The sequence below is a fragment of the Pan troglodytes genome, chromosome 12, assembly GCF_028858775.2.
Source record: "Pan troglodytes isolate AG18354 chromosome 12, NHGRI_mPanTro3-v2.0_pri, whole genome shotgun sequence".
Lineage (NCBI taxonomy): Eukaryota > Metazoa > Chordata > Mammalia > Primates > Hominidae > Pan > Pan troglodytes.
Window position 1 is genome coordinate 118947796 of NC_072410.2, and position 252905 is coordinate 119200700.

The 252905-nt window shown below is 44.9% G+C and overlaps 2 protein-coding genes and 2 long non-coding RNA genes across 9 annotated transcripts; 1 reads left to right on the top strand and 3 right to left on the bottom strand.

Moving 5' to 3' along the window:
- Positions 1 to 49083: 49083 nt before the first annotated feature.
- DCDC2C (doublecortin domain containing 2C) lies at positions 49084 to 188458 on the bottom strand. Of its 5 annotated transcripts, none has more exons than XM_525678.8 (11): positions 187975 to 188458; positions 182983 to 183034; positions 164267 to 164343; positions 149268 to 149396; positions 136352 to 136489; positions 134618 to 134660; positions 121370 to 121496; positions 119841 to 119941; positions 111087 to 111155; positions 104881 to 104922; positions 49084 to 49339 (listed from the first exon to the last, which is right to left on the bottom strand). In XM_525678.8, the coding sequence occupies exons 1-11, from the start codon at positions 188259 to 188261 to the stop codon at positions 49325 to 49327; spliced, it is 1080 nt and encodes a 359-aa protein (XP_525678.5). In that variant the 5' UTR covers positions 188262 to 188458; the 3' UTR covers positions 49084 to 49324. The 5 variants fall into 5 exon arrangements, with proteins under 5 accessions (XP_525678.5, XP_016801886.1, XP_054533657.1 ...); XM_016946384.3 differs by lacking the exon at positions 49084 to 49339 and adding an exon at positions 101513 to 101680 and having other exon boundaries at positions 187975 to 188438; XM_016946387.3 differs by lacking the exon at positions 49084 to 49339 and adding an exon at positions 103956 to 104213 and having other exon boundaries at positions 187975 to 188438.
- LOC129143088 (uncharacterized) lies at positions 63169 to 68604 on the bottom strand. The gene is made up of 2 exons (XR_008546153.2): positions 68541 to 68604; positions 63169 to 64277 (listed from the first exon to the last, which is right to left on the bottom strand). It is a non-coding gene; the product is annotated as an uncharacterized LOC129143088 (long non-coding RNA).
- A 44-nt stretch (positions 188459 to 188502) lies between the features above and the next one.
- LOC107972098 (uncharacterized) lies at positions 188503 to 189437 on the top strand. The gene is made up of 3 exons (XR_001714900.2): positions 188503 to 188560; positions 188877 to 188984; positions 189353 to 189437. It is a non-coding gene; the product is annotated as an uncharacterized LOC107972098 (long non-coding RNA).
- ALLC (allantoicase) lies at positions 189321 to 243532 on the bottom strand. Of its 2 annotated transcripts, XM_063789348.1 has the most exons (13): positions 243426 to 243511; positions 230421 to 230515; positions 217896 to 218013; positions 217737 to 217787; positions 213314 to 213401; positions 211874 to 211999; positions 210157 to 210236; positions 208791 to 208923; positions 196116 to 196271; positions 195640 to 195713; positions 194532 to 194640; positions 190356 to 190480; positions 189321 to 189629 (listed from the first exon to the last, which is right to left on the bottom strand). In XM_063789348.1, exons 5-13 carry the CDS (start codon positions 213348 to 213350, stop codon positions 189429 to 189431), a joined length of 1041 nt encoding a protein of 346 aa, XP_063645418.1. In that variant the 5' UTR covers positions 213351 to 213401; positions 217737 to 217787; positions 217896 to 218013; positions 230421 to 230515; positions 243426 to 243511; the 3' UTR covers positions 189321 to 189428. The 2 variants fall into 2 exon arrangements, with proteins under 2 accessions (XP_063645418.1, XP_525676.4); XM_525676.7 differs by lacking the exon at positions 217896 to 218013 and having other exon boundaries at positions 243426 to 243532.
- Between the last annotated feature and the right edge of the window lie 9373 nt (positions 243533 to 252905).

Sequence of the window (252905 nt, forward strand, 5' to 3'; positions counted from 1 at the left end):
AAAAAAAAAAAAAAAGCCCAGGACCACATGGATTCACTGCTGAATTCTACCAGAGGTAAGAGCTGGTACCATTTCTACCTAAACTATTCTGAACAGTTAAAAACGAGGGACTCCTCCCTAACTCATTCTATGAGGCCAACATCATTCTGACACCAAAATCTGACAGAGATACAATAAAAAAAGAAGGCTTCAGGGCAATATCTTTGATGAACATTGATGCAAAAATCCTCAATAAAATACTGCTAAACTGAATCTAGCAGCACATCAAAAAGCTTCTTAGACTTCTGGGGAAAATGGCAGATCGGAAACAGGACTAACTTGCAGCTCCCACTCGAATGGACAGCAGCATGTGGAGACCCACACTGTAAACTTTTGCTCCAAGAACTACCACAGGAACATACCAGGAAAGCCAAGAGAATCCACAGACCCTTTGAAGGAGGTGGATTGCTGCTACAGTCTCTGTGGGACAGCCGAGGAACTGTGAGTCTTCTTGCTTTCTCAGCTGGGAGGCTGGTAGCCTGGGACAAGTTCTCTGCCCTGCTCACCAGCTGCCTGGAAATAAATTAGGTGATATTGGCGGGGCACAATGGGAATGAGACTGGCCTTTCAGGCTGCAGGCTGCATGGGAGCAGGGTGAGTCCAATGGCTGCCAACTTTCCCCCACTTCCCTGACAACCTGTGTGATGCCTCAGAGGCAGCCATAATCACCCTGGGAACATAACTCCAATGGCCTGAGAACCACACCCCCATCTTCCCACAGCAGCTGCAGCAAGCCCCACCCCAAAAAAATCTGAGCTCAGACATGCCTAACCCTGCCCCTACCTGATGGTCTTTCTCAACCTGCCCTGGGTAGCTAAAGACAAAAAACATAATATCTTGGGAGCTCTATGGCCCTGCTCACCACCTGAAAAAAGTGAATACTTACCCAAAGGCAAACCTAGGGCAAACTTGTTTCCTCCCTGTACAACCCCAGCTGATACACTCTTAAAAATGCCACCTCCTGGTTGGAGGACAACCAACACAAATCCCGTGCACTTAACAAAACTACAACCAAAGATCTTCACGGAGTCCACTTTACCTCTCTGCTACCTTCACCAGAGCAGGTGCTGGTATCCACAGCTGAGAGACCTGAAGACAGATCACATCACAGGACTCTTTGCAGACACTCCCCAGTGCCAGCCCAGAGCCCAATAGCTCTGCTGGGTGGCTAGATCCAGAAGAGAAATAACAAGGTTTGGCTCTCAGTAAGCCCCATCACGAGGGAAAAGGGGAGAACACCACATCAAAGGAGTGCCCTGTGGGACAAAGTAATCTGAACAGCAGTCCTTGAGTCCCAAATCCCTCTGACAGAGTCTACCCAAATGAAAAGGAACCGGAAAAACAATTCCGGTAGTATGACAAAACAAGGTTCTTTAATATCCCCAAAAATTTACACTAGCTCACCAGCAATGGATCCAAACCAACACAAAATCTCTGAATTACCAGAAAAAGAATTCAGAAGGTCAACTATTAAGCTAATCAAGCAAGCACCAGAGAAAGGTGAAGTCCAACTTGAAGATACCGAAAAGGTTATACAGGACATGAATGGAAAAATCTCCAGCAAAATAGCATAAATAAAAAACAATCACAACTTCTGGAAATTAAGGACACATGTAGAGAACCGCAAAATGCACTGGAAAGTCTCAGCAATAGAATCGAACAAGCAGAAGAAAGAGCTTCAGAGTTTGAATATAAGGCTTTCAAGGTAACACAATCTGACAAAGACAAGTAAAAAAAATCAAAAATAATGAACAAAGCCTCGAAGAAGTTTGGGATTAAACAACCAAACCTAAGAATAACTGGTGTGCCTGAGGAAGAAGAGAAATCTAAAAGTTTGAAAAACATATTTAAGGGAATAATTGAGGAAAACTTACCTGGCATTGCTAGAGATCTAGACATCCAAATAAAAGAAGCTCAAAGAACACTTGGGAAATTCATCACAAAAAGATCATTGCGTAGGCACAAAGTCATCAGGTTATCTAAAGTCAGGATGAAGGAAAGAATCTTAAGAGCCATAACTCAAAAGCATCAGATAAGCTATAAAGGAAAACCTATCCAATTAAAAGCAGATTTCTCAGCCGAAATCCTACAAGCTAGAAGGGATTGGAGTTCTATCTTTAGCCTCCTTAAACAAAACAAGTATCAGCCAAGAATTTTGTATCCAGTGAAACTGAGCTTCATAAATGAAGGAAAGATATAGTCTTTTTCAGACAAACGAATGCTGAGAGAATTTGCCACTACCAAGGCAGCACTACAAGAACTGCTAAAAGGAGCTCCAAATCTTGAAACAAACCCTGGAAATACACCAAAAAAAACTCCTTAAAATATAAATCTCACAGGACCTATAAAACAACACAATGAGAAAATCAAAGTATTCAGGCAACAAATAATACAATGAATAGGATAGTACCTTATATCTCAATACTAACATTGAACATAAGTGGCCTAAATGCTCCCACTTAAAAGATACAGAATGGCAAAATGGATAAGAGTTCACCAACCTGTACTTGCTGTCTTCAAGAGACTCACCTGACACATAAGGATTCACATAAATGTAAGGCAAAGAAGTGGAAAAAGATATTCCATGCAAATGGACACCAAAAGTGAGTAGAAGTAGCTATTCTTAGACAAAACAAACTTTAAAGCCACAGCAGCTAAAAAAGACAAAGATGGACATTATATAAGGATAAAGGGATTAGTCCAACAGGAAAACATAATAAATGAAAACGACTATAGGCAGCAGAGATAGGTACAGGAAGTACCACACTACCCTACTGAGACAGCCTGGATCCAGAGTTCAGCAGACCTTGAGACAACAAAAATAAACTTGGTAATAATAATATTTAAAAAAATCAAGTTGGAAATTTAAAAATTTTTTGAACTGAATGATGATAGTAACACAACCTATCAAAACCTCTGGGATACAGCAAAAGTGGTGCTAAGAGGAGTGTTTACAGCATTGACCGCATCAAAAAGTCTGAAAAACCACAAATGGAAAATCTAAGGCCACACCTCAAGGAGTTAGAGAAACAAACCAAACTCAAACTCAGCAGAAGAAAAGAAATAATCAAGATGAGAACAGAACTAAATGAAATTGAAACAAAAAATACAAATGATAAATAAAATGAAAAGCTGGTTCTTTGAAAAGATAAATAAAATGGATAGACCAGTAGTAGGATTAACCAAAAAAAGAAGAGCGAGATCCAAATAAGCTCAACTAGAAGGGAAATGGGAGATATTACAACCGATACCACAGAAATGCAAAAGACCGTTCAAGGCTACTGGTATAAAAATAGGCAGATAGACTAATGGAACAGAATAGAGAACCCGTAAATAAAGCCAAATACTTACAGCCAACTGATCTTTGACAAAGCAAACAAAAACATAAAGTGGGGAAAGGACACCTTATTCAACAAATGGTGCTGGGATAATTGGCAAGCCACATATAGAAGAATGAAGCTGGATGCTTATCTCTCACCTTATAAAAAAAAATCAACTCAAGATGGATCAAATACTTAAATGTAAGACCTGAAACCATAAAAAAATCTAGAAAATAACATTGGAAAAACCCTTCTAAACATTGGATTAGGCAAAGACTTCATGACCAAGAACGCAAAAGGAAATGCAACAAAAACAAAGACAAATAGATGTAACTTAATTAAACTAAAAATCTTCTGCATAACAAAAAAATAATCAGCAGAATAAACAGGCAACCTAGAGTGTGGGAGAAAATCTTTGCAATCTGTATACCTGACAAAGGACTGATATCCAGAATCTACAAAAAACTCAAACAAATCAGCAAGAAAAAAAAAAAAATCCCATCAAGAAGTGGGCTAAGGACATGAATAGACGATTCTCAAAAGAAGACATACAAATGGTCAACAAACATATGAAAAAATGCTCAAGATCACTAATTATCAGGGAAATGCAAATCAAAATCACAATACGATACCACCTTACTCCTGCAAGAATGGCCATAATCAAAAACATCAATACATAATAGATGTTGGCATGGATGTGGTGAAAAGGGGACACTTCTACACTGCTAGTGGGAATGTAAATTAGTGCAACCACTGTGAAAAACAGTGTGGAGATTCCTTAAAGAACTAAAAGTAGAACTACCATTTGATCCAGCAATCCCACTACTGGGCATCTACCCACAGGAAAAGAAGTCATTATATGAAAAAGATACTTGTACATGCATGTTTATAGCAGCACAACTTCCAATTGCAAAAATACGGAACCAGGCCAAATGCCCATCAATCAACGAGTGGATAAAGAAAATGTGGTATATATACATATATATACACACAATACACACACACACACCATGGAATACTACTCGGCCATAAAAAAGAATAACATAATGGCATTTGCAGCAGCCTGGATAGAATTGGAGACCATTATTCTAAGTGAAGTAACTCAGGAATGGAAAACCAAACATCATATGCTCTCACTTATAAGTGGGAGCTAAGCTATGAGGACAGAAAAGCCTAAGAATAATACAGTGGGCTGGGGACTCTGGGAGTGGCATGAGAGGAGTGTGAGGGATAAAAGACCATACATTGGGTACAGTGTACACTGCTTGGGTGATGGGTGCACCAAAATCTCAGAAATCGCCACTAAAAAACTTATTCACGTAACCAAACACCACTTGTTTCCCAAAAGCCTATTGAAATAAAACATAGATTAAAGACTTAAATCTAAGATCTAAGACTATGAAACTGCTACAAGAAAACATTGGAAGAACTCTCCATCCAGGACATTGGCCTGGGCAAAAATTTCCTGAGTAATACCCAACAAGCATAGGCAATGAAGGCAAAAATGGACAAATGGGGTCACATCAAGTAAAAAGCTTCTGCACAGCAAAGGATACAGTCAACAAAGGGAAGAGACAACCCACAGAATGGTAGAAAATATTTGCAAACAACTCATCTGATGAGGTATTAATAACTAGAATATAGAAGAAGCTCAAACAACTCTATAAAAAGTCTAGTAATCCAATTAAAAAATGAGCAAAAGATCTGAATAGACATTTTTAAAAGAAGATATACAAATGGCAAACAGGCATATGAAAAGGTGCTGAGCATCATTGATCATCAGAGAAATGCAAGTCAAAACTACAATGAGATATCACCTCACCCCAGTTGAAATAGCTTCTATGCAAAAGATGAGCAATAACAAATGCTGGCAAGGATGTGGAGAAAAGGGAACCCTCATACACTGTTGGTGGGAATGTAAATTAGCACAGCTACAAGGAAGAATAGTTTGGAGGTTCCTCAAAAAACTAAAAATAGAGGTACCATATGATCCAGCAATCTCCCTACTGAGTATACACTCAAAAGAAAAGAAATCAGCATATCAAAGAGATATCTTTACTCCCATGTTTGTTGCAGCATGGTTCACAATAGCCAAGATTTGGAAGCAACCTAAGTGTCCATCAACAGATGAATGGGTAAAGAAAATGTGGTACATATTCACGATGGAGAACTATTCAGCCATAAAAAAAGAATGAGATTCTGTCATTTTCAACAACACAGATGGAACTGGAGGTCATTATGTTAAATGAAATAAACCAGGCACAGAAAGACAAAAATCACATATTCTCACTTATTTGTGGGATCTAAAAATCGAAACAATTGAACTCATGGACATAGAGAATAGAAGAATAATTGTCAGAAGCTAGGAAGGGTATTAGAGGGTGGAGGAGAAGTGGGGATTGTTAATGGGTACCAAATAAAAGCTAGAAGGAATAAGACCTACTATTTGATAGCACAACCGGGTGAATACAGTCAATAATAACTGTACATTTTAAAATAACTTAAAAAGTATAATTGTACTGTTAATTACACAAAGGATAAATGCTTGAGGGGATGGATACCCCATTCTCCATGATGTGATTATTATGCATTGCATGCCTGTATTAAAACATTTCATGTACCCCATAAATATATACACACACATATACCATGGAATACTACTCAGCCATAAAAAGGAATGAAATCATAGCATTCACAGCAATCTGGATAGAATTGAAGACCATTGAGGAACCTGGATGGAATTGAAGACCGTTATTCTAAATGAAGTAACTCAGGAATGAAAAACCAAACATCATATGTTCTCACTCATAAGAGGGACCTAAGCTATGAGAATGCAAAAGCATAAGAATGATACAGTGGACTTTGGGGACTCGGGGAAGCATAGAAGGGGAATGAGTGATAAAAGACTACACATGGGGTACAGTGCACACTGCTCAGATGATGGGTGCACCAAAATCTCAGAAATCACTGTGAAAGAACTTAATGTAACCAAATTCCACCTGTTCCCCAAAAATGTATTGAAAAAAAAAAAAGCTTATCCAGATCAATCAAGTTGGCTTCATCCCTGGGATGCAAGGTTGGTTCAACATATAAAAATCAATAAATGTGATTCATCACATAAAGAGAACTAACACAAAAACCACATGATTCTCTCAATAGATGCAGAAAAGGCCTTTGGTAAAATTCAACACCCCTTCATGTTAAAAACCCTCAATGAACTAGATATTGAAGGAACACATCTCAAAATAATAAGAGCCATATATGACAAACCCATAGCCAATATCATATTGAATGGGCAAAAGCTGGAAGCATTCACCTTGAAAACAGTGACAAGCCAAGTGTGCCCTCTCTCACCACTCCTATTCAACATGGTATTAGAAGTTCTGGCCAGGGCAATCAGGCAACAGAAAGACATAAAGCATATTCAAATAGGAAAAGAGGAAGTCAAACTATCTTTATTTGCAGATAAAATGACCCTGTATCTATTATAGAAAACCCCATCATCTCAACCCAAAAGCTTCTTAAGCTGATAAGCAACTTTGGCAAAGTCTCAGGATACAAAGTCAACATTCAAAAATCACTAGCACTCCTACACACCAACAACAGGCAAGCCAAAAGCCAAATCATGAATGAACTCCCATTCACAATTGCCAAAAAAGAATAAAATACCTAGGAATACATCTAACAAGGGATGTGAAAAACCTCTTCAAGGAGAGCTAGTCACTGCTCAAGGAAATAAGAGAGGACACAAACAAATGGAAAAACATTCCATGCTCACAGACAGAAAGAATCAATACTGTGAAAATGGCCATACTGCCCAAAGTGATTTATAGATTCAATGCTATTGCCATTAAACTACCATTGACATTCTTCTCAGAATTAGAAAAAACTATTTTAAAACTCATATGAAACCAAAAATGTGCCTGAATAGTGAAGACAATCCTAAGCAAAAAGAACAAAGCTGGAGGCATCACGCTACCTGACTTCAAGCTATGCTACAGGACTACAGTAACCAGAATGGCACGGTTACGGTACAAGAACAGACATATAGACCAATGGAACAGAATAGAGAACTCAGAAATAAGACCTACAAAGACACACCTACAAACATCTGATCTTCAACAAACCTGACAAAAACAAGCAATGGGGAAAGGATCTCCTATTCAGTAAATGGTGCTGGGAAAACTGGCTAGCCATATGCAGAAAACAGAAGCTGGACCCCTTCCTTACACCTTATACAAAAATTAACTCAAGATGGATTCAAGACTTAAATGTAAAACCCAAAACCATAAGAACCCTAGAAGAAAATCTAGGCAATAACATTCAGGACATAGGCACGGGCAAAGATTTCATGATGAAAACGCCAAAAGCAGTTGCAACAAAAGCCAAAATTGACAAATGGGATCTAATTAAACCAAAGAGCTTCTGTACAGAAAAAGAAACTATCATCAGAGTGAAGAGACAACCTACAGAATGGGAGAACATTTTTGCAATCTATGCATCTAACAAAAGTCTAACATCCAGAGTCGACAAGAAACTAAAACAAATTTACAAGAAAAAAAAAACCATCAAAGTAGGCAAAGTACATGAACAGACACTTCTCAAAAGAAGATATACATGTAGTCAACAAGCATGTGAAAAAAAGCTCAACACTGATCATTAGAGAAACGCAAATCAAAACCACAATGAGATACCATCTCACACCATCAGAATGGCTACTATTAAAAAGTCAAAAAACAACAGATGCTGGTGAGGTTGCAAGAAAAAAGGAATACTTTTACACTGTTGGTGAGAGTGTAAATTAGTTCAGCCATTGTGGAAGACTGTGGTGATTCCTCAAAGACCTGGAGACAGAAGTACATTTGACCCAGCAATCCCATTACTGGATACATGCCCAAAGGAATATAGATCATTGTATTATAAAGATATATGCACACATATATTTCTTGCAGCACTATTCACAATAGCAAAGACATGGAATCAACTTAAATGCCCATCAATGGTAGACTGGAAAAAGAAAATGTGGTACATATACACCATGGAATACTATGCAGCCATTAAAAGGAAAGAGATCATGTCCTTTGCAGGGACATGGATAGAGTTGGAAGCTGTTACCCTTGGCTAACTAACACATGACCAGAAAACCAAACACCACACGTTCTCACTTATAAGTGGGAGCTGAATGATGAGAACACATGGACACATAGGGGACACATGAGAACAACAACACACACTGGGGTCTGTTGGAGGGGGGCTGAGACGGGAGGGAGAGCATCAGGAAGAATAGCTAATGGGTGCTGGGCTTAATACCTAGGAGATGGGATGATCTGTGCCACAAACCACCATGGCACATGTTTACCTGTGGAAAAAACCTGCACATCCTGCACATGTACCCCTGAACTTAAAAGTTGAAGAAAAAAATTAGAAAATCACAGATTGTCATCTCAAACTCTTCATTTTTCTGAATATGATATATATTTGTACCTTATAAAAGAAATCATACTAAGATATTTTTTAATTGCTATTGTATGCTGTACATACCAGGGAAATAGTTGATAAAGCTTCAAAACAAGATAAAATCCAAAGTGTTTTAATTTTGTATTATTACCTGGTTATTATGCCTATTATGTTTCTATATCTTTACTTTTCATATTTTTTCCCAAATAACCAAAATAACCTTAGAACATTTTTTAGGTAATAGCCCTCCTTCCATGTGATCTGTACTCATTTTGGGCCATTGAATGAGAAAATATTCTTTCCTTTCAGGATATTATCTCCAGGTGGGTAAAAAAAAATTAACACTAAAAATACTTCAAAAATAATAAGATCCCATGGGCAAAGTCCTGCCATGAGATATATGACGGTAACCTTTACTAAAACAAACAGGAATGGCATGTCTGTTCTCTAAACATAAAATTTAGCCCAGTGAATTTTACTCCAAGTGGACCACCCAATTGCTATAGAGCTGACTTGACACCAAGTGGCACCAATTAATCTATGACAATCTGGTTGGCTTAAAGGGAATTTCCCTTGATGTCTTGCCTTCCTGTATTTAATCCATAACCATTTGTCATTTAGTCTAGAAACAAAAGATATTTGAAGGGTTTTAAAAATAGAATCAGCTACCGGTTGTTTATGCATACGGTTTTAAACGGATGGTCAACCTGTTCTGTCTTAACAATTTTGCCAGAAAATGAGGCTCCGGAAAGCGACCATGCGTATGCACGTCAGAGCCTTAACAAGCACTGAGGATGCCAGGCCCCGACGCTGGGTCATGCAGGGACGAGGAAGGCCCTGCATGCACGGGACCCACAGCCTGCCTATAGCTCTGATCCTGTCTCTAACGAGCCGGGGTAGAAATAAATAATAATAAATAAAGAGTTCAGGAGCAGGAGACAGGCACATTCCTAGTGAGGCAGGCTCTGTCTGGTGAAAACCCGGTTGAAATACAAACAACACTGTCCAGAAACACACAACTGGCACAAAGGAGATAGGGTCTGAGGCAGCCTCAAAGGGCAAGTAGGTTTTGACCAGTCAAAGGAGCAGGGGGAAAGAGCTTCCTAATAGAAGAGCACGAGCAAATGTAGGGGATGTGAAAACACACGGCACGTTCAGGGAACAGCCAGAAGGCAGCTATTAATCCCGGATCTTTGAGAAGGGAGTCGCATAGCACACGCGCACACTGAGAGCGGACCCCCATCACTCCGGTCCTCATCCCATTAATTATAAGAAGCTCAGCGTCCAGCTTCCTTATTCTCATTAGGTAAAAATGACAGAACTTTCTTAGTTAGGAAGAACGTTTCTCACTCCAGCTAGAATGGTTATTAGTCCAATACTGCTATACTTTCTCCATGGTTTAACATACACTTTCAACATCATTAGCTTGTAGTATGTCTCAGCCTCTACATTAATTTACAGTTGTCAGCTCAACACAATGACTCTAAAATAATATGAGGAATGACGGCTATAGTCTAGGATCTGTAAGCAGGAAAACGGAAATGACTTTTTATTTACTAGAAGGGCTGTGATCCAGTTCAGCCAAGAACTCATCTTTGACAAATTTTATGATAAAAATTAAGTAAGAAAAGTCAAATTGAAATATGGACATGACAAGTATTTGTGAGTTAAAGACCAGATATAAGGCACGTGGGTAAAACACATGATTATCTAATTATAGGAGTCCAATAGATAAAGAGATTTCTTACAGTTCCCGAAATGATCTGAATAGATATTGTTATGAAGAAGTGAAAGGAGGAAGGGTGAAAAGGGTTTTCTAGGAGGCCTCGTTCAGAAAAACACTGCCCAGCTTAACATCAGTGTGTGTACAGAGCTGCAAAAGGGGTTTAACTCTGAAGACTTTAAACAATATGCACTAATAATTTCCACACTGTTTATGGTAGAATATACATATACATGCATATATCTCTGTGTATATGTATGTATATACATAAATCCTCCAAAAACAACAAAGAATTAAAGTGCCCAGAGCTGTTTAGAAAACACAGAATGGTGCCTCCCACCCAGAAACATCTTTAGCTTATCAATTAGCAGAATTAGCAGGAGGCAAAAAAAAAAAAAAAAAAAAAAGCAACAGATGTTTGCTTTAAGAGAATATCTACATTCTGCAGGTGAGTCCTACCACAAACAATCCTGCCGTAAAATACCTTTGCCTAAGGACATCTGGTAAAACTCATCCAGCTAGAAAGGTGGGTAAAAGTGTGTGTTCTAAACACTGGGCAGGGTTTTCATTTTGAAATAATACATAAAGAATGATTATTCTTTACCTCCACCCGCAAAACAAACAAACATTTTTCCCTGATTTTCTGCATCTTTTATTGAACTAAATGACCCCCCCCCACCCCCGCCAACAAATGGTAGGATAGTTGCCTCAACAGAGGAATTTCTCCTGGCTCTCCCCATGACTACAAAGTGAGTCCAATTCTCAGAGGACAAAAGCTCTGGTAAGCACCAGGTCTAATGAGGATAATGGAGATGCCATAAGCACCTTCCGAAAGTCAGGGACCTGTGCTTTGTGTGTGCGTGTATAACCTCATGGGATCCTAAGGAAGCACTGGCGTGGGCCACTTAGTTGCACCAACTTTAAGATGAGAAAACTGAGAATTAAAGAAAAATAACAGAGTTATTTTTATAGCCCAGAAGGCCACCCTCCTCTGTAGCCCAAAAATGTCCTCTCAACGTCTTGAAAAGTGACCATGATATACCAGCCTAAGACAGAATTTTTTTTTTTTTAGAGACAGGGTCTTGCCCTGTCACCCAAGCTGGAGTACAGTGGCAAGATCAGAGCTCACTGCAGCCTCCAAAGTACCTGTCATATGGTTTGACTGTGTCCCCACCCAAATCTCATCTTGAATTCCCACATGTTGAGGGAGAGACCTGGTGGGAGGTAACTGAATCATGGGGGCAAGTTTTTCCCATGCTATTCTCATGATAGAGAATAAGTCTCATTAGATCTGATGGTCTTAAAAAGAAGCAATCTGCTGCACAAACTCTCATTTTTCACCTACTGCCATCCATGTAAGATGTGACTTGCTCCTCCTTGCTTTCTGCCATGATTGTGAGGCTTCCCCAACCACATGGAACTGTAAGTCCAGTTAAATTTCTTTCTTTTGTAAATGGCTCAGTCTCAGGTATGTCTTTATCAGCAGCATGAAAATGGACTAATATAACCTGGAATAATAGGTGTTTGCCACCATACCAAGCTAATTTAAAAAAAAAAAAAATTTTTAGAGACAGGGTCTTGATATGTTGCCCAGGCTAGTCCCAAACTCCTGGTCTCAGGCAATCCTCCTGCCTTGGCCTCCCAAAGTGCTGGGATTACAGGTGTGAGCCACTATACCTGGCCAAGAAAGGATTTTTCTTAAATGCCTTATACTCACAGCAACGTGCAGCTGTGTGTACTTATTGCCTGGCCTCAAGCTGCACATACACCATAGGGAGGATGCACCGGTCAATGGGTCAGGCAGATCTGTGCCCCCACAAGGAGGACCTGTGCCCCCACAAGCTCCTCCATGTGCCTCCCACAACATCTTAGGGAGACAAACTGTGAGAGCAGGAAAGAATCAACCGATAAGCTAATAACAACAGCCAACATGCAGCAGACCCTTGAGATGGGCCAGGCAAGGCACTGAGTCTTCAATCACTGAGCCACGCAGGACTCTTCTCACTCTAGGTGATGGTTGGTAACAGGTGTCAGCCTGACACTGAGGGAGGCCCACACAGCTGGTGAAGCTCTGCTCCTGGGTGTGTCTGTGAGGGTGTTTCCAGCAAGGGCTGAGCATGTGCCTGCAGACTGCAGGAGGAAGACCTGCCTTCAATGTGGGCAGCACCGTCTTGTGGGCTGGGGGCCAAGCTCAGAGAAAGCGGGAGGAAAGGGGGAGTGCTCAGCCAGCTCCCTTCCCAAGCAGGATGTCTTTTTCTCCTCCTGCCCTTGGACGTCAGACTCCAGGTTGCTTGGCTTTTGGACTCTGGGATTTGCACCAGCAGCTTCTTGGGGGCTCTCAGGGTTTGACATCAGACTAGGGGCTGCACTGCCAGGCATCCCTGGTTCAGAGGCTTTTGGACTTGGACTGAGCCATACCAACCAGCCTCCCCAGGAGCTGCACTAGGGAGCCAGGGACACAGCATTCAGATGGTCTGTCGTGAGTGTATTAGTCAGGGTTCTCTAGAGGGACAGAACTAATAGGATAGATAGATATATAATGGGGAGTTTATTAAGGAGTATTAAACTCACAAGATCACAAGGTCCCACGATAGGCCATCTGCAAGCTGAGGAGCTAGGAAGCCAGTCTGAATTCCAAAGCTGAAGAACTTGAAGTCCAGTGATCGAGGGCAGGAAGCATCCAGCACAGGAAAAAGATGTAGGCTAGGAGGCTAAGCCAGTCTAGTCTTTTCACATTCTCCTGCCTGCATTTATCCTAGCCATGCTGGCAGCTGATTACATTGTGCCCATCCAGATTAAGGGTGGGTCTGCCTTTCTCAGCCCACTGACTCAAATGGAAATCTCCTTTGGCAACACCCTCACAGACACACCCAAGATCAATACTTTGCATCCCTCAATCCAATCGACACTCAATATTAGCCATCATAATTGAGTCTTCACCTCTCTGATCATGTGAACCAATCCCCTCTAATAATCCTCTCTCATGTATATACACATATCTCCTATTGATTCTGTCCCTCTAGAGAACCCTGGCTAATATGTCCCAGTTCCTGCCCAGCTAGGAGTCCAAGCTCAGCAGGCTGGCCCACCCTTTGGCTCCTCACCCTGGGCTAGGCAGCATGTCCCACTGAGGCCTCAGGATGAAACACCTGCTGAGGGATGCAGGACTTGTTTCCTTTCTCTGCCTTCCAGACATGCCACCTTCCTATTCATGAGGATGATGGAACAGACAGCCCTGCACACATATTGTGGCTGTAAAACATCAGATTTCCTGCAGGACCATGCCGATGATTAGCCTCAGCAAACTCTTGTCTTTTTTATTACCTTTACGAGTGGAGCCTCCAGACAGACTCTTTACTCAAGGAGATTACATCAAAACAATAATACCATTAGCTCTGGGTGCTGGGATTCGAGGGATTATTTTACATTTAAAATGTTATGCTTTTCCAAATAATTTACACAATCAGCATGCATAATTTTTGGTTTTAAAGAAAAAGAAGACTCCATTTTCTTGAAAAAAATAATGCCTTTAGCACTTTATTTTTCTTCTGTAGGTTTACTGATTAGACTATGTGACTTGTGAGTTCATCAGTAACATTTATACTTGAGTAATCTTCAATAAATCCTAAATATAAAGATTCTTTATGAGATTTATTGCCAGTGGAAAAGTCTATTACTACATGGATATGAACAAAATTTCCCATATATTCACAGGACAAGGTCAAGATGGGCAGAGGTAGCCAAATCAAGTTCAGCCAAGCACATCTGCAATATTTATTGAGAGAATATTGAATGCAAAGCAATGCTAAATCCTGTAAGATCTTTGTCCTTTAAACAGTAGAGAACCATTGAAAGTCAGCTGCTTTCAGTGTGGAAATCCCAATCCTTGGCTTGGCGTATTGCAACCTTCATAATATGGTCTCCATCATGTTTTTCAGCCTCAATTCCTAATGTGCCCAGCCCTGGACTACACCTCACCCACCTCACACTAGGTCCCACTGGCCAGATACACCATGCAGTGTCTCACTTTCTAGTCTTTGCTGTGATTGCTCCTTCTGCACAAAGGAAGCTTTGTGTCTCCTCTTAAGGCCAAATCCTCTCTCTGCATTCTGAACCCTGCCTAGAGCCACCCTGCATGAAATCTGACGAGCCCTTGCCCTATTCCAACTTCCTTGGACTGTCAAGAGCATCTGTCTTTACTGATCCCAGCTCTGCATCTTCTAGTACTCCACACCCTCCCGGTGTTTTCCCTTCCTCTCTGGAAGCTCCTTCTCAGCTCCCCTTTTATGCTCCTGTTCCTCAACCCAAGCCTTAGACGGTGATGCTCATCGAATACTAGTGTCTCTTCTGACCCCACTTTCACTTTCTGAGTGACCTCAACAAATCCCAAGACTATACCTCCAGCTGACCTTGTTATGGGTCAAATTGTCTTAGTTTATTCCTGCTGCTATAACAAAACACCTTAGACTGGGTAATTTAGAAACAAGAAAGATTTATTGCTCACATTTCTGGAGGCTGGAAAGTCCAAGATCAAGATGCCAGCAGGTTGTGTCTGGTGAGGGGTGGGAGTCTCTGGCTTCAGAGATGGTCCTCGCATGGAGGTGCCAACAGAGTGTGTCTGGTGAGGGGTGGCTCTCTCTGGCTTCAGAGATGGTCCTCACATGGTGGAAGGCACAAACAGATCCCTTCCACGTCTTTTCTAAGGGCACTACTCCCAATAAGGGCTCTGTCCTCATAACCTCATCCCCTCCTAAAGGCCCACTTCTTACTGCTATTGCATTTGCATTTGGACATCAATATATAAATTTGGTGGGACAGATATTCACGTTCTCCCAAATCACATTCTCCCAAAATTCAGATGCTGAAGTGCTAACCCTCAGCACCTCAGAATGTGACCTTATGTTGAAATAGGGTCATGGCAAATGTAATTAGCCAAGATGAGGTCATATTGGAGTAGAGTGGACCCCTAATCCACTATGTCTGTTGTCCTTATAAAAAGGGAAATTTGGGGCCAGGCGCGGTGGCTCACGCCTGTAATCTCAGCACTTTGGGAGGCTGAGGTGGGAGGATCATGAGGTCAGGAGTTTGAGACCAGCCTGACCAACATGGTGAAACCCTGTCTCTACTAAAAATACAAAAATTAGCCAGGCGTGGTGGCGTGCATCTGTAATCCCAGCTGCTCTGGAGGCTGAGGCAGGAGAATCGCTTGAACCCGGGAGGCAGAGCTTGCAGTGAGCCTAGATCATGCCACTGCACTGCAGCCTGGGCAACAGAGTGAGACTCCGTCTCAAATAAAACAAACAAAGAAAAAGGGAAAATTTGGAGACAGACACACAGGGAGACCACCGCATGAACATGAAGGCAGCAACCCATAAGCCAAGGAATGCCACAGGTTTTCAGCAAACCTCCAGAAGCGAAGAGAGAGAAATAGAATGAGCCTCCCTCACACCCTCAGAAGGAACCAGCCCTGCCAACACCTGGATCTCAGACTTCCAGCCTCCAAAACCGTGAGGACATACATATCCACTGCCTAAGCCCCCCAGTTTGTGGTTTTGGAGATAGGAGATATGTGTATATACATGACAGGAGATTTATTAGAGGGGACTGGCTCACAGTTTTTTATAGAAGCCCTAGCAAACTAATATAGTAACTCTATGTTCAGCTGTCCCCTAGTCACCTCCACAGGCTCTCCCACACTAGGCATATCCAAAAATAAACTCCTTGCTCTCAGCCCCAGCCGGCTCCTGCTCCCATGCTGCCAGGGTTGGTGGGTGACTGTGTTGTTCTAGATGTTGTCCAAGCCAGGAACTCTGGTGGAACCCTTCGTTGATTCTCTCTCTACCTCAGCTCCCACATCCACCAATGCCACGTTCTCCTGCTTATACCAAGTAAATGCACCTTGAGTCCACCCATTGTTCTCAGTTGCCACAGCCTTTATCCTCATCCAGAGCTTTATCCCACCTGGGCTACTCCACAGCCTCCAAAAACCTATAAACAGCCCCCAGACTTGCCCCACCCCTCCAATCTGTATTCTATCTTGCAGTCAAAATGACCTCATGGAACACAGACCTGACTCTCATAGCCCTGCCTGGCATACTTCAATGGCTTTCTGTCACTTTTAGGATAAAGCTCAAACCCTGTACCTGCCTACAGAGTCCTGGATGACTTACCCCGGCTTCCCTCTGCAGACTCATCTCTCATCACCCTCGGAAGCCACACTAAACTGGCGTTGTTCCCCAACATCCCACATACTCCTTCTTATTCCCTTTGCAAATCTTTCTGCGCCCCCTGGAAAACTCCTCCTCTTTAGACACCCTGGTGGAGAAACTTCAGCCCAGAAATGCCCTTCTGAGACTTCCTCGTTGCCTGCAATATGCTAAGCTCGTCCCATGATTTGATTAAACTGCAGTCGTGCCTTCCAGTGATGGAACTAGACTGTGAGCTCTCTGAGAGCAGTGTCCAGGTCTGTCTTTTTCTTTGTCGAGTCCCTGGAATAAGGCCTTGAGCATATTAGCTATGCAGTACCTTCCTAGCTGAACTCAGTCATGAATGTACTTTTCCTCCCAAAGGTTGCGTTACATTCTGAAGACAGCATACACAGGATGCTATTCCTACCCTCGAGGCTGCTCCAGTCTAGTGGGAGAAACACATATAAAGGGAAAATAATATAAAATAACATACCTAGGGAGGTGTATTTGGCCTGATCTCAGATTATTACAGATGATTTTCTGGCTATTTGGAATAGGACCAAGAGTGGCAGCCTCGGTGTGCCTGTGATTTGTTAATGGAAGAGATGGAGCTCTGGAGCTGAGCGTGGTTCCTGAGCTGAGGTGGAAAAGGAGTGGGGTAGCCACCAGCCATATGTGGCTATTTAAATTTGTTAAAAATAAACGAAATCAAACACTTAGCTTGTCTGTCAACTCTCAACTTCTAGAACGAGGTGAAAGCAGGGAAGAAGTATGGATCTAGATCATTCAGAAGGTGTTGACACAAGAACCGGAGAGAGAGCCTCAACTCCATCCACGAAGTGGGTCTGAACAGTCAGTAAAGGGCTGGGGAGAAGCGGCCTCTCCAGGGCAGGGGCAGGACTCCCAGTGACTGCAGTCCCTGCCAAGGAAGCTTTGATGTGGTTTTAAGCCTTCCTTCCCTAACCTGGAAAGTGGAGACATAACACCCCACAAAATAGTTACAAGAATAAAATCTTGGCCGGGCACCATGGCTCACGCCTGCCATCTCAACACTTTGGGAGGCCAAGGAGGCAGGATGGCTTGAGGCCAGGAGTTTGAGACCAGCCCTGGTAATATAATGAGACCCCATCTCTACAAAAAATCTTTTTTAAAAAATTAGCTGGGTGTGGTGGCACGTGCCTGTTGTCCCAGATACTTGAGAGGCTGAGGTGGGAGGACTGTTTGAGCCCAGGAGTTTGAGGCTGCAGTGAGCTATGATCGTGCCACTGCACTGCAGCCTGGGTGATGAAACAAAACCGTGTCTCAAAAAAAAAAAAAAAAGAATAAAATGTTATAATGTGCGTAAAAGTGCATCGTCACATACAAACAGCTATGCAGACTTCACTTACACTCTTCTTACCTGTTACTTTTACACTTAGGCTGTTAGATCTAAAAGCATGTATTTGTTTGTATGTATTCCAGCCTATTAGAATAAATTATCCACAACAGTCCCCAGAGTGTGATGTTCCCCTTCCTGCGTCCATGTGTTCTCATTGTTCAATTCCCAGCTATGAGTGAGAATATGCGGTGTTTGGTTGGGGTGGGGGGAGGGGGGAGGGATAGCTTTAGGAGATATACCTAATGCTAAATGACAAGTTAATGGGTGCAGCACCCCACCATGGCACATGTATACATATGTAACTAACCTGCACATTGTGCACATGTACCCTAAAACTTAAAGTATAATAATAATAAAATAAAATAAAAAGAATAAATTCTCCTTAAAGACGAGGACTCTGACTCAGGTCCATTCACTAAAACCCAGCACAAGCCTGGCACCTGGAGGGCATTTAATGAATGTGGTTGAATGAGTGAATGAATGTTGCTTTTGTTACACAACGGGAAACAGTGCCTTTTCAAAATAAACTACTCATGTGTCTGATTAAATTTTTTAACCAGACTAAAGGAAATGGTGAAATGTAGTTCATTAGATTGCATTCTCTGCTTAAGTCATTTAAGTTCCATGTTTGCGTTCCAAAGATTTCCATTTTTAGGGCTCAGGGATGTGTCCCTTAAGATGTGTGATGGCACCTAATTCTTCAAAGGTACCCACCCACTTATGTCACCAGAACTTTGGGATCAGGAGAATTAAGTTCCAACTGTGTCCTGAGCTTTTCCAGCCATTGGAAAAGCAAATAAAATGTATCTGTAAGTGAGTTGAGGAATGTTTTATATGCCGAATGCTGAGATAAAACTGACAGGAATACAGCTCGTCGTGTTGAAACAACTGAGAAAAACATGTTGAAAAGAAGTAAAACAATATAAAATATAGCTAGAACTCGCAAATGATAAGTAATTTATTTTCCTCTCACACCATATTGGATCACAGAGGAGAGTGATGTCATTATTTTATTATTTATAACAACTGGGACTTAGCCATATGATACTTGGCTGAAGTATCTGGATTTCAGACCATTTTTTTCTTCTTTTATCATTAATCATTCCTCCAGCCAAACACTGAAGCTATGGAAATGCAGAGAGCCCAAACTCACAGCTGTTGTGAGTGTTGAAGACTGGCTGCCAAATACCATGCTTGCATGTGCGCCATTTGGGACAAAGATGGTGCAGACAGAGAACCCCATGCAGTGCTAGCAGCAGAAGGGACGTGAGAGGTCATCCAGTCCCACTACTCATCTCCCTGGTGGCCAGAGGGCAGATGAGGTGGGTGAGGACCCATTTTGCAGTGAGGACGTGAGCCTCCATCCTGACTCTACCACCTCCTAAATGCACGACTTTGGGCGAGTAATACAAATGCTCCTGGTCTATTTTCCCACTTGCCAAACCATCCTCCTCACCCTCACTCTCCTCCTCATGATGATACCCCTTTCCAACAGGTGTACTGCAAAGACAGAGATGGTTTGTATGAAACATTCTGCAAACTGCACATCACTCCATAGAGACCAGCTCAGCCAATGGGCTCCAATCATTGGGGATTTGGTCACTGACGTTCAAAGATGGCACAAATCACTCGTCTCAAAAGGCATGCCTCCCAGTGCTGCCCCAACATGGCGCTGCCCAATATAGCAGCCACTGGCCACATGAAGCTACTGAGCACCAAACTGAGAGGTGCTGTAAATGTGAGATGCACACTAGATTTGAAGGCTTACTACAAAAGGAACAACGTCAAATATCTCATTCATATTTTTATATTGATTACACATGGAAATGACAATATTTTGATAAATCGGGTTGAAGAAAATATATCATTAAAGCTGATTGTACCTATTTTATTCCATTTCTTTTAATGTGGCTATCAGGTTTGAAATTGTGTCTGTGCCTACACTCGCGTCCTTCTGGATACCCAACCTCTCTGTCACGCTGCATTTTCTCTCTTTCAGTGTGTGGTGCCCACCGTAAGACAGCAGGCCCGCTGGGATAAGGTGTGTGGTTGTACCAGGCAGTCAAACCCTTGGCCTCAGTCTTCCTGTTATTGGAATCTTGCCCAGTAGTAAGAACTCGTCCAGCCATATCCTTTCTTGCCTTTTGTCCTTGAAACTTTTGCTGGCAATTTTTGGGCTTTCTGTGGAGGGTATCATTTAAAACAAGCATCCCAGAGATATTTAGAATCTTAGAACCAATGACAGAACTGGGTGTTATGAGTTGAATTGTCTCCCCCAAAAAGATGTGTTTAAGTTCTCACTTCTGTTACCTGTGCATGAGACTTTATTTGGAACAAAGGGTGTTTGCAGGTGTAATTAGTTAAGATGAGGTCAGATTGATTATGGGAGACCCTAAATTCCACAAACTGGTGTTCTTAGGAGAGGAAATACCACACAGAGACGGAGACAGCAAGAGTGGAGCTTGGAGAAACTGGAGAGGCTGGCCGAGGAAGGCCGTGAATGGACAGCTAGCACCAGCAGCTGGAAGAGGCAAGGACGCCTTCTGCCCAGAGTCCCAGAGGGAGCACAGCCCTGCCGACACCTCAGTTTGGGAGTTCTGGCCTTCAGATCTGTGAAAGAATAAATTTCTACTGTTTGAAGGCACTCAGCCTGGGGTGCTTCATTCAGCAGCCCTGAGACACGAATACATCAGGACCGGAGGCAGAACACCATGTATAGTCCAGCATGCTCTCCCAGACGATGGAAAGAATTCATTTTGCAGATTCACACCCAAATAACATGTTTCTGAAAAAATACATATTGTATCAGCAAGTGCAAACTGCCAAAAACAAAACATAAAGAGGACGTTCTGTAGAGTTCCACTTAGGAATATGTAATTGAGGGACAGAAAGCTGACCAGGGGCTCCCTGGGGCCAAGGGTAGAACAAGGAATGAATGATAAGTGAACAGGAGGAACATCTGGGGCTGAGGAAAATGTCCTGCATTTTGACACTTGTGGCAGATTCATGAGTATATACATTTTTCAAAGTTCTTCAAATTAGACTTTCAAATAAATATAGTTTATTGTCAAGTAAGTTGATAAAAACCTAAACATGGTATTACAATAAACTTTGATATTATGCTATAAATTTTAAATAAATGGTAAACTAACAGAGTACTCAGTATCATGATTTGACATTAACAAAGGCACTGATAAGGTGTATAACTTCCACATGTTTAGCATGTAGAGCGGGTGTCTATGCCGAGTCGTGAACACCATTAAACCTTGAGTTGCTGTGCTCATGGCATAGTTTTAAATTATTTTCAATTTAAGGAAAGATTTTAATGCTGAAGACAATATGAAAGAAATTGAAAAATTGTTAACAAATGCACTTTTAAAATTGCATTCAAGTAATAAATTTTTATAACATTTTAAATATATTTATAAATACTTTTTTCACTGTTTAAATATTTCACACCACGTATTGTATAATTCTCACAGATCACTTAACATTTCATTTACACTTTCTGAACCTTTTTTCACAATTGGTTTTTTAATCCGTTTGAAGTAACAAGTGGAAATAAGCAACGCAAATAAATCATCAAGTGTATTCACCTTTAAATCTCGTGCCTGGATGAATATTTAAGTCACGTTATGAAAAATGACTAAACACCAGTACTTCATCTTTAAAAACTGCTAAAAATCAGAGGTTAATCATAAATGTTCTCAGCTTATCAACAGACTAAGTAAATGATGCAAAAAAATATTTTAAGTAAAATCAGATTTTCATGAAATTTTGGCTATCCAAGGCAGTTTTTCACAGTAAGACACACACATCCAATTTCCCCTAGCTTTGCAACAAAGACAGTGTCCACCACTGGTATAAGATCTCAAGAAGATTCCTGCACCCTTTCAGCTAAACAGTGACCCCATCTACAGGACTTACCAGTTGGCATCATCAGCCTTTGTTGTTGCCAATGCTCCCAGAAGAGCTATGGCACCTTTCAGGAATAAAAAGAAGAAGAAAAAAAAAAAGCTGTAGAAGGTCAGATAAGCTTTGATAAAATCTCCCTGCACATTATCGTAATCCAGGAATTCCAGTAAGCACGGTTAGAAATACCTTAAAGATTTTTTTTTGAAAAAACAGAAAACATCTGGACGTAAAAAGGATACATTTGACAAACATAATGATCTACAATGAAATTATTTACATGCTTCTGTTTTTTCTTCCATACTACACAATTTCACCTTGCAACTGCTTAATCAATTAGAAACTGGGAGAAGGTGGGACTTAGATATTACTTGGTAACTGATAGAATGACTGTTTGCTCCATAAATTGCCAAAATTAGACATGCATTTCAATGTTTATGGAATTTCACCTACTCTATTGTTACACAAGCCCGATACTAAATTCAAATGTGCATGTCAGCATTATATTACTATGGTCAGATTTTTAAGAGATTTCACATAAGGTAGAATTCTTTTAAGTAAAATTATTTGTTAGCAATATCATACTGGATATTTAAAATGCATTAATTTTTCAATGGCCAATAAACCAATACCATTGAAACTTTCAAACCACCCCAGGCCCTAGAACACAGGGCACAGCTGGCCAGGACCTCCTAGGTTTGCTCACCTAAGTACACAAAACCAACCTAACCAGCTTTGGCTCTAATAAACAGAGCCTGTCATTAACACATAGGTTACCCTCCTTTACTTTGTGACTCACAGTTTTACTCAAATGAGCAAGACTCTGCCCAGAATTGTGTCTCTGCTGACGTTCATTTCACAGGACTTCTGAGTATGGCTATAGCTGCCCACCTATCATCTTAAAAAATTCTCACTGCTAGCTACAGTTCCTTCAGCATCTAAACAAAAGGAAATTCTTGGGCCAAACAAAGCTGATCTGATGGTTTTATCTTTACCCTGCGAAAGCTGTGCGGCCCAACTTCAGCAGCACAGTTACCCTTGGTCACACTAATAGCCTGGCTGTAAGGAATTCTCCAGGGTGATACCACCCACAGGGGCTATCCTGATTCTCAGTGTGTCATTTTAGGATGCCTCTAATATCTTTTGAAATAAAAAACAAACAAGATTACAACCAAAATGGTGACATAAAAGCTCATTGTTTCCGTGTTTGGCAGGGAGGAAGCTAAGCTGAGTCTTGATCACAGTTAACAACTGCAAAACGGGGGCTCTTCCTTTCCTTGTTAGCTCACCGTACCAGGAAAATACAGGGGAATCGTGACCTTGTCAGAAACTGGTTGGAATGAAATATAATTGGGAAGAAATAGGTGTCCTTACCCTATCTAGGGAAACTAACCTACCTATCTGAAAAGTCAGACAATGGAGGCTATTCTTGTGAGTAGACTAGGAAAACAGGCCAGGGCCCTGATTAAAGTGCATTTAGAAGGAAGCTCGGTCTGTTGAGTGACTGTCATAAGCAGACCAATCAGCCTGCTCTGCTTGTCTTGTGGAAGAGCACTGCACACACATAACAGGGAGTGAACCCAGTTTTCATGTTTTAAATTACAAAGAGTGCAGTTTCCAAGACTTCACGTTGCCTCCATGGTGCCGGTTAATTAGGAACACCTGGATCAGTCCACCTATAAATCACCCCATTTTTGAGGATTATGAAAACCAGAGACTAATTCCAAATTTCCTGCTGATCACGAGCTCTGGCAGTAAGATTCTTGTATCTCTTCTTTACCCTGAATTAATACATACTCAGGAAATACAAACAGACTACAAAACAGAATATAGCTAGCTTTTGCCACAGAATTGAGATGTCATCAGCAGAGACTCATTCAACAAATATTTATTGAGTGCTAATTATGTGCTAGACATAGTTCCGGATGCTGAAGATACAACAGGGAACAAAACAGACCAACATCCCTGCCCTCCGGGAGCTGACAGAAGGATGCTGTGTCTGGATCCAGCTATTAGGCCTGGGGTCCAGATCATATTAGAGATAGATTCCAAATTCAAGACTATGCATTGAGCACTTTCTGAATGCTTGGCACTAAGACAAAGACCCATTCCTAAAAAGCTTATTAAAGTCAATCAACTAGCCGCTATTTACTGAGCAGCAACTATAAACTCTGCTAGGCACTTTGCAGTTTATCATTTAATAACAGTGTTACATAGGTTTTATTATCCCCACTCAAACCTAGAGAGGTTAGTCAGCTTGCCAAAATGGCCAGGAGTGGTTGGACTAGAAGAAAAGAGCAAGTGCAGATCTTATGTCAGAGTCTGTACTCTGTTCCCTCACTACCACCGCCTTCTACCACAGGGGTCCCCAAGCCCAGGCCAGAGACCGGGACCAGTCCCTCACCTGTTAGGAACCAGGCTGCACAGCAGAAGGTGAACGGGGGCGAATGAGTGAAGCTTCATCTGTATTTACAGCCACTCCCCATCCTTCGCATTACCCCCGAGTTCTGCCTCCTGTCGGATCGGCCCAGGCATTACAGTCTCATAGCACAAACCCTATTGTGAACTGCACACGCGAGGGATCCAAGTTGCGTGCTCTTTACGAGAATCTAATGCCTGATGATCTGTCACTGTCTCCCACCACCTTCAGATGGGACCTTCTAGTTGCAAGAAAATAAGCTCAGGGCTCCCACTGATTCTGCATTATGGTGAGTTGTATAATTAATTCATTATATATTGCAATGTAATAATAATAGAAATAAAGTACACAATAAATGGAATGTGCCTGAATCTTCCCAAAACCATTCCCATCCCTGACCATCCATGGAAAAATTTTCTTCCACGAAACCAGTCCCTGGTGCCAAAAAGGTTGGGGAGGGACAACTGTTCTGTGTAAAGAGTGGGGGCACTTTACCTACGGTAGCCCAAAGAAATACAGTCGACCCCTGAACAACTTGGAGGTTAGAGGAACTGACCTCCTGAGCACTCAAAAATCCAAGTAAATGATGGACTCCCCAAAAACTTAACTACTAATAGCCCACTGTTGACCAGAAGCCTTACAGAAAACATAAACAGTTGATTAACACCCATTTTTAGATATGTATTATATGCTGTATTCTTACAATAAAGTAAGCTAGAGAAAAGAAAATGTTATTAAGAAAATGATAAGGAAAAGAAAGCACATTTAGAGTTCTGTCCTGTCATTATCAATCCTGTAAGTTTATGTCTCCTGCTTAGAAGATGAATTGTCTTTATGAAATGCTGGGCAACTGCAGCTACAGACCTCAAGCAATTCAGCTTTTTCTAATAATGTCACCACATTTCGGCTTCTTGGGACCTATTCCAGCATCACTAGAGGCACTTCCTGTGGGTCCCATAGTGTTACACAACGTGTTCGATATTGCATGAAGCATGAAGAAAAATATGCGAGACCTGCAAGGATCACTTCTTACTGCAGTGAGAAACTTACTGGAGAGACAGACTTCTCACACAGAGATGGTGCCTGTCACATGGTGTTTTCAGCAAATACTCCTGTCACTGCAACGGCAACAGGAGGTGGCTACAAAATTACCATGGTATGCACTACAGTTAGCTTTATGCAGTTTTGATTTAATTTCACATCTTTATGTTTGTTGCATTTTTCTCAACTATGAAAGGCACGCTGTATGGTCTGTGTTTCTACCCGCAAGTTTTGAGATATTTTAACATTTTATTAATAGATTTGTACTTATTTATGGTAGTAAATGATAAAATAGAGTAGTATCTACATATATTTTATGCATTCATGACATCTCTAACTTTTACTTAATTTTTTCAATATTTCTAGGCTATGAAGTTTGTCTACAAGCTTTTCCAAATTGTCACAAATCTCCAAAAAATGTTCCATTACATTTATAGGAAAAAAATGCACATACATGTGGATCCACACGGTTCAAACCTGTGTTGTTCAAGGGTCAACCGGATATCTAAATTAGAAGTTTAAATCGAGGTCAGGAGAGCAAAAATGTAAAACTGAAAAAGTGTTTTCAGTTGTCAGAGCTGAGAGAAGAAGGGGTACGTGCTTGAGGAGTTGAGGGGGGTTATGTGTGAAGAGCTGAAGAATGAGGCATAGGAGCTCAGACTCACAGGCAGGTGAGTCGCAGTGGCTGGGGGGGTCAGGGAAGCACTCAGGCTGACGTCATTCACAAAGCAAGGACTCAAGAGCCCAGATGTCATGTGGGACAACAGGCATGCCGAGGTCAGGTGGCAAAGTTCATAAAAGGAAAGGTGATTTAAAAAACAGCTATGGGATAGACATTCTCTTTCCTACAGGGCATTTCAGAAGATAAGTCCATTAACACTTGAAAAGTGTTCAACAGCGTAGAAGGGATACACAGTCCCGGCAGCACAGCTTATAATTATGCCAAAAGGCAAAGAAGGGGCTAGTTTATCTCTTGAAAGCCAAGGTACATGCAAGTAGCCCTTGTATTATTACACCCACATGCAGACAACGGCATCATCATTCTCCGGGACAGCCCCACCAAACACCCTCCAGACCCACCATCCCCACAGGGTACTGAATTCATGTTCTCATTCTTATAACTACTTTCAAACCTGGAACAGCATCTACTCATTCAAATCCAACTCTCAATAATATGGTTACAATTTTGGGTGATATTCTGGCATTTTTTAACTCACAAGTTTGAGATAATGGGCCATTCCTCAATATTCAGTTACTCAGCTAAGTAGCCACAATATTAAACATAGAAGAACTTCAATAGTTGAGATTGTGAAGCCAAATTACTGATTTTATAAAATTCAGATTTTTAAAGTTGATGTTTGAGTCTTGCTATTTTTTTTTTTTTTTCACTCTTGTTGCCCAGGCTGGAGTGCAATGGTGCAATCTCAGCTCACTGCAACCTCTGCCTCCCAGGTTCAAGCGATTCTCCTGCCTCAGCCTCCCAAGTAGCTGGGATTACAGGCATGTGCCACCACGCCTGGCTAATTTTGTATTTTTTAGTAGAGACAGGGTTTCTCCATATTAGTCAGGCTGTTCTTAAACTCCCAACCTCAGGGGATCTGCCTGCCTTGGCCTCCCAAAGTGCTGGGATTACAGGCATGAGCCACCACACCTGACCTAGTCTTGCTATCTTAATATGTAAAATGTTTTGAAAGTACTTACACTTTTAAATAAGTATATCTCACTTTAGTCACTAGGTGTTTTACATATTAAAAATGTGTAAATTGAGCCACCTTCAAATGTTAATGGCCTTCTTTTCTGAAATACCCTATAGAAAAAAGAATGTTTATTCCATAGCGCTTTTTCATCACCTTCCTTTTATGAACTTTGCTCACAGCAAATACAGCCGATGTGATCTCAAAGGACAAATACATCTGAGCAGGTTTGCATTCCTGCTGCTCTCTCCCCAGCACCAACACAGAACAGGCTCCAAGAAATGGCTGATCAGGTCAGGCCATGCAGCAGAGCCCCCACCCCACAGGCCTGGCTCTGCCACCCTAGGACGAGGCCTGCGGAAAAGGCTACCTGGAGGGCAGAGGTAGGTGGGAAGGGGCCAAGCGTCAAATCTGAAAGAAATGTCTGCCCCAGAGTCCAAAGCACTTGGTGCCAAGCTGTCCTCTCCTAAGTAGGATCCACCTTTCAGAATTCAGGGGTCCTGGTAAACCTGAACACAGGGTGGGGGTTTGTGCACAGGAGGGGCCAAAGTGAAGCTACATTCCCTGACTGGGACAGGCGTGGTGAGCCCTGGTATCCGGGCACTCCCAGTCCATCAACACACACTGAAGGGGAAAGCAGGCTGTCGCGCGTTTGGAGCCATGACTTTCATTTTCTACATGTAGCCACTGTTAGGTTGATCCTAAAGCTACCACTTTACATATTTTAAACTCAGCCAAAGGGACTTTCTGTACTGGGTGAACTGTCACCTAGCTGGATGTGTAAGCAGACTGTGACCTACTCTTGTGCCCATCACCAAGTTTTGGCAAATCCTAGGCAGCTGACTGTTCAAACCGTGTTCCAATAAGGCAAACCCTGAGCTGTAACCAATCCAGCTGTTTCTGACCTCACTTCCTTTTTTACCTCACCGTCCTTTTTCTGTCCATAAATCTTCCATCATGAGGCAGGCCGGAGACCCTCTGAACCTATCCTGGTTTCGAGGGCTGCCAGATTCACAAATCATTCATGGCTGGGTTTTCCTTTTAACACCATGCTAGAATTCAAAAGGATTTTTTCAAATCACACTGTAGGAATCCGTCTTATTTCCTCAACACTCACAGAGTTTCTGCAATTCTGTTTTTGGCCCTAAACGGCCGTCTGGCACAGCTGCATGGCAGAGAACAGGGATGGGCCAGGCCAGAACTTTCCAGCTGGGACCTCAGCGGGATCCAGGTCAAACCCCTGTCCCAGGATGAACGCTGCGTGCCCAACACTCCTGGTCCCTTGCCCAGCCATCCTTTGAGAGAACAGGTGTGAGACAGGAATGTTGGGTGGTCATAGGAGACACAGGAAAATATCAAGCAGCGATCTCTCACAGCAGCAAGAAATGAGAGCTGTTAAATCAGCTACCAGGACAAGGGTGAGCCTGGGCTGACGGGACCCTAACAAACAGGAAGGGGCTAAGCGGCTGAAATGGGCTGAGTCCAACACGGCATTCGGTTTGACCCATGCCCTACCCCAACCTAATTATATGCTCATTAACATCCTAAATCACACACCCTCCAGCACCAAGAGAGATCGGAGCATGGCCATATTTAGTATGGAAATGAGTGGCACCTGAATTCTAAGAAATCTCCACCTTTTTCCTAGAAGACCTCATGATTATTCCACTCCCTCATTAAAAGATCCCATAAAACTAGAAACCCAATCTCTCTAGTGCACGACTCACTCTCCCTAGCCAGCCTGCACTTCACTCTCAAGTGTGTGCTTCACTTTGCAATAAAAGCTTCTTGCCTTTGGCCTCATTCTGACTCGCCCCTGAATTCTTTCTCATGACAGTGTCAAGAACGTAGACACTGGCTGGGGCTAGGGTCTCACTGACATGTGGAGACCCTCCTGAGCCCTCTGGAAACAGAGCCAGAGCCCCCATGATGCCAGAATAGGACTGAGCACTGCCTCTTGCACTGAGGACGCATTGTTAATCCCTGTGCAATGTCTTCTAAGGAAAAAGCAAGGCTCCCTAGACCCCACCTTGGTCTCTAATCTCCCAATGGGTTCTTCCTGCCCGCTGCATAGACAAAAGCAATTCACTGGGACTGCACCATTGCAGTAGAGAAAGAATTGAATTGACAGGAGGCTGGCCCACGTGGGAGAACTGAGTTAACACTCAAATCAGTCTCCCTGAAGGCTCAGAGCTTGGAATTTTTAGGGACAATTTGGTGGGCAGGGGGCTAAGGAATGGGTGCTGCCAAATGATTGGGGATGAAATCATCAGGGTGTGAAAAACGGTCCACACCCCCATGCACTCATTCCACCTCTGGATGGGGCTACAGGATCAGCTGAGTCATAAATCACAAGTTTAGGGGGAATCAGCCTGAAAGCTCCAAACACCAATCTTAGGTTCTATGATAGTAATGTCATCTATAAGAGCAACTGGGAAAGTCACAATTCTTGTGACCTCTGGCCACATGACCCCTGAGCAGTAAGGGATTATGGAAACTATGCCTACATCTTAGCAGAGTTCAGGCCCCTCTCACAATCCTTACCTTATGGCCTTTTATTGGTTTTACAAAGGTGATTTAGATTTGAGAAGGGCTATTATTATCCATGCTTTAAGGTTAAACTAGAAACTAAATTCCTCCCAAAGTTAGTTTGGCCTACACCCAGGAATGACCAAGGACAGCTTAGAGGTCAGAAGCAAGATGGAGTCAACCATGTCAGATTTCTCTTGCTGTCATAATTTTGCAAAGGTGGTTTCATATCTAGCATATATACCGAGGGTTGTTTAGTACAACAAGGCCTTTAGCTAAGGTAGATTTACTAATCTGTTGAAGAATCCTAGGGAAAAGACAGCCTCTTTTTCAGATGAGTAAACTGAGGCTAGGACTAGCTGGTTGATGAAGTTCATGCAGCCAGGCATAGAGCCGGACCTGAAACCATGTCCTCTGACTCCAGGTCACTCATTCCCACCCTGCTGCACTACAGCTAGATCAAGAGTGGAGTGTCCACAGCCTTCCCCTCGCTGAGGCCCCAAACTCATCTTCTCCCCACAGGTACAGCCATGAACAATGACACTCAAGGACTTCAGAAAGACCAACCCAAGGCCTCTGTCCTACTTGAACTGGGGGACAAGGGGCTGTCCAAAGGCCAGAACTGATGTTGTTGGATGATCTGTTAGTTTCAGGTGCCCATGGCACTCTGACCTCATGCAAATCATAAACACAAGCAAAACCTCTGCATATTCAATTTTGTCTCTTGCGGGACTAATGTAACCTCTGTTAGCACAAAACTCAGTTCATTTCATAAGACACGAGCAGCTCAGTACAGCGCCTCACTGAACGTTAGAAATGCAGGAAACAACTGAAGGGTAAAAGAGGCGAGAGGAAGAGGCAAACAGACAAAAATGACATGCTTCATACCACTATTGGCGTTTTGTCAGAATGTGAATTGTTTCAAAATCTTTTCCATTCACGCAAGTGGACATGTACACAGAGCAGCTCAGCCTGGGCTTACATTAAATTAGACTTCTATCTTGGTCTTTCTGATCTAACATTTCTAAACATCCAGAATGATTAACTATTTTTATTTTGTGGTGAGGTTCTAGAATATAAGCAACGAAGACAAAAGGCTGGTTTACCCTCGCAAAGGAAACCTTTCTGGCATTTTGCTCACTGCAATGCAATGTAGCATTCATTGAAATATTACATGCAGCTTGCCGGAGCAGCCCTGAATCAGAGCTAGCACTGCATCAATGAGCCAGGGAGAGTCATAATTCCAAATTCCATTTAGGGAATCACTGGGAGCTGTTCTGTTATTTTCTCTGGAAACCAAATATTCTTGCCCTGTCTCTCTAGAGCTGCCTGCAATTACCTCACTAAGGCGAAAAAGGCTGAACTGGAACAGGAGGACTGACCCTCTCTTGTTATTCAGTCCTGGTGAAGATCTATACAGCAAGCCCTTTCTGAGAAATTTCTCAAGAGATGTTAGCCAGCCAACCAGAGGGCAGTGCCTCCTCCTCCCTTCAATTTATTGTATATTGACAATCCATGCCAGCCGTGGCCAAACGGCACAGATTAAAACTCAGAATAGCAATTTGTGGTGCTAAGCCAGATGGAGATGAAAAGATCATTTAAAATTAGAGTTAACTCACATTCTTGCGAGAGGTGGGGGTCAGGGCCGGCCCCGCAGAGAACAAGCACCAGGAAAATAGCCGTATCCCAGCGCACAGAGAGCCTGAGTCCCAGGGGTCAGCAGAGCATTGGAGGCTGCTCTGCTGTGTAGGCCCAGGGAAGCAGGACCCACACCGCTACTCTTTATCCTCCAAACAAAGGCAGCGCACCTGAGTGCCCTGAAGGTGCGAGCTCTGCACCTGCCGCGTCAGAGACTGGAGCCAGGACCCGAGCTGCACGGGGTTCAGGCCGCTCACCTGCCACACACTCCCTTGGAGAGCCTGAAGCTGAGCTCCTGCTGAGGCTTGTTCAGGTTATTAATTAGCACTGCATTAGCAACGGCTGTGCATGGGGGCTGAGGGCAATTCTGTAATATACTGTAATATAAGCAATTCGTATGACACTTCAATCTGTCCATGTAGTTCTAAATTCACCATGAGGGAATTATAACACGGATTCTAGGTGTAGCATTCATCAAGTATGATAATGATCTTTTATAAGCAAAACTAGATACACATTAAACACTAGCATTAGGAAATGCATTCATTTTTATAAAGCTATTTAATTAAATTTTGTAAAAATGAAATTTTAAATTTTACTTTATTGGAATAATTTTGATTTTTGAATACTCATTAAATTTTGCCTTTTAATTTTAATAATTTTAATTATTTTAAAAGAAAAATAGTACTATTGAAAAATATGAAAAATAACCTTAATTTTTTAACCTTAATTTATCTAAATTTATATTTTATTGGTGAAATGTTCAAATGTCCTATTATGAATGTAACTACATTTTCCTTTCTAATCCTTTAGATTAGGGATGGGTTGGCAAGCTTTCCCTGCAAAGGGCTTCACATCTGAAGAATGCATGAAAGTTGGTATTTTGCTAGAAATAGAAATTATAAAAATGCAGCTTAAAGAAAAAATGGAAATAGTAACAGAAAATATGCAGACAGCAGCCTGTTTAGATTATTTAAAACTGAAAATAGTAAATATGAACAGACTTTTGTCAAGCATGACCCACACAAAATTTGAGAACAGGGCATTACAAGTTTATTTTGTGAAAATTTAGCTATTGATCAAAACAGTAAATATGAGCAAGAAAATTATTCTAATCAAATCCACAATTTGAATGATTTCACATTTCCAACTTCAGTCATAAAACATATACTTTTACATATATTTTTATTTGGTTTTTATGAACAAATATGATTATGGACAAATGTTAAGAATTTTTGTTGTAGTCATTAATGGGTTGGTTTATAACTTTTAAATATTAAAAAATATATCGCGTGTGAGTCTCCATCTGCACCCCTATCCCAGGCCCTGCAATGCTGATGGCAGGCCTGTCATAAATTGCAGCAGAGGCTGTTTTCTGGATGAACATGGATAAAATCTGCACACTGTCATCAGATTTTTCTTCCTTAAAGACGGTTTTTGATCATAGAAATCCCAAACTCAGAAGGTTTCTATATATCCCCATTGTCTCTAGTTCAAATTCCTCAGACTGATAAGCAACAATGTCCAGTTTCTCCAGAACCTACTTTTCCTTCCTTACTTCTTGACATTCTCTACCCAAATTTTCTACTCCAGTAGATTGGCCTTCCCCAGGGCCTCCTGCCCAGGCATTGCACAGCCACGCTCATCTGCAATGGCTATTCCCGCCCACTCCACCCATTTCAACTCTCAGCCCAAGGCTGCCTCCTTGATGACACCTTCCCAACTGCCCATGCATATGGGAGACTTCTCTCAATCCTGTGGCACGTGTTCTCTGTACCCCTCAGAGGTAGGTTGCTCTGTAGTTATGCTACCCATGAATAATGTCTTACTTGCCCAAGCAGATTATTTTCTTAGATTATAACCTGACATTTTTTTTGAGGCACTGATACATGCCAAGTACTGTAAGGAATTTACATTCACTATGAAAGCAAATTCACTGAACGGAATTGACAACTGTCATGGTTAAGTTTAGGTGTCAACTTGACTGGATTAAGGGATACCCAGATAGCTGGTGAAGCCGTGGTCCCCAACAGTTTTGGCACAAGGCACCAGTGTGTGGAAGATAATTTTTCCATGGACCAACTGGGGAGTTAGTTTCGGGATTAAACTGTTCCAACTCAGATGGTCAGGCATTCGTTAAATTCTCATACGGAGCATGCAACCCAGACCCCTCACATGCGCAGTTCACAACAGGATTCGTGCTCCTATGAGAATCGAATGCTGCTGCCGATGTGACAGGCAGCAGAGCTCAGAGGGGAATGCCCACTTGCCTGCTGCTCACCTGCTACTGTGTCTAACTGGCCATGGACCAGTTCCCAGTTCCTACCTGGCCAGGGACCAGTACCACTCTGTGGCCGGAGGGATGAGGACCCCTGCAGCAAAGCATTATTTCTGGATGTGTCTGTGAAGGTGTGTCCAGTGGATATTAGTGCATGAGTCTGAATGGACTAGGTGAGGAAGATCCCCTTCACCCAGTATGGGAGGGCACCATGCAGTCAACTGAGGCCCACATAGAAAAAAAGGCAGAGGAAAGAGAATGTGCTCACTTCTCTCACTTTTGGAGCTGAGACACTCTTCTTCTCCTGCCCTTGGACATCAGAACTCCACGCTCTTCAGCATTTGAACTCAGGAACTGACACCAGTGGCCTCCTCAGGTCTTCAACCTTGGACTGAGATTACACCATAGATTCTCCTGGTTCCAAGGCCTTCAGACTTGGACTGAGCGACACTACCAGCTTCCCTGGTTCTCCAGCTGGCAGAAGGCCTATCGTGGGACTTCTCAGCCTCTGTAATCCTGTGAGCCAATCCCCCTAATAAAGCTCATATATAGATATCTATATCTATACATATCTATAGATATACACACCTCTATATATATACACATCTATATATATATAGAGAGAGAGAGAGATACATGCCAAGTACTGTATCTATATATATTCCTATATAAACCTATATAGGTTGCATATATATAAACCTATATATATGCAACCTATATATACGTATGTTTATGTATATACACTTATATTCATATATACATGTGTATATGTGTGTTTGTATATATATTTATATATATGTTTTATTTCTCTGAAAAACCCTAATACGACAACTGGTATCCACCACAATGCTACAAGAACCAAATTTTTTCCACTCTCTTATGTGTGTGTGTGTATATATATATAGAGAGAGAGAGAGAGAGATGCATATATATAAACCTATATATATGCAACCTATATATATACGTATGTTTATATATACATTTATATTCATATGTATGTGTGTGTATATGTGTATATATATTTATATATGTGTTTTATTTCTCTGAAAAACCCTAATACGACAACTGGTATCCACCACAATGCTACAAGAACCAAATTTTTTCCACTCTTTTATGTGTGTGTGTGTATATATATATAGAGAGAGAGAGAGAGAGAGACATGCATATATATAAACCTATATATATGCAACCTATATATATATATACGTATGTTTGTATATACATTTATATTCATATGTATGTGTGTGTATATGTGTATATATATTTATATATGTGTTTTATTTCTCTGAAAAACCCTAATACGACAACTGATATCCACCACAATGCTACAAGAACCAAATTTTTTTCCACTGTCTTATGTTCCACAAATTCCTGCTCATCAAATCTGTGTCTTATACAAACCAACGTATTCATAGCACCTCATCGGATGCTGAGAGCAGAGTGTTCACTCAATAAAAATGCAGTATTGTAGATGTCAAAGAAAAGGAAATCATAGCTAAGCTTCTAGGTAATCATGTAAAAATTACAGCTTATATGTGCATATTTCATTCATTAAAAACAAACTCCTAGACAACCTTACCCACTTATATATGATGCATACAAAATACTTATTTTTTTCTGCATCCAAAATATAGCAAGTCTTAGAAAATTATTTCTCGAATTAACAATTCTCCTATAAACTCATCAGGATCCTAGAAAACATAGTAAAAGATTAATTATGATATGTAGATATTATGTCATTTTTTTAAATTTCAATATACACAGATGAGACCAGAAACAGTTTAGACATCTGATTACTATTTCTCATTGACTGCTAAGCTAATTGTGGTAAAATATGAACGAGAACTCTAAAGTCTTGACTGTCTACAATCTGTAGGACTCTTCATTATTTTGTATAAGATCTCTCTTTACCATAGAAATATGAGTACTCACAGTAAAAAGATAGTTTGAGATCAACTGTTTCAAGATACACAGCCTTTAATCCGAAATGTTGAGTTTGCCCCATATTCAAGATATTTAAAAACTGTATCTTGAAATACATGGACCTTTGGGGAAATAAATACAAGAAGCCGTATTTTTCATCTATGCAGTGATGAGCTGGAGCCTGCTCTATGGGACCTCAGAGCCAATTGCACACAGCTCTTCCCAACAGTGTGGTCAGTGATGTCACCTTGGTAGCTGGGTGTCCACGTGGGTGAGATGTTTAAACCACGGAGGCAGACAAATGTTTTAGCAGGGCTCCCACCCCACCCCCAAAAGCTGGTTGTTAAACACTTACTTTTTGTTTTTTGCCAGAATATTTTTGGTGGGTAGAAACATATGGAAAGGAGTGAAGCAATGATATAACTATTTTGAAATAACTTCAGAACTCATTTAAAAAATATATAAAAGGAATTATCACAGGGAAGTTTGTAAAAGGACAATGAGTAGCCTCAGTGACTTTTGGTTAACAAACTAGGTTGTTGATAGGATAAATACAAAGTCAGTTTTCCATGCTTTCATTGACTCATGTCTTCCACCAACCCCAACCTCTGTATTGAAACTTTAATATTATCATTAAAAGTATAAACTATTTTTTGAGGTTTAAAGATATGAAAAAGTGAAAACATACCAAAAATAAGCATTTTGTGAGAAATTCTATGTTTTCATTGGTTTAATTTTAAAAAATGTTTAAGGGAGATGTCATGACATCCAGGAGCTGTGCCTTACAGGGAGCTCCTCTGCAGATCTGGGGCAGAGCTGGAGTTCCCTGGCCTTTCTACCACAGTGATATGGTTTGGCTGTGTCCCCACCCAAATCTCATCTTGAACTGTAGCTCCCATAATTCCCACGTGTCGTGGGAGGGAACCGGTGGGAGGTAACTGAATCATGGGGGCAGGTCTTTCCTGTACTGTTCTTGTGGTAGTGAGTAAGTCTCATGAGATATGATGGTTGTATAAATGCGAATTCCCCTGCACAAGCCCTCTCTTGCCTGCCGCCATGTAAGACATGCCTCTTTCCTCCTTTGTCTTCTGCCATGATTGTGAGGCCTCCCCAGCCATGTGGAACTGTCAGTGCATTAAACCTCTTTTTCTTTATAAATTAACCAGTCTCGGGTATGTCTTTATTGGCAGCGTGAGAACAGACTAATATACACAGCCATCAGGAATTTGCCTACTATGCAGAACATCAGAAATAGGTCAAAATATGTCACCATGAGAAATAAGAAAAAAAATTGTCAATTTTCTAAAATTTTGAGTATTTCCTATATGTCCTTTTTTTCTCAATTTTCAGAGCAGGGATCAGCTTAATCAGTATGTAAACTTGTTTTCCCACCTAAAAATATGAGGCAGAAACTTTTAAGTTAATGTGTGTCAATAGTGACAGGTGAAGCCAGCTGGTTTCTGGGTCAGGTGGGGACTTGGAGAACTTTTCTGTCTAGCTAGAGGATTGTAAATGCACCAATCAGTGCTCTGTGTCTAGCTAAAGGATTGTAAATGCACCAATCAGCACTCTGTAAAATCACACCAATCAGCACTCTGTAAAATGGACCAATCAGCACTCTGTAAAATGGACCAACTGGCACTCTGTAAAATGGACCACAGCAGGATGTGGGTGGGGCAAAATAAGGGAATAAAAGCTGGCCATGGGGGAGCCAGCAGCACAACTGTCTTGGGTCCCTGTCCAGGGGGTGGAAGGTTAGTTCTTTCCCTCTTCACAATAAATCTTGCTGCTGCTCACTCTTTGGGTCCACATACCAGCAGCGTCTGCAGCTTCATTCCTGAAGTCAGTGAGACTACAAACCCACTGGGAGACAACTCCGTCAGCACCACCTTTAAGAGTTGTAAAGCTCAGTGCGAAGGTCCACGGCTTCACTCCTGAAGTCAGCGAGACCACGAACCCACCGGAAGGAAGAAACTCCAGACACATCTGAACATCTGAAGGAACAAACTCCAGACACACCATCTTTAAGAACTGTTACACTCACCACGAGGGTACTCGGCTTCATTCTTGAAGTCAGCAAGACCAAGAACCCACTGGAAGGAATAAATTCCAGACATGATATTACTGGAAAATGATGCCAGAGTCAAACCATATCTAAAATTGCTTTTAAAAGTTATCTGGGCAGACAATTCTCAACCCCCAAGTTCCTATTCCAGCCTCATATTTTTTGTTAAGTATTTTATGCAAGCATTTAAAATGGGAAACGCTTATTATGGGGCAAACAAGGGATGAGATAAATCCATGATGTGCACTTACAGCTGGGCTTCCTCTGCACTTTCTTCTCAATTGTTTAGCAGAGTCACCAGGTGTTAATTTTTCTAGATACACCTTTTGAATGATAAGCACAGAGACCACTTAAAGTCAACCATCATCTTAGTGATAAATTTACCATCTCCAAATACAACTGGTATTTGACATCTCCAAATACAACTTGTGCCCAACCATTTCTGAATCTATTCAGCCATTACTGGTATGTCATGAAAAGACACGACACACCTATGGACGGCCCCAGAAAGGCAGCAGGAAATGGCCAGGAAACCAAATAAAGCCAGCTGCCTATTTCACACATACAGAAGACATACAACTTCCTCCTCTACTACGATTCATCCAAGATGCACCAGGCACGCCCCACAGCAGCTGCAACAGTGGACACAAAATCTATGTTTTACACAAATGAGAACTTCCCCTGCTTGCACCACCCAGTCTCTGCATTTACCCTGGTCTTCAGCACTCTTGATTTGCAGATCCATATAACAAATTTTGTTATCTTGTCTCTATTCCATATTGACTTGAAAGTAGCTAATTACAGCCAGGCAGAGGGACTATCTAGACAAGCATCATGCAGGTGATGAGAAGAACTAGCTGGCAGGGCAGAGCCAGAAAAAGACCAGCTGAAAAACAGCAGACCAAAGCCCTGAAACACGCCATAAAACATTAATTTGTCTTTTTAGTATTCATCCTGAGTCAAGGCAATTATGTTTAATGAGGATGCATGATGCCTTTTCATAAAGACTCACATGCCAAGGGTTTACATTGTGTACAGGTGTGCATACAGGTGTGTGTGCAGGTGTGTGCACTCTGGTGTGAACAGAGCTCAGTGAAGAGATAAATCTCTACCCAGGGCTCTGTGTCCCACGTGTCTGCTGCAGAGTGATTGCCCTGAATTCGACTGCATTCGTGCCCACTCATGCTGCGCCTCTGCAGAGTGGCTGGACAGGTTCCAGCGAGGGTGGATTAACTGGGGAGAGGCATCCTCCCCTCTGATGCCTTCATCTCAGTTTCTCAGGGAAGAAAAAAAAACTGACTCAAATCACCCCAGGAAGAAAAATAATTACATATTCTATAATTGTTTATCTTTACTTGGCAAAATCTCTCCACCTACTTCTCAAGTATTTCTTACTCTACTTATCTATTATCCTCCAAATCCCCTTATCAAAAGGGCAAAAAGATAAGAGAATGTTCTATCTTTTGGGCAGAGATATCTTGCCAAGAAATCAAGCTCTTTAAAACTACGTATCAAAAGGCAAAACCTAAGACATCCGTTTCAGGGAAAGATGGAGTCACAGGGACTGGATTTAATCTCTTTGCTTAAATAACTAGAAAACCAGACAAAAATATAAGATTTTCAGACAGTTGGCTTTGCAGGACCACACTCCCTAAGCGAAGGAAACAAAAAGAGAACCGAGGATTGCCCATCGGCCACCTGGAGGAGGTTCCAGGCCAAAGGGCAGGGAGGGAACACCCAAACAGACCCCAGACATCTTGGTGAGCAGCAAAGGCAGAAGACAGAGGGTCAGGGAGGTGATGGGAGCAGAAATTTTCAGGGCAGAATAGCAGGGAGGAGGCAGTTGTCTCAGGAGCAGGCTCTGCAGAGCTGTTTGTGGATCTGCACATCCACAAGAGATAACCACGCCCAGGAAAGGCCAGCCACCATGAAGAAGTGGGCAGGTGGGTTCTCAAAGCACACATGGGGCTTGGAATTGCTCGTGTTCCTGCCAAAGTGGGAAGTCTGCATAACACACACACGGGGCATCGTTACTGCCCCCATAGTCTGGAAGGCCCAGCCAAGTGCCTGCCTGTGGTGCTGGCCTCGTTGGCCGGATGCTGTGCTTAGAAGCCTCTGCTCCAGACCCAGCCCACGGAGCAAAGGTGAGATAGTAGCCCAAAGACAGTAGCCTGTGTAGGCTGTCCAGGGAGCCATGAGGTGTCCCAGCCCTAAAGCTCCACCCTGCAGGGGCGCTTGATACCCCATGGAAACTGGCCACATTATGACATCTTCTCCCTTTGCATCTCAACCATCAAACGATGGTTTTTCTAAGTTAACTTTGCTCCTTCTGAGCTTTCCTGCACAAATTCAGAATGTGAAGCCACAGCTGCTGGTGCCCCAGCTCCAGAAGAAGAATATGGAAAGAGTTGAGCTGTGCCAGTTTTGGATCAGTGTCGCTACACACTTCAAACAGAAAATCAACTTAATTCCAATAGCGGTTTATTTTTCATTCAACTCACGGAATAAAATGAATGTTTTTAGAACTTGGTTCAGTTGAAGATGTAAGCACCTGATATGACTGTGAATGATATAGTAAGTTCAGTTAAGACATACGGTAAATTCAGTGAAGACCAAACTGTATGTTTTTGTAGGGATCTTAGGAAGCCACATTTAAGTGGAGCCCTGTGCTGTGGTTTAATAATATTTTTACCAAATTAAAAAACCTACGGAAAAGAAACATACTTGGAGTTGGTTGTGATATGCATGTATTTTTCTAACAGCCAGAATAGAAACTGTCATTGTCAAAACTGATATTTTTTATGTAGCAAAGAGCACATGAACTACAAAATGTTTTGGTAATTTTTAAACAAAAAACAACTTCAGCATGACAATAGGCTCTTTTCTCTCTTGGCTTCCTGTTGTCTGTCCCATTGTAAAAATGTTTGCACTTTGAAGAAACACTGTAAATCAAAATAAGGGTTTTACAACGGATTAAATTTTTTTAAAGTTTTCCAAATTTTGGTTGCATTTTGTTCAAAATCAGTTAGGTTTTGATCAAATTATTAAACAATTAAACAAAACCTCCAACTGTTGGAGTTTTGGTAATTTGTAATTATAGGAAAGAAAGTTTGAAAATAGGAGTTCATTGAAATTTGTTCTTTCAAAAGCAAGTGAGGCATTCAACATATCCATAGAATGAGGAGAGCACAAGTGGATTTTGAACTTCTATAAACTTGCCTGGAAATATTTCAACTTGTAGAATTTTCTGATAGAGCACCTATTTTTAATCGGATAAGTTCACGTTTTGTGCCACAATCGGATAAAACTAAGAGGCTCTATGATTTTGCAGCATATAAATTTAATAGAAAATTAAAAGAATATCAATAGAAACAACTTCTTTAATTTTGTCTTGTAAAAACATTTGTCAATAAATGACATCTTAAATGGATACGCAAAGACAGTATCTACAAAAATATTTGCCTAAAATATTTACAATTTCAATATTTTTAAAATAGTATTGAGAGTTTCATACATTTAGCAAAATTTGCTCTGAGCTTACCAGGCCCCTCGGCACTTCCAGAGACAGTACTTCCTCAAATTAAAAATCTAATAGTAGAGCATAGAGAGGAGAGTCCATGGGAGACGTGAAACATTTTCAAATTTACTCATCACAAAATCCTACTTTGAAGACGATTTCAGGAAATTTCATAAAAAATTAAAAATAATTAGACTATATTAAAGCATATGTCTTTGGGAAGAATACCAGAGATGCAGTGTTAAATAAAGATAATTTTAAGAATATAATAAACACGAGTATGTATACAGAATAGCTATTTTGCTTTTTTAAAATTTAGATAACCCATATTTAAAACGTCTATTTGTTTTGCCTTAATGAACATAGATATTTTGTACTTACTTTATATAAAAACTTGTTTTGGCCAGTCACACTGGCCCCCTCCTGTAATCCCAGCACTTTGGGAGGCCGAGGCAGGTGGATCACCTGAGGTCAGGAGTTCGAGACCAGCCTGGCCAGCATGGTGAAACCCCGTCCCTACTAAAAATACAAAAATTAGCCAGGCATGGTGGTGCACACCTGTAATCCCAGCTACTGGGGAGGCTGAGGCAGGAGAATCGCTTGAATTCGGGAGGTGGAGGTTACAGAGAGCTGAGATCATGCCACTGCATTTCAGCCTTTGCAACAGAATGAGACTTAGTCAATAAATAAATAAATAAAAACTTGTAGTTTTAAAAAAAACTATCTTCAGAGGCACCAATGTTATAAAATTGATTTGGTGGTCAAGAAATCTCTTTCCCTGTCCCCCTTCCCTCTCTCCTTTTCTCTCTCTCACTTTTCACACACATACATAAATTATTTTCAGTATCCCCTTCTCACTATCAAAAGTATCCTGGCTCCAGTGATAAGTTATATAGTCATCCTAATCACTGGCTCGGTGGAGAGTGCTTCAACTTTCCCTTCCCTCTTTCCCATAAGCAGGGGGAGAAAATACCTACCCAATGTCAGGGGAAGGAGGCTGTCATGTATATCAGTCACAGAGGTTGTGGGTCTGTGGGAGCGAGTACCTGATGTGGCATCCCCAGTGAAATTGCTGTCTGGGCAGCCGACCTGCCAATCTACTTCTTGTACTTCTATGAACCAAGAGAGAACAGAATTAAAAATATGTGGCAGGTACATCACCAAGGAAACCTGCATTCCCACCATTTGTCATGTAATTTCATGGGGAAGCACTTCTGAAACAGCAGAGTAATGATCACCCAAAGCCCACTCCTGCATAAAAGTAAGGAGAATACCAGATAAAAGGGCCCAAATCACCTTTTTTGGAACTCTAGAAGTTAATCAAAAGGTTACAGCTATCCAAGGAGAATTTACTTGAGAAAAATAACTGAATGTCAGTAATAACAGCAAGTTCTGTGACATTTTAACTTGCCTGTTCCAATCTCTCTCTCTCCAGCTCAAGGGTAGCCTTGAAAACTGGTAGCCTTATAAATACAGTAGCTGTGAAAACTGAAGCTCGGCACCCCCTGGGGAAAGAAGAGTGGGTTTGGAGCTCCCCAAGCACTCACACTCAGAAAACTGTCACTATTTGACCTGTCTGGCAGTGTTATGAAAGCTCCACTCTCAGGGCTTGTTTTTATTTGACCTCAGAGTTCTCTCTGTATGAATGGCCCTATCCCTGGGACATTTGTCAAAAACAATTAGTGGCAATTGTTTAAACATCACAGCTACCTGACAAGATAATACCAGTTGGAGCTAATAAGAGTCTGACCAAAAAAACTTTTTAGTACTAAGGAAAAACAAGGAAGTAAGGTGTTTACAGGGGGCTTTGCAAAATTCTGACATATCTTTGAGAATCGAGATGGCCATGTACATGTGCATAGCTGTATGCATGCCCAGGAAAGACCTGAGAAGGCCCTAAACCCTCACCTCTAGCTGACCTTGAGGCTCTGCACAAGCAGGAAGTGAAGGCTAAGGCAGAGTTGTAAACTCACTGCTGGAATATTGAAGGTGTGCCCCAACACACATATGGAACCCCCTCAGAATAGACTAGAGACATTGAATCAAAACATTTCAGGAAATCTCTGTTCAATCATTAGCTTAATACTAAGCTCAACAAACTCTAAGTAGAATAAACAACTCAAAGGGATCTGTACCCAGACACATCATCATCAAACTATCAAAACACAAAGTGAGAATCTCAAAAACAACAAGAAGGAAGTAACTCCTCACAAACAAGGGAATCTCACTAAGATTCACACCCATTACTAAACACTATAGTAAAACCAGAAGCGCAAAGAGAATCACCACTGGGACAGCAATCACAAAAACAGTCACCATGAGCATGAAAATAAGAAATATGTGAAAAAAAAAAGAACTCCCAAACAGCAATCCTTGGACAACATATGCTCCTCCCAGAACTTTGGAAGAAGGCTTTTGATTTTTCCCAGCCTTCCTCTGCCACTTTTATGGTAGCAAAAATAGTTTCTTTTCCCATACTTTTTTCTGTAAAAGGGAAATATGTTTCTGTTGTTTCTTTTCTTTCTGGTTTCTGCTGCTCAGCTTGGAAGGCTCAGCAAACATTTCAAATACCCCTCTTTACTTACTTACTTTCTCACTTTCTCTTGTGTGCTCCAAGTAGGTTCTGACACTGTCAGATCAGGGTGCCTTCTTTGGTTCCCTTTTTTTTCTGACACAGATATTTGTTTTTTGACATTCTTCTATAGTTTTTGCCTTATGAGATCTCCCACAGTAAGACATGTAAAATTGATGAGTTTTGATCCTGCCAAGGCATCTATTATTCAAACACACTTTGTGCCTTCTCAACTCTGATGTTGTGTAATTCCACCAGGAAATATTGGCTCACCAAGCCTCCCTTTACCCCAGGTGAGACTTAATCTATCATTATCCTGCCTGCCTCTCTTTCAGTAGCTCTCTTGCTGTCTGTACTTTTCCTTAGAACCCTAAGTCTATAAACTATCCATGCATATTTTCCAAGGGCAAATGCTAAATCTGATGCCCTGCCTAAAATATTGTATCATCTTCAGTTCATGGAATAATACTTGAAGTATTCTATTCTTAGTGTCTCGGTCCTCTCAAATCTAACTTGATATAATCCTAAGTCTTTAAAAGATGATGTCCAACAGTACTTACTACTGACTCCATGCCAGTGGCTTCAAGGAGTGTCCTCCCAGAGGCTCTTCACTCAAGAACCCCTTTAAAGAAATAATCCATATTATCCCCTTAAACTTTCTTTCTCTTCATGTTGTACTTCATTAGGCCCCATCATTTTTCCTGATATAATAGCAACTTACAATCTTTCTCCTAGTCTTATATTTTAAAAGCAATTTTATAACTATCAACCCTAGCCTTCATTATTAAAATATTTCCTGAAATCTGAAAATATCACATACTCTCTTTCATGCCTCCCTAAGCTGTCCTCTAAGATTGCCAACTTTGTCTCAAAGAATGCTCTCTCAGTTTCCAACTTGATGAATTTATCATCCTTATTTTCCCTTCCATTTTTTCTTTTCAAATTGTCAGAGGCATTCAAACAAGAGCAACTCCATCTTGAATAGGGGTTGAGTAAAATGAGGCTGAGACCTACTGGGCTGCATTCCCAGATGGTTAGGCATTCTAAGTTACAGGATGAGATCAGAGGTTGGCACAAGATATAGGTCACAAAGACCTTGTTGATAAAACAGGTTTCAGTAAAGAAGCTGGCCAAAACCCACCAAAACCAAGATGGCAATGAGAGTGACCTCTGATCGTCCTCATTGCTACACTCCCACCAGCACCATGATAGTTTACAAATGCCATGGCAACATCAAGAAGTTAGCCTATATGGTCTAAAAGGGGGAGGCATGAATAATCCACCCCTTGTTAATAGCATATAATCAAGAAATAACAATAAAAATGGGCAATCAGCAGCCCCAAGGGCTATGAGTAGCCATTCTTTTATTCCTTTACTTTCTTAGTAAACTTACTTTCACTTTGCACTGTGGACTGGTCCTGAATTCTTTCTTGTGCAAGATCCAAAAACTCTCTGTTGGGGTCTGGATCAGGATCACTTTCCAGTAACAAAATCTCAAGCTATAACTTTTAAATTGGCACTCATCATTGTCCATTTTTCTTATAAGTTTACTTAACCTTTTATTGCATGCCATTTGCTCTTAAAATTTGTTACATCCTCTCTCACTCTCAGTTGCTGACATGACTGTATGCTTCATTTGAAAATGTGAAAGCAACCAGAGAGACTACCACCATCTAACCTATGATTGTGCCTGCATCAGTATCAAGATCTCATTCTGTCCTGTTCAAACAGCAGTAGTACCAAGTGTCCATACAGCCCTCCCTCCACATTTTCTTATATCCTGTCCCTGTGGCTTTCTTAAGAATAGAAAATCTCACTCTGTGGCATATCATTCTAATAATTGCCTACAACATGTTCTAGTATCAATCATTGAGAGAAGACAGAAAGAAGATGAAAGAGGAAGCAAAGGGAAATTGAAAACCCTATCCTGAGATCCCATATCTTGGTCCAGCTGCTGCCCCATCTCCCTGCTACATTCATAGGATAATTTCTCCCAAAGTTTTATTTGTTCTTCTGCCACATTTTCTCTCTTCTCTCCTTCTGGGGCTCCAATTTTATCTATATTAAGTCTTTTCACGATGTCCACACATACCTTATATTCACTTGGGTGTTTTCTGTTTTTCTTTTCTCTTTCTGTGGTCAGTTTGGATATTTTCTATTGATTGTTCACCAGTTTACTAATCTTGTTTTCTTCTGTGTTTGGCATGTTGTCACCTCCATTTATAATTATCTTCAGATATCATATGTGTCTGTCCTAAAATTTCTTCTTGATCCTTTTTTGCAGATCCTCCTTCTTCAGTGAAAGTCTTCTATCTTCCTGAACATATTATTGTCATTTTAAAATCTTTTTGCTAACATCTGTACACCTGTGTGATTGCTGCCTCACCTGTGTTTCTCTTGTCTGTTTAGTCTCTTGATTTTTAGTTATGTATTCCTGTGTCTCATCATACCTAATAATCTTTTATTGAATGCAAGGCATTGTATTTAAGACAATGATATCTTCCTCCAGGGAGGAGTCTCCCTTTTCTGATAAACTAGAGTGAGACTGATTATTTAATCCCATTGAGAACTAAGCCAAGAGGGAACTGGACTGCACTGTTCCTAAGACCCACCTACCTTTTCTCTCTCCTTCTAGAATATGAATTCTGTGAACACAGAGCTATTATACGTCTTGTTCATCATTTTCTTCTTTTGAGGGACAAACAGAATACTCCAAGGGGCACTGCAGAGGCACACATCAATCAGATCATTGATTCAAATTATAGTTTCAAAAAGTGAACAACCAGTAAAAATAAACCATTCATTGTTCTGAATACAAAATTACAAGAAAAAAGTTTATTTGTGACTTTCACCAACCTTCTCTAATTTAGCCATCAAGTTAATTCTTAAAATACAATTACATTTTTCATACATGGCCTGCTGGTGGGCACTAAAATATTGAAATAATTTATGAAATAATTAGTTAAAAGTTTAATTTTTACCAACATAGCTTTACATCTTATTCCATTTCTATTCACTCAATTAACAGATAATTGAAAATTATATGTTGATAATTGAATTGAAATAATATCTGATTGAAATAATTATCTGATAATAATTGAATTGAAAGCACCTAGCAAACATATCAGGCAACTGAAAGGAGGAAGGTAACAGATTCCAGACATAATCGTGTTGGAAAACCAGGCACTCTGCAGCCTCACTTTCTGTGGGAAATCTTTCCAGTGGTCATCTTGTAAGAGGCTAATGTGGTAGTAAGACTTCCCATATTTTAAACTGCCTTTCCATGAAAAATAAAAGGTTGATGAAAAAGAAAATGACTCATAAAATGTGCTAACTATTGCAAATGCAGGCTCAAGTATAAACCCAAAGGTGCAAGTTGGTTTCTTACCCACCAACTCCTCGGTGCAGAGTGGAATCTGTATGATTTTGATGAAATCAGTAAAGTGACACAGCAGTGCTTTCAGATACAGGCACTATGTAGAGACGTTCATTAAATTGAAGAAAACAGCAAATGAGCTGCACTGGGGAGAAATATTGTGTCCATGGTTCTTAGTGTTTTTGCAACTCAAAAGAAAGTTAATTCTCTGCAAGTTTTTGTTAGTGAGCACGTGGTAGGCTGACCAGAGCAGGAATACATGCAACAGCATTCAAACCTGCTCCACAGGCTGGCTTTTAGAAGACAAAAGGACTTTCCCATTTTAACAATCTCTTTCCCACAAACATGCGCCAATTTTAACTATCCTATTAAAAGAGAAACAAAAGGGGATTGATACATTTTAAAGTTACAGAAACATTCCTAAAAGCCTTCCAGCATTTTCAAGTGCTTGAGATCTTAAGCCACTTCGGTGTGCTTAAAGAAGAAATTCCAACTTGTGTCGGGGCTGCAGCATTACTGATGGAGGTTTTGGGAATTAACACAGCAATCCTGAACAATCCCAACAAATAAAATTACTTTACGGGAGAAAAAAGCTCCCATTCAACTTTTTATAAAAGACTAGTTGGATTTAGAATATATGAACACAGGTTGTAAGCTATTGAAAGTCTTTAAAGATTTTGGAAATGGGTCCACACAATACATAAAATCTGGCTATTTTCAAAAGTCCATATAAGTTTCAGTACAAGCTAGAGTTAACACTTGGAGTTAAATAAAAATAAATTGTAAGGCAGACCAACTTTTAAAACACTTTGAAGCATCAGCAAAAATATAAGTTGAAACTATTGATCCTGCCGCCAATAGTTAAAACTATTGTAACAATAAATATAACAGTAAATATATTTAAGCTTTTAATATGACAATGTTCAGTGCCTTGGAGATGAAGACATTTAAGTTTCTATTGTGAACGTTTAAACTTGTTGATAGCACATAAATTTTTACCAAAACATAAAGGTAAACAATCTACACCATCTTTCAATATGACTAGAACACAAACAAAATAGAGAGCTAAAAGCTATATGTGTGTCTCAGCAAAACAATCTTCAAATTCCTAAGACAAACAGCAAATTGAAAGCACACATAATTTGCTGAAATGAAAATCTTTGCTAAAGACTGTTAAATCTCCCCAGACTGGTAGATTATATATGTGTGTGTGTCCCTGGGAGGGATATATATATATATTAGGCCATGTGTACATACACACACACACACACGCACACACACACACATAATCTAATGAAGCCACATGGGTACTATTTTTTGCCTTCATAAAAATAAGTAAATAAGTTAATAAAATCCTTTTCCCAGCTGTATTAGTCTGTTCTCACACTGCTATAATGAACTACCTGAGACTGGGTAATTTATGAAGAAAAGAGGTTTAATTGGCTCACAGTTCTGCAAGCTGTATAGGAGTCATGGCTTGGGAGGCCTCAGGAAACTTACAATCATAGCAGAAGGGCGAAGGGGAAGCAAGAATCTTTTTCACATGGCAGAGCAGGAGAGAGAGAGTGAAGGGGGAAGTGCTACACACTTTTAAACAACTGGATCTCGGGAGCACTCATTCACTATCACGAGAACAGCAAGGGGGAAGACCACCCCCATGATTCAATCGCCTCCCACCGGCCCCCACCTCCAACACATGGGGATTACAATTCGACATGAGATTTGAGTGAGGACATACAGCCAAACCATGTCACCAGCGAACCCTGGATTTTTTTCCTTTTCACTTTGAACTAGTTATTCAGAAGGTAAAACATTTTTATACTTTGAACTTTACATAGCAAAGGTTATCAGTACCTGCTTTTGTGACAACCTCCAAGTTACATATAAATGAGATACCTTCCCATACACATTCCAGGAAAAAAATATCATGAGGGGAAAATATACACACGTTTTTTCAAATTCTTCTCATTTTCTGAATGATCTTTTGGGGGCTTAATGATAAAGAACCACGTTTCATTCTTTAAAATGTTTACTAAAAAGAAATATCACCGAGAAAGGGAATAAGAAGAACATGGAGCTCAATTATGAAACCTCGTCTTTGGCTTTCGAGAAGACACCACTGTGTGGGGCTTTAGTTTCACCCCACATGTGATTTTCTTGCTGTTAAAATGTCCATATGTGACATGGAAGCCCCATGGTTGAAGAAAAGTGGACTTCAGGTAATAATAAAGGTGGTTTTGTTAATCTACAGGTTTCTACTCCCGGGCCATCTGGAAGACATAGAAAAGCAGGTTAACAGAAAACATCTTCAAGCTGTGATCTGGCCACAGTTTGTTTCTGGTTCTCTCAGGAGCTTGCATTTCTGTTGGATTCTGGATTCTGGGCGTTGTTCCTGGGAGGGGTGGGGTGGGACCTGGGACCTGCAGCACACACAGGTCCTCTCGGCACACCCAACGGCAATATGCCGCCGTGCAGAACCGCTGCAGGAAACCTGGAACACTGATTTCAAAGTTAGCTTTTGTGCAGTGCTGGTGGCCACTCCATTTCAGTTCATCTAAAACAATGCTTCACATTCCTCTGCCCCTTCCTTCAACTTCTCCCCCTTCTCACTCCACAGCCCCCATCCTGACCAACCAGCCTTGAATGTGCTGAGTCTATAGCAATGTTTGAATCTGGACCGTTTGGTTCAAACGTGGTGCTGAATAAGTCTCTTGAAGAGCTATTTAAGCCATCCTCCTAGTACCAAGACCACTCTAAAACTAAGCCCCAAAATGTGAACATCATCTAGAGGCAACATTTTAAATTTTTTAAATTATGTATCCATTAAGTAAAATGAATCTCCTTTACCTCTAGTAAAATGTTCAGAGTGTTTAATTCCATTTGATTCATACAACAATTCTATACTAAGGAAGATAGAGTACTATAATAGACCTGAAATCAAATTTTATAAAAGGAGAAGCCTGGGCAACATAGTAAGACTCCCTCTCTCTCCAAAAAAAATAAAAGTAGCCAGACGTGGTGGCTCATGCCTGTAGTCTCAGCTACACGGGAGGCTGAGGTGGGAGGATGCTTGAGACTGTCATTGTGGCACTGCACTCCAGCCTGAGCGACAGAGTGAGACCCTGTCACAAGAAAAAGGAGGAGGAGGATGAAAAGGAGGAGGAGAAGGGAGCGGGGGAGGGAGAGTGGGGAGGAGAGAAGAAGAGGGAAGAACAGGAGGACGGGGGTGGGGAAGAAAGAAGAAGGAAGAAGATGACGAAGAAGAAGTAGGAGGATGAGGAGGGAGAAGAGGATGAGGAGGGAGGGAGAAAGGAAGGAAGGAGGGAAAGAAAAACATGAGTTCCAGTCCCGTCCCAGGCATGGCTGTGTGGGGGCTCTGGCATCTCAAGTGGCTGCTTTCGGTGTGGCTGTCCCAGGCATGGCTGCTCAGAGGACTCTTGTTCCTCAGGTGTTTGTTCTTCTTGTCTTAGTGACGATTTTTCTTGTGATTGTCCCATCGGTGGTTCTCTGTGGGCTTCTATTTCTACTGGGGTTTCTAGTAGTACAGGTGTATTTTCTTCCTCTAGAATGTCATATGATTCTTTTTCTTGTTTTCAGTAAATAAGATAAAACAAAATCACCAATAAATCTAGTAGCCACCTAAATGAACTGAAATAAATCATAAAAAGACAAAGATTGCTGCTATATCATTGACTTAGTAGTGACAGTGATAATACTAACAAAAATACTTTTCACATAGGGTATTACATGTGCAATGTGCTTTTGCATGCATTATCTCAAACAAGCATAAAATATGATGAGATACCATCAGAGAAGCTAGAATCAAAGGTGTGTTACCAAATGCTAATTACACAGACACATTCCATTAGTCATTTAAAAATTGAAAAGTCACAGGGAAGATTCTTGCTCTTTCTGAGTCAGTGAAACAGAAAAGGCATTTTTAGTAAAATGAAAAAGAAAGAAATCAGAGTGTAGGAGAATCCAGAGGCCATGCCCTTCACAGTAGACCCCAACACATGAGAACCAACTTTTGGAGCTCAGGAAGAATACCCCATAGCAATCAACCTTTCACCGGCCAAACTACATCTCCCGATGCTAACATTACCTTTCCTATGGGGATGAATGCCATTTGGCAGAGGAAATTAAAAAGATGCTCCTGAAAACTGAAAACAAAACCATTTGAAATAACACTTGAAAAGAGGTCTTCAGCGAGAAGCCTTGCAGAGCCTGAGAGGGGCCAGGTCGCTCAGCTGACGTGGAGAACTCGGCACATTCACACACTGCCTTCCCCAAAACCTGCTCATCCCCTTGTTTTCAGAAGTAACGCGTAGACCCAAACCAGAAACCTCAACTCCAATTTCATTCTCGCCACCCATATCCACTTTGTGGCCCAGTGCGGTCCATTTTGTCCACTCCCAGGAATCTGTCACTTCCTGTCTGGGTCCCTGGGTCCCACCCCTGCCTGGGTCCAGGACTCCACACCTGAAAGAGAGAATACGATGCACACACATAATACTCTCATCCCTTTCCCTTCTCCCCCTGCTATCACAGCCACTTCTTAGAAACATAAATTTGATCACATCATCTCCCTGCTTTAGCATTACCTACAGGATAAAGACCAAAATCCTTACGTTGACAGATGAGGGCATGGCGACAATGGCCAGGTGACCACCAAAGATGTGGAGCTGCCCGAGACTGTGTTACCAGACAGAGAACAGCTAAACGGGGCCAGGCAGCTAGTTCAGACCAAAGGAATGTGAAATGTGATGTGTCCCTTCTGGGCTGAGATGGCTGGGTATCTAATGTGGCTTCCTGTGTCTTTCCTTCTCCTCCTGTTGCAAACTCAGAGACCATGTGTTGAGGACAGCAGCATGACAAAATCAAGGATCCCTGAGTCACCGTGTGGAGGAGAGCCACCCAGGAAAGCCTCCAATCCACAGTAGGCTGCTGTGATCAAGAAATAAGGATTTATTGTGTAAAGCCACTGAGATTTGGAATTGATTTTTTTTTTTTACTGCAAATTAGCCTTGCCTCTTCTCACTGATGGACCTTAAAAGCTGAACCTTGTCTGTATCTCCATCTTCCTCACATACTATTCCTTCCTCAGGCACATTCACTTTTTGCTCCAACTGCCCCAAACTAGTTGCACTCCCCCAATGCACCCTCACTCTTCCATGCACTTGACTAAGCTGACCCCTCTGCCCACCACCCCCTTCCTCACCCTGTCAAGTTGGCAAATTCCTACAAGCCCTTCCCAATTCATTTTCGCAGTCCTCTCCTTTATAACACGTTCTATAAATCACCGCAGCCTCCCTCCCAGGCCGAGACAGTCAATCGTTCTCTCTGTGGTATATTTCCAGGGCATCCAGTACACACCTCTATTTTAACACTTATCTCTCTTATGAGACTTTCTTGTCCATAGATCTGTGCCCAAACCCCAATACACATGAGCTTCTCGAGAAAAACAAAACTGAGTCTCATTCCAATGGATTCCCTCCACATTCCGGACAGCACTTGGCCCAAGGTCAGCAGTTCCATATTGTCTATTTTTAAAAAATGATTAATAGCACATGAGTCCTGCTGCCTCCGTCCACTTGCAGATTCATCTTGAACAAGGCACCTTCCCTTCTGGGTTTCAAACTCTCTTTGAAAATAGGGGTAAAAATATGGATCTTTAGGAACTGTAGGATTAAGATGACATGACAATGAAAGCACATTTTGAATGGAAAAAATGGACACATACATGATATGATACTCATCATCACATAAAAGCTTAAACAGAAAAAAAAAGCGGGGGTTATAGAAGAAAATATAAAGACTGTCACACAGTGATGTATGACTATGTGCCAAGCAAAAGGCAGGGGTTGAGTGCTCTGAGGGCGAAGTGACCCTCTGCTAATCCCACAGGAAGACCTGCCCGGCTGCTCACGCCGCGTGCTAACTTAGCACCCTCCTGCACCTGGGCATGATTCTCTGCATCAAGTCTGTCTCCCCGACTAGAGGGCAGGGATTGCGTTTACTCATCTTTGTTTCTGAAGTGCCCAGCTCAGCCTGGCACATGAAAGAAACTCAGAAAACGTTTGATAAATAAAAGAATAAAAAATAAATAATGAATGAACCAGCAGTCTGCTAGTCCCACACATAAGCACTCCCAAAATCACATAAAATTAGAATGTGCAGAATTAAAAATAGATTTAAGATATTAAAATGTATGTATATGAATATTTATATATTATGTAATATAAAATGATATAAAATATTAATATAAAATAATATTTGTGCTGTGTAAAATGCATTTTCAAAAACTTCTGTGTTCACCTTGCCTTTTAAATGCAATCATCTACGAGACGTTCCTTGCAGTGCGTCTGTGTGCTCTGTTGGTTTTCTTTCAGAACTCAACCTGCAACCCACCAGGCACCTGAGTGTGGCTGAAAATGTCTCCCCTAAGGATACTCATGTGTGTCTAAAGCCTCCCGTCTGAAACTCGTACTTCTTATCACAAGTTTCACGAGCTTTTCTTTACAAAATATTATAAGAATAAATGCAGTGAAAGATTAAAATAATTGAACAATGGAAAATCTGCCAAAACCGCATCGTTGACTGACAGATTGTGCCACCGTACGGTACGCCAAAAATCTTCATTTGTCAGCTGACCTGGAACCTGCCATATGCAAGACGGTTTAGAGGGCTCCATGCATAGTCATGAGAGCATGGTTTACTCAAAGTCCACATGAGCACGTGGGGAAGGCTGCCTGTCAGTGGGAAGCTTGGTGACACCCCCTACTAGGTAGTGAATCACGGGGCCTCGCGGCGGACACTCACTGCGAAACTCGCAGAGCGGCCACCCGCACCGTGCCCTACATCACACAGAGGTGTCCGTGAGTGAGCACTGGTCATAGGTTCTCTTACCAGGAAACAGAACCACTTTTTTACTCTTGCTGAGGTCCTTGAGAGATACCAGAAACAAAGAAACAAACAAAAATCCAGACATTAGTAAGCTGACCAAAATGTGTAAAACCATGGTATTTTAATGTAAGATGTATGGATAAAAGAATTACTGGAAAGTAACCATTTTGACTAGTTTAGAGAGCATTTAGGGCCGATTTCAGTAAAAAATACAACTATGCTTTTATTACACAGAAAGCCATGCCAACATTATGCAAATTGTACCTTCTGAAATGACAGGGCACTGGCAGAATCTTGATCTTATTTTTCTTCCCCCAACCCCCGCCGAAAAGCATATTTTACTTGAACTACGTTTTCTTTCCCTTCTTCCTCATAGGAGTTCACAGCGGGCAGCGAGCTGCATGCAGTGGCATTTCCTCTGCTCTATATGAGATTTAGGAGGTGACAGGGTCTTTCCAGGTGACCAGTAAAATGCAGGTGCTGGGTGTTCTCTGCAAACAACCAGCAAATGCAAACCAGCTCGGCTTACACAGCAGCTGCTTTGTAAAATCTCGATAGTAAATAGCAGTAAAAGTAGAATACTCAGTCTAAAATGAAAAATACCAAAACTAAAAATGTACACTTACATCAACACTCGCAAGATAAAACACACAAATCCGCACGAATATAATATAAATAAATGCAATAAAACTTTTCCACAGATCTGCCCCATTGAACATCTTCTCCGACAATTCTGCCTTGATTTCAGGTACTGCGAAGTCCACGGGCTTCTCTGCCAATTCAGCAACTTAGCAGGAAAAGATTTGTTCTAGTCTAGATATATGCCCATAAGTGTATCTGTGTGTCAAAGTTTCTATCGGCATAATTAACATAGAAATCTTTTGCTAATAAGCACTTCAGTTAACTGAACTCAGTAGCCAAATAATGAGACTGAGGCTGTTCTGCAGCCCTGACATTTTGGCGAGTGAGATGAAAAAGACGTGTGGGAGCAGATGCGGGAGCTGACAGCCGGGGAAGGAGGAATTCGAGAAGCCGTCAGAAGAGCTGGTTGGAGAGATTAAACTGCCAACAGCAGCAGCTGGGGAAATCTGAAAATTGGAGCAGAGGGAAAAACGAACAGGAATGAAGAGTTTCAAGAGCAGGCTGGTTTTGATTACAATCGTGTGAGGTCAGAGGCCACCAAGAACCAGACTTACGATAACAGCTGGATGAGGTCAGAAAAACCACTGCCTTTCTCCACAAAGAATTTCCTCAATTGTACATTTTAAGGTATTATGTGATTGAATATTATGTAAGTACCGTATTCAATACTCGGTTTAAAACCTAGTTTTTATTTTCATTTATTTTTGTAGCTGCCAGAAGCCCCAGCAGCTGCTAGTTATGAATTAAGATGTCAGGCTCAAATTTGTGAAAATAAATCCAATGTTTTGGTTGAAGGTATAATTAGTTTGTGAAAAGTTAGAAACCCGGAGATAGATAGCATTTAATTTCTGTATTTGGTAACTATTACCTAGGCAACTGATTTCTCTGTGGGCTAGAACGTTTTTAAATAAATCAGCAAAGACCTTACCAAGTCCTTACAGGGAACTGCAAGTTACATCAAAAAGTAGTTTGAATTCACAAAATCTCTGATGGTGGCTTGAAGGCTTTCCTGTCCCCCTGTGGCCCTAGATTAACAGGTTAACCTAATAATCTCTCTTGCAACCACTATAGTTTTTTTATTCTTAAAATATAAAAATAATTTTATTTTCTGTATTCAAACATGCTCATCATAGAAAATCTGAAAAACAGAGCAAAACCAAAAAACAAAAATAAATATAAATCATAAACCCACCATTTGATATAAGTTGCAACCTAAATAAGTCTAGCAATAGGGAATAAGAACTTAGTTCTAATTTTGTAGCCTTGGGACAAACTTCTAGAAGTGGATAGCTGGTTCAAAAGGCATACATGTTTTTCAGACTTCTAAGACATACGTCAGAGTGTGACTCTCCTGAGGACACAGCCCCACAGTACCCTCTCAAATGATGTCTTGCTCTTCCACACGCTTGAACCACCAGCCACGGAAGTGGGTAGGGGCCCTTCTTGCACCCACCACTGTCTCCAGATCTTTACCCCATCCTCCTCCCTAAAACGCTTCAGCCTCTTTGAAGTTCCTGTCATCAGATTGTACCATCCATCCCCCTTTCTTCTGAGTAGTTTTCTACTGAGCTCCAGGCCACACCTCCTACTCTTAGCCCATGTCAGCCTTTGGCGTTTGGTGTCTCTCTCTCTCTCTCTCTCTCTCTGTGTCATGATCCTTGGGGACCACAACAGTTACTCAATACAAACCTTCTAATTGTGGTTTCTCAGTGCCTTGGCCTCATCATATCTGATGATCCTGCTCCTTACCACAGACCACACCCTAGACCCTGTGATTACCAGGAATTCTGACCCACCTCATTCCACCCTCCCGTCTTTACAGCCCTCTCCCTCTAATGGCCCGCTCCAATTCTCCTACCTCATCAGCACCTCTATGCCACCAGCCCTGCCACCATTTCACCCTCCCACCCCTGACTTGTCCACATCCTCTTTTACCAACTCTGGAGCCACTGCCTGCCCCGGACACGCCTTCCACTCGCGATCACCACCTTCAAGGGCTCCTTAGTGCCACGACATAACCCCAGGTTATTTCTCCAGTTCTTTCAGTAGCTCACTCTTCCAAGTAACTATTTCTTGTTTCCTTTTTCTTTAAAGCTCCACCTCCCCACTCCACACTCATAGTTCATGGCCCTGCCTCTGTGTATGAAAATAAAAGCACTCAGAAAAGACGTCCACAGGCCCTACCCCACACTTCCTCACCTCCCGGGATCTGTGTCCGCATCCTCTGCCCTCTCCTGTGCTACTCCGGAGGGGCTGTCCTGTTCCTGCATAGGACCAACCCTCCCACCACGCACGGACTCCACACGGCTGGCCGGCTGAGGCAGGTCCACCCAGCAGTTATCGCCTCTCTTGATACTGTATCCTCAGTTTCTTCCCCTTTAGATGAGAACAGACGTGCTGTAATAGCCACGACTCCTCAAAAAGAACCCAGCCTTCACCATGGGCCCCCTCCTAAAAGAACCCAGCCTTCGCCATGTGCCCCCCACCCCCAGAAAGAACCTAGCCTTGACCATGTGCACCTATAGCCACTGCCCCAGTGTGTGCTCCCCTACGGCCAAGTTCCCTCCGAGTGTCCCCTGTGCCTGGCGTCTCCATTCCCACTACTTCCATTCTTTGGATCAGCTCCTATCAGGCTCATGCTCATCTTTCTACAGGAAACATCTGTTGTTAGGCTATGAATGACTTCCATTTGGCCAAATACAAGCCGGTTCTCAGCTCTCACTTTGCCTGATCAGCAAAATTCAACTCGATTGACTGAGTTCTCTGATTGCTCTAACGCCACTCCTTAGCAGATTTAGCAAAACTCCGAATACCGTTTTCACCTGAAGAGGCCCTTAAGAGATTGGCCAGTGTACTTGTGTTCCTACTGTGCTCCATGGTGCCCTCATGTTCCTCAGAGGCGTCTCAGGGGTCCAGCAGGAGGGCCCCAAAGAGACGGAAAGGAAGGCTGAAAGATTCCAACCAAACAATTCCTTTTTCCTCTGCTCTGTAGACGGCAGGTCCTTAATTATATTCCACTTGGGGAAAAAGGAGTTCTGGTGCTTCTTTTAACATTTTATTTTGAAATAATTTTAGATTTATAAGATAGTACAGTATTACAAGATAGTTGCAAAGATAGTACAGAGAAGACTAGTGTACTCTTTTTTTTTTTTTTTGAGACGGAGTCTCACTCTGTCGCCCGGGCTGGAGTGCAGTGGCTCGATCTCGGCTCACTGCAAGCTCCGCCTCCCAGGTTCATGCCATTCTCCTGCCTCAGCCTCCTGAGTAGCTGGGACTACAAGCGCCCGCCATCAAGCCCAGCTAATTTTGTGTATTTTTAGTCAAGACAGGGTTTCACCCTGTTAGCCAGGATGGTCTCGATCTCCTGACCTTGTGGTCCACCCACCTCGGCCTCCGAAAGTGCTGGGATTACAGGCGTGAGCCACTGCGCCCCGCCGACCAGTGTACTCTTTAAGCAGCTTCCCCTGATGCTAACACCTTACAAAATCATGGTACTTTATCAAAACCAAAATTAGCATTTGTGTGATACTATTTAACTGTTAATACTATTTAACAGACTTTATTTGGATTTCCCCCGAAATAACGTGTGTTTGCTGCCCCAGGATCCAGTCCAGGACAGCATGCTGCATTTGGTTACTATGTCTCCTAGTTACCTCCAAACTGTGACAGCTTCTCAGTCTTCCCTTATTTTTCATGGCCTTGATATTTTCAAGGAGTACTGGTTGGGTATTTTGTAAAATGTCCTTCAATTTGGGTATAGCTGATATCGTGTCATAAACAGACTGGAATTATGACTGGAGGGGGACAGTTCCACAGAGATAAAGTGCCTGCATCATACCAAGAGTTATATTACATCTACATTAATTCATCACTGGTGAAATTATCCTTGACCACAGGTGGGTGGCGCTGGTTAGATTTCCCTACCATAATGTTTTCTGATGGTTTCTTTCAAATACTAAAAATCAATGATTTTGGCTGGCCACAGTGGCTTATTCCTGTAACCCCAGCACTTTGGGAGGTCAAGGTAAAAGGATCATGTGACGCCAGGAGTTCGAGATCAGCCTGGGCAACATAGCAAGACCCTGTCTCTACAAAAATAACAAAAATTAGCCAGCCATGGTGGTGTGCACCTGTAGTCCCAGCTGCTTAGGAGGCTAAGGTAGGAGGATCACTTGAGCCCAGGAGTTTGATGCTGCAATGAGCAATGATGGTGCCACTGCACTCCAGCCTGGGTGACAGAGTCAGATGCTGTCTCGAAAAAAAAAAGGATCTTGTCCTTACCTTTTATTTTAATATAAAAAATGAGACTCAAGGCCTCACATCAATGACCTGCACAGTTTCACTGTGTATTAATCTTAGTGGGACTAAAACCTCGATGGTTTCAGACATCTAGTTCACTGTTACTTCTTTTCACCAAGTAGAAACTCAAATATTCAAAAATGGTTAAACCTAGAGACAGATACGGAACAGAAATGCCGCAGGGAACTAGAGATTTCCACGGGAAGTGAGAGTCATGCTCCCATCTGAACACTTCCTCCAGGATGTCGCCTGATGTCATTTATTTCACACAAATGCCCTGATTTTCCCTCTCTCTGACTTTCGAATTTATTGCTTGCTGTTTATATTTGTATTCTTCTTTTAAAGGATTTCCATGTTCTTTTATCTCTATTTTTATTGCAAACCACCTCAAATCTCCTTAGCAATAAATAAAAGTTGCTTTAATAATTCAAAAAAGAGAAAGAGACTCAAGAACACCACGAGTGGGCTTGGCTGTCCTCTTCACACATTCTTAAAAGTAAGGGAACGCCCCGCATTTCTTAGAAAGATTTTAAAAATTCAACCCAAATCATGCCTGTGTGAGCCTTAGAGTGGCTGGTGTCACAGATGGATTACATGGCAAGTGGAGAAGCACTTCCATTGCCTCTGGGAAGGCAAACTCGTGTATTTATGGGAATAATGGAAGCTTTGGAGCAAGACAAATCTGAATTTAAAACCTACTTTCTAGTTATGTGGCCATGGGAAAGTAATTTACCTCTCTGAGTCTCTCTTAGTTCAAATTTAGAAAACTAATACCTACCATTTCAACAGCAATCCTCACATGAGGATAAAAAGAAAGAATATGAATACGATGCTCAGCACTGTTCCCAGCACATAATATGTGATGCTCCCTCCCTTCCTCAGCCATCCTCACTCCATCCCACTTGATGGACATTTGATGTTCCCCAGGGCCAGACTCTTTTCATTCTGCCCAAGTTATTCACCAATTTATAGATTGCTCCCTCCCCCATCTCTGCCAACTAGTCACTTGCTTAATAGCCCTTTGACATGTTGACAGAGCACTGGAATGGGAATCTTAAATACTAGGTTAAGTTACAGATCTTCATGGAAAACTGAGTGAGCTCACAATGATGCCAACCTCAGTTCCCTCATGTGCAATGCACGTGACCTCCCAGGTGATCTCTGCATTTCCTCCCACAGACCCTGAGCAGGCAAAGACAATAAAGACATGTGGAGCAGAAAGATGTCTGGAGGAAGTCCCAGCTAAGCGTTTACAGTCTGAAAGGTACACACTGTATGATTCCAACTCTATGACATTCTGGAACCGGCAAAACCATGGAGGTAGTAAAGAGAGCCATTGTAAAGTGATTACAACAGGTTTGTAGGGTACAAGGGAGTGGATGGGGGGACACGGGATTTTTAGGAGAGTGAAGCTACTCTGCACGACACTATAATGGGGAATGCATGTCATTATACATTTGTCCAAACTTGTAGAATGTGGAACACCAGGAGAGAGCCCTAATGTGAACTGCGGACTCAGGTGATGATGATGTGAGGGGTCAGTGTTGGTTCATCAGTTGTAACAAATGTACCACTCTGGTAGGAGATGCTGACAGCAGAGGAGGCTTGGGCCAGGGATGGAGGTGGGGGGGCAGGAGGGGGAGTAAACAGGAAATCTCTGTACTTTTTGCTCAATTTTGCTATAAAACTAAAACTGCTCCGAAACATAAAGACTATTTTAAAAACAAATAGAAAATAAAGAGAGATCAGACTCTTTCAAACATTCTGTACTCAAAATCAGTGTTGTCACATAGGAGCAAACCCTGAAAAGATAGAGAAGACTGCTACTTATCTCTACTCCTTAAAGCTAATGGACTACAGCCAAGCAATGATGCCTTATGATAGGAAAGGGCTTCTGAACATCTAACCTCAGTTCTCTTCTGCAACTTACTATGTTTCTTTTTATTAAAACCTTCAATATACATTTCATTTATTTTCATTAGTCCTAATGATAAAGAAGTATTTAAGTAAGCTAGACCTCCTACATGGCTGGATAAGCTTTATGTTCATCTTTTGGCTGCAGTAACATTTCTAAATTGAGCTGATAATCAATACATAGTCTCAGTTTGGGTACACTTCCAAAGGACCTTATGGTAGACATGCTCATAAAATGAGGCTTAAAAGGTGAGCCAATATTTTGAAAGACAAGCTCTGAGCCCTGAAAGGCTGACACAATGGCAATGGAAATGGTATATGGCACACAGCACACAAAACGTGTAGGACAAAATGTGTCAGACGCAAATGAAAGACCTACTTGTGTCCAAAACCTCAATTTATGTGACTACAAGATACAGAAGCTTAGCACATATAAGACTCAGTGGGTAAGGTAGGCAGAATAACGGCCCCCAAAGATGATGACATCCTAAGCCCAGAACCTGTGACTATGTTAGGGTGCATGGCAAAGGGGAATCAGGTTGCAGTGAAATTAAGGCTGCTAATAAAGAGGGCGAGTATACTGGATCATCCAGAGTGCCCAACATAACCACAAGGATCCTTAAAAGTGGACAAGGAAGACAGAAGAGAAGAGCCAGAGGGCAACGTGATGGCAAAAGAATGCTCAGAGGGATGCAGGGTTACTGCCTTTGAAGACAGAGGAAGGGCCCACAAGCCAAAGGATGTGGATGGCCTACAGAGGCTGGAAAAGGCAAAGAAACAGATTCTCCCCAGAGCCTCCAGAAAGGAATGCAGCCAAGCCAGCAACTTGGCTTTAGCCCAATGAGACCCGTGTTGAATTTCTGACCTACAGAACTGTAAATCATAACCTTGTGCTGTTTTAAGCCACTAAATTCATGGTAATTTGCCACAGTAGCCATTGGAAATTAATAAAAGCACTCCTGCCATCTCCAACGTCCCCTGGGGAAGTGCAGTATAGGGAGGTATACACTAGACATTGGGGGAGAGAAACTGCATGGCTCACTCTCACCTTGAGCCCTGCGCTCAGTGCTGGGGCCACACCATCAGAGGCATTTAAATAAATGTGAAGAAAATGACTACAAATCAGGCCATATGCCTAATATTGGAGGGACTCGGGTGTTTGACTTGGTTTGGAGAAGAGAAGACTCAAGCGGAACATAAAAGCTCTCTTCAAATACAAGATGGATCTGCCCTAATGGAAACGAAGCTTTGATAGGAAGAGTGGCAGAGCAGCCAGCTTCACTGTGTATGGCCTCGAGCGGCTTTAGTTCTATGTTATCAACAATCTCAGAGCACCCAACACTCTCCTACAAACACAAAGGTTGCTTCAAGGAAGAATGAAGCAGCGGGACCACCTATCTGAAGAGAAAGTGCAAAGGAGACGGGTAGATTGGCTACAGGATCTTGATGGTTCTTTCTTAGTCTGAATTTCAATCAGGTGATAAGCTATTTATTATTCCTTTATTCACACTGACAAAAACATATTGGAGTCTACTTTTGAATGGAATGAAAACTTGTGCTATAGGTGATTTTTCCTATGAAATTTGCTGGGAAATTCAACACAAATGTATGGTGAAAACAGACAAGAATACTTTCTGAAGCCATTTAGTGTTGGCAGATGTTTCGATTTCGATATTGTTTGACATACAGTAACCATCCAACGTCAAAGAGAGGCACAATCGAAATCAGATGTGCAGAGGGGACTGGAAATTACATTAGGACCCAGATGAAGATACACAAGTAGAAAGAGCCCCTCGCCATGCCAGGAGACACTGATTCCTGCACATGACGCAACAGAACCGACATAGGGAACTCAAGGAAAGTCCAAAACAGGAAAGTGAAGAAGGCAGGGCTACCTTCCATTCGCGCATGGTTTTCATTTTCAGCCTTTAGATCCCTTTTCTCATTCAACATCACAACACTGCCATGTGCAGTTCCTTTTGTAGATGAGGGAAATAACATTCAGAGAGGCGGAATGCTCTGCCTTAGACATCACAGATGTCAAGCAGGAAGGGCTGGTGTTTGATCCGAGGACTCTGACTTCTACACGTTCCACCACACACATGGCTGAATTCAATTAGGCAAGTTTGTTTGGGTGCTGAGTTCCTCTGATTAACATTTTGCTTCTCCTCTTTCCATTTTCAAGCATTTTTAAATGATTTTTTAAACACTGTCATATGCAGCATAATGATGTTTCCATCAACAAAAGGCCACATGTCCAATGGTGGTTCCTTAAAATTATAATACCATATTTGATGGTATCTTTTCTATGATTAGATATGTTCAGATGCACAAATACCACTGCGTTACAGTTGCCGATGTTATTCAGTACGGTCATTTACTGTACAGGTTTGCAGTCTAGGCAATAGGCTACACCACATAGCCGAGGTGTGCAGTAGGCTGTGCCATCGAGGTTTGTGCATGTCACTCTCTGACGTTTGCACAAGGGCAGAATCATCTAAAAGAGCATTTCTCAGAACACACCCCATCATTGAGCGATGCACAGCTGTAAGTCCATGTTAAAATCCTCTTGGCAATTTTAACGCATCCAATGACAACTTCTTTAGGATCATTTGGAAGAGGGCTGTCTACAAATAGGAGAAAACCACCCCACGTTTTTACGGCTGCCAGGAAGGCAAAGGAAATGTTCCTTCTCGGTGCAGTCATATGTCCAAAGCACACGATCTTTGATCACTACTGAGGAAAGTCACCAAGTAAATCCTACTTGGAATTGCTCAGAAACAATTTTACAAAACTCAAAAGATCATTTTATCAGGCTGAAATTATCCACCCCAAGAGACTGAAGAAAGGCTGTGTTTAAATCAAATGCCATACAGGAAGTGAGTGAGTTCGGCCAACAAAGAAAGAAATAGAAATTTGAGATTCTCAGAAAAGAGTTACATTTAGTAGTAAGCAAAGTATCTGAGGCAAAGAAAAATGTAGTGAACATTCTTTTAGAATTGTTTGGATCTTGTTCTGTCTGAAGGCGAAGAGTCTGGATTCAGAGTTCAAACAACCACCCCCCGTGAGTCAAGGTCAATCCCACCACAGAGCCCAAATGGACCACTAAGCCTCTGGTCCCATGGCTCCCCTTTAACCTGCCCAGCCACATGGAGTGGGGTCGCAACTACAGGGTGCAGCTTCCTGCTCCTGCCCATCAGGCTCAAGAAGACAAGAGGAAGGGCTGAACCGGTGTGGAGTTCACAAATTTCCCAAGAGCTGGAACCAAGAAGGAGCATCTAATTCCTTGGCCTCATCTTACCAATGAGGACATGGGGCCCCTGCAATGGGCCTGAGTGGATACAGCCCCTCGACAGCAGGTCCAGGGCTACTGGCAGGTCTTGTGGATGCAGGCCCAGTGCTTGCTCTCCTCTGCACCACACTGCAGTCCTAGGCATCATTTTACACCTAAGCAAAAGATCACAGAACATCACTAATGGATGAACAAAAAAAAAAACCTCCAATAAAAGCACTCATTATTTCCAGGAACACAAGAAATACCAAGTGGCTAAGTTGTCACCTACCAAATATTTGGGAAACTGCAGAGATGCATTTAGGTAAGCTGATTGATATGTAAGCACAAACATCAGGGCCTGAACCACCAAGCAAACATTAACCATTGGGTTTTCTGTCAGCTCTCCTTATCCTTGGGTAAAATAAGATGCATATTCAGTGAAATCATTTTCTGCACGGCCAACATCCTTATCTACAGCCCAGGGCTGCCCTCACAGCCTATATGGCACTAACATTCAGATGCCCTGACGGCTTCTTCACAGAGGGCGGCCACTTCCATTCCACAACAGAAGCTAAGACTTAGAGCGGCAAGCTTCAGAAGCTGACACTGACTTAATTTCACATTATGTGTCAATAACTGATAACAGTCATCAAAAGCAGAGGTTTTATCCACCAGCCACCTAATAGGAAGAGGAAAAGCAGGGACGAAAGGATTCTGTGAGGGGTGAGAGAGAACCGAAGGCCCCGAAACCCAGAGATTTTCTACTCTGCTTGGGGTGGTCTTAACGAAAATCATAAAAACAGCAGGGAAAATGAGCAGAAGCCTGGTTCAGGGGAGTAAATCTCTGTAGCTTTACCCAAAGATATTAAGAAAGAATTAAAAAATAAACCATTGTGATTAATTTTGCTTGGAGCAGGCTGTTATCACAAGTCAAAAGAGGCTGTCAAAATAGACAGGAAAAGATTATAGGAACCGCGCAGCACGACCAGGATGTGCTTTTGAAGTGGGAACATGTGATCAAAAAGGCAGGTCGGGCAGGCAACTGTGTGCTCCACTCTCCACGAGGGCCCGCCCTGCCTGCTAAACTCTGTCACCAACTGCCAGTAGCTTTTTGAATGACAATCAATAACAGTTCATCACAGAGCCAAGCTAATTTATGATCACAAAAAAGTTAAAAATTCATTTTTAACCATTCCTTAGTTGCCAGATTGACTAAAATCAATGCAAAAAAAAAGAAAAAGACATCTAATGAAGCCTTACGGAATGAGAATCCAGCCTGAAAATGCTATGCATCCGGATTCTCAGGCTCACAGCACACAAAGAAACTGAGAAGAAGCGGTGAAGCGGTTGCGTTGCACACACACTGCAAAAGAAGGAGGTTTCTAAAGCCAGCATCACAGGCCCTGTGCAGCGTGACCGTGTGTTCCTGTGCCGGGGCCACTGGAAGTGTGAACACTTCGAAGCAAAGGAAAGCAGACTGAGAAATGATAGTGAAAATAATTGGTATTTTTTGGTTTCTTTTGTCCTCTCTTTTTGAATACCCCTCCGCTTCCTAATTCTCAAAAACAAACGAAAATAACTTCAATAAAATAGCCAAAAATGATTTCCAGTGAGTAAAAGAAAAACTTACTACTGCCTTGAATTAAACTTCAAGGACTTAACATTGCCTTCTTCTCCCAGAAAAATGAAACTTGCAAACTCACAAAATATCAGAAGGCACTGCAATGTTTCGGAAACAAGGTGTTGCAAGTGGCAAGAATTCCAGGACTTTGAAGCACCTGATTCTACAGAATTTGGTAGGATTGATGGCCACTAACAGCCATAAGCATTCAGCAGGAAAGGTAACATGTTTTAAGTGAAGTGTGAAATGGGCTCATTCCCTCCTCCCAAATAAATCTGCCTGCTGGGCCACAATTTCCGGTGGCCTCAGACTGGCTGATTAACTTCAACGGCCTTGTGTAATGCAGCATAGTGAGAAACGGCTCAGAGACTTTGAAGGCTGTAATTGGACTATGATGCTGTTGGGTAGAGCCCAAAGGGTTGCTGGGCACTTGGAAACAAACTAGTGAGCTTATAAAATAACTCACTGTCACCTCCCCAGGCTGCCCAGAGCTGACATGATGAGGCAAGCCCACAGAGAGAGGGCAGCCCCGGGTGAGCGGCACCCGCCCTGCACCCAGCACACCACTTTCCTGGCCATGGAGTGTAGGTAGGAAGAGGAGGCAATCTGCTTCAATTTCTGCTGTTTCTATTGTCACCTTTGTCACCAAGCACAAGACAGGTAATCACTCTATTGAGAATAACCATCTGGCAAGGTTGTTACCGTGAAAATAAAAATCAAAAGGAAATGTCTACAAAGGCAGTTTATAATCCACACATATTTTTAAATTATTATGGCAGATGGTTCCATGTATGTTTTATAAACTGAAGGCTCAATAACAGTCTGCAGACTTTCATGTGATTTTTGAAAGTACTCAGAACTTTGACTTGAAAGGGCAGAGGAAGGGCTGAAAGGGGAAAAGAGGTACAGTTTGCCCACTGATATTTTTTTCTGGGGCAAATTGTCACCTGAAGAGCATCCTTCAGTTAAAAATCAAGTAACAAAAAGAGAAGAGACCCACATTCTAAAACTGGATGGACACTTCCATCAGACTTATTGGTTATGCCCAATGGGTTCTTTTCTGGTCACTAGGTGGCGATCTGGGGCCCAAATGCACTTCTGCTCCAATGTGGTGAAAATAGCATCTTTATATTTTAATATCTAGGGGAACCACTTCTTGAAAGCAGAAAAAGCTTCTCTGATAATCTAGTTGGCATTTATCACACTGAATGATGTCTTTTCTCTTAAGTTACCAGCAAGAGGAGAAAATCAGAAGGTAAACATTCCCCAGGATTCAATGGAAAGTATATTTCCCCAACATTCAAAACAAATTGTTGAAAGATGTCGATTGAAGGAACATCAACAATTATAATGAAATTTTGAAGCTGAAACCCCAATTAGCATAATGTATGATGGGTCCCAAGTGAGCCAGGGTTACTCCACCTTTTTCTCCCAGTCCACAGAAGAGAACAGCATGAAGATCACCACCCAGAGAGCTCTCACTCCAGCTTGGGACCTGAGAACCACCTGACCCTCTTGTGTTCCTGTCTCCCCGGTCCCAGGCTGCTGCTTCCAACACACCAAGTGGACCGCCACCCCCATCCCTGCCCCTGCTGCCTCCCCTTCCACGTGGCTTTGCCTTTTGGTGTCCAACGAGGCCCAGATGTCCTCTACTCCATATGTAGCCTTCAGGCAGCTCTGAGCAGATCTCTTCCCCTTCCAGCCTCCCCTCAGGGTTAATTTAATCTGATTTTAACCAAGTCTGAATTCTAAGAGATGTCAACCACTGTGATGGGTGATGGGCTGGGGTGTGGCTTGTCTGCCTCCCCGTGAGCTAGCAGAGCTCCTTTCAACCTCTCCTTTGGTCAAGACTCCTTCTATATTTGTCTTCAAGAGGTACAACATTCAGGTCCTCACACACAGGTCCACTTAATAAACAATTGGAGGGAGGAAGGGAAGGAGAGAGGGAGGGAGGCAGGGAAGGGAGGGAGGCAGGGGAGGGAGGGAAGGAGGGAGGAAGGCCACAGAGATGCAATGCACATGGCATTAGGTAATCCTTACTATCAGGTAATCTCATAGGACATATTATCTCATAGGATCTTAATTACCATACTTTTTAATGGGGGCTGCAGGTGCTTTATTTGGGGGACTAAATCACATGCAAGGAGATAAAGATCTTAAACACCACGCAAAGCTGTGGAAGGAGCTGTTGGGCTTTCCATTCCTACCCACAGAGAGGGGACCTTCGAACCTCAGAAGATGCAGCCTGTCAGCGAGTGCCAGCTAGCACGCTTCAAGATCAGCAATGTGGGAAATGACCTGTGACCTTGTGGGGCAGGGTACCCCCTTCTCTATGCCTCAGTTTCCTCATTTATAAAATATCTGACATACATAATTTTTTTAAAAAAGCTAATACCTACAAAAGATTTTTACAATTTGCAAAGCACTTTCCCAAGCATTATATCAATTAATACTGTGATATATCATTTTTCTTCTCTTTATGGCTAATATGTTACACCAGAAAGTCATATACATGAAAACTCTTTATAAACTGATTTTAAAACTATAATTGGAAAAAGAATTATGGTAACAAATAAAGAGCCATGAAAAACTTTAAAAATTTGTAAACTGGTGATATTATTATGGGGTTTTTAATGGGGAGCAAGGAGGAGGTGGTGGACGGAAAGGAAGATCTTTTCCCTACTGAGTGTTCTCTGCATATTTTAAACTATATTTAGCCTACATTATGCCAGCTGTTTACAAGAGGATCTTACAAGTATTTTCATCTATGGCTGGGTTATTACAGAATATATAAATTTCTATTTCTTTGACATACCTTTTTTCTTTGTGGTGTGTCTTAAGGGCAACTTTTTCTTAAAAGACACTCGTGAATTGTTTTCCTGAAACAGAAACCATCAGTGTTAGCAGCTGAAACTCTTTTCTCTGAACAATAAACAAGAGTCCTCAGCACACGAAGGCTCAGCTACTGCTGGATCCTGAGGCACGAGATTTATAGCAAAGGTTAGTCCACTGAAGATGTGAATGCACTCAAAGATGATTTGCCAAGACATGAGAGCCAGGCTAACCCTAGCAGGCCACCCACCTCTCCTGGCTACAGCAGTGATCAGCTTCATTCTGCCCTGGAAGTCCAGACCAAGATATATGAAGCCCCCAGGATCCCCACTGTCTAGATAAGCTCTGCTAGTCAACCTTCAGCCTCCAGCCCAGGTTGTTGAACTCAAATCAGGGCAGTGCCATGACCACACTGGAGACCAGGAGCTACAGACCCGTTTCATACTAATCCCCATGGGTCACTGCAAGCTCTCCACTGCCATCCTGTCTCCCTAAACATTTTCCATATCAAAAATGACCCAGCTTTAACTTGGAAAGAAAACTACTGTAATGACAAGCTCCTGCCTTACCAATAAGAAAAAGCCAGATAATCTACAAAATTATAACTCTCTTGAACCCATCAGAGAGTTCAGGTCACAAGGCAACCAATTAGCCTGAAATCTAAAGAAAGATAAATTCCTCCTAGAAGGCACAGGATTCGAGCCTGGCTTCCCTAGGGCAGGGCCTAAGAGAAAGACAAGACTGTGCCAAAGAAAGGCCTAAGAAGATTTCTGCTAAGAGTTTTGGTGCATATAGGTGACTGCAGAAGCTGCAGGTACAGGAGAGCTTGTACTGACTCCCAGGGTATTTTCTGCAGACTTCACCGATTGCTCACAAAAGAGATGAGGGGCTAGGGCAGCAGGTAAGGGAAAGTGTCCCCCATGATGCAGGGCTGGAAAGGAGCCCACTGCTGCAGGAAACCTCAGGGCCCTCCCTAAACCCTCCCACTAGGGGACAAGGCTTTAGCTTCTGAGAGGAAGACAGCAAAACCGGTCACTGCCAGGGAACTGATGAAGACCCACTGTGGCTAGAGAAGGGAACAGAATAAAACCCTCCACTTCTGGGAAAGGGGCAAGAAATCGTTCTGGGTCCAGATTTTGATAGGTTCTCTACTGCCAGAGAAGAGGCAGGACCACTGAGAAATCCCCACTTCCAAGACCCAGGTACAGAAATCCTGCCTAAACATGAGGCTGAAACAGAAAAAAAGAGAAACCTCAGCAGGCAACAGGCATCCAGTGACAAGTATCAGAAATCTACAGCTAGGGAAGGGGCAAGAGCACGGAGCAAGACTGCTCTGGGGTAGGGGGGAAGAGAAACCTAGAGCTGAAGGTGGGACAGGAGCAGTGAGAAAACCTGTTGAAGGAAACCAGCCCCAACCCTAAGCAGAAAGTAATGAAGTTGAAGCCAGTGGTGCACTGAAGGTAGCCATAACAACAAACCTCAACTAAACTCCTCTCTAGGATGATTCAAGCCCCCGCAAAAAGGCCTAGCAGAAAAGGAGGTATGCACATTGCATGGCATATAGACTGTTTACCTCAGTCTCTACAGCCTGTGTATCAAATCCAGCCCACCATCTGTTTTCATACGTAAGGGTTTACTGGGACACAGTCAAGCCTTTTCATTCAAGATTTGTCTATGTCTGCAATAAAACAGAGTTGAGTAGTTGCAATAGAGTTGGTATAGCCTGTGAAGTCTAAAATACTCCCTCTCTGGCACTTTGCAGAGAAGTTTGCCAATCCCTGCTATATATGATATCAAGCTTTTAACCAAAAGTTTTCAAACACATGAAAAAGAGAAAAAATAACTCACCACCAAATCATACAACAATCAATGGGACCAGATACAGATATGATCCACATCCTGGAACTATCAAATAGGGAATTCTAAATAACTCTAATAAATACATTTGCAACTTCAGACTGGGAGTGAGCAAGCTACAGTCCATGGACTGAATCCAGGCTTCTGTCTGATTCTGTAAATATTTCACTGGAACATGCCATGCCCATGTGTTTACTTATTGTCTATGACTGTTTCCTCACCACAGCAGCACAGCTGATGAGTTGCAACAAAGACCACATGGCACACAGCCTAAAATACTTACCATCTCCCTTCCTGGAAAGGTTTGCCAAATCCTGCTCTAGTAGAAAAGGTGAACACCATGCAGTAACTGCAGACACATAATATAAAGAAAAACAAAGATGAAAATTACAGTTGAATTTGATGAAAATTCAAAAAAATTCAAAAAGATGAAAATTCTCACTTGAAACAATGGAAATCAGAAGTCAATGGGAATGACATTGATAAAGATATGGAAGAAAAAAAACTATCAACACAGAATTCTATATCCATGAAAATATCCTTTATAAATGAAGAAGCCTAACATCAGAGTCCCAAAATACATGGAGCAAAAACTGAGTTGAGAAAAGAAATAGATAATTCAACATTAACAGTTGGAGAATTCAATACTTTACTTTCAACAACTGGGTAGAAGATAAACAAAGAAATTAAAAACATGAACAACATAAACCAACAAGACATAAGACACTCTACTCTACCCAACAACAGCAGAATGTGTATTCTTCTCAAGTGCATACAGAACATTACTCAGGATAAACCAAATATTAGGCCATAAAACAAGTCTCAATAAAGGTAAAAGGCTTGAAATTACATGTTCTCTGAACACAACGGAATGATGTTAGAAATCAATAATAGAAGGAAATTGGAAAACTTACAAATATGTGAAAATCTAAAAACATGCTCTTAAATGAAAAAAAAATAGATCCGAGAGGAAACCACAGAAAAATTAGAAAATACTTTGAGATGAATGAAAACTAAAACACAATAAAATTTACAGGATACAACTAGAGCAGTGCTTAGAGGGAAATTGTATTAGTCTGTTTTCATGCTGCTGATAAAGACATACCCAAGACTGGGAGATTTACAAAAGAAAGAAGTTTAATAGACTTACAGTTCCATGTGCCTGGGTAAGCCTCACAATCATGGTGGAAGGCAAGGAGGAACAAGTCACACCTTACATGGATGGCAGCAGGCAAGAGAGTGTGTGCAGGGAAACTCCCACTTATAAAACCATCAGATCTCATGAGACTTACTCACTATCACAAGATCAGCATGGGAAAGACCCGCCCCTTATGATTCAATTACCTCCCACCAGGTCCCTCCTACAACACATGAGAATACAAGATGAGATTTGGGTGGGGACACAGCCAAACGATATTAGAAATGTATAGCTTTAAATGCCATATTAAAAAGGAAGAAAGAGCTCAAATCAGTTACTGAAACTTCCACCTTAAGAAGCTATACAAAAATGAAAGAGCAAACAAAACTCAAGGCAAGCAGAAGGAAAAAATAATAAAGATTAGAGTGGAAAAAGTAAAATAGAAAATTTTAAAACTAGAGAAAATTCAGTGAAACCAAAAGCTAGATTTTTGGAAAAAAAAATCAGCAAAATTGACAAACTTTTAGCTAGACTGATCAAGAAAAAAAGAGAACACTAAAATTGATAAAATCAGAAATGTACAGGGAATAACACTATTGACTTCACAGAAATAAGGTGATTATAAGAGACTACTATAAATAATTGTTTGCCAATGAGTTAAATAACCTACACAAAATTTATAAATTCTTAGAAAGACACAAACTACTGAAAGTAACTCAAGAAGAAACATAAAGTATAAATAAAACTATAACAAGTAAAGAGACTGAATTAGTAATCAAAAAACTTCCCATGAAAACAGAAAAAGCTAAGCACAAATGGCTTCACTTGTGAATTCTACCTAACATTTAAAGAATTAACACATAATGGAATACTATTCAGCCATTAAAAGAATAAAGTACTGATACATGCTACAACATGGAATAACCTTGAAAACATTATGCTGAGTAAGAGAAGACAAACATAAAGGGACACATTATTTGATTCAATTTGTATGGAACACTAATAATAGGCAAATCCACAGATACTGAAAGTTGATTAGTAGACTAGGGGTAGGGAATAAGGAGTGACTGTTAATGGGTACACAGTTTCCCTTTAGGGTGATAAAAATATTCTGAAATTAGAGAGTGGTAATGACCATCCAACTCTGTGAACATAATATAAAGCATTTAATTATACTTCTAAAGGGTCATTTTGATGGCATGTGAATTACAGAGTTATATAAAATTATAAAAATAAAGGAGATTTGATTTCTAAATACCTTTCTTCAATTAAAGGAACCAGGCCTCCTTGGATAAACAGCTGATTCATGAACAAGTGGGGTTTACCCCAGGAATGCAAGTCTGGCTCAACATTTGAAAAATCAATCAATGTAATAATCTGGTATCTCAAGCAACACACTGGAAAAGAAAACCACATGTTATCTTAATAGACGCAGAAAAGCCATTTTACAAAATTCAACATCCATTCATGGTAAAACTCTCAGCAAACCAGGATACAGAGCAACTTTCTCAAGCTAATAAATGGCATCTACAAAAAATGTATATTAATCTATGCATACAAAGTCTGAATGTTTTCCCCTTATGATCAGGAGGAAGTCAAACATTTCTGACATCACCACTCCTACTCAGCATCTCACAGGAGATCATAGCCAGTTCAGTAAAGCATCCACATAGGAAAAAAAAACATAATATGGTCTTGATTTACAGACAACTGTCAGGTCTCTGAGCCCAAGCTAAGCCATCATATCCCCTGTGACCTGCATGTATACATCCAGATGGCCTGAAGTAACTGAAGAATCACAGAAGAAGTGAAAATGGCCTGTTCCTGCCTTAACTGATGACATTACCTTGTGAAATTCCTTCTCTTGGCTCAGAAGCTCCCCCACTGAGCACCTTGTGACCCCTGCCCCTGCCAGAGAACAACTCCCTTTGATTGTAATTTTCCACTACCTACCCAAATCCTATAAAACGGCCCCATCTCTATCTCCCTTCACTGACTCTTCGGACTCAGCCCGCCTGCACCCAGGTGAAATAAACAGCCTTGTTGCTCACACAAAGCCTGTTTGGTGGTCTCTTCACATGGATACGTGTGACAACAACACAGTTGTCTAAGTAGAAAATCCCAAAGAATTTGCAAAAAGTCAGCAGAAGGGGCGGGGTCAAGATGGCCAACTAGAAGCCGCAGCATTCGGAGGCTCCCATTGAAGAAAACCATAATAAGCATGTGAATCCTTCATCAGCAGCCAAGATATCCAGGTTCTCTCATCAGAACTGACTAAGAGCTGGAGGGAAGAGGAAGAAGGAGAGAAGGAAGAACAATGCAGTGCAGCGGCTCACCTGAGAGCCACACAGGGCAGGGGAGCCCCCTCCCCACCAGCAAAGGGAGGCAGTGAGTGAGCGTGCTACCCAGCTGGGGAAACTGTGCTTTTTCCATGGAACTGTGCAACCCTCAGATCAGAAGATCCCACTTGTGAACCCATGCCACTGGGACCTAGCGTACCAATCCTAGAATGTGCAGATGCATGTACTCTTAACAGCCTCTCAGCTGGAATCTGCTTAAGCCTACTGAACTCCCAGGAGGAGGGGCAACCAGCACCAGCTGCAGCTGCCTGCTGTCTAAGCCATTTGAGCTCCTTCGGGTAGGGGCAGCAGCCAGCACTGGGACTCGCCACTGCCTAACACGCTATGCTCCCTGGGTGGGAGAAGGGTATCCATCTCTATAGCCCCAGGCTGTGCTTTTCCCCTGATGGAGCCAGGGAAGCTGGATGCTTGGTCCCAAGACATGTCCCCCACAGCCCAACACACTGGCTGTGCCAGTCTGTGGCCGGAGTGCCTCTTTAGGCCTGACCTGACCCATCCTTCCTCATTGGGCAGGGCTTCCCTGTAGGAACTCCAGTAACTCCAGTCAGAGGCTCAGGGACAAAAGCCAGATCCCCCAATGGGAGGGGTGGCCACAGTCTCTGCAGACCAGCAGACTTAGCATTTCCTTCTGGTAGTTCTGAGAAAGAATCAACATAAAAATGCTGAAAACCCAAAAGGCCAGAGTGCCTCTTTCCTCCAAATGATCACAACGTCTCTCCATCAAGGGCACAGAACTGGGGGACAGGAGGACGATCAGATGGACGAATTGACAGAAGTAGGCTTTAGAAGATGGGTAATAAAAAACTACACTGAGCATGTTCTAACCCAATGCAAAGAAGCTAAGAACTTTGATAACAGGTTAGAGGAATTGCTAACTAAAATAACCAGTTTAGAGAGGAACATAAACAACAGGATGGAGCTGAAAAACACAGCACAAGAACTTTGGGAAGCATACACAAGTATCAATAGCCAAACTGACCAAGTGGAAGAAAGGATATCAGGGTTTGAAGACCACCTTGCTAAAATAAGGAATGCAGACAAGACTAGAGAAAAAAGAATGAAAAGGGATGAACAAAGCCTCCAAGAAATATGGGACATCATCAAAATACTGAACCTACAATTGACTGGAGTACCAAAAGGAGGTGGGGAAAATGGAAAAGCTGGAAAACACACTTCAGGATGTTATCCAGGAGAATATCCTGAAGGAATCACTAAATATGGAAAGGAAAAAACATTACCAGCCACTATAAAAACACACAGAAGTACACAGACCAGTGGCACTGTGAAGCAACCACATAAACAACTCTGCAAAATAACCAGCTAGCATCATGATGAGAGGATCAAATTCACACATAACAATAATAACCTTAAATATAAATGGCCTAATGCCCTAATTAAAAGACACAGACTGGCAAATTGGATAAAGAGTCAAGACTCATCAGCATGTGGTATTAAGGAGACCTATCTCATGTGCAAAGACACACATAGGCTCAAAATAAAGGGATGGAGGAAAATTTACCAAGCAAATGGGAAGCAAAAAAAAAAAGCAGGGGTTGCAATCCTAGTCTCTGATAAAACAGACTTTAACCAGCAAAGGTCACAAAAGAGAGGCATTACATAATGGTAAAAAAATTCAACAAGAAGAGCTAACTATTCTGAATATATATGCACCCAATAGAGGAGCACCAAGATTCATGAACCAAGTTCTTAGAGGCCTACAAAGAGACTTAGACTCCCACAAAATAATAATGGGAGACTTTAACACCCCATTGTCAGTATTAAACAGATCAACGAGACAGAAAATTAACAAGGATATTCAGGACTTGAACTCAACTCTGGATCAAGTGGACCTATCAGATGTCTACAGAACACTCTACCCCAAATCAACAGAATATACATTCTTTGGCCAGGCCTGGTGGCTGACGCCTGTAATCCCAGCGCTTTGGGAGGCTGAGGCAGGCAGATCACGAGGTCAGATCAAGACCATCTTGGCCAACATGGTGAAACTCCATCTCTATTAAAATACAAAAAATTAGCCAGGCATGGTGGCACATGCCTGTAATCCCAGCTACCTGGGAGGCTGAGGAAAGGGAATCGCTTGAACCCGAGAGGTGGAGGTTGCAGTGAGCTGAGATCATGCCACTGCACTCCAGCCTGGGCGACAGAGCAAGATTCCATCTCAAAAACAGAAAAAAAAAAAAATATATATATATATATATGTTCTTCTCAGTGCCACATAGCACTTATTCTAAAATCGACCACATAATTGGAAGTAAAACACTCAGCAAATGCAAAAGAACTGAAATCATAACAGTCTCTCAGACTACAGTGCAATCAAATGAGAACTCAGAATTAAGAAACTCACTCAAAAGCACACAAATACATGGAAATTGAACAACCTGCTCCTGAATGACTCCTGGGCAAATAATGAAATTGAGACAGAAATCAAGAAGTTCTTTGAAACCAATGAGAACAAAGAGGAAATGTACCAGAATCTCTGGGACACAGCTACAGCAGTGTTAAGAGGGAAATTTATAGCACTAAATGCTCACATCAGAAAGCCTGAAATAACTCATCGATACCCTAACATCACAGTTAAAAGAGCTAGAGAGGCAAGAACAAACTAATCCAAAAGGTGGCAGAAGACAAGAAATAACTAAGACCAGAGAAGAATTGAAGGAGATATAGACACAAAAAACTCTCCAAAAAATCAATGAATCCAGAAGCCGGTTTTTTGAAAAACTTAACAAAAGGATAGAATATTATCTACACTAATAAAGAAGACAAGAGAAGAGAATCAAATAGACACAATAAAAAATGATAAAGGGGATATCACCACTGACCCCACCGAAATACAAACTAGCATCAGAGAATACTATAAACACCTCTATGCAAACAAACTAGAAAACATGGAAGAAATTGATAAATTCCTAGACACATACATGCTCTGAAGACTAACCAAGGAAGAAGTTGAATCCCTGAATAGACCAATAACAAGTTCTGAAATTGAGGCAGTAATTAATAGCCTACCAACCAAAAAAAAAAAAAGCCCAGGACCATATGGATTTACAGCTGAATTCAACCAGAAATACAAAGAGGAGCTGGTACCATTCTTTCTGAAACTATTCCAAACAATTGAAAATGAGGGAGTCCATCACTCATTTTATGAAGCCAGCATCATTCCGATACCAAAACCAGGAAGAGACACAACAAAAAAAGAAAACTTCAGGCCAATACCCGTGATTAACATCAATGCGAAAATCCTCAATAAAATACTGCCAAGCCAAATCCAGCAGCACGTTAAAAAGCTTATCCACCACAATGAAGTCAGCTTCATCCCTGGGATGCAAGGCTGGTTCAACATACACAAATGGATAAACATAATCCATCGCATAAACAGAACCAAATATAAAAACCATGTGATTATCTCAATAGATGCATAAAAGGCCTTTGATAAAATTCAACATCTCTCCATGTTAAAAACTCTCAATAAACAAGGTTTTGATGGAGCACATCTCAAAATAATAAGAGCTATTTATGACAAACCCACAGCCAATATCATATTGAATGGGCAAAAGCTGGAAGCATTTCCTTTGAAAACCGGTACAAGCCAAGGGTGCCCTCTCTCACCACTTCTATTCAACATAGTATTGGAAGTTCTGGCCAGGGCAATCAGGCAAGAGAAAGAAAGAAAGTGTGTTCAAATAGGAAAAGAGGAAGTCAAATTGTGTCTGTTTGCAGATGACATGACTGTATATTTAGAAAACCCCATCATCTCAGCCCAAAAACTCCATAAACTGATAAGCAACTTCAGCAAAGTCTCAGGATACAAAATAAATGTGCAAAAATCACAAGGATTCTTTACACCAACAATACACAAGCAGACAGCCAAACCATAAATGAACTCCCATTCACAATCGCTACAAAGAGAATAAAATGCCTAGGAATACAATTTACAAGGGACGTGAAGGACCTCTTCAAGGAGAACTACAAACCACTGCTCAAGGAAATAAGAGAGGATGCAAGCAAATGGAAAAACATTCCATTCTCATGGACAGGAAGAATCAATATCGTGAAAATGGCCATACTGCCCAAAGTAATTTATAGATTCAATGCCCTTCTCATCAAACTAACATTGACATTCTTCACAGAATTAGAAAAAACTATTTTAAGTTTCATATGAAATTGAAGAAAACTCTGCATAGCCAAGATAATCCTAGGCAAAAAGAACAAAGCTGGAGGCATCACACTACCTGACTTCAAACTATACTACAAGGCTACAGTAACCAAAACAGTGTGGTACTGGTACCAAAACAGACATATAGACCAATGGAGCAGAACAGAGACCTCAGAAATAACATCACATGTCTACAACCATCTGATCTTCAACAAACCCAACAAAAACAAGCAATGGGGAAAGGATCTCCTGTTCAGCAAATGGTGGTAGGAAAACTGGCTAGCCATATGCAGAAAACTGAAACTGGACCCCTTCCTTATACCTTATACAAAAATTAACTCAAGATGGATTAAAGACTTAAATGTAAAACCCAAACCATAAAAACCCTAGAAGAAAACCTAGGTAATACCATTCAGGACACAGGCATGGGCAAAGACTTCATGACTAAAACACCAAAAGCAATTGAAACAAAAGCCAAAATTGACAAATGAGGTCTAATTAGAAGAGTTTCTGCACAGCAAAAGAAATACTCATCAGAGTGCACAGGCAACCTACAGAATGGGAGAAAATTTTTGCAATCTTCCCATCTGACAAAGGTCTAATATCCAGAATTTACAAGGACTTAAACAAATTTACAAGAAAAAAACAACCCCATCAAAAAGTGGTAAAAGATATGAACAGACACTTCTTGAAAGACATTTATGTGGCTAATAAATATATGAAAAAAGTTCAACATCGCTGATCATCAGAGAAATGCAAATCAAAACCACAATGAGATACTCTCTCACACCAGTCCGAATGGCAATTATTAAAAGGTCAGGAAACAAGGGATGCTGGCGAGGCTGTGGAGAAATCAGAATGCTTTTACACTGTTGGTGGGAATGTAAATTAGCTCAACCATTGTGGAAGACGGTATGGCGATTCCTCAAGGATCTAGAACCAAAAATATAATTTGACCCAGCAATCCCATTATTGGGTATACACCCAAAGGAATATAAGTCATTCTACTATAAAGAAACATGCACACGTATGTTTATTGCAGCACTATTTACAATAGCAAAGACTTGGAACAAACCCAAATGCCCATCAATGATAAGCTGGATAAAGAAAATGTGGTACATATCCACCAAGGAATACTATGCAGCCATAAAAAGGAATGAGATCATGTCCTTTGCAGGGACACAGATGAAGCTGGAAGCCATCATCCTCAGCAAACTAACACAGGAACAGAAAACAAAACACCACATGTTCTCACTCATAAGTGGGAGTTGAACAATGAGAACACACGGACAACAGAGAGGGGAACAACACACATCAGGGCCTGTTGGGGGTTGGGGGTAAGGGGAGGGAGCTTAGAGAACAAGTCAATAGGTGCAGCAGACCACCATGGCACATGTATACCTGTGTAACAAACCTGCATGTTCTGCACATGTATCCCATTTTTTTCTAGAAGAAATTTATTTTAAAAAGTGACCAGAACTCATCAATGAGCTTATCTCATCAAGATTTCAGGATTCAGGTCAATATAAAAAAGTCAATAGTTTTTCTATATGTTTGCAATAAACAATAGGAAATGTAAATTTTAAGTGCCATGTACAATAGCTACAAAACCAAAATATTTATGCATAAATCTGATTTAAAAAAGGTCAGGATACTAAACGCTACAAAACACTCATTTCAAAAATAGACATGAATAAATAGAGAGATAGACCATGTTCATGGTATTTTATACCCAATATCATTAGAATGTAGATTCTCCCTGAATTGATCTATAGATCAATGGAATCCCAATCAATACTAGCAGGATTGCTACAGAAATTGACAAGTCACATCTAACGCTGACTTATTTGTAAAGGCAAAAGATCTGAAATAGCTCAAAACAATGTTGAAAAGGAAGAATAAAATTGGAGGTTCACATAACCTGATTTCAAAACTGCAGTAATCAAGAAAGCTTCATATTGGTGAAAGGAAAAACACATAGATCAATGGGATAAACATAGAGTCCAGAAACAAACCAACACAAATACGGTTAGCTGGTTATAAAAAATGCAAGTAACTTTAAAGCAGAAAGTGTAGTTCTTTTCAACAGAAGGTACAAGAACAATCAGAAATTCATATGCAAAATTAAAAAAAAAATCCTCGTTCCTACACTGCACTACCTATAAAAATTAACTCAAAATGGGTCCTGGACATAAATGTAAAACATAAAACCAAACTTCCAAAATAAAACAGTAGAAAATCTTTGAGACTTTGGGTTAGGCATAGAAATTTTAGAAAGGACACAAAAGGCACAATCCATGAGAGAAAAGATTGATAAATTGGACTTCAAAATTAAAAGCTTCTGCTCTTCAAATACAATGTTAAGAGAATGAGAAGACAAGCCACATACTGGCAAAAAACATTTGCAAAACATCTGACAAATAATTTTCCTTTGGGAGGCCAAGGCAGGCAGATCACCAGGTCAGGAGATCGAGACCATCCTGGCCAACATGGTGAAACCCCGTCTCTACCAAAAATACAAAAATTAGCTGGGTGTAGTGGTGTGCCCTTGTAATCCCAGCTACTCAGAAGGCTGAGGCAGGAGAATTGCTTCAACCTGGGAGGCAGAGGTTGCAGTGAGCCAAGATCACGCCACTGCACTCCAGCCTGGTAACAGAGAGAGACCCAATCTCAAAAAAAAAAGAATTTTCAAACAGAACTCTCAAAACGCGACAAAATGGAAACAATCCATTAAACAAACAGGTCCCCAAAGATGATATGTGAATGGCAAATAAGCATATGAAAAGATGTGCAATGTCATTAGTTATTAAGGAAATGCAAAGTAAAATCACAAATGAAATACAACTCCAAGACAAATTACTAAATAAAAATGTTTTTAATTGATAAAGCTGCTGGTGAAGCTGCAGATCACCTGAAACTTCCATTCACTTCCATCCACTGTACAGTTGCAAAACTATATATACAGCTGCTTAGCAAAAGTTTGCCAGCTTCTTAGACAGTGAAAAATGCATTCACTGCATGACTCAGCGATCCCACTCTTAGGTATTACACAACCTTTACATCAATGGATAGCAGCTGTTTTTAAAATATTCAAAAGTTGGACCCAAATGTCCTTCAACGGGGAATGAATAAACTAGTTCTGGTACAACTGTAAAATGGAGCACTACTAGGCAATTGACAGGAATGAGCTGTTGTGCACACAGATGGGTGAACCTCCCACGAACCACAGTGAGTGACAGAGGCGCGTATGCTCCATAATTCCAGCCTATGACATTCTGAAAAGGGTAAAACCAGGGGACAGAAAACAGACCAATGGCTGCCAGGGCATGGGGGTGGCATGGGAATAGAGAGGTGACCACAGAGGGGCCCAAGAGAATTTGGGGGATGGTGGCTGTTCCATACCTTGACTATGCTGGTAGTTATATGACTGTGTGTTCCCAAAACTCCTGGAACTGGACACCGAGAAGGATGCATTCTACTGTGTATAAATTATAGCTCAATTTTTAAAAAGAAGATAAAATGACCCAAGAAGGAAAGGGTGGCATGAAGTGGTGGTCTGGGTGATTCTCCTGCATATGAGAATCATAAAACTGAATAAAATTATTACAAGTATTGAAAGCACCCATGAAGGCCCTTGAAAACTCCCAACAGAAGAGAACAACACAGCAACACAGGAAGAGTCGACTGTTTACAGACTTTACAGAGCTATGCACCTCCAGCCCCCTGCCTGGGCACACTTCGCCCACCCCTGCTGCAGCTGCCAAAAACCACAGCCTTTCTGCTCAAGGCGGCAGATGACTGTGTAAGCAGCTGAGCATCTAGAAAGGTAAGGGGGAAAATTTGGAAGTGAGAAAGCGCAGAAAGGCTGAGATGCCCAATTTGATAGGGAAGATCCCGGCTCTCCTTAACCACAATTACATATTTGTATACATTTGCCAAAACCCCTCAAGTTCAAGCAGATGTAAATTATATCCTCATGCTGTTAAAAAAAAAAAAAATAGCTTTCTGAAGAAAAAAGGTCCCAAGATAATACACTCTGGAGCTGGACAACCAAGGTGCTGGCTGGGGCAAGCAGAGCCTATGCAAGACCACCCCAACTCCAGTCATCTTCAGAACGCAGTCCAGGAATTCACCAAGGACTCTGTAGCAACACCTCACCCAACTGAAAACCACAATGCCTGGAAGCATCACCTACCCAGAAAGCAGTCACAAGCAACAAAGAAACTCAAAGATGGGCCAGGCGCAGTGGCTCAGGTCTATAATCCCAGCACTTTGCCGGGCCAAGGTGGGCAGATCACAAGGTCAGGAGTTGGAGACTAGCCTGACCAATATGGTGAAACCCCGTCTCTACCAAAAATACAAAAAAAAAAAAAATTAGCCAGGCATGGTGGTGCGTGCCTGTAATCCCAGCTACTCAGGATGCTGAGGCAGGAGAATCGCTTGAACCCAGGAGGCGGAGGTTGCAGTGAGCTGAGATCACGCCATTGCACTCCAGCCTGGGTGACGGTGAGAGACTCCATCTCAAAAAAAAAAAAAAGACACTCAAAGATACATCACAAGCCCACGTGTTGAAGCTCATGCACTTTGTCAATGAGGATTTCAAGAGATGGGTCTCTACTCACACATTGCAGGCTCTCATACAACGCGGGCACTCACAGAACACAGGCGAGCTTCGCTCTGTTTCCCTCTCTGCTGCAGAACAGAAGTCACGTGTCAGAAACGGGTGAGGGAAGCTGATAGAAGCACACCAGTAGCAACCGTGGGGATTCCAGGGAGAGGAGAGACCAAAACACTGCAGAAAGCACAGCACGCTGGAGCCGTTTAGAACAAGACAAAACCCCAGATGCCAGCCGTCCTTGAAAGCATCAAACAATGCAGCAAAGGGAGTCATGAAGTGCAAAATCATGACCGATTCATCAGGAAACAGGACTTTACAAATGAACCGAAGGCCAGGCATGGTGGCTCACACTTGTAAACCCAGCACTTTGGGAGGCCAAGGCAGGAGGATCACTTGAGCCCAGGAGTTCAAGACCAGCCTGGGCAATGCAGCAAGACCTAATCCCTACAAAACAAAACAACAAAAAATTCTCCAGGCATGGTGTCACATGCTGGTAGTACCAGCTACTGGGGAGTCTGAGGGTGCAGTACAACCCGCACTCTAGCCTGGTTGACAGAGCAAGACCCTGTCTCAAAAAATAAAAATGAAGTAATTGTAGATTAATCACAGGGACATCAGATATGTGAAAATTTCACTTTTGCAAAACATCGTTGCTTAAAAATGAGACAAGTGAAGCATTGCTGCATTTGCATTTTATCACACTGTTCTCACTAAAACCATTCAATTTGGCATGCAGCATCATCCGAAGCATGTGGTAAACAATTCGTAAGTCCTAATCACCACCTCTAAAATTAAACACTAAAAACGTATTTGCGAAAACCTAATTACTTCTTTTAAAATGTCATAAAATACGCTGTGAAACATTTCACAGAAGCACTAGACTGGAAATACAGGCACGAGGTGACACATTATTTGTTGCTGTTTTTTCAAGGGTCACTGCAGCTGATGCAAGGCAGCACGAATAAAGCCCCTCTGTAGACTTTGCTCCATTTACCACTGAAGAAATAGATTCTCCAGAAACATCCACCTCAGTCACACACACGACTCAGTATGGTGATGAGAGAATGAAGTTGCTGGGTGTTTCCTCCTATCCGCTGTCAATCCTATCCATTGTCAATCACACTCTGAGCCTTTCTCCACCACCAGGGGTCGGACTCATCAACCTGGCAGGTTTCCCCGAGTGCCAGCCGGGAGCTGCTGCCGGATTCGAATAGCACCTCTCTCCATGGTTCGCCCTAAATTACTTGGACCTTTCATGCAGTTTCTGAATTAACTGTCTGCAACTTCCACTTTCTCTTGACCACACTGCCTTCTAGAGACTGGACAGAGGGAGTAAAAAGTGTCAGTTGTCATTGGCCCTGCACATGATTCTTGTAGCTGAGGGAAGGCAACATTTCAATTAGGTGAGGATATTTGGCAATTTTCTTGATTTTCAGTTATCCAGGTTATCAATAAAGGGAAAACAGAAGGTAATGCTACATACGTCAGTGTTCACATTCATCTCCTACTTTAGTTTATATTTCTAAGGTATAAGTAAAAATCTAGTCTTGACAAAATAGACCTAGAAAGGAAATGGCACCAATAATTCAATAGAAGGTGCACTTTTCCTCAATCCGCATTACCATGGTTTAGGAGGCCAGAATGGGGGTAAGAGCTGGTCACAGTAAAGTGTTCACTGTAAAGACTTCCTTTGTTACGAGTGCAGCACAGGTAGAAGTACTCTGAAATTATGTGAAGACCATGTCTGTTATAACAACTAATCACTCTTCCTTATGCATCATGCATGCATTCAACAGAGAAATCATTTCCTTTTCTATAGGATAAAGGAAATGAGATCTTTTTAAATCAAAATGCTTACTTTTGATTATCAAAATCATTTATCAGAAGATAAGACTTCAGTAAATATTGATGATAATGTAATAATTAGAAAAATCAAGTGTAAGCATGACAATAAAATGTTTCTAAAAACATTTGAGGAGGAGGACTACTAGGTCCTTCCTTTATGAATTGACTGTCATCTTTAAAGTGGAGCTCTTCAGAATCAGAAACTAGGAAATTAAAAGCAGGAAATGAAATAATGGGCAAGGCATGAGGCAGAATAGTTCTTCAATACATTAGGCACAAAGGAAGAACAAAGGAAAATAGAGCTCTTTTCTAAAAATAGAGGAAAATTTCCATTGCAGAGGCTGAAAACTAAAGAGATCCAGATCCTGGTTTTAAATTTCCTGCAAATGTCAAATATCAGCCAATCACCAATTACCTTTTGAGCACCTACTCTATGACCAGGGCTCTGCAGGTCAGCGTCACTGGCTACCAGGGAAATATAAGGTGTGGTCTCTGCATTCAGAGAACTTGCAGCCATACTGAGGGAATAATGAATGAATTTTAAACACATACCTCCAATTATGTTAATACAGACTAAGTTTTTCAGGATTTCAGAAGCTACCAAAGTTTGGAGTGGTCGGGATAGTTTCACAGAACACATCAGACTTAGGTGGGGACAATACAGGTTTCAAACAGAGCAGTGACATAATTAAAGGGGAAAACACGGAAGAGTCACCTGCATGCAAGGGTACATGAAGTCAGAAGAGTGCGAAGCCAGGGGCTGACCTGCACCAGCCAGTGCTGAGGCCATGAGAAGGGAGAGGGAGGACTTGGTGCACTGGAAGGAACCTGCAGAATGGCTGGCTGGAAACAGGTGTGCAGTGAAGGGAGGCAGTGAATACCAGGCTCAGGCCTCGAGGGCCTGAGCAGCTGAGAGAACAAAGGCGTGATTGATGGAGAAGAGGACGAAGGTGTCTGCTGGCTTAGGACACTGGACTTGAGATGAAGCAGCATCTTGAAATGGAAATGCAGAGGCACATAAAGACCTAAGGTCAGACTGCATGCTGCAGAAGCAAAAATCAAAGTTAGCAGAGGTTTCACTGAAAAGGGACTGAAATAGCATTTGGAAACAGAAGTGGGACAAACAAGACAACTGAGATTATTTTCAGAGTCTTCAGGGTAAACCCACCCACAAAGTGAAGCAGTGAGGAGGAGAACCCACGAAGACAGGACGCAAGGTCTGTGCTTGGGACTGGAGCCAAGATGGAGAAGCCAGCACTGAGATGTGAACAAGGGCGTGTCACACTGAGGAATGGAGGAGTTTGAGTCCAACAGATGGACAAGCAGTATACAAAAACAAACAAACAAAAAAACCCAGAGGTTACAAGGATAGAGTAGATAATGAAATCATCACTGAATTCAACCATTAAAGGTGAAAGATTACGAGAAAGAAAGGCAACACGAGAATATCAGGGGTAGAGCCACATCTCAAGGGCCGATGAGAAAATAGGGAGAAAGTAAAATTATTATATATCAATTATTGGCATGGAAAAGCAACTGAAAGACATCTTCACATGGAACTAGTCACAAAGCAAATGACAATAACTATTTTAGGTCAATACATGAATATAGGTGGGGAAACAAGATGGTAGGTACATATGCTGGAAAGGCCAGGAACAGCTTTTCAAAGTGGATGATGCCTCTGCTGACTGGTGAGTAGAACCAAAGTCCTGAGAGAGTAGGGAAGACTCATGACACTAACAAGGCAGGATAGACAGAGGCCCAGGGACCCTTGAGAGTTGAGGAATGAAGACTTTTGAGAGGAAAATGGAGATGGGTCATTTAGGAAAGAAGGATCTAACAGTTCGTCTTCTCCCAAAATTTATGTGTTGAAATCCTAACCCCTCAAGTGATATTAGGAGGCTGGGCCTTTGGAAGGTGATCAGCCCCTTCTAGAAGAGACCCCAGAGAGCTGATTTGCCCCTTCCACCACATGAGGACATAGGAAGAAGCCATCATCTATTAACCAGGAAACAAGCCCTCCTCAGACCGAGCCTGCCAGCACCCTGACCTTACACTTCCCAGCCTCCCAAACTGGAGGGAATATATTTCTGTTGTTTTTAAGCCTCCAACTCTATGGTATTCTGCTATAGCAGCCTATACTCAGTGTCCCCAAGTGTTTTGCTATAGACAAAACAAAGGGGAACTTGTTTACCTCCGGGGCTGAAAGAAGCCATCTAACTTAAAGGTTAACCACACCTGGAATGCTGAGCAAGAGGCCATCTCAACATCTTTCCAAGGCTGAAACAGTCAAACCTACACTGTTTGCAGTATCTGACTTTCACCCCAGAGTTCAGAAAAATTGCCAGAAGGCGTTGAAGGACAGCTTTTATTTACTTACAGCAACACCGGGATTGGCTAAAGATAGAAGAAAGGGATGACATGGCAGCAGTTTATTTGGAGAATTGCCTTGAACAGCATCAAGGGCTTGGGGACTAAGCATAACTTTCCATGAACGACAAACCACACTCACTTCATCTCCACACAGGAAAAACAAATGACATCTTTCCTAGGGGAGTTCTTCTGAGTTGATCTCACATAGCATTTCCATCAAGAACTTAGGAACATGACATTGACGGGACACTGAGGAAGGAAAAGCTCAGCTGAAGCCCAAGAGTTCCTGCCTCCCCTTCCAGGAAGGGTCAACAAGGACAGCTGAACCTCAAAGTGGGCTACCCCCAGTAGTGTCCCGTCAGCCCAGGGCTGGGAGCCCAGGAGTCCTGAGGGAGGCAGAGGGTATCTGGAGAACTGTGATCAGAAAAGGAGACGCACTGAGCAGAGCTGGGTCAGCACGCATGCTGCAGGGAAAGGCAGGCAGTTCAGCCTCGGAGGAGTCTGTGAGCTCCCAGTACAGAAGCCAAGGAGCAGTTAACAGGGAGCCCACAAGCTCCGGCTCTGTGCTGGGCTCCGGGCCAGGGGCCACCCAGGCCAAGACTCTGATGCTAAGTGGACACAGCTTTCCACAGGGATTTGATCCCTTTTGTCCTAAACATATAAATACAACTGTCATTTTTCTACTGATGTGTTACAGTTTTAGAGACTTTTTCTTCTTAATTTCTGATTCATAAACATTAAGAAATGTGTTCTACTTCTAATATTTTCTCTTGTAATTTCTCAAACAATGACAACAGCTAATGATGACTGAGTTCTTCCTTTGTGCCCAGCACTCACCATGGATTCATCTTATGCACCCCTCCCAGCAGCCCTTCAGGGTGCTGTCACCCTTGCAGAAGAATGAGAAAGCCACGGCCTGGGACAGGTTACGTACATAGGTCACAGAGCCAGGAAGCGGCACAGACCTGCTCTCGCCCTGCTCTGCAATACCTCTGTCCACAACCTGGTACTCAAGGATATTAGCAAGAGCTTGAGGAACTCCTCCTTCAGTGAGTCCTGCTGGGATGCGATACTGTTGTTGAAAGTGACTGTTTTCGTTCTGTGAATGTAAATGCTATCACCACCATCCTCATCTCATGCACAACTTCCCAAAAGGTGGTTGTGGATTCCTGGGGGTCTATAGAACCTCCCAGGGATCAGTGAAGTTGAAACTATGCTCATTGTAGTACTAAGAGTCATTTGCCTCTCCTTCCAGGGGTCAGTGAGGTCAAAACTATGCTCATCATAGTACTAAGAGTCATTGGCCTCCTTCCCTGTGTGGCATTTGCATTGACACTACAAAAACAATGGCAGGTAAAGCTATGGGTGCCTGAGGACTAATCAAAGCCACTGCTCCCAGCCGTACTCACTGCCACCAAATCACTCACTTCAACACACTTGCAGTGTTTGAGAAAATGCCAATGTCACTTAAAATGTCCTTCATGAAGGAATGAAAACTATGAATGTTATTAAACACTGACCTTGAGCACATGACCTTTGTAATATCCTGTGTAAGGAAATGAGAAGAACTCATGAAGCACTTCTGGTGTGCATTGAAGCCACACGATTATCTCAAGAAAAAGCACTTATGTGATTGTGCACATTGCAAGCTGAACTAGACACTTGTTTCATGGAACTACTTTACTTGAAAGAGTAAGTAACCTACAAACTATAGTTGCTAATTCTTGGGGGGCTGGCAGGCATTCTCCCAAAATGAGGCTATTATGTCTATAAAAACAACTGATAGTGTTTGGGTTGAACAATAAAATTTGAGCATTCAAAAAACTTCAAATTTGCAGAGCGAGGAGTCAAGATGGCCGAATAGGAACAGCTCTGGTCTACAGCTCCCAGAGTGAGTGACGCAGAAGACGGGTGATTTCTGCATTTCCATCTGAGGTACCGGGTTCATCTCACTAGGGAGTGCCAGACAGTGGGCGCAGGTCAGTGGGTGCGCGCACCGTGTGAGAGCTGAAGCAGGGCGGAGCATTGCCTCACTCGGGAAGTGCCAGGGGTCAGGGAGTTCCCTTTCCTAGTCAGAGAAAGTGGTGACAGACGGCACCTGGAAAATCGAGTCACTTCCACCCGAATACTGCGCTTTTCCGAGGGCCTTAAAAAACGGCGGCACCAGGAGATTATATCCGGCACCTGGCTTGGAGGGTCCTACGCCCACGGAGTCTCGCTGATTGCTAGCACAGCAGTCTGAGATCAAACTGCAAGGCGGCAGCAAGGCTGGGGGAGGGGCACCCGCCATTGCCCAGGATTGCTTAGGTAAACAAAGCAGCTGGGAAGCTCTAACTGTGTGGAGCCCACCACAGCTCAAGGAGGCCTGCCTGCCTCTGCAGGCTCCACCTCTGGGGGCAGGGCACAGACAAACAAAAAGACAGCAGTAACCTCTGCAGACTTAAATGTCCCTGTCTGACAGCTTTGAAGAGAGCAGTGGTTCTCCCAGCACACAGCTGGAGATCTGAGGACGGGCAGACTGCCTCCTCAAGTGGGTCCCTGACCCCTGACCCCCGAGCAGCCTAACTGGGAGGCACCCCCCAGCAGGGGCAGACTGACACCTCACATGGCCAGGTACTCCAACAGACCTGCAGCTGAGGGTCCTGTCTGTTAGAAGGAAAACTAACAAACAGAAAGGACATCCACACCAAAAACCCATCTGTACATCACCATCATCAAAGACAAAAGTAAATAAAACCACAAAGATGGGGAAAAAACAGAGCAGAAAAACTGGAAACTCTAAAAAGCAGAGCACCTCTCCTCCTCCAAAGGAACGCAGTTCCTCACCAGCAACAGAACAAAGCTGGACGGAGAACGACTTTGACGAGCTGAGAGAAGGCTTCAGACGATCAAATTACTCTGAGCTACGGGAGGATATTCAAACCAAAGGCAAAGAAGTTGAAAACTTTGAAAAAAATTTAGAAGAATGTATAACTAGAATAACCAATACAGAGAAGTGCTTAAAGGAGCTGATGGAGCTGAAAAACAAGGCTCGAGAACTATGTGAAGAATGCAGAAGCCTCAGGAGCCGATGCGATCAACTGGAAGAAAGGGTATAAGCAATGGAAGATGAAATGAATGAAATGAAGCGAGAAGGGAAGTTTAGAGAAAAAAGAATAAAAAGAAACGAGCAAAGCCTCCAAGAAATATGCGACTATGTGAAAAGACCAAATCTACATCTGATTGGTGTGCCTGAAAGTGACGGGGAGAATGGAACCAAGTTGGAAAACACTCTGCAGGATATTATCCAGGAGAACTTCCCCAATCTAGCAAGGCAGGCCAACGTTCAGATTCAGGAAATACAGAGAACGCCACAAAGATACTCCTCAAGAAGAGCAACTCCAAGACACATAATTGTCAGATTCACCAAAGTTGAAATGAAGGAAAAATGTTAAGCACAGCCAGAGAGAAAGGTCGGGTTACCCTCAAAAGGAAGCCCATCAGACTAACAGCAGATCTCTTGGCAGAAACTCTACAAGCCAGAAGAGAGTGGGGGCCAATATTCAACATTCTTAAAGAAAAGAATTTTCAACCCAGAATTTCGTATCCAGCCAAACTAAGCTTCATAAGTGAAGGAGAAATAAAATACTTTACAGACAAGCAAATGCTGAGAGATTTTGTCACCACCAGGCCTGCCCTAAAAGAGCTCCTGAAGGAAGCGCTAAACATGGAAAGGAACAACCGGTACCAGCCGCTGCAAAATCATGCCAAAATGTAAAGACCATCGAGACTAGGAAGAAACTGCATCAACTAACGAGCAAAATCACCAGCTAACATCATCATGACAGGATCAAATTCACACATAACAATATTAACTTTAAATGTAAATGGACTAAATGCTCCAATTAAAAGACACAGACTGGAAAATTGGATAAAGAGTCAAGACCCATCAGTGTGCTGTATTCAGGAAACCCATCTCACGTGCAGAGACACACATAGGCTCAAAACAAAAGGATGGAGGAAGATCTACCAAGCAAATGGAAAATGAAAAAAGGCAGGGGTTGCAATCCTAGTCTCTGATAAAACAGACTTTAAACCAACAAAGATCAAAAGAGACAAAGAAGGCCATTACTTAATGGTAAAGGGATCAATTCAACAAGAAGAGCTAACTATCCTAAATATATATGCACCTAATACAGGAGCACCAAGATTCATAAAGCAAGTCCTGAGTGACCTACAAAGAGACTTAGACTCCCATACATTAATAATGGGAGACTTTAACACCCCACTGTCAACATTAGACAGATCAATGAGACAGAAAGTCAACAAGGATACCCAGGAATTGAAATCAGCTCTGGACTGAGCGGACCTAATAGACATCTACAGAACTCTCCACCCCAAATCAACAGAATATACATTGTTTTCAGCACCGCACCACACCTATTTCAAAATTGACCACATACTTGGAAGTAAAGCTCTCCTCAGCAAATGTAAAAGAACAGAAATTATAACAAATTATCTCTCAGACCACAGTGCAATCAAACTAAAACTCAGGATTAAGAATCTCACTCAAAACCACTCAACTACATGGAAACTGAACAACCTGCTCCTGAATGACTACTGGGTACATAACGAAATGAAGGCAGAAATAAAGATGTTCTTTGAAACCAACGAGAACAAAGACACAACATACCAGAATCTCTGGGACGCATTCAAAGCAGTGTGTAGAGGGAAATTTATAGCACTAAATGCCCACAAGAGAAAGCAGGAAAGATCCAAAATTGACACCCTAACATCACAATTAAAAGAACTAGAAAAGAAAGAGCAAACACATTCAAAAGCTAGCAGAAGGCAAGAAATAACTAAAATCAGAGCAGAACTGAAGGAAATAGAGACACAAAAAACCCTTCAAAAAATTAACGAATCCAGGAGCTGGTTTTTTGAAAGGATCAACAAAATTGATAGACCACTAGCAAGACTAATAAAGAAAAAGAGAGAGAAGAATCAAATAGACGCAATAAAAAATGATAAAGGGGATATCACCACCAATCCTACAGAAATACAAACTACCATCAGAGAATACTACAAACAACTCTACGCAAATAAACTAGAAAATCTAGAAGAAATGGATAAATTCCTCGACACATACACTCTCCCAAGACTAAACCAGGAAGAAGTTGAATCTCTGAATAGACCAATAACAGAAGCTGAAATTGTGGCAATAATCAATAGCTTACCAACCAAAAAGAGTCCAGGACCAGACGGATTCACAGCCGAATTCTACCAGAGGTACAAGGAGGAACTGGTACCATTCCTTCTGAAACTATTTCAATCAATAGAAAAAGAGGGAATCCTCCGTAACTCATTTTATGAAGCCAGCATCATCCTGATACCAAAGCCGGGCAGAGACACAACCAAAAAAGAGAATTTTAGACCAATATCCTTGATGAACATTGATGCAAAAATCTTCAATAAAGTACTGGCAAAACGAATCCAGCAGCACATCAAAAAGCTTATCCACCATGATCAAGTGGGCTTCATCCCTGGGATGCAAGGCTGGTTCAATATATGCAAATCAATAAATGTAATCCAGCATATAAACAGAACCAAAGACAAAAACCACATGATTATCTCAATAGATGCAGAAAAGGCCTTTGACAAAATTCAACAACTCTTCATGCTAAAAACTCTCAAGAAATTAGGTATTGATGGGACGTATCTCAAAATAATAAGAGCTATCTATGACAAACCCACAGCCAGTATCATACTGAATGGGCAAAAACTGGAAGCATTCCCTTTGAAAACTGGCACAAGACAGGGATGCCCTCTCTCACCACTCCTATTCAACATAGTGTTGGAAGTTCTGGCCAGGGCAATCAGGCAGGAGAAGGAAATAAAGGGTATTCAATTAGGAAAAGAGGAAGTCAAATTGTCCCTGTTTGCAGATGACATGATTTTATATCTAGAAAACCCCATTGTCTCAGCCCAAAATCTCCTTAAGCTGATAAGCAACTTCAGCAAAGTCTCAGGATACAAAATCAATGTACAAAAATCACAAGCACTCTTATACACCAACAACAGACAGAGAGCCAAATCATGAGTGAACTCCCATTCACAATTGCTTCAAAGAGAATAAAACACCTAGGAATCCAACTTACAAGGGATGTGAAGGACCTCTTCAAGGAGAACTATAAACCACTGCTCAAAGAAATAAAAGAGGATACAAACAAATGGAAGAACATCCCATGCTCATGGGTAGGAAGAATCAATACCGTGAAAATGGCCATACTGCCCAAGGTAATTTACAGATTCAATGCCATCCCCATCAAGCTACCAATGACTTTCTTCACAGAATTGGAAAAAACTACTTTAAAGTTCATATGGAACCAAAAAAGAGCCCGCATCGCCAAGTCAATCCTAAGCCAAAAGAACAAAGCTGGAGGCATCACACTACCTGACTTCAAACTATACTACAAGGCTACGGTAACCAAAACAGCATGGTACTGGTACCAAAACAGAGATATAGATCAATGGAACAGTATAGAGCCCTCAGAAATAACGCCGCATATCTACAACTATCTGATCTTTGACAAACCTGAGAAAAACAAGCAATGGGGAAAGGATTCCCTATTTAATAAATGGTGCTGGGAAAACTGGCTAGCCATATGTAGAAAGCTGAAACTGGATCCCTTCCTTACACCTTATACGAAAATCAATTCAAGATGGATTAAAGACTTAAACGTTAGACCTAAAACCATAAAAACCCTAGAAGAAAACCTAGGCATTACCATTCAGGACATAGGCATGGGCAAGGACTTCATGTCTAAAACACCAAAAGCAATGGCAACAAAAGACAAAATTGACAAATGGGATCTAATTAAACTAAAGAGCTTCTGCACAGCAAAAGAAACTATCATCAGAGTGAACAGGCAACCTACAGAATGGGAGAAAATTTTCGCAACCTCCTCATCTGACAAAGGGCTAATATCCAGAATCTACAATGAACTCAAAACAAATTTACAAGAAAAAAACAAACAACCCCATCAAAAAGTGGGCAAAGGACATGAACAGACACTTCTCAAAAGAAGACATTTATGCAGCCAAAAAACACATGAAAAAATGCTCACCATCACTGGCCATCAGAGAAATGCAAATCAAAACCATAATGAGATACCATCTCACACCAGTTAGAATGGCAATCATTAAAAAGTCAGGAAACAACAGGTGCTGGACAGGATGTGGAGAAATAGGAACACTTTTACACTGTTGGTGGGACTGTAAACTAGTTCAACCATTGTGGAAGTCAGTGTGGCGATTCCTCAGGGATCTAGAACTAGAAATACCATTTGACCCAGCCATCCCATTACTGGGTATATACCCAAAGGACTATAAATCATGCTGCTATAAAGACACATGCACATGTATGTTTATTGCGGCATTATTCACAATAGCAAAGACTTGGAACCAACCCAAATGTCCAAAGTGACAGACTGGATTAAGAAAGTGTGGCACATATACACCATGCAATACTATGCAGCCATAAAAAAGGATGAGTTCATGTCCTTTGTAGGGACATGGATGAAATTGGAAATCATCATTCTCAGTAAACTATCGCAAGAACAAAAAACCAAACACCGCATATTCTCACTCATAGGTGGGAATTGAGCAATGAGAACACATGGACACAGGAAGGGGAACATCATACTCTGGGGACTGTTGTGGGGTGGGGGGAGCAGGGAGGGATAGCATTGGGAGATATACCTAATGCTAGATGACGAGTTAATGGGTGCAGCGCACCAGCATGGCACATGTATACATATGTAACTAACCTGCACATTGTGCACATGTACCCTAAAACTTAAAGTATAATAATAATAAATAAATTTAAAAATAATAATAAAAAACTTCAAATTTGCAAAACATGCACATGTGTTTGACAGTGTCACAATACTAAAAGTCTTTTCTAAAGATGTTGATGAAAATATTAATGCATGTGATTTTTTAAGTATTGTATAATTAAATGTGTCATACATTTGCATAACTCATTGAACATTTGCATAACTCAATGAACCAATATTTTCCAAATGACCAATGCATCATGTTGTAAAATGCTGCATGGGTAAAAATGCATTCAAAGTGCAGAATATAACAATAGATTTTAATGTAGCAGGGAATAAAAAGTTCATTGATATGGGTTCTGATTCCACATTGTAACTAACCTTTAAGAAACTATCACTTGTCAAGTTTTGGTGTAGTACCAAAGAATATCCACAATTATCAACAAAGTCTATTCAAATATTCCTCTCTTTTTCAAGTACATATTTATGTGAGATTTTTATACATCACAAGCAAAAATAGAAAGACTGCATTAAAAACATGCTTCAAGCCCCCTTGCCCATGACCTGGCCTCTGCCCCCACACCCACCACCTTTCTGCACGGCCTCTTGTCTCTGAGGAGCACAGCAGCCTAGACGCAGTGACCTGGTCTACACCTTGCTGCATCTGTGTCTGAACCTGGCATAGAGTGTGGCGTGCCTGATAGACACTGGATGCCTGCTATTTGGAATTCATTTAAAACATTTCTATTGTAACAGAGAAATGACTGAACATTTTTAAATTACAGTATTGATATTAGCAAAGAGACACTTCCATTTCCCCTCCATTCATACAAAAGCACTGGAGAGGAATAATTTCCAGTGGTGTTTCTGGCTCAGAATTATAAGATCCCACAGACTCAGTCCATTCTGCTGATGGACGGCAGGACAGGGAGCCAGGCCATCTGGCACAGGCGCATTTGTCAGCTGCAGGTGCACAGAGTATGTGACACACATTTGGACAGCAGTGACAAAGTCATGTGGCAAGAATGCTGCACAGGCTTCAGATGCAGAAGGCGGCACTGAAGGATGTTTAGGAGCATTTTCGTCCATCCCAAGTATACAGACGGCTTGTCAAGTTCATATGCAATCTGTGCCTACAATATTTACCAATTTGTGAAATGTATTCTTAAGTGTAAATCAAGGTGTAAATTTGCGTTTGGGTATACTACAACTTTTTTTAAGGCCTGTCTTTTTCTTTTCATTCTATTTACAAACAGCAAATGCGAGTTTGTATTTATGGACCTCTTTTTTGCAACGCCGTGGATACCCCTCCTTCAAAGATCAATAAAGACAAATCCTGAAGATGAACAAACGAGAAACAAATGCCTTGCCTTGAACGGAAATTATACGACCTTATGGATGGAATCTCCATGTACTCTGAACGGTGAATCTCAGTTCTGAGTTAAAACTCCCAGCTGCTTCTCACATTGGCTTTGTCTTGGGGAAAAGCTGCCAGGTTCCCTGAAGATATGAAGAAAAAAGGCCCCTGAACAATCTCATTTGTCAATTCAAAGTGCCTGTGGACTTTCAAGTCCCTTTCCTCTTCACGTTTGATTTTCTTTCCTTAAATTACTCATCGGAGAAGACACATTTTTCTCCAAAATATGGCTGTCAATTTAGGGTAACCAAGTAATAAATTCCCCTAAAAGTACCCTCACAGAGTGTGGTGTAGGCAGCCGATAAGGATTTCTCATTAAGCCTTCCCAGAAATGAAAATTTGAAATGTTACTTTTTGTGTCCAAAATTTATATTTACAACCAGGTCTATGTTACCACAACCTAAACTCCAGCTTGTCTGGTACCTTGCAGAAACATCGTAAATTGACTATATATATAATTATAATTTGAAATAATTCATATATTTTAAAAGTTACAGAGAGCATCTCTGTAACTCATGGGGAAAACCAAGTAAATACAAATAAAATACTTTCCTTTTGTGACTACAATGGCTTGTGCATTATGTGGTCATATTTTAATAAACACCTGCCAACCTGAGGCCAACAGAAGTAGGACAAGGGGCCACTCGTGGAGAACAGAAATGGAATCTGAAGCCCCAGACACCAGGGGCTGGATGCACAGCTCAGAGAAGACCATCCGGCTGAACTAGCAGGCACTGTTTCTGTTTTCTCCAGGGCCCATTCCTGCTGCTTAGGCGTTACAAGGCAGGCATCAAGTTCTATGAACTACTTTAATGTCCTCTAACCCCACGGGAGATACCTACACTGACTCTTTTAATTAAGAGTTTGCTCACAGCAAAATCCCATCACTGTTCTTTGTCTATGTCATAGCAGATGTCCCAAAGTAAGAATTTTGTCTATCTGCTTAAAACCAATTTTCTGTAACAGATAATATTGTGGATAACTGGTGAATTTAAAAAAATGAACTAATAAATGAATGGCCAAAGGCTACTGAGGAATTGGGTGCTCCCTGAACACCCAGCTTCATCTCATCTCCTTTCCTTTTCACTGTCAAGGTCAAAAATAAGTTTGAATATACCAGAGGGACACAGAATGCCCTGTGGCGGTGTGTCATGAGAGTACTGCCTGGATCCTGCACTCTGCCCACAGGGTGGCTTAGAGGAGAAGACATTCTGCCAGCGGGAGGGGAGGAAGAGTGCTGGCCCAGCCTTGGCATGGCACCCAGGCCACTGCAAACAACACAGTGCTGGAGAGGTGTGAGGGTCATCAGGCCCCCGGGGGAGCTGGGAAGCAAATCCGAGTCCACTGGGGAGAGGGAAAGAGGATGAGAATTTGAGTCCTCAGCCTAGCAACCAGGAGGAAAGTAGGGAAGCTTCCAAGATGGAAGGCAAGGCGGTGAAAACTGACCTGCATCCGCTGATCTTTGTTCACTTGCTACTTCTCCAGGCTAGACTGGAACCATTTCATTTCCTTCTTCAGGACGCTAGTTGTGATTTCTAAAATTGTCGTGAATACAACAAAACTGCTTCCATGGAGCCCACCACACGAAAAGGCGATTGGTCCATCCATGACTGTCTCTTATAAAACGCCAATGCAATACCTTGTGTTTGATTAATGAAGAGTGGAGCCCACCACACGAAAAGGCGATTGGTTCATCCGTGACTGCCTCTTATAAAATGCCAATGCAATACCCTGTGTTTTATTCATGAAGAGCACTGCCCAGAGAATCTTTTCTGTTTTTAAGTGAAAATCTTTCTCCTATTATTTGAGTCCAAATGAATCTCCTATGTATAGAGGGATACAAGCTTTCTACTTCTAGAACCACAAAATTTTCTTTTTTTTTGAGACAGAGTCTCACTCTGTGGCCCAGGCTGGAGTGCAGTGGTGCGATCTCGGCTCCTGCAAGCTCTGCCCCACGGGTTCACGCCATTCTCCTGCCTCAGCCTCCCGAGTAGCTGGGACTACAGGTGCCCACCACCACACCTGGCTCATTTTTTTATATTTTTAGTAGAGACGGGGTTTCGCCGTGTTAGCCAGGATGGTCTCGATCTCCTGACCTCGTGATCTGTCCTCCTTGGCCTCCCAAAGTGCTAGGATTACAGGCATGAGCCACCGCGCCCGGCCTAGAACCACATAATTTTCTAAAAGTTTCATTGCTTAATATTTCACCACGACACCACTTAGCATTACTAATGACCTTACACTTCACTTTTGAGACTCCAATGTTGATCGCTATTGACCTTGTCTCTTAGAGAAGCAATAAAAGACTTAGCTGTGGTGATGGAGTAGTATCAACATAATAAAGAGAAAAAACAGTAAAGATACTGGGCAGGCGATTAATTTTAAAAATCAATTAATGAATCAATGCCATTGTCATTTTGTTGCAAAAATCCTGAGTCAGAGATAATGCTGGATCCTGGTTTTATTGGCATTTCTGGCAATGTTAATTAAATGAAAACCCTCCACTGATTGACTGAGAAAGCACACAAGGAGAGGAAATGATTGTTATGGATCTGTGGATGCATTTCACTTCAGTAAGATGCTGAAATGGTGTTTTCATCAGTAGCTGCAGGCGATGGAAAATGGCTGACGTTCTGAGCTTAGCATGTCTTAAGCATGTCAAATCACTTAAATATTATTTATGTCAATTGATATAAACCACCACTTTGATCATTTAAAGAGGCTGCACTGTTTTATCACTTGTCTAATAGCTAGTAGCACATCAACTACTCACTTTTTTCACCTGCTCTCATCTGGGGCATTCTGGGTAAACACTGGCAGAAGGCGCACAGTTTCTCAGCTTCTGTAGAGCACCTGAAGCACGAGAGCCTCCTTGGGAAGACCTATCTCCTTCAAGACCCTTCGTCAGTCTGGTGGATTTCAATCCTCAATGAATTTGTAAGCACACTATGATTTGAGGTACAGTCATAAAGACAAGAAGACTAAAAAGCAAAATAGACATGACTCTTTTTTTGTTGTAAGAAAATAAGCATGCAACAGCACACAACATTAATCAATCATAGATAATTCCTGTTCTATAACCACTGTTATGAAGTTACCCACTATGTTCTATTTTCTTATGTTCTTGTCATTATGATTCCACCCAAAGTCAAACATTTCCTAGTTTTCAAAAACATGAAACACCAAAGCCTAAAAGCCACAAGAGGATCAAATCTCTCTTTCTTTAACCCTAGAATGCCCAGGCTTAGTTAGTTAAGAAATTCTGAGCAATCAGTACCCCCGGACAGGAAAGAAGGAGACATATAAGCAGATGTGCTCCACACATAAAGGGAGCATTTAGTAGGAAAAAATTAACCATCCAATGGAGAGTTGTTGAAAAGTTGAATGCAAACACAAAATAACTTGGGGGATAATTGGAAAAAGGCAAAGTATTTGAAAATGACATGATTATAATAGCATGCTTCCTGAAGGATGAGAGCATTAACAGATGACCAGAATGAGTAATTGTTTCTTGAGACAGGTGACTCACAGAACAATTAGAGGCATGGCATTAGAAAAAGAGTGAAAGATCAAGTCATAAATATAAATAAATACAGTATAAAGTTGAGCAATGATGACAATTGGTACTATTTACTGTAAGGCATTTCTTCAAGAGAAGCACAGGAGCCAGTCCTCAGTTCAAAGGAAGTCTGGAAATAGGGCAGGAAAAAGGCCTCTGGATTCCACGTGGAGTTTTGTGTGGTGCTTGGCAGTTTTTCACTCTTGTTTCTCCAATGGGCTAAAATATAAATGTTTCAAAGGCAGACAAAACCCACTATTTTTCTATCACATTGAAAACATTTGGCCAGGCAGAGTGGCTCACGTCTGTAATCCCAGCACTTTGGGAGGCTGAGGTGGGTGGATCACTTGAGGTCAGGAGTTCAAGATCAGCCTGGACAACATGGTGAAACCCTTCTCTACTAAAAATACAAAAAAAAAAAAAATTAGCTGGGTATGGTGGCACGCGTGCCATGCCTGTAATCCCAGCTACTCAGTTAGCTGAAGCATGAGATCTTTTGAACGTGGGAGGCGGAGCTTGCAGGTGACAGAGGGAGACCCTGTCTCAGAAAAAGAGAGAGAGAGAGAGGGAGTGTTGGGGGGAGAGAGGGAGGGTTTGGGGGAGGGAGGGAAGGCAGGAAGGGAGGAAGGGAGGAAGGGAGGAAGGAAGGGAGGAAGGGAGGGAGGAAGGGAGGAAGGGAGGAAGGGAGGAAGGGAGGAAGGGAGGGAGGAAGGAAGGGAGGAAGGGAGGAAGGAAGGGAGGAAGGGAGGGAGGAAGGAAGGGAGGAAGGGAGGAAGGGAGGAAGGAAGGGAGGAAGGGAGGGAGGAAGGGAGGAAGGGAGGGAAGGAAGGGAGGGAGGGAGGGAGGAAGGGAGGAAGGGAGGGAGGAAGGGAGGAAGGGAGGGAAGGAAGGGAGGAAGGGAGGGAGGAAGGGAGGAAGGGAGGGAAGGAAGGGAGGAAGGGAGGGAGGAAGGGAGGAAGGGAGGAAGGGAGGAAGGAAGGGAGGAAGGGAGGGAAGGAAGGGAGGAAGGGAGGGAGGAAGGGAGGAAGGGAGGAAGGGAGGAAGGGAGGAAGGAAGGGAGGAAGGGAGGAAGGGAGGGAAGGAAGGGAGGAAGGGAGGGAGGAAGGGAGGAAGGGAGGGAAGGAAGGGAGGAAGGGAGGGAGGAAGGGAGGAAGGGAGGGAAGGAAGGGAGGAAGGGAGGAAGGAAGGGAGGAAGGAAGGGAGGAAGGGAGGGAGGGAGGGAGGGAGGAAGGGAGGAAGGGAGGAAGGGAGGGAGGAAGGGAGGAAGGGAGGGAGGAAGGGAGGAAGGGAGGGAAGGAAGGGAGGAAGGGAGGGAGGAAGGGAGGAAGGGAGGAAGGGAGGAAGGAAGGGAGGAAGGGAGGAAGGGAGGAAGGAAGGGAGGAAGGGAGGAAGGGAGGGAAGGAAGGGAGGAAGGGAGGAAGGGAGGGAGGAAGGGAGGAAGGGAGGGAGGAAGGGAGGAAGGGAGGGAAGGAAGGGAGGAAGGGAGGGAGGAAGGGAGGAAGGGAGGAAGGGAGGGAGGAAGGGAGGAAGGGAGGGAGGGAGGAAGGGAGGAAGGGAGGGAAGGAAGGGAGGGAAGGAAGGAAGAAAGGGAAACGGAAGAAAGGAAGAAAAACGTTTAACAAAGGATGTTAACAGGCTGTGAATGTTGCCTCCAACATGCATTTGAAAGGACTTTGCTTTGATACGATCATGCATAACATTGTCCTGAAACTTACAAAGTGCACCCAGATAGACCATGTCACAAATCGATGACTACAAATACTAAAAATCTTATGTTAGGTACTTTTTTTTTTTAACTAATAGCACATTTATTGTTGATCAAAATTATACTTGATTTCTGAAGCCTTTGGGGGAAAAAATGTCACAATATCTTCTTATACACGTTGCACCTGGAACTTGTCACTATGGCATCCTGTCGTGCTGCTTGGCTGTCGGAAGTGACCGATATGTTCATATTATAATCTATGGTGCAAAAACACAAAATGAAAACAGCAAACTACACACCCGGTGTATTCTGAATGCTCTTTGTGGGTGTTATATTTCAGAAAGTTACTATCTGTCCAATACAGGATGGAAGTAGGATAGTTCAACATTTAGATTCATGATTTAAGATTGTAGTTTACGTTTTAAAATCTGTTAGTGGATAATTATTCAATCTGTTTACTTTTCTTCTCTTAAATCTATTTGTCACTATCGTTAAAAAAAATAGCCAGTGAGAAATCAAATTGAATATTTGTTCAGAAGAAAAAATAAAACTTGCTTTTTAAATTCTGATTTGAGATCAAATATTCAGAGCAGATGACATCCAGGAAGCAACACTTGCAACATAGATCTGGAAAAATTCCTTGTAAGTACATGATGCCTGTTGTTTTGTTGTTGCTGTTTTTAAAGTGAATGGCAGCTCTGCTCAAAAACGTTTAAATCTATTTCAAATAAATAAAACCAATATTCTGAAGTATACTGAGAAAAAAACCTAAGATGTTGAAAATATCCTCAATACTGATTCATAGTATTTCTTAAGATAGAATTTTCTATTATTTGACAAGTTTCAACCTTCTTAATACTCTACACAAAAAGTAAATTTAAAATGGAAAACAGTCCTGAAGAACATGCACAAAAGTGAGAACAGACTCTGAGCAGAGGAATTCAGGGTTTTCACTTTCTCATTTTTTTCTTATCTGCATTTTCTAATAAGTCTACAACCAACATAAATTGTTTATAGTTTAACAAAGTATTCTTAATTTTAAAACTAGTGTGAGGTATCAAAGGAGAAAATTTCATTTAAAAATACAGTTAATGTTGACTGTAAGTAAGGCATTGTGCATGCCCGATGCTGAGAAAAGGGCAAATGTGAGTAAAATCTCATTCCTTCTTTCAAAGACTTTAGACCTCCATTGGAGTCATGATTATATTAGAGAATAACAGTAACAACAGTAGACAGCGTTTATCCCCGACCACTGAGTAAGGAAAAGTCACTTTTAAATACTTCTAATCTTTACACTCATTTCACAAGTTGGAAATTATCTCATTTTCACAGATAAGGAAACCGAGGGTCAGAGAAATGAAACTATTTGCGCACAGTTTGCATGCGGCCCAATTTGCATTCTTTTCATTCCATTATGTTTGGTAAAATATTCCCTTTAAAAGAGTAACCTGTGTGCCAAACAAGTGATAAATGCTCCAAAGAATTACTTGACATTCAAACCAGATATTATTTTCCTTCAGGGACATCACTATGAATACACATTAGTTTTCCCAGTCACGTGCACTTAGGTTGGCTGCAGAGAGTTCCAGAGGATGGAATGCCACATAACAAATGGATTACACTGATTTCAACAAGGGAGTTAAGAGTGGGGAAAACCAAGTGTCTAATTTCAAGCTGAGGAACAAAAACTTTCATTATCTAACTCAAGAACAAATAATATAAACACCATTTTAAACATAGATATGTTATACTTTTCAGGAACTTTCCAATCCATTGCCTCATTGATTCTTGAAAAGTAAGTAAACCTATAAACATGTAAAATGCTTGTTGATTGATTCAATCGAGTTACTTAACAAAGGACACCTAGCAAGTTAGTGGAAAAGCTAAAACAGGAATTTAGCGCTCCTCCAGCCACAAGGCTGCCTGCACATCCACACGAGAGGCTCCGTGCACAGGCGGGACACACCCGCACCAGAGGCTCTGTGCACAGGCGGGACACACCCACACGAGAGGCTCCGTGCACAGGCAGGACACACCCACACGAGAGGCCCTGTGCACAGGCAGGACACACCCGCACCAGAGGCTCCGTGCACAGGCCGGACACACGCACACCAGAGGCTCCGTGCACAGGCAGGACACATCTGCAGGAGAGGTTCACTGCACGTGGAGGGCGGGGGTGGGAAACATCCACATAAGAGGTTCCCTGCACAGGCGGGACACACCCACACGAGAGGCTCCATGCACAGGCGGGACACCCACACCAGAGGCTCCATGCACAGGCGGGACACACCCACACGAGAGGCTCCGTGCACAGGCGGGACACACCCACACGAGAGGCCCTGTGCACAGGCGGGACACATCTGCATGGGAGGCTCAGTGCTCGGTGGGACACATCCACACCAGAGGCTCTGTGCATATGCAATACGCAGCTCACACGTGTTCCCCTCCCCCATAATATGGTCAGGAATATTTGTGCAAGTCAGCTATTTTTAACAATAAGAATAAAAGTAGTAACGCTAAGCAGACTTTACACATATTCTCTCCTGGAGGTTGATTTTGTTATAAACAATTGGACAGACAAACTTTGAATAGAGGAGGAAACTGAGGCAATCAGGTTTTAAGGAGTGTTCCCGAAGCCACACATCCGGCAGGTACTGGAGCAGCCAAGGCCAGGCAGAGCTGATTCAAGTCCTCAAGGTGTGCAGACACTGGCTTCAGTTAGGTTAACCTCCCCAAGTGTCATCACTCAGGGCTCACGTCCTTTGCGGAGTGCTGAGGTGTCTAGGAAAACTAAAGACTAAATAAATGAAACTTGACACATTCAGACAAAAATCACTGTCATCACTTAGTCATCTACCAACTCAGGATGAGAACTCAGTCCTGCTGAGGACAGAGCTATTGCTGACAGCAGGGAGAGCAGCGCTTCTAGGGGGAAGCACCTTCCGCTGCCAGGTGGGGTTCCCGGCCCAGCTACACATCCGCTTTCCCAAGGGCTGTGAGCCCCCCACTCCCTTGCTCTCGCCAGGCAAGCACATCCATCCTTAGCTTCATGGCTGGCGTCTGAAGGTGCAGCTTTTATGACTGCCTGGAAAACCTAAGTGAGTGACTACAGGTGTAGCTGCCAGATAATTCAAACGTGTTTTCCAGGTTTTCCAGGCAATCATAAAAGCTGCACCTTCAGACGCCAGCCACACGCTGCCCTAGGGAGCTTTTTACTCCTGGTTCTTATTTGCCTTTCCTGAGGATCCATCCACCCATGTGAAAGGCCGTGATTATGCTTCTTTTCCTCCAGGTTTGTTTTCTAACTCTGGAAAACAGAGCTACGGTGTATGACAGAGGCATAAAAGTTACATTCCTAAAAAGCACCTGAGAAGATTTGGGGATCCGTGGATTCTCTTGTTAGGTCTGTCTTCAGAATAGAAAACGCAAAACTACAGCATTTGTTGTTGATACAAACCTTTCTTTCAACGTCTTCACAAAGCCTTGCATCTTCTTTATCCTAGTATGAAAAAATAAATATAGGAATCAACTATCGCAAGAAGGATGTTGTAAAATAAATCCTTAATCTCCCCCACCTCTACTCAGCTTCTCAGGGAGGTCAAATTCTTTCTCATAAACATCATTCAGGAGCTTGGTGTAAAGCCTCAAGCCTCATCCTCACTACCGACTCACTGCTCTGTTCCTCCTACTTCCTTCCATTTAGTTTCCCATTCTAAATTCTTTGTTTTTATGTACATCTTTTTGATCATTCTTATGCAAAAGGCGCATGTCATACCTGTATTCTCTGTTGCACTTTGATTTTTTTTCACTTAATATAACATCTTGGAGCTCCCATCCTTCTGTTATATGAGTCTATCTAATTATTTTCACAGCTGTATTGTATTCCATTCTATTGGTAAAACATAAGTTAATCAACCAACCCTGTGGATGAACATTGCATTTGTTTCTATTAATAGTCATTAATATATTGTAATATATTAATATTTGTTATATTAATATAACATGCATAGGATGCTCTTGGAGGAAGAGAAAATCATCACCCCAAAATCAGAGTCAATCTCCCTCTCTCTCTTCCTGTCCCTCTCTCTCTTTATTGAATCTTAATATAACAAATATTAATAGTTGTTAATTAATATATTTGTAAAATATTCCTGGCTATCATAATAATGGTTTAAAAAGGTGCAGAAGATATTCCTAGCTATGATAATGGTTTAAAAAAAGTGCAGATTTAATTTTAATAGAAAGAGCAAAAACTCTTTTCCAAAGGGCTGCATTGATTTATACATGACCCTAATAAGAAGTATTGCTACTTTTCTGCATCCATATTAACATAAAAATATAGCATTCAATTATCTGCAAGAGGAATGTTGTAAAACAAATCCCTAATCTGGATTTATTAAGCACTGGACATTGTCAATCTGATTTAACAACAAAAAAACCTCATTTTTATTATTTGCATTTCTTTAATTAGGAATGATATGGACATATTTCCTTATGTCTTTTGGAAATTTGTATTCTTCTTTGTGAATTTCCTGTTTGTCTTATTTGCCTTTCTTTTTATTGGGCTTTGTGTTAATGATTTATGAGACTTGTGTAAATCAAGAAAATTTGATTTGTATTGCAAATATTTTCTTCCTTATTTTGTTTAGCTTTTAACTTTATGAAATTTTCCAAAGAGAAAAGTTTGATTTTCATGTAGATAAACACTAAGGCTTTGGAGATAATTACTTCTTCTGATATAGCCTTTTGAGACTCACTGAATATCCACCTTCATCTTTAGTCCCCTCTACTGGGGCCACGCTCAGCTCCTGCTTGGCCACACTCTGGCCTCAGGCCAGAGGCCTTGCGATGCCCCACGCTACCTCCACTGCCACACACTGGTCACCTAATATCTTCCAGAGTCTCTATCAAGCTCAAGATCAGTTACTCCTGTGTGCAAGGTGATATGAAAGGCACTAACGATGACACCAAAATGAATTAAGTTGAGACTCTTCCTTCAGGAAATGTAAGTCACTCAGAAGAGACAGTAGACGTACACAAACAGCTCTAATTAAAGCCAAACTGTGCTTTGGACGGCGTAGGAAGGACAAACAAAATACTAGTGGAGGTTAGTGGAGGAAGAGATGCTCCCTGGGGAAGAAGGATCCAGAGAGCCGTAAGGACGAGGCTGGCTCTGCAGTGAGCCCTGGAAGTGGGTGAGAGCTGGAAAGGCAGAGGTGCAGCAGGCATCAGGCACAGCTCCGGAGAGGCCAGAACATGCACAGGATGCTCTTGGAGGAAGAGAAAATCATAACCCCAAATCAGAGTCCATCTCCCACTCCCTCTTCCTGTCCCTCTCTCTCTTTATTGAATACACAAAATTACCCATGAAATTTTTTTACAGCTTTTTCAAAAGTATGAAACACCTAAATACTATTTGAAAGGTCGATAATTGAGAATCAGAGAAAAACCTGAGTCACACAATACCCGACCACTCCTATGCATAACCCTTCTCTAAAGCATCCCTCCAGAGCTGGCTACAGACCGCACGGAGATACTTCCAAGGATAGGAAGCTCGTGTCATCCTTGGAGAGAGCCCTGAGCACGTGGCCTGTGGATACATTTTTTGGCATTGCCATTCATACTTTCCATCTTGCTTTGGAAAGGGATTGAACCTTTTCAAAACCATTACGCATTGCTTTACAAACTTTGCAGGTAGCGTAAATTAAAAAGTGCTGCTTGCACATAAGATGTTTTAAAACCAATGAGTCCAAACAAATCAAGCACTAAGAACTGGAGAAGGCCAGGTGCGGTGGCTCACGCCTGTAATCCCAGCACTTTGGGAGGCTAAGGTGGGTGGATCGTGAGGTCAGGAGATTGAGACCAACCTGGCTATCACGGTGAAACCCCGTCTCTACTAAAAACACAAAAAATTGGCCAGGTGTGGTGGCAGGTGCCTGTAGTCCCAGCTACTCGGGAGGCTGAGGCAGGAGAATGGCGTGAACCCAGGAGGCGGAGCTTGCAGTGAGCCGAGATAGCACCACTGCACTCCAGCCTGGGCGACAGAGCAAGACTCCGTCTCGGAAAAAAAAAAAAGAACTGAAGAAAATTCCAGTGTTCCAATGTTAATAACATTCCATCTTTAAGGATGAAAAATGTTATTACAGTGCCCAATATTGTCAGAATTGTAGTGATTGTATAATTAACATGTTTAAAATATTCTGAGGATGAGGAAGTGTCATCCAAAAACACAGTTCTATTTTTGCTTTTGATTTTGATTGCTCCCACTTCTATGCTATTGACATACATAATTATAAAATGAATGCACCCTGAGCTGTGGCGTGAGGAAGATCCCATCATAATACTTGCATCTGAACAGCTCCTTCAGGCCGGGATTGTTTTAAGTGCTTCAAATGACAACACAGTTGGGGCTAGGCAAAGCAAGGAACGGGGAGTTAGCGCAGGACAGGGAGCTGGCACAGAGTTTCGGTGTGAGGGGATGAAAAGGTGCTGGAACCAGACCATGGCCGTGACTGTGCAACACGGAGAACGTGATTAATGCCGCTGAACTGCACGTTGAAAATGGTTAAATGGCAAATTGTATTTATATGTTACCACAAAAATCATTTGTATTCTACCACAAAAATAACGTTTGTGATCAAGCATCAGAAATCTTTTCTATATATAGTAGTAATTGTTGTTGTTTTTCTTTCCAGACAGAGTCTCTCTCTGTCACCCAGGCTGGAGTGGCACAATTGTAACTCACTGCAGCCTCAACCTCCTGGGCCCAAGCAATCCTCTCACCTCAGCCTCCCAGGGAGCTGGGACTACAGGTGCACACCACTGCACCTGGCTACCTTTTTTTATTTCACTAATTTTTTGTAGAAACAGGGTCTCACTATGTTTCTCAGGCTGTTCTCAAACTCCTGGCTTCAAGCAATCCTCCTGCATTAGCCGCCCAAATTGCCAGGATTACAGGCATGAGCCACTGTGCCTGAACAATACATATTTATAAATAAAGTTTATAATATGTCTTCTTACAACTTTGCAAGGTAATTAGCATTTTACTCCAGGATTACATATTTAAGTAACTTCATCATAGGCAACTGAAAGCAAATCTGCAGATATTTATTAAACACCTACTGTATATAAGACACTGAATGATACATAAGTTGACAGGACACAATCCCGGTCTTTGAGGAGGTCAAGCCGGCAATCATATGCCTAAAATTTTTAATATCATCAATATCAAATAAATGTCATATGATTAATTTGTCAAATGAATGTATAAATGAAATGCCAAGTGAACTATAGTTCATTGAGAGCAGGGTTAGCTCACCGTGGCCTATTGGCCAGGAAGGGCTAATTGAGTCCTGCTTCTTTTTAATTGTTATTACAGCTAGTATAATGCATATAAAACGCTTGCTCTTTTTGAGCCCTCAAAAACGTGGGCCAAATTTTAGGGCCAATTACCTTCAACCCCATGGGTTGCTTCACATCAACAAAGTTTTGTTTCAGTCATGTTAGAAGCAAAGACTGAGCTGTTAGAACTGAAACACTTGAGCCACCCGGCACCCCCTGAAGCAGTAGGTGACGCCAGCGAAGCAACGGTATCTACGAGGGACACAGTGTGAAGGCTGATACAGGAAATACCTCTTCCGGGAAGTTATATATAAATAACCAGCATGGTTCACTGGAAGAAGAAAACACAGCCTTTGGAATCGCTCAAAACGAGCTTCAAATCCAAGCCCCATCACCTCCTGCGTGACGCCGACAAGCTACCTAAACTCCCCATCTCATTGTTTTTAATCTTGTTTATTCTGCCTTCCTTAAAGATCGACTGTGCAGTGGAGACAGGGCTGGGTATGTGGGAATGGCTGCGCAGTGCCTGGTGCACGGTGAAGCTCGGGATGCCTTCGTTTGCTCCCCAGCCCTCCCTGTCCTGTCTCCCGTCATTAATGTTCAGGCAAGAGAACCAAGGTATGGCTGTCCCTATCACCTTTTAGATCCTTGGCCCGGATACCTGGGGACTAGGTGCTTGGGTTTGCCATTGAATTCCAGTGATAGTGCTTACATTAAGAAAGACATTTTGATTCACTCTAAGAAATTAAATCTGCTACTGGCTGTTATCAAGTCACTAATACGCATGGATCCCCCCAGCAGCCTGAGTAGATTTCCGTAACAAATCAGTTAAGCACAGATGACAAATTCAACTACCAGTGTGCACAAGGGATTCAGGAGACAGCACAAACTCACTGCAGTCAGAAGGCCTGGATTATATCGCTATTGAAATATGCCATTCACATAATAGCACCCTCTCCTTGAGGGTAAGCAAGGTAAGCCAGTGGCTTGTTTGCCCCTCTTAGCCTAATGCTCTAAGACAAATGTCTGCACTCTCACTCCTGCTCTCAGAACACACTCTTACCCTCGACGGAGGGTGCCAAAGAAATAAAAAACTGTCTTTGCTCTTCGTCTGACAGTCTTCCCTACTCATCCAGATAAAGACAGGATACCTTTCCACAATTATCCAGGAATATAAAGAAGAATGAGCTGTTTTACAAGTGTATTCTGTTTGACTGCCTGTTTTAGATCAGAAGCTGCTTTGGTGTTTTCTAAAAAACCTGAACTAACTTCCTGAGGACCCATATCCCTTCCAACAAACACCTGTTCCAAGTTGTGTCAAGCGCCGGGGGTGACCTGCGTGGCTCCAGCACCCTGGCACAAGCTCCCTAGGGGTCACTCCTCCCCTTTCTTCAAGGTGGCAGCCAGGAAGCTGCAGGGCAAGTTTAAGAGCAAAAAAAGTGACTCCTGGCAAGGCTGCGAGTGTCCCCGCCTGTTTACAGCTCTGGAGGATAAATCAGACTGCAACTCCCAGACTTAATGAATCCGGGAGCTCATTACACAGCCTCCTGTGTGATGATCAATTTACACAGCTTCCTGACTGCCGCCAAACTTTTAAAAACAAGAGACTACCTTGAAACAAAAATAAAGATCCACAGACAGAATTCTGAAAACAAAGTCATCAAAGTCCACTTCTTAGCTAAAAATGATACATTTAAAGTAAATTCTGTTTTCCAGATACACACATTTTATGTGGACGATAAGTTGCATAATCTCATAGAGGACCACAGACACACGCTCCCTGCATGGAGGAAGTTTCCAGGACATCCAGATAGGAAGAAGACCGAGCAAGAACCCACACTGCCAAGCGTCCTGCGCTGGCTTCCACTGCCATCTGCACACAGGCACCACGCGCCCTCACCCTCGTGCTCCCCGGCGGGACCAGCTACTGACACCACACCACAAACTACGCCAGTCAGCACCCCAGGTGTCCACTCCACACAGCCACCTGCACACCTGCTGCCTTCCTTCACCTCCCTGGACGTTCCCAGCTAAAAGTACATCTTGAAACTTGCTGGGGGAAAAGTTTTTAGGTTTGTGACTGGAAGTAGGGCAGAAAGTAATTAGGACGAGTGTAGATGTGATTAAAATGACTCATGTAATTGACTGGCACAGGAAACCCGATCGTGTCCATGGCTGCCTGCGAAATGCACTCGCTTCCGATTCCGTGCTGGCTTGTGTTTTGGAACCGACTTGTGATCTCAGATCCTTTCACCACCAAACGTGGCTCCGTTCAAAGTGCCTTAGATCCAAGCCATTAAACACAAAATAAAATGAACTCACCTTGTTGCCCTCAAAATCAGGGGTGTTCTCATGTATCTCTTCATCTTCTTTAACTATCTCAGCTTGTCTCTGGGGAGAAAATACACCGCATTTTATCAACTACTTATGTGGACCTCCTTTAAAAAAATCAGAGAGCACGTGAAATAGTGCGACCTTCTAGACCACTTCTATGGGTAGAGCTGGGGAAGTCACTGCAGTTTCTCCAGATACAGAATGGCATCCACTCTGCATTTTTGTGTTTGGCTCCACCAAGAAAATGTCAACCTGCTTGGTAAAATTGCTGGAGAAACCTCTTTCTCCTAAGGAGTGGCGTGGGCGCTCCAGAGACCTCTGGTCAGCAGGTGCTTTTGTAATTCTTGGGACACCGTGAGGACCCCACCCAGGGCCTTCTGCTCCCTGGTCAGCAGACGCCCTCCACAGCCTGCCTGGCCTCACTCCTCACATAGCAGTGGGTTCTCACTCTCCATGGTTATTTCCTAGTTTTCATGGCACACTGGCAGAAGACAAGGATCTGTCCTAATCTGTGTCCTGGAGCCTCTCCCTGCTCTTGGGGAGAAGCATGTGGTTCTGTGACCAAAGAAAAGACTCTCCAGGACCAACTTCCTTTATATTTCTGTAGCAGTCAGGACAGGCTGATGAGGCTGCAATAACAAGCCAACCAAGTATGCGTGCTGCACATGCGTGGCAGCTGGCCGGGAGGAGTCCCGTCCACACAGCCACTCAGGAAACCCACTGATGGAGGCCCCGGCACCTCCTGTTTCCTGACTGCAAAGGAAGAGAAGATGCAGTGTGGGTGCTGCACATGCGTCCAGCTGGCCAGGGGGTGTCCCGTCCACACAGCCACTCAGGTAACCCACTGATGGAGGCCCCGGCGCCTCCTGTTTCCTGACTGCAAAGGAAGAGAAGATGCGGTGTGGGAAATCACACACTGGCTCTTCATGCACCTTCCTGGAACCACTCACCTGTCATCAGGGAAGGCAGGTGGCATGGCCACCCTGAGTCACAGTGGGTAGAGAAGTGAATTCTCACTGTGTGACCAGAGAAAAAGAACTGCCATTAGTAATGAGCCATAAAGACCCAACAGCTCCTGCCAGCTGACCTTGAATGTGCAAGAACAGTGTTCCGTGGCGAGGCAGACGTGTAGGTATGTCTTCAGTATGGCAGACCCCATCATCCCAGACCTCAGACCTTCTGAAAACTCAGACCAAGGCTGTATGAGCATTATCTTCCTATAGCTTATGTAGAAAAGCAGTCGCAATGAATAAAACTCTATGGGGAGTGCTCAAACCACGTAAAAAAATAAGCTTTGTAAAAACACATTGTTTTAAAGAATAATCAACATAATGTCAATCAAAAACATGTTATTTTAAAGAATAGTCGATGTGATATCAATCACTGATTCATTCATTTATTCAGTAAGTATATAGAGGACACCCACCATGCTGAATACCACAATGCCAGAAGACACAAGTGACTGTGAGTACAAACAAACAAGGCCATCAAGAAGTCGAGAGTCTTATAGGGAAGATAGATATTAATTAAATAGTCACACAAACGAAACAACTGTGACAGGTGCTACAAGGAGAGGTACATGGAACAGAAAGAGAATGTAATAGTATTTAACATATATGGGAAAGCAACAAAGACATCCTCTGGTAATTGATTACTAATGTAAAATCTGAAGGATGAAACAATGTTAATACATAAAAACAGATGGGAAAACAGGCCTGGCGCATGGAGCAGCGTGTGCACAGCCCTGTTGCAGGAAGAAGCACTGAGCTTCAGAGTTGCTGGGGGTTAGTGCATGAAAAGCAGGAGTGACAGCAGCAATCTAACCAAAAGAGGATGCTAAGTGGGACCAGAGAGATGGTAACACAGGCAGAGAGGGGGGCAGAGATTCCAGACACATTTAGGAGGTAAAACTACAGAGTCCAAGATGATCTGGATACAGAAGGGTTGAAGAGGTCACTCTCAGGAATACCTCTTCAGTTTCTCTTTTGTCTTAATGGATCTGGGTGTCATTCATGCACAGAAGAAGGTTTGAGGACAGGGGAAGGAGACCGCGAGTTGCGTTCTCACTCTGCTGAGCTTCAGAGTCTTAGGACTCTGAATTAACACCTCCAGGAGGTGTTAATTCAGCAGATGTGCATATGTTCCTGGAGGACACACACACTGACACTGGGGTGATACAGAATTTTATATCACACACAGAGGACATCCAGAGTGAGAGGAGAAGATGCCCTACCCCTCATCCTTGCTGAACGCCAGCATCTGATGGCCAGTGAGATGATCAGAAGCCTAAGAGAAGGACAACGAGCGGCCAGAGGCAAAAGGGAAGTCAGGAGTCTCGTTTGACGAGATTCTCTTGCCAAAGGAAGAGAGCATTGCAAGGAAAAGCGAGTGGCCGGGAGCGCCATGGGTGGTGAAGGTCCCGTGTGACAAGAACTGGGGAATGTGTTGGGTTTGGTGGCACAGAGCGGAAGAGCTGTTTTTTGCCACTATGGGCAGAAGCCTGAAGAGATAAAGAAGAGGGGAGAAGATGGAGAAAGTGAGGAGACACCACTCCCTGCAGACCAGCTCGCATGAGGGGAGACAGACACGCTCAAAGAGGACTGAGACCAAGAAAGAGTTGTTTTTACTCATAACAACAGTGATTTCAGTGTGCTCATATGCCAGCCAGAAGGACTCGGGCATGGGAGAAGCTAAAGACACCAAGGAAAGAGAGAAAATTATTAAGCAGTTGATGACACACAGTCCTGAGAGGTTCTGAGTGGGAGAGGATCCAGCATCTGGGAGGAGGGGATATATGGGTAGAAGAGGACGGACCTCTCCTTCTATGATGAAGAAGGGGCAGATGGCACAGATTAAACATCCTGTACCCTGACAGCTGCCTAGCCCACAGCCACAGCTGCCTAGCTCACAGCCACAGCTGCCTAGCCCACAGCCACAGCTGCCTAGCTCAGAGCCACAGCTGCCTAGCTCACAGCCACAGCTGCCTAGCCCACAGCCGCAGCTGCCTAGCTCAGAGCCACAGCTGCCTAGCTCAGAGCCACTCCCTACGTTGTTCCTCACCAAAAAAAAAAAAAAAAAACATCCAGCCAGGCGCACTGGCTCATGCCTGTAATCCCAGCACTTTGGGAGGCTGAGGCAGGTGAATCACCTGAGGTCCAGAGTTCAAAACCAGCCTGACTAACATGGTGAAACACCGTCTCTACTAAATACAAACAATTAGTCAGGCATGGTGGTGCATGCCTGTAATTCCAGCTACTTGGGAGGCTGAGGCAGGAGAATCGCTTGAACTGGGAGGCGGAGGTTGCAGTGAGCTAAGATTGTGCCACTGTACTCCACCCTGGGCAACAAGAGCAAAACTCCATCTCAAAAAAAAAAAAATCAAAAATTCAAACTTTTTTCAAATACTATTCATACATTTCAGGGGAGCCTGAATCCCTTTCCAGACACGAGAAGTAAAGGCTGATTCCGCTAAACCACCTGAGGTCAATCGCCTCTCCCTGGCTAGGGACAAGAGAGGCATAGACACGCGGCAGCTTTCACAGGGGTCCCTGGGAAAGCCTCTCCTCACCGTTTAAATGGTGCAGTCTCTCTACTCTCCCCAGCATCCCATGTCTCAGTGTGCCAGCCACAGCAGAGACTGCCACCTTGAGATCATGAGGAGACAAGCCCAAGGCCAAAGGTGAAGGCTTGGAGGGAGGCAGTGGAAGAATGGGGTGCCCAGCCACTCCCCGAGGCTCGAGGGGGCCAACCCCAGAGCCTCTCCCACACGGAAGGCTCAAGTCCTTCTGTTAGGTGGCCTGATAAACGTTCCTGATTGTTTAAACCACTTCTCTTGAAGTTTCCCGTTCCTTACAGCCAAAACATCCTTACAGATATAGTAGCTAATTATACTTTTAATTTATTCATTAAAGCCAACACCCCAAGGATCTGGGTGGCCTCCGTCTGAGTTACTCTACACAGATAAAAGTGCCAAAGCCTAAAGCTTCATTAGGTTTTTTCCAATTAAACAATTCACAGATTACCCAAGTTTAGATTGACCTTCTCCTAATTAGTCCCAATTATTTTGGTTTCTCTTTGGTTGGTGACTTATTCTTATCTCTTTCTCTGGAGGGAAATGCATTACACCCCTTGGAGGCGCAGTGCAGGGGGCACTGCCCTAGTTGCTATTTGAGAATCCAAGGAAAGATACTCTCCTTTTGCACTGACTCTTTGAGACTCTCTAAAAATAACCGGATTTTAGAAGAGTAGAAATGGACCCAATCCTTTGTGATTTCAGTCAAACCATGCTTCTCACGCATCAGCTGAAGACCTGGGGTTTGCACAGGCTACTTACCACCTGGGGAAGGATGAAGCAGCCTGCTCTACTAAAATGGAATTGGCCATGTTCAGAGTAAATTCTAGACTATTTCCCCAAGAAAGGAATCACAGGTGAGTGTCCTGGACCTGGCAGGGTTTCCAATTGTACACATTTGCCCACCTTCTTAAAGTAGTTACAAAACTAAATATAATTGTATCACTGGAAGAAGACCTTGCTTTTGTAAAAATGTAGTACTTAAATCAGAATTTCAACATTAATGTTTTAACATCTGGGTGCCTTTTTTTGCACAGATTGTAAGAAAATTGTTCCTTAACATTGGGGCAAAATGATTCGAGACTTTAGTGTAAAAATTCACTGCTCTCTGAGAATGAAAGCTTATCGGGCAGCAGGCACACAGGCCACGCACCCCCGCGCATCTACAGATTCCCTCTGCTGATGGAGATGGTGGGGGAGGGGTGGATGCCAAGGGGATACATTATCTGCTATTATAACCAAAGATTTAAAAAACTTTGAAAATAAATTATAATTTCTTAAAAATAAAAACTCAAGAAAGGAGGGAATGCAGCCTAGGAGGGAAAAAAAACAGGGGGTCGTTAAAGACTGGCGATAATTCACGCCACAACCACCAGTGAATCGCCTTCTCTCTGACAGCCGGCCACGCCCCACAGCTTCCACCCCGAAACCCTGTCCCTCTTGCTCCCATTGCAGTTCCCACAAGCTAAGCCTTCCGTCCTATTCACAACCACTTAGTTCAGGACAAATGAGTTTCAGTGACTCTGAAGCTTCCCACTTTGATGACCCAGGTAACTGAGATCACTGGATTAACTCAGGTTACCGCTTCCCTAATGCAGAACCCCAATCTTGATTCTCTCATGAGCCACAGATGAGCACCCACAGAACTCTGTGAGGGTCTCCGTGTCAAGTTTGTGCTACAAGAATGAGCTTTCAAAACAGCCAGGAGCCTTGAGACGCCAGTGTGAACTTCCCAACACCGGCCCATAAGCCAGGGGCTCTGCAGAAAGCCCTGTGTCCGTTGATAGAGACCCAGGTGACAGAAGCTGGAGGGCAGAAAAGTGACTTGTATGATTAAAAGTATGTGTTGTTTTGTGAGTAAATTAATAAGAAAACAATTAAAGGCTGAACAAGAAAAGTGAGAACATTCTAGAAATCCAAGTACAGGTCAAAATGCACAATGAACACTCATCTGGCACTGTCAGGAAGACCAACACCCAGCGCCCCCAACGACCTGACTTCCCAGCTGAGCCTCCGACCCTCCCTGCCCACATTCAGTGAGGCCATGTTCCATTTTGTCCTCCCCTGCACAGCTATGAGATGTCCCAGAACTGACTAACAAGTACTGAGAGAAGCTCCTAGACACTGGAATAAAGGAAAGGTGACAGGAAAGGGGGCTGCGGAGTCAAAGTCTTATTTATCATCACAAATCGTAAAGATCATATGAGGCCCCTCCACAGGGGCCAAGGACGGGCCACATCCTTCATTTCTCCAAACGTGACAATGGGAATTTAGTAACAGATATTGAAGGTGTCACAGGAAAATCGAAGCGTCCTTCCACATTGGACATCCTCCAGGGATGCTCGGATGCTGTGCTGTGAGTGTCACTGACCACGAAGCAATGGCCTGGGATTTGGAGGACTCTGCATTCATGAGGTTCCCTTCTTCAACCGAGAAGGCTTGACTCCAAATTCATACATTGACTAGTCGGGATGTTATATTTTGTAATATTTTACCTTTATGGTGCCACTACACTGGAGGAAGCGTAATACTGCAGACACAATGAGAAACAGCATGTGAGATGCTCAGGCTAACCCACAAAGTTAAAATCAATTACTCAAAAACAGGAGACAGTATTCCAGATTACTAAAGAAGTCAGCACCATGAAGGCATAATATTAGGGCCAAACCGTCCTTCACTAATGGCCTGGAAAGTTCTCACGACACGGATATATGCACCTTCCCTGTGTCCATGGGGATGCCAGTCACCCTGACGCAGAGCCAAGAGCCTGCGCAGCAGGCAGCACAGGTGCAGAGTGGGGCCGGGCAGCCAGCCACCCTCGCGCAAGTTCTCCAGGCTTGGCCCACTCGGATGCAGCCACCCACCCGGTCCATGACTGTCCCAGGAACAGAGGGTCTGCACAAACCACATCCTATGTTCCTGCTCCATAGGAAAGAAGGAGGTCCTTGGACAACTGCACACAGGCAAGGCCTCAACTGTGTGTCATGAAGAGTCCTAGCAAGAAAAGGTTCGTGGGGAAATAAACAGAATTAACCAAAAGCTTATACATAATTTTAACTCTAGGACTTCTCTGAAACAATACACTCATGTGCACCGTGATTCCCCCAAGGAGAGATATGAGAGTGGCGCCTCCCACGTGTGCATTTTCAAAGATGCAGAACGCGATTTGGGCAACACCACTCTGTCTACACGGCCTGAGCTTCATGCCTTGCCTCTGTTGATCAAGTGCATGGGATTTTCTTGTATCCACTTCTGGAAGATTTCATAAGCTTTTGTGAAACACCTGCTGCATGTCAGGACCCAGCCAGTGGGAGACAAGGTGAGGCAACGTCCTCCCCGGGTGTGCTGTGCAGGAAGGGTCCTCCCGGCACTCAGCTGTCCCCAGCATCCCAGCTGACAGCCGCTCTTTCTGCTCTCACCATGCACGGAGGATGCAGAGGGAGGACGGATGACCTAGCTCACCCTCAGGGGGTCTTCCTATCCACAGACAATGGCTGAGAGTCTGTTTCTGTGTCACTCAAAGCCACAGGACTTGTGTTAATATTGTCGCTTGACAGTGAGAAAGTTACATTCACTGAGACTTCGCCCTACCTGGTGTGGAAAACTGCTGCACAGAAAACGCTTTCTGGAAGCCCCTCCTCCTCCATGGCTGGTGGGTGGAGCATCCCAGGGACCTACTGGCCCTCTTCCCTCCTCTCACCTCACATTAGTGCGGGATAACCGAATTCACTCCACTGCCTCAAAGACGATGGAAATCAGAATCACCGCCAACCAAAACTTATGAATATGCTTATTATATGCAAAGTTATGACAACAGTGTTTGTCATATGAGGATTCTGCCTGTGTTGAAAAGTTGTGTTGGACACTCAGTCTACAACCCAGAAAGCCACAGTAACATCCTAGTGACAACGGTATATTTGGCATACAAGTAACAGCCTAAAATGTCCTAGTTTCCTTATCACTAGAAAATTCTTAAGTGGGCAATACAAAATATTTTAACTGTTAGTTTGGATTTGCGAAGAAAATGAAATCTTTTAGTCACTTTTGACATGTCAAGGAAAAGAGAAAATAATATTACTAGAAATTTAGAAAATATGACAGGACTCATAGGAAAGGTGCTCAAAATGCCAAAAAAAAGGAAGTGGAAAGCTAGAATATTGAGATGCAGTCTGTGATATTTTTCAAATGTGTCACAGAAAATAAGAAATACAGCAGAAGTTAAAAAACAAAGTGCCAAAGTTAAGAGTGATCCATTCAGAGAAAGGAGTGGAAAAGTTTGCTGGATACCAGGATTTGGTGGTTTATAGTTACAGGAGCAGGGGTGGAACCTCATCTATTTTAGAGGAATAAAAATGGAACTCTAATGCTAATATTGACCTTTTAGAGAATATACATTCTTTGCTCAAAAACTAAGAATTGGAAATGTACTTGTTTTGCCTTCAGGTGGGTAGTGAAGACAAAGCATGCATTTTAGGAGATCACTGAGCACAATCTGCCATTTGCCCAAGTGCTGGAGACTCACTCAGGTGCGCAGCTGGGCTGGAACCCTGGCCTGACCCCGCCCCTTCTCAGAACCCTGCTCCCCACTCCTCCCTGAGGCCAGGAGGAGGGAACAGTGTCCCAGCATCCACCATGCACCAGTGCTGGCCACACACTCAGGCCACACACAGACCTGCACAGAGGCAGCATCCCCATCTATGGATAAGGAAACAGAGGCTCAAGGTTTCATTATCATGCCATCTGATCACACTGTTTACTCCATTATTCAGTCATCATTCCACAAAAAAACTACTAAGGCCTCCTCCATGCCGGGAATTCTGTGAGGTACAGGGCCCAACAGTGAGCGAGGCAGCCAGCCCCTTTCCTTATGGAGCCAGTAGCTTAGTGAGGGGACAGACACAATCATCAAATAATGATGAAGCCAAATTTGCAGTCACACACAGTGAAGTGTTAAAAGGCATCTCTCCAGCAGAAGCTGTGGGGGGGGGGTGGGAAGACAGGAAAATGCTTGACACAGGATCTGAGATGAGCAGTCTCTAACTAGGAGGAACACAGAACATTCTAGAGTCCAGAGAGAATTTGCAGGGAGAGGGTGAAGGATGACGCTGAGGCGGGCAGGAGCTGATGGAATGGAGTGAAGACGGCATGGACATCGGACCCCGGACACCCACCTGGTCCACAGGCACCTCCAGCTGCACGTTGTGCTCCTCTTTGACGTCCAACGCCCCTTGGGTTTCCTTGCTAGGAGTCGGTGCTTTATACACGTCACCTTCTGGGAGAAAATCACACAGACAAACTTTTGAAACCCATGGAGAAGCTGGAGTCCACTGCATATTTCCTGACGCAAACCCAAGTTACGAAGCTGGGCATCCTGGAGCTTCGGGCAGGCCACCTGGTCTGCAGTCCCAAACCCCGTCCACCTCACCCCGTTTCCCTCTCGCCCTTCCTGTTTGCATCTGCCAAGGTGCTCAGCGTGGTGGCCTCGATTTTAGCCCCATCTGCTTTTGTCTCTGTCTTCATGAAGGTCCTGGACCCTGAAAGTCATGCAATTGCTGTGCCCACCACGGTAGTCAGTCCACGAGATGAAGCACAGGGAAGGCCTGTGACCACCAAGCCTCTGTCCAGTTAATTCCGTTAGAAATAAAAACATGCAAAGTAACCCCACTGGACAGCAAAGTAATAGAATAAATTTTAAGAAAATGCAGCTTCAGCCAGGTGCAGTGGCTCACGCCTGTAATCCCAACACTTTGGGAGGCCAAGGCAGTTGGATCATTTGAGGTCAAGAGTTCAAGACCAGCCTGGGCACCATGGAGAAACCCTGTCTCTACTAAAAATACAAAAATTAGCCAGATGTGGTGGGAGGTGCCTGTAGTCCCAGCTACGTGGGAGGCTAAGGCACAAAAATCACTTGAACTTGGGAGGCAGAGGTTGCAGTGAGCTGAGATCACACCACTGCACTCCAGCCTGGGTGACAGAGTGAGGCATCATCTCAAAATAAAAGAAAAGAAGAAGCCAAGAGGGGAGGAAGGGTGTTTAGGAAAAATGACTTCCAAAAATGTTCAGCTGCTGCAGAGAAGTGCAGGAAAGCCTCTCCCACCACCTTGCTTTCTCCTCCATAACCAGCCACACCACTCACAGTCTCTCACTAAGTATCCATACATGAGACGGGACATGAATGTGCCTCACTCAGAGCTGGGCACCCAGTAAGAGCTCAGTGAGAGTTAGTAATAGTAGCAGAGTGGTAAAAATAGATGTCAGAGCACTTTCTAAATTATCTCATTTTAAAACCAGCTCTGAAGATCCATCTTTTAAATGTCTCTTATACTCAAAAAATACACCTAAACAATCTCGGTGGCTTTTATGTTCATGTTTCTCCCAAAAGATAGATTTATTTGTTGTTTTCTATGTCATCAGTCTTTAGAAAAGAAGATACTCAGTCCTGGTGTAAGCTGATTTTAAATATGTATTTATCTTGGAGGCCCCCTAATTAGAGAATCCCATTGCTTTCAGCAGTGAAATTTTTTTTTCTGCTCTGCCAACTACTGAACTATCTACAAGCTGAACCTTTTATTAATAAAGCAGATAGTTACAAGTCAAACAATATTTCTGGAGTATAAAATTTCTCTGAAAAAAAAAAATCCCATGTTCTTAGCCTGGTAAAATTTCGAACTGCCTACAGCAGAATGAAACTGCACGTCACCTGTACCCCTTTGGACTAAAGGTTCTGCCAATGTTTTCTTCTTTTCTTCTTTGGCATAATAAACAGAATCCTGTGTTTTAGGGGGTATGCCATCATATTTACAAGGTTCTTTTCCTTTGGAGTCCACCTACAGGACAAATGAAGAAGAGAAAGTGCATTAGGAACAGTGGGATACAAGGAGTCCGATCAGGTTCTCTGGGGGTGGTCAGGAAGACACAAGCTCCTCAGAGAAACCGTAGGAGGAAACTCAGGCACCTCCAAGAAGCCTCACTTCAAATGCAGCCTCTTCTGCTCTATTACTTGCATTCCCCTCTGAAAAGCAGCAAAAATAATTCTCTCCCTCCCTCCCAGTGCCTTGGCAGGCAGAGAAGGTTAGTCCACTTCCTAACTGTAGGTGGCCTTCCTAAAACCTGACAAAATAAGGGCTCGCTTTAGAGGAACAAGCAAGTCAAAGGAGGCGCCTCTGGTTTTTTGGAGACACTCTTTAAAGCTGAATAAAAACTGCTGTTCAGCAAGCATCACAAAGCCGTTCCTGCTGGAACCTCTGAGCAGGATGAGAATATCTGTGATGAAAATCAGCCATGTGGCGGTTTACTTTGGGGTTGCAATAAGGGAGAACTCACATGTTTTTTAATCTGTAAACAATAACAAAGCACAACTAGAACACAAAGTAAGATGACATGCAGATACCTGCTCCTCAAATTAGGACGTGGTCACATCCTGATGAACATGTCCGAAGGTGAAAGTATCTAAAGTCGAAAATGCATTTAACACACCTAGCCTACTGAACATCATGGCGCAGCCGTACCTTAAACATGCTCGCAACACTTACGTTGGCCTGGAGGCGGGAAAAGTCTTCTGGCACCGCCGTCCACTGCAGAGGGCACGTGGCTGACAGGGAGCTGTGGCCGTCACTGCCCAGCATTCCGAGAGTATCCCACGGCTTTCTACTGAATGTGTGAAGCTTTGGCACCATCATACAGTCAAAAATCCTAAGTCGAACTAAGTCAGGACTGCCTGTAATTCCCTTAGCACCATTACAGTTCTATCCCATAAACTATCTTTATAATACAAAATGTCTTTTTTAGGTTTTCTTTTTTTGATCTTTTCTCAAGTATTTGGAAGTGAATGCAGGCTGAAGTATATAAATAGGTATTTCTCCCGAGCTCTCTATGTCACTTAAGAAATGTCAAACTAAAAACACCTGCCTTGTGCCATTAATATATTGCATATGATGCAAACTGCCAGGTTTTCAATCTTTGTGGAAATTAAGGTATGAAAATAGCCCTCCAACCTTATACATGCGACCACACAAAATGTTTCTACCTATTTTAAGGAGTTTTCCTACGAGCTGAAATCATGTTCTTAAGGAGAAGAAATGAGATCTTAGCAGAACTGGTCATGGAAACAGAAAATGGTATATGGTGCTTGTATTTTGGGTGGGGGTTGGGATTCTGAAAGTCTAGTTGATTCTTTTCAGCATCACTGAACTCTGGTTGTTGAGACACATTTTCCATAACTTTGGCCTCTAAGATAAAGACACCGTGTGTGTGTGTGTGTGTGTGTGTGTGCGTGTGTGTGTGTATGTGTATGTGTGTGTGTGTGTGGTGTCCTATTATCTCTGGAATAGTACTCAAAGGACAATGACAAGCATGCACGACCCACCCTCGTAACGAGGGCACAGAAGCAGTTGTGACACAGAATACACAGCAAATGAGAACCACCCACGGTGTGACCCAGCCCCCACCACCCCGGGCACTGCAATGAGATACAAACGCAGAGCCTCCACCCTGACGTGGAAAGTCGCCCAAAACAAAAGTAACTTTGGATGCAGCAGGATGGCTGGGCAAACAGGAGGCACCATGTCATTACACCAATTTATTTCTCATCTCATACCTTACCCAAGCACACGCAGGAAATGTGAGTTTTTGCAAATACCTTATTTCTGTGAAATCGGGAGCAGCACAGATGCACCCTCCTGTCAAGTCTTGGCTCAAATCGTCCCTCTGCCCTGTCATTCCCAAGAGGGGTGCCCTGTCCCTTCCCTTGCCCTTCACACTTTACCCACAGCAGCATATGTAATCCATAGACAATTTATTGATGATGTTTGTTGTGTTTTTCTTTCGTCAGCAGAAGGTTAGAAGCCACCCAAGGGCAAGGATGTTGGTTTGTTTCTCCATTAATGAATTCCCAGAGCCTAGAACCATGCCTGGCACATAGCAGATGCTCAGTAAATATTTGTTAACTGAACAGGTGAATAATGCCAGCACACCTTATCACTTCCCACCGTTCAAACCCTTAAGGAGGTAGCCACAGCCTTGGGAAGACATCCAAACTCCTTAACCTAGCACAGTGGTATTCATGCTCCAAGACCCACCTGCCTTCCTAGTCCAAGCCATCCTTCCCTGCACCATACCTGTGCTGCTACAGCTCCCTTCCACGTGGAATTCCCTTCCTCAGCTTCTTCTTATGACGGCTCATCCTCCAAACCCCAGCTCAAGCCTCAACTCAACGGTCTCTTTGATGTGTTCCTATGACACCCTGACATAACTAACCACCGTGCTAAACAAAGAGTCAGCTCTCAATATGTGCGTGTGTTCAATTCAGCAAGCATAATAGTTGCTCAGTAAATCTCTGCTGATTTAATGAACTGAGCAGGAGGATGGAAAGACAGTAGGGAAAGAAGAGTTGAAAATCTGACATTTCTTCAGACAAGAAAATGCAGGGCATTGATAGACACAGATTCTGCAGGCCAATATCTATATTAAGTACATATTTTATCTGAACTATTGGGGAGGTTTCTTACATCATGCACCTTTGCCTCTTAGTACTTTAGTACTTAATACTGAAGGCGTGGGATCTATTTAATACTTCAGAGTGTGTTTCCTCACAACAGAAACATCATCTCTTACATAATCAGAGACAATTGCCAAATTCAGGATATTCATCTGATATAGTATTTTCATCTATTCTACCATCCATATTCCAATTTTGTAATTGTCACAAAAATGTGCTTTATAGCATTTTCCACTCAAGAAAAGATCTGTTCAGGATTCACATCACATTTAGATGTCAGACCTCCTGAGTCTCCTCTCACCCGGAACAGCTCCTCAGACTGTCTTTCATGACCTTGGCATCTTTGAAGAATGTAGGCCTGTCTTGCATTGCTTTATAGAAAGATCTAGAGTTGGCTATGTATTAGTCCATTTTCATACTGCTATGAAGAAATACCTGAGACTGGGTAATTTATGAAGAAAAAGAGGTACAATGGACTCACAGTTCCACATGGCTGGGGAGGCCTCACAATCATGGCACACCTTCCCCACAAAGCAGTGCCCCTGTCCTTTCCAGCTAATGCCATCTGCAGGACATACAAATATGCTCTTTCCTCCCAAACTTCCCTGCCCTAAACTGTGGTCCAAGTCTGAGTCTGTCCTAGTCAACCTTCAGAATAGAGCTTGTTGATGAACTTCATTTAAGTGGAAGATCTTGACTTCTTAAACAGCGCAAATTACAACATGAGTTGGAAAACTGACTAAAAGAAAGCAACAAAATGTTAATTCCATGGAAAAGGGAAAACGTAATCTAACCCCCAAACACTAACCCCCAAACCTTACAAATTGAATCATACCCAATCCTAGTATTGCACTTACTTTTCTTAATTTTGCTTAGTTTAAACTGTCTTTTAAATGTGGAGTCTCAAAGCAGTTCACAAAACTTGGGTCAGAGGAGAGCAGAGACTACATCTTTCTAGTTGCATATAATAGAGGTAAGCGATGAGAAATGATGAAGTCGATGCCTCCTCTGGTTACATTACAATTCTAATTTAGTCTGCTCATGTTAACTACCATGCTAATAGACTAAACATCTGCAAAGGTTGCAATAAAGCAGGATTCAAATTTTATTCCAGTTTTCTATATCTGAGCAGTAGCATCCTCAACAGTCACTGAGCAGCTCTGGTGGGTGAATTCATTCATTCCCTCAGTAATCGCCTACTGAGTGTCTACAAGGTATCCAGCTGGAAAATACATGACTAAAGAGCACAGTTCTACCCCGGCGAGCGCAGCAGAGAGAAACGCACGGGTAGCACCAAGCGCAAGTGCCTCACTTGGTTTTGTGTCCAGCCCAAAAGAGCAGAGTCCATTCTAAATGGTGGGCTGTGAAGGATGCTGGAATAAGCCCAAAAATGGCTTTACAGAGAAAATGGTGCTTACAGTCAGACAATGGGAACAGTCAACAGTAGGACATATATTCCAGGGAGAGAAGAGAGCAGGTAAGAGTAAAGGCTGTGAGACTAGAGACCCCGTGCAGCATGGTGGGACTAGGGCCACCTTGGCGGGTGCTCTTGCATTGGTGACACAGAGCTGAACAAGGATACGAAAGCCTGGGTATGAGCCAGGGTCGAGGGCAAGGAACCTTCAGTTACCGCGATAATTAAATTTCCATTTTAGAAAAATCCATGACCATTCTAGGAGCCTGGCTGGCAGTGGGATCTCCTGAGCTGGGTGACATCCCGAGCCGCGCTTACCAGCGCTGGGTCACGGGCCCGCCACGTCAGCTGTGTGGTCTCAGGTCTCTCTGAGGTGCGATAGAATGGAGATGGTGCCTGCCTCCTGGGGCTGTGCTGGGGACCACAACACTTCAGACAGGGAGGGATCTCAGAGCCAGGCTGGCAGTCGGCCAGTGCTCATCCAAATGCCAGAACGAACCTCTGTGAGTGAGTGGAACAGGTAAGACTTGACTCCGGACACACTGGCAGCGGTTGGGCATCAATGGTGGTCCAGGGGAGGGGTGTGGAGGGGCTGTCTCAGGAGAATCGGTGGGCAGTGTACAGACATAACCCAAGCACTCAAGGTCCATGTCCCCTCAGGATAAAGTCCAAACTCTTGCCACCCTCCCCCAACACTCAGCCCTTCACCCAGGCCCAGCCTGCCTCCCCATCCTCTTCCCAGGCAGCCTCACACACGCTTGCTGTTCCCCAGCTTGTCAGTTCCCCTAAAGCCCTACTCTCTCCAAAACAGCTGCCTCCTCTCAGCCACCTGGAGAACTCTCCTACACATCCTCCAAGACTCAACTCAAAGGTCGTCTTGTTCCCACACTGATATAGTTTGGATGTTTGTCCCCCGCCTAAATCTGATGTTAAATTGTGATCTCCATCCTTGGAGGTGGGGCCTGGTGGGAGGGGTTTGGGTCATGGGGGTGGACCTCTGATAGCTTGATGTGTCCTCACAGCAGTGAGTGAGTTCCCACGAGATCAGGTTAAGTGTGTGGTACCTCCCCTGCTCCCCCCGACTCTCTCTCTTGCTCCTGTGTTTGCCATGTGAGACGCCTACTTCCCTTCACCTTCTGCCATGATTGGAAGCTCCCTGAGGCCTCCCCAGAAGCTAAGCAGATGCTATTCCCATGCTTCCTGCAGAACCGTGAGCCAATTAAATCTCTTTTCTTTATAAATTCCCCAGTCTCCTATATTTCTTTATAGCAGTGTAAGAATGAATGAATACACACAGCTTCCTTCCCCCAATACCCCCTCTGCACACTACACCACGTTAGGAATAGTTCCACGGCCACATGCCTTGTGGTTTTCCACTTACACAGCCATTTCTCCTTCCAGCCTGCAAGTTTCCAAGGACAGGAGCAGGACAAAATGCATGGCACTCCAGGTGGCTTTTGTCAGAACAACATGGATCTACAGCAGCACTTGGTTAAAAAAAAAAAAAAAAAAAAAAAGGATCAAGCAAGAAAACATGGATCATGGATCAAGCAGGAATCCATGGCTTTCACAAGGAAGCATGCATGAACCTCACGTCTTACACCCACATTTCTCTCCGTCTCAAGTCTCAAGCCCTCCAAAATCAATGTGAGCTATATTTACAAAGGGGACAGGTACCGCTTCTCAATTTCATTCATCTTTCTCCCTATTGAAAATGTTTTCAGAAAATGAACCTGAGGTATGTTGGTTTTATTTCTCTGCAGTGCTTTAAAGACTATTATTTTTCTCCAGAGCCTATTTCAATTAATCCAGCTATATTTTAATGCTATTATAAGAGATTGTCTAGCTCAGGCAGCCTCCCAGGGTAACTTGGGATGAGCCAGTTTGTCTAATTGAAGGACAGTAACAACCTATTTCAGAGTCAGTCCATCCTCAGGTAAGGAATGACAAATGCTGACAGCAAAAAGTTCCCATGCGAATGTCCCATTTCCATCCCAAGTGGGTCAAGGTCTTCTACCAATGAACCAGGCCTGCTTTGAACATTTATTAAAGTGGAAGATTTGCTAACATTGAACCTGGCTGTTGCATCCTCAGGCTGCTAAAAGATGACAATTGCAGCCTTGATTGTTATGATATATTGCTCCAGCCTTGACATGATGAGCCAGCAAATGTCAATTCCAAAGCACTCATTTCACAGTGAAATTTACTGTTCAGAACAGGTTATTAAAGTGTGGGTCTCAGTCTGGTATGCACATGCCTCTACAACTGTTTTCACGCACACACACACGCACCTCCTTAATTTATAGGCATTATCTCCTTTTCATTAACGTTCACTACGAACACTTGTGCTCTATGCCCAGAAGAATTTCATATTAATGTTCTGATTGCAGATGTGATATAAATACAATGCTTATTAACTATTTACTGATTTTTCACAGAAGCCTGCACCATAAAACATTCATTTTAATATGTGAATGCAATTTTAAACATGTATTAAATTAGCATTTCTTCTTTGGAAGGCAATAGCTGTTAAAATCACAGTAAATGCAGTTCCTGTAAAACTGAATGCTATATAATGAGAGTAGCTTCATTCAATTACTTTCATTGGACTAAAAGTTCCAGTTAATTGTGCCAGACAGGATACTGGCAGACTCATAATGGCATATTTTCCAATGCTCAAATATTTGAATCAAGCAATAAGTGAAGTGAACCAGTAGAATAATGCAGGCTATTTTCAAAGTATATTTCAGATGTGCTAATAACTAAACTGCATTCATGATTTTTTTTTCCATTTCCTTGGGAAATGGGCTTTTTTTTTTTAATTTTAAGTTCTGGGATACATGTGCAGAACGTGCAGGTTTGTTACATGGGTATACATGTGCCATGGTGGTTTGCTGCACCTATCAACCCATCATCTAGGTTTTAAGCCCCGCATGCATTAGGTATTTGTCCTAATGCTCTCCCTTCCCTTTCCCCTCACCCTCTAACAGGCCCCAGTGTGTGATGTGCCCCTCCCTGTGTCGATATGTTCTCATTGTTCAACTCCCATGTATGAGTGAGAACATGTGGTGTTTGGTTTTCTGTTCCTGTGTTACTTTGCTGAGAATGGTGGTTTCCAGCTTCATTCACTTCCCTGCAAAGAACATAAACTCATTCTTTTTTATGGCTGCATAGTATTCCATGGTGTATATGTGCCACATTTTCTTTATCCAGTCTATCATTGAAGGGCATTTGGGTTGGTTCCAAGTCTTTGCTATTGTAAATAGTGCTGCAATAAACATATGGGTGCATGTGTCTTTATAGCAGAATGATTTATAATCCTTTGGGTATATACCCAGTAATGGGATTGCTGGGTCAAATGGTGGGGAAATGGGCATTTTTAACAGTGCAAATGCAAGTTCTTTTGCTGAATTAAGAAAAATATATTTTCTTCTATTCAAAATGGAAGCTGAGAACTAAGAGGCGAAGAGCTGTGCTCTCACATCTTTCAAACATTCTGGACAGTGCAGCTCCAACAGCTTAAATTAGAACTTCATGGCCTTGGAAGGAAGTCTGATGACAGAGATCCAGGAAGAGTAAAATAAGAGGGAAGAGAGGCGGGAGTCAGCATTCCCTGAGACCCACAGAAGGGAGGTCCAGTCAAGCCACTCGAATGTTAAGTACAGCTGGGATTCCAAGTGCAGAGGTCAGAGGCCAGATGCCTGCTCTTAAAACACTACAGCTTTGCCTTGATGGCAGCACTTAGTTTACCAAGGAAAAACGTCGTCACACATAGATGAGATGTCACCTACTTCACAGACATCTGTTAGATGCAAAGGAGCCCCATCCTTCTATTCCACAGAGAATCCACAATGATAATCCCAGACAAACATGGAAGCAGATGTATCCTCTGCTGGACATGCAAGGAATTTGACTTGACATCGAAAATACTTTTATGCATGGATATTATCTCTCATGCCTCCCTTCACTCTCATGTAATAAATGTGCTCGTCTAGAGCAAAGCAACTTCTCACACAAATGTGCAACCCAAAGTCCTGCTTCCTCCTCCTGCAGACCTGATCCTGGCTCCTGAATGCACCACCCTCCCGCCATCCCTGGAATCCTGAGGTCGGTCTTGACTTCTCCCACGTCCTCCACAGTCATCTCGAGGTGCTACATTACTCTCTGTTATTCTCCACCTCACTTCTTTGAATCAAGATTCCATGAATCATACTGCAAACACGTAGCTATTTTATATACCACTAAGAAAGAAAGGAAGTGCCATTTAAAGTATGTCAGCATGCTTTAATTTCCTAGAAGTTCTATTTTCTACTTACTGAAGAAGCCGTTCTAGAACCATTTAGACACCCATTTTTATGACATAGCATGCTTGTACATAAAGAAAAATGAGAAAATAACAGAAACAAATCACCTGAATACCCTCCAAGATTTTACATCCAGAGTCTGACTCTTCTGAGCCACTTTTTGACTCTGAGTCAAAGGCATCAGTGCTTCTGCATGCAGCGTGGGAAGGATGCCCCGCCCTCATCTCTGAATTGCCCCTGAGCCATTGGTACCTGAACTGCACATTTTGGTGCTGGTGCTTCTGCCCTGCAGAGTCGAAGGCAATCCTTTTGCACCACTCTCAGGAACAAAATGCATGCGAGTGTGGTTGGTTGCTTGCTGGCCACACAGCCCTCCCCTCTCAGGCTGCACACAGGTTTGCAAAGTGAATCGGCTCTTCTGTGCTCCTCTGTTGAGGGAGAGCCTATTTCTCCACCTCCTGAAATCTAGGCTAGTTTGTGACATCCTGCTGGAAGATGAGAGGCCACATGGAAGTGAACCAAAATGCTCAACAACCAGCACTAGTGGCCAGATGTGTTAGTGAGGCCAGCTTGGACATCCCAATCCAGCGAACCTGCCGCTGAACACAGCCTCATAAGCAACCAAGGTGAAACCAGCCCAAGACCTGTGGAGCCAACCCACCGGACTTAGAGAAATCATAAACCCTTGTTGTCTGAAGCACCTGGGTTTGGGGGTGGCTTGTTATACCATGCAGATCACTGACACTGGCAGCTGCAACTTTGTGTGTCGACCTCCCTGTCTCAGGTCCTACACAAGAGCTGGCTGTCACTCTGCAAGAATAGATGGAATTGAAGAAGAATATACTCAATTGATAGCAAATTTGCATCGTGATGTTCTACTTTTAGGCCTTTCCGTGTATACAATAACTTTTTGTTTCAATTCTCATAGAAAAATCATTTTGAGGATATTTTACACAGCAGTTAAGCTCAACATGTACAGAATCAACCCCACACACAATTCAATTGAAGACACAGTCAAATGAGCAGCTACAGCCAAGTTTATCCATGAGCAACCAGCACCTACAACATGGCTTCCCACAGGAGTCCTGAGACGCTGTCAACGTCAGATGCACCTGTTCCAGGGATGTCGGGATGTGGGAACATGCCCTCCATAGAATCAATGATATACAGCATCTCTCAAGTCCCACTGTTCTGCTCCACCTGTCACCTCACTGGGAATGTCACAGTTTTTCAGGACCAGCCCTTCTCTGTCTATTTTGCTCCCTTTTCAGTCCATACAATTTATTCCATCAGTAGTAATGAGTATCAAGTAAATATAGTCCATTGTACTCCCTTGCTTAAATCTGGATCCCTGCAAATAAAAACATCTTCCTGGGGAGCCGAGCTCCCCTGACCCCTACGTGCCCACTCTCACAGTGCTTTCCCCCATAGGTATCAGGTGTTTCTTCCTGACTCCACTGGGCAGTGTTGATGGGGAGACATAGGCAGATGTGGAAGTTAAACAGCTTATAGGAGAGGCATCAATGATCTGTTGGAACTGTGGAGATGGGGAGGTTGGTGCTGGTGGCATCTGGGGTGATTTAATTACTGGGATTTAATTTACTGAGCAGGAGGGCTGGGTGAGGTCTGCTAGGGTTACTCCCATGCTTATCAACACTCTGCCTTCTCCAGGCGTGGAAACTTACACTCCACTCATCTTTGTGTCTCTCGTGCTAGCGGAGTGTGCTTAGCATGCTGCCAACACCTCACCACGGCCTCATGGACTACCAGACGAATCAATGAGTGCCCCGTTCAGGCCTGATATCCTGTGGGTCACAAGTTCTAGGTCATGTTTGTGATATGTTCATTGAAGGGTCAAGAAAGACTTTCTGTTTTGTATTCTAGGTACTTTTTTTTAAGCTTGCAAATTTAAAAGAAAATCCAGCATCCGATTTTAAAGAAAGCCGATACTTTGGTTGGCCGATGTTATTAGAATGTACACACCACCAAGGGTCCCAACAGCCCCCCATATTCCGCAAGGCAGTATCTTCATGAAGAGCACGCCTGTATTTTTTTTTTTAATTTTGTACCTTCTTTTCCAAAAAGATGTTGTGGCAATTCACATAGAAAATAGATAAAAGGTTTAACAAGTTAGAAATGGAAAACCTGGGGCAAGCAAGTAAAGAAACAAACACATTTATCATAAATGGCTAAGTTGCTGCAAATCATCATAAATTCCAGCCTCAGAGAAGCCCTGTGTGTGGAATTCTTTTCATTCTTAGAAACTCACCCTCTCTTCAAAATGAGGCCAAAAAAATTAATACTGAGTTTTAAGATAATACATCTTTACAGATGCAGACCTTTATATAAGGAACGATGGAGTAAGGCATATCATTTTTGTAATCTCAGTGACCATCATTCATCCATTCAACAAACACCTAATACGAAAATGTGTTTCTTAGAGAAAGAAAATCTAAAATAAATAAGGCGATCACTCAACTCAAGAAGCTACAAAAAATAATAAGAGTCAATTCAGAAGAAAAGCCTTGGCAACAAAAGCCAGAGAAGGACAACATGAGAAAGAAGTCAGACAGGCTAAGCTCACTCATGAGCAGACATGCAGAAATCTCCAATAAAACCTGGCAAAACATATTCAGAAAAACATTTTTTAAAACATCAGGCTTAATCAGTGAATGAAGTTGGATAAGGACCGTGGCCGTGAACTCGGCATGAAGACTCGGGTCAGCAGTGTCGTTATTTCCAACAACACCACGCTGCATTAGTGCAAGTGCAGAGGAAGTGCAGGCTGGGCTCACCCAGGGCTGAACACTTGCCAGGTGCACACAATGGCTCGCAGGTGAGAAAGTCAAAGCTATTTGCAGGGAGTGATTAAAATGGCAATCATGAAATCTGAGCTGCAACAGCAGAAAAGCAAAGCCCAGGGCTACCGGTTAGTTACTGGGAAAGAAAAGACCAGGACAATGCCGACCCTCAAAGCCAGTATGTCACAGTAGGAAGGGGACTTGAGCCAGTGAGCCAGGCAGACAGGCACTGGAAAGAGTACGTGTTCAATAGCTTTGTCAAATAAATATTAATGTCAATAGAACCACTAAAAGGCAGTATTTGTAGGATGATCAGGGATATAGGAGGATCACGTAAACAGTTACAAGGACTGGTAAGCCCCTCTAGGACCCAGCTTCTGCAAATCTTCCTGGTCCTGGATCCTGATACCTCCTTGTCATTATTCCTCATGCTTTATGCTGCAACTTCAAACTGTGTGATCAGCGCACACACACACACACACATATGCATCCATACACATAGGTACACAGGCATCCACACACACATGCATCCATACACACACGTGCATCTACACACACAAATGTTTCCATATGAATACCCATGTATGCATCCACAAAAACATATGCCTCTATACACATGTGTATCCATCCATACACACATATGCATGTGAATACATACATACACATGTATTCATATGCACACATGCACACATATGCATCCATATACACATGCATCCATACATACACATATGTACTCATGCACACATGCACACATATGTATCCATATACACACCTCCAAACATACATATGTATTTATACACCAACACATATGCATCCATACACACATCCATACAACATATGCAGGCAACATATCCATACAACATATATGCATCCATACACACATCCACACACATATGCATCCATATGTACACACACATATGTAGGCATAGGCACACACATATGCATCCATACACACATGCATACACACATATACATCCATATGTACACACACATAGTCATATGCACACACATACATCCCTACACATTTATACATATGCACATGCATGTGCATTCATACACATGTGTACTCCTGTGTACACATGCACACATATGTCTCCATACACACACATGCATTCATACATACACATGCATGCCTCCATACACGCATGTATTTAAATACATACATATGTGCATTCATACATACACATGCACCCATACACACATGCATATACACATATGCATCTATACATGCATGTGTGCGTATATAAACATGTATTCATATGCACACACATGCAGCCACACATACACATGCATCCATGTACACACATGTGTACCCATCATATGCACATCATATACACATCATGTACACATCATATGCACCCACGCACACATATGCATCCATACACACACATGCATCCATACATACACATGCATCCATACATACACACACATGCCTCCACACACATGTATTTATACACACACATGCACCAGTACATACACACACATATGTATTCACACACACGCACATGTGCATGCAGTGAGCTGCTTCTCCCACTGCTGCCTTACTGTCACATCTGCCTGGAATGTCCTCCTCCCACCCCCCGCCAGAGCCCACTGCCACTCATGCCAAGCTTGAGTCAGTTACTCTCCTCCCTGTCCCGTAAAAGTCCAAATATATTTTTGTCTTCACACCTACTGGGTTGCATTATAAATACCTATGTGTGCCTCTTAGCTCTGGACTCTGTGTTCCAAACATAAACTTCCTCTCCTATTCACACCATTCTCAGAAGTGCACCTGATTTTTCCTTATAAGCCTGGCACTGATGCTGGCCCAGGCCCTGGCACTGATGCTCTGTTTACAGCTCGGGCCGTCACCCTGCGCTGTGCCCTTGTTAATGCCAGAAGACGCCAGAATCAGAAACAAGTTACTTACTTGTTTTAAAAAGTTACTTACTTTTTTCTTTCTCTGTGAGTTTTTTTCAACATTCGCATACCTTCTGCAAGACAAAAGATGTTCAATTTGAAATGTAAAGCCCGGCCCTAAGTTATCTCTATAAAATGCAGACTGCAGCCTTGTCTTTAGGAGGGAAGTGACCACGAGGAGGAGCAAGCTGTCCACAGAGGACACGGCTCGTGGCAACAATGATTTCCCAGCTTTGGGAGCAGAAAACGCCCCAGGAATCTGTTCAATTTCCTTCCTGCAGATCAGATAGCCCATCCTCCTTCTACCACAGTAAAGAGCCCCTGTCCACCTGCTGCCTTTGCAAGTGCAGGCATCCCATTTCTAATTCCTCTTTAGTGAGGCTTTCTCCAATAGCTGCCTCTCAAATTTGGAAATGCTTCTATCCCAGGATTCTCTGCAAATTCAGAGCACCTCCTTGGTCTATTCTGTGTAAGCTGCATGAACTTCAGTCTCTGAGTGATTGCATGTGGCCTCCTGTTGACCCTAAGCTCAACAACTTCGGCAAGGGGAAAAGATATTTAAGCCAGTCAGACCCGGTCAGGGCTTCCCAATGAACAGATAATGGCAAAAAGCAAAACACACTGAGAGGTGGGAAACACGTAGGGGGCAGATAGAAAGAACGACTCAACTCCACAGCCCCACAGTGTTCCTCCTCACTGTGCTATTAGGACTATTAGCACAAATTAAGTCAATAAAATCAAGAAATATCCATGTGTGCCAGGCATACAGGTGGGACTCTAACCTAACCATCTGCCCGGATATCAAACTGCTGTGGGGTCGTCCTTGGCAGACAGGACAAAGGGAGCCTTTCTCTTTCTTGAGGTGCAAACCCTAGCAGCACGTGAACCAGAATAGGAGGAGGCCATCCCAGACGCTGTGCCCTCAGTGGAGGTTCAAGCACTCGTGCTGATGTGCTGCCTTACTGTCACATCTGGTACCACAAAACCTAAAGGATAGAGGAAGGCTGGCCACCTGCATGGTGTTCAAACCATCCGTCCTGCTCCACCATAAGATGAAAAATGGCAGCTCTTTTTCTTTGCTCGAGATAATGATCATTGAAAACTTGACAAAGAACTAGCTCCAGGAAAGTTCCTAGTAAGCCCTCAAGTCATGTCCTACACGAAATGCATTTCAAACACACCCGTCAGGGCTAAACAATTGAGGATGAAGAATCCCACAGATGGGCTTCGGAACCACCCATCTCAGCACCCTTCACCTCCCTCCTGGTCACTGCTTCATGTCCATAAACACACACACAGTGTGGCACCCGCATAGCCATGCCCAGATTACTACAAAAATCATGGCTTTTTTCACCAGGAGAGACTGACACCAAGCACAAATTCTGTATTTTAGATATGGGGAAGCATGCCAAATTAAGAAAACAAAGCATCATGCTGGGTGCATCACAGGCAGGCATAACTGTGCCTAGAATCAGCTCTGAAGCTGTTGCACATTTCAACTCCTGATCTCTAAGACTCCTGGTATCCCAGAGAAAAGCAGTGGACTCTGTGTAGATCTTGCTGTCCTTGTGAATACATCATACAAAAGCAATTCCCCCACGCCTCATTTTTAAAATCTAAAATTGTATCATACATTAAATAAGAATATTACATTTCACTACTGAAAAATAACCAATAGCTGAACTGGACCTATTTGGGAGAGATACTGGGGAAAAGGCTAATTTTTTTCCAAAACTCAGGAAAGAAAGGTACAAAGCATGCTCACTGTTGGACCTCACTGGGCACCCTTGGAGACTTCCAGTAAGGAAAATGTTTGAAGGTCTCCAGTCCCACAGCAACATAAAAGTGATTGTCTTGCAAATCCTTTGAGTCACCCAAAAGATGCCCATTCATTGTAAATAATCTGTAAAAACAGAAAGAAGAAATGAGATAGAGACTTGAGGACCAGTAGCATAGGGCTTGGGGTATTTGTGCATACACTATGACATGACTAGTGCATGGACCGCTGGAGAAACAGTGCTCATCGTAAGCATGTGTTATCCAAACGGGCCAATTAAACCCGATGGGAGCTGCTCTTCCAGGATTACACTTGCTTTCCACTTTTAGATTTTTTAATTAAAGTGTATTTTTAATTATATACAATTGCTCATAGGCTCTTGAGAACCATGTTACACTCTTGGTTAGTGTTCAATTAATTTTAACTAATAACAGCTAAAATTAATACAAATTGGCCCACATTGTTATAACAATACTTGGAAAACAAACCAGGATTTATTAGCAAATAATATGCATTTTTATAAGCACCAAAAGACTAATATTAGTCTACTTTTTACTCAGTAATCCTTTTCAGCAGGTACTCCTTCACTAGTTTATTTAAGAAATGATGCAATTAACTCAATGCTGAGCCTCTATATGCATAAGACAATGAGGTAGGCAATGCATTAGATAAAAATAAGCAAAAGAAAGTCTCTGCCTCCCCAAAGTCAGGAAGCACACAAAAGCCTACAAAGCTAAATATGACAAGAGAAGTGCAAAGAGCTGGGGTCCCAAGAGGAGAAAGGCTGAACCCAGCTGCAGGCTTCACAGAGCTGGAGGAACTTGCAACAGGGTCGGCAGGGTAGGTGGGATTTCATCATGTACGGTGCTGTAAAAAGGCCAGAACCCAGGGCGAGGAGGGGAACTGACAGTCACTGAGGGTGAGGTGCAGGCACAGCTGTGACTGTGCAGGACAGGGGCAGTTTCCAAAGGGCCTTGAATTCCGGGGAGGAGCATTTATCATTAATTTCATTGGAATGAAGATTTCCAAGGAAGAGAGGATAAGGGCTATGTTTTAGCACTAGTGAGCGGGCAGCTGTGGCCAGGATGTGACTGAGGAAGAATTGCCCCTGTGGGAGGAGGCTCAGAGCTTCTGCAAGAGCCTGAGAGGAAGGAATGAATTAGGGCAGGAAGTGCAGGAGCAGAAGAAGAGAAGAAATGCAGCGGGCATGGAAAGGAGGAATCTATAGAACCTATCCCTCCGCAGAGCTGGGCGTCAGAGCTGCCCAGAGGGTCAGCTTCAGAGTTCTGGGCCCCACTGCAGAGCTCCCAGCTCAGGAGGCCTGGATAAGGCCTGTGTGTGGCATTTCTAACAAGCTCCTGGCTGACAAGCTGCTGCTTCTCCTGGGTCCCATCCCGAGAGCTGCTGCCTGAGACCGACCCTGGAGGCATCAAGACAGGAACCTGGGAGAGGCATGGCGGAGCTGCACCTGGGGAGCTGGTGGGCCCACCTGGAGCAGAGGCTTCCATGGGAAACCCAATGCTTGGAATTCTGTTCTCCTCCCGCTGGGGCCTGGGGACAGTCAGTCCCCTTTGGTGGACTTGGACAGCCAGTGCCAGAATCCCCAGGAGTAAATCAGGAACATGCAGAAGCCTCACTAGGGAAGTGGGGGACTGACGATGGTCCTAAGGAGAGGGCACCCCCAAAGCAACTGCTCCCAGGGGCCAAACAGCAAGGCTTTGAAGGGTGGGAACAGACAGACCAAGAATTCACACACAAATATGAAAAATGCCATCAAAGAGATGGCAGATATTGCCGGTATGAAACAAGAATATGAAACCATAAAACAGAAGCAAGTAGAAATACTGATGTGAAACTCAAGTCGTGGAAAGAAAGATCACAATAGGGGTGAGTCGTAGAATGGACATGGAGCAGGTGCAAGCTGCTGTTTGGAGGTAAAACTGAGGAACGCCCTTAGAGGAAAGCAGGGAGGAAGAAAGAAGCAGGATCTGCAGAAGACGAGCTGAGAGATGAGGGTGAGCAGATGTGCCGACACCGGTGAAAAGAATTTCAAAAGGAAGTTACAGCAAGAGTGGAAGGAGGAAATATGTACAGAAATCATGAAAATTAATTTCCTGGAATTGAGGAAAGAGGACAAGCCACAGGTAAAAGAGTCCATGGATGCCAAAGAACAGAAACTGCAGGAAAACTCGCCGGCAGACATCTGAGTGCGACACCCAAGGTCACAGACAGCATCCTAAAGGCACTGGGGAGAAAGACCTGGTCATACCACCCGGCAGGACAGGACCAACTGGGGCCTTTCAGCAGCAACACAGACAGGAAAGACGCTGATATTTTCAAAATCTAGAAGGAAAGAACATTAAAGCCAGCCAGACCCTCACATAAACAGAAAGGACGAGATTAAAGTGTCCTCAGGCTTACAAGGCCTCAGGAGATTCGCCACACAGACACCCACGCCAAGAACATTTTTAGAGGACGTGGTTAAATAAAAGGAACAGCGAATCCAGGAGTTGCTATGAGAATGACGTGAAGTAAAGGTGACCAAATACAAGGACCAATTTGTGTTGTCTTTTTTAAAAAAGCTAAGATCAAAGAAAACATATTCATCATAACCCAAAATTCAATTCTCGATCATAGCCATGCGATAGGGGCTGTTGAGGGGAGACCAAGGGACAGAAAATTGTGCTTATGTTCTTGGCTGGGGAGGGGGAAGACATGGAAATCAATCAGCTCAGAATCTCCAAGGCTTGCTGACTGGCAGATGAGGGAGAAGGTGTGTGCAGTGTCCAGCGTGGATCCGGGGATTCTGGGTGCCGAGCAGAATGATGGAGCCGGGAACAGGCAGAGGAAGGCAAGGAGTGGGGCTGATGGCTTGAGTGGAGGTGGGTAGAGGGGAAAATGAGCTGTCAGCAGCTGGGTAACCGTAAAAAATGAACCTGAAAAAACTCAACTGGAATGTCTCTGCATAAACCAAAGGCATTTCGGGTTTTCCTTCCAGCAGCAGGGGTCTTGCAGGAATGAAACTGGCTGTTTTTGTGTTCATTTGTTTGCTTCTAGGAAGTTGTGTACTTTTCATTCAGGGATGGAACTATAGATACCAAAGAACAGGACTCTGGATAGCTCAGCGCAGGACTTGGGAGATGCCCACTGAGTGGAGACAGACCCATGGCCACCAAACTGTGGTTTAAACCCTATGGGGCCAACAGGACACCTGGCCGCCCACATGCTGGAGGAACAAACGGTTCAGGCACATTCCCCTCAGACTCTTCCCTAAACTCATCTCGGCCTCATTTTCTTCTAAGAGAGGTACAAAGTCTACTCACAGGGTGAAGGGAAGTAGAAATTCCTCGGTGGGATAAGACAGGAAGGAAGTTCCAGACAGAACGTGATGCATGCATCCACGTGAAGATGTGAGCCTGTATGTGATGTTCAGATTACACTCACACAGACATAGAAATGTGAGCCGGGACATCACATACGGAGAACGGCGGCTTTTACTGAAGTGTGAGTCTCATGGAAATGAATAGCCAGAATATGGATATCAAATGAGATCATGCACATAAATCAAAGTGTTTTGCATCACAACACGCTAAACACTAGGTATTTCTACTATTACCTATATCAGAAAATGTGAGCACTAAATGAAACGGCCATTTGCAAAATTGTTTTATAAATTGGAAAACATTACCAAAATGTCAATTATTAAATGATTTTTAATGAACCTTAAAGATTGGGGATATAGTAGAAAATGTAAATATCTCTAAATTAAACTAAATCCTTTACCAATAAGCAGCCAATTTGGCTGTTTTCCCAAAATAAAGGTACAGTCTATCTTACAAGAATTTTAAAATATTTATGTTTAATGAGCTTCCTTTTCAAGACCATGTGGTGATTAAAAGATAGATGTGATTTTCAGCTAAGGCTTCAAAATCTCTGGATGCAGGGTCTCACGGGGTACCCTGAACCCTGGACTCCAAGCTCACGGATCTCAGCTGTTAGTTCAGCCAGTTTCCCCCCATTAAGGGACTAAAAAGCAGAGATTTATCAGACAGGGTCCCAAACTTTAAGGAGCTTAAAATATACTAGAGGAGAGATGACAAGTCCACAAATAACCATAGTCCAAGGTTGATGGGCTATTTATCAGGAAGCTGAGCCCAGAAGTCAGTCTTCAGGTGCCTCCTCCAACACCAACTCCATCCCACCCAGCACCTCAACCATCAACACCATCCACAACACTCAGATTGTGTGTCTGTTTCTCCAGCCTGACCTCTTCCCTGACTTCACACTCACATATCCAGCCTGGCGCATCCCACTCTGATGTCCAACATGCCTCACCAACTGGACGCGTCCAAAAATTAATTCTTAACTCCCCCAAAACCTGTTCCTCCTCCCACTTCCCCCTTCTCAGGAATGGTACCAACAGTCACCCAGCTGCTCTGATCAGAAGGCTGGGAGTCTTCCTCTCTTTCTCCCTCCTCTCCCCTCCTGCATCACCTCCCCCACCACACACTCCCCACCCCCACCCCACCCCCATCTCTCGCTCACTCATTCCTACATGAGGTTGATCAGCAAGCCCCACTGCATACAGTAATGCAGCCAAAACCTGCCTGCCTTCGCCCCAGCCACTGTGGTCTCCCCCAGATCACCTGTAGGAGCCTCCAAACAAGTCTCCTATCCCACCCCGGAGTCAGGTGGTGACACTCCATGCTCAGAATCCGCCAATGGATTCCCACCACACTCACTACCCAAACCTCTCAGTGAGGGCTACAAGCAGCCTTCACTCCCAGGCTCAGCAGCTCCTGCCCTCCCTCACCAGGCACTTCCCTGCCACCGGTGGCTTCCCACCACAAAGCCTGTGTGCCTGAGGGTCCCTCTGATGGGGACAATCTCCACCCAGATCATGATGTGTTTTACTTCTCTGTGCCATTCAGATGTGTTCTCAAATGTCGCCTTCTCAGAGAAGCCCGCCCTGACCAGCCCAGTGACTCACCGCAAGCCCTGCCCTGCTTCATTCCTCTGTGCCACCCCTGGCATGGCATTTATCAGGGGTCTGCTCCTGAGCATGCCTCTGTTGTCTCTCCACTAGACAGCGTCTGCCCTGTGAGGACCATACTCACCCCATCCCCTCAGGGCTTAGATGGAAACCCCTCAAGCTCTCAATAAATATTTGTTGGATTGATCAACGAATAAAGAAAGGTTCAGTATGTTATGAAGCCAAAGATATCACTTCTACTGCGAGATGGGCGAGGTCAGGCCACACCCAACGTGTCCAGTGTGTGCCCTGCACCTTGCACCTATGCTGCGATTGGGCTACTCCCTGGGCCAGGCAAGACGCACAGGACACGCTGTGCTGAGCCAGAAGTGACATCCACTGGGGCAAGTAGCTGCCACTAACGGTGGTGGCCAGGCTGCTCCATGACAATGGCCCACTTTGCCTCCCTCAGACCTTTCACTGCCTTTGGGGTGGGGGCTTCTCTCTTTCCTAATCAGGGTAGTCAAGATGGGCAAACTCAAGTTCATGGGTCACCATGGTCTCTCCAGAATGAGTGTCACCTAAATCACGGATGCTGATGTTCCAAACACCCGCTAGTGGATAAGGCACAGTTGTGCCCACGATGCAGGGCAGCATGACTGACACTGAGCCCTGCACAGAAACCGAGGTGGGAAGCTCCTGCCTCAGAGGGGCCGGGGCCAGTTCACAGGTGTGGGCCACGGGAACACACATGTGTGTGCTGTGTGCTGTGTGCCTGTGTGTCCCGCCCTGGCATTCATCATTAGCTCTTAAAACATCATCAAACTCTGCATGTAGCCACTAGGGCCATCTGTAACCGCTGCAGCCCTGGGTATCCACACCTATCTCCCAGCATTTTCCAGAAAGTTTCACTACAGCCAGGCCCTGCTTCCCTCAGGGCCCTCTCACACCTCCTCGCTCCCAGGGCCGGGCCATTGTCCACACAGTCCCCCCACCCCAGAACACCTCCCTTACTTCCACGACCCATTTCTTTAGAACCCAGGACAGATCCGCCACCTCTATGAAGCCTTCTTCTTCAACTCCTCTCAACGCCTTCTGCTCTGAGAACTCCCCCAGAGCTCAAGGTCCTCCTGTCTCACTGGCCCGGCCCCAGCACTGCCTCTGATTGCAGTGTAACTGTTTCCCTTAGAGGATCTGTCTCCCAGCAAGGCTGTGCGATCCTGAGTGTCAAGCAGCATGTTCTTCCAGATGTTTTGATTGTTTATCACCTCCCGGCTCCTAGAATAGTGTACGGTGCAGAGTATATACTCAACGGACAGTGGGAAATTGAAAACGGAGAGTGGAGATCATTCCACTTTAGCCTCAGAGAAATTCACAAGCATAGCTCATCCCCTTTTCCTTCCAGCAGGCGGCATGGAAAAAATGTTCAGAATTGTCGACCTCAGGCAACTTGCCCTCTTTCATCCTCCATGTCCCCCGCTCCATACTAAACATCATTCCTTTCTTAGAGTGGGTCGTGCTCGTCCCCATCCACTCCCACTTTCCCTGGCCAGGGCCTGGCCTAGGTGAGGCACAAGAGGCCCACAGGGTGCTGATGTGAGATGGTGCCCTCCTGCCCCGGCTCCTCCAGGTCCTTCAGTTCTTACAGCACTCATCTCTTCTGGAAGGTCTCTTAGTCTGGGCTCCCCCGGCGGTGTGCTCCCTCTCAAGAACATGCTGCCCTCACCGCAGCTGCTCACATGACGTGTTTCCTCTCTGCTGGGCTGCAGTGGGGCTGAGGACCAAGACTGCTCTGCTCATGGCTGCCTCCCTGGCACTCAGCCAACAGCCTCTACGAGCACCTTTTCCCAACCGAGATCAGCAATTGTCTCGCACAGAGACCTACAGAATTTCACTTAAGTATTTCTCTGAGCTATTTGGATACATTATGCCAAAAGTTCAAACTATCCAATAAATCAAGTAATTTTAATACCACGAAGAATAATTAGCCTGGGCAACATGGCAAGACCTCATCTCTACCAAAAAAAAAATAAAAATTAGTCATGAGTGGTGGCTCACACCTGTAGTCCCAACTACTGAGGAGGCTGAGGTGGGAGGATCCTCTGAGCCCAGGAGGTCAAGGCTCAGTGAGCTGTGATTGTGCCACTGCACTGAGCCTAGGCAACAGAGTCTCCTAAAAAAAGAACTGGCTTAGTTTCTAACCCACACAAGGAAAAGGTGTGATGGAAATCTCAGCTGAATCATATTAGCATTATCTAAAGAATGATAAATACAGAGAAATATAAATAACGTCTCAAATGCATGAGAAACAGTAGCTGTAGTTCCCATTCAAAAGTAACACACACATTGATTTTTTTAATTCTGTTCATGTGCATATTGCTTCACTCCTTCAAGCTCAGTATTTGTACTTTCTAAGCATTTCTTTTATTTCTAAGCTCTGCACTTTTTCTAAACCCAACCATAAAAAACTAATTTAAGTCCAGGAAAAAAATAAATTAGTTTATTGATCTAATGTCTTTTTTACCCTTCAAATATTCTGTTCCCTTCCTTACTTCTACCATACAAGAATTTTCTCTCCGACTTTCACTACTATCATTCTACATGTGATACTTAAGATTTATTCCAAGGCTGGGTGCAGTGGCTCATGCCCATAATCTCAGAACTTTGGGAGGCCAAGGTGGGCAGATCACCTGAGGTCAGGAGTTCAAGAGCAGCCTGGCCAACGTGGCAAAAACTCATCTCTACTAAAAGCACAAAAATTAGCCAGGCATGGTGGCGGGCGTCTGTAATCCTAGGTACTCCAGAGGCTGAGGCATGAAAATCACTTGAACCTGGGAGGTGGAGGTTGCAGTGAGCCGAGATTGCGCCATTGCACTCCAGCCCAGGCAACAGAGCAAGTCTAAAAATAAATAAGTAAATAAATAATAGATTTCTTCCACTATCATTTCTAGCTTCTCCCAGAAGTAGACACAGGTCTATCTACTGCACACAGCTTTATTTCTTTGAGAATAATACACTAATATTTATAGCTGCATTCTGGGAGCATGGAGGTATTCTCGGTACAGACTTGTGCACAAGCATCTAACTTCCACCTGCTCGTCGCCACTGCCATGAGGTTACTCATGGCTCCACTGCTCTAAACGGCTCGACAGTTTACATCCTACTCAAAAGTGGACATCAGTTTTCATCGTTGGTATCACAACTGTTGACTGTAAATCACTCTTGGATGTTTTTAATCTACCCCCAAGGGAGAGTTAACCGACAAAAGCATAAGGCAGGATTAACTGTTTCTGCTCTTCCACCACAGCGTCTACCATCAGGGGACCATCACTGCCCATGGCGGCCTCCTCCTAACTCTCCTTGCTGCACGGTGTTTTCCCACTTCTCAGCCTGAAAGATCTTCATCTCCCCTGCGCCTTCTCAGCCCCTCCCAGGGCAGTCCTTCACACCTCATTAGTGCCCAGAAGCGTCCCCAGGTGGATGTCTCGACCTTGCCTCTGCAGCCTCTTGGCCTCCCAGTCTCCCGCTTTCCCACTTCACCTTCCTCTAATCTGCACCAACAGCCGGACGCTGGGCCTGATGCCACCCAACTGACTGTGGCTTCATGTCCACACCAGCAATGGCTCCGCCTGCTGTGCCATGAGCCTCCACCCCTGCCTGTCCCTCTCTGCCCTCACCTCATGGACCAACTGCCCATCTGCCTTCTCCTCTCTCATCCCCAGCTGCTGAGTGCCCGAGAACACATGCAACTGCAGGCTGCTTCCACTACAAATCTTCAGCGTGCAGTCCAGCAGGGCTCTCAACCCTGCTCGGCAATCCTCCCATTCCATGTCCCTCCCACTGTCCCCATTCTCCTTCTGTCCATTCGCAAGACACAGCCTTCTCCGTTTATGTCCATTAGGCATAATTTGCCACCTTCCCTCTCTCCTACCTTAAAGCTTTCTGTACCTGCACCCATCCTCACTTCCACCCCTGCCTTGCAGGAAGGGTGGCTCCCCCACCTTGCATGGCTTACGTATCTACCCATCCTCCAGGTCACACCCTCTTCCACCTCCTCAGGGTCTGGCTCCTATGCCCCACTCCTTCCTCCACCTTCATCCTCAGGAGAGAGGTGTGCTCAGGCCCCTCGTGTTCAGTGGTGACCATGTCTTTGCCCTGAGCCCCTCGAGCCGTAATCCCGCATCACCCCTGTCTCCCCATTTCACAGCCATGTGCCCCCTACACTCCCATCTCTGCTTTCTCACCCTCCACTCCAGCCCGCCCACAGGACCAGGCTTCCATCTCAAAGTGCCGGTGGCCACCTGCTAAGTGCAGTCAGACAGCACGGGTTCTAGATCTCGTCTCCCTGGCCTCGGCCGTGGTGTTCACTAGAAGCTGATCTGGCCCAGGCTTCCAGGCTGTGCCTTCCCGGGCTGCTGCCTCCACTCCAGAGTCTGCAGCTCTTCTGCACACCCCTCTGTGGCTTCCCTTTTTCTCCCACTCCAAACTCTACCCCCAAGAACTCCATCCCCAGCTGGCTTGTGGATCCAGGACTGGGAACAGGCAGAGGGCCATGAGTCCATGGCCACAGAACACGAGGCAAAAAGAATTCAAAAAACTGCATCCGGGACAAAGGCAGGATCAAGTGCCACGTGATCAGATGAGGCACCAACGGGCAGGGCCACATAGAGGTGGAAACCCGGTCCAGCATCAGGACCGCGAGGGCACGAACTTGAGGCTGGAGAGATGCCGAGGAAAACAGAGCTGCCCTTATAGGATACCCAAAACCTTGCCTGTGGGTAGAATAGAGGCATAAAAAGAACTGATTAGGAGAGGATTCTTGTCTTTGTTTTAAATGGCCTGACGTTTCTGCCTCCTTGTGAAAAATCTGACCACAACGGCCCCACATTCTCACAAGGTGACAAGCAGTTGATGGAAGACCCCGCAGGCACCCAAGCTGCCCACCTTCTCCAGGCCAGCTCCCGGGGGGTCTCATCCACACAGACAGCTCCACTGGCTACTGAGTTCACACATCCCCAGTCTTAAACTCTAGCTTCCAGCTCCGTCTGCAGCCCAGGCCTGGGGGTCCCACAGGCACATCTTAGTTGATTCTTCAACTTCTTATCAACACCCAAACCTGTTCCTCTACAGGACTCCCCACCTCAGAAAAGAACTCTCATTGGTGCGGTTGCTCCGGTATGATATGGGAGGAATAGTAACTCTTCCAATCCATGAACATGAATATCTTTCCATTTATTTGTATCTTTTTCAAGTTCTTTCATCAATGTTTTATAGTTTTGAGTGTACAGAGCTCTCACTTGCTTGGTTAAATTTATTCCTAAGTATTTTACTCTTTTTGGTGCTTTGGTAAATGGAATTGTTCTCTAATTTCTTTTCCAGATAGCTTGTTGGGATTATGTGGAAACACGAGTGATTTCTGTATGTTGGTTTTGTAATCTGCAACTTTACTGAATTCTTTTATTCTAACAGTTTTTTGGTACAGTCTCGGGTTTTCTATATATAAAATCATATCATCTGCAACCAGATTATTTGACTTCTTCCTTTCCAATGTGGATGCCTTTTGTTTCTTTTTCTTGTCTGATTCCTCTTGCTAGGACTTCCAGCCTTATGCTGAATGTAAGTGGTACAAGTGGGGCACCTTTGTCTTGTTTCTAATCTTAGAGGAAAAGCTTTCATCATTTTACCATTGAGTATGATATTAGCTGTGGGCTTCTCGTATTTAGCTTTTATTATGTTGAGATACATTCTTTGTATACTAATTGGCTAAGAGCTTTGATCATGACAGGATGTTGAATTTTGTCCAGTGTCTTTTCTGTATCTATGTAGATGATCATGTAATTTCTGTCTTTTATTCTGTTAATAAAAGTGAGGTGTAAAGTTAGGTTGTTTGAGATCTTTTTTTTTTTTTTTTTTGAGACAGAGTTTTGCTCTTGTTGCCCAGACTGGATTGCAGTGGCACGATCTCAGCTCACTGCAACCTCCACCTCCCAGATTCAAGTGATTCTCCTGCCTCAGCCTCCCAAGTAGCTGGGATTACAGGTTCCCGCCACCACGCCTGGCTAATTTTTTACATTTTTAGTAGAGATGGGGTTTCACCATGTTGGCCAGGCTGGTCTTGAACTCCTGACTTCAGGTGATCCGCCGGCCTCGGTCTCCCAAAGTGCTGGGATTACAGGCATGAGCCACCGCACCCGGCCAATATAGGCATTTTTCTTTATAAAATTCACTCTTAGAACTGGTTTTGCTGAATCCCATAAATTCTAGTATTTATTTCCATTTTTGTTGCTCTCAAGATATTTTTTTATTTCCCTTTTGATTTCTTCCTTAACCCAATGGTTGTTCAGGAATGCACTGTTAAATTTCCAAATATTTGTGAATTTTCCAATTTTCCTATTACTGATTTCTAGTTTTGTATCATTATGGTCAGAAAAAACACTTGATATGATTTTAGTCTTACATTTGCTAAGACTTGATTTGTGGCCTAATATGATTTATCCTGGGGAATGCTGTGTACACCTGAGAAAAATGTGTATTCTGCTGCTGGTGGACAGAATGTTCTGCAGTCTGTTAAGTCCATTGGGTTTATATTGTTATTCAAGCCCACGGTTTCCTTATTGACTTTCTGTCTGGATGATGTATTCATTGTTGAAAGTGGGGTACTGAAGTCACCTCCTATTATTGTATTGCTGTCTACTTCTCCCTTCAGTTCTGGTAATACTTACATATTATATATTTAGGTGCTCCAGTGACAGTTGCATATATATATTGATAATTGTTGTATATTCTTGATGGGCTGACCCTTTTAACCTAATGTGGTGACCTTCTTTATCTCTTGCTGCAGTTTTTCACGTGAAGTCAATTTGGTCTGATGTAAGTCCAGCTGCCCCTGTTCTCTTTTGGTTTCCACTTGCATGGGATATTTTTCCCATCCCTTCCATTTCAGCCTGTGCATGTGGTTAAAGCTGAAGGCCAACCCAGATTATCTTCACAGCCACCAGGCCCGGAGCCCCTCCCTCACCTGCCACCTTCAGTCCATCGTCATGACTAGCACCACTGTGAGCTTTCATTCATGCAAATGGGACCCACTGGCTGCAAGACAGCAAGCCCCTTGCCTGGTCTGTAAAGTATTTGTGGAACCTAAGTTCTGGCCTTGGGGCTGGCCACTTCCCTCACAATAGGGCTGAATTTCCTATGATGACAGTGTCGTGCTCCCTCAACACACTCTGCTTGTTTGTGCCTCATCCACTGTCACAATCATAATCACAAACCCATTTCACGCCTACTATGCATCAAGTGTTTTGCTAAGCACTTTACACATATGAGGACCCTTGGAAGTAGGTATTATTATCATTTCCAGTTTTCCAGATGACAAAACATGCATTGAGGAGTTAGGAATGTGCCCAAGGTAACCGAGACACGGATGGCGGAGAGGAGATTTGCTCCACGTCAGACCCCCAGGCATATGCTAGAGGCCATTACACACACTACCTCCCTCCCACATGCTCTTCTGTCCCATGGCATTCATTTCCCCCATCTCTGCCAAGACTCAATCCAAACACCAGCTCCCACAGGCCTGGCTCCTCCAGTCCAACTGAGAGGCCTCATTATACCAACTGCAGCATTCTAGCAACTTGAACGGTTGGCCCACTCAATAGGGGTTTCAGGGAGCAAGACTCTTTTTTGCAATGCTGTATTCTCCACCCCTAGCACATGGTAGATGCTCAATGGTTTGTTGAATGAATAAATGAATGAGGCCGGTTAAAAGTAAGTATAATACCAAGACTGAGAAAATACTATCTGCTTGAAGAATTAAAATTAAGAGTTTATGGTGAATCATTTTAGACCTTGCTGGTCCAGGCAGAAAACTCTCATAGAAAAGAATAAACACAAGCTGCCGCCCCCTGGCTGTCCTAAAGGCGAGAGTCTCCTTACTTCCGAACGCCTCCTAGAGGGAAGACTTTTTCTCCGATCGTGGCCAGCACGATGTCCCAATCGGACAGACTAAATTTGGGTATAATGATTTTTGCAGGTGGAATAAATAATCTTCCATTTGTAAAAACACTGTAAGAATAAAAAGAAAATCCATTAATACCTTAAGTTTGAGGGGGAAACATTGAAAATTCAATATATATACAATTACAGAACTGTAAAAACAATGAGATGCACTAAGCAGCCTCTAATACTGCATACTAGGTCTTATCGGGGACCTTATCAAGCTATACGGAATGTCACAGAGCCTGGTGACAGACGCGCGCATGTGTGTATACCTATGTGTGTGTGGGGGGGGAGGGGTTTTGTTGTAGACGAAAACCACAACAGTGGGCTACAGAAAGAGCACTAGGAGTGAAGGTGCCTTAGGGTTAATAGTGGTTGCGAAACAGGAAAAGTTCTCTTGTCTCCCTCACAGAGCATGAGATGGGGGTGTGGCTTGCTTTTTCAGTGCCTCACTGCTCAAACCTCTAGGGGAGGCATACAGACGGGCAGGCTCTGGGGCTCCAACCCCACAGTTGTGACATTCTGGGCAGCTTGATAAAAATCTGGGTATTTTATAAAATCTAAAATGCCCAGATTAATAGAACATAACTCACTTTTTATAAAACATGTCTCCCACTACTCTAATGGGTAAAATGAAAGAAAATTGTGTCCATTTGGAAAACAGGCAGATAATTTTGCCTTAAATAATGTAGCTGTTTTCCCTTTCTCTGGAGCCGAGATCATCTCCCAAAGAAAATAACATGCATTCCTTTGAAAAGTTAATAGAAACCACTTATTTCACTCCTGAGTTTTAAGGCAACTTCAATATAATCTTAGGGGTGTTAGTTTAGTTTCTACGTGTTGAGGGAGAGGAAGTGCTTAGAAGATTTTCAAAACCCAACACAAAGTTAGTAGTGTTCATGAGACTATGCCATAATCAAAGACACATGCAATAGTTTCAAACTCTTGTAATTCACATTAAAATAATGTAAAATACAAGGTGTATCGAGTCTAAAAATAATAAATGATATCATTGATATCCTTTAACAATATATAAGCTCAACTTTGCAATTCTGGTTAATTTTTTTACATTATAATTTACTATTACTGCCAGTTTTTGTCTTCTTCCTTAAATGCAAATAACTTAGAATTTGAGAAATATCTCTCTTTAGAGTAAATATAAATCTTCATTTAATATGTTTGTCACCATAAAGAGAGTCCATTTTCTCTGTTAAGGTTTTGTGGCAAAAGAGGCTTCCAACCAACCCAGAGTCCAACTTCTTCCATATTTAAGATGCTGCCCACAAGAAGTCATAAAAAGAAATGTTCCATGCAAGTTATATCAGAGTTTATCCATGTGCTATTACAATTACAATAAAGATTTGCTACAATGTTTTCAACTATTGGTTTTCCTAATTGGTTTAGGCTGCAAGTTTTTCTAAATATAGATTACTAATAGGAATAAAAGTAATAAATGTTTAAACAAGGTCTTGTTATATTTTGTCTCAATTTTAAAGAAATTTAATTTATAATCTTATCCCGAGTATTGAGAAACAGGCACACCAACCCACTGCTGATGTAGCTGAAAATCAGCACAGTCTTCTTGAAGGACACTTTGGCAAAATAGATCAATGTAATATAAAGGATCAATAACCACTAACCCAGTCATCCCACACCATGAAATCCACCCGACAGAAAAGTGGACAAAGATTTAGAGGTGAAGATATTTCTCATAGAATTATGTATGAAGTCAAAAATACAAAATGTCTAAGTATGGATGACTGGTTAAATAAATTATGCCACAGCCACACCATAAATTATACAGCTGTTAAAAATTGTGTATGCAGAATTTATATCTACAGGCGAAAAACGGTCAGATATAATTAATGTTGTAGACAAAAACCACAACAGTGGGCTACAGAAAGAACACTAGGAGTGAAGGTGCCTTAGGGTTAATAGTGGTTCTGAACAGGAAAAGTTCCCTTGTCCCCCTCGCAGAGCGTGCAATGGGGGCGTGGCTCGCTTCTTCAGTGCCCCACTGCTCAAAACTCTAGGGGGCATACAGACGGGCAGGCTGTGGGGCTCCGACCCCATGGCAGTATCTAGGGGTAAATGTTTCCAGCTCCTGAAGCCCCAGTGGGCCTGTGTTACAGGCTGCTCTTTGAGTTTAGCCGTCTGTATAGGTGGCTTGTGTTAATCAGCTCAATTAGACCCCTGGCTTGTTGCAAGAACAAAGGGCTTTGTATCCCGGGTTCTGGCCTTGGTGTACCAGAACAACTGGATCACATGTGGGCTTGGAGAATGAGTGCAAGGTTTTATTGAGTGGAAGTAGCTCTCAGCAGATGGGGGAGCCAGAAGGGAGACGGTTTTCCCCTGGAGTCAGGCCTCTCGGAACCCCAGCGCTCCTCCAACTGCCCCAGCCAAACTCTGTGTCGTTCTGCCGGTCGGCGGCCTGCCGGTGTGCCGGTGCCTGTTGGTGCGTTCCTCTTAACGTCCACCCACTTGTGTGCTCCTCCGCCGATGTGCTCCTCCCGACGTCCAGCCATTTCTGTCTCTGCCTTGCCAGGGTCTCAAGCTTTTATAGGCACAGGATGGGGGCGTGGCAGGCCAGGGTGGTCTTGGGAAATGCAACATTTGGGCAGGGAAACAAAAATGCCTGTCCTCACGCAGGTCCGTTGGGTGGCGCCCTAGCCAGGGACCATGCCCTCCTCTCCCCAGCAGTTCCCTTCCCCCTTCTGTATCATTTAAAGGGACCACACTCTTCCCAGCACTTCTATATCTGAGGGATGGGATAACTGGAGATTTTTATTTTATTTTATTCTTTATGCTTTTCTAGATTTCCACATTTTTATAAGCCTGTAAATAGAAAAATCTGTAAATTTTTTTGAATTTTTAAGATAAAAGAGAAGAAACAATAATCTCTGATTTATAAACTAGGAAATGGCAAGTTCAGAGGGAGAAATGGACTTCACACATCTCTGAAATTTGCTGGTTGAGCGGAAGAACGAACTTAGACCAATATCACCATGCCAGGTTTGGGGTCCGTGTTGTTCAGGGTCCGATGATCCATCTTCCAGGTAGCTGAATGAACAACTCCATCTAAAATACCCAAAAACAGTTTCCCTGGAAGTCTGTGATAGGTTGTGGATGGGCACACATCAAATCCCATCACTGGTAAATAAACACTGGTACATGTGAATTTTTGAATGCCTGGTACTCATTTTTGAAAGCACAATTTATATATGCTGATAAAAAACCATATACAAGATAAATTGGGTGGTTACAAGAAAAATGAAGGTACACAACAGTGCATGCAGTACACATATACCTATAAACGCCTGACCACACATGGCCCATCCTAGGAAGAGACCAGAAACTGCGACGCTGGCTCCCTCTGGGGGAATCACTAGAGAACTAGTGATATAAGCTGGGAGGCTTTTTGTTGTTGTTGTTGTTGTTGTTGTTGTTGTTGTTGTTGTTGTTTCAGATAGACCAGCAGAAAAAATTTATTGCCCTTGGAGTGGGATGCTGAATATATCTCATCATATAGTTCATCTCAATTTAATTTCACTATCTCTCCTCTTTCTTCACACTTTGAATTCTCCTCAACTCTCTGCCAACAAAAACTTGCAATCTGATAGAGAAGTTGCACATACAATTATATGTAATATAAATCAAACCCTTTGACAAGGGAGTAAAAACAAACATTAATTCCTTTTTTACTTTATTTCAATCTCATTCCTCAAAATGAATATTCAAAAATCAGGCATTTATCCAATCTGCCGTTAATGTGAAACACATTGATGTGAACTGTCAATGGTACACTGAATTATTTATTTCTTACCAAATTTACCAAATTTCATCAGTTCAAATGTAGATTTTACTTCTTATTGACTTATTTTTCTAACAAATTAGCAGTATTGACAGGCTGAAATTAATTTTTTTAATTTTTAATTTGGGAGACTTACTTTAAATGTATATCTCTTAAAAATATATATTTACCATTGGCATGAGTCACTCTGTTAAATGAGATGGTTTATTTAAATAAAAACTCTGAAGAGAGTTCAAAAGGCATAAAACTACTTTGTCAATGCACCTCTTCCTGTGTTTCTACTTAATTTTTAGTAGTAAATAGGGGGAAAATAAAACATTTTAAACATTTTAAATAGAAAATATTTCAGATTGTTTAAAATGGGAAGTAGCATATAGGTCCAGGAATGGGTTTTGGTCAGGTGGGTTGGCGATGACAGCTGCCATTTCCTCAGCACTAGCCATGAACACTTTAGAGAGTCGTCTCTAACCTTTCCAGCAAATCAGTAAAGCGAGTCCTGCTCCCCCGTGACACAGAGGAAGAATCTGGACCTCTGAGAGGGTAAGGGGTTTCCCCAGGCCACATGGAGGCCACATGGAGAACCAACCACCCAGACCTTCCCCTGCATCCACCTCCCTCTACCCACTTTTGTCTTCTCTGTTGAAAAGCAAGGTAGAAGGCATCAGAAATGTGCTATTTCTCTCCAAAATACATTGACGATGGTAGGTGGGAAGAAAGCCAGGGTCGTTTTTGTTTCCATTGCCACGCTATCTTCAAATAGCCATGACCCACTGCAGTTGGGTAGTAAACGGGCCATGAGCATATCGTGACATCCTGGGCTGGCCGCCTGTGCCCTCCCCTCATCCTGGGGTGAAGGTCGCCTAATGCTTGCTCCCAAGAACCAGGTCAAGTTCCAAGCTGAGTTGAACTGAAAAGTTCTCCACATTTGAACTCAGAAGCCATGGTCTTCGGGGCTGATTCTAGAACTAAATAGCTCTATCTCTGGACCTCTCATTCCCCCACTGAACTGTGAGCTCTCTGAGGACAAGCCTGCATCTGAATCTCTCGGTCTCCCCAGGGCCTGGCACCTGGGGGTACTCAGTCAATTCTGGATGGGCAGTGGCAGGGGGGTACATGGATTGGATGGAGCCATTAGGGATCAAAGGAACAGATGAAGGGTCTTACTCTCTTTTGGCCTCAATCTTCCATTTCCAAAAGTGGAATATGACTGCCTGCCTTATCTGCTGCATAGGCTTATAATGAAGGCAAAAGGAGGTTACAGGCATTTTGATTTGAAAAGGGTAATAAAGAGGCATTATTCTTTAAAACTAAGGTGTCATAACAGTTATTATTGTGTTTTTCTAAACTAAGATTTTGAGACAACCTGAAAGAAAACTGGAGTGATTTAAGTAACCGTTCACTCTAATCCTAAACTTTCTCATTGAGAACTGCAGAATTCTTGGCATGTAACAACCCCGTCCATTTGGAAAATACACAATGTACAATGCACTGAAATTGAAATCATCAGGAAAAAACCTGAAACATTTGACCCACAGCAAGCTCAGAAACCATGGGCTCTTGTGGATCTGGACATTTGCTGGCTCATGGGGAGAAACAGCTCAGCCCTCCAGAGGAGGGAAGAATCCTACCCCTCTGCTCATCACAAAATCACTGCCTGCCCTGCAGAAAGCAAACGTCCAATGCTCTTAACTGCCGCTAAACTCAACAGGAGAAGTCACCCTGCAACCTGAAGGGGACTCCACCACGCTTCTCACTGGTCTGGGGCAACGCATCCTACCCCTAGGACCTCCTCATCTCCTGCTCCGTTCCTCCGAGTCACCCACCTTCACCAGGGGTGGGTTTTGATCCTGTGCCTCACGACTTGCCTCTTTCTCAACCTCAGAACATTTCTGTGGGACCCCTTAAAGCAGCACAACTTCCTTCTCAGTCCTACCACCCTGTAAATCTGCTAGGAAGGGATCTTCTCCTGGACTGGGGTATTAGAATCCACTGTGTCCCCAGGGACTCCTTCCCTCTCATCTATGTTCCCCGACATGGTGTCCGACTTGCTTAAGTTCTTCTGCTTCCCTCCACCTGGCACTCATTTAACCAAAGACTTCAATCAGCTGTTAGGCAGGATTCCTCCACCTTTGTGGGTAAGAAACTCCATGGATATTAGATGTATTTGGGATGCAGAATCCTATAAGATAGAAATAGATCCTTGCATGCCCCTCCACAAGATTTGCAAAAAATCATTTAAATCCAGAGGGACTTGAAAGGTACTGCCCTATATTTCCAATCCATGCAACACTCGCATTCCAGCCACTAAAAAGCCAAATGGAAAAAAAATATATCAGCTGGTCCAAGATCTGAGATCTATTAAAAAAAAGTGGTCAAACCCAGGCTTTCCTTGGTGCCTAATGCTAACACTATCCTGGCGGTGATCACTTTTAACACACAGTATTTCACAGTCATCATCAATGTGTGCACTGCCTTTTTTAGAATTCCCTACCATGAAAATTCCCCAGGCTTGTCACCTTCACCTGGGAAAATGAACCATATTCCTGGACCGTTATGCCTCAAGGATTTACTGAGGCCCCTACCTACTTCTCACACACCCTAAGTGCAAATCTGATGCGGGTAAAATTCCCAGGAAACTCAACTGTAATCCAACTTGTGGATGACCTCCTCCTATGTTCTGAAAGTTACTCAGGTGGGAACTGAACAATGAGAACCCATGGACACAGGAAGGGGAACATCACACACCAGGAACTGTTGTGGGGTGGGGGGCAGGGGAGGGACAGCTTTAGGAGATACACCTAATGCTAAATGACGAGTTAATGGGTGCAGCACACCAACATGGCACATGTATACATATGTAACAAACCTGCACATTGTGCACGGGTACCCTAAAACTTAAAGTATAATAATAATAAAAAAAAAATTAAAAAATTAAAAAATAAAAATAAAAAAAAGAGAGTTACAACAGCTCCCTTCTGCACGCTGAATGCCTCCTTAGGGCGTTAGCAAAAAGGACCATGGAGTGGCTAGACACAAAGTTCAGTTATCCTGTGTGTCTGGTATCTGGGCTATGATATCTTGGTCACAGAAAAAAACAATCTCTACAGACCAAGTTTCTAGTCTTCAACATTTTCCTTTCCTGGAAGCAAACGAACAATTGGGAGCGAGAAAGTGGGGGTCTTGTGGGATGCGGCAGGATGTGGATGCCTAATTTCTCTCCAATTGCCTCCTCTCTTTAGGCCACGATAAGGGAGTCATCCCTGGACCCGGGAGTAAGGAACCCCCTATCTAAAGACACTTTCGAGAACCTGAAGGGCTCTGTACTTTCACCCCCACCTTGAACTTCCCAATTACTCCCTGCCTTTGTCCTTCCTTGTGCATGAAGGAGAGGATCATGTCTTGGAGTCTTCTCCCCAAAACATAAAAACGTGGATTGCGAGAGCTTCACCGAGCTCAGGAGTTGAGGCATGTCTCCTGCCTGTGAGCCAGGGCTGCAACCACCAGTCTTGTCCAGGCTGCCTGTCTCACTTGCAACTGGGTCGCCTATTAGACACACACATTCCTCATCCCGTTCAGACCCTACAGACCCCACTGCTTAATAAGAACACAGCATTTCTCTGTGGCTAAACTTCCCTCTTATGAAATCTACTGCTTTCCCCCTCACATAACCATACTACACCATCAAAGCCTTAACCCCTCCACTTGCTTCCTTTACCCGTGGTTAGTTAGTGGATGTTAGTGACACCCGTGTCACCAACATCGATGATTGTCTCATCCTAGATTAGATTCATCAGAAACCCCTCTGCCCTAAGTAGATCTCGCTCTTTATGTCGATGGCTCCTATCTCTGGAGGGAGGGTGGGCCCTTCCAGGCTGGATATGCCATCACTAATCAGCACAAACCTCTTGGCTATCTAGCCCTGCCATGTGTTACATCAGCCCAGGTGGCTGAATGAATCATTTACTCGGGCTTGCATGAAGACAGAAGAAATGAAGGTGAAACATCCACGCTGACGGCCGCCATGCCTTTGGGGCAGTACGTGATGTTGGTGTGCCACGGAAACGGGGGATTTACGACAGCAGCCGGTACCCCAGTCAAATAGCAGAACTTCTGGAGGCACTGTTATTACCCCAGCAAACTGCTCTTATTAAAACTGAGGGATACGGCATAAAGAAATCAGATGACACTTGGGAAAATAAGTGGGTTAATAAATATGCCAAACTAGAAGCCTCTTCCCCCACCGCTTGAGGAACCCACGTGGTTTCCAGGCCTTGGGGCCACAGCCCTGGCTCGCACTTCAAGGTCCGGGAACCCTGGTGGGATGATTCAACCTCTGCTACGGTCTGAATTCTGTGTCCCTTCACCCCCCAGTTCATGTTGAAACCAAATCCCCAGTGTAAAAGCATTAAGAGGTGAGGCCTTTAAAAGGTGATTCGATCATGAGGGGGCTTAGGTTCACGAGTGGGATTAGTGTCCTTATAAAAGAGGCCTCAGGGAGCTTGTCTGCCCCGTCCATCATGTGAGGACACAGCAAGAAGGCACATCTGTGCAGCAGGGAGCACCCCTCGCCAGACACCAAACCTGCTAGCACCTCAATCTCGGACTTCCCAGCCTCCAGAACTGTGGGCAAAAAATTTCTGTTGTTTATAAATTACCCAGTCTCACGTATTTTGTTATAACAACCCAAACAGACACCTCCCTTGAAGGAAACAACTTCTTCAAGATGCCTCCCAAGGAAATAACGCAAGAGAGCCACATGGCCCACCCAAGTCTGTCACCAGAGTCACTGTATGTGGTTTACACCTGACTCATCCCAGAAAGGTACAAATGCAGGACATACTGGACAAACAATGGCTTGAACACTTTAGCTTTTATCTGGACCAAGCAGCTGCCCCTCACTTCATCTGCCAGAAACATACCCCTGGGAAAATTCTAAACACGGACTGAGGAAGGAGAACAGCTTACCCTGGACCCTTCCTTCACTGACAAATACACTTTATCCAATTACCAGAGGCCCAGCAGCCAATATGTCCCCAGTATGTCCCCACACTGATCTGCATGTTTTCTACATAGTTAGAGGTTTTTCCACTGCCAAAATGCCTCCACGACATCAGTTGCCAACATTTTCCTGGAAGTAATCTATCCCACTTGGGGTATCCCCTCTATAATTTCTAATGAAAGATCACATTTCACTAGCAAAATTACACAAGCAATTATAAATACAACATATTAGTCGAAGACTCCATTGCCATTACACCCTCAGTCATCAGGCACCTCAGGAAGAGCCCACATGTCCAAAGTCCAATCTGGCTAAGCTGTCTGAAGAACTGGGTTGTCTATGGCCATGGGTGTTATCCGTCCTTCTTATGACTCCCATATCCTCACCCCATCCTCCTCAGAAATGGTCCCCCTTTGAAACCACTACAGGAAGACCACGAGAATGCCCTACACCTCCTGGCTAACAAGAGATTCCAATTTAACACAGTGTGACATCTCAGACACTGTCAGGAGTTAATTAAATACACACAGTCCTACAATCAACAAACTAAGGCCACCTTTCCCCTCAAACTCCTTGATCAGCCTTTACACAGTTTGAAAGTATGAGATCTGGTATTTTGGAAATACCACCGTCAGGAAACTAACCTTGAACCCCACACAAGAAAGGCCTTGTGCTGTTTTGTTCATTGCTGTCAAATTACAAGGTGTTCAACCTTTGTCCATGTCTCATGGCTAAATATATATATATTATATCATATATACATAGATATGATTCCGACTGGAAAGCACTCCAACCAGAGATCTCAAACCACAGTTCTATTGACAGCCTCAGGCAGCAGATGACAGCCAGAGGCAGACGACTGTCCCAACAACTGTGGAACAAAGCGGGTGATGCCATGACACGGTTGGCTTCTCTCCAAGATCATGGAACAAGAGCCCATAGATTCTCCTGCCTTTTCATACTCCCTAACAGACTAAATCTTCTCCCACAATTCCTGTATCTTCCTCCCAATTGCATCAACTACTCCTCAGTCCCCCGAACCACATCCAGCCTTCCACTGGGCCCTCCCTGGTTCCCTCCATCTCGATCTGCCTGCGCTTCCCTAGTGCGGTCATCACTCTCTCCTTCTCTTGGCTCACCAAGCAGCAGATGAGACCAACAGGTGAATTCCTGGGTTTGCACTCACCGCCCCCTACCGTACTCAGTCCTGAAACTGGGACCCCCTTCATAATGGCCTCATCATACTCATACATATGGTCCTGACAGGAAACATCCCATACACACAACCAGAGCAGTCCCCTTCTGAAGTGGCACCAAACTGTAACTTCAAGGCCCCCAAGACTGGGACTACGACATGGCCTTGTGAGCTCAAGAACACGACAGTTCACAGGAAATCAGTCTAATAGACATAGCTGTCTGTGGGACACAGGGAATCCTCCATGTCCCTGTAGCAAGACACATTCTGTTCTCATGAAACCAGAGCTCAGCGTAAGGGCCAAACTCCCTTTAGACATCATCTTCCTTCAACACCCCATGATGTCAGCATCACAGGAAATTATTTGGCAAAGAGATCAGACAAAGGGAATTGCTGGTTAAACAGGACTAAAAGGCCCAATCAGTGAGAAGATGATGGTTAATGTTACATTTCTCCCTTTGGGATCTACTCCCGGTTAGCCCTTCAAGCCTCTGTCACAACCAGTACAGGCAATGACCAACCCAATTATGCTCAGAAGGGTCATTATTGTGTGTGTGGCCATAAGACATAGAAAATGCTTCCAGCCAGTGGATGGGCTCCTGTCACGTGGCCAGTGCTGACCTTCAAATGGCTAAATGTGACAAACTTCGCAAAGGAGACTCAGAAACGTGAGTGCTGCCCCAGCTGCTGGTCCTGAGACTTGTGGACCAAGCACTCGTGGATGGGAAGCCGTCTTAAGTGGGCTCTGGAAGGACCTGCTGCCTGGAGCCAACCTGGTAGGGTGGTCTGTCCCTCCCACTGCACCCTCGCCTATGGTGATGGATACACTATAAGGTTACAAAGGGGATCAGCAAAGCTAGCCCCCCAAGAACTGGAAGATTCTGTCTCCCACTTAGGACAAGCTGCTGCATCATTAACTCCAGAAGTGTCAGAACTTCGTAAATGACTCCACAAAATGGACTAGCCTCAGACTGCTGACTGGAAACCAGGGAGGTGTTCGTGCATGAGTCAGTCCTCAGTGCCACCTGTTTGTAGACGACACTCGAGAGGAAATTTGTCAAGAGACAGTCACAGCAAAGGCTCACACCCAAGACATAGCTTGTTGGAGGCCAAAAGAGTGAGGGCCATGATCAACTCAGTATACCACTGGAGGCTATATGAGTAAGCAGCAAACTTTCTCATAAATGCAGAATGTTGGCAAACTGACAAACTGCATACGCCACCCAGAAGGACTGCTGAGGGCAGTCATGACCCAGGCGCAAGTGTTGCTTGTGATTAGGCATAATTGAAGCCTGCCAGTAATAATATGAACCTGTGATCAATTAAGCAGCTGACCAGTCGTTATCTCCTTCTCCCTGCTCATTCTACCCAATAAATAGGAAAGGCTGTGGAAGCTCAGTGGGGGGCTGCCTTTGCTCACTAGAAGCAGGGGGCTCTCTTATTCTTCCCCTGGTCCTTTCCTTAAAACAGTTCCTTTTGTTTTTTGTTATTATTTCTACATTCATCCCTTTGTTCTGTCGTAATCATGGTCTCAAGCAGTAACAGTAGTAACTGCAGCAGTGACAGTCTCAAGTAGTAGCAGTGGCAATCGGACACAATAGCTAACACAGCTTACACCGTCCAGAAAAGCACTGACTTGCATCTCCCTTTAAATAATTTCCTCCACTTACTGGATGGTTTAGGGAGCTCCTTAAGGGACTCCGTTTCTTTATTTTTTTTTTAAGAGATGGGGTCTCATTATGTTGCCCAGGATTATCTCAAACTCCTGGGCTCCAGTGATCCTTCTGCCTCAGTCTCCCAAAGTGCCATGATTACAGGCTTGAGCCACTGTGCCTGGCCTCTGGCTTCTTTGTATCCATCCCGATGGTCACGCTTTCATCTCCTGATGCATACCACCCTCGTGGGAGGGTTGTGCTCCTCAGCTGTCTCTCAGCTCCTCCTGAATGCACAGCAGCTGGAAGCAACGGCTGGACCCTTCTCCTCAAGTCCCCCTTATGACAGGTGGTGGTTGTTCTACAAGGAATAGATCTGCTTGTCTTCATGAACAAGAAGAGGGACTGAGTTTCGCAGAACTCTGGCCTATGACAACTCTGTCCCAACTCCTGCGCTGAGATACAACCAAACTCTAACATGTGTCCAGCAGCATCAAGCCACAGCCATAGGATGACCCTAGCCCTGCCACTAAACACCCACCTGAGAAAACCCAGGGCTGCCAGGAACATTTACTGTTCATCCCAGCCAACACCTGAGATAGGCCCCTGACCTCTCTTTCTTAGAGCATTGACAAATATGCATCTCTTGCAATGCAGACACGTTTCCCACACCTAAGATCCTTCCCTTGAACTGCAAGCATCAGGCAGGACAGGGCCTGTCTCCCAGTCTCTGGCAGAGGACAGAATCCTAACTTCCAGAACTGCCAGCTTGCAGACCAGCTACCTGGCCACCTTCACTGACCAACTCTTTGTACTTTTCCACTTCTCTGATTCTCCTGAGGCCCCACTTGCTCCCATCTCTCATTCCCCCTTTAAAATGCCCAAATCACTTCCACACAAATCAGAGTGGAACTCAGCTCTTTCCCCAACTATCAGTAGTTACTAAATAAAATCTGTTTTTGCCGCTTTCACTAATGTCCAGCTGTGTCCATCTTTGACATCAGTGTTGCAATGAGGGCCAGGACCAATGGCCCCTTCTTCTCCAGTTCTGCCTGGCACGAACGTGCCTCCTCCCCACAGAGGAGCCCTGGGGTGGGCTCTTCTCTTCCCCCTCTCCCTCTGGTCTCAGGCTCCCTGTAAAGGGCAGGGAGTCCCCAAGTAAAACCACTCCAGGGCCCAGACAACTTTTGCCAGCTCACTTCTAAATAAACGACAAAAGATCTTTTAAACGCTTTTTCTCCCAAGGCTCATTCACTGACTCACGGTGTTTTCCATGCCAGTATAAGTGGAATGAGTGAGTGAATCCCTTCCTAAGTGACAAGGGACATCAGAGAGAACACTGGGCAAGAGAAGTGACCTCAGGCCACACGGCTCAGTCAGTGCCAGAACCAGGGCTTCAATCTGAGCCTCAACCTCCAAATCAGTGACTTCCAACCCATGCACTCACCACCAGCTCAATCCCCATCAGGGGAGCCCCGGGCTCTCTCTCCAGCATCTGGCTGCTGCAGAACACAGCTCAACAAGCCATTCACTCCCTCGCCAAATCTCCTCTTCACCAGAAAGGGTCACACCCCGCCTTTCTCTCCTGAGCATCTAAGCCTCTGAAAGCCATCATTAACTATTGTTTATGTGTTTTTATAGTGACAAGGACTCCGAGGAACACGATCAGGTTTTTTTGTGGTAGGAAGGACTCTGCACTCACATGGATATTTGGGTCCACCTAGTGGAAATTCCAACACACCAAGACAAAGGATGGGCAAATGCTGCAAGACTGTGTTGGTTTCTCATTGAAAAAAATAATCATGTCTGTCCAATGAGTGAGGATCATTGATGGCCTGGGTCACGTACATAAAATGTGGCTTTAAGGATGGCGTTTTTGTCAAGAAGGACCCACAAACCAACGACGTTCCCTGAGGTTGCTGTATGTTCTGCGGGAAAGACATCACTAACAAAATTCAGAAATACTGTGTCTTATTATTTCAAAACAGCTCTTAGGTACATGAAAAGTGGTGTGGAAAGATCTCTGTATTTAGGTGGCCCCCTTGCGGAAGCTTAAAGTATTTTAAAGAAATGGTCACTGAGATTTTCAGGAAAAGCGCAAGGGGCCAAGTTTGGCGAATTCACGGCCACATTTCCTTCATCTTTCTCGTTCCCAGCCTGAGGATCTGTCGGGTGAATCAGGCAGTTTCCAGCCTCATGAGCCTCCAAGCCCTTGCCTCTCGGGACTGAGAGAGGACATGGTAGAGGTGACTGGCTCACACAAGGCTGGGACCCCCACATGAAGAGCTCAGCATTCTCTGGAAACTCGCTAAAATTCCTTCCATTTAGACTAGAACATGGTAAAATGGAAAGATATCCATGTCAGGGCTTTTAATCACTGAAATGCTAAAACATCCCAATAAAAGGACAGGGGGAAGAGCTGCCATTCAGAGAACTGCTACGCTGTGACAAGCCCTGGGGGGCTGGCTGCAAACATTCCTGAAGCTAACCCTCACCACAGTGTGCTGCAGATATTCTCAGCCCTGTTTTCCACAATGGGAGACATCCTCAGCCTCAGAGCGAAGCAGCAGGCACAGGTCCCAAGCTGATAAGATGAAAAGCTGGGATGTAAACCAACGTTTCGTTCAAGTCAAGTGTGTGTCTTTTCCCAACCCCAAAAACATAATGCAGGTGGATGCACACAGTGCTCACAACTATCCCCAGTGCCTCCCACTGAGCACCTCGGTGCCTGGCACTGCCAGCGGCATCCCAGGGCAGCGGCCAATGAGGCTCTAACGCACTCCGTTCCTGTAGCAACACCTGACTTGGATGTGCTGTAGCCCACGAGGGCCTTTTGGTAGCAAGAGGTCAAGGGGCGGGGGAAACAGCTTTTAAATTTCCCTTCAACATGCTGCAGCTGCAACTGCTACATTAAAAAAAATCAAAACAAAGCTTCAGAGCCTAAAACTAAGCTGTGTGTATGATGCTCTTATCTTCATATCCCCAGGTGAACTGTTCTGCAAACAACGGCATAGTGATTGGATTGCTTTTCTTTTCCAAAATCAGGGTTCAAGAGGAGAAAGAAAAGGTAGCACATGAACAGCTGAATCAGAGAGAAGGTGGTCTAGGAAAAAGAAATCACCTGTCAGGGAGTGAGAGCACAAGAGAGCGGGGGGGGGGGGGGGAGGGGAGGGGAGGAGGGACAGAAAGGGGGCTGAGGGGCATTTGTCAGGATAGAAAGTATTGTTTTTAGGGAGTTATGGCACAGTTTGATTTTTTCACCCATAATATTGTACTCACTTTATATGTCGAGATATACGATGATATGTTTGCCACTTGGAAGGCACATTTATATCACAATGCACCACCGGTTTGATCTGAAAAAGGAAAAAACACACCTGGGAATTCAGTTCAAATTAGCCAACACTCATCAAACTCAACAGTGTGCACGGCACTGCCCTAAAACATAAGAAAGGGGGGGAATCCCTTTGTCAATAGAACACCCAGGGGCGGGTCCAGGAGGGATACAGAGAAAGGCAGACCAGGTGCTGGGGGAGGAGAAGATGCCAGCAAGTGCAGCGTGAGGTGGTCTGGGGCTGAGGACTCTGCACTGCACATGGAGGGAAGTGCAGGGTGCGGGGGCTGGGCTGACGGGCAAAGGTGGCACCAAAGGCTGTGCGTCCATGCTAGGGAGGCTCTCCATGGTCCCCAAGAAGCATGCGTCAATGGCCTACTATGCCGAGGAGCTTTGCTGGCCAAGTTATGGGGCCCCAAGAATGGACATGTCACTTCTGATTTCATTACAACACTCCAACCAGAATGTCCTGGCCAGGAGGCGGGAGCCCCTCCGCCTTCTCTCCTGTTTGCTGTGAATGCAGCCTGAGAGGCCGGGCCAACCACTATGGCCTGGTGACAGCTTCAGTCTCAGGTCCACTGCAGATAAGACACAAAGGGGGAAAAGAACTACTGAGACCTGTCCCAGGTAAGCAAATCCTGTCATCCTCATGGCCCTACTGTTTAAGAATGTGCAGAAAAACAAATGGGGGGAGCTCTGATTGGGAAGGGATGTTAACCCCCAACCCTGTGCTGAGTGACAGGGTCCTGGTCCCACCCACAAGGCTGAGGCTCACCGAGGACATCCCAGCACCTCAGGCCTGGCCTTCCTCTGAAGAGCTGCTCCCCTGTCCGCGTTCCATCTCTATATCCCCAGCCCACCAGGATAAGAAGCTTGGGGTCCCTTCACACCTCCCACCCCTGGTTTCCCCTGGATTGGGACCCTGTCTGCCACTGCACACACCTCCACTACAGTCCCACGACCTGGTTCACACACCCCCACCCCCCCACATCTCTCACTTGGACGATGGTGACATCCACTCAAGGGATCCTCGCCAGGGTCCCGCTCTGTCACCTCCCACGGACACCATCGTCTTCCCGACAACACCACTGGGTGCAGTCTCCCTCCCAGATCCACCCAGCAGCCTTGTCACTCTCTGCTTGTCTCCCTCCAGGATCCACCTGGCAGCCTCATCTCTCTCTGCTCATCTCCCTCTGGGATCCACCGAGCAGCCTTATCACTCTCTGCTCATCTCCCTCCGGGATCCACCTGGCCACCCTCATCACTCTCTGGCAGTCTCTCTCCGGGATCCACCTGGCCAGCCTCATCACTCTTTGCTCATCTCCCTCTGGGATCCACCTGGCAGCCTCCTCACTCTCTGCTCATCTCCCTCCGGGATCCACCTGGCCACCCTCGTCACTCTGGCGGTCTCCCTCCAGGATCCACCGGGCAGCCTCCTCCCTCTCTGCTTGTCTTCCTCTGGGATCCACCTGGCAGCCTCATCACTCTCTGCACCCTACACCCTCCATGTTATGCTCCTTCACCACCCTGGCCCCCAGCCAGTCCATGTGCTTCCCGGGGCCTCTGCTGCACAACAAGGGTCTCTGCTAGAGCCCCCACAGCCTCTCCACCTCCAGGGCACATGTCCACTGCCCTTCCAAGGCCCAGCGCTGGGAAGCCACCTGTAAGCTGACATCAGAATCGATCATCCCCCCCGCCGTCACTAAGCCAAATTCATTCGGTGTCCTTCCTACTGCCTACTTCACACCCACCCAGGAAACTGCCAGCATAGACACCATGGTGCGGGCCCTACCTGCACCCCATCCCCCAGAAGGTCGGGGGCCTGAACCTGTCAATAGGGCCTCCTTCCACACCTAACGCTGCTAATCCACACCCTCCCCTCCAAGCTGCAGCCCCCTCTCCCTTCCCAACCCAGACCCAACTTAGCACAGAAGAGGTTCCAGCAGCTCAGCATCTGAGTCCACTGCCAACAAGGAGTTCAGGTCGGATAAACGTGTCCCTCCCTCACTTCCTAGCTCTGCCCTGGGACTCAGCTCTTGAACCTCACCTCTGCCAGGGGTCTGCTGCCTACCCACTTGCCCACACCAATGTCAGGCCAACAACTGGGGGGCTCTGCTCCCCAAGTCAGACACAGTGGTAATAACTCTTCATGCCTGGCCCAGCAGGAAGGGTCCTCCTGGGCCCTGCTTCTTGACGCCCAGACCCCAGCCAGGTTTCACAACACACACAAAACCACGAGACAAACCACTTAACCTATTAATGTTACAGGAGCTCGACTACATCACCCCAAATTGAGTAAATGTCATCTATGAAAGTGCCGTGGCCAAGAACAGCACCCAAGCCATGCACCCCAGATGCACAGTGAGAATGAGCTGCACACCTCATTAACAGAACTGTGTTTTAAAAGAGGAGAGGGGACAGGAGTTACTCTGGGTCTTCTGTCCCCGAAGGAGACCAGGGAGGTGTGTCTCATGGGGGCTTTGGAAGAAGGGTGAGAGGAACCAAGACAGCCACAGTCACTGCAGAGAGGCCACTCTGGCACCTCCCTGGGATCCTACAATGCCTTTCGTCAGAATAGAGAGCTGCCCGAGAGGCAGCGAGAACACAGTGAATCTCAGAAGCAGCCTGGCAGATGGGAAGACCCCAGGCTTTGGAATTGGTCAAATCTGAATTCAAATCCCAGCTCTACGTCTTACCGTCCATGTGGTTTGGAGAAGCAGCTACACTTCTCTGAGCAGCAGCTGATTAATTTTTAGAATGGGGATCATCGTGTGTTACAGAGTTCTTATGAGAATAATATTGAGATAACAATGAGAACATTTTATAAAAGGCACAATGCAATACCTATAACACAGTAATAAATATTCAATTCAATAAATGAGAGTGCCACACACACACACACACACAAACACACAGAAACACACAGAGAGACAGAGAAGGGGGAAGGGGAGCTGTTCAGGCACCTCTATCTTGTTATGGCTCAAATAGAATTGCTGATTTTATCCACAGCCAGTGGATCAACCCAGGCTTCCCCATCTCAGAAAATGGTGCCACCCCGGCCCCATTTCTTCAACTACAAAATCTGGGAGGTGTTCTTGAGTCTTCTCATCCTTTATGCCAACTGCGCATCCGTCAGCTCCACTTCAAAGCCACACCACGGACCCTTCACTCCTCGCTGCCTCCACCATCTCTCCCCTGCCCCGAGACAATCCTTCCCTCAGGGCAAGCAAAGTAGCCTTTGTAAACACAAGTCAGAAGGCAGTGTGATGTCCCTCAGTGAGGCCCGCCCTTACTCTACCTACCCCTCACACTGAGCCTCGGGCCATGCAAGCTGGCACTGGCTGCCTCTCTGCCATGTCTCTGCACCCCTCCCAGCCTCCCTGCTCTCTGGCCATGCTTGCATTCTTGCAGTTCCTGAAACATCAGCCCATTCCTACACAGGACCTGAGCCTGGAACATATTCACGGATCTTTGTCTGGTTTGCCCCTCTTACTTTAAGAAGTCACTTCGACGTCAGCTCCTCACAGAAGCCCTCCCTGCCCAGTCACACACCTGCAGTTACTTTCATCCAAGCACTTCATCCTGCCTCTGCTTTCTTGTTTGTGTATTTGCTTCCATCGTCCTTTGTAGAATGGAAGCTTCTGAGAGCAGGGACCCTGGTTGTCGTGTTCAACCAAGTACCTTCAGTGCCTGAACGATGAGTGACCCCTAACAGGAATTCAATAACTATTTCATGAAGACAAACGAATAATGGATGAGTGAATGCTACCATGACTAGGGAAAAACAGCTCTGATGCTCTGAAAAGGATTCCAGGAAAAGAGAGGCCATGGAAGAAGGTGGAAATGCACACCTGCATCCATTCTACCCTATTATCATACTATATATAAAATTATATACACCTGCATACTCATGGTAACGAAACTAATGCCATGGGTACCAACAATGAACATGAATTTACAGGCCTAGTTTGAAAACAAAACAACAGAAATTATCCTCTGCAAAATTCTATTAAAATACAGCCACCCTAAGTACCAGCTTTCTGCTTCATTGCATAAAATTATGGAAACAATGAGCTAATTGCTCTTTTGAGGTGTTAATGATTCATTAACCCTGCTATCACCTGCCTAATTAAATAACTCCAGCAATCAAGTAATGTGATTCTGGATTTTTTTTCTCTGTACTTCATAAAATAATCTCCTGAACAATGTCAAGCATATGTATCTGATGGTGATGACAGCCTCATTCACATTTGTCAGAGCCAAAGACTCACACCAGTCATCGGTCCTGAGAGGCTGAAGGACGCCATGAGCTTTAGACCTCTTCAACCAAGGCAATTCAACCAAATCTAAATCAAAGACGGAAGACTCGAGATGACCACAGGTGTATCTCCCCCAAGGAGCAACTACAGGTTATTGAATACACACCATGGATCAAGCATTGCAGTAGACTCTTTACCTGCACTCATACCTAACCCTCAACATAACCAGGCAAAATATCTAGGTAACAAAGAATCAGAGAGGTTATATCATCTTCCCAACAACATAAACCTATTAAGTGTCCTGGCCATGATAAGCCATCAAAAAACATTTTATTTTACTTTTTAGCAAAATGAGTCCTGAAATCCATACCCATGTAGCTTAGTACTCAGGAGCCTGTGCTTTGGATCATCCAGGATCCCAGTACTGGCTCTGCCACTTACTAGCTGTGTGGCCTTGATCAAGTTGTATAACCTCCCTGAGCCTCAGCTGCCTCCTGCATGCAATGCTAATAGCAGTAGTGCACACCTCATAAAGTTGTTGCCTCCAAAGTGAGTAACACGAAATGAGATAACGCATTGTCAAGTGCTTAGCAAATGACTGTAATGAGGATTCAGTTGATAACAGTGTATTAGTTTGTTTTCACGCTGCTGATAAAGACATACCAGAGACTGGGCAATTTACAAAAGAAAGAGGTTTAATTGGACTTATAGTTCCCCATGGCTGGGGAGGCCTCACAATCATGGAGGAATGCAAAAGAGGAGCAAGTCACATCTTATGTAGATGGCAACAGGCAAAGAGAGCTTGTGCAGGGCAACTCCCATTTTTTTAAAACCATCAGATCTCATGAACTCATTCACTATCACGAGAACAGCACAGGAAAGACCTGCCCCCATAATTCAATCCCTCCCACTGGGTTCCTCTCACGACACATAGGAATTTTAAGAGTTACAATTCAATTGTGGGAGTTCTTCCCACGGCACATGGGAACTGTGGAAGTTACAAGATAAGATTTGGGTGGGGACATAGCAAAATCATATCAAACAGCAATTATTGTGGCTTTGTTGTTTTGTCTTGGGCTCCAAAGTTCCTGTTCTCTCCTTCTCTCCAATGCTGCTCCAACTACCCTCCATGAACATACCCTCCATGGCCCCTTCCACGCAAAATATCCAACTAAAAGCCTGCGAGAATCTAGCATCAGGAAAGGACTTCACTACAGGAGGATCTCATATGAAGCAAATTGTTTTGATCAACTCTCATATATTCAGCACCATGCAGGATGAATTCACAGAGAAGGCTCTGCTGAATAACCCTGCAGCAGGTGCTGCAGGGTTCCCCAAAGAGACGCACGCCTCCCTACACAATAGGAAGAATAAAAACTAGAACAGATGCAGTGAAATAGAAAACGGGGAAAAAGATAGAGAAAAACAATGAGCCAAAAGCTGGCTCTTTGAGAAGTTCAATAAAATTAATAAACCTGTAGAGGGACATATAGGAAAAATAGAAGACACAAATAATATCAGGAATGAGAGAGGCAACATCACTTCAGAGTCTACAGATATTAATAGAATAAGAGAATGTTATAAACAACTTCATGCCAACAGATTCAACAACTTAAACGAAATGAACGAATCAAAAGACAAAAACTAGCAAAGTTTACTCAAGAAGAAATAACCTGAAGAGCCCTATATTTACTAAAGAGTTGAATTTGTAGTTCAAACTCTTCACACAAAGACAACGCTAGGCCCAGATAGCTCCACTGGTAAATTCTATCAAACATTTAAGGAAGAAACAATACCAATTCTAGACAAGATCTTCCAAATACCTTTCCACCAAGACAACAATTCAACAAGTATAAAAAGGATACTCTATGATCAAGTGGGGTTTGCCCCAGGAATGCAAGGTTGGCTCCATATTTGAAAATCAATTCATGTAATTCATAATATTAACAAACTAAAAATGGGAAATCATCTGATCATCTCAGCAGACATAGAGAATGTCCTGCCCAGTCCAATTTAAATCCTAATCCTACATCCCATTGAGAGTTTCTCCCCTTATCTCAAGCCTGACCCAGCTGCACGTGGGAAGGGTACATGGTTATTTCATTGTTTCACAGTATTTTACTCTGCCTTCGACCTCCTCCTCATCTTGGCATCAGAACAAGAGAGTGTCTAATACAACTGGAGCTCCTGTCATCTGACCTCCTATGTCCTCTTCCTTGGCAGGTGTCCGAATGTGGCTTTTTGGGGAGGCAGGGAGGGTGCAGGCTTTAGTGAGTTCCTCTGAAAACCTCACAGAGACTCCATGCTGGACTGTTCCTGATGCAGAATGTTTCTGATACTTTCCGCAGCTGACTCTTGCTTCAAACCACAACCTTTTGCTACATCCCCACAGACCCTTACCATGGCTGGCAATGATTCTTAAACAACTCAAGTCTGGCCACCTTCTAAGGCATCCATTTGCCTCCCAAGGAAAGGCACACACCTTTGCCACACCAGCTCCCCAGAGGGGACAAGTGCAGTTTCCACAGCTGCTGCCTCCCCATGCTGTCTTCACAGGCAACACAGAGCCCACCATCCTTCAGGTGCTTTGAGGATGATGGAAGCAGGTGCCACCTGCACACTCACCTGCAAACCCAAACCCCTGGCACATGGGCTGGGTCGTCCCAAGCACACCCTCACCCTCTCAAGAGGTGCTTTACCCTGCAGCATCCGACCTGGTCCCTCCTGCAGCATCCCAGAGCTCTGAGCTATCCTCTGGAGCCTCGCCTCTGATTTGAAGGAGCATGAGGCACCCACAGGGAGGAGAGCGAAAATGCCACAGCATCCACTACTGTCTATAGTTTCTTCATTCAATAAACTTACTAACTTACAGTCCTTATATAAGGTTTAAGGGTGATGTGGGGGGCTGGTTTGGCACCTGAAGCCTCTCTCATGTTTTTACACCTGACACTTTAGAACACAGGGAGTGTCCACCAACATTCCAAGACATCAGGCAAAGCCCCGTCAAACCCCTGTGGGATGGGCTCCAGAGGTAGGGGGATGCCTGACATGGCTGCCCCATCCCCATTATCATGGCCTCCAACCCACGTCAACTCTAATCTTCACGGTGACCCTTCAGCATACTAGAAAAGGCAGGAAAGAGAAAGAAAGCAGCTCCAGCTCAGAATGAGGAAGCAGAATTACACCCAATGTGGACAGCCAGAGGCTTGGGAGGCAGCAGGAAAGAGCCCCTGGAAAATGAAAACAGCTGGCTGGGCGCAGTGGCTCACACCTGTAATCCCAGCACTTTGGGAGGCCAAGGCAGGCAGATCATGAGGTCAGAAGATTGAGACCATCCTAGCTAAAATGGTGAAACACCATGTCTATTAAAAATACAAAAAAATTAGCTGGCATGGTGGCAGGCACCTGTAGTCCCAGCTACTCAGGAGGCTGAGGCAGGAGAACAGCATGAACCCTGGAGGCAGAGCTTGCAGTGAGCCAAGATCGCACCACTGGACTCCAGCCTGGGCGACAGAGCAAGGCTCCGTCCCAAAAAAAAAAAATGGAAACAGCTGCACCAAGCCTGCAGGATTTTGTAAGGCACTGAGATAGTGAGAGGTGAAGCCAGCTGGACTTCCTGGGTCGAGTGGGGACTTGGAGAACTTTTCTGTCTTACAAGAGGATTGTAAAATGCACCAATCAGCGCTCTGTAGCTAGCAAGAGGATTGTAAAACACACCAATCAGTGCTCTGTAGCTAGCAAGAGGCTTGTAAAATGCACCAGTCAGCACTCTGTAGCTAGCAAGAGGATTATAAAACTCTTTGGGTCCGTGCCACCTTTAAGTAACACTCACTGCAAAGGTCCGTGGCTTTATTTTTGAAGTCAGCGAGACCACAAACCCACTGGCAGGACCAACTCCGGACACAATAGGAAAAGCCTCCACCCAGCACAGAGCTTGTTTCAGAGTGTATGCTCAGTGAGGGTCTGCTCATTTCCAGTGTTAACTGCATGGCGATGAAAACAGACCCCCATCTTTCCTATGCTGCCCCCTAGTCCACAAGGCCCTGGACTTTCTCAGAGAGCAACAGCCAGGCATGTCCCAGAGCTGAACACAGGTGAAGTTCACTCCTTGGGACCAACCTGGGGTCTGGCCACGTGAATCTCATTGATAGAAACAGCCACACACTTGATTTATGTATCATGCACCCACAGAGGCACTCCCTGCTAAAAAATATAAGGAGAACTGATGCTCTCCATGCCTCCAAAATTGCTGACTCTAAGAGCCAGAGAAGCCATCCCATAGAATCAGACAGCCAGACGGTTTGTGGAGCCTGTGGTTGGCCTGGTCAGCCCCACTCAGAAGCAAGACCTCATCTAGGCCAACCCACAGAAGAACCAAGGAGAGGAGAATACCTGCCCCTAAGATCCTGCCAGCCACCAGCCTTCCCGTAAGTACTCAATCACTGCTTCATTCATTTATTCAAGACCTATTCATAGAGGACCCACCTCTGATGGTAGGAACTGTGCTGAGTTAGAATGCAGTGGTGGAAAAGACCAACACCACTCCTGGCCTCAGAGGGCTGGGAGCACAGAGGGACACAGACAAGTCAACAAGCAATTACAGTGCCAGGTGCCAGGGGCTCTGCTGCGGCCAGCATGGGTGCCATGGAAGCATGGGAGAGGAACACCTGACCCTCACTAGCGAGAAAGGAGGCCTCCTGGAGGAAGAGGCCGTTAGGTTGAGACCTGAATTATAAGCAGAAAACAGTCAGTTGAGTTAAACAAGCAGGAGGAACAGCATGCACAAAACCCTGGCTCGAGGATAGGTGCATGAAGAGGCCTTTGGGAAACTGAAAATCCATCAAGGACTGGATCCTAGACACAGAGGGAGGAGCGGTGAGAGGCGAGACTGGAGAAGAACACAGGGGCCAGATCAAGAAGGGCCTTAAACGTCATGGTAACTAGTGCAGACTTCACCTCCCTGGAGCCAAGAGGAGTGACTTAATGTATGTGAACAAGGGAAGTGACGTGATCACATGGGAAAGGGACAAGGTTGGAAGCAAGGAGACCAGCGGAAGGCATGGGACTCCTTCCAGGTGACCAAACTTGGCAGGCTCAACAAGGCTAGGAGCAGCCAAGATGACAGCAGGTGAGCTGACTCGAGAGATGATCAGGAGGTGGGATGGGTGGGCAGGGAGGGACTGGGGGCGTTGCTGGGAGAGTGAAGGGTTGAGAAAAATGCCCAGGTTTCTGGGTTTAGGAGCTGGGTGGGCAGTTCCATCTTCTGGAATAGGAAACACAAAATAACAATTGGGTTTGGAGTCAGAGGCCAATGAGTTCAAACTTGGACATGCTGAGTTTGAGATGTCTTTGGGACACCCAAGTGACAGAGGCCTAGAGGTGTGGGTCCTGACTTTGAGAGAGACCTGGGGGTCTTTGGCACATGGATGATTATGGAAGTAATGGAGAGAATGGAGTGGGGGTGGCCTGAACTAGAAGAGAAAATGAATTGGAGAGCACCCTACAAAACAGCAGTGTTCAAAAGACAGGCAATGACAACAGTCCCACAAATAAAAGAAAAAACAGTCATAGAAAATGAGAAGAGAAGAGCTTCAGAAGAGAAGGAAAGAAATGATTTTATTTCCTGAGAAAGAGGACCACCTCACCCCTATCAGCAGGGCTATGACCAACAAGGCCCAAATGTTCACCACCTGATGGATGGGTAAACAAAATATGGTGGATCCATACAATAGAATGGAATTCAGCCTTAGAAAGGAACGAATCCCTGATACACACTACAACATGGATGAACCTTGAAAATATGCTAAGAGAAACCACATGCAAAAGGTCACACGTTGTCTGAGTCTATTTACATAAAATGTCCAGAATAGGCAGGTCCTATAGAGACAGCAATTATTATTCTTCATAATATCTTCCTCACCCACCCAAGGCCATTTCTCAAGTAATTCTCCCTATTTTGTCCTACATCATCAATTTTCCCTCTGCAATGGCTACTCCCATCATCACGTACATGATGTCACTTCTTAGAAAAACTCTCTTCGCTCTGTTTCCCCCTCCAGTTACCTCTACATTTCTCTCCTTCCTTTAGAGCAAAACGCATTTAAAGAGCAGTTTGTATCTCCCATCTCTCTTCTATTCTTTTCTGCCCACGACCTCCATATTACTAAATCCAATGGTCCCATCTCAGTCTTCATCTTCCTTTTCTGCTCAGCATGTCAGTCTTCATCTCCCTTGTCTGGTCAGCATGTCAGTCTTCATCTCCCTTGTCTGGTCAGCATCTCAGTCTTCATCTTCCTTGTCTGGTCAGCAGCGTTTGACACAGATGGCCCACCCTGTCTCTCATCACCCAGCATCCTGCACTCACCTGGACTTTCTCCAGCCCTCTCTGCTCCTTCTCACCTCCCTACCCTCTAAGCATTCCAGGACCCTGTCATCGGAACTCCCTTTGTTCTGCCCACACTGACTCCCAGCGTGAATTCATAGTCACCAACGCCACCACAATGATCTAAATCCCCACTGTCCCTTGCCTGGATCACTGCAGCAGCCTCCTAACTCATGGCTATCAACATGGCACCCAAACACTCTTGCTCAAGGTCCATGTCACTCCCTGAACAACAGGCCAGTGTCCTTTGCACCATCGGTTCTCCCTCTCAGGATGCTTTTGCCCAAGATATCTAAATAGGCAGCTCCCTCACTTCTTTGAGTCTGGACTCAAAAGTCACCTCCTCAGTGAAGACCACCTGGTCATCCTAAAATCAAACAGCCCCCAGCATGACATTTCATATCCCCCACATACTCTATATTGTATGGATTTTGTTTATTATCTGTCTCACCACCTGAAATGCAGGCTCCTTGAGGGCAGAGATGTTTTTCCTTTTTGTACAACTGCTTCAAATAGTACCTGGTACATAACCAGTGCTCAAGAAGTATTTAGTGAAAAAACCTTTGGGCTTAGTACACATACACATATTATTTGGTTTTGTGTTGCTGCTCTGGCATAATCAGCCACAGGAAAGCAAACACTTCCAAATACACAAGCATTCAGATTAAATTGGATGGATGGATGGATGGATGGATGGATGGATGGATGGATGGATGGATGGATGGAAAGTTTAGGATGTTGTGATGAGCAGAATACATGCATAATTACATTTAACCCCTATTTCTTAGATACAGCCATACCCATTAACTGAGCATCAGAGAAGTTAATTTGTCCGAATTACAGAGCCCATGATATTTCCACAAAGCTATGGCACCAGCATGGCAATGTGTTGGGAAAATTAAGGATAACACACAGTGTTTGGGAGGTATGGGAAACACCCAGTCTCACAATGGGCACAGATTTAACTTGGTATAATCTCTCAGGAGAGCAGTTTAGTAGGACATATAAAAAGGTTCTCTAAATGTCAAGCAAAAGAAGGCTGGTTTTAAAAACATATGTTATACATCTCTTAATGCAACATTCTAAATCCACTAAAAAGTATTACAGGAATATATTGCTTGACATGTAGAGATTTCATGATACATCATTAAATAGAAAGGAGTTTTGAAAAAAAATGTAGATTATGCTCCCATTTTGCTTAAATAAATACATTTATAAAGCTAGGAGTATATACATGTATGTAGGTATATGTGTACATGTCAAAAGCATATGGAAAAACAGTAGTTAATCTCTGAATGATAGGATTATGAATATGTTTTTCTTTTAAATTACATATATTTTCTCATTTTTCTACAATGAGCATGAATTATAGGGTACTTTTTTAAAAATGGAAGCAGAAGCTTCCAAATGTGTTCCTGACAGGTCAACAGCAAACGGCAAACAGTGGTCTCGCCATTGGCAAGATCACTAAGAAGTATAGTGGAAGTGAGTATTGGTTCAGCCAGCCCAAAGTACTGCAGCCTAAGCTTGAGTCACCTGGACAAAGTTAAATTTTATTCTCCAGGCTTTTCAGTAAGGCAGGAAATCATGTAAAACACTTTGTTAAAATGTATATTAAGAAATTAATTTTAAAACATCCTTTGAGTTAGATTCATTGGTAGGCTTCAGTGATCTAAAAAATTCAACTCAGCAAATCACATCCTTCTCTTCCATGACAAAAATGTGGTCTAAATGAATGGTACACTTGTTGTTTAGTCCAGGATAGGCCCACTGAAAGAGCAGAATTGAAACAGATCCTTCATGGGGGGAAAAAAAACATTGAATTGGGATTCATCTGTTCCTAGCAAATCTGCCTAAATCTCTACAACTTGAGATTACAAACCAGAAATCTCAATGTTGTACTATAATAGAAGTCCTTCCATTGAATTAAGACCAAGGACACTTTTCTCATTAAACCAACATGGCACAGTCATTGAAAGCCAAGACCCCAAGAGCATTTGTTCCTAATCTAATTGTCCTTGTCCCTCCATTTAATGAAATGCAACTTCAAATTCATTATATTGAAGTATTTTAAAAATCATTTCTATTACAATATTAAATGTATATTATGGTATTCTAATTAATTTTAAGTAAATTTCTACATAAATCAAAATCTCTTGGGAAGCTTCTTCAATTTTCCCATGAATATATTTTGATCAAAACAGAAATTCTGTGAAAGAATAATTTACAGAAGCTAGGTCTTTCTGCTCTGTATTACTGTATCATAAACTGAGGCTAAATGACTTAGTAAAATATTTAGACATTGAATTTTTGGACTTGGCAAAAGCTTATGCCACATTTAATTTGTAAAACAGTTTACACTGGTATTCAAATTGTAGGCAATCATGGATCTCAAATTTGGATAGGATCAGCTACAATTTAAAGGCATTATGAATAATAATAGCACCAACTACTTATTGAGCTCTTGCTGTATGTCAAAAGCACAGGAAAAGTGATTTACAAAGCTCATCTCACTTAATCTTGCTCACATTCTGACAGATACCATTTGAGATCAATCCCTACAGATCTAATCCTGGGATGACATAACATGAATCATTTAGCCATTTCTGTACTGGTGGACATTCAGCTTGTCCCCAGCATTTCGTAATTTAAAAACAAAATGCTACTGTAAACATCCTTAAACCCCAGTGTGTGATCAGACCAAGGCCTATCAAGCTGGAACCAGTGCAGGAAGGGCTGCACATGGCCTTAACTTCCAACAAGGTCTCCAGGAGCTTTTAGGGCCGAGACATGCAGCTCCCCTGACCCTGGGCACCCGGGATGCAGCTGTTCTCAACTCACTCTAGAAAGAGGTGGAGCAGCAGAGGGGGGAAGGCCCTCATTCTGGTGCTCTTCCTATGGAAGCTCCCCCAGCCCCGCGCGTGGATCATGGAGAACCCTGTGCCCCATCCTGCTGGCTCCCCGCGCGTGGATCATGGAGAACCCTGTGCCCCATCCTGCTGGCTCCCCGCGCGTGGATCATGGAGAACCCTGTGCCCCATCCTGCTGGCTCCCCGCGCGTGGATCATGGAGAACCCTGTGCCCCATCCTGCTGGCTCCCCGCGCGTGGATCATGGAGAACCCTGTGCCCCATCCTGCTGGCTCCCCGCGCGTGGATCATGGAGAACCCTGTGCCCCATCCTGCTGGCTCCCCGCGCGTGGATCATGGAGAACCCTGTGCCCCATCCTGCTGGCTCCCCGCGCGTGGATCATGGAGAACCCTGTGCCCCATCCTGCTGGCTCCCCGCGTTTTCCCTGGGAGAGCTGCTTTGCACCTTCACTCAAGACACTGGGGGGTGCCTTCCGCTGCCACTGCACACCAGGGTTCTCTTTCTGTGATGTAAGGGCTTGAACATCTATCAGAAAAAATTCCTACGATGAGTTCTTTGAACTAAATGGAAGAAATTCATTTAATAATAGCAAGTTGTACAAAAGCAGTCATGGGTCTTTTCCTGGGAAAAGAGTGGGAGAAATCCTGGAGTCATTCCTAGAATGCTTGATTTTAGTCCAAGCTCTACTGCAAACGAGCCACCCAACGGCAGATGGTGCTTAACCTTTCTTGAACTCTTTATTCATCTTTTAAATGGCAGGTATTAAGGCCTGCTCTGCCTCACTCACATGGTTGCTATTTTTCCATTTTTGCAGATGAGACTATAGGTGTGAAAACATGCTGAGAACATAAGCCACACAACATTCCGTGTTAAAAGAGAGGAAACTTCTGGACATTGAACACGATGATGAAGCATTCAAGGACACGACTCTCCAATGCACAGTGTGGCGTGCAGGCATCTCAGCCCTGGCTATGTGAATACGGTCACATAGAAAATTGGCAGCATGGGGGCCTCACAAAGAAACCCATGAAGTCCTGGCACTTGGCATCTCACCAAAGCATTTCTATTTCTGGAACATAATAAGCAAGGAAAACAAGCAAAGACAAGTCTCTTTTGTTGAGACAGGATTTCACTCTGTTGCTCAGGCTGGAGTGCAGTTGTGCAATCATAGCTCACTGCATCCTCAAACACCTGGGCTCAAGTGATCCTCCCGCCTCAGCTTCCCACGTGCCACCATGCCTGGATAATTTTTATTTTTATTTTTTGTAGAGATAGGGTCTTGCTGGTCTAGAATTCCGGGGCTCAAGTAATTCTCCCACCTTCGCCTCCCAAAGTGCTGGGATTACAGGTGTGAGCCATGGCACCTGGCCAACAAGTCTTTTAGTTCGTTAGGTATTATACTGTCTCTGGGATCATAGGTGCATCCCCATAAGCCACAAGGCAGGCAAACTATGGTTTAGTAAGTAGTAGTAATGCCACTGGGAGTGACGGGCAGCCTTCGGTCCTGTGACTGGTTAGCTCTGTGTTCTCGTGTGGGGCAGCAGGACACAGCTCTGAATCTCAGCTACTCTTACAGTCCCCTCCAGGCACAGCAGAGTTCTTGGAGTAAATTGTGTGTCGGCCAAAGCTCTTGGTGGTGGTTCCAACTCATTCAGGGTTGGCTCCACCATTGACATGTGTCCAGGCAAATGCTTGTCCCACCAAGACAAGCATTTACACAACAAACAATAATAATGGCAAACCCTTTTTAGGGGTGACTACTTCCACAAAAGGAAATGGGTGCAGGATCATGAGCATCAGGCACTTCCAGGCCACGCACGCTGACATGATACTGCTCCATCCCCACGACCCCAGAGGGTGGTGTTGGGCATCTTACACGCTGTCAGAAGCAATGTAAGTTTTCAGAAATATTATGGAATCCAATCCAGAAGTAAATAGTAAAGAGGTTAAAATAATGCGTGTTAATTCTACTTCTCTATAAGCAATCATTAATGTGAACAAACGTGTCTCCACAAAGGGTCCATTACATTATATCACTGTTTAAAATAGCAAAAAGGCAAACGTCTGCTCAAAGAGGATGAGCTACATAATTATGATAAACTCACATGGTGGAATAGTTTTCAGGCATTAAAAATCACATCCTCCTAGAGCAGGCACTAGGTTGCTGGGCACTCACTCTATGAGGCTATAGTTGCCCACAAGAGTTTAAAAATTTTTATTTTTGCTGAGGATAATGGCTTCCAACTCCATCCATGTCCCTGCAAAGAATATGGTCTTATTCTTTTTTTATGGCTGCATAGTATTCCATGGTGTAAATGTACCACTTTTTTTTTAATCCAGTCTGTCATTGATGGGCATTTAGGTTGGTTCCACGTCTTTTCTATTGTGAATAGTGCTGCAGTGAACATACATGTGCATGTATCTTTATGACAGGATGATTTATATTCCCTTGGGTATATACCCAGTAATGGCATTGCTGGGCCAAATGCTATTTCTGCCTCTAGTGTCTTTGAGCAGTCACCATGCTGTCTTCCACAATGGTTGAACTAATTTACCCTCCCACCAACAGTGTAAAAGTGTTCTCTTTCTCCACAACCTTGCCAGCATCTGTTGTTTTTTGACTTTTTAATAATAGCAGAATGGCTATTTTGAAAAAGTCAAAAAACAGAAGTTGCTGGTGAGACTGTGGAGAAAAGGGAATGCTTATACACTGTTGGTGGGAATGTAATTAGTTCAGCTACTATGCAGGGCCGTTGGAGGTTTCTCAAAGAACTTAGAACTACCATTCGAAAAAGAAAATAATCATTCTACCAAAAAGACACATGCACTCATACATTCATTGCAGCACTATTCGGTATAGCAAAGTCATTGAATCAACCTTGTGCCCATTAGTGGTGGACTGGATAAAGAAAATGTGGTACATATACACCGTGGAATACTATGCAGCCATAAAAAAGAACATGGACGCAGCTGCAGCCATTATCCTAAGTGAATTAACGCAGGAACAGAAAACCAAACACTCCATGTTCTCACCTGTAAGTGGGAACTAAACAGTAGGTACTCATGGGTGTAAAGATGATGACAGTAGTCACTGGATACTACTATTAATAGATGGCGGACAGAGGGAATGGGGCAAGGGTTGAAAAACTAACTATTGGATACTATGCTCACTGCCTGGGTGACCGAATAAATTATACCCCAAACCTCAGCATCACACAATGTACTCATGCAGGGACATGGATGGAGTTGGAAGCCATTATCCTCAGCAAACTAATGCAGGAACAGAAAACCAAACACCACATGTCCTCACTTGTAAGTGGGAGCTGAATGATAAGAACACATGGGCACAGGGAGGGGAACAACACACACTGGCGCCTGTCAGAGAGGAGGAATGAGGGGAGGGAGAGCATCAGGAAGAGTAGCTAAAGGATGCTGGGATTAATACCTAGGAGATGGGATGATCTGTGCCACAAACCACCATGGCACATGTTTACCTATGGAACAAACCTGCACATCCTGCACATGTACTCCTGAACTTAAAAGTTGAAGAAAAAAATATAAAATAATTTTTAAATAGCCATTCTGACTGGTGTGAGATGGTATCTCACCGTAGTTTTGATTTTCTGCACAGTATTTTTGACACCTCTCTCAATGAGAACTACTTTTATAATCACATTTTTGAAATGAACAAAGTGGAAATTCAAAAATAAAAAATTTTTAAACTCTTTTGGGTAACTATAGCCTCATAGAGTGAGTGCCCAGCAACCTAATGCCTGCCCTAGGAGGACAAGGCCAGCGCGGGTGTAGAAATCCTGGTGTGCCTGCTCAGCGTTTCACGTCTGTAGACCAAGGCTTCCTCTACTAGAAAACAAGAAGTTTTGACAAGATAGTCTGAAATTTCCTCCCTGTCCTAAAATATTGCCTTTTAAATCATATCTTATTTAAATCACTGAAATATGCAAAGGATGAACCGAGACTCAAACTCTAACAAATATTCTCAAGGGTGATTTCCAAAATTGTTGCTTAATCCCCCTCCCAGCCCCACAGGGAGAGGGGAAACAGGTATAGAGGTGTCAGGATGATCACAAATCATTTCCACACTCTTTATTAAGGTAGCCCTGAAATTCAGTGACTGCCAGAATTGCTTTCTAGTTGGAAACTTGCCCTCTCGTCCTTGGCAAGTTACAATTTAAGGTGAGTAAAGTAATAAATTTGACTTATTTTAACTGCCCTCAAGGGCAGACTCCAAGAAGGCAGCGGAACGTTCTGGAAGCTGGTGCCTGTGAACAATGCTGGGGCTGCTGGCATGTCCTGCATGGAGCTCTGGGTGATGCTCCAAAGACACAGAGAAGAGCCGCTTCTGTAAGATGTGGAGGGGAAGCCCTTAACTAGTGCTGGCACATTATACAGATTTTACCATTTAGTCCTTACAACGAGCTTCTGAGGTATCTATTATCATCTCCCTTTTACAGGTGAGGAAATTTAAGAACAGCAACATTACAACTTAGAGAAGTAGATACCCTCAAAATAACTCACCTGTGTAATAATCCACACAATAAGTCCGTTTTTAAGTCAAAATTATGTTAAATTCTAAATATCAACAGGCTACCTGGCTTAAAACTGTGGTTTTTATTGCTTATAAAAAAGGCATGTCTCTTTAAACAAATTAAATGGTTATTTTTACTAAGAATCAAATGATAAGAACGGTGTGATGGAATGTTCTGTCCTGTAGACCTAATAAATGTCTATCACGTACAAAAATGTTGAGCACTTGGGACAAATCTTTAAATTTAGCATTATAATTAGCTTCAGCATTGCATAACTCTAAATAACTTTTCCTGAGACCTGTCTTTCCAAACCCCCCCAAAACAAAAGGAAAATGAACACTTGAATTAATTGCACGGTGTGCCTCAGAGATGACTATCTCCCTCTGCACATCTTAGCCTCTCTTCACTGCCTTCCGCCACTTGGTTACTTCAGTGCTTTGACAAGTATGACAAGCTTGCACAGTGTGTTCTGGCTTCAAGAGCAACACATCTCTGCAGGCATTTACTGCTTCTGTGAAACTTCAATTATTCCGTGCCGACATTTAAATTTTTACCAAGTTGGCCAATTTATTCCATTATTAGTTGTTAGAAGCGAACACTTACTTCCTTCAACTTCCTTATCTTTGCAGGTTTTCGGGGAACTATATGAATATAACTGCAAAAGAAGAAAGAAGAAAACATCATTAGAAGGAAGATATTTACATAGAAAGTTCCAGACTCTTTAGAAACGAGTCCTTTTCCGGCTTAATAGATACAACCCCACAGCAATTTGGAACTAGGATCTAAAATTTTCTCGGTGTTAGAATCCACATCAGAATACAATAGCAATGCTGCTGTAGGACAGTTTTCACACTGGGTACCACTGGCACTGCCCCTTGAAAGTGTCTCTTAAGTGACATTGCTTTCCCTCACGTAATTTTATTAAAGAGAAACCTGAGAAATCATCTAATTCAACAGCATTCTTTAACCAGGTCGCTGAAGGCCCAGAACTGCAAGCTCATCAATGTTCCCATGACAGGCTAAGGTCGGAACAGAAACCCAGACTCTCCTCCAGCTCCTCCGCACCCCCACCGCTCCCTCCTGCTCACAGAAATTCAGCACTGTTCTCCTTTTGCCAAAACTGCAAACTGGAAAAGAGTCACCAGCATAAAATGTGTCTGAGCCCTACTAACACAATTTTTTTTTACTGTTGGGGACTTTCGGGACTTCCATATTCCTCAAAAATAAAATGTTTTCATGGGTAATAAATAATACCTTCAAATTTATATCTGATACTAAGGTTTCTTCCTGATTAAAAAAATATGTATTTGAGATTGTTATCGTTTTTGATAGTTTTAGCAATATTCAGAGAAGGGTCAACTTAGACTGGTAAACAGAAGGGGAAGAAATAACTAAGTGTTCAACAAAGAGTCACGGATGCAGATCCCCACAGAAACTGGTCAAGTAAATGATGACACTCGCCAAGGGTGGTCTCAGGGACTGGTGGGGGCTGTGGCTGGTGGGACCATCCTTTCCCTTCTGAGGCGGACAGGGCCTCACAGGTCCAGATAGTGGAGATGCACGCAGCTACAACCAAGTCCTCTGAACAATCAAATCCTCTATTTTTTCCAAGGGAGACCAAAAGTTCATATTATTACATGAATTCTCCCAATTATAAAATGTTGCAGCCAACTCAAATCTTTGAAAATTGTATGAACTGAACAAAACATGGCTGCTGGCTGAGTTCAGCCTGAGCCTCTCCACTTGCTTAGAGGCCCTTGTATGCACTCTTCACTAGCTTAGTCTAGTCTTCCTGTTTTCCAAATAAATATTTTAAATTTGTTCTAAATTCCCAAATTCCATATTTGTTTATGAACATTAATCTCCCAAATGAGACATCTGATTTTCATTACATGGAACCAAAAAATAAAATTTAACACAGAAAAAAAGCATAAAAAGATCCTACAAAAACACAAAATACTATTTATTATTTCAATGTTGCACTCCCAAGAACTTACAAAAACAGAAAGAAAGGACAAATAGTTCCTCAGACAGCCCATGACCTGAGGTCTTTAACTCAGGCACATAGAGAAGCCTGCTGGGTGGGCTTGGCTTGCCCTGAGGTGGGCGGGAAGTGGCTCTGTGAAGCAGTGATGGGACCATGAGGTGCAAGCTCCCTCCTGGCTACTTCCAGAGAACAAAGCAAGGGAAGAAACCACCCATGAGAATCCGTGCCAGGCACCTTACCCTACTGCATTCATTCCATTCTCCCAACCGTACCGCAGAGTGGATGTGAAGCCAGCCTGCTTTATGGATGAGGAAACCAAGTCTTGGAGAGGTTATTTCCCTTGCTGAACGTTACTCAGGTAGACAAAGCCAGGATTAAATTCCACCAGTCTCTGGCTCTGAGGCCAACATTCCTGTCATCTATCACAACTTCCTCTCCACCCACTTTTCCTCTTTCTCCTGTCATCTGCGGCTAGTTCCCAGGTACAAATGGGTGGCCAGGGAGATGAGAGGAAAAGGCTGGGTTGAGGAAGAACGAGGAGAGTTTGATTCAAATAGCATGTTCACACTCATGTCTCAGCAACAAGCTCTAAAGTAAACAGGGTAATATTCCTAAGCATTCAAATTCTTTGGGGTCCTTCCCCTAAACACATACACACACACACACGCACACACACATGCGTGCACACATACACAACACCCTGATTTAGATTTTGTTGTAAATGTGGCTTTCTCCACAAAAGAAATATTAATTCTAGGCTTTATATGACACGTAATTGTTTTGAAAAGTAATTATTATCTTATAATATTTTGTTTTATAAAGAAAAAATTATGTCCTTTGGGTCTCAAATTATTTTCTTCCAGGAAATGCAGGAAATGTCTGAGTAATGACTGGATATTGGATAGATTTGTTGGTGTTTGTCTTTTTAATGCACCATCTTGAAACCACTATTATGAGGGGAGCTCCCGGATCACTAATATATCAACAGGCTTCACTTCAAAGCTCATTTGCTGGTGACACAATTAGAATATTATTTTCCAGTGAAAATTAATTGAACTGCTCAATGGCTTAGCAATTACAGAATATAAATTTCCAAGAGCTAGTTTACTTTACTAATACCAGTGAAAATCCAGCCACATTTTTCAGAGCTTTGTTCACCAAAGTCTGAATTCCAATTTCAGACTCATTGACCTAAAAAAAACTGAAGAAAAGGAACCCCACGTGCTCTCTATGTTGAACTTCACATGCAGACATGGCTCATCTATTTTACAGCAGTGAAGATGCATGGATAATAGATAATGCAAAATAACCCAGGCTGTCTGCCACACGGACCCCAACTCTCCTCCCTCTGCAGTGGGTGACATTTCTTTCCTCCCAAAAAGTAAAATAAACAGTAAGAGCACTGGGAAGAAAAACATCTCAATTTTTTCTCAATATTTTTGCTACATGTCCAAAACATTTTAAATAAACCATGAGACTCGAGACTCTCTCTACAAAACTGGAGGTACAACAGGGTCTGTTAGAAAATATCCAGCCCCACAGCAAGGGGAAAGAGTAACATCTCCCAGGCATACTCCAGGCTTCGTGGCAGGTGCTTGATAGGTTTCCTTCCTCACTTGCTAACATGTAAAACACAGGCCAATTTTACAAGGAAATGTCTTGGGATAAAATTAAATACTTTTCATTATATATGTATCGAAAAGGACTTTAAAGGCAGTTTTTGTAGACACATATTCTTTAATTGTAAATCAGCACTGAACACTGGATCCTGGGTAGGATGTCAGTTCTAGATATTCACACCATCTGACTAGCTTGGAAAAAATAATCACAAATCACATGGCTATAAAGGAATATAATTTTGTCCATGAATTCTCATACATAACAGGATTATCATAGTAATAAATTTCAATCTGAAATATGCTAATCCAGATTCTACCTCTTAGCAACTGTGATGCCTGTGACTTAGGATTTTTCTTCAGAAACAACTGAATGGTAAATTCACATCTTTGCAAATGCCACTAAGAATTTGGAACCATACACCAGCCCTCATACTAAATCCTACTACTTTTTCAAAAAACAACAAACAAAACTCAAGCTGCTGATTTAATTCAGAGCATTTTTGAACGGAGAGCATTTGAAAGAAGAAAATGGAAATTCTCTCTGGGGAATCTCACTTTTATCTCAGCCCTGAAGAATGTCCCCACACAAAGCTATACAAAAGGAGTAGTTCACAGTCAAAAAATAAGTAAACCTACAAGGAAACAGAGGATCAGGAGAGAAAAGCAGCTGAGATCACAGAAAGCAGACACAGGCTGCAATAATGGGATTACAGACACAAACCGTGGGAGGGCAATAGTTTAATTAAAGGCAAGCTTGAAAATGCACGCAGGACCAAGTGACGGACACAGAGTGAGAGGGGTCACCCTGAGCGATTTCAAATGAGAACTGCCCAACCCGCCCCATTCCCAGGCCCTGCCCCCCACGCCCCTCCCCCCTCCCCTACACTCCTCCCCACGCCCCCCACGCCCCTCTCCACACCCCTCCCCCACGCCCCCCACTCCCCCCACGCCCCCTCCACACCCCTCCCCCACGCCCCTCTCCACACCCCTCCCCCACGCCCCTCTCCACACCCCTCCCCCAAGCCCTCCTCCACACCCCTCCCCCACGCCCTCCTCCACACCCCTCCCCCACGCCCTCCTCCACACCCCTCCCCCAAGCCCCTCTCCACACCCCTCCCCCACGCCCCCCACTCCCCCCCACGCCCCTCTCCACACCCCTCCCCCACGCTCCCCACTCCCCCCACGCCCCTCTCCACACCCCTCCCCCACGCCTCCCACTCCCCCCACGCCCCTCTCCACACCCCTCCCCCACGCCCTCCTCCATGCCCTCCTCCACACCCCTCCCCCACGCCCTCATCCACACCCCTCCCCCACGCCCCCTCCACACCCCTCCCCCACGCCCCTCTCCACACCCCTCCCCCACGCCCCTCTCCACACCCCTCCCCCACACCCTCCTCCACACCCCTCCCCCACGCCCCTCTCCACACCCCTCCCCCACGCTCCCCACTCCCCCCACGCCCCTCTCCACACCCCTCCCCCACGCCCCCCACTCCCCCCACGCCCCTCTCCACACCCCTCCCCCACGCCCTCCTCCATGCCCTCCTCCACACCCCTCCCCCACGCCCTCCTCCACACCCCTCCCCCACGCCCCCTCCACACCCCTCCCCCACGCCCCTCTCCACACCCCTCCCCCACGCCCCTCTCCACACCCCTCCCCCACACCCTCCTCCACACCCCCGTTTCTGCCCCATGCCCCTCCCCCACGCCCTCCTGGCCGTCTCTGGGGCGGTCCTGAATCACTGCCGGCCAGGGCCCGCCCTGCCCCATAGGAAGGGACCCTGGGGGCGGGGCTGCCTCGGCTTCGCCCCCAGGAAACCACGTGGCCTGGGGCGGCCCGACGCCGGCGGCGCTGGATCCACCCCGAAAGATGGGCGCCCGAGCCGGGAGGGAAGCCTGGGGAGGACACCTGGGGAGCACGGCCCTGACCACGCTCAGACCCAAGAGGGCGGGGAGGGGCGCAGGGCGCGTGGGGGGCGCGGGCGCACTTACTCGAGCTCCTTGAAGCGCTCGCGGCCCGCCGCCACGTACTTGCCGCCCGCCTGCAGCGCGTCCAGCCCCAGCACCCGGTGCCCACGCGTGGGCGTGAAGAGGCGGCGCACGCCGAACGGGACGTCCACCTGCTCCGTGAGCTGCTCCAGCAGCGCCTCGAAGGTGGCCGCGCGGCTCCGCGACAGCACGAACTTCTTGCCCACGTAGAACGGGTCCCCGTTGCGGTACACCACGATGGTCTTGGCGGGCGTGGTGTCCACCAGCGTGGAGGGCCCGCGAGTTCCCATAGCCGCGCCCCGCTCCTCGCTCGCCGGGGCCGAGAGGCTGCGGCAGCGCGGGCAGCGACGCCTGCAGAGCCGCGCCCAGGCCCAGGCACCGCCGACGGGAGGTCCGCTCCAGCCGCTGGCGCAGGACGGGGACGGGACGGGGACTGGACGGGGCTGCCAGGCGGGCGGAGGCTGCGTGTTGACGCGACCCTGGGCGATTGTGACCGCCTGGCCGCCAGGGCGAGGGGCGCGGGGCGGGGGCAGGAGACGGGGCAACGGGGAACCCGGGCAGGTGAGGCGGCGGCACAGGGCGGGGACAGGTGAGGGGGCAATGGGGAGCCCAAGCAGGTGATGCGCGGCACAGGGCGGAGACAGGTGAGGGGGCAACGGGGAGCCCGGGCAGGTGAGGGGCGTGGCGGCAGAGCTCAGGAAAAGAGGAGGAGGAGGAGGCTAGCATGATTGTGCTGAGCGCCCCGGGACGCCCACCGTGCCTCCTCCCCCTACACTCGCCGCCTTCCTCCGTAGAAGCGGTAGAGAGGAGGGTTAGGGAGGGACCAGGACCATCTTGACAATCAACATTGGATGGGTGCTGGGATCTGCTTCACATTTTTTGAGCCTCTGTTTCTTTGATCTTAGGTTGAATTTGACCGGTTCAGCCCCAGTGTCTTCCAGGACTCCTGGCCCAGAGTGGGGAATTTGAGCTTTTCCACCAGAGGAGGAGCTGTGCAGAGCCACTGGGAGGCGGTGAGGAACCGCGCTATAGCCGCTGGTGTGCGGTGTCAGGCGTGTGCCATTCAGAACGCATCCTCATTGGGGTTAAGAATGATTCAAAGGGAGAGGGGGTCTTTGGAAGAATCGTTCCTACTCTGGGTAAAGATAGGCCAGTCCCCTTGAGTGATTCTAGACAGTAGGCTACATGTTACGACTGGAAGTCCACACCGAAGGTACAGATATTGATATTATGAGTATTAATATCTTATAATGTTCAAAAACAGTAGTTCCTTAGAGACCACCAGTCACAGCCATAGCCAGTATGTAAGCTACTAAATGCCTCATAGCAACATTAAATACAGAGATCAATTTGTGAGACGACCACTTTATTAAATCACCAGGTGTTCAAAACATTTGAAAAGAAGACTATGACTGGGAAATTACTGCTGTGTGTCCGACACCGGGGCTTTGTGTGTGTTAAGGGTTTGCTTTGAAGCCCACCGAGAACTTCATCATGGGCTTCTCCCGGGGCCTCAGGAGGCAGATGGAGCTGGGGAAGCCCCAGAGCCGAAGGCGGCTCACTCCCCCGTCGGGGACGATGGTGAGCCTGGCGTGAGTGATGACATCTTGGAGCTCTAGGGTCAGGCTATCGAACAGATGACTTTGGTTGGGAGACAACTGAAAAGCAAGCAGATGCAGAGGTCCTAGCCTGTTAACAGGACATGCGTGGCCGAGTGAGCCCACGGCCCGGGCAAACCTTTGGCTTAGACTTAACCGAAGGGGCTTTAAAATAAGTTATTAATTGATGACAATTGGGCTTTCCATGAAAATCTGCTAGTAGGGATAGGATGCCCAAATAATACATGAATAAGCAGGCCCCAATAAACAATTGATGGGCAACCTAAATGCCCATCAGTTCTTTCTAATAGTTGATTATACATAAGCAAATTGATAAGAAAATGAAGGAAGAGACCATCTTGGTCTCTCCCGGAGATTATTTCCTATCTTTACATGGGAGCAGCTCTCACCTGTAGCCTGACCCTCTTTCTAAATCAAAGAAGACACTTGTGGAATATCTCAGAGCGTCCATCCTGCAGGTGGACACTCCATTAGAGCTTTAAATGTGCTAGTCGCCCCTTCTAGAAAGTTAAACATGATGCAGAGACATGTTTCCACGTATGTATTCTGAACACTTAACAATTTTGTTCTAACAAAATTTGGAAATACAAAAGTGGAGAGAAATAGAGCCTTTCTTCTTAAAGTTTGCAGATAGGGGTTTTAAACCTCATTCATTTTACCATTAAACTGAGCAGAAACTTTGGAGCGTATCCTAATCCTTCAAAAGAGAATCTTAGGGAAATAGCACAGTCTGAGTGCTGGATCCTAATAACATGCCACACGAACCTTGGTCACTGGAAGCAGTGGTTTCCACTTGTGGGCCGGGAGAATCCACTTTTGCTTGATCACGGCTTCTTCTTCCTGAGTTGTCAGGATGCACCCATCCACTTTACAGCTGTCAGGAGCATTGCCTGTTGGAGCAAAACACAGCGTGATTTTCTGCCCGCATTTACACTCAGTTTGGCGTATAGGATATCATGCTTTTTTAATAAGATCAAAAACCCAGCAAAAAACAAGTCCCTGCTCTTCCTGAGCAAAAGCAAAGGTATGAAGTATGTGAGGGAAGGAACAAACCGGTTTGTGAGGCTCAGATTGTCTCATGAAATAGACATTTCTTTTTCAGAGGACTCAGAAGCAGTCCGCCATATGTGAAGGGGCTGGCGCATTTCAATTTGCATGTATAGCGTTCTCACTTTGAAATCTGAATGTATTTGATAAGCTTCCTCAATTGCAGATTTAATTACTTGCAGACTGCTATGTGGCTCATCTGAAATTATTATGAAGCTGGAAAATATTTTCCTATGACATATTTTTTAACATGACAATCAAAAGGAAATACTGAGTTTTATGTTAGCTAGCGCTGGGCACCAGCCACACACGTGTATTTGGGGATTTCTGAGTCATCTTCAGGTGAGAGTATATGGCCCTGAGATTCTTCTCTCTTTGGAATATCGTAGGAATCGTGGGCTCAGTGGGGTTAGAGGACCTTGAGGGAAAGGTCCCACTCTCTTTGAGAAGAGAGAACTTCTACTGGAGCTCTTTAGGATCAACAGAGGAGGAGCTGCTAATCAAGAACCCTGGAAAAGAGGAGACTGTGGCTCACATGCCCCCTTTGTGGCCCATCTCTTAAAACGGTAGTCTCCAGGGTGGGCGAACATGCCCCTGAGGTGCATACGGACACAAAGGATGCAAGTAGAGAACATTAGAGCTGCTATTTCTATTTGTCTGATATACATACATATGTATGTATATATTAAGCTTTGTCTATTTGATATAACCTACTATATTATTGCTATAAGTGGATACTGCCATGCTCCCTCATTTCCATTACAGTCATCATATTGTATGTACCAGAGGTATCCTGAGTGATTGACAGTGGTAGATTCATGACCTGTTGCAGTTTTGGGTGTCTGCTTAAGTGGATTTACTGTTTGTTATCTAGTTTTAACTAAAGCATCCCTCACAAAAGTAAGTAAGTTATTTTAAACCATTCATGCAGAGAACTGTGGATTAAAGATACCATAAAAAATGCAAGTATGTATGAACAAGAAAATCCAGAACTGCCATTTCACCTGACCCTCAGTCAGCCACATTGAAAAGTAAAAACCATGGCCACATAACCAGATCTAAAATGCAGTCTTAAAAAAACAAGCAATGGGGAAATGACTCCCAATTCAATAAATGGTGCTGGGATAATGGGCTAGCCATATGCAGAAGATTGAAACAGGACCCCTTCCTTACACCATATACAAAAATCAACTCAAGATCGATTAAAGGCTTAAATGTAAAACCCAAAACTATAAACATCCTGGAAGATAACTTAGGAAATACCATTCTGGACATAGGAACTGGCAAAGATTTCATGATGAAAATGCCAAAAACAATTGCAACAAAAGCAAAAAAAATGACAATGGGATCTAATTAAACTAAAGAGCTTCTGCACAGCAAAATAAACTATCAGCAGAGTAAACAGACAACCTATGGAATGGGAGAAACTATTTGCAACCTATGGTTCTTTCAAAGGTCTAATATCCAGAATCTATAAGGAATTTAAACAAATTTACAAGCAAAAAACAACCCCATTAAAAAGTTGGCCAAGGACATAAACAAATGCTTTTCAAAAGAAGACATACATGCAGCCAACAAGCATATGAAAAAATGGCCAACATCACTAATCATTAGAGAAATGCACATCAAAACCACTGGGAGATACAATCTCCCAGTCAGAATGGCTGTTATGAAAAAATCAAAAAATAACAGTTGTTGACAAGGTTGTGGAGAAAAGGGAACATGTATACCCTGCTGGTGGGCGTGTAAATTAGTTCGGCCATTGTGGAAAGTGTTGTGGCGATTCCTCAAAGAACTAAAAACAGAATTACCATTGGACTCGGCAATCCCATTATTTGGCATATGCCCAAAGGAATATAAATCATTCTACCATAAAGACATGCACATGTATGTTCATTGCAGCACTGTTCACAATAGCAAAGACCTGGAATCAACCTAAATGTCCATCAATTGTAGACTGGCTAAAGAAAATATGATACATATACAACATGGAATACTATGCAGCCACAAAAAGGAATGAGATAATGTCCTTTGCAGCAACATGGATGCAGCTGGAGAGCATTATTCTTGGCAAACTAACGCAGGAACAGAAAACCAAATACTATATGTTTACATAAGTGGCAGCTAAATAATGGGAACACATGGACACTGGGGCATAACTGAAGGTGGAGGGTGGGAGGAGAGAGATCAGGCAAAAATACTTATTGGGTACCATACTTGATACCTACGTGATAAAATAATCTGTACACCAAAACCCCATGACACAAGTTTACCTATATAACAAACCTGCACATTTACCCTTGAACCTAAAATAATAGTTAAAAGAAAAAACAGATAAAATGCCGTCTTTCCAAAATAAGTTAAAATTACCAAGACTTCTTGAAATAATTATAGGCACTACTGTTAATGATGAGCCTGGCCTTGAATTTGATATAATGGTTAGTAATTGAGTAAAGTCACAATAATTCCCAAGACATTTAAAAACCACTCACCCAGTGCAGCACACCAACATGGCACATGTATATATATGTAACAAACCCGCACGTTGTACACATGTACCCTAAAACTTAAAGTATAATTAAATAAATAAATAAATAAAAATAAAAACCACTCACCCAAAACATGAATACAAAATGCCACTATTTATTCAAAGATGGCTAACGTGGAATACTCAATCCAGTATTTATAAAATGTCACATAACAATTGTAAAAGTGTAGCAACTTCTTTTGAATTGTCTTAATAATACACATATGTATTTCATAAGAAAGTAAATACAGAATATCAAGGTTGTTTGTCCAAATATTTTTTAAACAAATAGAGGTGTACGGTTTTAAAAATGTGTGAACCACTGCCTTAAAAGTGAAGCCTGGGGAAGAAATGGTCACTCCCCTTCCCCGGTCAATCTGCTTAGGACCCTTCTCTGTAAAAAGGTGCCTCCCATCCCGGTGCTTTTCACAGGCTCTTTTTCCAAGGGGGATGCAGAGCCTCTATGGTAAAGAGCCAGACAGTGTCATGGAATCTTGTGTGACTTTGGGGATCATCCAGCCCAAATGTGAATTTTATAGAGGAGTTACTAAAGTTCAAAGGGTTGGCTGGGCATGGTGTCTCATGCCTGTAATCCCACCACTTTGGGAGGCCAAGACGGGCGTATCACCTGAGGTCAGGAGTTCAAGACCAGCCTGGTCAACATGGTGAAACCCCGTCTCTACTAACAATACAAAAATTAGCCACGCATGATGGCGGGCACCTGCAATCCCAGCTACTCAGGAGGCCGAGGCAGGAAGAATCGCTTGAACCCAGGAGGCAGAGGTTGCAGTGAGCCAAGATCATGCCACTGCACTCCAACCTGGGCGACAAAGCAAGACTCCATCTCAAAAATAAATAAATAAGGGTCGGGCGCAGTGGCTCAGGCCTGTAATCCCAGCACTTTGGGAGGCTGCAGCGGGTGAATCACCTGAGGTCAGGAGTTCGAGACCAGCCTGGCCAACATGGCAAAAACCCATCTCTACTAAAAATACAAAATTAGCTGGGTATTGTCTAGGATGCCTGTAATCCCAGCTACTCGGGAGGCTGAGGCAGGAGAATCACTTGGACCCTGGAGGTGGAGGTTGCAGTGAGCTGAGATTGCTCCACTGCACTCCAGCCTGGGCGACACAGCAAGACTCCATCTCAAAAAAATAAATAATAGATAGATAGATAGATAGATAGATGATAGATAGATAGACAGACAGACAGACAGACAGCGTTCTAAGGGTTAAAGTAGCATGCTCAAAATTACACAGCTTAAACGGAGAATCCACACCGAAAGCCCAGTGTCCTCAGTCCCACTTCCATAGAACTCAGTCTTTAGAATAAACCAATTATAGGGTACTTCTTTATGGCTTTGCATTTACCTTCAAAATATTTTGTGTCAATTTCAATTCGAGTTATTACTCCAGGATGTGCCAATCGGAAAACTGCCCATTCACAACCCGGAACCAAGAGAATGCCATTCTCATCATTCTGGAATTCAGAAGAGAAGAAAATGGTAAACGAACTTGGAGTCATTCAAGAAACCAGTCCCGAAAACCAACAGGTGAAAAAGGTTGACGTGTTTCTTTTATTTCTTACTATAGAAGAGTGTTTCCTGTGGCCTGATGTGTAAATCACTTTCATGTAAATTGCCTCTTTGCTATCATTTCTTAAATGTCTCTTGCCAATTTGTGAGTTCATTGGGTCCCAGATAAGTTTTTCTAAATTTCTATGTCAATTACAGATCCCTGCAAAATGTTATACGTGCAGCAATCTTCGTCTAATCCAGTCCATAGTTCCTCTAATTAGTTTGTTTTGACCTTTTAAGGTACATATTTTGTTGGTCAAACCTATACTGATACATGATGTGCGTTCAAACCTTAGTTTTGAGAACGGAGAGTCTGTTCATTGATATCTCAAAGCATCAGGTGACGTGAAATCTAACTTAGGAAGGGGAGGGCACTTTTCTGACCAAGTTTTTGGTGGGATTTGCAAATTGAAAGGCATTGTATTTTTTGTTTCACTTCATCTTGGTTTCTCTATCTCAAATTAGTTACTGGCCAAATTAAACAGCTGCATGGACTCTAGAGCGCCCTGTCCATCACAAGTTCACATAAGTGGTGTAATCCTGAGATACACGGATATCAAACATTACTAAACTAGTGGTTCTTCCCCAGATCTCCCAACACATTTATTCATAACTTTTGTATTATTAAATCGCAGCTCCTTTTGTTTCTTTATTGAAGAAACAGAGGAATGTTCCAAAAATGCATTGGCGTAGCTGGCAATGACCAGTATGTTTGGGCTTCTGAGTCTCTGCCCTGATATTATGAAAACAGTGGGAAATTTGGAAAATATAAATCATAGTAATTAGCATTTAGAACAATGCATATGAGGTTTCTAAAATGTGCAAAAGTTTATTTAAAAGAAAAAGTTCCAAAAAATACTTTTAAGAAAAACTTTAAACCATAGTTATTTTTAACTTCTTACTTCTAATATTGGTGGCCGGTCCAGCCTTCTTGCAGTTTCCCAACCATCCGCCATGGACTTTGCCCCGCCAACTCCTACAGAAAATAACATTGTTGAATGGTAAACTGCATGATTTTAACTATGAGGATGAATACATTGCAGTAATTAAATTACAGATCTTATGCATCTGAGCATTGCTACATAAGTTATTTTCATTAAAGTTAATGTTTCAGTAAATTCACAAACAATCATAGGGTTAGTTAAATTTTACTTTTCCTTTTAAAGCAGCTACTTAGGCCAAAATTAGGTAGAAAAATTGGTAATGTTGACTTATTTCATGTCATAAAGGCATCAAATCCTACACATGGAAGATTAATCTCATCCACTCCTGTGCTTTGAGATGTGCCTTTCCTTTTAAATCACTCTGACCATATTAGGGTATTTAATGCCGGTACCCAGACTTCCTAAATAAGCCAGCTCCAAGAATATCATCTTACCTATTATATTGTTTGGGTGCCCAAACTTAGCATTACTAAATCCTACACAGACACCCCCAAAAGCGATGGCCACTAGGTCTGCAGGTTCTTTGGGGTCAGTTGCAGTCCAGTCTTTTTGTCCAGTACCGAATACTCTAAGTCGTGCAATTCCACCATCTGAAAAGGAAAGGTGCCTTAGTTATTGTTTGTGAAAATGGCTGCTTGTGTATCATACACTACAGGACACTCCTGTCTTCTCCAGTGTCATCTCTTGGTAGGCTTTGGCCACACCCACCTGCTGTTTCTCAAATACAACAAGCCCACTGCCCCAGGGCCTTTGCACTTGATATTACCCTGTACCAGAACAACTTTCCCAGCTCTCCAAAAGATTACTTATGTTCCTCACCTCAAAGGCATGGCCTCAGAAAAGTCTTCCCTCTCGTGCTCTGAAGTTGTCTCCTCCCTCCTCCATTCAGCCACTGCCTGACTCCCCAGGTTACATTTTATCATATCTCTTTGTTATTTACTCCAGAGCTCTAATCACAGCCTGAAATTATCTTTTTAAGTTCCTGCTAAAATCAGTCTCCAATACCCAGAATGCGAAATCCTTGTAGGCCAGACCAGTTACCTGTGTTGTTCACTTCTGTACCACTCTTGTATCGTCTCTACCTAGAAGAGGTCTGGGCACATAGTAGGCATTGAAGTTTTTTTCATTAAATGAACAACTCCAAGGTCAAACAGCATTTGGGAAATTCACCATACAAATATCGTTTTGTGCTAGAAATAAGCATCGCTGACTCCCACACAGACTCAGACAAGAGAACCTTATGTTTTTATTTTTACAACACCACCCTGCTTAGCAATGCGATTCAGAATACAAAAGATAATATTCACAAAATCAAATTGCTGCTGAGAACCACAGCAGCCTGAAATTAGGTCTGCAGAGCAGCAAATAACTACCAAAATCAACTCACAGCATCTGATTCTAGTAGAACGAATGTTTTGTTTCTTCGAATATTAATTGCTAAAAGGTGGAAACCAAGCATTTTTAATATAGAAAATTAATTTAATCAAAATATTGTACTAAAACATGCCCTATATGTTTTTATTTTACAAATTTAGTGAAAATGAGTGATCTGAAAATTTTTTGGTAAAACAATGGAAGTCTTGCTATTTACAACAAATAAAACCAAAAACTTCATTGGCATAAAACCCTAGAAAATATCCTAGAGGGAGTCATTCAGCAGGAGCTGGGCTATGAGAGTAATATTACTGCCATTCTAGTTCATTAAATATTATAATTGGCTTTAATGGCATAGAAGATATTCATCTGTTGAAAGTGAAGTCAATTTCACATTTCAAAAAATAAGATTATTCTTTAGAGTTAATATCCAAACTTGCTTTTAGTCACAGCTGCCAAGGAATCCCAGAAATGACTCTTCATCCTCTGAGTACATCTCATTTAAACCAACCCATTCCCACCCAGTGTGTCCCTGTGACATCAGTCTGGTTTTCCCCAGCTTCCTTTCCCTTTACACCTGGATCCCAGGTGGAATCCTCATGGAGCAATTAAAGATGCCACTAACAGTTGGGACATGAAATCTGCATGCAGGCATTGCCCATCTCTCCTCTTCAGGCCATCAATGCTGACCAATTAGGAAAGAGCTTTTATGTGCTTAGGGACCCTTCATATTCAACCCAGAAAAGCAGGGCTTCCACTCAGAAACTATTTTAGACCCTCCCTCAACTCGTGAATCCTGTGCAAATTGGGTTGGACATATAAAGTTGCTATTTTGGTGGATCAGAAATAGTCAAATAGAAATGTTTATGGCTCTACCAAAATACTTTTGTTGTATGTATCACTATTTTGCAGTTTTTTGGTTTTTTTCTTTTGTTTTCTTTTTGAGACAGAGTCTCACTCTGGTTGCCCAGGCTGGAATGCAGTGGCACGATCTCCACTCACTGCAACCTCCGCCTCCCGGGTTCAGGCTATTCTGCTGCCTCAGCCTCCCAACTAGCCGGGATTACAGGCACCCGCCACCACACCTGGCTAATTTTTGTACTTTTAGTAGAGACAAGGTTTCCCCATGTTGGCCAGGCTGGTCTTGAACTCCTGACCTCAGGTGATCTGCCCACCTCGGCCTCTTTCCAAAGTTATTTTTCTTATCTGTCTCCCACTGGGTTATTCACTTCATAAGGACAAGGACTCTGTCAATTAAATCTAACAACAAATAGTTATGGAGCTTCTCCTGTGTTCCCCATGCTGTGCTAAGTGTCAGGTGTACAAAAATGACAATCTGGACTCACAGCCCTTTCTTCATGAAGCATACACTCTGTTGGTTCTGCCCTACGCATTGTCAGGAAAATGATTTTATGGCCAATGCTCAGTCTGTAGCTCAAAGTAGTTATTCCATAGTGTATGTTAAATTAACAAGTGGGGAAAAGGTCTGAATCTCTTGTAAGCTTTGCTCATTCATTTTCTTGCACTGTTTTTAGAATGGATTATTTCAGTGAGTAATTAATATTAGTAAACGTGTTTAGATCTTTCCATTTTCATGTCTCACTTTAAAGCATCATAACCAGAGAAACATTGCATCTAAAGTAAGGTTCCAGAGAACCATTTCTGGCATGACAGCAGGAGAGCTTTGCTGTCCTGTTCCTCAGTGGAGCTGGTAAAATTTAGGGGGGTTGAGGGATGGGAAAACACTTCAGGTCTCTGGAAATGGTCCTAAGGGCATACGGAAAATTCAGCAACATCTATTCAAGAATATCTGCTAAAATTCAGTAAGAACAGTGAGAGTCTGCGGTATTTGAACCAAGACCTCACCTTCACACCCTCTCCCAGATCAGCAAAGTGGAGACTGCAAACAAGTGCAGCCCATGGTTGCAGGGCTGTCTTCCCAGGAGAGGCAGGACATCAGGGCTTCTCATCCTGCCCCTATATGCCTGTTACTGAGGCTAAGCCCTGGGTGAGTGTGGTTGAGAGGCGGGGGCTCCTTTATTTGACCCAGCCCTGACTCATGGGACAGGGTCCTACCTTGAGATATTGGGGCCACAGTGACCCATTCTCATGATCCATAAGGTGGAGGCTTCACACTGAGGGTGAGACATCCCCAGCCCCGCAAACCCTGTAACTCAGCCAGAGGAAACACCAAATCAGAGTTGCTGTTCAGCAACACCATGTTGTAGGAGGTTTGTTCCACAGGTCCCCTAGAGACAAACACCTAGCTAACCTTCCCACGCCACTAGAATATGCTCCCTGGGACCTCCCCTATTCTGATGGGCAGTAATTTGATTGCTTACTACAAATGAAGCAATCCTGGACTTAAGGTGCCATCTAGTGCTGAAAAGTAGGCAGCTACCTAGCAGGAAATAAAATCAACAGGAAATTTATAATGATTCTCTAAGCTAAGCGTGTCCAACACATGGGCAGTGGGTCTTATGAAGCCCATGGTGGCTTTGAATGTGGCCCAACACAAATCCATAAACTTTCTTAAAACAGTATGAGATTGTTTTGCAAAATTTTTTTGGCTCATCAGCTATCGTTAGTGTTAGGGCATTTTATGTGTGGCCCAAGACAATTCTTCCTCTTCCAATGTGGCCCAGGGAAGCTAAAATATTGGACACTCCCTACATCTAAGCAAATATATTCAACAAAAACTGAAACAACCCAGAAAGAAAAGACTGCAATAAATAACTAATGCTTCAATGCACAGGCATAGATGTATACCCATAAGAAACAACAGCAAAAAACTATGACATCCCCAAATGGACAAAGCAAGGAACCAGTGACTGATCATAATAAGACAGTGATATATGAACTCTGTGATCAATAATTCAAAATAGCAGTTTTAAGGAAACTCAGTGACCTCAAAGATAACACACAAAAGCAGCTTAGAAGTTTATCAGAGAAATTTAACAAAGAGATTTCAATAATTTTTTAAAATCAAACAGAAAACTTTGAATGGAAAAATGTATTTGCTGAACCAAAAAATTCATTAGAGGCTCTTAAGAATAGAATGAAGCAAGCAGAGGAAAGAATCAGTGAGCTCAAATGGGCTATTTAAAAATACACAGAGGAGAAAAAAATGAAAAGGAATAAAGATTGCTTACAAGATATAAAAAAATTACCTCAAAAGATCAAATCTAAGAATTATTGGTGTTGAGGGAGTTGAGCAAGAGCAAGGGGTAGAAAGCTTATTCAAAGAAATAATAGAAAACTTTTCAAAACTTGATAAAGACATAAATATCCTGGTACAGAAAGCTCAAAGAAATGGATTGTATCCAAATAAGACTACTCCAAGGCATATAAAAAATCCTAAAGGTCAAGGACAGGCTGGGTATGATGGCTCATGCCTATAATTCCAGCACTTTGGGAGGTCAAGGTGGGTGGATTGCTTGAGCCCAGGATTTTGAGACCAGCCTGGGCAACATGGTAAAACCCCATTTCTACAAAAAAAAAAAAACCAAATACAAAAATTAGCCAGGCATGGTGGTGTGCACCAGTGGTCCCAGCTACTTGGGATGCTGATGTGGGAGGATCATCTGAGCCAAAGGAGGTTGAAGCTGCAGTGACCTGTGATTGCACCACTGGACTCCAGCCTGGGTGACAAAGTGAGACCCTATCTCAAGAAAAAAAAAAAAAAAAAAGTCAAGGATAAAAATATCCTAAAAGCAGCAAGAGAAAAGAAGCAAATAACATAAAGAAGCTTCAATTCATCTGACAACAGACTTCTCAATGATAACCATACAGGCCAAAAAGAAGTGGGATGACATTTTAAAGTGCTGAAAGAAAAAAATACTGCCATCCAAGAATATTGTATCTAGAAAAGCTATCTTTCAAATATGAAAGAGAGAGAAAAATCTTTCCTGGATAAACAAGAGCTGAGAGAATTCACCACCACCAGTCTTAAATGAAATGCTAAAGTTCTTCCATTTGAAAAAAAAAAAAAACACTAATGTGCAAAAAGAAAACATTTGAATTTATAAAACCCACTAGTAAAATTAAGTGCATTAATGAACTCAGAATACTCCAACACTGTAATTATAGTGTGTAATTCACTCATAACTCTAGTATGAAGTCCAAAAGACAAATCTATCAAAAATAATAATCTTTTTGTTGATATCTTTAACAGGTGTTAAAAGATAGGCAATATAAAAACATGCAAATTGAGACAACATGAAGTCAAAATGTGGGAGGAGGGATAAAGTTAAAAATGTAGAGTTTTTTTTTTTGTTTTTCTTTGTTTATTTCTATTTTTTTCTTTGTGATCTAAGATGAGTTGACATCTCTTTAAAATAATTTGTTATATCTATAAGACGTTTTTATAAGCCTCATGGTAACCACAGTGCAAAAACCTATAATAGATTTGCTAAAAATAAAAGTCAATTAAAACATACTATCAGAGAAAATTAGTTAACCACTAAGGCGGAAAGAAAGAAAAGGAAAGGAAAGGGAGGGGAGGGGAGGGGGGAGGGGAGGGGAGGGGGGAAGAGGAGGGGGAGGGGGGAGGGAAGGGAAGGGGAGGGGATCAGAAAACAAGCAACAAAATGACAGTAAGCTCTTACTTACTGATGACAATACTGAATGTAAATGGACTCAATGTTCCAAATAAAAGGTATACTGTTGCTTAATGGACTAAGAAACAAGGCCCAACTATATGCTGCCTACAAGAAACCCACTTGACCTATAAAGACACAAATAGGCTGACAGTGAAAGGATGGAAAAAGATATCTCATGCAACCAGAGGCCAAAAAAGAGCAGGAGTAGCTACACTTATATCAGATAAAATAGACTACAAATCAAAGACTGTTAAAAAAAAAAAGACAAGACACTGTATAATGATAAATGGGTCAATTATGAATATCTATGTGTCCAACACCAGAGCTTTCAAGTCTTATATAAAGCAAACATTAATAGATCTAAAGGGATAAATAGACTGCAATACAATAATAGTAGGGGACTTCAACACCTCACTTTCAGTAATGGACAAATCGTCCAGACAGAAAATCAACAAAGAAATAGTGAAGTTGAACTACACACTAGATCTAATGGCCCTAACTGACATTACAGAACATTTTACCCAACTGCTGCAGAATATGCATTCTTTTCATCAGCACATGGAACATTCTCTAGAATAGGCCATGTCTTGGGCCATAAAGCAAGTCTAAACAAATTCAAAAAAGTAGAAATCATATCAAGTATCTTTTCTGACCATAATGGAATAAAACTAGAAATCAATAATAAGAGACACATTGGAAAATACACAAACACATGTAAATTAAACAACATGCTCCTGAACAACAAATGGGTCAGTAATTAAGAAGGAAATTTTAAAAATGCTTGAAACAAATGAAAATGGAAATACAACATACAAAAATATATGGGATACAACAAAGGCAGTACTAAGAGGGAAGTTTATAGCAATAAATACCTATACCAAAGAAGTAGAAAGACTTCAAATTAATATAACAATGCATCTCAATAAACTAGAAAAGCAAGTATAAACCAATCCCAAAATTACTAGTAGAAGAAAAAAATAAAGATCAGAGGATAAATAAATGGCGACTAAAATAATACAGAGGATCAACAAAACAAAAAACTTGTTTTTTTAAAAAGAAACAAAAGTGATGGACCTTTAGCTAGACTAATTACAAAGAGAAAAGACCCCAAAAAATCAGAAATAGAGAAGGATACATAAAAAATGAGACTGGCTCTCTTCTCTTTTCCATTTGACAGACACCTGCATATTTTTATGCAGTGCCAGCTGTGTTCCTGAGGCAACAAGGTGAAAATGAAGGCCAGAGTAAACAAATTTGGCCACATTAAGCACCTGGTCACCAAGGCTGCTTTTAGCTCTGGCAAAGTGGATATTGTCATCATCAATGATGCCTTCATTGACCTCAACTACCTGGCCTACATGTTCCAGTAGGCTTCCACCCATGACAAGTTCCACAGTATCATCAAGGCTCAGAATGAGAAGACTGACATCAATGGAAATCCCATCATTATCTTCCAGGAGCAAGATCCCCCCCAAAATCGAGTGAAATGACAGCGGTGCTGATTATGTTGTTGAGCCCACTAGAATCTCCATTACCATGGAGAAGGCTGGGGCTCACTTAGAGGGGTAAGCCAAAAGAGCCATCATCTCTGCCCCCTCTGCTGATGCCCCTTATGTTTATGTGGGGTGTGAATCATGAGAAGTATGAAAACAACCTCAAGATCCTTAGTAGTGCCTCATACACCACCTACTGCTTAGCCCTTCTGGCCAAGGTCATCCATGACAACTTTGGCACTATGGAGGGACCCATGACTACAGCCTATGCAATCACTACCACTCCGAAGATCATGGGTGCCCCTTCTTGGAAACGTTGGCAGGATGGCCACAGGGCTCTACAGAACATCATCTCTGCATCTACTTGCACTGCCAAAGCTGTTGGAAAGGTCATCCCCAAGCTGAATGGAAGCTCACTAGCATGGTGTTCCATATCCCCACCTCTGTGTCATTTTGGACCTGACTTGCCATCTGGAGAAACCTGACAAATATGACACCATCAAAAAGGTGGTGAAGCAGGCATTGGAGGGCCCCCTCAAGGGCATCCTGGGCTATAGTGAGTGCCAGGTTGTCTCCTCTGACTTTAACAGACATTCACTCTTCCAGATTTGATGCTGGGGCTGGCATTTCCCTCAATGACTACTTTGTCAAGCTTATTCCCTGGTATGACAATGAATTTGGCAACAGGGTAGTGGAGGCCTCATGGTCCACATGGCCTCCAAAGAGTAAGAGCCTCTGGACCACCAGCCCCAGCAAGAGCACAAGAGGATTAGAGAGGTTCTCAGCTGCTAGGGAGTCCCTGCCACACTCACTCTCCCACCATACTGAGAATCTCCCCCTGACACAGTTTCCATGCCAGGCCCCCTGGAAAGAGAGGGGCCTAGGGAGCCACATCCTGTCACATACCATCAATAAAGTCCACTGTACTCAGACAAAAGGAAATGTGACCACAGAATTACAAAGATCAATTAGAGACTATTATGAACAACTACATACCAACAAATTGGAAAACCTAGAAGAAATGGATACATTTCTGGACACATACAATCTACCAAGATTGAACCATGAAGAAATAGAAAACCTTAATAAACCAATAATGAATTATGAGATAAAAGCTGAAATTTAAAAAGTCTCCCATTAAAGAAAATTCCAGGACCTAATGGCTTCCCTGCTGAATTCTACCAAACATAAAAGGAATAACTAATACCAATTTTACTCAAACTCTTCAAGAAAATTGAAGCAGGAGTACTTCCAAACTCATTCTACAAGGCCAGTATTACCCTGATACCAAAACCAGACAAAGACAACAACAAAAAAAGAAAACTACAGGTTAATATCACTGATGGACATAGATGCAAAAATCCTCAACAAAATACCAGCAAACTGAATTTAACAACACAATAAACAGATCACTCACCATGATCAAGTGGAATTCATTCCAGGAAGGCAAGCATGTCTCAACATACATGAATCAATAAACATGATACATCACTAACTGAACCAAGAACAAAAACCATATGATCATTTCGATAAATGCTGGAAAGCATTTGATAAAATTTAACATCACTTCATGATAAAAAAAAAACCCTCAATAAATTGGGTATAGAAAAAAAACTACCTCAAAATAACAAAAGACACATATGACAAACCCACAGGTAACATCATACTTAATGGACAAAAAGTGAAAGCCTTTTCTCTAAGATCTGGAACAAGACAAGGATGCCCACTTTCACCGCTTTTATTAACATAATATTGGAAGTCCTGGATGGAGCAATTATGCAAGAGAAATAAATGGCATCCAAATTGAAAAGAAAGAAGTGAAGTTCTCCTTCTTCATAGACAATATGATCTTATACTTAGAAAAACCTAGACTCCACCCAAAAACTATTAGAACTGATAAACTAATTCAGTAGATTTTCAGGATACAAATTCAACATACAAAAGTCAGTAGCATTTATACACACCAACAGTGAATAATCTACAAAATAAAACAAGAAGGCAATCGCATATACAATAGCTACAAAAACTATAAAATACTGAGGAATCCATTTATCCTACGAAGTGAAAGAGCTATACAAGGAAAACTATAAAACACTGATGAAATATATTGAAGAGGACACAGAAAAAATGGAAAGATGTTCCGTGCTCCTAGATTGAAAGAATTAATATTGTTAAAATGACAGTACTATCCAAAGCAATTTACAGATTCAATTCAATCCCTATTAAAATACCAATGATATTCTTCTCAGAAATATTTTTAAAAAGTAAAATTTAAATGAAAGACCCTGAATAACCAAAGCAAAAAAACAAAGCTGAAGGCATCACACTACCTGACTTCAAAATGTACTATGAAGCTATATAACCAAATCAGAATGGTTATGGCATAAAAACAGACAACACAATAGAGAACCCAGATATAAATCAACACATTTACAGCCAACTCATTCTCAATAAAGGCACCAAGAACACGCAATGGGGAACAGTCTCTTCAGTAAATGGTGCTGGGGAAACTAGATAACTGCATGCCGAAGAATGAAACTAGACTCCTATCTCTCACCTTATGCAAAATGAAATCAAAATGGATGAAAAACTTAAATCTAAGACCTAAAACTATGAACATTCTAGAAGAAAACCTTGGGGAAATGCTCTAGGACATTGGTCTTGGCAAATATTTGTGTGTAAGACCTCAAAAGCACAGGCAACAACAGGAAAAACAGACAAATGGGATTACATTAAGCTAAAAGGCTGCTGTCAAAGGAAATAACAAACTGAAGTGACAACCCATAGAGTTGGAAAAAAATATATTTGCAAACTATCCATCTAAGAAGGGATTAATAACAAGAATATATAAGGACAACTCAATAGCTAACAACTCAGTAGCAAAAAAAATAATTTATAAATGGGCAAAAGTTCTGAATAGATATTTCTCAAAAGAAGGCATACAAATGGGCAACAGGTATATTTTTTAAATGCTCAACATCTCTAATCATCAGAAAAATGCAACTCAAAACCACAATGAAATGTCATACCACCTCAGTTGAAATGGCTTTTGACATGGTCTGGTTCTGTATCCCCACTCAAACCTCATCTCTAATTGTAATCCCCACATGTCCAGGGAGGGACCTGCTTAGAGGTGATTGGATGATGGGGTGGTTTTCCCCATGCTGTTCTTCTGATAGGGAGTTCTCGTGAGATCTGATGTTTAAAAGTGGCTCTTCCCCCTTTCTCTGTCTCTCTCTGTCTGTCTGTCTCTGTCTCTCTCTCTCTCTCTGTCTCTCTCTCTCGATCCTGCTGCCATGTAAGACATGCCTTGCTTCGCCTTCTCTTTCTGCCATGATTGTAAGTTTCCTGAGGCCTCCCCAGTCATGTAGAACTGTCAGTTAATTAAACCTCTTTTGTTTGTAAGTTACCCAGTCTCAGGTAGTATCTTTATAGCAATGTGAGAGCAGAGTAATACCACTTTTATTTAAAAAGACAGGGGGAATAGTGGATGCTAGCGAGGATGTGGAGAAAGTGAAGCCCATGTACACTATTGGTGAGAATGTAAATTAGTACACTCACTATGGAAAACTATGAAAACTCCTCAAAAAAACTAAAAATAGAACAACAATAGATTCATCCAGCAATCTCACTACTGTGTATATATCCAAAAGAAAGTAAATCAATATATTGAAGAGATATCTGCACTTCCAAGTTTACTGTGACACTGTTTACAATGTCACAGCCAAAATATGAAATCAAAGTAAGTGCCCATTAATGGAGGAATAGATTTTAAAAGTGGTATATATACACAATGGATTGGGGATGGATACCCCATTCTCCATGATGTGATTATTATTCATTGCATGCCTGTGTTAAAACATTTCATGTACCCCATAAATATATATATATACCTACTATGTGCCCATAATTGAAAATATTTTTAAAAAGAAAATATGGTAGATATACATATACCATGGAATACTATGCAGCCATAAAAAGGAATGAAATAATGGCATTCACAGCAACCTGGATGGAGTTGGAGACCATTATTCTAAATGAAGTAGTTCAGGAATGGAAAACCAAACATCATATGTTCTCAGTTATAAGTGGGAGCTAAGCTATTAGGATGCAAAGACATAAGAATGATACAATGGGGGAAGGGTGGGGGGTGAGGGATAAAAGGCTACACATTGGATACAGTGTACACTGCTCTGGTGATGGGTGCACCAAAATCTCAGAAATCACCACTAAAGAACTTATCCATGTAACCAAACACCACCTGTTCCCCCAAAAACCTGTTGAAATTTGTTTAAGACAAGTGAATAGAGATCTGAAGAGAAATTTTTCCAAATAAAACATACAAATGGCCAATAAACATATAAAAAGATGTTCCTCCTCATTAGTCATCAGGGAAATGCACATCAAAACCACAGTGAGACACCACCTCACATCCACTAGGATGACTACAAACATAAAGTAAGACAGAGAGTGCTGGGAAAGACAGGGAGAAATCAGCACTCCTTTACGTGGCTGGTAAGAATGTAAAATAGTGCAGCACTTTTGGAAAAGCCTAGTAATTCTTCAAACAGTTAAACACAGAGTTATCATATGACCCAGAAAGTCCAATCTTAGGCATACACTCAACAAAAGAAAGCATATATCCACACAAAATCTTGTACGCAAATGTTTACAGCAGCATTGTTCAAAATAGCCAGCAGATGGAAACAAGTGTCTGTCAACTAATGAATGAGTAAACAAAATGTGGTAGTGGTTGAGTATCCCTTATCTGAAATGCTTGAGACCAGAAGTGTTTGGATTTCAGTTTTTTTAAATATTTGCATTATACTTACTGGTAGAGTGTCCCAAATCCAAAATCTGAAATATTCCAGTGAGCATTTCCTTTGAGCATCATGTCAGCACTCAAAAAGTTTTGGATTTGGGAACATTTCAAATTTTGGGGCTTTCAGATTTGAGATGCTCAACCTATATTAGCCTTACACAAAAAGAAAGAAAGTGTTAATACATGTTACAACATGGATGAATCTTGAAAACATTATACTAAGTGGAAGAAGTCAGACACAAAAGACCAATATTATATAATTCCTACTTATATGAAATGTCCAAAATAGTCAAAACTATCAAGACAAAAAGCAAATTAGTGGTTGCTTTGGGATAGGGAAGATGAGGGATGATAGCTAAAGGATATGGGGTTTCTTTTTGAGGTGATAAAAATGTTCTAAAGGTATGGTGATGGTTGCACGTGTCTATGCATATGCTATACATCATTGATTGTACACCTCAAATGGGTGAACTGCATGTTAATTATATCACAATAAAGCTATTAAAAAATAAAATGAGTCATTTGTACATACCACTTCAGCTGCTAATATAACATACTTGTGAAATCTAGTTAGGATCTATCTAACCTAGTACAACTTAGTTCCACCACATCCTAATTTACTTGATAATTTTTCAATAACCACCTATTGATGTGTGGATTAAAACAAGAATTTTCTAGAGCATAAAAAGGAGAAATTACAATCCTGAAATGCTAGAGAGATCAATTACCAAGAAGGAAAGAGCAAGTCATTTTATATTTTATAAACATGTCAACATAAAATAAGCCATGGAACTGGTTATAAGTCCATGTCACGATTACCTGGGAAAATGTTGAGTCTGATATGAGTCCATCTCTGCTGGGAATTGACAAGAAAATAGTTGTGGCCGGAAGCAGGGTTTCCTGGCTTAAGCGCGGTCATGGGAACCAAGTAACTCCAGTCGTCGGATTTTAGCTAGCAATAAATATAGAAATGTCAGCAATTGCTCTTGAAAACAATAAATTCTGTCATCCTATTGCCTCTGTGGCACTTAAGGGGTGGAGATACTTTGGAATAAAAATTAATGATGGATGCCGGGCCTAGTGGTTCACTCCTGTAATCCCAGCACCTTGGGAGGCCGAGGCGGGCGGATCACAAGGTCAGGAGATGGAGACCACCCTGGCTAACACGGTGAAACCCCGTCTGTACTAGAAATACAAAAAATTAGCCAGGCGTGGTGGCGGGCACCTGTAGTCCCAGCTACTCGGGAGGCTGAGGCAGGAGAATGGCGTGAACCCGGGAGGCGGAGCTTGCAGTGAGCCAAGATCGCGCCACTGCACTCCAGCCTGGGCGACAGAGCGAGACTCCATCCCAAAAAATAAACAAACAAATAAATAAATAAATAATGATGGATACCTAATGAAACACTTTAATAAAAATAGTACATATCAAGCCCCATGTTTAATAAAAAACAGAATAAAGGCCTGTTTTGTTTTCACTGATCAAAACAGCCAGTGGGTGATGGTGGCAGAGGCTTGCAAATGAAGGACAAGATCTCAGACCCCTCCAAATGTCTTCACCTTGAGGTGTGGTGAGGTGAACATTCAAATAAAAACCAAGGCTACTGCCATGCTCCATGACCTCTGGGGAAATCTGCTGGCCTGAGCCTTGCAACCATTTTCTCTAGGTTAGCACTTCTCAAACTAACGGCCCTGTTTACTGTTGCTGTTATTTACTTTCCTGTCTGTTATGAATCAACATTTCTGTAAAAAACAATACAAACTATTACTAAATAAACATTAAAAAAACAAGAATGTACCAAAACACAAGCCCTATTTATTTTTTTCCCCCGTTTCTTTTATTAAATTCTCCACACACAAAAGTTACTTCAAGTTACATCAAGTTGGTATAAAAAGTGTTTAAACGCTTACTATCAGTTTCTGTATGTGTGCTTATCGGGGCCAGCAGCCATTTGCAGATGGGTGCTGGTGGAACCCTTTGAGAAGACTTTGGGCCATGATGCTCACTCTTCCCAGGCTGAATGAACCACTGAGACGTTTGCAAGGCCACAGTGGGTAAGCAAATGATGTGGGGAGCATCAGGGCTGGGCGTCCCAAAGAATCGCCTTGCACAGCCAGCTGTGCAGAGCAGTTTCCCTACTCTCCTAATAACTGGTGACAAGACCCAATTCATTTGGGGGAGATGTACCTCAGCAATGGCTTCAAACTCCTCAGGAGTGGCTGCAGCTCCTGTCCTGATTCCTCTTTCTGGGATTTCTGGTAGTTTATCTGTAGTTGGAATGACCATTCAGGATTAAGATTAGGGTTCAAAATCAAAGGGAATCTACTCTCTTGGTGGTTTGTATGGTAATTCTCGCTTTGCAAATAACACTAAAGATATTTTGAAGTATCAAATGATCAAAGTAATAGACACACTTGTTGAAGTTCCTCAATATTTAATATATTAACAGTCATTTCAAAAAATAGTACAAGATGTTTGATACTACATTTGCTTGTCAAACAGTAAATGTCATCTCCAAGTTAGCTCAAACTTCAACAAGTTTATCACATCGCTAGAGTTTTCAAAGTTGGACTATTACAAGGTCAATTCCAGAAAAACCACCTCTCCCAGTGGCATCCTTAGAATTGATACTGGGGCAATTCAGAAATAGAAGCACTCATGGGCAGTTGAGGGGCTTGCCGAAACAATCTTACTCGTTTGTCACTGGTCATTTCCGCTTTTAGAGTAGCATCTCTTGTAGCATCATTTCCTGTTCAGGTGCCCCAGCCATCTTCAGGGAGCAGGGCCCGTTCATGTCCACAGAGCCTCATGCAGTGCTGTGCACATAGCATGTTCAGTGTAAACTTGCCAACCCACATTGACTTATCTTCCCTAAGTACATGTATAAACACACACATAATTGTACATTTTTTTAATTTAATGCTAAAGTCAACATCAGATGGTATCAAAGGAATAAAAATACAGGTCTGTGGAGACAAAGTGACTCCATCTTGGATGCGAATCTGCCATGTCAATGTCTGATTAGCCTCAATCCTGTGAACACGTCCTGATTCCAACTTGATTTACTGTCCTTAGTCCAGAACATGTCAACCTTGATGTTATCGCACAAATTAGAGGCTGTGACGCACACAGCCCTCTTCCCTGTTCTGGAGGCTGCCTTCAGTTGTCCCGCTGGAGCACACAGACCCTTTCCCTACAGCATGTGAGCCCTGAGTCCGGGCAGTAACAGTGCAGAGATTTACCCATCTTGCTGCTGCCCAAGGCCACGCTTCTGTCCGTAAGTTCCCCCCATAAAATACCCGTTACCAACAAACTGGATTTGTCAGCCTCTTTCTTTGGTTTCTTGGCTTCTTCGGCACCTGAGGTCTGCTCTTTGTATATGGCCCTTTCACAGAATATGTCTCATTTATAAAGCCTGCAGGATTCATAGGTCCAGCATTCCAAGATGCAGATAGGAACCCTTGCCTAAAATGCCATAGCAGCTGCCCCATCACACACACTGGGACAGCCCAAAGCAGGGCTGGTGCTGCTCACCCCACAGCTGTCCCAGACCTGGGTCCACATCACCCGGGTCATCTGAGGCACAACCCACTCCCTCCCGCCCACCCAGCAACCTGCTCACCCACATTCCAGGGATGACGGCCTGCCTCTGCATGAAGCTGAAGGACCGTGGGAATGATAAAATCTATATCTGGCTGTTAACACTCTTAAGCCACAAATCAAAAACCACAGAGCGCTCTACTAGGAGTCCTGGTCCTACAGCCCCGTTACAGTAAAGTAGCCTTAGTCAAGCCCCTGAAGCTGTCTGGGTGGTAGGGAAAGTGAGCAGTTGTGGGGGTGTGGCTGGCCAGAGGAGCCATGTGACCCATAATTCTCATTTTGGGGACAGTGGTTCCTAACGCACCTTCTTCCAAGTTTGCTGCTTGAATGGACACTCGAGGAGCATAATCTCCCGTGAAGTAAGAAACGTCCACGTCGAAGCCCCGGATGACTCCTTGGATCCCCAGCCTGAGGACACACCAGTCATGACCTGCGCAACACAGAGGACGAGAGCAGTCTCGTTAGGGCCAACACAGCAGATGCTGCATGCGAGGCAGTGCACCCCACACGCACCTGACCCACAGCAGGGGCCACTTCCGTCCATCACAGAAAAAACTGTTCAGGGCAGTTCTTAGCTAACATGACTGTAGGATCTCTCATAACCTGGCCACATGTGACCACCATTTCCCAACGAAAATCCTCAGTTCTAGCCAGAAGAGAAAATGCACAGGCTGGGATCCAGGAAGTCCTGATTCTGGTTCCAAATGGATCATTTCCTATGACTGTCCTTGGCAAATTATTTACCTCTTACAGTAGAGAATCTCATTTTCTCAACTGTAAATTAGGGATGCCATTAGCTTCCATAAAGCTTAGACTGAGTGTGCGATGTAGAAAGCACCTCACCAAGCTCAGCAGGTAGTAAGCAGAGCTGGTTCTCCTGCAGACACTGTGTTCATTGTCCTCTCAAGCTCAGGAACTGACACAGCACCCTCCAGCCTCCAGCCCCACCACTGGTCAGACACCTGCCTGCATCTACCAAAGCCTTCAGAGTCTTGAAGTCAAGTCTGCCACTATTGAGTTCTTGGTTATTTACTGCCAGATATTAACTCACCTTAAAATGTCCAGATTTGTTAGAAACTAATACTGCTTCAAGTACTGTAGAAAGTTAGAAAACTAGAAATATCGAATATTTCTGTAATACTTGAGATACTGGCAAGTAAAAATCCAATTATCAACCTAATGCCTGGATTTGTTTGCTTTTCTTTAACTTCAAAAGGTATATTTTGATTGAGACTGAGTAATAGCAATGAATAAAAATTGCATAAAATCGTAAAAGACAGCGGGTACAGTGTTGAGGACAGACCCTGGCCCAGTCCCCAGCTTATCTTGCTAGCAGTGTGCCCTGGGCTGAGTCCAGGAATCTGTTTCCATGGCGGTTAAACGGGGATAAAGAGACCTACTCCAGAGGACTGTAGTAAGGACCCAGAAGATGCACGCTGCCTAATGCCTGCCACATTGCTCAGTGAGAATCCACTCTTTTTTCCAACCGCAGACCTCACCAGGGTTTTCATTTTCCCAACAACATGCTTCTCACCCTTTGTGCCTGGTGGGACGTCAGTGACCCGGGCTCACGCCGCCCCTTCCTGACTTAGAGCCTGATGTTCAGATAAGGACATCCAAGATTACAGAGCATTCCAGGGCCCCATGTTAAAGCTGACCCAAAACGGACACTGGCTTTGCCACAGCCTGCGTTTTTAACTTTGCAGTGTCAGCTGCACTGCGATGAGCGAACCGTTGTTATTACCTGGAATCCTTTTCCTCCTGGTCTCCCAGCCATCCATCCATTTCCCAAACTCCGTATATTCATGCTCTTTGAAGCACGGGCTGTCACTCTAGGGCAAAGACCACAACAAGGTGATCATTAACATTCATGTGATCTCCTGGCCTCCAGCAAGTCCACTTCTGTCCCACAGTGCCAGAGGAACGGTGCAAACCAGGGTCTAGGGGAGCCTCTGCCACCACCTTCATGCCCAGCTAGCCCCTTCCAGATTGAGAGATGCCTCCGCTTTTATCATCTTCAGAGAAAGAAATGTGACTTCTTTGTGGGCCTCAGCACACAGAATTGACCACGGATAGCAGCAGGTACAACCACATCACCAGGCACTCTGTGGGCCGCACAAATGCAATTCCCAACAGCAACGTACATGGGTATTAAAGTGACAGAGGCTGGTCAGATTTCCAAGCAGGCCAGGTAGATTATTCAATAAGGAATTCACCCAAAGTCATAGGAAGAGTAGGCTGGACGCTCAGGGTCCAGGTGAACCCACACAGCACACTCTGCAACCCCCTGAGGAAATGCGTGGTCTCTGATGCCCCACACAGCCTCCTTAGACAGCTGAGCGCACTTCTTCATCTTCCAGAACGAGGAGGATACAGCATCCTTGCAGGAGTGTCATGAAGCTGGAATAGCCGACATGAAAGACCCTCGAATAGCGTGGATGCTCAGAAATCGTTGTGCTGGCCCAGCATGGGGATACTTTCCCTGTTTCCATCAAGTCGTGCAAGGAGGATCTTACGTTACTGCTTAGGGAATCTCCCCAGGCAGGAGCAGAGGAAGGGACTAGGGGTAGCAGGGCCCAGGGCGGGGGGGATGCTCTGATGGAAGCTGATGCATGAGACGCCAACCAGGGATCCCGCCAGACTCCCTGGTGTGCCAACCTGCCCAGCCTCCCAGGCAGGGAACCCGTGGCCAACGGTACCCACCTTCCTGTGCCTCAGTGCTCCTCCTCTGTCAAAGGCAAACAGCCATCGCGCTACTGACCACCTCCGGCTGTTGTCAACCTTAAATGTGCCTGGCACATAGTAAGTGCCCAGTGTTTAGCGTTATACATGAAAGTTGATGGTATTTTGAATGTTATTACAATCAAATCACATCTTAAAGACAGCACACACTCCAGCCTTTCCATTACTCATCAGGAATTGCAAAACTCTGCTCTGAACCCAGAAGGAGAGAAGGAGGTACACCTCCCACTAAAACCCCAGACCTCCAAGGCCCCAAACTTTTTGGTGTTTAGTTTTGGGGCTAGGTTGATTGTTTCAGGTGTGTTGCTGCTACTGCTGCTGTTGTGATTGGACTGATACTGAACGGCGTCAGGGAAGTTGGGGACACACGCTACTGAACCAGTGGCAGGAAAACAGCCCTGTTGTAAAACTGGCTCATGCCATGTGATGACAGATGTGTTCCTTAAAAAAAGAGAAAAACTAGTCAGGTGCGGTGGCTCACACCTGTAATCCCAGCACTTTGGGAGGCCAAGGAGGGCAGATCACCTGAGGTCAGGAGTTCGAGACCAGCCTGGCCAACATGGTGAAACCCCCTCTCTACTAAAAATACAAAAATTAGCTGGGCGTGGTGGCGGGTGCCTGTAGTCCCAGCTACTTGGGAGGCTGAGGCAGGAGAATCACTTGAACCCAGGAGATGGAGGTTGTGGTGAGCCGAGATCATGCCACTGCACTCCAGCCTGGGCAACAGAGTGAGACTGTGTCTCAAAAAAAAAAAAAAAGAGAGAGAGAGAGAGTAAAACCAAGGACTGGTCCCAGGGATAAACCGACACATGTGCACACACTTGTACAAGGATGTTTTCAATACGTGCAAAATGTCATCAACCTAAATGTGCATCAACAAGGAAAGGGGGCCATAAAATGGACCACGATGACATGGACAGTTATTATTCAGCAGCTAAGAGGGTGGCCTGGGTCTACACACATCAGCACCAATGGAATTCACAAACATGCAGTGAGAAAAGCAGGTTTAGGGCCGGGCACGGTGGCTCACGCCTGTAATCCCAGCCATTTGGGAGGCCAAGGCAGGAGGACTGCTTGAGCCCAGGAGCTAGAGACCTCATCTCTACAAAAAATTTAAAAATTAGCTGGGCACAGTGGAGTATGCCTGTAGTCCCAGTGAGGCAGGAGGATCGCTTGTGCCCAGGAAGTCGAGGCTGCAGTGAGCCATGACCGCGCCACTGCACCCCAGCCTGACAGCCTGATCACAGCGAGATCCTGCCCCACCCCCACCAAAAAAAGTGTGCAGAATGTTAAGTGCTTTGTGAAAATATGTATATAAATTTAGAATACAAAATATCTTATATATTTACAAATATATGTGTATTTAAGTGTATAAAATACATTAGAAGAATTCTCTGCAACAGACTGAATGTTTGTCCCCCACCAAAATTTGTATGTTGAAACCTAATCCCCAGAGTGATGGTATTCGGAGATGAGGACTTTGGGAGGTGATTAGGTCACAAGGGTGGAGCCCCCATGATGGGATGAGTGCCCATGCGGGAGGAGGCGGGAGATGGCCTGTTTCCCCTCTCTTCTCTGTCACCTGAGGGTATCACCGGCAGGCGGCCATCCCAAGAGGGCCCTCACCAGATGCTGGAGCTGCCACTGTCTCAGGCTCAGTCTCAGACTTCCAGCCCCCAGAACTTCGAGAAATCACTGTGTTTAAGCCACCACCCATCTGCAGTATTTTGTTTCAGCAGCCCCAACAGACTAAAGTATTTTCCCATCCTACAACAGTGTGAATGGTGGAAAGGGAGGGCGGGGACTGGCACTCAAGTTGGAGGTGAAAGGTGAACTTTACATTTATCTGTAATGTTATTTTTTTCAAAAAGGAGAAATATATGTGTCTCATGTGATGTTATAGCGTGACTATATATACACATATGTATGTGTGTGTTTATATGTGTGTGTGTGTATATACATATATATGCTCAAGTATAAAATCTAAGAAATAGTGCCCTACCCTCTCTCCCACCCCATTTCCAAGCCCACCTCTCTCTTCACAGATAATCACATCTCACTGTTTGATGTGTGTGCCTTCAAACTCTGTTTTACACTCATAAAATATACATGGATCTCTCTTGTTGCCAGTGAATGGAAAGCTTGCTTTTTTTTTTTTTTTTTGACAGGGTCTTACTCTGTCACCCAGGCTGGAGTGCAGTGGCATGATGATGGCTCACTGCAACCTTGACGTCTTGGGCTCAAGCAATCCTCCCAGCTCAGCCTTCTGAGTAGCGGGGACTGCAGGTACACATAGCCATGCCTGGATAATTTTTTTTATTTTCAGAAATGGGGTCTTGCTCTGTTGCCCAGGCTGGTCCCAAACTCCTAGGCTCAAGTGATCCTCCTGCCTTGGCTTCCCAAAGTGCTGGGATTACAGGTGTGAGCCACAGTGCCAGGCCTACCTCATTCTAGTAGCCACATAATAGTCCATATCTGGAAGAGCTATAATTTCTTTAGTTCCCTATCAATCAATGAACACTTAGGTTGGTTATCTCCTCTCCAAACAATACCAGAATGAATGTTTTCTACCTATTTTTTTGCCCACTTGTGCAAACAATGTAAATCTGTGGAACAACTAGGTGAAGGTAGACATGCATTTCAGTGTTTCAAAGACCGGACCTGTGGTAAAATGGTAAGAGCTTTGGCATTTAGTAACTGTGTGACCTAGAAAAAGTTAATTCATGTTGCCCTTTCTCATTTTATTTTCACTTTCTCCTGGGGAATAGGTAAGTTAACACTGTAAGGTGCCTTCTCAGGGCCATACTTCAGCTTGCTCTGGACCCAGCCAGGTCCTGCCTAGACAGAGACCAACCATTTCACCAGGGTAACCAGATGGCCGCTGCCCACAGTGGAGGCCAGTCATGCATGCTGTACGTGGGCATTAGCTCAATGTGCACCTGTGTTTGTCTCTCCACGCACAAGAGTTCGCATCTCCACGCTGGGTATGACGGAGGAGCAGGACGCCAGCAGGGCCGCCATTTCTTCCCTATGTTCGTCAGCATTTTCTCTATTTTTTTAATAAGCTGTCCTGCACTTTTATAATTAGGCAGGTAAAACATTTCCCAGAAAATTCAAGACATAGATCCATTTTCTTCCCAACACAAATGATGAAATTCACCTTACCCAGAAGAGCAGTATTTGAGGACCTCAGAATTTTCCCCATGAAACAATGCAGTCCCAAATTACTTGCTCAGATCCCTGTCTCTGCTATGTTTTGGCATGAGTTCATGCTGATTTGCATGTCTTTCTAACATTCTAATATGCTAATTTGCCAGTGCACATCACATGACTCCATCCCAAATATACAGGGAGATTTTAATAACAGGGCGGCATAGATTTCTCTATATCAACCCTTTACATTGCAGAATGCCAATTTACAATACCTTTATGAGGTTTTCTGCAGGAGCAAAAAAGTCATCTGTTGCAAATAAAATCTAGACAAAGAAAGAAAGAAAGATAAAGTAACCATAAATCTGATACCATTTTATTTCATTCCCTAGTGAAACATTATGAGATGAAGTAAAAAGAAAACGTGAAATCACCTAGGGGAAGCGACAGAATCCGCAGCTAAGCCACGATGCCTTGAAATGCTTCCATTTCATTGCCTGCCTCCTCCTTGTTCTTCTCTTCCCACCCTTTTTTCCGATTCTCCTTTACCATCTGGAGGTAAGAGCACTAACATCTTACACTCAAGAAGCAAATAAACCAACTTTCTGTTTTTCATGAACCAGAGGTTTCGTGGTACTTTTACAAACCGAGCAATGACCAAAAAAGCTCTGGGTTACGTATGCGGTTGGCGCCTCTGTGTTCACCCACAAGGGCCGCCATAGGTCACCCTGCAGGTGGGCTGTCCTGGTCATTCATCCACCAAAGCAGGATCATTTTGAGAGTGAGGTCAATGATACTAATTGTACATCCAGAAAACAAGGTAAATCAGATTTTCCTGAGCAAAACAGGCTGTGGTCACCCCACCTAACCCAGGACTCCATGGTCACTGCAGCCTGGAGGGCACCCTGCCCCAGGCTCTGACTCCAGCCCAGGAGTTTGAAACGCAGGAAGCACGAGCTATTTCAGAGCTGCCGGCTGTTTGAGTGGCAGAGCAGAGGGAAGACCTAATGTGCTGGGGTTGACCTGTGCCAGGGTTCAAATGGCAGGTAGGTGGACATATCAGGATTCCCCTTGCTCCGGATCTCTCTGTGGCTCCTCAGCAGAAGGCTTCGCAGGGCACATGGGGCCTCTCCTACCTCTCCAGACTCGTGCTCCCAACTCTCCTCACAAACGCGCAGCGTGTTCTTGAAACACTGAGCCACCTGGAGCATGTGGGCTCCCTTGCTCTCCTCGCAGACACCTCTGCCGGAACCACCCTGCACCTCATCCCTGCCCGCCAGCTGCTCTCCAGCAAGCTGCCTCCAGCAGCACTCAGCTGGCCCGTCCCCACCTCTCCCACCCCAATTCCCCCAGGGTACCACCCATGGCTGGAGTCCATGTGCTCCCCCAGCATCCTGGCATTGTGCCAGTCACAGGGCTGGTCTGGACTTACATCTCTCTCCCTGCTAGAGTGTAGCTTCCTGGGGGCAGGCACAGGGTCTTCCCTTTCTGTACCAGACACACTGCTTCTGAGCACAGCCTACACCCAAGAGCCTCTGTTCATTATGTTTAATGAGTTCTCCAGGTGACCCTCATTAAACACTAGAGCCAGAGGACCTCGGATCTAACTAGAGCCAGAGGACCTCCGATCTAACCAGAGCCAGAGGACCTCCCATCTAACCAGAGCCAGAGGACCACCCATCTAACCAGAGCCAGAGGACCTCCCATCTAACCAGAGCCAGAGGACCTCCCATCTGACCAGAGCCAGAGGACCTCCCATCTGACCAGAGCCAGAGGACTTCCCATCTAACCAGAGCCAGAGGACCTCCCATCTGACCAGAGCCAGAGGACCTCCCATCTGACCAGAGCCAGAGGACTTCCCATCTGACCAGAGCCAGAGGACCTCCCATCTGACCAGAGCCAGAGGACCTCCCATCTAACCAGAGCCAGAGGACCTCCCATCTAACCAGAGCCAGAGGACCTCCCATCTAACCAGAGCCAGAGGACCTCCCATCTAACCAGAGCCAGAGGACCTCCCATCTAACCAGAGCCAGAGGACCTCCCATCTAACCAGAGCCAGAGGACCTCCCATCTAACCAGAGCCAGAGGACCTCCTATCTAACCAGAGCCAGAGGACCTCCCATCTAACCAGAGCCAGAGGACCTCCCATCTAACCAGAGCCAGAGGACCTCCCATCTAACCAGAACCAAAGGACCTCCTATCTAACCAGAGCCAGAGGACCTCCCATCTAACCAGAGCCAGAGGACCTCCCATCTAACCAGAGCCAGAGGACCTCCCATCTAACCAGAACCAAAGGACCTCCTATCTAACCAGAGCCAGAGGACCTCCCATCTAACCAGAGCCAGAGGACCTCCTATCTAACCAGAGCCAGAGGACCTCCCGTCTAACCAGAGCCAGAGGACCTCCCATCTAACCAGAGCCAGAGGACCTCCCATCTAACCAGAGCCAGAGGACCTCCCATCTAACCGGAGCCAGAGGACCTCCCATGTAACCAGAGCCAGAGGACCTCCCATCTAACCAGAGCCAGAGGACCTCCTATCTAATCAGAGCCAGAGGACCTCCCATCTAACCGGAGCCAGAGGACCTCCCATCTAACCAGAGCCAGAGGACCTCCCATCTAACCAGAGCCAGAGGACCTCCTATCTAATCAGAGCCAGAGGACCTCCCATCTAACCAGAGCCAGAGGACCTCCCATCTAACCAGAGCCAGAGGACTTCCGATCTAACCAGAGCCAGAGGACCTCCTATCTAACCAGAGCCAGAGGACCTCCCATCTAACCAGAGCCAGAGGACCTCCCATCTAACCAGAGCCAGAGCACCTCCCATCTAACCAGAGCCAGAGGACCTCCCATCTAACCAGAGCCAGAGGACCTCCCATCTAACCAGAGCCAGAGGACCTCCCATCTAACCAGAGCCAGAGGACTTCCGATCTAACCAGAGCCAGAGGACCTCCTATCTAACCAGAGCCAGAGGACCTCCCATCTAACCAGAGCCAGAGGACCTCCCATCTAACCAGAGCCAGAGCACCTCCCATCTAACCAGAGCCAGAGGACCTCCCATCTAACCAGAGCCAGAGGACTTCCGATCTAACCAGAGCCAGAGGACCTCCTATCTAACCAGAGCCAGAGGACCTCCCATCTAACCAGAGCCAGAGGACCTCCCATCTAACCAGAGCCAGAGCACCTCCCATCTAACCAGAGCCAGAGGACCTCCCATCTAACCAGAGCCAGAGGACCTCCCATCTAACCAGAGCCAGAGGACCTCCCATCTAACCAGAGCCAGAGGACTTCCGATCTAACCAGAGCCAGAGGACCTCCTATCTAACCAGAGCCAGAGGACCTCCCATCTAACCAGAGCCAGAGGACCTCCCATCTAACCAGAGCCAGAGCACCTCCCATCTAACCAGAGCCAGAGGACCTCCCATCTAACCAGAGCCAGAGGACCACCCATCTAACCAGAGCCAGAGGACCTCCCATCTAACCAGAGCCAGAGCACCTCCCATCTAACCAGAACCAGAGGACCTCCTATCTAACCAGAGCCAGAGGACCTCCCATCTAACCGGAGCCAGAGGACCTCCCATCTAACCGGAGCCAGAGGACCTCCCATCTAACCAGAGCCAGAGGACCTCCCATCTAATCAGAGCCAGAGGACCTCCCATCTAACCAGAGCCAGAGGACCTCCCATCTAACCAGAGCCAGAGGACCTCCCATCTAACCAGAGCCAGAGGACCTCCCGTCTAACCAGAGCCAGAGGACCTCCCATCTAACCAGAGCCAGAGGACTTCCGATCTAACCAGAGCCAGAGGACCTCCCATCTAACCAGAGCCAGAGGACCTCCCGTCTAACCAGAGCCAGAGGACCTCCCATCTAACCAGAGCCAGAGGACTTCCGATCTAACCAGAGCCAGAGGACCTCCCATCTAACCAGAGCCAGAGGACCTCCCATCTAACCAGAGCCAGAGGACTTCCGATCTAACCAGAGCCAGAGGACCTCCCATCTAACCAGAGCCAGAGGACCTCCCATCTAACCGGAGCCAGAGGACCTCCCATCTAACCAGAGCCAGAGGACCTCCCATCTAACCGGAGCCAGAGGACCTCCCATCTAACCGGAGCCAGAGGACCTCCCATCTAACCAGAGCCAGAGGACCTCCCATCTAACCAGAGCCAGAGGACCTCCCATCTAACCAGAGCCAGAGGACCTCCCATCTAACCAGAGCCAGAGGACTTCCGATCTAACCAGAGCCAGAGGACCTCCTATCTAACCAGAGCCAGAGGACCTCCCATCTAACCAGAGCCAGAGGACCTCCCATCTAACCAGAGCCAGAGGACCTCCCATCTAACCAGAGCCAGAGGACCTCCTATCTAATTAGAGCCAGAGGACCTCCCATCTAACCAGAGCCAGAGGACCTCCCATCTAACCAGAACCAAAGGACCTCCCATCTAACCAGAGCCAGAGGACCTCCGATCTAACCAGAGCCAGAGGACCTCCCATCTAACCAGAGCCAGAGGACCTACCATCTAACCAGAGCCAGAGGACCTCCGATCTAACCAGAGCCAGAGGACCTCCCATCTAACCAGAGCCAGAGGACCTCCCATCTAACCAGAGCCAGAGGACCTCCCATCTAACCAGAGCCAGAGGAACTCCTATCTAATCAGAGCCAGAGGACCTCCCATCTAACCAGAGCCAGAGGACCTCCCATCTAACCAGAGCCAGAGGACCTCCCATCTAACCAGAGCCAGAGGACCTCCCATCTAACCGGAGCCAGAGGACCACCCATCTAACCGGAGCCAGAGGACCTCCCATCTAACCAGAGCCAGAGGACCTCCCATCTAACCGGAGCCAGAGGACCTCCCATCTAACCAGAGCCAGAGGACCTCCCATCTAACCAGAGCCAGAGGACTTCCGATCTAACCGGAGCCAGAGGACCTCCCATCTAACCGGAGCCAGAGGACCTCCCATCTAACCAGAGCCAGAGGACCTCCCATCTAACCAGAGCCAGAGGACCTCCCGTCTAACCAGAGCCAGAGGACCTCCCATCTAACCAGAGCCAGAGGACCTCCCATCTAACCAGAGCCAGAGGACCTCCCATCTAACCGGAGCCAGAGGACCTCCCATCTAACCAGAGCCAGAGGACCTCCCATCTAACCAGAGCCAGAGGACCTCCCATCTAACCAGAGCCAGAGGACCTCCCATCTAACCAGAGCCAGAGGACCTCCCATCTAACCAGAGCCAGAGGACCTCCCATCTAACCAAAGCCAGAGGACCTCCCATCTAACCAGAGCCAGAGGAACTCCTATCTAATCAGAGCCAGAGGACCTCCCATCTAACCAGAGCCAGAGGACTTCCGATCTAACCAGAGCCAGAGGACCTCCCATCTAACCAGAGCCAGAGGACCTCCCATCTAACCAGAGCCAGAGGACCTCCCATCTAACCAGAGCCAGAGGACCTCCCATCTAACCAGAGCCAGAGGACCTCCCATCTAACCAGAGCCAGAGGACCTCCCGTCTAACCAGAGCCAGAGGACCTCCCATCTAACCGGAGCCAGAGGACCTCCCATCTAACCAGAGCCAGAGGACTTCCGATCTAACCAGAGCCAGAGGACCTCCCATCTAACCAGAGCCAGAGGACCTCCCATCTAACCAGAGCCAGAGGACCTCCCGTCTAACCAGAGCCAGAGGACCTCCCATCTAACCGGAGCCAGAGGACCTCCCATCTAACCAGAGCCAGAGGACCTCCCATCTAACCAGAGCCAGAGGAACTCCTATCTAATCAGAGCCAGAGGACCTCCCATCTAACCAGAGCCAGAGGACTTCCGATCTAACCAGAGCCAGAGGACCTCCCATCTAACCAGAGCCAGAGGACCTCCCATCTAACCAGAGCCAGAGGACCTCCCATCTAACCAGAGCCAGAGGACCTCCCATCTAACCGGAGCCAGAGGACCTCCCATCTAACCAGAGCCAGAGGACTTCCGATCTAACCGGAGCCAGAGGACCTCCCATCTAACCAGAGCCAGAGGACTTCCGATCTAACCGGAGCCAGAGGACCTCCCATCTAACCGGAGCCAGAGGACCTCCCATCTAACCAGAGCCAGAGGACCTCCCATCTAACCGGAGCCAGAGGACCTCCCATCTAACCGGAGCCAGAGGACCTCCCATCTAACCAGAGCCAGAGGACCTCCCATCTAACCAGAGCCAGAGGACTTCCCATCTAACCAGAGCCAGAGGACCTCCCATCTAACCAGAGCCAGAGGACCTCCCATCTAACCAGAGCCAGAGGACTTCCGATCTAACCAGAGCCAGAGGACCTCCTATCTAACCAGAGCCAGAGGACCTCCCATCTAACCAGAGCCAGAGGACCTCCCATCTAACCAGAGCCAGAGGACCTCCCATCTAACCGGAGCCAGAGGACCTCCCATCTAACCAGAGCCAGAGGACTTCCGATCTAACCAGAGCCAGAGGACCTCCTATCTAACCACAGCCAGAGGACCTCCCATCTAACCAGAGCCAGAGGACCTCCCATCTAACCAGAGCCAGAGGACCTCCCATCTAACCAGAGCCAGAGGACCTCCCATCTAACCAGAGCCAGAGGACTTCCGATCTAACCAGAGCCAGAGGACCTCCTATCTAACCAGAGCCAGAGGACCTCCCATCTAACCAGAGCCAGAGGACCTCCCATCTAACCAGAGCCAGAGCACCTCCCATCTAACCAGAGCCAGAGGACCTCCCATCTAACCAGAGCCAGAGGACCACCCATCTAACCAGAGCCAGAGGACCTCCCATCTAACCAGAGCCAGAGCACCTCCCATCTAACCAGAACCAGAGGACCTCCTATCTAACCAGAGCCAGAGGACCTCCCATCTAACCGGAGCCAGAGGACCTCCCATCTAACCGGAGCCAGAGGACCTCCCATCTAACCAGAGCCAGAGGACCTCCCATCTAATCAGAGCCAGAGGACCTCCCATCTAACCAGAGCCAGAGGACCTCCCATCTAACCAGAGCCAGAGGACCTCCCATCTAACCAGAGCCAGAGGACCTCCCGTCTAACCAGAGCCAGAGGACCTCCCATCTAACCAGAGCCAGAGGACTTCCGATCTAACCAGAGCCAGAGGACCTCCCATCTAACCAGAGCCAGAGGACCTCCCGTCTAACCAGAGCCAGAGGACCTCCCATCTAACCAGAGCCAGAGGACTTCCGATCTAACCAGAGCCAGAGGACCTCCCATCTAACCAGAGCCAGAGGACCTCCCATCTAACCAGAGCCAGAGGACTTCCGATCTAACCAGAGCCAGAGGACCTCCCATCTAACCAGAGCCAGAGGACCTCCCATCTAACCGGAGCCAGAGGACCTCCCATCTAACCAGAGCCAGAGGACCTCCCATCTAACCGGAGCCAGAGGACCTCCCATCTAACCGGAGCCAGAGGACCTCCCATCTAACCAGAGCCAGAGGACCTCCCATCTAACCAGAGCCAGAGGACCTCCCATCTAACCAGAGCCAGAGGACTTCCGATCTAACCAGAGCCAGAGGACCTCCTATCTAACCAGAGCCAGAGGACCTCCCATCTAACCAGAGCCAGAGGACCTCCCATCTAACCAGAGCCAGAGGACCTCCCATCTAACCAGAGCCAGAGGACCTCCTATCTAATTAGAGCCAGAGGACCTCCCATCTAACCAGAGCCAGAGGACCTCCCATCTAACCAGAACCAGAGGACCTCCCATCTAACCAGAGCCAGAGGACCTCCGATCTAACCAGAGCCAGAGGACCTCCCATCTAACCAGAGCCAGAGGACCTACCATCTAACCAGAGCCAGAGGACCTCCGATCTAACCAGAGCCAGAGGACCTCCCATCTAACCAGAGCCAGAGGACCTCCCATCTAACCAGAGCCAGAGGACCTCCCATCTAACCAGAGCCAGAGGAACTCCCATCTAATCAGAGCCAGAGGACCTCCCATCTAACCAGAGCCAGAGGACCTCCCATCTAACCAGAGCCAGAGGACCTCCCATCTAACCAGAGCCAGAGGACCTCCCATCTAACCGGAGCCAGAGGACCTCCCATCTAACCGGAGCCAGAGGACCTCCCATCTAACCGGAGCCAGAGGACCTCCCATCTAACCGGAGCCAGAGGACCTCCCATCTAACCGGAGCCAGAGGACCTCCCATCTAACCAGAGCCAGAGGACTTCCGATCTAACCGGAGCCAGAGGACCTCCCATCTAACCGGAGCCAGAGGACCTCCCATCTAACCGGAGCCAGAGGACCTCCCATCTAACCAGAGCCAGAGGACCTCCCGTCTAACCAGAGCCAGAGGACCTCCCATCTAACCAGAGCCAGAGGACCTCCCATCTAACCAGAGCCAGAGGACCTCCCATCTAACCGGAGCCAGAGGACCTCCCATCTAACCGGAGCCAGAGGACCTCCCATCTAACCAGAGCCAGAGGACCTCCCATCTAACCAGAGCCAGAGGACCTCCCATCTAACCAGAGCCAGAGGACCTCCCATCTAACCAGAGCCAGAGGAACTCCTATCTAATCAGAGCCAGAGGACCTCCCATCTAACCAGAGCCAGAGGACTTCCGATCTAACCAGAGCCAGAGGACCTCCCATCTAACCAGAGCCAGAGGACCTCCCATCTAACCAGAGCCAGAGGACCTCCCATCTAACCAGAGCCAGAGGACCTCCCATCTAACCAGAGCCAGAGGACCTCCCATCTAACCAGAGCCAGAGGACCTCCCGTCTAACCAGAGCCAGAGGACCTCCCATCTAACCGGAGCCAGAGGACCTCCCATCTAACCGGAGCCAGAGGACTTCCGATCTAACCAGAGCCAGAGGATCTCCCATCTAACCAGAGCCAGAGGACCTCCCATCTAACCAGAGCCAGAGGACCTCCCGTCTAACCAGAGCCAGAGGACCTCCCATCTAACCGGAGCCAGAGGACCTCCCATCTAACCAGAGCCAGAGGACCTCCCATCTAACCGGAGCCAGAGGAACTCCTATCTAATCAGAGCCAGAGGACCTCCCATCTAACCAGAGCCAGAGGACTTCCGATCTAACCAGAGCCAGAGGACCTCCCATCTAACCAGAGCCAGAGGACCTCCCATCTAACCAGAGCCAGAGGACCTCCCATCTAACCAGAGCCAGAGGACCTCCCATCTAACCGGAGCCAGAGGACCTCCCATCTAACCAGAGCCAGAGGACTTCCGATCTAACCGGAGCCAGAGGACCTCCCATCTAACCAGAGCCAGAGGACTTCCGATCTAACCGGAGCCAGAGGACCTCCCATCTAACCGGAGCCAGAGGACCTCCCATCTAACCAGAGCCAGAGGACCTCCCATCTAACCGGAGCCAGAGGACCTCCCATCTAACCGGAGCCAGAGGACCTCCCATCTAACCAGAGCCAGAGGACCTCCCATCTAACCAGAGCCAGAGGACTTCCCATCTAACCAGAGCCAGAGGACCTCCCATCTAACCAGAGCCAGAGGACCTCCCATCTAACCAGAGCCAGAGGACTTCCGATCTAACCAGAGCCAGAGGACCTCCTATCTAACCAGAGCCAGAGGACCTCCCATCTAACCAGAGCCAGAGGACCTCCCATCTAACCAGAGCCAGAGGACCTCCCATCTAACCGGAGCCAGAGGACCTCCCATCTAACCGGAGCCAGAGGACCTCCCATCTAACCAGAGCCAGAGGACCTCCCATCTAACCAGAGCCAGAGGACCTCCCATCTAACCAGAGCCAGAGGACCTCCCATCTAACCAGAGCCAGAGGACCTCCCATCTAACCAGAGCCAGAGGAACTCCTATCTAATCAGAGCCAGAGGACCTCCCATCTAACCAGAGCCAGAGGACTTCCGATCTAACCAGAGCCAGAGGACCTCCCATCTAACCAGAGCCAGAGGACCTCCCATCTAACCAGAGCCAGAGGACCTCCCATCTAACCGGAGCCAGAGGACCTCCCATCTAACCAGAGCCAGAGGACTTCCGATCTAACCGGAGCCAGAGGACCTCCCATCTAACCAGAGCCAGAGGACTTCCGATCTAACCAGAGCCAGAGGACCTCCTATCTAACCAGAGCCAGAGGACCTCCCATCTAACCAGAGCCAGAGGACCTCCCATCTAACCAGAGCCAGAGGACCTCCCATCTAACCAGAGCCAGAGGACCTCCCATCTAACCAGAGCCAGAGGAACTCCTATCTAATCAGAGCCAGAGGACCTCCCATCTAACCAGAGCCAGAGGACTTCCGATCTAACCAGAGCCAGAGGACCTCCCATCTAACCAGAGCCAGAGGACCTCCCATCTAACCAGAGCCAGAGGACCTCCCATCTAACCGGAGCCAGAGGACCTCCCATCTAACCAGAGCCAGAGGACTTCCGATCTAACCGGAGCCAGAGGACCTCCCATCTAACCAGAGCCAGAGGACTTCCGATCTAACCAGAGCCAGAGGACCTCCTATCTAACCAGAGCCAGAGGAACTCCCATCTAACCAGAGCCAGAGGACCTCCCATCTGACCAGAGCCAGAGGACCTCCCATCTAACCAGAGCCAGAGGACCTCCCATCTAACCAGAACCAAAGGACCTCCCATCTAACCAGAGCCAGAGGACCTCCTATCTAACCAGAGCCAGAGGACTTCCGATCTAACCAGAGCCAGAGGACCTCCTATCTAACCAGAGCCAGAGGACCTCCGATCTAACCAGAGCCAGAGGACCTCCCATCTAACCAGAGCCAGAGGACCTCCCATCTAACCAGAGCCAGAGGACCTCCCATCTAACCAGAGCCAGAGGACCTCCCATCTAACCAGAACCAAAGGACCTCCCATCTAACCAGAGCCAGAGGACCTCCCATCTAACCAGAGCCAGAGGACTTCCGATCTAACCAGAGCCAGAGGACCTCCCATCTAACCAGAGCCAGAGGACCTCCCATCTAACCAGAACCAGAGGACCTCCCATCTAACCAGAGCCAGAGGACCTCCGATCTAACCAGAGCCAGAGGACCTCCCATCTAACCAGAGCCAGAGGACCTCCCATCTAACCAGAGCCAGAGGACCTCCTATCTAACCAGAGCCAGGGGACCTCCCATCTAACCAGAGCCAGAGGACCTCCTATCTAACCAGAGCCAGAGGACCTCCGATCTAACCAGAGCCAGAGGACCTCCCATCTAACCAGAGCCAGAGGACCTCCCATCTAACCAGAACCAAAGGACCTCCCATCTAACCAGAGCCAGAGGACCTCCCATCTAACCAGAGCCAGAGGACCTCCCATCTAACCAGAGCCAGAGGACCTCCCATCTAACCAGAGCCAGAGGACCTCCCATCTAACCAGAGCCAGAGGACCTCCCATCTAACCAGAACCAAAGGACCTCCCATCTAACCAGAGCCAGAGGACCTCCCATCTAACCGGAGCCAGAGGACCTCCCATCTAACCAGAGCCAGGGGACCTCCCATCTAACCGGAGCCAGAGGACCTCCCATCTAACCAGAGCCAGAGGACCTCCCATCTAACCAGAGCCAGAGGACCTCCTATCTAACCAGAGCCAGAGGACCTCCCATCTAACCAGAGCCAGGGGACCTCCCATCTAACCGGAGCCAGAGGACCTCCCATCTAACCAGAGCCAGGGGACCTCCCATCTAACCAGAGCCAGAGGACCTCCCATCTAACCAGAGCCAGAGGACCTCCCATCTAACCAGAGCCAGAGGACCTCCCATCTAACCGGAGCCAGAGGACCTCCCATCTAACCAGAGCCAGGGGACCTCCCATCTAACCAGAGCCAGAGGACCTCCCATCTAACCAGAGCCAGAGGACCTCCCATCTAACCAGAGCCAGAGGACCTCCTATCTAACCAGAGCCAGAGGACCTCCCATCTAACCAGAGCCAGGGGACCTCCCATCTAACCAGAGCCAGGGGACCTCCCATCTAACCAGAGCCAGAGGACCTCCCATCTAACCAGAGCCAGAGGACCTCCCATCTAACCGGAGCCAGAGGACCTCCCATCTAACCAGAGCCAGGGGACCTCCCATCTAACCAGAACCAAAGGACCTCCCATCTAACCAGAGCCAGAGGACCTCCCATCTAACCAGAGCCAGAGGACCTCCCATCTAACCAGAGCCAGAGGACCTCCCATCTAACCAGAGCCAGAGGACCTCCCATCTAACCAGAGCCAGAGGACCTCCCATCTAACCAGAGCCAGAGGACCTCCCATCTAACCGGAGCCAGAGGACCTCCCATCTAACCAGAGCCAGAGGACCTCCCATCTAACCAGAGCCAGGGGACCTCCCATCTAACCAGAGCCAGAGGACCTCCTATCTAACCAGAGCCAGGGGACCTCCCATCTAACCAGAGCCAGAGGACCTCCGATCTAACCAGAGCCAGAGGACCTCCCATCTAACCAGAGCCAGAGGACCTCCCATCTAACCAGAGCCAGAGGACCTCCCATCTAACCAGAGCCAGAGGACCTCCCATCTAACCAGAGCCAGAGGACCTCCCATCTAACCGGAGCCAGAGGACCTCCGATCTAACCGGAGCCAGGGGACCCCCCATCTAACTGGAGCCAGAGGACCTCGGATTTAACTCGAGCTAGAGGACCTCCAATCTAACGAGAGCCAGAGGACCTCTGATTTAACTCCAGCTAGAGGACCTCAGATCTAACTAGAGCTAGAGGACCTCAGATCTGACTAGAGCTAGAGGACCTCAGATCTAACTAGAGCTACAGGACCGCCTGCCTATCTAGAGCAGAGGACCACAGTCTGTCCTCTATTGAAACACACAAAACCTAAGGCAGTGTTGTCCTTGCTGAGAATTGTCACCAATTTAAGATAAATTCTTTGGAAGTCTTTCTCGCTAACGGGTTTCCTTGGGCAGGCCAACACTTCAGCCTGATTCTTGTTGATTCTTGCATGAGGTTCTCTGCACTTGTGAGTTGTGCCCTTAGCACGGATGCCTTCCACCCTTGTTTGGCCATGAGAGACCCACTTACTTTTCCTCCTACGGATTCAGATGCCATGTTCATCAGCTGGGTGAAGTCCAGAAACCGGGTCAGTCTTCCCTCCTTCGGAGCATCAGCCATGCTTCCTGGAAGGGAGAGGGCAGCTCGGTCAACCTCGGGGGCTGTGGGAGTGAGTGAGGCCCCGTCTAGGCTCCTGACGCTAAGATTTGAGACTTTCAAAAGTCAGGCAGTGACAGAACTGGATGTACTGTCAACTGTACCTGACAGGTGCCCTCTGCTCAATGAGGTTGAACTAAAAAGAGACTTTGCTTAAACACGCTGAAACGGGGAAGGAATTAGAACATGGCTTCCTTCTAAAGTATTTAAAAATAAAATATCAGTAGCTATACAAACCCTATCGCCACAAAATGCAAAATTTTATTTTATTGTTTAAAAGAGAGAGATTATTTTAATTTTGAAAATAATAACTTGCTTTTAAAAGTCTTTGAAGCCATTCAAAACACATGTATTGAGACCCTGGGTGGCAGGCCCTGGCTAGACGTGGGAAACAGCAGAGCCCACCCGCCCACAAGAACACCCCCACGCGGGAACAGACGTCCACTGACGCGCAGGCCAGGCCACGCTCTGGAGCCAGCAGAGACTGAGCCACAAAGACGGGTCCAGCGAGGGAGATTCCGGGCCATGCGGCCATGGCGGGTGCTAACACGGGACTTAGCCCAACTCCCCAGCACCCTCATGTTGAGGTTGAGAAAGCAGAGACTTGGAGAAATGGAAAGAGACCGTGAGGGAGGAAGGGAGAGTCTGGCCTGACCCCAGGGCCTCCCCGCCCCTAAGCCAAGAGGTGGTCTTTGTTCCTAGCCCTTTTTTCTACCCCTCATGGTGGAAGAGAAAAACTACACAAAAACACCTCACTAAGAATTATGTTCATTCACAAAAGAAGGAATACAAACAGTCCATGGATATGAGAAGTCAGCTCTTCCTTGAAATTACAGGAATATAATTAATTCTAAAATACCATTTTGTCTATGAAACGGACACTTTCTTAAAGCAAACAGGCACTTCCATAGTCTGTGGTCAGGAGCACGAATGGGAACAGCCCCTCCAGGGTGATTTGGTCTCACCTGCGGGCGGGAAGGCGCTCCCGACATCCTGATTCGCTGGTTCTTTTGTGCTGAAGCCTCTGGGCTCACTGGAGTCTCCTCCTCCTGCGCCCTCATCCCCTGGTGATGTCAACCAGAGTCATGGCTCCTAAGATCATCCACACTCCAATTATCCCCAAATGCATAGCACCTTCCCGACATGAATTTCCATCTGCCAACTCAAAACATCTCCCCTTGGATGCTGAATCAAATCTCAAAGCTGACAGGTCCAAGCCTCAGCTCTGGCTCTTCCTCAGCCTGCCCCATCGCAGCCTCCCACCTCCGGGAGGAGCAGCCCCATCCTCCTGGTCACTCCAGCAAAAGCCTTGGTGGCACCTTCAGACCCCTTCCTCGCACCCAGTCTGTGCAGCAGCCTGTCCACCTGCCCACTGGACCCAGAACATGGAATTATCTTTATTTATTTATTTATTTTTGAGATGGAGTCTCCCTCTGTCGCCCAGGCTGGAGTGCAGCGGCGCAATCTCGGCTCACTGCAACCTCCACCTCCCGGGTTCAAGCGATTCTCCTGCCTCAGCCTCCCAAGTAGCTGGGATTACAGGTGCCTGCCACCACGCCCGGCTAATTTTTGTTTTGGGAGGGTTTTTTTTGAGACAGAGTCTTGCTCTGTCACCCAGGCTGGAGTGCAGCGGCATGATCTCAGCTCACTGCAACCTCCGCCTCCTGGGTTCAAGCAATTCTCCTGCCTCAGACTCCCGAGTAGCTGAGATTACAAGAACCTGCCACCACACCTGGCTAATTTTTTTTTTTGTATTTTTAGTAGAGACGGGGTTTTACCATGTTGGCCAGGATAGTCTCCATCTCCTGACTTCGTGATCCACCCACCTCGGCCTCCCAAAGTGCTGGGATTACAGGTGTGAGCCACCACGCCTGGCCATAATTATTGTATTTTTAGTAGAGATGAGGTTTCACCATGTTGGCCAAGCTGGCCTCAAACTCCTGACCTTAGGTGATCCACCCTCCTTGGCCTCCCAAAGTGCTGGGATTACATGTGTGAGCCACTGTGCCTGGCCGGAATTATCTTCTAAACTGTCTGAGAAGGAAGGAAGTGTATGAGGGCAAAGGTGAAGCGAGATGGGCGTGTGCTGGTGACCACTGTTACTGCTGGACAGTGGGAATATTCAGGGACCAGCTGATATTTTTACCCACCTGGGGTATGTTTGAAACTTTTCACAATCAAAGTCATACACATGGCCAGGCGCGGTGGCTCACGCCTGTAATCCCAACACTTTGGGAGGCTGAGGTGGGCAGATCGCCTGAGGTCAGGAGTTCGAGACCACCCTGGCTAATATAGAGAAACCCCGTCTCTACTAAAAATAAAAAAATCAGCCAGGCGTGGTGGCAGGTGTCTGTAATCCCAGCTACTTGGGACGCTGAGGCAGGAGAATCACTTGAACCCAGGGGGCGGAGTTTGCGGTGAGCTGAGATTGCACCACTGCACTCCAGCCTGGGTGACAGAGCAAGACTCCATCTCAAAAAAAAAAAAAAAAAAAAAAAGTCATACACATTATGCATATTACACACTCACAGAGGCAGGGAGGGAGAGGAGAGACACCGGCACCATCTCCCTCCTGGGTAATGAAATATCCCCAACACATGTGTCCCTGCCTGTCTACAAGCCGTCCTTAGCCCAGCCCCAGAGCAAGCTTTCAGAAACAAAAGTCATTCCCCGTTCACTCAGAATGAAAGCTGCTCTCCTCACCTTGGCCACAAGCACCTCCCTCACTTAGGGCCCTTTCCCTTCTGTCCTGCCTCTGCAACTTTGCAAAGGTGGTTCCGTCTGCCAGGAATGCTCTTCCCCACACAGCTGTGTGTTTGCTCCTTGCCTCCCTCCAAGCTTTTGCCTGACAATCACCTCCTCAGCAACACTGCCCTGATCTCCTATTTACAGGTCAGCCCCCACGCCCCCCAGGCATCCCAACACCCCTTACCCGGGCCCATCGTTGTTCCCAAATAATATGAGCATACATGTCTCTGCTTCTCTGTAATATTTATTATCGTCCTGATGCGGTGGCTCACACCTGTAATCCCAGCACTTTGGGAGGCCGAGGCAGGCAGATCACCTGAGGTCGGGAGTTCAAGACCAGCCTAACCAATAAAGAGAAACCCCATCTCTACTAAATATACAAAGATTAGCCAGGCATGGTGGCGCATGCCTGTAATCCCAGCTACTCGGGAGGCTGAGGCAGGAGAATCACTTGAACCCGGAAGGCGGAGGTTGCGGCGAGCCGAGATTGTGCCATTGCACTCCAGCCTGGGCAACAAAAGTGAAACTCAGTCTCAAAAAAAAATGTATTTATTTATTATGTGCCTTTCCGGATTAGATTTGCACTCCATCCTGGGCAACAAAAGTGAAACTCAGTCTCAAAAAAAAATGTATTTATTTATTATGTGCCTTTCCGGATTAGATGTGCACTCCACACCAGCAGTAAGTTTTGTTCCGTTCACCAGTGTGTCCCTAGTGAACCCCCTAACATTTACTGTGAGTTCACAGGAATGTCGTGCGCTGTTCATACAGTTTATCTCATTTCGATTGTCAGAACAACCTGTGATTTTGGTATCATTCACATGCTACAAGTGAAAAGGAACGCGTCTTTGACAGATCAAGTAAGTTGTCACAGCCCGCAGCTGCAAAGTGAACCATATGGCCAACCGCGATGTATCCAAATGTGGCTGATAGCGGAAAGCCCCTGGAAGAGCGCTGGAGCTCGATGAGTGTCACGGGAGTGTTGGTTAAACAAACTCCACCTGGTTCTGTGCTCATTCATTCAGCACCGTGTGCAGAGCTCCCAGATACGCAGACGCCATGCCCGGGGCTGAGCATGCACTTGCTCTTCAGCGGCTCGTGGTGCAGTGGAGGGGACAGACGAGGTGGTGACCATCCCAGGGAATGCCGTGACAGAGGCCCCCTCGAGGTGCAGCGGGGGACTGAAGACACACACTCAGTGAGCTCTGCGGGCTCAGGAACCTCCCTTTAGGGGTGGATGCCAGGCCGGGTGGTATAGGGAAGGACAGACAACCAGGCAGGGGAGACCGTGGGTGCAGGCAGGGAGGCCAATGGTCCAGGGAACCACAGAAGCTGATGGTGCCTTTGCGGGGACCCATATTGTCCAATCTGGAAGCCACTGGCCACACCTGGGTATTTAACACATTTAAACTTTTCAGTTACTTGAAATTATATAAAACTCAAAATCCAGTTCCTCCTTTGTTCTGACCACATTTTGTGTTCCCTAGGCACCTGCGGCCTCCCTGCTGAGCAGCACAGGTGTGCAACAGGCCTGTCGTCAAAGAGAATTTGACTGGACTGTGCTGGAAGAGCTCCGAAAAGATTACGACGCAGAGCTCACCCACCACCGCCGCCCCCACCATGCAATGCAGAATTTAAAATGGTGCTAAACCGCCACACAGACACACAACCTACCGACTGGCTGGAATTAAAATCGCGTCTTCACAGAGCTCGTAGCAGCATCGCGGCGTGCTCATCAAGGCTGGGTGATGCTGACTGCGCACTGCCCTGTTTGCTGTGTCACAGCACATGCCTGGCTGGGCATATATATTTATTATCTGCCTTTCCTGATTACATGCACACTCCACGCAGGGAGGCTGTGGGTCGAAGGGTGTAGATGCTGAGGCTGCAGCGTGGGCGGGTTACAGACTAAGCAGCCTGGCTTTGGCCTGTGGGTCTCACCAAGTCCACGGGCTCCCCCTGCACACACCCCTTCATCACTGTCCTCTGCTCCACGCAAAATCACGCAGTGCTGGGCCAGTCACGGGCACACAGCAGAGGCTTGCTGACTGTGTGATACGCTAAGTCACTACAAAACACTGGATACACCAGCGGTTCTCTGGAAACAGCTTAACTTTTTCCCCATCAGCTCCAGCAAGCTCACTATGCCCCGGTACAGAGCGCTCAGGCATTTTGCCTAAGTCAATAATGTAATGTTCCCTCCCAGCCACCCCCCTGTGGTGGGAGAAGCCAGGGGTCCTGGTAACGTGGGGCATGACCCACTCCGTCTGTATTGATCGGCTTCCCTGGGAAGCAGAGGGCACGGGAGGTGCAGGCTGGCCTTTTGTGCATACAGTCTTTCATCTTTTCCTTTGGTGTGCCTCCAATAACCTACACAGAGCATTCCATCTTACACGCATATACCAGAGGCTGTAAATTCAACAGAGAAAGAGATCAAAAGCAAGAGAAAAGCATTTACACCCTTTCTCAAGGTACCAGCAGCCTCCACTCTTCACTCTGTGTAGCCCCACCCCACTGAAGCTCACCTTCAACTTAGACAGTAAAACACCTCAATTTGACCCAGCAATCCCATTACTGGGTATATACCCAAAGGAATATAAATAGTTCTACTATAAAGATACATGCACGCATATGTTCATTGCAGCACTATTCACAATAGCAAAGACACGGAATCAACCCAAATGCCCATCAATGATAGACTGGATAAAGGAAATGTGGTACATATAGACCATGGAATACTATGCAGCCATAAAAAGGAATGAGATCATGTCCTTTGCAGGAACCTGGGTGGATCTGGAAGCCATTATCCTCAGCAAACTAATGCAGGAAGAGAAAACCAAACACCACATGTTCTCACTCATAAGTGGGAGCTGAGCGATGAGAACACACGGACGCAGGAAGGGGAACATCACACACTCCAGCCTGTCGGGGGTGGGGGGAGGAGGAGCATCAGGACAAATAGCTAATGCATGTGGGGATTAATACCTAGGTGATGGGTTGATCTGTGCAGCAAACCACCATGGCACACGTTTACCTACGTAGCAAACATGCACATCCGCACATGTACCCCTGAACTTAAAATAAAATAAAAAAAAAACACTTCAACTCAGTACTTCAAAAAAAAAAAAAAGGGAAAAGAATGCTCCCTCTGGAAATGTTTCTCTTTGGGAAATAAATAAAAGCTCGTCTTCAGAAAACATTAGTCAGTGTAGCGATGCCATCTACAGCTGATGCCATCAAGCAGACAGGCCCTTTCCAGGATCCGTCTCGCTGCGACAGGCACCACCCAGGGTCAACAGGCAGGCTGACTCATCAAACCTGTTATTCAAGCTAGGTGAACACACTTTCCTTAAGCTCATTACAAATATTTTTGTATATATTTATATATATTTGAGGTGCCATTTGTGGTACCTCAAAAATCATAACAGTTTTCAAGACTAAGTTTGTGTTTTCAAATGAAATCGAGCATTTGGAAACATCTGGTTTGGGGGGGGGTTTTGGTTTTTTTTTTTTTTTTTTGGAGACAGAGTCTTTCTTTGTTGCCCAGGTTGGAATGCAGTGGCACGATCATAGCTCACTGCAGCCTCAAACTCTTGGGCTCAAGCGATCTTCCCACCTCAGCCTCTGAGTAGCTGGGATTACAGGTGCGCACCACCACACCAAACCATATTTTTACTTTTTTTGTAGAGACAGGGTCTCACTATGTTGCCCAGGCAGGTCTTGAACTCCTATTTTCAAGTGATTCTCCCACCTGAGCCTCCCAAAATGCTGGGATTACAGGCATGAGTCACAACACCTGGCCCGAAACATCTGCCTTAATTGGCAGAAATGAATTTAACTTGGGGTGAAAAATTCTCCATAGCCTTTGTCCTTAGCCTTCCCACAAATCGATGTCCACTCACTGACCCCCATGCCTGCAAGCTTCTCTAGAGAACAGGAGTTGTAAAGAGACCTTTTCAGCAGCTTCCAAGAAATATTTCCTTAAACTGTTTTTATTATTCTCTTGGCCAAGCTCCATTTGCAGTTGAGACCCTGCTACTCAAATGTGTTTAAAATGTGTTACCTTGAGATAAAAGCAAAACAAACAGACCCTTGTAAAATCCTACAGAGGAGCCACCATAGAGATAAGTTTCAAAGGCACATTCGCCTCTGGTTGAATAAACTGCTTCCATTTCATAGAAGCAGCAGGGGTGGCAAAGTGGTGGCAGGGGTATAAAATTCAGCCACCGTTTGCTCTGCAGCCACTCGTATCCTTTTCTACTGCTTTGTCTTTAGGCAAAAAAGACAGACTTTTAACTAAGAGAGATGCCCCACCACGAGGTGCTGGGCACGAGGCTCACATGGTTTGGTGCTGGCAGTGGGTGTCTAAGGGTTCCATGGTTGCGCTGACGTGGGAACCACTTGCCATACGTGGTATTTAAATTTAAATCTAATGACATTCAAAATCCAGTTCTTCAGTCATATGAGCCACATTTTACATGCTAGGAAGTTACATGTGGCTGATGGCTACTATACTGAACAGCACAGAAGAGATTTTCCATCATTACAGAAAGTTCTGCCAGACAGCACAGGTGTGTGGTTTTACAAAGCATGTTTGTGCATGTTATAGAAAAAGATCCATTATTTCAATATCCTTTCTTATTAATGACCTTAGAGGTAATATCAATTTTTAGTAGTGATCTTAGAAATTTTCAATAACCATTCATCAACATAGGAAACCCTCAATGACACTGCAAAACCATCTATTTGGCTACTTACCATTGAAGACCTACTGTGTGCCAGGCAGATACTGTTTCTGACATAGAGTCTTTTTTTTTTCCAACTTTTAAGTTCAGGGTACATGTGCAGGATGTGCAGGTTTGTTCCATAGGTAAACGTGTGCCATGGTGGTTTGCTGCACAGATCATCCCATCACCTAGGTATTAAGCCCAGCACCCATTAGCTATTCTTCATCACTGATGCGCCCCCCTCCTCCCATCCTCCGACAGGCCCCAGTGTGTGATGTTCCCCCCAACATGTCTACGTGTTCTCCCTGTTCAGCTCCCACTTATAAGTGAGAACACGCAGTGTTTGGTTTTCTGTTCCCATGTTAGTTTGCTGAGGATGATGGCTTCCAGCTCCATTCATGTTCCTACGAAGGACATGATCTCATTTTTTATGGCTGCATAGTATTCCATGGTATATATGCACCATGTTTTCTTTATCCAGTCTATCATTGATGAGCATTTAGGTTGGTTCTATGTCTTTGCTATCATGGATAGTACTGCAGTGAACAGGTGCATGCATGTGTCTTTGTAACAGAATGATTTACATTTCTTTGGGTATATACCCAGTAATGGGATTGCTGGGTACAATGGTATTTCTGCCGCTAAAACCACCTTACAGTGCAGGCACTATGTTTCCATACTCCCCATGGAAAGTGAACTCATGTCTTCCTCTGACTCCGAAGCTAGTGCTCTTCCATCACACTGGGGGTCGCAGCATTGCCAGGTCCCCCAGTAATAAACACTTTGCAGGTCTATATCCCCTCACCACTGCAACACAAAGCAGCTTCAGACGTTACATAAGTGAATGAAGGCACCTGTGTTCCAGCAAAACTTTATTTATGGACACTGAAATTTGGATTTCATACCAGTTTTATGTGTCAAGAACTATTCTCTTTTGAGAGTAGGGTGACTGCAGGCTAGAAGAATGGATTGTACTCAGGTAATGGACACCCTAAATGCCCTGGGCTGATCACCATCCATCATATACACATAACACACTTTCACATATACCCAATACATTTGTAAAATAAAAATTATATATATAAAAAGAATATCAGGGGTTCTTCATGCTGTAACATAGGTTCTGCTGCAGGTGGCGCCTTGAAATTAGTCCGTATATCTCATCAGCCACTAATTCCTAAAGCATCCACTCGTGACTAGGAATGTGCTAATTACAAATGACCTGCCTGCAGGGCCTTGGCGTAAACACTTCTGCCCTGTGGTGAGCAGGATGTGCTAATTACAAAGACCTGCCTGCGGAGCCTTGGAGTACACACTTCCACCCTGGGTGAGCAGGGTGTGCTCCAGAATGCATGCTCCCTAATCCTGAGACCTATGTATTTCTCACCATATATGCAAGGCAGAATTTGCAGACATAACGAAGCCACAGACCCTAAGATGGGCCTGGGTAATTCTGGACGATCTGGGTGGGCCCAGCATCATCACACAAGGCCTTAAAAGCAGGCGACTTTCTCTGGCTGCAAACAGAACTGTGGAGCAGAAAAGGAAGTCAGAAAGAATTCAAGTGTGACTTTGAATTGGGCTTCAAAAGAGAGAAGCCACATCATGGCTGAGCTCTGAAGTTCAGGGCTCATGGGCAGAGACTTGAGAGAGGCCTTAGGAGGTCAGGGCAGCCCCTGCTGCTGCCAGCAAGGACAGGGGACCTCAGTCCCACCAGCTCAAGGAGCTGGATTCTGCCCACAACCCCAACAAGGCAGAAGAGGATGCTCCCAGAGCCTCTGAGGGGGAACCCAGCCCCCCTGTATTTTGATTTCAGCCTCATGAAACCCAGAGCAGAGGGATCCAATGAGCCCACCTGGAGGTCTGCCAAACAGACCATGAGATCAGAAATCTGCATTCTGTAAGACACTAAGGACCTGTAATAACAGCAACATGAAACTATAATACACACCTAGAGCTTTTCATCCAAACTTCTCAACAACCAAGAAGAGTTATCAGTCACTACCAAAGTGAAAAGAATCGTCGGAGAGGTGCTAAGAGGTTTAGGCTGAGAGGGGCAATGACCCTTGACAGCTTCCCAAAGCAAAGACTCGCAGCATCTTTTGTGCCCGGTTCACAAGCCCAGGACACTTAACCTGAATTCCAGGGAACAGCCCCAGCGCTGGTCTGTTTCTCTGGGAACACTCATTCTTTTCCCTCCAGCAGATGGTCCTGGGCCCCAAGCATTTCTCCTAGAACATCAAGCTCCTCTTGTTTCACAGCAAATCCAGCCCAGGCAGCAGCCCCCACAGGCCAAGCTTAATTAAAGCCTTCCCTGAAGCCCCGCTTGAGGCTTTTCTGCCAATGACCCAGCAGCTAAATGCTTGCGTGCATTGAGGTCAGATGCCTGGCATGGTTTTCAAAACGTGTGTACCACGAGCCAGGAGCAGAAGGAAGGGAACTGATGTCTCTAAGCATGAACTCTATAGCTCCGTATCTGTTCCCGTATCTCCCGTACTCCAAGCCTTGGAGTCACACGTTATTATACCCATTGCTAAGGAACTCAGAGACGGGACGGAGGCTCTCACCCAATGTCATTCAGCTAATGAACAGGGAGGGGGATGGGTTGTGAATGCAGATGAGTCCAACCCCAGGCCTATGCTGTTTGAAACCACAGCCCCTCTCACTTTATTATGAAAAAAACAGATAGATATAAGTCCTAAATTTCTCTTCAAAGAATCAGTATGTCAGTATGTTCAATTCTTTGCCTTCTACTTTTAAACTTAACTTCCTCATAAAGCAACCTTTTTTGATCACCTGCTCCACCCTGACTCATTCCGATCACCTGCTCCACCCTGACTCATTCCGATCACCTGCCCCACCCTGACTCATTCTGATTTCCTGCCCCACCCTGACTCATTCCGATTTCCTGCTCTGCCATAACCATTTTTCCCACCAAACCACTCACCCCATCACTCTCTTTAAATCAGCCAATCGGAATTAGTTTAGCCTGTGCGGTCTAACCCTAGCCAATAGGGGAATGACACAGCAGCAGGGGCCACGTGCGTCAGGAATAAGAACCCCTTCCCCTCCCTTGTCCAGGTGTGCGCCGTTGCTCCATCTGTGAGGGCACACCCTTCTATAGCAGTAAATGGTCTTGCCGAGAAGAAAAAAAAAATGATATTCAAGGGCTGTTTCTTTGGCGGCACCGAAATTTTATTTATAATAACAGTAAAGGCAGCATCATCTCCCCAAATATCGCAAAATTTATTCTCTGTGTTCTCCCAGTGTCTTAGCCTATTTGTGTCGCTGTGAAGGAATGCCTGAGGCTGGACAATTCATTTAAAAAAGGGGTTTACTTGGCTCATGGTTCTGCAGGCGGTACAGAAAGCACGGCGCTAGCATATGCTTCCAGCGAGGGCCTCAGGCTGCTTCCACTCCTGGTAGGAAGTGAGGGGAGCCGGCGTGCAGCCACCACAGGGCAGAAGAGCAAGCGTGGGAGGGACGCCAGGCTCCTCCTAACAAGCAGCTCTCACCAGACTAACGGAGGAAGAACCGTCTCACCACCTCCAGAACGGCACCAAGCCATTCATGAGGGATCCGCCCCCATAACCCAGACTCCTCCCGCTGGGCGCCACCTCCAACACGGGGGATCTGATTTCACCATGAGGTTTGGGGGGACAAACATCCAAACCATAGCACCCCACAACCTCAAAGGCTGTTATGTGAAAAGTCTCCCCACCCCTAAGATAAAAAAATGTGAGAAAGGAGAGACCGTTTAAAGCTGGGCCTCCAGGCCACAGCACAGGCCCAACCAGTGTCTGCCGTGAAAAGGGCCGTGACATTTGTCTTTCCTAAGTTTCTCTCCTCAGCCACAAATCCCAAAAGTATCCACAGTGGCCTGTGCTGTGCAGGGCCCCGTGGAGGTTCCCGAGAGATTCCAGGCAGCCAAGAGCTGGCGGTATAAGGGGCCGTTCTCAGCCCTGGTGGAGGTCACAGCTCCACGACTCTTGCACCATGAGCTTGCTGAGCTCTCTGCTCACTGATCCCTGCCGTTTCTGTTGATAAAATAGCCAAGGTCTAGGCAAGAAAGGAAGGAGCCACGCGACCTCGGCTGAGGCCACCAGCTCAGCAGCTCACAGTGCTCAGACAGCCTGTGGCAGCTGCTTCTGAGCCCATTGCTACAACCCCTCCCACTGCCTGCTCAAGGGGGCTCTTAAATACATTTTCTGCTGTGGCTGAGACCAGACCCAGGGTCAGCTCTGATGTCTGAGGAACATGCTAAAGCTTTACCTGCAAATTTCAACTTAATCACCGCAAATGAGGAGCATTGTCATGGGTTACGGCAAGGCGATGAGGCAATGACTCTCTAAAATAGAGTCATGACATTTCAGGCAGTCAAGTGGTGCTCACACTATTTTTTCTTTTGAGATTAGCCTTAAAATAAGAAAAGGCATGACCAGGCAAGTCTAGGAAGCACAAGAAAGAGAGACCTTCCTCTGACAAGCAGGGAAGGCTGTGCTGATGGAAGAGTTACTCCCTCGTAAAGAAGAAAACCTTCAGGGGCTTTGTCATCACTGTCAATAAGTTCCGAAGAAGCCTTTGGCCAAAAGTATGAGATTTATGGTGAAATAATAAAAGTGGTTTGTTCAAATTTGGGACAAAATTAGAGTGACCTTGAGCAGGGACTCTGAGCAGCCCAAGGTCAACTGCACGAGACTCCTGACTACTGGCAACTCTTGGTATATATTTACATTTAGTTCTAGTTTGTAACTCTTGTTTTGAATATAGGTTTACTTCACCATGGCCTTAGTTGTTTAGGTTTTTTTTTTTTTTTTTTTTTGAGACAGGGTCTCGCTCTGTCATCCAGGCTGGAGTACAGCGGCATGATCTTGGCTCATTGCAACCTCCACCCCAATCCCATCCCAGGCTCAAGCAATTCTCCCATGTCAGCCTCCCAAGTAGCTGGGACCACAGGCACGCACCACCATGCCTGGCTATTTTTTTGATTTTTGGTAGAAATGGGGTCTTGCCATGTTGTCCAGGCTGGTCTCAAACTCCTCAACTCAAGCAATCCACCCACCTCGGCCTCCCAAAGTACAGGGATTACAGGCATGAGCCACCATGCCCAGCCTCTTTAGATTTTTTTTTAAGAAGGCCAAAGTCACATGATTTGAAACCAAACAGAGCAGTGACCAGAGCCCAGAAGCCTGACCCACCTGTGGGGCCCCTCCAGGTGTTTGGGCCACGCCTGATACCAACACAGTTCAACGGCACAAAGTGGTGTCTGTCACCATCTACCCTCTGTCACCTTCCAAGTGTCGAGGGTTCGTTGCATGACTGAAATTCATCTCTGTCACCCTATTCTTTTGGCAAAGCCAACCTTAAAGATAGCAAGGTATTTATAAACCACACTCCAGCTCACCCAGCAGTCAGAGATCAAGTATTCATAAATGGATCTCTTGCTCCCCAGAAGCCAGCCAAGGTCCCACGGTGCTTGAGCGCCAGCTCAGAGAGAATGTATAGGGGCCTGAGGTAGAGACAGAACTTTGCAGACATTGGCTGTGCCTGTATGATGTCACAAGGGTTGCAGAGAGATGGAAGTAACAGGGGGAGCAGCCCCTCCCCGGAGAAGCCAAGCAGGCCTCTGCAAGACCCTCGCACAAGGCCTGAAGCCAGACGTGGTCCCTGCTGGTCCCAGGGCCCTTCCCTGCTCCTAACAAAGCTGCCTCCAGCCACTGGCCTGGGCCTGAAACCCCCACCTTCCTGGTCCGGCCAGTAACCTGACTTAAAGTTTTATCTCTAGACGTCACCTATTCACTAATCATCATTAACTCAGAAAACACTGAGCACACCCAGCAGTGGGTCCTGACCTACTAGAGAAGACAGGGGCCCTTGGGAGGGTTTGGCTAGAGCCCCTCAGCCCCAGAAAAAGTAAATACACACAAAATTTTCATGGAATTTAAAGAAGCCCACAGATGCTTAAGAAAGGGCACCTTGCCAAGTGGATGCTAGGCCGGTGGCATACAAAACAACACGTGCCGCCTGCCTTCAAAGGCCCCACTGTCTGCAGAAGAACTTTCCATGCAGAAAGAAACAGCTGAGCCCGGCTTCGACATGCAGTAACAGACGTTGCCTTGCTTCGCCACAGCCACCCTGCGGGGCAAGCTATCCACTCTGCAGATGAATCCGCTGGGGCCTTGAAGGCAGGAAAGCCACCCAAGGTCACCTGCGCAGGGAGGGGCTGAGCTGGAACCAGAACCCAGCACAGCAGATGGCGCGCACAGGGGCCCTTGGGGCTCCAGAAAGACAACCTGCGTCCCAGGGAGATCCATCACCCACACGCTCCTTTTTCCTTTCTGGGTTTTCTTTCCCCAGGGCCTGACCGGCCTTCTCCTCCTGAACTCCAGCTTTCCCAGAGGAAAGCAAAGCCATTTGAAAGGCCAGCTCAAGGCCACCTCCAACTGAGAACCCCACCCCCAACCCCAACCCGTCTCTCAGCCCCGCCACCCAGCCGTAGTTAGGATGCGTCCAGCGCCTGTTGCCTGATCTCAGCTCCCCCGGCCTTTGAGTCCATGTTTACACATCTGTCTGCCCATCCAAATGAAATTCTTTAAGAACGAAACCACATCCTATGCTGCCTTCCGTAGCTGACTGTATTTTAATGAATTAATGCACGTGGCTTGGTCCCTGGCAGTTCTTGTCAGCCGTGACTTCCCCGCCACAGCAGTGCAGTGCCCCCGCTCGCCGCCTCGGATCAGTCACAAAGCTCACGGTGCGGAGAACAGAAGGGCCTATTTTTATCCTTGTGGTTTCGCTAAGCCTAGGCCGTGGCACCGATAAAGCCATGGAAGAAGGCACCCTGACCCCTGCCCTCCACACCCTGACCCCTGCCCTCCACACCCTGACCCCTGCCCTCCACACCCTGACCTCTGCCCTCCACACCGAGCTGGCTCCTACAATCTAATGTGCTTCCAAATCACCTAGGAGCTGGTTAAAGTGCAGATTCTGACACTGCAGATTTGAGATACGGCCTGAGGCTTGAGATTTCTCCAAGCTCCAGGGCGATGCTGGGGCTGCTGGGCCATGGCCAGAGGTTGAGCACAGGGCTCTGCCAGCTAGCTGCCCCATCCGACATGGCAGCCACTAGCTATGCTAAATTCAATACTTCTCTAACGCTAAAATCAATTTAATTTAGTGAAGTTAAAAGTTTGAATACTCTGTCTTATGAGGTAAGTTTCTAGTGCCCAACAGCCACATGCGGCAGAGGCAACAGGCTGGGCTGTACAGCTACAAAACTTTCCATCGTGGCACAGCAGACGTCCTGTGGATCCATCTGTGGGGCGGGAGGAGAACAAGAGCTGGCAGAGAGGTGGTCCCAGAGCAGTGGCCTGAGCCAGACATGAGGCTGTTCTCGGAGCTCCGTAGGGGCTTCAACCCTCCTGCCTTGGTCCTGCCAAGACATGAGGATTCTCATGGAAAGGGCTGGAGCACCCTCAGAATAATGCCGCCATCCCCGGCCTCCCTGGGCTCCCAGGAGGCAAGGAGATCAGCCTGCGATGATGGAGGTGCTGGATCCCTGGACCGGCTCCTCCCGACCCCTGTGCAGCCCCTGGCTGAAGTGGGTGTCCCGCTCACTAGGTGGGGACGTGATGTTGAAGAAATGTCTGCTCTTCAGGCACAAAAACCTCCCACCTCTTCTTCCCCCCGCCCCATTCCAGTGGGAGCTCGCTGGCTCTGCTGACAGCAGGCCACCCACATCCCCCGCCGGAGCGGGCGACAGGCTTTGCGGCGCTCCAGCAGAAGCACAGGGCAGTGCTCAGGGGCTCCAGCAGAAGCACAGGGCAGTGCTCAGGGGCTCCAGCAGAAGCACAGGGGCAGAGCTCAGGGGCAATGCTTGGGGCTTGTCTTATGGCTCCAGCTGCAAGAGGCTAGTGGTTTCCTTAATGCTGTCCCTTTAATTAGGCAAATACTTAAAACTTGTCATTCTAAGGCTGGGCACAGTGGGCCATGCTTATAATCCCACCACTTTGGGAGGCTGAGACGGGAGGATCTCTTGAGCCCAGGGGTTTGAGACCAACCTGGGCAACACAGTGAGACCCCATCTCTGAAAAACAAAAGTTTTTTAATTAGCCAAGCATGGTGACACACATCTGTATTCCCAGCTACTTGGGAGGCAGAGGTGGGAGGACCGCTTGAGCCCAGGTGTTCAAGGCTACAGTGAGCTGTGATCGCAACCACTGCTCTCCAGCCTGGGCAATAGAGTGAGACCCTGTCTCAAAAAACAAACAAACAAACTAGTCATTCCTTTGACAGTCACATAAGCTGTGCATGTTTTCCATGTTGCCCACCCTCATACAACACTCCTGGGACACATGTGCCAGCCTGGGCAGGGCAACTTCAAGGTGCTGGGCCCCCTCCACCTGCATCCATGCCCGATTCTTCTCCCCGAATGTGGGTGGAGCCCAGTGGCTCACTTTTGGTGAACAGGACACGGCAAAGGTGATGGGTGTCACTTTCCAGGTGGGGTTCCGGAAGCCTGTGACTTATGTCTTGACCCCTGCCCCTGCCTTTTCTCCTTTGTTGCTCTGAAGGAGCAGCTGTCATGGTGCAACCTGCCCTGCAGAGAGGCCAGCAGCCAGCACGGAGCTGACCCCACCAGTGACCTGGGGAGTGCACGAGGAAGCAGTTCCTGTCCGCAGAGGGAGGAGAGCAGCCCACGGACACCTCGACTGCAGGCTGAGAGAGGGTCCAGGGAGCGGCTCAGGCACTGACCACAGACACAGGGAGGTCACGGATGCTGCTTTAAGCCTCTAATTCGTGCTAGCTTGCTGTGCCGCATTACACAGCCAATGCAAAGCGCTTCTTATCCATGGCAACCTTCACCTGAAAACAGTCATGCGGTCCTCTTTCTGCGCCTTCCAGGCAGAGTTGCAAATGCCCTGTCTGTGACACGACCCCAGGGAAATGGGGCATGAAGTCCAGAACTGACTGAGAATACGTTTCTTCCACTCAGCTGAAGGGAAACACGCAGAAAAGACAGTCACGTTTCCTGCGCACCTGAGGGTTCACTGAGAGTCACACGCACTGACTGTGTCATCCCAGAGCTTCTGGCAGTGTCTGGCTCATGACAAGTGCTCAGGGAGTGTGTCTTGAGCTCTTCAGCTTCCATCAGATGATAACCTGAATGTGTGGGTCGGATGAACTAGCTTTCATCTAGAAAAAGCACAACCCTAAGGAGCGAGCTTGGGCAGCCTCCTAGACGGCCCCAGCAATCCTCACCTCCTGGCACTCACACGTTGGTAAATCCCTTCCATGCTGAGCAGGGCCACCCAGTGCAACCAGCAGGGCCTTACAGAAATGGCAGAGTGTGGTTCCGAGGCTGCACCATCAAAGCCACTGCAGCCGTTGCTTTTCCTCCCGTGTAGGGGATGCAGCCACAGTCGCAGTCCACCGCCTCTCCTCACGCCCACACCTGTTTACAATGTGACTTTGCAGCTTCTCCCATCAAGGGCTCTTGGATCACTCACATGGAGGGAAGCCAGCTGCCTTGTCATAGGGTCATGCAGCAGCCCTCTAGAGAGGCCCACATGGCAGGATCCAAGTCCTCCTGCCAACAGCCAGCAATAACTCGCAGGTATGTGAGCAAACCACCTTGGCAGCTGATCCTCTGGCCCAGTCAAGCCTTCAGATGAGACCGTGGCACCAGCACATACCTTGAGTGCGATCTCTTGAGACTCCTTGAGACAGAACCACCCAGCAAAGCTGCTCCCAAGCTCCTGGGTCACAGGAACCATGCAAGCTAAGATCTATTAATCGTGGGATAATTCGTTACACACCCATAGATGATGAACCCAGGCAGGGAAGCCTGATGGGGGATGAGGGATGAGAAAGGCTTAGACTAAGACTGAGGGCTGCAGCGCAGGGGTAGCAGGAGCGGGAAAGATACACAGGACATGCTGGAATAGGCTTGGCCCTCACCAGAGTCTTCCCTCAGCTCTGCCATGCACCATCATGGCCCACGGGATGAGGGAAACGAGGTGAGCTTGAGGTCATCAAAGATGAGCAGAGCATCTTGGTGTGGTCTGGCAGCACCCTCGTGGTACCTGAGCCCAAGAGCAATGCCAGAAACTGTCTTCTCGACATCCACTGCTGCCACAATCTCCCAACAAACTGTGACGGAATTTTTTAGCAGAAGGACCTACCCCAGCTCACAGTGCCTGACACACCTTCAGGGAAAGCGGCAAGGGCTGGATCGTAGCTGGCAGGACGCGGGTCCACTTGGGCCACCAGGCCTTCAGTTCAACACATGCCCAGTCCTTGCCGGTCACCTGGAGTGCCCTTCCCTCTCCTCTCCAAACCCTGCCACAATGGATGTCTGTCCTGATTCTGGCCACATCTGAACTTCCTTCACACAAGTGGCAAACTTCAAATGTGGCCACAGTCCCTCACACCCCTGTGCAATGCAACTCCACAGCTTCTCCCATCACGGGCAGAGTCTATTTCCTGACCCCTGGGCTCACCTCATGACCAACTTTGGGCACAGAAGGAAACAGAGTGATGCTCCAGCTCTGAGCGGAGGCTTCGGGGGGCCCCGTGTGTACCCACTCTTTTTGAAGCAGCGCCAAAATGCTGCTGCCACCCTGCAGACATGTTCAGGCCAGTTACTTTAGGTGAAATCTGCAGGCTGCAGACAGGCCTCCCAGCTGACGCACTGGAGACCAGCCACCCCACCAGCTACCCAGAGACACCAGAGTGAGCCCAGCCAAGACCACAACAACTGCCCAGCTTAGCTCAGTCCAAATTGCTGACTACAGAGTTAAGATTAATGGTTAAATGGATGGTTATTATTTAAAATCACTAAGTTTTGGCCAGGCATGGTGGCTTACGCCTGTAATCCTAGCGTTTTGGGATGCCGAGCCGGGCTGATTGCCTGAACTCAGGAGTTCAAGACCAGACTGTGCAACACGGTGAAACCCCATCTCTACTAAAACACAAAAAATTAGCCAGGCATGTGGCACACGCCTATAGTCCCAGCTACTTGGGAGTCTGAGGCAAGAGAAACCCTTGAACCAGGAGGTTGCAGTGAGCCGAGATCATGCCACTGCATTCCAGCCTGCTAAACGAGCGAGACTCCATTTCAAAAAAAAAAAAAAAAATCACAAAGTTTTGGGGTGGTTTGTTACACAACAGAAGCTAACTGATATATGATGTTTGGGATATCTCCATCCTTAGGAAACACATTTTCTTCCCACCACAGAAATGGAAAAATATGTGCTTCCCAGCCTCCTTTGTATCTAAAGCATGGACGCCTACAAAGCTTCCATGTAGAATTGTGCGGATTGTAGCTCTACGAATAGTGGCTCTGGATTTGTGCAGTGCACAACCTGTGCAGGCCCACAAAATGGCCCCGAGCTCTAGGTACCAGACAGACCGGCCCCCAGGCTCTGCATAGGAAGCTAGTGAAATGCAAACACAGCAGCACAGCCGCTTCCATAGCAACAGCGGGCAGCCTAGCAACCACCCGCATCTGCTGCGGGCAGCCGAGGGGCCCTTGCAGGCCGTGGTCGGCAGCATGATCCATGGGAGGGGCCCTTGCAGGCCATGGTCGGTGGCATGATCCATGGGCTTTGTTCCCTTCCACACGCACCGAGGCGGGGCTCCGGGCCTCCCAGAATTCCTGCGAGCTCCCAAAACGCTTTCAACAAATTCCCTTTGTGCTTAAATTAGCCCGACTGCGATTTTCCTGCTTGCAACTAAGAAACGTATGGTTCTTGGTTCCGAACTGCTGAACTGAGCCGGGTTGCGTCTGGTGACCTCAGCCCTCACCGGCCACAGACCCTGATGGGCCCACAGGGGAAGCGAAGGGCACGGTTTCCATGCAGTGACCTTGAGTTGCCTTCTACGGCGTGAGCAGAGCGCGAGAGCAGTTTCAGGCCTAAGGGAGGAGGAACATCCGGATGAATAGCTGCCCGTGAATAAGGACGATGGAGAGCCACGCGACATCTGTCAGGGACCTCGGCCTGCCCCTGACGAAACGCCGGGCGTGTTTCCCGCCTCCCCGGCCGATGGAGCTCTGCGTGGGGTGGGCCCAGCCTCCACCCGGAGCTCGTCTTTGCCATCAACTGCCATCTACGGCCAAAGTGACCTTTCTTTCTCCTGACTGCTCTTTCGGTCGTCAGGTCTATGTGGCTGCTGTCACCACAGGGACACAATGTGGGTGCCACTGAGGATGAGAACTCATGCGGAGCGAGGCCGGGTGCTTTCTGAAGAGTCTGACACCTCGGCCTCTGCCTCCTGCTCCCGCCTGCTCTTTGTCCTTTCTACGCCTTTAACTCGTCTCCCTTCCTACCTCATGCACACACATGCACATGCACACGCGCGCGCGCGCGCGCACACACACACACCCCATCCAAAAGAATTCCCGCAAGCATCCGCGGCCTGAGCGCCCTCCTTGGCTCTGCAAACCTCCCCGCGCCTGTGTGGGCGCCGCCGTCCTCGTCCTCCTTTGCCACTAGATGGCAGTATGGAGCCACGGATCCGCAGCCACCGCCAGGCAGCCCCAGGCTGCGTCTCTGCGCTCATCCATCTCAGCCCACGCTTCCGAGAGGGCTCTGAGAAATACACGCGTGCCAGCTTTCCGGTCATGCCTCAATGCAGCACCTAATAAATCCCGGCTCTCTCCTTAACCAAACCGTTTCCCTCCTACTTTGCAGATCAGATTCTGCAGTCTACACAATAGGTCCCCTCCTCGAAAGTTACGGGAATTAAATCAGGGCAATGGTTCTGGACTTCAGGCCCGGTGTTTATAGCCCCTCACGTTTGCTTTAAAGCAAGCATAATCCTACACTGCTGAATTAACCAGGTACAAAGAAAGGCCCCGTGTGCCTTCACTGTGCCTGCTGTTAACACAGACTCCCCTCCATGAAGCCCGGTGGAGGGGCTGCAGGGTGGGGACTGCGTGACAGTGGGTACCCACATGGGAGGGGTAGTGTGGAGGCAGAGGTGTTTGTATCCAAGCTCCTCGCCTGTATGGGGAGAAAACTAAGCCCCAGACAGGTGCGAGACGCCCCAAGAGCAGAGCATCTGGAAGGGAGGTGCATGCACTGCTGACCCCCACAGAACTACGGGGCAGGCGGCTCCCAGGGCCCACACGTGCTCACCAGGCCGAGGGGCTTCAAGGTGCTGCTGGGGCTGGAGCTGCAGCTGCCCGCTTGCCCAGGCCTCATCAGGCTTCCACCTGTCAGTCACCGTGCTGTGCCATTTCTGTCACTCAGTAGCCAGCAGACAGCACTCAGCATCGGTCCTGGCAAGGCAGGGTGCCTGGGTCAACTCAGGGGCCATCAGCCCGGTGGCCGGCCACAGACAGGGAATCCTGGCTGCCCCGACAGCCCTGTGGATGCCACTCCGGCCCCCAGGAGGAGCAGTGGGAGCTCCTGCAGGAACCTGGAACAGGGCTTTGCTGTCTAATTGCCTAAACCCCAGAACCCAGAGAGTGTTCCCTCCTCCAGGAGGTGTCCCGGCTTCCTCTGCCCTCTCAGCCAGCGCTGCCCTCTTCCCTTCCAATTGAGGACACTGTGCAGCCAGTGCCAAACGGCTCTTGTTTTCTGCAAGAATCAGACATAAGAGGGGAGAAAGGGGTGAAGACCCACAGATGACGGCTCCGTGCCTTCCAGGGCACTAATGCATCACGTCCAGTTCCTCACAGAACAAATTTGGAAAACGTCTTAGACGCTGCTGAACAGCTGTAGCTGGGGAAGCTACGGGCAGCAAGTCCTTGAATTGTTTCATCCAACCTTGCTTCATTGTAACACTGATGAGGAAAAACACTGAGTCCCAGCTGGGGCCACTGTCTGCGGCGTCTGCTTGTTCTCCCCGTGTCTGCGTGGGTTGTCTCTGGGCACTCTGGTTTCCTCCCGCATCCACACGTGTGCACGTGAGTCCCTGGTGTGTCTGCCCAGTCCCTGTGTGAGTGCAGGTGTGTTGCCCTGCGATGGGACAGAGTCCTCTCCAGGGCTGGAGCCCACCCTGCACCCTGAACTGCCAGGTCAGGCGTGGGCCACCCGCACCCCTGAACCAGAATCACTGGGTAACACGGATATTATTTCTATTAATCTTTCTTAAATGTATGTGTAAACCACATTTACTTCAGTATTTAATATTAGAAGTGTTTGGGGGCCAGGCGAGGGGGCTCACGCCTGTAATCCCAGCACTTTGGGAGGCCGAGGCGGGTGGATCACGAGGTCAGGAGATCAAGACCATCCTGGCTAACACGGTGAAACCGCGTCTCTACTAAAAATACAAAAAATTAGCTGGACGTGGTGGCGGGCGCCTGTAGACCCAGCTGCTCAGGAGGCTGAGGCAGGAGAATGGCGTGAACCCGGGAGGTGGAGTTTGCAGTGAGCCGAGATCACACCACTGCACTCCAGCCTGGGCAATAGAGCGAGACTCCGTCTCAAAAAAAAAAAAAAAAGAAGTGTTTGGGGTCTTTTTTCGAAGTCTGGTGATGACCCTGTGACCAGAATGACGCCCTAGGCACTTCAGTCTTGCTCATTAACGCGCCCATTGTGGAACTGGTTTCATGAACTGCCATTTCACCTAAGCCTGCCATTTCCAAGAACCTGTCTATGACGTGTGTTGCCGTTTCTATGAACCCGTCTACGGCGTGCATGAGGACGTACTGTCCTGGGCTATGTTCACCACTGCCTGGCACCCAGGCTTCTCTACGGGGCCAGGTACTCAGTACTCAACACCCAGTACTCCGCCACGCCGACCGCCCTACACACATCGTGTCGTGTAATCCTCACAAGGCCCCAGTGGGAGGCATGAAAATCATTCACTCCACCAGTGAGGAAACTGAGGCTTAGGATGTTTCTGTAACTTCATGAAGATCACACTGTCACTT

Bases quoted from the DNA above. Each gene is read 5' to 3' on its own strand.
- DCDC2C (XM_525678.8), bottom strand. From the start codon at position 188,261: ATGGGAACTCGCGGGCCCTCCACGCTGGTGGACACCACGCCCGCCAAG. The intron at 183,035-187,974 runs GTAAGTGCGCCC...CTTCTTTTGCAG, and splicing joins GAGCGCTTCAAGGAGCTCGA to TTATATTCATATAGTTCCCC. The intron at 134,661-136,351 runs GTGAGCATGCTT...TTTGTCTTGCAG, and splicing joins GTGCCCAGTGAGGTCCAACA to AAGGTATGCGAATGTTGAAA.
- ALLC (XM_525676.7), bottom strand. From the start codon at position 230,510: ATGGCTGATGCTCCGAAGGAGGGAAGACTGACCCGGTTTCTGGACTTC. The intron at 217,788-230,420 runs GTAAGTGGGTCT...TTCTTTGTCTAG, and splicing joins CTGAATCCGTAGGAGGAAAA to ATTTTATTTGCAACAGATGA. The intron at 196,272-208,790 runs GTAATCGTGACA...TTTCCTTTTCAG, and splicing joins CAGACTCAACATTTTCCCAG to ATGGTGGAATTGCACGACTT.